Source organism: Brassica rapa, chromosome A06, assembly GCF_000309985.2.
Source record: "Brassica rapa cultivar Chiifu-401-42 chromosome A06, CAAS_Brap_v3.01, whole genome shotgun sequence".
NCBI classification, from domain to species: domain Eukaryota; kingdom Viridiplantae; phylum Streptophyta; class Magnoliopsida; order Brassicales; family Brassicaceae; genus Brassica; species Brassica rapa.
This window is the reverse complement of record NC_024800.2, coordinates 19,349,070-19,580,425: the sequence shown is the minus strand read 5'-3', so window position 1 is coordinate 19,580,425 and position 231,356 is coordinate 19,349,070. Positions and strand designations below refer to the sequence as shown.

General features: G+C 35.2%; 38 protein-coding genes, 3 long non-coding RNA genes and 2 other non-coding genes across 65 annotated transcripts; 21 read left to right on the top strand and 22 right to left on the bottom strand.

The window, feature by feature from the left end:
• Positions 1-879: 879 nt before the first annotated feature.
• On the top strand, positions 880-951 carry TRNAH-GUG. Its single transcript has one exon. It is a non-coding gene; the product is annotated as a tRNA-His (tRNA).
• A 125-nt stretch (positions 952-1,076) lies between these two features.
• LOC103873898 (WD repeat domain-containing protein 83) lies at positions 1,077-3,420 on the bottom strand. The gene is made up of 8 exons (XM_009152304.3): positions 2,672-3,420; positions 2,357-2,459; positions 2,173-2,280; positions 1,981-2,090; positions 1,759-1,866; positions 1,644-1,689; positions 1,398-1,529; positions 1,077-1,303 (listed from the first exon to the last, which is right to left on the bottom strand). Exons 1-8 carry the CDS (start codon positions 2,872-2,874, stop codon positions 1,220-1,222), a joined length of 894 nt encoding a protein of 297 aa, XP_009150552.1. The 5' UTR covers positions 2,875-3,420; the 3' UTR covers positions 1,077-1,219.
• Positions 3,309-3,841, top strand: LOC103874138 (egg cell-secreted protein 1.5-like). Its single transcript, XM_009152556.1, has 2 exons — positions 3,309-3,329; positions 3,485-3,841. Exons 1-2 carry the CDS (start codon positions 3,309-3,311, stop codon positions 3,839-3,841), a joined length of 378 nt encoding a protein of 125 aa, XP_009150804.1.
• A 13,661-nt stretch (positions 3,842-17,502) lies between these two features.
• Positions 17,503-19,999, top strand: LOC103873896 (WAT1-related protein At5g64700). 2 transcript variants are annotated; one of them, XM_033272309.1, is made up of 7 exons: positions 17,503-17,848; positions 17,957-18,013; positions 18,513-18,629; positions 18,702-18,948; positions 19,222-19,380; positions 19,479-19,630; positions 19,722-19,999. In XM_033272309.1, the coding sequence occupies exons 1-7, from the start codon at positions 17,670-17,672 to the stop codon at positions 19,846-19,848; spliced, it is 1,038 nt and encodes a 345-aa protein (XP_033128200.1). In that variant the 5' UTR covers positions 17,503-17,669; the 3' UTR covers positions 19,849-19,999. The 2 variants fall into 2 exon arrangements, with proteins under 2 accessions (XP_033128200.1, XP_009150551.1); XM_009152303.3 differs by having other exon boundaries at positions 17,670-17,848; positions 17,951-18,013.
• A 234-nt stretch (positions 20,000-20,233) lies between these two features.
• On the bottom strand, positions 20,234-24,277 carry LOC103873895. Its single transcript, XM_033272315.1, has 3 exons — positions 24,199-24,277; positions 23,671-24,112; positions 20,234-21,073 (listed from the first exon to the last, which is right to left on the bottom strand). Exons 2-3 carry the CDS (start codon positions 23,911-23,913, stop codon positions 20,603-20,605), a joined length of 714 nt encoding a protein of 237 aa, XP_033128206.1. The 5' UTR covers positions 23,914-24,112; positions 24,199-24,277; the 3' UTR covers positions 20,234-20,602.
• A 195-nt stretch (positions 24,278-24,472) lies between these two features.
• On the top strand, positions 24,473-25,937 carry LOC103873893 (50S ribosomal protein L15). The gene is made up of 4 exons (XM_009152299.3): positions 24,473-24,977; positions 25,139-25,222; positions 25,299-25,388; positions 25,511-25,937. Exons 1-4 carry the CDS (start codon positions 24,573-24,575, stop codon positions 25,775-25,777), a joined length of 846 nt encoding a protein of 281 aa, XP_009150547.1. The 5' UTR covers positions 24,473-24,572; the 3' UTR covers positions 25,778-25,937.
• A 12,897-nt stretch (positions 25,938-38,834) lies between these two features.
• On the top strand, positions 38,835-45,838 carry LOC103873891 (U-box domain-containing protein 27). Its single transcript, XM_033272307.1, has one exon. It carries the CDS (start codon positions 44,359-44,361, stop codon positions 45,616-45,618), a length of 1,260 nt encoding a protein of 419 aa, XP_033128198.1. The 5' UTR covers positions 38,835-44,358; the 3' UTR covers positions 45,619-45,838.
• An 8,714-nt stretch (positions 45,839-54,552) lies between these two features.
• On the bottom strand, positions 54,553-56,806 carry LOC103873889 (probable pectinesterase/pectinesterase inhibitor 64). The gene is made up of 2 exons (XM_009152297.3): positions 55,417-56,806; positions 54,553-55,347 (listed from the first exon to the last, which is right to left on the bottom strand). The coding sequence occupies exons 1-2, from the start codon at positions 56,534-56,536 to the stop codon at positions 54,656-54,658; spliced, it is 1,812 nt and encodes a 603-aa protein (XP_009150545.1). The 5' UTR covers positions 56,537-56,806; the 3' UTR covers positions 54,553-54,655.
• A 130-nt stretch (positions 56,807-56,936) lies between these two features.
• Positions 56,937-60,100, bottom strand: LOC103873888 (chromatin assembly factor 1 subunit FAS2). The gene is made up of 12 exons (XM_009152296.3): positions 59,845-60,100; positions 59,559-59,670; positions 59,398-59,424; positions 59,217-59,289; positions 58,862-58,965; positions 58,575-58,789; positions 58,396-58,492; positions 58,227-58,299; positions 57,952-58,040; positions 57,694-57,838; positions 57,486-57,586; positions 56,937-57,416 (listed from the first exon to the last, which is right to left on the bottom strand). The coding sequence occupies exons 1-12, from the start codon at positions 59,956-59,958 to the stop codon at positions 57,109-57,111; spliced, it is 1,458 nt and encodes a 485-aa protein (XP_009150544.1). The 5' UTR covers positions 59,959-60,100; the 3' UTR covers positions 56,937-57,108.
• Positions 60,101-60,964: 864 nt separating this feature from the next.
• LOC103873887 (cell wall / vacuolar inhibitor of fructosidase 2) lies at positions 60,965-62,087 on the bottom strand. Its single transcript, XM_009152295.3, has one exon. It carries the CDS (start codon positions 61,656-61,658, stop codon positions 61,113-61,115), a length of 546 nt encoding a protein of 181 aa, XP_009150543.1. The 5' UTR covers positions 61,659-62,087; the 3' UTR covers positions 60,965-61,112.
• A 3,976-nt stretch (positions 62,088-66,063) lies between these two features.
• On the top strand, positions 66,064-67,365 carry LOC103873885 (histone acetyltransferase of the MYST family 1). The gene is given in 5 exon segments (XM_033273537.1): positions 66,064-66,115; positions 66,332-66,381; positions 66,536-66,706; positions 66,875-66,913; positions 66,915-67,365. Coding segments are annotated over 5 exon segments (456 nt in total). The 3' UTR covers positions 67,059-67,365.
• A 1,058-nt stretch (positions 67,366-68,423) lies between these two features.
• Positions 68,424-80,975, top strand: LOC103873883 (probable inactive ATP-dependent zinc metalloprotease FTSHI 4, chloroplastic). Of its 2 annotated transcripts, XM_033272291.1 has the most exons (17): positions 68,424-68,437; positions 76,924-77,219; positions 77,366-77,621; positions 77,690-78,065; positions 78,158-78,416; positions 78,503-78,634; positions 78,719-78,793; positions 78,874-78,999; positions 79,081-79,190; positions 79,262-79,340; positions 79,402-79,539; positions 79,621-79,732; positions 79,820-79,983; positions 80,071-80,176; positions 80,251-80,327; positions 80,417-80,560; positions 80,657-80,975. In XM_033272291.1, the coding sequence occupies exons 2-17, from the start codon at positions 76,953-76,955 to the stop codon at positions 80,798-80,800; spliced, it is 2,565 nt and encodes an 854-aa protein (XP_033128182.1). In that variant the 5' UTR covers positions 68,424-68,437; positions 76,924-76,952; the 3' UTR covers positions 80,801-80,975. The 2 variants fall into 2 exon arrangements, with proteins under 2 accessions (XP_033128182.1, XP_009150542.1); XM_009152294.3 differs by lacking the exon at positions 68,424-68,437 and having other exon boundaries at positions 76,839-77,219.
• Positions 80,976-84,538: 3,563 nt separating this feature from the next.
• LOC103844782 (beta-D-xylosidase 4) lies at positions 84,539-92,630 on the top strand. 2 transcript variants are annotated; one of them, XM_033272294.1, is made up of 8 exons: positions 84,539-85,202; positions 87,515-87,802; positions 88,115-88,284; positions 88,372-89,228; positions 89,353-91,216; positions 91,378-91,582; positions 92,009-92,133; positions 92,252-92,630. In XM_033272294.1, exons 1-5 carry the CDS (start codon positions 84,735-84,737, stop codon positions 89,943-89,945), a joined length of 2,376 nt encoding a protein of 791 aa, XP_033128185.1. In that variant the 5' UTR covers positions 84,539-84,734; the 3' UTR covers positions 89,946-91,216; positions 91,378-91,582; positions 92,009-92,133; positions 92,252-92,630. The 2 variants fall into 2 exon arrangements, with proteins under 2 accessions (XP_033128185.1, XP_033128184.1); XM_033272293.1 differs by having other exon boundaries at positions 91,854-92,133.
• Positions 92,631-101,151: 8,521 nt separating this feature from the next.
• On the top strand, positions 101,152-103,792 carry LOC103873880 (magnesium transporter MRS2-2). 2 transcript variants are annotated; one of them, XM_009152290.3, is made up of 10 exons: positions 101,336-101,761; positions 101,835-101,864; positions 102,096-102,249; positions 102,339-102,460; positions 102,539-102,832; positions 102,899-102,943; positions 103,024-103,068; positions 103,152-103,181; positions 103,256-103,375; positions 103,468-103,792. In XM_009152290.3, the coding sequence occupies exons 1-10, from the start codon at positions 101,510-101,512 to the stop codon at positions 103,552-103,554; spliced, it is 1,179 nt and encodes a 392-aa protein (XP_009150538.1). In that variant the 5' UTR covers positions 101,336-101,509; the 3' UTR covers positions 103,555-103,792. The 2 variants fall into 2 exon arrangements, 1 of the variants encoding a protein (XP_009150538.1); XR_004448220.1 differs by lacking the exon at positions 103,468-103,792 and having other exon boundaries at positions 101,152-101,761; positions 102,899-102,944.
• A 1,632-nt stretch (positions 103,793-105,424) lies between these two features.
• On the top strand, positions 105,425-108,677 carry LOC103873879 (filaggrin-2). Its single transcript, XM_009152289.3, has 2 exons — positions 105,425-105,640; positions 106,490-108,677. The coding sequence occupies exon 2, from the start codon at positions 106,652-106,654 to the stop codon at positions 108,446-108,448; it is 1,797 nt and encodes a 598-aa protein (XP_009150537.1). The 5' UTR covers positions 105,425-105,640; positions 106,490-106,651; the 3' UTR covers positions 108,449-108,677.
• A 227-nt stretch (positions 108,678-108,904) lies between these two features.
• LOC103873878 lies at positions 108,905-112,376 on the top strand. Of its 3 annotated transcripts, none has more exons than XM_033272306.1 (6): positions 108,905-109,353; positions 109,710-109,764; positions 109,863-110,289; positions 110,576-110,662; positions 110,736-110,867; positions 110,952-112,376. In XM_033272306.1, exons 3-6 carry the CDS (start codon positions 109,891-109,893, stop codon positions 111,654-111,656), a joined length of 1,323 nt encoding a protein of 440 aa, XP_033128197.1. In that variant the 5' UTR covers positions 108,905-109,353; positions 109,710-109,764; positions 109,863-109,890; the 3' UTR covers positions 111,657-112,376. The 3 variants fall into 3 exon arrangements, with proteins under 3 accessions (XP_033128197.1, XP_009150536.1, XP_033128196.1); XM_009152288.3 differs by having other exon boundaries at positions 109,847-110,289; XM_033272305.1 differs by having other exon boundaries at positions 108,905-110,289.
• Positions 112,377-113,287: 911 nt separating this feature from the next.
• Positions 113,288-120,513, bottom strand: LOC103873877 (NAC domain-containing protein 104). Its single transcript, XM_009152287.3, has 3 exons — positions 114,854-120,513; positions 113,825-114,105; positions 113,288-113,737 (listed from the first exon to the last, which is right to left on the bottom strand). Exons 1-3 carry the CDS (start codon positions 114,999-115,001, stop codon positions 113,600-113,602), a joined length of 567 nt encoding a protein of 188 aa, XP_009150535.1. The 5' UTR covers positions 115,002-120,513; the 3' UTR covers positions 113,288-113,599.
• A 208-nt stretch (positions 120,514-120,721) lies between these two features.
• On the top strand, positions 120,722-128,287 carry LOC103873876. The gene is made up of 2 exons (XR_004448241.1): positions 120,722-127,191; positions 127,276-128,287. It is a non-coding gene; the product is annotated as an uncharacterized LOC103873876 (long non-coding RNA).
• Positions 128,288-138,675: 10,388 nt separating this feature from the next.
• On the bottom strand, positions 138,676-140,831 carry LOC103873874. The gene is made up of 3 exons (XM_009152285.3): positions 140,579-140,831; positions 140,052-140,408; positions 138,676-139,665 (listed from the first exon to the last, which is right to left on the bottom strand). Exons 1-3 carry the CDS (start codon positions 140,702-140,704, stop codon positions 138,847-138,849), a joined length of 1,302 nt encoding a protein of 433 aa, XP_009150533.1. The 5' UTR covers positions 140,705-140,831; the 3' UTR covers positions 138,676-138,846.
• A 167-nt stretch (positions 140,832-140,998) lies between these two features.
• TRNAV-AAC lies at positions 140,999-141,072 on the bottom strand. The gene has a single exon. It is a non-coding gene; the product is annotated as a tRNA-Val (tRNA).
• A 71-nt stretch (positions 141,073-141,143) lies between these two features.
• Positions 141,144-144,526, bottom strand: LOC103873873 (probable sphingolipid transporter spinster homolog 2). Its single transcript, XM_009152284.3, has 14 exons — positions 144,269-144,526; positions 143,672-143,803; positions 143,447-143,548; positions 143,239-143,343; positions 143,065-143,140; positions 142,874-142,948; positions 142,693-142,795; positions 142,471-142,605; positions 142,301-142,377; positions 142,103-142,216; positions 141,912-142,031; positions 141,688-141,816; positions 141,528-141,606; positions 141,144-141,433 (listed from the first exon to the last, which is right to left on the bottom strand). Exons 1-14 carry the CDS (start codon positions 144,373-144,375, stop codon positions 141,336-141,338), a joined length of 1,452 nt encoding a protein of 483 aa, XP_009150532.1. The 5' UTR covers positions 144,376-144,526; the 3' UTR covers positions 141,144-141,335.
• A 490-nt stretch (positions 144,527-145,016) lies between these two features.
• Positions 145,017-145,781, bottom strand: LOC103873872. Its single transcript, XM_009152283.3, has one exon. It carries the CDS (start codon positions 145,717-145,719, stop codon positions 145,156-145,158), a length of 564 nt encoding a protein of 187 aa, XP_009150531.1. The 5' UTR covers positions 145,720-145,781; the 3' UTR covers positions 145,017-145,155.
• A 68-nt stretch (positions 145,782-145,849) lies between these two features.
• Positions 145,850-147,886, bottom strand: LOC103873871 (protein trichome birefringence-like 12). Of its 2 annotated transcripts, none has more exons than XM_009152281.3 (4): positions 147,097-147,886; positions 146,768-146,887; positions 146,423-146,672; positions 145,850-146,333 (listed from the first exon to the last, which is right to left on the bottom strand). In XM_009152281.3, exons 1-4 carry the CDS (start codon positions 147,636-147,638, stop codon positions 146,052-146,054), a joined length of 1,194 nt encoding a protein of 397 aa, XP_009150529.1. In that variant the 5' UTR covers positions 147,639-147,886; the 3' UTR covers positions 145,850-146,051. The 2 variants fall into 2 exon arrangements, with proteins under 2 accessions (XP_009150529.1, XP_009150530.1); XM_009152282.3 differs by having other exon boundaries at positions 146,041-146,310.
• Positions 147,887-147,936: 50 nt separating this feature from the next.
• LOC103873870 (phosphoglycerate mutase-like protein 1) lies at positions 147,937-150,673 on the top strand. Its single transcript, XM_009152280.3, has 10 exons — positions 147,937-148,173; positions 148,604-148,672; positions 148,801-148,908; positions 148,984-149,063; positions 149,297-149,459; positions 149,547-149,621; positions 149,756-149,844; positions 150,072-150,191; positions 150,266-150,310; positions 150,400-150,673. Exons 2-10 carry the CDS (start codon positions 148,613-148,615, stop codon positions 150,506-150,508), a joined length of 849 nt encoding a protein of 282 aa, XP_009150528.1. The 5' UTR covers positions 147,937-148,173; positions 148,604-148,612; the 3' UTR covers positions 150,509-150,673.
• A 127-nt stretch (positions 150,674-150,800) lies between these two features.
• Positions 150,801-156,120, bottom strand: LOC103873866 (fatty acid amide hydrolase). Of its 6 annotated transcripts, none has more exons than XM_009152274.3 (9): positions 153,149-153,390; positions 152,697-152,822; positions 152,414-152,610; positions 152,210-152,302; positions 151,863-151,931; positions 151,679-151,743; positions 151,529-151,590; positions 151,298-151,393; positions 150,801-151,127 (listed from the first exon to the last, which is right to left on the bottom strand). In XM_009152274.3, the coding sequence occupies exons 2-9, from the start codon at positions 152,775-152,777 to the stop codon at positions 151,041-151,043; spliced, it is 750 nt and encodes a 249-aa protein (XP_009150522.2). In that variant the 5' UTR covers positions 152,778-152,822; positions 153,149-153,390; the 3' UTR covers positions 150,801-151,040. The 6 variants fall into 6 exon arrangements, 3 of the variants coding, with proteins under 3 accessions (XP_009150522.2, XP_033128656.1, XP_033128655.1); XM_033272765.1 differs by having other exon boundaries at positions 152,697-152,777; positions 153,149-153,383; XM_033272764.1 differs by having other exon boundaries at positions 152,697-152,973; positions 153,020-153,330.
• On the bottom strand, positions 150,812-173,960 carry LOC103873869 (fatty acid amide hydrolase). Of its 4 annotated transcripts, XM_033272763.1 has the most exons (22): positions 173,701-173,960; positions 173,432-173,512; positions 173,201-173,310; positions 173,055-173,115; positions 172,712-172,902; positions 172,497-172,626; positions 172,261-172,338; positions 172,037-172,184; positions 171,746-171,858; positions 171,603-171,678; positions 171,435-171,506; positions 171,187-171,238; positions 170,907-170,987; positions 170,738-170,821; positions 170,559-170,662; positions 170,343-170,435; positions 169,985-170,053; positions 169,755-169,819; positions 169,599-169,660; positions 169,367-169,462; positions 169,105-169,195; positions 150,812-151,036 (listed from the first exon to the last, which is right to left on the bottom strand). In XM_033272763.1, the coding sequence occupies exons 2-21, from the start codon at positions 173,508-173,510 to the stop codon at positions 169,109-169,111; spliced, it is 1,851 nt and encodes a 616-aa protein (XP_033128654.1). In that variant the 5' UTR covers positions 173,511-173,512; positions 173,701-173,960; the 3' UTR covers positions 150,812-151,036; positions 169,105-169,108. The 4 variants fall into 4 exon arrangements, 3 of the variants coding, with proteins under 3 accessions (XP_033128654.1, XP_009150525.2, XP_033128653.1); XM_009152277.3 differs by lacking the exon at positions 150,812-151,036 and having other exon boundaries at positions 168,862-169,195; XM_033272762.1 differs by lacking the exon at positions 150,812-151,036 and having other exon boundaries at positions 168,862-169,195; positions 173,432-173,510; positions 173,697-173,884.
• Positions 165,975-168,769, top strand: LOC108872284. Its single transcript, XR_004448363.1, has 3 exons — positions 165,975-168,225; positions 168,301-168,346; positions 168,478-168,769. It is a non-coding gene; the product is annotated as an uncharacterized LOC108872284 (long non-coding RNA).
• A 2,470-nt stretch (positions 173,961-176,430) lies between the features above and the next one.
• On the top strand, positions 176,431-177,877 carry LOC103874136 (glutathione S-transferase T3). The gene is made up of 4 exons (XM_009152555.2): positions 176,431-176,646; positions 176,764-177,205; positions 177,381-177,439; positions 177,752-177,877. Exons 1-4 carry the CDS (start codon positions 176,431-176,433, stop codon positions 177,875-177,877), a joined length of 843 nt encoding a protein of 280 aa, XP_009150803.2.
• Positions 177,878-180,573: 2,696 nt separating this feature from the next.
• LOC103874134 (leucine-rich repeat extensin-like protein 3) lies at positions 180,574-182,572 on the top strand. The gene has a single exon (XM_009152554.3). It carries the CDS (start codon positions 180,916-180,918, stop codon positions 182,362-182,364), a length of 1,449 nt encoding a protein of 482 aa, XP_009150802.3. The 5' UTR covers positions 180,574-180,915; the 3' UTR covers positions 182,365-182,572.
• A 1,237-nt stretch (positions 182,573-183,809) lies between these two features.
• LOC103873865 (rDNA transcriptional regulator pol5) lies at positions 183,810-188,771 on the bottom strand. The gene is made up of 8 exons (XM_009152272.3): positions 188,029-188,771; positions 187,824-187,949; positions 187,555-187,752; positions 187,244-187,471; positions 185,990-187,156; positions 185,603-185,881; positions 184,979-185,450; positions 183,810-184,888 (listed from the first exon to the last, which is right to left on the bottom strand). Exons 1-8 carry the CDS (start codon positions 188,620-188,622, stop codon positions 184,032-184,034), a joined length of 3,921 nt encoding a protein of 1,306 aa, XP_009150520.1. The 5' UTR covers positions 188,623-188,771; the 3' UTR covers positions 183,810-184,031.
• Positions 188,772-189,086: 315 nt separating this feature from the next.
• LOC103873864 (coiled-coil-helix-coiled-coil-helix domain-containing protein 10, mitochondrial) lies at positions 189,087-190,537 on the bottom strand. Its single transcript, XM_009152270.3, has 5 exons — positions 190,298-190,537; positions 190,006-190,062; positions 189,813-189,899; positions 189,557-189,732; positions 189,087-189,410 (listed from the first exon to the last, which is right to left on the bottom strand). The coding sequence occupies exons 1-5, from the start codon at positions 190,317-190,319 to the stop codon at positions 189,312-189,314; spliced, it is 441 nt and encodes a 146-aa protein (XP_009150518.1). The 5' UTR covers positions 190,320-190,537; the 3' UTR covers positions 189,087-189,311.
• Positions 190,538-190,962: 425 nt separating this feature from the next.
• Positions 190,963-196,153, bottom strand: LOC103873863 (KH domain-containing protein HEN4). The gene is made up of 7 exons (XM_009152269.3): positions 195,435-196,153; positions 194,113-195,018; positions 193,741-194,010; positions 193,160-193,594; positions 192,873-192,949; positions 192,684-192,795; positions 190,963-192,209 (listed from the first exon to the last, which is right to left on the bottom strand). Exons 1-7 carry the CDS (start codon positions 196,041-196,043, stop codon positions 192,045-192,047), a joined length of 2,574 nt encoding a protein of 857 aa, XP_009150517.1. The 5' UTR covers positions 196,044-196,153; the 3' UTR covers positions 190,963-192,044.
• A 170-nt stretch (positions 196,154-196,323) lies between these two features.
• On the bottom strand, positions 196,324-198,809 carry LOC103873862 (fructose-1,6-bisphosphatase, cytosolic). Its single transcript, XM_009152268.3, has 4 exons — positions 198,510-198,809; positions 198,089-198,282; positions 197,603-197,999; positions 196,324-196,902 (listed from the first exon to the last, which is right to left on the bottom strand). The coding sequence occupies exons 1-4, from the start codon at positions 198,757-198,759 to the stop codon at positions 196,502-196,504; spliced, it is 1,242 nt and encodes a 413-aa protein (XP_009150516.1). The 5' UTR covers positions 198,760-198,809; the 3' UTR covers positions 196,324-196,501.
• Positions 198,810-198,876: 67 nt separating this feature from the next.
• LOC103873861 (beta-ureidopropionase) lies at positions 198,877-200,767 on the bottom strand. The gene is made up of 6 exons (XM_009152267.3): positions 200,543-200,767; positions 200,318-200,425; positions 200,049-200,237; positions 199,747-199,974; positions 199,451-199,675; positions 198,877-199,372 (listed from the first exon to the last, which is right to left on the bottom strand). Exons 1-6 carry the CDS (start codon positions 200,651-200,653, stop codon positions 199,007-199,009), a joined length of 1,227 nt encoding a protein of 408 aa, XP_009150515.1. The 5' UTR covers positions 200,654-200,767; the 3' UTR covers positions 198,877-199,006.
• A 188-nt stretch (positions 200,768-200,955) lies between these two features.
• On the top strand, positions 200,956-204,146 carry LOC103873859. Of its 5 annotated transcripts, XR_004448362.1 has the most exons (4): positions 200,956-202,478; positions 203,432-203,478; positions 203,846-203,929; positions 204,051-204,146. XR_004448362.1 is itself a non-coding variant. In XM_009152265.3 (3 exons), exon 1 carries the CDS (start codon positions 201,011-201,013, stop codon positions 202,472-202,474), a length of 1,464 nt encoding a protein of 487 aa, XP_009150513.2. In that variant the 5' UTR covers positions 200,956-201,010; the 3' UTR covers positions 202,475-202,478; positions 203,436-203,478; positions 203,846-203,929. The 5 variants fall into 5 exon arrangements, 3 of the variants coding, with proteins under 3 accessions (XP_009150513.2, XP_033128657.1, XP_009150512.2); XR_634069.3 differs by lacking the exon at positions 204,051-204,146 and having other exon boundaries at positions 203,418-203,478; positions 203,846-203,927; XM_009152265.3 differs by lacking the exon at positions 204,051-204,146 and having other exon boundaries at positions 203,436-203,478.
• On the top strand, positions 202,473-205,986 carry LOC103873860 (beta carbonic anhydrase 5, chloroplastic). 2 transcript variants are annotated; one of them, XM_018659733.2, is made up of 12 exons: positions 202,473-203,227; positions 203,432-203,478; positions 203,846-203,929; positions 204,051-204,146; positions 204,238-204,296; positions 204,497-204,658; positions 204,745-204,793; positions 204,868-204,981; positions 205,059-205,112; positions 205,210-205,307; positions 205,390-205,495; positions 205,565-205,986. In XM_018659733.2, exons 1-12 carry the CDS (start codon positions 203,224-203,226, stop codon positions 205,760-205,762), a joined length of 1,071 nt encoding a protein of 356 aa, XP_018515249.1. In that variant the 5' UTR covers positions 202,473-203,223; the 3' UTR covers positions 205,763-205,986. The 2 variants fall into 2 exon arrangements, with proteins under 2 accessions (XP_018515249.1, XP_018515250.1); XM_018659734.2 differs by having other exon boundaries at positions 203,030-203,227; positions 204,500-204,658; positions 205,565-205,980.
• A 131-nt stretch (positions 205,987-206,117) lies between these two features.
• On the top strand, positions 206,118-207,543 carry LOC103873858 (peptidyl-prolyl cis-trans isomerase FKBP12). The gene is made up of 5 exons (XM_009152262.3): positions 206,118-206,374; positions 206,689-206,722; positions 206,838-206,899; positions 206,996-207,048; positions 207,207-207,543. The coding sequence occupies exons 1-5, from the start codon at positions 206,287-206,289 to the stop codon at positions 207,306-207,308; spliced, it is 339 nt and encodes a 112-aa protein (XP_009150510.1). The 5' UTR covers positions 206,118-206,286; the 3' UTR covers positions 207,309-207,543.
• On the bottom strand, positions 207,348-210,075 carry LOC117125890. The gene is made up of 2 exons (XR_004448364.1): positions 209,551-210,075; positions 207,348-208,446 (listed from the first exon to the last, which is right to left on the bottom strand). It is a non-coding gene; the product is annotated as an uncharacterized LOC117125890 (long non-coding RNA).
• Positions 210,076-210,408: 333 nt separating this feature from the next.
• LOC103873857 (transcription factor SAC51) lies at positions 210,409-213,427 on the top strand. Of its 2 annotated transcripts, XR_001959030.2 has the most exons (5): positions 210,409-210,621; positions 210,942-211,456; positions 211,550-211,720; positions 211,817-212,902; positions 213,056-213,427. XR_001959030.2 is itself a non-coding variant. In XM_018659735.2 (4 exons), the coding sequence occupies exon 4, from the start codon at positions 211,853-211,855 to the stop codon at positions 212,768-212,770; it is 918 nt and encodes a 305-aa protein (XP_018515251.1). In that variant the 5' UTR covers positions 210,409-210,621; positions 210,942-211,456; positions 211,550-211,720; positions 211,817-211,852; the 3' UTR covers positions 212,771-213,427. The 2 variants fall into 2 exon arrangements, 1 of the variants encoding a protein (XP_018515251.1); XM_018659735.2 differs by having other exon boundaries at positions 211,817-213,427.
• Positions 213,428-213,857: 430 nt separating this feature from the next.
• On the bottom strand, positions 213,858-218,764 carry LOC103873855 (root phototropism protein 3). Of its 2 annotated transcripts, none has more exons than XM_009152260.3 (6): positions 217,604-218,026; positions 217,455-217,524; positions 216,726-217,343; positions 215,345-216,130; positions 214,364-214,645; positions 213,858-214,283 (listed from the first exon to the last, which is right to left on the bottom strand). In XM_009152260.3, exons 1-6 carry the CDS (start codon positions 217,729-217,731, stop codon positions 213,990-213,992), a joined length of 2,178 nt encoding a protein of 725 aa, XP_009150508.1. In that variant the 5' UTR covers positions 217,732-218,026; the 3' UTR covers positions 213,858-213,989. The 2 variants fall into 2 exon arrangements, with proteins under 2 accessions (XP_009150508.1, XP_009150509.1); XM_009152261.3 differs by having other exon boundaries at positions 214,018-214,283; positions 214,360-214,645; positions 217,604-218,764.
• Positions 218,765-220,937: 2,173 nt separating this feature from the next.
• LOC103873854 (classical arabinogalactan protein 1) lies at positions 220,938-221,586 on the bottom strand. Its single transcript, XM_009152259.3, has one exon. It carries the CDS (start codon positions 221,481-221,483, stop codon positions 221,109-221,111), a length of 375 nt encoding a protein of 124 aa, XP_009150507.1. The 5' UTR covers positions 221,484-221,586; the 3' UTR covers positions 220,938-221,108.
• A 930-nt stretch (positions 221,587-222,516) lies between these two features.
• On the bottom strand, positions 222,517-225,868 carry LOC103873853 (bifunctional riboflavin biosynthesis protein RIBA 1, chloroplastic). Its single transcript, XM_009152258.2, has 7 exons — positions 225,542-225,868; positions 225,079-225,403; positions 224,771-224,992; positions 224,367-224,689; positions 223,534-223,663; positions 223,157-223,453; positions 222,517-223,086 (listed from the first exon to the last, which is right to left on the bottom strand). The coding sequence occupies exons 1-7, from the start codon at positions 225,601-225,603 to the stop codon at positions 222,853-222,855; spliced, it is 1,593 nt and encodes a 530-aa protein (XP_009150506.1). The 5' UTR covers positions 225,604-225,868; the 3' UTR covers positions 222,517-222,852.
• Positions 225,869-227,922: 2,054 nt separating this feature from the next.
• LOC117126127 lies at positions 227,923-229,439 on the top strand. Its single transcript, XM_033273536.1, has 3 exons — positions 227,923-228,111; positions 228,235-228,468; positions 228,795-229,439. Exons 1-3 carry the CDS (start codon positions 227,923-227,925, stop codon positions 229,437-229,439), a joined length of 1,068 nt encoding a protein of 355 aa, XP_033129427.1.
• Positions 229,440-231,356: the final 1,917 nt, after the last annotated feature.

Genomic DNA, 231,356 nt, shown 5'->3' with positions numbered 1-231,356 from the left:
ACCGACAAAAAAAATATCTTAACTGGTCCGAACTAAAGGAACTCTAACTCCTCTCTCAGATTTCGGGCAGAGTTTGAGAATTTCACGGGCAGCGGTCACATAAGGTCTTTGCGATTAAAGTCTTTAGACAGCTCATGGCCAGTTTTAAATCTGCGAGTATAGTTATCGAGTCATAGTCGCCAAGCTACTGAATCCGTAAGCGTACGTCGCCTGATCAGATTCGAACCAACTCTTTTCTTTCTTTTTGACTTCCGACACAACCAAAGAATACTAGATATGATTGTTTCGGCCTTTCGGGTGATAAAATTTGACTTATTTTATACTTTAAAGGTAAAAACCGACAAATGACTACAAACGTTAGAAAACAAATTAAGAGTAGAACAACTTATTATAACGTTTTAAAAATATTATAATGCTGGTAGTTCAAGGAAAGTATTATATATGTTAATTTAGCTATGAAGTTGAAACTGTCTCTTTGAATTATAAAATAAATTTACGGGGCGGCGATAAGAGATGAAATAAATAAATAATGTGAAATAACACATGCAAGTGATTGGACGTAGTATGTCATTGCCATGTTCTTCTTCACTAATACCCCATATTTTCCAGCTATGTGATTCTCTGTAGGATAAGTTTTTAAAGCAAAAACCAGTACTTCAAGTTTCGTTTGTCTTTTTCAACGTGAGAAAAACTGGAAGAAGAATAGAATCATGATTTTCTAATTTGGGAGATTAAAACAAAAGTAGGCCTAGGGTAGGATTGCCTTTTAGCAGTAGGCCATTTTACTTGATTCCAAGTTCAACCTAATGGGAAATCAAAATACTTAACAAGTTATTTCTTTGAAGTTATAATTATGTACTTACGAGAGTTAGCAACACAGTGGCTGTAGTTTAGTGGTGAGAATTCCACGTTGTGGCCGTGGAGACCTGGGCCCGAATCCCAGCAGCCACACATTTTTTAAATCCTAGTTTTTACCGCTCCATTTTTTTCAATGGGCTTTCATTGGTTTATCCACCCTTTTCTTAAGGGCCTTTCCTTAAACTTTCGGAATCATTAAAGCCGAAAAGACATTTTTATCGCAAACAACTAAAATCAGCAAATATTTTCACTTCACGAACCGGCTATTGCAATCCGATAAAAAGATAAATTAAAAATAAAAAAATAATGAAACAGAGAAACAACATGAAACAAACAGAATCCGCTTAGCATCGTTTTTTCTTCATTTTTTCCAGACACGAACTGTACCATCGACCGAGGAAGTCAACATACAATCTTCCTTGGGGTGGTAACTCACGCTTGTCACCTGCAAAACAATCGAATAACAATCGAAATTACTATCATCACTATACTCAGAAAGTTAAAAACAAAGGAAAAAAAGAGTGTGTGATATAGTTTACCACTAAATCATGAGCTCGAAATTTGGATACAACTTTTGCATCTACCAAATCCCAAAAGTAAACCATTCCATCCTCCGATCCTCCAATCACATGTGCGTCCGAGTTAGTGAGGCAACAATCGGTTTTAAATGACTGTTACACACGAAAAAATTCAGTCATCATTAGTCATGATACTCTTAATGTTGTAACTAAGATACACACAATCAAGCAGCCATTGATAATATACGGTTACTTTTTCTGACTAACCTTAGATATATGACCTTTATAGACTTGGAGTAGCTCTCCTGTGGTTCTGTATTTTCAAAGATATTCGTAAGACAAACTGCACTTAAACCTACAAATTTATAAAGGAGAACGTTACCTGTCAAGTAGACGCAGAGTAGAGTCCAAGCAACCAGCTAAAACGCAGTTTCCATCATTTGATACCGATATACAATTAACCGGTTGTCCTAAATTATCCGACATCTCCCTGATTCCAAATTAAAAACGAAACTCAGAGTCAGTTACTTGATTGATTCCTGGCCAAAAAGAAAAAAAAAACAATGCCAGATTCTTTTTTCTTGTTGTGGAGTTTTGTACATACCTACCCATACGTATGTCAAAGGTTCGAACAGTTCCATCGACACTACCACCAATAATCTCAGTCTTTGTTAAAACAACTGACATGACTGTATCCAAAAACGTATCAATGATCTGGGAGAAAAACACACTCACACATCAATAAAACAAAAGTTGGTTACGTTTTAGTTAGTAAAGTAATCCAAGGAGCAAAAACCTGAACTGGCTCAACACTGTGAGATCTGCAGTCCCAAACACGTAAGGAACGATCGAAACCAGCTGATACAACTACAGCTGATGAGTCATTGAACTTGACCGCATTGACCTGATAACACCATTCATTGTCCACAAAAAAACATAAGAAGAATATCAAAATTTGAATCCTAGATTCTGAAATGTACCTCGCCGTCGTGACCACGGAACTTACGGATGACGCGTCCCGTTGAAACATCCCAGTAATACACTTGTCTATCACCACCACATGAGCAAAACTTTGCATTGTCTCTGTCATCAAAAAGAGAAAATCATCAAAATCATTCAAACATAAATGAACACACAAACACACTCATCATACATTGAAATCAAACTAATTCACTATAACCTAAAATCAACAAGAGAACGATAAGTTGTATGAACTCAATCTTAGCTGCAAGCAAGCAACAACAAAACACACACACACAACCAGAATCCAATATGCATTTAGTTAAAGTTCATACGAAGTAACATGAACGTCGCGGACTTCGCGGCCGTGGGATTTGTAGGTCTTGATTAGGATTCCACGGTGCGGGTTCCAGAGGCGGATGGTTCGATCTTTACCGCATGTGAGAGCGTAGTTTCCGTCCCCGTTAAACCTCGCCGCTAAAACCGCCCCTTCGTGGCCTTTGAGCAAGTTCGCCTCTTTCGTCGGCAGCTCCGTCATCTCTCTTTTCTCGCCTGAAAGTTACAGTGCCGTTTCCGCGTAATGGGCTTATACTAAAACTAGACTTAATAGTTAGTTTCGAATTAATGGGTTTAATAAAGCCCATTATGGTTTGGGCTCATCAACATCGCAATCGATTCGAGTATTTGGATTTTGCTACCAAATTTTGATAACCCTTTTTGCTAAATGTTACACAAACTAGTAACTAAAGAGTAACGACAAATTACAAAGTATTATTGTATTTTATAAGTTCTTATAGCTTTTATGTTGTGAATTTGAAAAATGTGTAGTTCAAGCAAGTTATCCATTCTGATGACTTAGAAATAATTTCCAACTATCTCCAATTGTAATAGGACTTCAAACAAGTCTCCAACCATGTTATTTACCATTGTCTGAACAATAATACCAAGAGAAAATACAAATCGTTAGAAGTTATGACTTCTCATTTTACTTGTGTATCTTATCACAATTTTTTCATCATTATATATGTTTCTTTCTACTTAAATACATTTTTACCATTTTGAAAAAAAATTACTCAAAGTTAGAGTGATTTTCCAAATACATTATAAAATTTAAATATATTTAAATATAAAATAGTTTTATTGTAAAGCCACCTGTTCTAAGAAATTACCTCACCACAACGGTGGCTGCCGATCATTCCGGCGCCGGGAACCTAATAGAATGTTGGAACGCGGCGTTGGAGCTTAAGTCTTGCGCTGATAAGATAGTCAAGTTCTTCATTAGCCGTAACGGTATGGTTGAACTGGGTGTATCTGCTGGAATTGATAAAGATTGTTGCGGAGCCATTGGGTTGATTGTGAAAGAGTGTTGGTTCGTTATGTTTACTTCTTTAGGACTTACCACTATGGAAGGGAATATGCTCAGTGAGCATTGTGGTTTTCAAGCGGAGAAGCCTGTATTGTCTCAGTCTCCGTCGCCTGAAACTCTGGTTTTATCTCCGGTTTAAGTTAAATATCCGGGACTTGATTAAAATTATAATAATGCATAAGGTTTTCTAATTTGTTTCTTTCAGTTTGGGTTTAAATACACGAATCAAAAGGTTTATTTTCTAAATAACATGTGAAGCACGTTTGCTTTCTCAATGCCACGGCCAGAAAAGGTTGATATAAGCAGATTGGATTTGTGGCCATTTTTCACGGTTTTTAAGTATATCCAGTCACCAAACCGGATTTACACCCGGGGAAAATAACCTAAACCGGAATCTCAACTACCCATTTTATTTGCTTCCTGGGTTAGATCATATCGAAGCTCGTCCTCATGTATTAATCTCTAGACTCACCTGATGGTTTCTCCTGCAATCTAGACAATATTCAATAGACAAAGCTTGTTCTACCAAAATCTTCAATAGCGTCCCAGGAACCAAGAATTTGAAGTAATTCGTTCTTCCTCTTCCTTATATGGGGTGTTTTTCACGACTTTGTGTTTGGTCCATTTATCCATTAAATCTTTTGGGCTAAACTAATTGGCCTCTAAAAGACACGTGATATATCGTTATTGTCGATCACTGATCATTAGTGTTGAAGAAAGGTGTTCCTAATCAGGTTAAGTCCCCGGTTCAATCAGAAGTATTGGTTAAGCTAAACCGTACAAGCACGTGGGATTCACGTGGAACTGTGCTACTATAACGAGTTGTATTTATACTCGTATACGTTTCTTTATGTTGTAAGCTGAAGGTGATATAACAGCATAGAGAGAGAAACTTAGAGATAAGATAGAGAGAGAGAGAAAGGCGGAAGAAGAAGATCGCCATTGTTGTATCTCGAGAGCTCGGTTTGAGCTAGATCTCTTTATAGTGCAGTTGCTGGTACAATCCAGCCCCGGAGAGATATAGCGGCTCTTTCACCTTGAGAGAGTGCGGTGAACTCCGGGTGAACAATTCTCCTGTGTCACTTTCTTTATCTTACTTGTTTCGTTGGTAGCTATAGATCGGAGCCGTTAGGTGAGTAGCAGTAGCTCGAATCCTAACAGAAGTGGTATCAGAGCCAGGTTCGCGAGACTAGCGAATCTGTGGAAATGGTGATTCTTTCAAGATCGATCGGAGATGGCGGGGACGAAATCGGAGATCGAGAAGTTCGACGGCGATGGTGATTTCTCTTTATGGAAAAGACGGATGTACGCTTTCCTTAGCGTCTCCGGGTTAAAGGATGTTCTCATCGAGAAGACGAAGGTCGAAGAGGAGGACTCGGAAGAAGATGAGAAAGATTCTGAGAAGAAGAAAAAGATCGTCGAGGCTGAGATCGCAAGATCTGAAAGATGCGAGAAGGCGATGAACATCATCTTCCTAAATGTGGGAGATCACGTCTTAAGGAAGATCGAGAGATGTACGACAGCAGCAGAAACATGGATCTTGCTAGAGAAATTGTATATGCCCAAGTCTCTACCTAACCGCGTGCACGCACAGTTAAGGCTATACAGCTTCAAGATGCAGGAGACTCGTTCGGTAGATGACAACATAGATGACTTCTTGAAGATCATTGGAGACTTGAGTAACCTGAGTATTGAAGTCCCGGAGGAAGTACAGGCTATACTGCTGCTTAACTCTCTTCCCTCGAAGTATGCCAGTTGAAAGAAACGCTCAAGTATGGGCGGGATGTCATCAAGGTGGATGAGGTAGCAAGCTCAGCCAGGTCCAAGGAAAAGGAGTTGAAAGAAGTCATAGGTTCTCGAAGCAGCTCAGAAGGACACTTTGTGAGGGGGAGGTCAGATAACAGAAGTTCACAGAATGGTTATGGTAGGAAGAAGAGTTTCAGATCGAGGTCAAAGTCAACTGAGAGAAAGAAGATCTGCTGGATCTGCGGAAAGGAAGGGCACTACAAAAAACAGTGCTACAAGTGGCTTGAAAGGAATAAGCATCGAAACCAATCCGAGAGAGGAGAGTCTTCATTGGTGAAAGATGATGCTCACGATTTAGTAGGACTGATAGCTGCAGAGTTGAATATTACACAGAGTGCTGATGACTCGGAGGAATGGATCTTAGACACCGGGTGCTCATTTCATATGACTCCTCGAAAGGAGCTCTTCGTGGAACTACAGGCGGTCACAGCAGCAGGAAAGGTTAGGATGGCTAACAATTCTCTGACTGAGGTTAAAGGAATAGGCTCGATCAGGTTTCAGAATCCAGACGGTACTACGTTTCTGCTTCACGAAGTGAGATACATGCCAGGAATTGGAAGAAATCTAATCTCCCTAGGGACACTGGAGAATAAGGGCTGCGAGTTCAGAGCGTCAAACGGAATTATGAAGATTGTGTTGGGCTGCACACTCACCATGAGGGGTTATAGAAAGGGTTCTGATACTCTGTATTTTCTGAGAGGATCTGCTTTAAGATCAGGAAGCAGTTTAGGAGAGCTATCAGCTGCTGTCTCAGACAAAGATCAAACTCAGCTGTGGCATAGTAGGCTTGGTCACGTGGGAAAGAAAGGACTCGAGATGTTAGTCAAGAAAGGTTGCATACCAAGTGAACATGTCTCGGAGATGAAGTTTTGTGAAGACTGTGTTAAAGGTAAGACGCACAAGGTCAGCTTTGGGCCAGCTCAGCATCTGACTAAGGAAAGACTCGACTACATCCACTCAGACTTATGGGGTTCACCCAACGTTCCCATGAGCCTTGGAAGCTGCCAATATTTCGTCTCGTTCACTGATGATTGGTCAAGGAAGGTTTGGGTCTATTTTCTGAAGACAAAGGATGAAGCATTTCAGCGGTTTGTCGAGTGGAAGAAAATGGTAGAAGTGCAAGTAGAAAGAAAGGTAAAGAAGCTGCGCACAGACAATGGCTTGGAGTTCTGCAACTTGAGGTTTGATCAGTTCTGCAGAGACGAAGGCATTGTCAGGCACCGTACGTGTACCTATACACCCCAGCAGAACGGGGTAGCAGAATGGTTAAACAGGTCAATACTAAATAAAGTACGCAGCATGTTGAGTGAGAGTGGACTGGAGCCTAAGTTTTGGGCAGAAGCAGTCTCAACAGCAGTCTACTTGCTGAATAGAACTCCGTCTTCAGTCATTGATTTTGATATTCCAGAGCAGAGATGGACTACAGAAGTTCCAGATTTGTGAGGACTTAGGAGATTTGGGTGTATAGTCTACATACATTCTGATGAAGGGAAGCTAAATCCAAGGGCAAAGAAAGGGGTGTTCACAGGCTATCCGGAAGGGGTAAAGGGTTTCAGAATCTGGCTTATCGATGAAGAAAGATGTGTCATCAGTCGGAATGTAGTTTTCAGAGAGGATCAGATGTTCAAGGAGTCTAAGTCGTCAAGCGATAATTCAGGTACAACCTCTTTCCCTGTCAATTCTACTAATACACGTGTGAGTTTTGATTTTGTAGGAACAGAAGATAACGTGTCCCAAGGTGGAGCAGTGCAAGAGCGTGGTCGAGTAACACCAGAGGAAGCTGAAGATCAGGAGAATGAAATGGTTTCTGAGGATACTCCGTCTGCGACAGAGACTGATCAAGGTTATCAGCTAGCAAGGGACAGAACAAGGAGGACGTTGAAGCCAGCAGCAAAGCTCCAGGATTATCACGTCTATCCTGAAGATGAAGACATTGCAGGCTTCGCATACTTGATGAGAGATGATACTGACAGAGCAGAGCCAGGAAGCTACAGAGAAGCGATGGAGGGCCCTGACAGTGACAAGTGGGCAGAGGCGTCAGATGATGAGATGACCTCATTAAAGAAGAATCGAACTTGGGTTTTGGTGGATCTTAACAAGAATCAAAAGCCTATAGGCTGTAAGTGGATATTCAAGAAGAAAGAAGGGGCTACAAAGGAAGATGGTCCTAGGTTCAAGGCAAGGTTGGTGGCCAAAGGGTACTCACAGAAGGAGGGCATTGATTATCAGGAGATCTTCTCTCCGGTAGTGAAGTTGGTCTCGATTCGAATTATCCTATCTGCGGTTGTCCATTTTGATATGGAATCACAACAAATGGACGTCAAGACGGCGTTTCTTCATGGATATCTGGAGGAGACCATTTACATGGAGCAACCTGAGGGTTATGAAGACAAGGAGCATCCGAATAAGGTGTGTTTGCTGAAGCGGTCTCTGTATGGATTGAAACAGTCACCGCGACAGTGGAATCAACGTTTTGATCAGTTTATGCTGAAGCACAGTTACGTCAGAAGTGAGTTTGATAGCTGTGTATACTTCAAGGAGTTGAAGGACGGGGTCTGTGTGTATCTCTTATTGTACGTAGATGACATTCTTATTGCATCTAAGAATCGGAGGCACATTGAGGAGCTGAAAGTGTTACTAAGCTCAGAGTTTGAAATGAAGGATCTTGGAGAAGCCAAGAAAATTTTGGGTATGGAAATCTATAGAGATCGAACAAAAGGGATTCTGACGGTGTCTCAGGAAGGTTATATACTGAAGGTACTTGAAAATTTCAAGATGGAGCAAGCTAAGGCAGTTAGTACTCCTATGGGTACCCATTTTGCGCTAAGAGCAGCTATGGAGTTAGAGCTGCGAGATCAAGCTGAAGCTATGAAGAAAGTTCCTTATCAAAGTGCAGTGGGAAGCTTAATGTACTCTATGATATGTACACGTCCAGATTTGGCGTTTGCAGTGGGTCTGGTGTGCAGGTATATGAGCAACCCCATCAAAGATCATTGGCTGGCAGTGAAGTGGTTGCTCAGATACCTGAGAGGTTCGGTGAAGACTCGGTTAGTGTTCAGAAAAGAAGGAGAGTTTGCAGTTCGAGGTTATTGCGATGCAGACTATGCAGGGGATGCAGATAAACGCAGGTCTACAACGGGGATGGTCTTCACAGTTGGAGGTAATCCGGTGAGCTGGAGGTCTAGTTTGCAGAAGGTTGTGGCGTTGTCATCAACAGAGTCAGAGTACATAGCTCTGTCAGAAGCGTCAAGAGAAGCAGTCTGGTTAAAGGGTTTTGTGAATGAGCTTGGGTTCAACCAAGATGCAATAAAGATTTACTGTGATTCTCAAAGTGCAATTGCACTGGCGAAGAATGCAGTATGTCATGAACGAACGAAGCATGTGCAGACAAAGTATCATTTTGTTAGAGAGTTGATTACTGATGGTTGGGTACAAGTAGTGAAGATTGCAACAGAGTACAATCCAGCAGACATTTTCACTAAGGTGCTACCGGTTGGCAAATTCAAGGGCGCTTTGGATTTGCTAAGGGTCACAGAAGTCTGAAAGTAGAGGAAGCGTAAGTTATAAAGGCTGAGAGGGTTTTCTCAGGATGTGAAGCTAAGCGGGTTTGCTTGGAGTTAAGAGAGTTACGGTGTCAGTAACAAGAATGAAGTTGAAGGTGGAGCTGATAAGGAACAAGGTGGAGTGTTGAAGAAAGATGTTCCTAATCAGGTTAAGTCCCTGGTTCAATCAGAAGTATTGGTTAAGCTAAACCGTACAAGCACGTGGGATTCACGTGGAACTGCGCTACTATAACGAGTTGTATTTATACTCGTATACGTTTCTTTATGTTGTAAGCTGAAGGTGATATAACAGCATAGAGAGAGAAACTTAGAGATAAGATAGAGAGAGAGAGAAAGGCGGAAGAAGAAGATCGCCATTGTTGTATCTCGAGAGCTCGGTTTGAGCTAGATCTCTTTATAGTGCAGTTGCTGGTACAATCCAGCCCCGGAGAGATATAGCGGCTCTTTCACCTTGAGAGAGTGCGGTGAACTCCGGGTGAACAATTCTCCTGTGTCACTTTCTTTATCTTGCTTGTTTCGTTGGTAGCTATAGATCGGAGCCGTTAGGTGAGTAGCACTAGCTCGAATCCTAACAATTAGTATTGTTTGTTGTTGTTCTACATTGGATGCTGACGCCGTATTATATAAGAATGCAACGTTTAAATTTTGTGAAGCAAATTTTCTTTATTTCATTGACGACAACGATAGCTCTTCTTGACTAAACCATGATTTGTTTTGCTTTCTCTTCTTTATAGCTGTCTTTTTTTCTTTCGTTTTAGACGGTAGGGTTCACTTTAAAACACGAGGAAGAAAAAGAATGGGGAAGCGTATATTCCTTGAATGCATCCTTCTCATAATTTGCATAATCATCAAAACTGAGGGTTTGAAAGTACGTGGCTACCTATACAACGCTGCAGGTTTCTCCACTACACCTTTTAGAAGAGTATTTTAATTTAGAGTAATTGCACCATACACATAAGACTTACCAAGTAATTTGCAAAATATCCATTTGTGTATTTCTTAGGTATTGTCGAAACTTTCTGGACCGATATACCCCTATCATGCATCCGTATTTATTTTATTTTTAGTGCACATAATAAGCCGCCTCCACTCCGTAAAATCATCTCCGTCTCTTCCATGGCCACTGATTAATGTCCCTAGACATACTTCTTGATTTTTAGTGTCCCTAAACATACTTCTTGATCCACATTCTTTATAGTGTCTGATTAACAGTTTGGGTGGGCCCTACAACTCTCTTTCCTCACTCCTTACGTTCAGCTTCTCAGTATCCCTCACAAATGGTTGTCTCTCATCTGGCTATGTGGTTCAGTCTCCAGCATGATTGTTCAACCCATCGTCGCTAACTAGTAGCTTTTCGTTTTATATAGTCTTGTTGATCATTTTAGTCTTTGAAATTTTGTTTTCTTGAAATCAGAACTAAGCTGACTGTTTGAGGGTTATATCTTTAATTCTATGACAATAAGTCTTGTAAGTTGTTTGTTTTAGTTATGTTAGTGTTCGGAATACTTGTTGTGTTTGTTTTCATTTAGTTCTGTTGATCATTTATATCATACAGATTGTTATGGTATTGTGTTTTATTCTTTAGAAATTAAGCTGAACCTGAGAACACATTGGTTGGATAATATCTTGAATGTTCTTGTATGTTAGTATTAGATCTAGTCTAATTGGTTTGATATGTCCATTTTGATTAGGGAATCGCTTTGTTCTCTGTTCAAGAAGTATATTTTGCTTATGTTTATTTCCTTGATCCTATTTTCAATAATCTGACAAGACTGCAAGTTTGGTAAAAGCCGCTGGCGTCGAGATTGAGTCATACTGGCCAATGGTATTCACCAAGATGGCTGAGAAGCGTAACTTCACTGATTTCATCCTGAATATAACGTTACTGATTTCATCATGAATGCCAATGCTGGTGGCAGTGGAGGTGGTGCGCCTGTTGCAACTGCTGGTGGTGGAGGAGCTGCCGTTGCTGCTCCTGCTAAGGAGGAGAAGAAAGATGAACCAACACGAGAGAATGATGTAGATCTTAGATTGGCTTAATACTAGCTTAACTTGTTACGAATATTTATCGTGATAATCATACCATTAAATAAGATTTCCTGCAAATTTATTTGGTTCAATAAAAATATTAGCCAGCTATGATCTTACCCATATATCTGAATTATGTTAAGATTCGTTTTAAAATGTTAACATTCTTAATAACATTTAACAATGTGTTCATATAGTTATGCGTATGCTTGAACTAACCTCTTAGTTTTATTGTTAGCCTGTTAATTTATTTGTTAACATATAACTACTTGCTAGATTTTGACCCGCGCTTTTTGAAATCAAATAAATTCTTTTGAAATCATTTTTTATAGATAATATATAGTTTGGGCATATTTATATCCGGAACTGCGTATCGAACCATATCAAACTAAAAACAACAAAATCAATTGAACTGAATTTCATAAATAACTTAACAAATCATATATCTCTGGAATAAAAAAATAAACATAACCGAGAACCAAACGGATACCTGAATTTTAAAAATTCAAATAATATACTTAAAAATATTGGATTAATGAAAACCTGTTTATATATTCAAAGTTTGACAAAATCCAAAAACTTTTCATTAACCTGTGAACCGATACCAGTTGACCTGATAAAGACCAGAACAATCTTATAATATTTTTAAATTTTTGATTAAATTCCTATGTACATTATAATAGTATATAAAACTGAATCAACTATTTGATTCGCGATTTTAAAGCGCAGAAATATGTTTTGACAAAATTTTACTTTAACACAAATAATGATATTTGTTCCTTGCGTTTTTATATTTGCAATACTTTATTAAAATACAAATCTGAAAAATAAACTGCATCCAATTTTTATATTCAAGTAATCATTTTATTAAAAATTAGAAATAATAATTTTTTTTACAATATATTTTGAGGTGTATATTCATATTCTAAAGGTTTGAAAAAGTTTGTTAGTATTTTATAAGTTGCATACTTTTATATTCATATTTCTAACGAATTAAATTTGTAATATTTTGTATATGCTAGAAAATAAATGAGGACATGTATTTAAGGAAACCAAATATTTCATATGTTACGCTAGAAAATTAAATGAAACAACATTAGCAAATTATTTCAATAGATATGGTATAGTTAGAGAAAATAAGGGTAAGACCAAAAAAAATATTAATGAGTAGGTGCAACAACCTTTCATAAGTAGATTTTTTAAGACTCCTCCCCTTTTAATAGTATAGATTTATATTTTTATTTCTGTTTCGAATTAATCTTTGAGATCCATTGTTAGACGTCTAACCTTTTCTTATTGATAACTAATATTAATTTTAGCTGATATATAAAATATTTATCCGGATATCAACATTCCTATATATTAATTGAGAAACATTACAACTTCTTTTGTAGTCACGTGTCATCACTAGAATGATTCTTAGAATCCTTAGAGAAATAGGTTGGTCCATCTTATTATATAATAAATTTTTTTATTAAACTAACCATAATTTTATTATTAATGTTCTTTATTATTTTCTTAAATAGAAGTTACGGAATTGTCTAATATGGCTAAAATATATATATATGACAATTAATGATTTTGAATAAAAAATATTTGATAAAAAATTAGTATATCTTATATCATATTTGTTTAATTTTAAATTATAAAAATAAATTAAACTACCATATTGTCTACATTTGTTATTAGCCACTGGTTACTATTATTTATCCCTCCAAAGTTAGGTTTTGTATATTCTAGCCTAAAAACATGTATATCAATACTATTAAAAGGGAAGAAGTCTAAAAAAATCTACCTATAAAAATTGTTTGGACCTTTTCATTTAACTCATTATTTTTTGGTCTTACCTTAAATTTATACTAACAATGTTACCATATATTTCCCTAACAATAATTTAGTCAATTCTTTTATTTATTTAAATCTCACTCCTAAATTATAATCATTACTATTACTATATTTATCATTTTGATTTTTAATCGTAAAAACATTGAAACTAATGTTTTATATTATCACTTTGATCATATAATATATAATTTAAAGCAAGATAAATTACAAGACATATATGTGTACATTCTAACTTCCTCTTTCGTTTATAATAAAGTAATTATATCATATATAAACTTTCCCACTAAAATCTCATATCATATACTAAACTTTCAACCGTCTATAGTTTGATAATATTTTCATATTTAAAAATGAATTTTCTGAATATTCATGTTACCTTCACAAAAATGAAGAAATTCATCGGTTCTATTAAAGCTAACCCGACTTCATGATATCAGTATTGATTATTCAAGATTTTGAAAATTATTTGTTTAGATATTATACTTTTATATACTTTTCACTTAAAACGAATCAATACGATTAAAAGGGAGAGTTTTAAAAAATCTAATATAAAAAAGTTGCTGGAGTTATGTATAACTATTTATTATTTTTCTGATAATATATTAATCATTCTAAACATACAATATTTTAAATATTTTTAACAGATCTTAATATTATTTCTTATGATACCTTTACTCAGAAAAATATTTCATCAACCATGTTTTTGTAAAATAACGTTCAAAATCTATATCAAAAAGTTGTTGGACCTGATATGGACGTAATGGGTCCACATCTGTTACAGTATTTAAAATCCTAAAAGAATTCGAAATATATAAAAAATCTGAAAAATATCCGAAACACGAAAAGTATTTGAAACTCCAAACAAATACAAAAAAAATTAAATACCTAAAAATTTAAAATCTTATTCAAAATCTAACACGATGAACTGGAAAATACCCAAAATTTTATCCAAATACCCAATTTTTTTTTAATTTGAAAAATTTACCTGAAATCAAAACTCAATCGTAAACCAAAAACTTAAAAACAATATCTATAATACCGAAAACATATTCGAAATATCCAAAGATACCTAATAAACACATATTTATGATCGGGTCTAGGGTAGGACCCGGACTCAAACAAAGACTTGCGGGTCAAAAAAAATACAATAGGTTATCTTCTCTGGACCTCAACTAACCTATAATTTTGGGTCGGTTTAGTTTGTTTTTTTTATCCGGATATAATTCTCATGTCGAAAAGAAACTTACGTAAAAGTATACATATAAAATCTCAAATAAACTAATTTGTAGATTATATAGCTGTTAAAAATTATATTTTTCGATATAATAAAATTTTGTAGTATAATATAATCCAACAACCCCGCGCTTTCCAAGCGCGGGTCAAAATCTAGTCTTATATATTAAAAGAGAAGTCATGACTTCTTTCATGTGTGATTTTTTTTTAATTTGGACCATCACTTAGAAATCTTATTAAATGTATTTTATTAAGAATAATAATACATAGAATCTTTAAAATACTTTAATCATAATATCTTTTGATATATTTTTATTTAAAATATAAATATATTTATTTTAAAAATCTAACTAATCTGTTTTAAAAGATTTTTACAAGATCTTCATTTTCGAAATTATATTTAAATATTTTTCATTAATTTCGAAATTAGTTTGAAATATTATTATACATTAATAAATTCAGTAATCATTTATAAAATAAAAAATAAAAAAAATCTGTAATATTTTATATATTATATAATCATAATCAATCATATTAAAAGAAAATTATTATATTGAGCTAAGTATAATAAAATTGTATTAAATTTATAAATTTTATAAATTTTATTTTCATAAGTATAAAATATTTATGTTCAAAAATAAAATCTAATATGTTGGTAAGATGGATTAAGCAAAATATATAATACATGTATAAAAATTAACATGTATTTCTTTAAAGCTTATAATATAAAATCTTTGTAACTACTTTAATCATAATATATTTTCATTTTAAATATAATATATATTAATATATTATATTTAAAAATTCTAATAAATCTGTGTAAAAGTATTTAAACAATAATTTAATATATTTTAAGTTATCGTTTATAAAATGAAAAATAAATAAATCATATCCTATTTTACCCACTTTATAGTCATGATCATGTTAAAATACAATTATTATACTTAAATAAATATGATAAAAGTATATTCAATTGATAAATTTATAAATTTTATTTTCATAAATATAAATTATTTATTTTAAAAATATAATATGATGATAGAACGGCTTAAAATTAACAAACCTTATAATACATGTCTAAAAATTAACATATCTTAGACTTTCGTATATACAATAATATATTATCTAAAATAAATAAGTATAAAAAATATTAGTAAAAAGAAATACATCTTTGAAAAATGGGTCAGAATTTAGAATAAATTAAATACAAAATAATTTTCAAATATGTTTTTTCATGAATATAATAATTTGCTTAATAATTAAATGCAAATACAATAAGATAAATATATAATAAGAAGTGAAAATACATACGGTTTTAACCAAATGATTAATTATAACATGTAAATTATAAAATTATTATATTTGAAATAGTTATATAAACATTTAAGTATATGATTAATGTTAAAAAAATATCACTAATGTTTAAAAATAATAATTTATGTATAAAAAAAGTAAAAACAAACACCCGCGCGGTTGCGCGGGTCAAAATCTAGTTATTATGTTTAAAAAAGTATAGTATCAGTTAAAAAGGTCTAATATTGATAAAATGCCACGTAAGATATATCATAAACGTATATCAGTATGCAGTATGATGGCATGTCTATTTCAACAGCGACGCTCCAAGGGTAGGTCGGTGCGAAGACTACATCAAATTTAATCTCAAAAGAGTACAAAGCATCTAATATCAGCCAGAAAACGTTATGAATTTTACACTATGCAATCAGACTTCATTTTACTCTTTGACAGTGCCGGCACGGTATGAAATTATGCCTAAAGTATAAAAAAAGTTCTGCCTTTTTACTTATTGTAAAAGCAAAAACAAAATAGTAAACTAGAACCTTGCAGTGAGACGACTGTCCCTCAAGGGTCTTAAACTAATATGCCAAATTAAATTCACAACAAAATGGTACTCTTCAAAGTTTTAATATATTTGGCGCCTAAAGCTCTAGCAAGTTTGTTGATTTTTATGTGTGCTTTTTGACAACTGAGAAAACAAGTTCATTCTACGAGAAAATTTAAACAAATTAGTTTTGAGGGCAATTAAAGCTAAGTTTATGTAGATAGCATTGGCGACATGGCCGGTTCTAGGCATATGCCCGTCAAATATTAACCTATGACCCCAAAAATTTTTGGAAAAAATTTAAATAGAAATAAATTTTCAAAATTTTAAGATTTTTCCTTTTTTGAAACCCCTATTAAATTGTCTATATTCCATATCAGTATTAACTAGCGATAATATATTTATTACAGTATATGGATTATGATTTTGCATGGCCGAAACTCATGATTGCGTGGACGTCAGCGGTTTACGATCACCATCTACTTTGCTTGTATACGTTTAAACCACATGCGTAATGGATCACGATTGATCTTTTGTTTTACTTTTATTTTTCTTTTGAATTGGTTTCATATATATCTTTATAAATTTAGTATTATTAATTTATTTCGGGGGCTCTTTTATTGGATAACTGGAGTGGATAACTTAGTTTAAGGCGTTTACGTTATATGGATCACGATCAAGGCTATACAATCGAACATCTAGTACGCACAAAAAGCAATAGGTAAATTCAATACACACAATTTCTAACGGATAAAATATTTCTCAACTAGCTAAATGCATAACAAACTAATCAAGATACCTTTCAATGTTGAACCTTTTTTGACAAGTCAATTTTGAACGTTACACACGCTAGATTCCTTTTTCTTGTCAACCGTTACACACAATAGCTATAACTAATCGAGTTCATCGTATCGGTACGTTAACGTCATAACGTGTTTGGAAAATATTACTATACAGTATATATACTCGATTCATCTCTAAGTTTTTGGTATAACGTGATTCATGGTTACTTATTATACAATTCCGCAAGATTAATAATAAGGATTGGTCTTAGTTGGTAAAGTTGTCGCGAACAAAACTCGTGAGATGGAATAATAACAGGACTAGCTATTAAGCATTTTCTTATATTAATTTGAAAAACAGCATATATACATGATTGCATAATGATCGAATATATAATCTGTGGTTTCAATTTTTCACCTAATGATTCTGTCATTTCACAAACCATATTTTGTTGCTTACGAATCTATGTTTTCACAGTACCATTCAGTATTTTGTAGATCTAGTTAGTGTGACTTGGACCGTTTGGTGATTAATAGTGGACGGAAACGAGAAACTTATATATACGAAAAATTCTCTAGTCAGCATCTAAAACCATTTTGGTTGGTGTGGTGAGGTTGTGACACGAAAGTAACAACTTTTCTCTTCTTCGACTCTTATCTACGTACTATTAATTATTCCATTATCTTAGAATATCACCGACGTAAAATATCAAATTAAACCAGTGCGTGCTTGTGTCTGTACTTATATAAATACCCACTTGGCTTCTTATCATAACTCAAATAACAACATTACAACAACTCATATATACATTACATATAGATCTTTCCAAGAACTCAAAACAAAAACAAAAATAATCAGTATATCGATCGATGGACATGGAGACCAAGAAACCATACATGATGGTGACTATGATACAACTCATATATGCGTTCATGTTTCTGATCTCCAAAGCTGTATTAGATGGCGGAATGAACACTTTCGTCTTCGTTTTCTATCGTCAAGCGTTCGCTACCATGTTCTTGGCTCCTCTCGCTTTCTTCTTCGAGCGGTACATAATTGTATACTTCTCTATGTACATTGGTTGATAGATGAGTATGTTTCCTAAAGTGTATATTTATTTACATAAACTGTGCTCTTATTTTTTTCATAGCAAAAGTGCTCCACCTCTTTCATTTGTGACCTTCATCAAGATCTTCATGCTCTCTCTATTTGGGTAAGTACTTTTTAGGATTTATATGCTTTGATTTTTTTCGTCTTCGTTTATATGTTAAAATTATTTCAATTCTAGTAAAAACTCAGAAAATCTTTTTTTTCTCATCAAGCAGCATTCTAAAATTGTAAATAATACAACGCAGACAAGGAAAAAATTGCACCATATTACAAATTCGATGGTTGCACCATATTGTGTACTTTTCTTGTGTGCATTAGTTAGAATATTATAAAACTCTTTACACTTAATTTTAGGGAAAAAAAAACTCTTTACAGTTAAATATCTTTACCAATATTTTCTTTAAAATTGTACTAACAAACGCGAAATGCGAATAACTTTTTATCTTTTGGTGCTAGTTGCGTTTATAAAACACTCTTTTCTAATTACCGGTTAAACTTTATCTTTTGGTGCTACTTGCGTTAAAAACACTCTCTTATAATTATCAGTTAAACTTATCTTTTTTTTTTTACATCAGTTAAACTTATCTATACTGAAATTTCAGTGTGACATTGAGCTTGAACTTAAACGGAATCGCATTATCATACACGTCGGCGACTTTGGCCGCCGCCACAACAGCTTCCCTTCCGGCCATAACATTCTTCTTGGCTCTCTTTCTTGGGTATATACTTACAATACATTTTACTTGGCTCTCTTAATTATTTTAGTAATCTTTATTTAATAAATGTTTAAGAATGGAGACGCTTACGGTTAAGAGCATACAAGGAACAGCGAAGCTTGTGGGGATAACTGTGTGCATGGGAGGAGTAATTACATTAGCCCTTTACAAAGGTCCACTGTTGAAATTACCTTTATGTCTTCACCTCTATCATCACCAGAATATTCCCGGCCACGTCTCCGGCGGTTCCACCTCGTGGCTCAAAGGATGTGTCCTCATGGTCACCTCCAACATTTTATGGGGTCTCTGGCTCGTTTTGCAGGTACTTAATCAAATTGCTCCACACATTATTATGCTGCTTGGTTAAATAATTAGCACTAAATTTAGTAAGACGTGACGTGATATAAACATATCAGTTGAAAAACAATACCAGAGACGTATTTCAACACAAGACGACATTGTGAAAGAATTTATAAAAATATCACGAGTGGAATGAATATCAAGATTAGCTGGATTTAATCATTTATTTAGTTATTGTGCTAACTGAATCATTATATTTTTCTATTTTTTGTTTGTTGTCGCTATGTGAAAACAGGGCCGTATGTTAAAGGTTTACCCTTCGAAGCTATACTTCACAACTCTTCATTGTCTACTGAGTTCAATTCAATCATTTGTCATCGCGATTGCAGTCGAGAGAGATATCTCAGCATGGAAGCTTGGTTGGAACCTACGACTCGTTGCAGTCATTTACTGTGTAATTAACTAACTCTATTCCATTTCACAATAAATATCAAATTCCAGTATAAAATCTAAACTATTTTACTAAATAATATAAACAACATATATATGTAGGGATTCATTGTAACAGGCGTAGCATATTATTTGCAATCATGGGTTATAGAAAAGAGGGGACCTGTTTTCTTATCAATGTTCACTCCTTTGTCTCTCTTCTTCACTATCCTCTCTTCAGCGGTTCTACTTTGTGAAATCATCAGTCTTGGAAGGTTCTACAATTTTTTTTGAAGTATATTATCATTTTCTTCAAATGTAGGATAAATTATTCAATAAATTAACTTATATGTATGTTTTTCCCAGTATTCTAGGTGGATTATTATTGATTACAGGACTCTACTGTGTGCTGTGGGGGAAAAATAGAGAGGAAAAGAACGCTAATGATGAGAAGACAGAGCAGCATCACGAAGATGATGCCGTTTGCAAATGAAGTGAAGGTTGTCATTAGTTGAATGAACGTCATAATTTGTATTAAAGATGTGCTAAAGATTAATAAGGCTTATTACTATATCTATATGTGGCTATATCATTCACATTTCACATAACATAATAATAGTGTCCATAATGAGTTTTTTTTTCCACTAACTACTTTTATCCGTACACACATGGTGACACGAAAAAAAGACTTCTTAACCCATACTAATAATAAAGAAAGAAAACATAACACGCACTAGAGTCTAGAGATCTAAACTCATAAATTGAAATTGCCTACAAGAATGTTTAATCATTCTTTTTGGAAATTTAAAATATAAATTTTAGCTACTCCTGGTTGGTAATTTACTTGTAACTCACTTGTTATCTAAATTAGATTGTGTATCTTTTTCTCCTTTTTTTGTTTTACGCTTCACAATTTTGTTTTTGTCTTCTGTCACTTTAGTGTCCTCAAGAATCTGAGATTCAGATTTATCAATCTTCTCTTGAGCATCCACGAACTCTGAAACCTTTGTTTCTTCTGTAGTCTTAACTTTGCTTGCGTCTTGGCCAATCTTAATCTCTGATCCAACGCTCAATGTCTCAGGAGTCTTGACTTCAAAAACTTTTGGAACTTCAGTCTCTAAATCCTCTGAAGTTGTAGCCTCTGGAACCTTTAGAAGTTCTGACTCTGCAGCTTTAACTTCATCAGTCATGAGTCTTTAGGTACTTCTGGAGCGTTTTTATCATCCAGGACCTCAGGAACATAAGTCTCATGAAACTTTAATTCCAGACACTTCGGAAGGAGCATGAACCTCTAAAACTTCTGTAACACTCCTATCATCCAAGACCTCAGGAACATCTGGCTCTTTTTTAACCTTCACTTGAGACAATTTAGGAGCAGAAACCTTAGAAACTTGTTGAAGTTTCGACTGATCTGCAACCTTGAAAACTTCAGATGTTTTGGTAGCTTCCAACTCCTCTGGAAACTTAACTTCCCAATTCTCTGAAAAACTAACTTCTTGGTCTTCAGCTTCCTTGGCTTTGGGCGTTTCCGGAGTCTTAACCTTGGAATCTCTTGGTATCTTAACATATTCGAGGTCATTTCGAGTCTGAACATCAAAGATTTCTGGAGTGTTGACATCAGAAGCCACCAGAGAAGAAGTATCAAGCTTTGAAACTTCTGAAGAAGCGCCGCTTTTGTTACGAGATAGATTGGTTATTTCTTTTTCTATTGCCTTGTCCTATAAGTAAGAGAAATTAGTAAACCATCCATAATTAAAAAGAAACAAATATTATTAAGTAATAAAACTAACCTTCTGTATAGAAATACATGCATTAAAATGGGGAGCCCTTAAAATTAAGTAACATTGATATTTTTTATATAGGGCAATTGTCAATAATAGAATCTTTTGAAGTTTATGTCTCAAAATAGCACTAGAAGGAGAAAGTCACAAAAATGACATTCATTAAAGGGTAAAATATCCTTAATACCATTGGTTTAATATTAAATAAACAAACAAAAATAAATAAAAATAAATAAAATAAAAATAAAAATAAAAAAATGAAAAAAAAAAAATTTTTTTTATAGTTTCAGATTATATGTTTTCAGATTCGAAATTTTTATAAATTTTTTTTGAAATTTTTTTTTATTTTTTTTTTCAAATTTTCTTTTTATAATTTAAAAATATTTTTTGAAACTGATTTGGTCCATTATGATGATGAGAATGATCTGGACCATGAGGATGATCAAGCCCATAACAAAGATGATCAGGAGGACTTTGAGACTTCAGACCTCCTTACAAGTGGCTGAATATGAAGATATCTGTCATTTGTAAGGAGGTCTGAAGTCTCAAAGTCCTCCTGATCATCTTTGTCATGGGCTTGATCATCCTCATGGTCCAGATCATTTTCTTCATCATAATGGACCAAATTTGTTGCTAAGTTCTTGCCCTTTATGCTCTCCTGGTAGAGCTTAACAAGGTGTTTGGGAGTTTTGCATTTATTAGCCCAATGATTGGTCATCCCACAACGATGGCAAGCAGATTTGGTCGAGCTCGAGCCATGGGTTTTGAAGTCGGACTTATACCCACGGTTAGCTTGATGACCTCGGCTATAGCCTCGGCCTCGGCTGCGACCAAGATGGTCTCGTGGTTGAAATCCACGGCCACGTGGTTGAAACCCACGGTTACGACCTTGCCATCTACCGCTGCCTCTCATGCGACCACGGTATGACTCTCTTGGAGTCTCATCCTTTGGCTCTACGGCCGCATGTGCCTCAGGCAATGCTTTAGCACCAGGAGGCCTTAGCTCACTGTTCATCATGAGCAACTCATTGTTTTGCTCAGCTAGCAACAAACAAGAGATTAAGGCAGCATAAGTGGAGAAACCCTTCTCTCGGTACTGTTGCTGAAGCACAACATTGCTTGTGTGGAATGTGGAGAATGTCTTCTCCAACATATCAGCATCAGTAATAGTCTCACCACAAAGTTTCAACTTTGAGACTATTTTGAACAAAGCCGAGTTATACTCTTCCACAGACTTATAGTCTTGGATTCTCAGGTTTTTCCAATCATAAAGGGCTTTTGGCAATATCACAGTTTTTCTGATGATTAAATCTGGTTTTCAACTCTGTCCAAAGTTCCAGAGGATTCTCAATTGTGAGATACTAGTCCTTGAGACCTTCAGCAAGGTGATGGCGAATGACAACAATTGCCTTGTAATTATTCTTGTCTGATTGCTCAGTGCCTTCAGTGATAAAGCAAATGTTCTAAATTTCAAATGGAAACCGATTTTGTCTAACTATATACAAACAGTGTGAATCATTTAGAAGCAAACAACATGAACCACTTCAGACGCACTAGTATCATCATTGCTAAAGCTATGCGAACATGTATGTTTGGTTTCAACAATATGATACCTATGTCCAGTTTTAACAATATGATAGTTGGATGCATGCAAAGGTTAGTTCATGGATGATTCAAGTTCGATCTAATGATTTACTAAATGATGCTATCAGGTATGCAAATGATCAGTACATAATTTAATCACAGAATCAGGTTCAAGGATGAAACTAGATCAAGTTTTATTTTAACTAGCAAACTATGTGATCAAAATTCAGTATGAGATAAAATCGGTTCATGGTTGGTTTAACAACAATATGATCAAATGATTTCAAACAGATTTTATTCTACCTTATGACATATCAATTTTAAAACAAGACTATCGCTTATAAAACTTTTAGAAATAATTTTCAGTCAAAGATATGCATTTAATAAAATCAAACAAGCATTTATAAAATCGATTATGCATTTATAAAAAAGGTTTTTAAAACTTTGACAGTTACAAAACAAATATTAACAGTCAAGGATATGCAATGAATGAATTTAATTTCGATTTTATTGATGGGTTGACTGATTTTTAGGGGATCTGGCCGAAAATGGCACAGCAAGGATTTGATGGAGTTTTGTTTTGGCCAGATTATACACTTATGTTTATCACATCTGGTAAAATGGCCAAACAAAAGGATTGAATCAAAAGGTTTAAGCTTTCTCTAATAATTTTATGATTCATAAGTTTTTATAAACAAGATTCATATAGATCTTTAGGTATTTTAATAAGTTTATAAGTTTTTAGAGAAACTTAGAACCTTTAGAGAATTTTAAGTTTTATGGATTCAAAATAATTTTAGAATCAAGTTTCATATGGATCATATGGATCATAGAAACAAGATTAATATTTTAAATCCATAGATTGTTTATAAGTTATGGATTCATATAGATCCTAGATTTCTTTCAGATATAATGGTGTTCTTTAGATTTCAAGATTTTGATTTGTCTACCTTTTTCACCACAAGAATCTGAGAAGACCACCGTGAGAGAGAGGCTAAAAGTTGGCCGGAATTTGAGAGAGAAAGGAGTTTTCCGGCGGAGAGAGAGAGGTGGCCTGGTGGAGAGAAGGCTGAGCGCCGGTGGAGCAAAGGCTGTGCACCGGAAGAGCTGACTGGAAAAAGGAACGCCGGCGGAGAGAGAGCTTTCTCAAGTGGAGAGCACAATCGTGCTGATAACATTCTTTCTCCGAACATACATGACTTGTAGGGCACTGGATAAGCCAAAGCTCCTTCGCACCCGTCGTCACATCAAAGTCAAGGAGCGACTGTAGTTTACTGACTTCGAACTCTTCTGAAGGTTTGTAATCCAATGTCATCTCTACCCACCTCTCAGCTCTCACAGATTCTCAAAGCAGATTGAAGATAACAACTCAATCCTACTAGTTCCTAGCTCCTACACGATCAAAATCGCAGTTACAGATAGACAGTAAATTGAAGGCGGAATCAAAACGAGAAAGCAATTGTAAAAGGCGGGTTAACCTGAGAACGAAGGGTTGCTCTTGCTCCGTCGACGGCGAGACAACGAGAGAGAATAGTTATTGTAGATACTCAATGCGACGATGACCTTAAACCCTTTCCTGTTTTTAATTTTAATGTTACTTCGCTGAAAACGGCGTCGTTTAGCAAATTGGCGGGGAAAATAAATTCGGTTATGCACTTAACCGGACGGTTCAATTAAATCAGCCTTGGGCTGAAAAGACTGGGCCATAAACAGGCCTATAAAATGAACGAAGAAGCCCAATGATGGCAGCAACCTGAACCTCAGAAGACGATGATGATCCAGAACTGAGATCTCTCATAAACCCTAAAAATCCCAAATCGGAATCTGCGTGCGTGTTCCTTAAACGAAGAAGATGATTAGAAGAAGAATCTCTTCGATCATTTCAACATCTCTCTTCAATTCCTCGATTCATCACTCCGCCAACCCCAGATTCATCATCTCTTCGCCGGCTCTTCAATGCCGTCGATCTCCGATCCTTACTCAAGTTCCTAGCTTTCCGGGCGGAGTTTCGTCGTTTCAGGGGATTCGAGCTTACAGTTTGTTGAGCTTGAACGATCTGAGAGACAATGTGCCGAGAAAGCTCAAGACGAGGAAAGGAAGAGGTATTGGGTCTGGCAAAGGTAAAACCGCGGGGAGAGGTCACAAGGGGCAGAAGGCGAGAGGGACGATGAAGTTTGGTTTCGAAGGTGGGCAGACTCCGTTACGACGTCGTTTACCTAAACGTGGCTTCAAGAACAAGTTTAAGCTTCACTTTCAGGTTAAAGCTCTCATCTTTCGGTTCTGAGATTTGTCTCTAACGGGTCCAGAACTCATTAGATTAGGTTGAAATGAGAATATATATCACCGATGCTGTGTCTAAAGGTTTCGAATTTGGATTCTTAACGCTCTGTTGATGTATATGGTTGTTGTGTGGTGCAGCCAGTTGGTTTGGGGAAGATCGCTAAACTTATTAACGCTGGGCAGATAGATTCCCATGAGTTGATCACGATGAAAACGCTCAAGGTTTGGTCACACTCATCACTCTTTTCTATTCACATGTGTCTCTACTTCTTACTGAAACATTAGCGCTGATCTGCAGGATGTGGGAGCCATAGGGAAGCAAATAGAAGACGGAGTAAGACTAATGGGTCGTGGTGCTGATGAGATTAAATGGCCACTTCATTTAGAGGTTTCTATTTGAATTATGATGTTTTGCTCTGTACTGTCATTTGCATTTTCCCTGTGGTGCCAAGTCATTGTCATCATCAGTCCATGAGTTCGCTAGTTTAATGTGGGCATGTTTTACTACAGGTTTCGAGAGTGACAGTTAGGGCTAAGGAGGTGGTGGAGGCAGCAGGAGGATCAGTGAGAAGAGTGTATTACAACAAATTGGGGTTGAGGGCATTGCTTAAACCGGAATGGTTTGAGAAGAAAGGAAGGTTATTGCCAAAAGCAGCGAGACCACCTCCTAAACAACAAGATCGGGTCGATAGCATCGGACGTCTTCCTGCTCCGAAGAAACCCATCCCTTTCTATGCAGCTGAGGAAAGCAAAGTTGAGTCTCCTGTTGAATCATGATTTTCGGTTAGGCTTTTAACGTTTGATTGTTCGGTGTAAGCTGTTTGTTGTTTCTTGGTCTTGTTCTTACAAGAAAAATTGAGAATGGTCGATGGACCACCAAATAATGTCATTCACGTTTAAAGTTTTTATGGACTTAAATCCCAAATTAGATTGATTATTGATAACTGTATATACACTGCAAACGATAATAGCCAATTGTTAAATCAAATCTCAGAGATGATTTCTTCTGCAAAAGCAATAGAAATCTATCTTATAATGGTTTACAGACTGTAACTTACAGTAACTTTCACAAATGGACTGTCAAAGGAATAAAGGATAATTATTACCGAATATCAGGAGTTATTGATAAAAATTATATTATACTACCATAAAGAGTCAATTATCAAAAAGATATAGGGTTGGAGTTGTTCTTTTATAGCATGTTTTGAAAACAATTCGTTCAGAAACAACATATAATTTGCTAGACAGATACAGAGTGATATACAGTAACCTAATGTTAACTTTGCAAAACAGAAAAACATCTTTTACATGGAAAGTAGATTTACAAAAAATAACTGATACTTTTTTTTTACTTTGTAGTTTCCCATAACTATACTGTGTGTAGCAGTATTTTTAATAACATCAGCAGTAACCGCCGTGCGTAATTCAGCTAACTTACAGGAAAGGAGAATGATTGCCTGAATTTAAACAACAGAGCATGAAAAGAAAAAGTTACTTTTTCGAGATTTTAGAACTCATTACTTTAAACAAACATGTAATGATGATGATGACTATATTGTTAATTATAGCACTGATCATTTAAAATAACTACACAAGGAAAAGAAAACCTCTTTCTAAAAAATCGTGGATAAATAAGCAAATGGATATGGAGATAGAAACGATGATTAAGAAGCAAAATGCTACGCAGACAAAATGAAACATCACCTTCCTTTAGTTAATTAACCAGTACACGTGTTCTTAGTACTAAGATCCGTGTCATTGTTCTTTCTCTTAGACAATCATGATAAACATTATTTATTTTTTAACTACGAAACCGAATGATTATGAAAAATACAAATTTAAGGGAAAAAGTCTGTAAGGGTGATGATTGCATTGTTAGATTTGTAGAATGTCTAATAACTAAAATAAGTTAAATGACGATATTAGATGCATGTATGCAAAGCGTTGTTGGTCCATCACATTGACAATTCACGATTGACATTTCAAAGAACATTATTGGTAGTTAAAAAAAAAAAAAAAAAGAACATTATTGGTTACAAGCAAACAAATAAAAAGATCCCAAAGAAGTCGATCATATATCTCAAGACCAATCTGCATCAAACTTTATAGTTACACCATATATTTCAGTTCTCTTTAAAATTGAACAATTGGTAAACTCTTTTACAACATGCATAACTAGTCCTCGAACAAAGTCGGCCCTTACACTTTGATACGTGCAACAATACAAATTCCTGTTACAAAAATAAACTACAACTTCCAGTTACAAGTTAATCATACGATTATATTTTTTTTTTTGCCTCGTTGATAAGAATCAAACCAAAAACACATTTTTTGGGGATCTCAAAAAAAAAAAAAATCAAAACCATTTACACCAGCTTAAAATTCAGAAGCAGGGGGTAAAGTAGGAAAACCAAATAAAAGAAAGAAGAAAAACAATTAATAGAAAAATAAATAAAAAAGTACGTAGGTGACCTTTAAAGCTTTTCACGGAGAAGATCGATCCCAACTAAGTAAACCGATATCATTGTGTTTTCTAGAGGGACCAGAAGCTGGAACAGGGAAGTGACGTGGTAAGAATCCCAAGAACTGTCGAGATGAAGACGCAACGACGTCGTTATCTTTCTTGTGTAGTTTCGCGTTGAAGACGTTCTTGCTTGTTCTTGCTCCGTTACAGAAACCAAGAAGAAGAAGGATAAGAAGAAACCAAAAGTGGGTTCCTGATATGTAGTTTCGAGACGACATTGTTGAAGAGAGGTTCCTTGAGGAAGAGTTTTTGGTGAAATGGTTTTAATATAGTGAAAAGACTTTGTGTTTTAAGTTTGTTGTTGATGGGAAAGAAGGAGATTGGTGAATGAATTTGTTGACAGCAAGAAATATGGGCAGCTAGAGATTGTGGGAGAGAGAGAGAAGACTCTGAATATGAGGTTTTATGTGTGAATTTATTTAGTTTTGATATTTTCTATTTATTTTCAAAAACAAAATGTTTTTGAATAAATCACGAACCACGCAAGGAATTGTAGACTTGTTGTCAATTGTCAAGTATATTTATTTGGTCTACACGCCGAAGTTCTGTTTAGTGTTAGGTTTTATTAGACTTATTGTAGATATTTTAGGTTTTTAATTTTATTTGAATTTCATCGCAGTAAAAAGATAAAATTATACATTTATGAGTCTCTTATAGACTTGTTGTCATTTGTATTTGTCAAGTACGTTTGGTCTACACGCCGAAGTTCTGTTTAGTGTTGGGTTTTCTTTGACTATAATTGTAGATATTTTAGGTTTTTTGTTTATATTTTAGTTTCGTCGCAGTAAAAAGAAACAAAATATACATTTCTTGTAAGTTTGCGACTGTTGTGAGTTTTACTAAAATTCATCCAAAGCTTCATAACCCATTCGGTTGCCGCCTTGCCAAAATTTGAAGTCGAACATCTAATATTTTGCATATTCTTAGCCATAAAAAGTTACCGAGCAAGTGTAGATTTTGTTATTGCATCGTTGTAGCCTTGTTCAGGTGGTTTGGGTTTAGAGCTGGTGCATTTAGGTCAAGTTGAACATATAGTTACCCCAGTTTAGGATCAGCAAAGTTGTAGCTTAAACAATTCTACTCTGAAGCCAGTTTACAAAAAAAAAAAACAATTCTACTCTGTCTATAAAAAAAACAAGAGCAATATGCGAAACTAGTCGGAGAAAAAAAATGTTTCCTAGATGGTGAAAAGTATGGAAGTTTTTTTAGTTGAGTGGTTTCATTAAAAGCTCATTAATACTTTTATAACAAGATGTTTGGATTTTGAGTCCAAGAAAGTTGAATTATGCATATTATTGGAGAACTTTTTTTTAAGAAATCTTCATAGAAGTTCAGGATATTGCAACAAACATAAATCCTCACGAGACTAGTCGTCGACTGTATAATTATATATATATATATATATAACATTTCAATAGTTTGTCAAAAAATAATTAACCAACATTAAAAAGATGAAACATTTATTTTAATAAACATTTTGTATCTTCTATATTTGTCTTTCGCTACTATGTGAAAATTATTTAGATAATAAGAACATCGACATTGGTGAGAGTTTCACTGATTTTTCCTAACGAAAAAATTAATATTTTAAACAAAATTAAATTTTGAGATTTTGACAAATGACGGATGAATCTAAAATAGAGTAAAATTTATAAAACAAGAGATTCTCAAACTCTTTTTTTTCTAATTTTCTATTTTTATTATTTTATTCATAAAAGTTCTTTGAATAAACTATCAATATGGAATCTCTAAAATTAGGACATATATGGATACAGTCAAATAAATCATAGGTCTTAGTTTTCAAATTTTGAGAGATTTTTTACAGAGATATAAATTCCCAAATAATAAAAAACAGTTCTTAATTTAAAAAAATTAAAAATATTTATATACACCAAAATTTAGATTCGTTCATTTCTATAACATCCCATTATTAATTCATCAATACTACTGATTAAAACAATGTACGGTTAGTTTAGTAACTGTTACTATTAATTTATGATAATATATTTCTAAATAATCATCTTCTTGAATTCAGAAAAGACGTTTGTATGGCCCAACAATGTGTTTTCTCTTCTGAATAGTTGCTTGCTGCTTAGGAATTATATATTTCGACAGAAGTAACACCGTAAACATAAATCTATGGTGTTCGGTCTGGGGGAGGGGAGGGGGGGGGGGGCGGATATTGCCCAAGTCTCACAAAATTATTTATTAAATTAAAATAAATTCCAACATTTAACTCAAAATCTTTTAAAAGGCATGTCAGCTCGGTAAGATTTCAGTTTGTACAAAAAAGAAATTTCGGTTTTATAGCTGATCAAGTCTCAGAAAATTATCTATTAGATTAAAAAAATTCCAACATTTAACTCAAATTTTTTTAAAACTCATGTCAGCTCGCTAAGACTCAGTTCTACAGAAAAGAAATTTCAGTTTTATAGCTGATCACATCTTTGTTCAGATCACGCTCTTTGCTATTTATATCTTTAATTGATAAAAAGAAGAAGGATATAAAACCATGATTAATGAGAGTTTTTAGAGATAAGATTTTTAGCGTAATTTAAAAATCGGTTCTTAATTTTAACAACAAAAAAAGACCGGTTCTTAACATTTTTCTTTGTTAAAATTAAAAACTGATTCTTAAATTATGCTAAAAACTTTATCTCTAAGAACCTTCATTAATCATGCTTTAACAAATAAATTGATTCACTCACTTCCCATGTTTTTTCTTACAAGTAACTGAACATATTAAAATAAAATTAAACGTTTCATCACCTATGTTCAGTTCAGTGAAAGTGAAAGAACGTAAACAGTGGGAAAAGAGAAATTAATAATATAAAGTCATACGGTAAGGTGTGGCCTTTTGTATGCTATGTCAAGACTCAAAAAGCTTTATATTATTTACTTATATACAATTACTTATATACAATTATATTGTTTTCTTTCTTTGGTTAGGAGAGAACATGATAGGCCCCAGTATAAACATAGTGACCGATTATAATTATATTACAATACAGACACTATTCGAACTTTATTGCAAAATCTTCCTCAATCTGCTACTTGAAATGCATATATTTTGCTATAATTTGTATAGACACACGTATGTGTACAGTGCCCTTATCAATCACCGTTCTTGCTATTTGAATCTCTTGTTTAGACCATGTCAATAGAATTAAGGGTTTTTCTTATTCAATGCAACGTGATCCCTACATTTCCAAGATTTTATCATTTTTCATTAACCCTTGTAATTAATAGAATTCGAATACATGAGAAGTATTGTGTGATACACACTAGTAGGAAACATGAAAATATTAGAACACAAGTAAAAACCATTTGTGGAACCATCGTAACCTATTGGTTAAGGTTTAAAGGCTTCTACATTCAGGTCTAGAGTTCGAATCCCAGACTATGCAATTTCTTACAGATTATAGGATGCGAAGCTTTCGGAGGTTCCAGAATACTGTAAGCAGAGCCGTTTATTGTGGTCGCATGTTGCAGTGAGAGCATGTCCATCGAAAATGTCGTACATGCAGAACCATCAGTGGTTTCAAGTGTTTCGGGGAGAGTTTCATCGTGGAATCATTATTCGTGGAGCTGTTCATCAATATCGCATATGTTGCAGGTAGTTGATCATCATATATAATAGATTTAGAGATCATATGATGATGTAATGTGTTACCCAGTATTAAAAAAAAAAGTAAAAACCATCTTATCTTAGTGTTTTTTTTAGAAAAAGGCTACCAATACCATCTTATCTTAGTTGCTTAAAAGACTACCAATCAGGCAAATGCAATCACACCCATAATAACTTATACGAATTATTTGTTATGGAAAGAAAGAACTTGAATTCAATGAGTATGGACTAAAATTACCATATCGTCCATGTCTACGAGATAGAGTAGAAGAACAGAAAGTAAACAAAAATAGAAGAGTCATAGTAATGTCAGTACCAACAGTTGAAATCTGAAGTTGGTCTAAGTTCCATACCTATCTTTACTATTTCAAACACTGACTACGTCTTCGCTACTCTTATTACAAATCTAGAAATCGTACATCTCGATCCATTATTATTTCGTTTATGTCGATAAAAACTATTTCAGGCCAACACGAAAACTGACTGACAATTCTACCTAGCCAAGCCCTAGATTGGTTGTACAGGTTTCTAGTGAAGTATAGTTATGGACCATTGATTTATATAATGTAATGTCACATTACACACACATATATAGGTATATAGTATCGGCTAGCTAGGTACCGTATTTTGTGTGTGTTTTGCCACATTATTATCATATTATGTATATATGGACTGATTAGTAATACACTGACCGTTTTTGTGTTGTGATTAACGTACCCAAGACGCATCACCATACGTTTTACTTTATGAATCCAAACGTGGAAATAGATTGCAACACCGTCAATATGATTAACTGTAATGTTTAACTAATCATTGGATAAACAACACAGGCCATTTGACAAAAAAAATAGTTCCAAAAACACACATTTAATAAACCATTTATACCCTTTCCGTGCTTGTGCTGCAAATATTTTGAACCCATGGTATATATAATATATACATAATACATTCGTGGGATCGTGCTTATGTGTTAGAGAAGACATATTGACATATTGTAGTTGTGAAAAATCAACGTTACGTACGCGTATAGTGTACGGAACGGTCGGAGTGTAAAGGTGGTGCGAGGCATGACTCATGAGTCGAATCACGAGTCATGTCTATAAATCTTGAGTAATAAATTTACAATGAAAGGGAGGATTCACATGACCATGTCGCACCAAATATCGTTTCAAGGGTTGACATACACATCTCATCCATATTGCCGATTATAGTTATACGGAGAGTAGAAGTATAGTAGATTTATGCAATATTATCTTTTAATTAAATTAAAACTGCGTACGGGTCAATAGTTGGTCATAAACCAAAACGTTGTAATCTACACACTAAACAATACTGTGACATTGCAAGAAGCATCAAATGGGTAGTTGAATAGATATATACGACCAGAATTATTTGCTACGCTAAATTATTACAAATTGACTAGTAAAACAGTTGTTGCATTTAATTTGTGAAGTTTACAGGTTTTCAACATAGAGATATTCGGAAATGAAATATATAATTCATATATTTACAATATTTTAGCTTTTATTTCATTTTTGATATAGGATCACAAGCATTTCCCCTTTTCAACCAGAAAACAAATATTTTTACAAATGGGTTTTTAATATTTTGAATTTTGTTTGATTCTAAATTCCGAATTCCAAAACTATATTTTACTCTATATGATTTACAAAAGTGTCATTTTGACATTTTTTTTTTGTTATACAGATTTTCATTTAAGAATTTCTATACAACTTATACTTACTTCCAACTAAATATTAATTATAAATGCATTGATATGATAAATAGTTTTATTTATCTCAAATATTATTGGTTGAATAAGTGTAATTAATAAGAATATATATTCATTTCAATCATATGTGCGAAAATTGTCAAAGCGACAATCTTTATGAAACAGATCGAATATTTAGAACACTAACTCGAACAAACTCGGACTACAGTGAAATTACATTCTTATTTAAAATGTAATTAGGAATTAAATGGTTATTCAATACCTTTTAAATAATACATATTTTTTATTTATGATATTGCATTTCCCATGTTGGATTCTTAATATGACCAGCTTGAAATTCAGCGTATGTTGGCATACAACCATTTGCATATTTATATTAGAATATTGTGATTGCTTTCTGGAGAATAAATTAGTTTTCAAAACATCTCAATGCCATAAACCCGAGAAGGTTATGTTTTTGGTCCTTTTGATTTGGAGAAAAACAACTTGGATCATAATATGACAGATGTATTGAAATGACAAGTGGATTAATAAGTCGAATCATATATTTGTGGATGGAAGGAGGAAGAAGACACGGACAATTTGGTGAACTAACAAGTTCGTTCGCTACCTTTTGATTTTCCGATGAATTAATGTGTACGCCTTTTAAATAAATCAATCGCAACGTATACTTTTCAACAAAATAGTTTCGGTGCATCCACATCATTTACATGTCTTTTCTTTTGCGAAACTGGACATTTTTTTGAGAAATTTGCCAAAACGAAACAAAAAAAATAGCATGGTTGTCTATTCGATATAATATCATCATTAAATTGTCCTTTTAGTATATTCTTTTTTATAATACCAAAACTAATCACTGATTAATCAAATTAAATACATTAAACACAATTTAAAAGCTTAACTGAACTTTAAAAAGTTTAATAAAAAGAAAAACAATGTTTTAATTTTAATTTTTATATTTTATTAAAAAGTTTTATAAAACTAAAAAGTTCACAAACGTTTTAATTTTTTTATAAAAACAAAACTAAGTACAACATTTTTATAATGTTTATTTAATGTTTTACTAAAAACTTTTTTATAAAGTTTTATTTTTATTTTATAGTTTATTTTTATTAAATTTTCTTAAAAACGTTTTACAAAGTTTTATTTTTATTTTTCTACAAACGTTTTAAAAACGTTAAAATTAAAAAGTTTATTTTTTTATTAAAAGGTTTAACAAAAAAGGAAATAATTTTTTTCTTAACGTTTAATAAAAAGGAAACAACATTTTTGACAAGGTAAATCGACCTATACGTATTTTAAGGAAGTTAAAATATTTTTAGAATATTTTCTTAACTGAATTTTCCTTAATTTTCACAAAAAAATATGTTTTCTTATCCGTAAAAGACACCTTCTACACTGTGTAGAACAATGACAAAAGTTTAGAATGCAATTTCTACTTCATGTAGACGTACAAATAGTGTTTAGATTTCGCATTCCGAGAATTTTAGAATATTTCGTAAAAGTAGAAATTGTATCATGGAGAAAAGTAGATATCTTTACAATTAGTAAAATTAGCATTCCCCATATTTAGAATTTTAATTAAAAAGAAGATTGTTCGTTATAAAAAATGTAGATGAACTTGTATAATCTAGAATTCGTTTTCTAGTAACTCATTTTCTGTAGAAGACAAAATCTACTTTTAGTAAAATATAAAAAAAAATTATTTATTAAGTTTTCCAACTAAAAAAAATATCATTTTGTGTATATGAGTATTTTATTAATTGTTTATATTTTTAATAATTTTTTTGATTCATAAAACTATTTATTTCACTAAGTTTCAGAAATAGAAAAAGTAAAAAATAGACAAAATGAATAAAACTGGTTTTGTGCCTTTTTTTTTTTTGGCAATTTTTCCTATTTTCTTTGTGAAAACGATTATTCATTAAATATACTACGTAGTGATACTCATCTAAACCATTTTTTCTTCGTCGCGTAACAGTTTTATGTCATAACACAATAAATGTGTTTGGTTCGAATATCTTAGTTTGACTTTGACAACTATAGTAGATAAGTAGAACACTGATCGCACACGTGCTTTGGTTTCTCGTCTTCTCTGCCTTTCGGCAAAACTTAAAATTGTCAAATCTAATCTTAAGGACCACAAAGAATTTTAGACGTCATGTTTGTGTTATCAACAATCCAAAAACGGCAACCTGATTTTTTTCTCTGGCCTCAGGTAATGAAATGCTGCAAATAGCAGCGTATAGTACAACATTTTTTCTACCCGTTAACAATCTTACAATATAATTTATGGCTTAAAGAATCCATTTTATATTAATTGGAAAACATTACAACATTTTTTTTAGCCACGTGTCATCGCTAAAATGATTTTTAAAATTATTAAAGAATTAAGTTGGTCTATCAAAATATAAAATAAATTGTTTATTAAACTAACCATAAATACATTATTAATGTGCTTTATTATTTCCTAAAATGAAATTACAGAATTGTCTAATGTGATTAATGTATATATGACAATTAATGACTTTGAATAATAAAGATTTGATAAAAATAGGTGTATTTTATATTATATCTGTTTAATTTTGAACTATTAAAATAAATTAAACAATCATATTAATCATATAATAAAGTTTAGATTTTTCTGTATATGTTATATTTTAAATTTTAAAAAACGAGTATAAATTAGTAGAACTGTTAAGAATCTCACATTCAAAGTTTGTGATCCATGGTTTAAAATTTTTGTTATGACATGATACAAAATGATTACAAAATCATATAAGTTGAAAGTTTCATTTAATAAGTATTAAGATTAAATGATATATATATATATCATTTTAAATTAAACTATATGCCATATAAAAATACATAAATATTTTAATTTTGAAATTTACTTTGAACAAATACTTTTTGATAAAAAATATATATCGTTTCATTTGTTTGAAAATATTATAAACTACTAAAACTATTAATCTTACAATAAAAATTTTATTATCAGTAATTTAAAGTTTTTGCTATAACATATGCAAAGGATAAAAAAACATATGAGTAAAAACATCATTTAATATGTATTTAATATTAAAGTATATTATATATATATATATATATATATATATATATATATATATGTTACTATAATTTAAATTTAATTATATACCATATCAAATAGAAAAAAATATTTTTTGGACTATAAAATTTATTTATATGTTTGTAACAATTTATTTCTATAAGTAATAGTTACTGAATTTTTAATTATTCAATATATTTATTATCTCATAATATGTTAAAAACAAATAATACATAAAATAATTTTTATATATAATATAATGTTCGAACCTAGTACTATAGTATTGAGTTATTTTCAGCCATTTGTATAGAATTCAATGTGGAATAGTTTATGCAGATATATATATATATATATACTAGGGTCGGCCCGCCCTACGGGTGGGATATTAGTTAATTTGATATTCACTAAATGCTTGAGTTGAAATTTGTTTTAAGATTCAAGAATTTGGTTATCTGTTATGTGTTACTTATTAGTATGCGGTGGTATAGTTGTTTTTCGATTATTCTTGCTTTGGTATTGTATCAAATTAACTAATTGTCCAACTCATAATTATAGATGTACAAATGTGGATTTGTGATAAAGTTTGATGACAATACTATTTTTTTTTTAATTCTTATTCATAGTGGATTGTGCATGTGTCAGAAAGAGGTCTATATCAACTTTTATGTTTTTGCGTATGGATTTTACATATATATTATTTTGTATAATGCATACTTGCTATACAACATTTGCTTGTAGACTAAAAAACTGTTTTCTATATTTAAAAAAAAATATTTAGTGTAGAATATAACATGGACATATGTATTGACTATATATAGAAGTTGGGTGTTATTTTAAAATGACATATGTATAGAGGTTTTTCAACCATTATTTCACTGGCACAAAACATTTATAACTGCAAATACATTCTTTTAAAAGCAAAACTAATAAAAGCGTGTACAACAAATGTATTTTGATATATATTATATGCATCAAGTTATAAATGTTGGAAACATTGCAAAATTGTTTGGAGCAAAGTTTTTAACTTCACGATCTTCATCTTGACGTCAGTTCAGTGCCGGCCCTGGCCACAAACAGAAGAAGCATGGACTTCCAGCCAACACGATAATAAGTATTTTCGCGGCCACATATTTATAAAAAGTGACTTTAGCCTAGTGGTTCTAAGAGAAATTACCAGTGTTTGAGGTGCTGGGTTCAATTACTCTTGACAGTTTTTTGTTTTATTTTGACTCCAAATATAAAAAAGGACATGTGTCACTCCATAACGCACGACTTGATGACGTGGCATCACAGGAGGGAGGCGAACATATTTATATATATATAGATAGATATATGTGTGTGTGTAATTAATCTATGATAAATGTTTGCTGTCAAAAAGAAACAAGGATAGATATGCTTTCCTAATTCCTGACTAAGGGTAGACATCCAGGTTTCGGCTACTATAGGCTAAAGCCCATTGGAAAACAAATATTGAAGCCCATAGATTTCATTGTTTGCTTTTTTATTTTTATTAAACTTGTTTTGAAAGAAAGTATTGTTGTTAACCACAAGTATTTTAGATAGTGTGAATTTTCAGGAACTCGATCCATGATCTAATATCCAACTCTAATATCCAGAGTTGGCATTTAACATTTCTAACTAGATTTTGATCCGTGCAACCGTACGGGTGTTTGTTTTCACTTTTTTATACATAAATTATTATTTTAGAACATAAGTGATATATATTTTTAATGTTAATCATATACTTAAATATTTATATAACTATTTCAAATATAATAATTTTATAATCTACATGTTATAATTAATTAATTGTTTAAACCTTATGTATTTGTCACTTCTTATTATATATTTATCGTATTTTATTTGCATTTAGTTATTAAGCAAATTAATATATTCATGATAAAATATATTTAAAAAAATTTGTATTTAATTTATGCTAAATTCTGACCCGTATTTCAAAACTGGATTTCTTTTTACCAATATTTTTATGCTTATTAATTTTAGATAATTTATTATTGTATATATAAAAGTGTAAGATATGTTAATTTTTAGACATATATTATATAGTTTGTTAATTTTAAGTCGTTCTATCATCATATTATATTTTAAATAATTAGTTTATATTTATGAAAATAAAATTTATAAATTTATCAATTGAATATAATTTTATCATATTTATTTTAGTATAATAATTATATTTTAACATGATCATGACTATAAAAAGAGATAAAATATGATATAATTTATTTATTTTCATTTCTAAACGATAACTTAAAATACATTAAGTTACTGTTTAAATATTACACAAATTTATTAGAATTTTTAAAATATAATATATAAATATATATTATATTTAAAATGAAAATATATTATGATTAAAGTAGTTACAAAGATTTTATATTATTAACTTTAAAGAAATACATGTTAAATTTTTATACATGTATTATATAGTTTGATAATGTTAACCCACTTTACCAACATATTAGATTTTATTTTTAAACATAAATATTTTATAATTACGAAAATAAAATATATAAATATATAAATTTAATACAATTTTATTATATTTAGCTCAATATAATAATTTTAATTTAATATGATTGATTATGATTATATAATAACTAAAATATTATAGATTTTTTTATTTTTCATTTTATATAACTGAATATATTAATGTATAATAATATTTTAAACTAATTTCGAAATTAGTGAAAATATTTAAATATAATTTCAAAAATGAAGATCTTGTAAAAATCTTTTTAAACAGATTTATTAGAATTTTAAAATAAATATATTTATATTTAAAATGAAAAGATATCAAAAGATACTATGATTAAAATATTTTAAAAATTATATTTATTATTAGTCTGAATTAAAATATAGTATGAATTTCTAAGAATAGGTCCATTAGGTCCATTTTTAAAAAAAATCACACATGAATCAAGGTTGTGACTTCTATTTTAATATATAAGACTAGATTCGGACCCGCCCTCAAAGGGCGGGTATATATATTTAGAAATTTAATTTCATATTTATGTTTTTCTTTGAAATCATATTTATGTTTTTCTTTGTAATCATATATGTGTATAAATCTTGATCAAAGTCTATTTTATAAAATAATAGAAATTTAAAAAATTGACCCGACATACACTCGGTTCTTTGTAATAATATGCATGTATGCCCGTTTTTTTGTAATCATATGCCCGTATGCCCGTGCGCTTTTAAAGTGTGGATTTATTTCCAAAACAAATCAAATTTATTTGATATATATTTATATTTTTTATTATTATTTATATTTAAATGCTACAAAAAAGTATTATAATTGTGCAGATTATAATATTTTGACATTTTGACAGGAATAATTTTGATGATGAAATATGTAATTTGGTTTTAATAAAATCATGATATTTTACATTTTTAGCATTTTGAATTATTAATATAATTAATATTCATACTCGGAAACCAATGTGGAGTCTACCCGTAAGTATGGGTCCCGAATCCGATTAAATCCAACCTATATACTCAAAAGTATTAATATATTGTATTTATCTAAATTTTGCTAAATTTAATTTATAATATAATTTTAGATCTTTTCGCGATATTTTCATATTTGATCTGAATCGACGATAAAAATGGTAAATCGAGTGATCTGCATATAATCCAGCTCAGATTTTGGATTAAATTATAAAATTTCTATTTAAAAACTCCATAAATCCGGTTAAAAGCCCAACCCGAAAAAACCTAGATAAATCTAATGATCTTTTATTTTTTAATTTAAATTTATTTTAATTTCATGATAATTATAATTTGTTTATTTAAAGGTGAAATCCTAATTTGGTAGATAAATTAGTCAAATAATTTGCATTTCATGAAAATGAAATAAAATTCTAATTGTATTTGGTAAATAAAAAAATATTTTTATATTAACTATTTCAATGGTAAATAATATTATACTACTATATTATATATTTTATTAAAAGGGCAGGTTAGTAAATATAAAGCATAAACTTAGATTTTAAATATTAGTAGTCATAATCATAAGAATAAAGATGGGTATTAATTCACTGGATTAACTTATGTATAATGTATAAGTAAAGTATTATTTGTTGGTTATAACATATATTGTTTGTAACAAAATGTGTAAATGTTTTCAAAAAAATGATGTAGTTATTATGCAGATTTGAATCAAACGTATATCAATTGTTTATTTGTACATTCTGGTAAACATGGTAGTTATGAATCCTAGAATATAGGAATAAAGGTAAGCAGTTATAAAATATATTGTTTAATTTTTGAATATATTGCATAGGAAAACAATAAACTAGACATAACTTTTTATCAATTGGTCATGTTACTGTTTTAATAGTATTGATTTAAAGAATTTTTATACCAAAAGATTGAAACTAGGATACAATGAGGGCCAGGTCTCAGAATATTAGGTCCTGAAACTCAATTATTTGTTTGGTCTCTAAAACCATAAAAATTAAAAACGTTATGGAAAGAAATTGAAATGTGTGCCTTTGTCTAATTCAAATAAAGGCATTACCAACCGAACTATTAACTTATTTCTGTTTATATCCCTAATAGTTATATAATATTTCAATCCCCAAACTTATGTTTGTTTCTCCTGTACTCAGGTACGACCATGTGTACAATGAAACCAACCATTTTGTATTACCACTACTAGTTATTTCTTTGATTAATTTTCTTTTATCATAAATCCGTTTATTTCATTTTCTTTAGAGTAGATTTAATGACTAAAAGCCCTTTTTTTTTTTTTTTGCCATCTAAAAGTTTTTATTAAAGAACTAAGCCCAAATGCCCAAAAGGCAAGCCCACATACATAATCCAAAAAATCCGAACACAAAGAGACTAAACGAAATAGGCCTTAAGCCCAACTCACTAAACTGCCATGCGTCCCGCAAGAACGTAAGGATGCCCACGTGTCACCCGATCACAACGTCGTGACCCACGCGTCGTTTCACCACCACCACTTCCATCATCTCGAGATTCAACGCCGGAGCCTCGGAACCACCAACCCACAACGGCGTCACACCAGGAACACCATTCTCCATCATTTTCTCCGACTTAACACACCACCAGACGAAACAAAACACTCGCCACCAGAATCCACCGGATCCTCAATTACAACCGCCGAAAATCCACCTCCAACAATTATATTGAAGGTAAAGGAGATTCGGTGGTAAAATCACACCGCCAAGAGGATTCGAAGCCAAAACCACAACGCATACCCCAAGAACTTCACATCACGACATGAAGCTCCAACCATCACGAAAGCCGGCGAAGAAAAACTGTAGAAGCCTCTTCTTCCCAAAAACAAAATCCGATGAACAGGAAACTAAACCGGAAACAGATCCGGCGACCAACAAACAAAACTTTCTCTCTCCTCTGTGTAAGATTTTAGAGAGGGAACAAAGTTGAGAGAGAAAAGCTTTTTTGACTAAAAGCCATCACTTACTTAGCTAGGCGAATAATAAGTAATTAAAAATCAAGAGTAAATATTTTACCTTTTTACTTAATAATTTTTCTTACGTGGAATCATCAGTTAGTTTTAAGAAACTTGCCACAGTTAAAATAGCACGAAATCATATAATATAGTTATAACTAAAAATATGGCGACGAGGACTACAAACACTGCGAACGAAATGTATATATACGAATACGAACATTATGGCCGTGAGCTTTGACTTAAAAGTTAAAAGTATCATGATTAATTATAATTAATCATTACAATTTGAATCCTGAAATCGCAAAATATTTGAGAAGATAGATCAGATCATTAGAATATTAAAAAGATGGTCAGAGGGTAAGCGTGGGGTCAATACCATATGGTTGTCAATAATTAATTAGAATTTCAGTTTTCGAAAAACTTCCATTGTTTCTTGTTTGGTGTGTGACATTCATGCAAACCAGAAAAAGAAACTTAAACGTGCGGGACGTTAGCGTTTGAAACTGCCACAGCACGCAGCCTCTCACGTGCAGACAATTAGGGTTTTTCTTTGTAATGCAAGCAACTACTTTATGAGTTTAATTTTAAGAATCTGCACGGTTCAATGCACGTTAGTTGTTTAGTGTTAATGGTCATGTTGTAAATTTGGTTTTGTATATTGATAATTTTTGGCTTAGAAATATCTTGCATGATACACGAGTTGGGGTTAGATTTGTAATATATGTTACTTTACACAAATATAAGAAACACGAAAAAACAATGAACTGGTGATAGTCTACGGGTAATTTTCTTGCTTGGATTTGATTTCTCATGGTAATTAATTATCACTATTTAACTAGTTTAGTCTAGGAACTAAATTATTATTATTTAGCCAGTATAAATTTCGGTCCAAATAATTTACATGGTGAACCGTAATAAATGACTGGTCCATCCCCTCACATTAGTTAAAAAACATTTTAAATTTGGGTCAGGCAGTATGGTACACTTTTTGGCTAATTCACTTTGTATCATAAAATGTATTCCTCCCGGAACCGAACATATAATCCCAAGATTAAAAATAACAATCTTGCCCCTCATTTTTCTTTATTATATTTCTCTATTACCTTCATTCCGTTTTTCTTATTTATACTAAATTATATTTTTTGTATCCAAAATAAATCTCAAAGTTTAAAATTTGAAAAAATAATATTTCACATATATTTTGAAAATAGTTTTAGTTTACTGATCATTAACAAAAAAATATTTTTACTAAAAATTTGAATAGTAATTGATTTATCAAAACTTCACTACGGCTTAATAGTCCAAAATAATACATTTTGTCGAAAAATTGTTTAAGAGTTTACGGTTAACATTTATAGTCATTTATAAGATGTCAATTACTTTAATTTATCAAAATTACATAGTATTCTCTTGCTTCTAAGAAATGACTTTGTGGAGTTTCACACAAACTGTTTGGCTATAAATATATTATATTATTAAGCTTGAATTAATTAGAGTTGATTACACATTATGATATTGAACCATAAAAGGTAAACCGTTAACTAATAGAATGTGAACTTGTAATGAACATAAGTAGACAAGTCTAAAACTTGGTATCGAAGGGGGTTCTTGCGAATAAAGAGTCCACATCATGTGTTGCTAGTTGCGGACATAAAACAACACAGAAGTGGAGGAGCAACAAAAGATGCAATATAGCCCATAGAATCTGTCCGGTCAATTGAACAAAGTGTTGCCAAATTATTCTTTTTTCTTCTTTTGTGTACTCTCTTTTTTCGTTTCTTATTAGATATTATTGAGTTATGCCTAGATTTTCAAAAGTTTACATAAGTGTACACACATGATATCAATTAATATCTAGCGCGAAATGAAAAATAGTTTGCTCTTTTCTTTTATATGATAAAACATTCGTTTGCTACTACTATATATCAGTTGCTTATATGTCGAGAGTTTCTAAACTACGATATAATCACAAAACTGTTGATTTGTAATTCAAATATTAGTGTTACCACATAATGTGTGTTTGATTTTTTTTATTAAAGAGCTTATAGCCATGATAACTCTAGCAGAACCTTTTTCTTGGCAACAAGGGTGAAATAAATCTAAGAGCATGTTTGAGCACATATTCCTCTAATTTATGTAACCATGTCTAGATCTTATAAAATTTTACATGTGAAATGTGGACGGAAAATTAAGAAATAAGAGATAGAGGAGAACTTATAGAAAGTTATAAAGTGTAGGGTTGTCAAAGCTAATAAAAAAAAAGCTTCCGCGTTTCAATAAATCTCAAACGTGAAATCTCACAACCCCAAACTCGGTGCGCTCGTAAAGTTGACCCAGTGATGAACCGATTGAGGGTGGACCCCACAACTCGGCCTATATCTACATCCACTATCCGCAAATCCTCACCGTCCATTTCCAACACGTTATATTTTTAAACTCAGATTAATAGCTGTAATGTAACCAGTATAACGCGCCGAAAGAATTCTTTTGACCAACGACCAACACTAGACGATAAATAAAACGAATTTTCTACATTTATAATAAATCATGCTTAATTATGACTTTAGTTAATATATTTCCTGAATAAGAATATATATTTTCAACTTTAGAGTGCGCTAAAATTATATTCTAATTTTGTAGTATAGTTTTTTTATAATAGCATAAAGAGAGAAAAATTATTCGATGTACGTTTAAAGGAAAAGCTATACGATTTATTCATTATAATATTGTAAAAAGATATTTAAATATAAACACGCCCGTCAAAAAAGGAAAAGTTGACGTCAGCAAAGTTTGACTCTTTTTCTCTTTCATCTTTTAAACCAAACCCCACGCACTCTCTCTCTCAAACATAAACACAGTTCTTCTCTCTCTCTCTCTCTCTGACGGAATCCCACACGCTTTATCTGGAGCAAAACGGAAAATCAACAAAAAAAAAAAATGAGGAAAGACGATCTATACATCACCGTACCAAGCTTCTTCCGATGTCCTATATCCTTAGACGTCATGAAATCTCCGGTGAGTCTTTGCACCGGCGTGACCTACGACCGCGCTAGCATCCAACGGTGGCTCGACGGCGGGAACAACACGTGTCCGGCGACGATGCAGATTCTTCAGAACAAGGATTTCATACCTAACCGGACTCTTCAGCGTCTCATTGAGATTTGGTCAGACTCTGTTCGCCGGCGCGCTAGTGTCGAACCGTCGGAGTTAGCTGCTCCGACGAGAGACGAGATCGCCGATGCGATCGATAGAGTGAAGGTGGAGAAGGAAGAGAGGTTTGACCGCGAGGTTTTGGCGAAGATTCTCCGGTTCGCTAGAGAGTCCGACGATAACAGAGGGTTCCTCGCCGGGAAAGATGATTTCGTGAGACTTCTCGTGGATCTCATGAGCCAGGTAGATTTCAAAACCACCTCCGCTGCTAAATTGCTCATTGTTCAAGAGGCGGTGAAGATTCTGAGCATGATTCGATCCAAAATCTCTGATCGGCGACGGTTTTCGAATCTGGTTTTAAATAACGGTCGAGATCGGTTATCGACGATCGTCTATTTTTTCAAAACCGGGAATGTTGAATTGAAGATTGATTGCGCCGGTTTACTTGAATTCATCGCGGTCGACTCCGAGTCAAAGGTGTTAATCGCTGAGAGAGACGGTTTAGTAGTCGAGCTAATGAAATCAATTAGCAGAGACTCCGATTCGAGCTTAATCGAAGCAACGTTATCATGCTTGATCGCGATCAGCTCGCCGAGACGCGTGAAGCTGAATCTAATCCGAGAGAAGCTCATCAAGGATCTCACGAAGCTGTTAACGGATCCAACGACGTCGAGCGTTTCGGTGACGGAGAAATCTTTGAAGCTTCTCGAGAGTTTAGCATCCACAAAGGAAGGCAGATCGGAAATCTGCGGCGGAGACGGAGAGTGTTTGAAGACGGTGGTTAAGAAGCTGATGAAAGTATCGACGGCGGCGACGGAGCACGCCGTGACGGTGCTTTGGAGCGTCTCTTATCTTTTCAAAGAAGAGAAGGCGCTTGAAGCGGTTACGAGTACTAACGGCGTTACGAAGATTCTGTTACTGTTACAGAGCAATTGCTCTCCCGCCGTGAGGCGGATGTTAACGGATCTTCTTAAGGTCTTCAAGGTGAATTCAAGATCTTGCCTTTCGGCTTACGACACCAAAACGACACACATCATGCCGTTTTAATTCAATTCGTTTTACTCACTAGGGTTCATAGAATTTGATTTTGTGAGGATACATTATTGAGGGAGAGAGTGGAAAAAAGCATCAAACTGTAAACATTTTGAATTTTTGAATAGTGAATATAAACTCAAAAAAAAAAGATTCAATTCATTGCTCATCGAATGGGTAGTCAATAATTCTCTTATTAATGTAAAGTAAAATCAAATTATTATGTTCTTGCATTTTCCAATCATATTGTTCGTATCATTGATATGAAATTACTTTTTCTAAATACGAATTTTAATATATATTCTGTTGGGAATAGGTCCAAGTTTGCCAAAAAGATGAATACGTCATATAGTTCCCATCGACCCACAATGTGTAACGATGTTACATGTGATTTCAATTTCGTCTTTAGAAGATTCGAATACATCACAGACGACATAGACATAAGCCTATACAAGTCCTAATCATCTTTTACTTTTTCCCTTCGTCTTGTGATATAATTTCATGCGTTATAGTCCATATATAAAAACTCAGAATACCATTACACTCACTAAATTTTCAACCGACCTATCTATCTCCAATGAAAATCATGGTCTTGATCTCCTTGGACTTACTTAACCATCCTATCAAGGGAGACTTCTAGAGAGTATACGAATATATGTATTTGACTATTAATTGTATGATACTATTAATCAAAAATGTAGATAAGTTTAAAGGCCGAGATGGTCTCGAGGGAACCCATGAATGAATGAGCTGGCCTCCGGACCACTTATATTGAATACGAAAAGTAAACTACTTAGATGTACATTGTTTTTTCCATGTTGACTACATGCGGGGAACTAACTTTGGTGTGCGTTTTGGACTTATATTTAAGCGTTGTTATTTTTATACGATTCCGGCAAAAGATACATAATAAAAAATAGTTTGATTAATTGTAAACTCTTTCCACTAGTCCAACTTTGAGACCTGGCCTTTGACTCAGAACTCGAATGAGACCAGAGTCGACGACAAACCGCCCACGAAGTATGAAAATTGGGATCTCTGTTCTGTTATTATCTTTTTGGTCTTAGGAAAAGTCGTGAACAAAGATTTTATAAATGCGTGAAAAGTTAGCTAGTCGACCATTAAACCATTTTGAATTTGATTGATAACCTATTAAGTCTATAAATAATTCAAGAAGATGGTACTATTTTGCTTTCGTGATTTGAAAGAAATAAAGCACGATTACGGTTTGATTGAACCAGTCGACTGTACATGATTATAAATTTTTGGTGATATATTAAAATATTAGGTGACATGATAAATATTTATGATATAAATTATAATATTGTTCAGTATTTACTTTATAACTAAAATTGGTTTATAATACATATGTAAGGAAAATAAGTAAAATTTATGTTATGATCTTAATTAAACATATGACTATGGTATACAAAGTTCGATTGGTTTAGTTATTTTAGGTCAACTGAGTTTTATATTTTAATTCTGAACTAAATCATAATTTTTGTATTCTATATTTGATATTTTTGTTAATTTTACTTAATTTGATTTTTTTACATATATATTTCTATAAATTTGTGTATAATTTAATAGATGTATTTTTGAAAAATAAATAGGAAAAAATGAGAGGTTCTTTGGTTTGAGATTGTACAACTAATATAACCAATAATCTTTTGAAATATACAGAACTAAATATTTATAAAAAAAAAATAATAATAATTACTGTTATGCTTTTGTTTATATATTTTAAAGAATTTTGTAGTTACATGTATAAATTTTAAATACAAAATTATTGTAAAAAATAAAATTTTGTTGACTCAATTAAATTTCTGCTTTTGAGTATTAGAATTTAGATCAGTTTGATCAGTTTGATGATCTATGATCAGTTTTATGATCATTTTATATATCAATTATATTTATGATGTTGATGATCGGTTTGATGATTTATTTAATTTATGCTTTATCAAATGAGATTTTGTATGTCTAGAACAACCGGAAATAATTGAAATGATGATGGTTACGGAGTGACATTAGCTAACATAATTAATATTTTTTAAAAAATTCTCATGCATTAATATGAATATTTATAAAACGACTGAAGCATATTAACAATTATGGTCGGTCCGCCCTACGGGCGGGATATTAGTTAATTTGATATTCACTAAATGCTCAAGTTGAAATTTGTTTTAAGATTCGAGAATTTGGTTATCTGTTATGTGTTACTTATTAGTATGCGGTGATATAGTTATCTTTCGATTATTCTTACTTTGGTATTGTATCAAATTAACTAATTGTCCAACTCATAATTATAGATGTACAAATGTGGATTTGTGATAAAGTTTGATGACAATACTATTTTTTTTTTAATTCTTATTCATAGTAGAGTGTGCATGTGTCAGAAAGAGATCTATATCAACTTTTATGTTTTTGCGTATAGATTTTTAATATATATTATTTTGTATAATGCATACTTACTCTACAACATTTGCTTGTAGACTAAAAAAACTGTTTTCTATATTTTTAAAAGAGAAAATATTTAGTCTAGAATATAACATGGGCATATGTATATTGACTATATATATAGAAGTTGAGTGTTATTTTAAAATGACATATGTATAAAGGTTTTTCAACAATTACTACACTGGCACAAAACATTTATAACTGCAAATACCTTTTTTAAAAAGTAAAACTAATAAAAGCGTGTACAACAAATGTATTTTGATATATATTATATGCATCCAATTATAAAGGTTGGAAACATTGCAAAACTGTTTGGAGCAAAGTTTTTAACTTCACGATCTTCATCTTCACGTCAGTTCAGTGCCGGTCCTGGCCACAAGCAGAAGAAGCATGGGCTTTCCGCCGACACGATAATAAGTATTTTCGCAGCCACATATTTATAAAAAGTGACTTTAGTCTAGTGGTTCTAAGAGAAATTATCAGTGTTGGAGGTGCTTGGTTCAATTACCTCTGACAGCCTTTTGTTTTATTTTAGCCCAAATATAAAATGGGACACGTGTCACTCTCATAACGCATGACTTGATGATATGGCATCACAGGAGGGAAGCGAACATATTTTTATATATATAGATAGATTAGTTAATATTATGATTAGAAGTCGTTTTGCAATATAAGATGATTATGTTATTTGAGATTATTTTTGGGTTAAATTGACTATCTGTTTTGAAATTTGCTTAGTGAAGTCGCCTAATATATATAGTCAATATTTAAAAATTTTAAGGCTATTTCCATTTTTATATTTATATGGTGCATGATATAATATTAAAAACGAGATTCAAATTTGAATATTATTAAGAAAAAAAGGAAATATAAGAAAAACTCTTATGACACATATAAGTAAATTTTAAAATTACAAACAGTGTCTATGTAATTAGCCACTCTTATCATTAACGTGAAAACGACACATGAAAACTGATTTTTCAAATAATATTATAGAAATATTTTGGTCATTACAAAAATACAACAGTTAAGTTTATAGACTTTGTAAGTGGGCACTTTGGTTATTTTATCGGTTTGGTTTGGTTTGGTTAATTTGGTTCTAACATTTTTCTAACTGAAGTGAACCGTAAATAGTTCGGTTCAGTTTATGTTTTGGTTTGGTTTAATTGGGTTTCTATTAGATTAGTTTTTTTTAAGAGAAATCATGTTTTAAAACATAAAGTATGTGAACTAAATCTAATATAAAACTGAAACAAAAGCTTTTGAGAAGCTACAAAAGAGTTTATAAGAACTCAATCAAACTAAAATTAACTAAAAAAAAAATCGTTCATAATTTCTGTCATACTTTTTATATATACGAAAATAAGAAATCAAACTTTTTCTTTTTTTTTTCTTAATCAAATCTTTTTGATGATTACGTATTAGATTAAAAAAATATATGCCATTGAATAAAAAATAACAAATATGTGGATTTAATCTTACGATTTTAGTATCTTGGTATACTACATATGTTTAGTTTAAATAATTACAAAAACACGTTGGTTTCTCAGTTCGGTTCAGACTCTGGTTTGGTTTGAATCGGTTTGGTTGGCTCGATTTGACTCGGTTCGGTTCATTTTGCTTACCAAAACTAGTTAATCATCAGATCATTTTATGCCCCATCGGTTAGCATCGAACCGGTTTAGAATATGGGTCATACAGCCGTTTTATTATTCTATTGGCTAAGACTTAAAAACGCGGCCCATTACTAAGTAAAGGGTCCACATACGAGATGGGTTTATCGTTCATTTCCTTACAAATATGGTTTTAACTTCACGAATTGGTTTTGCTTCTACGTGATAAGTGTTTTTTTTTTTTTTGCTAAATACGTGATAAGTGTTTTAGATGAGTTTTTTTTTGGGTTGAGAAAATGGCTGATGAAATGATTTAATTACAGGGCTCACTGGATGCCGCAAGGCGAGCTGCTGGGTCTGTCAGTAAGGAACATACCCATCTCAATTCAGAAGCAGTGTTTGCTACTGAGCGATATTCAGCTTCTGTGGACGAACGCGCAACTCCTTTTTGCTTCTTTGATGTCCATGAAATCGGCTGAGAACCAAGATAGATTATATAGGCATTGGTGGAGACATAGTCATCTGAATCTCCGGCCCAGTCAGCATCTGAATAGGCATGAAGTGGAGAGGTATGTTGCTTGCGCAGGAAGATACCATGAGAAAGAGTTCCAGAGAGGTAGCGCAAAACCCTCTTGACGGCTTGCCAGTGCTCAGATGTAGGTTTATGCATAAACTGAGATATCCTGTTAACAGCATAAGAAATATCAGGCCGAGTTAGAGCCAAATACTGAAGGCTCCCAACAAGCCGTCGATATTCTCCAGGGTCTGCAAGTGGTTCACCAGAGTTGAGCAGGAGTTTTGGTGAAGTAGGAAGGGGAGTAGCCACTGGTTTCGTATGAAGCATGTTAGCTTTGGTGAGAAGATCTGTAACATACTTTCTTTGCATCAAGTGCATGCCTGCTGGAGTTCTTATCGTGTTAATACCAAGGAAGTAACTCAGATTTCCCATGTCCTTGATAGAGAAACGGTTAGCCAGATCATCAATGACCCGCTGTATGAGAGTGGTATTGCTGCCAGTAACCAGAATATCGTCAACATAAACCAACACATAGAATAGATCTCGTCCTGATTTATAGATGAAGAGCAAAGTATCAGACAAAGAGTTACTGAAGCCAACTGAAATGAGATAGGATCGAAGTTCAGAATACCAAGCCCTGGGAGCTTGTTTGAGACCATAGATCGCCTTTCGAAGTTTGCAGACATGAGTAGGACGATCAGAATCTGTAAAACCCGGTGGCTGTGACATGAAAACCTCTTCTTTGAGATGACCTTGAAGGAAAGCAGTGTTAACATCAATTTGCCTCACTGGCCAGTCCTTGTTAACCGCTAGACCAAGAACAATTCTGATGGTTGTTGATTTAATTACAGGACTGAAAGTATCCGTGTAATCAACGCCTTCCTGTTGATGAAATCCCTTTGCAACAATACGAGCCTTGTACTTGGCAATGCTTCCATCAGGGTTATACTTAATAGTAAACACCCAACGGCAACCGACGACATTCATACGTTTTGAGTAAGAGACAAGATCCCACGTATAATTGTCGTTGGTGGAGGTGAATTCTGAACTCATAGCTTTGCGCCAGTGTGCATTTTGCATCGCCTGTTGCCAAGTCGATGGTATCCAGTGTGGACCAGTTTGCAAGCTCGCTGTGAGATTGTATCGTGTCACAGGTTTACTGATATTATTCCGGGATCTCGTTGTCATCGAATGCTTGGGAGGAGCAGGTGGCAAAGCTTCTGCAGCAACAGTGGAAGATTCTGTAATCGGCTGAGCAGTGGACAGAACCGGTGGAACAGAACTAGGAGCAGATGTTGCTGTCTGAGGCACTGGAGGCGGAGCCTGAGCTTCTGGTACCGGGGCCGGAGCTTGCATAACAGGTGTCGGTTCCAAGACGGTGGTCTGGTCATTCATTGCAGGCGTTGGTGACTGTACGAGTGGTGGAGAGGACACGGGTATAACAGTATAGGGAAAGTTTGATGATGGTGATGATGATGGTTCTTGGGGGGAAGAAGAGTTCATAAGCCTGTGAAAAGGATATTCTTTCTCATTGAACCAAACATGTCGAGACGTATAGGTTCGACCAGAGATGGGTTCTAAGCACAGATAAGCACTTTGAGTCAGAGAATAGCCAACAAAGAGACATGGGACAGACCTATTTTCAAGCTTGTTGGGAGAATAGGGCCTTAACCAAGGAAAACAAAGACACCCGAAAGTTTTAAGTTTATGGCAGTTAGGTGGGGTTTGGAACAGCTTTTGGTATGGCGATGTATGGGAAAGGATTGGGGTAGGCATACGGTTAATAAGAAAGACAGCTGTGGCAAAAGCTAGCGGCCAGTATGGAAGGGGAATGTTGGCCGAGGAAAGAAGTGACAGCCTGGTTTCAACTATATGACGGTGTTTCCTTTCAGCTAAACCATTGTGTTTTAGGGGTATGAGGAGGAGTTGTGAGATGAGAGATCCCTTGAGAAGAAAGAAACTGGCGTAGAGCAAGAAACTCCCCACCGCTATCTGCAAATAGGGTTCTTATTTTGGTCTGGAAATGGTTCTCTACAAGGGATTTAAAGGTTATGAAGATTTGTTTCACTTCGGATTTGGCTGAGAGTGGGAACATCCACGTATAACGTGTGAAGTGATCAACAATCAAGAGATAGTATTTATAATTTTGAGTAGAAAGAATGGGAGATTGCCAAACATCAGTAAACAGATGTTCAAGAGGTTGAGATGAAACAATGGTACTTTGATGAAAAGGAAGCTTTTGTGTTTTATTGAGGAGACAATCATTGCAAGGAAAAGAACTCAAAGAGTTATTAGAACATGGTAATAAAAATTGAGAAACAACAGATTTAAGAATAGATGATGAAGGGTGGCCAAGCCTTTGATGCCACTGAGAAAGAGTAGTTTTAGTGTCTGGGTAAGAGGCATAAGAAACCAATGGGTTGGGTAAGGACATTGGCCACTCGTACAAATCAGCCCTCGCTCTGCCTTGAAGTAACTGGACCCCCATGCTCAGATCCTTCACCTGAAAAGAAGCCAGAAAGAATTCAATAGAAACTTGATTAGCATTACATAGGCGATAAACAGAGATCAAGTTTTTGTTAACACTCGGAACACATAAGATATCTTTCAGTTGCAGTGTCTTAGAGAGTGTCGGAATAGAAGCAGAACCAGTATGTGTGATCTGCAGTCCAGTACCATCAGCGATTGCTACTTCCTCTCCTCCATGATAGGGTTGATGAAGCGCAAGATTATTCAGATCAGACGTGAGATGATGCGTGGCTCCACTATCGAGTAGCCAAGAGTTCGCATTATAGAGTGTCGCTTGAGCAGCATTTGCACGAGGCTGCCAAGGCTGAGCCGACACGCCTTGAGTCTGATGTCCAGAGTAGGCCTGCAACTGAGAGAAGCGACGAGCACTATGTCCGTAGACAGAGCAAATTTGACAACGACCCTGATAGCCACGTCCTGTACCTTGCTGTTGTGGTGAAACAAGTTGTTGTTGCTGCCAGGTTTGGTGATTGCCTTGATGACCACGTCCAGATCCTCTACGGCGAGTGTTGTTCTGGCGATTGTGGTGATTATTTGAAGAACCACGGTAGTTGCTGAAGTTGGCGGTGACTGGAACAGAGGAGACCGGTGTGGAGACAAGTTGCAGCTTTGCCTCATGGTTAAGTAGTTTCTCATGGATCTCAGTAAGAGAAGGAGGAGCTTCACGTCCTTCAATTTGATCAGCGACTGTCTTGTAGTCCTCTGGGAGTCCATCAAGAATGTGTTCGATCTGATCCTCTTGGTCAAGAGGTTTGCCAAGTAAGGCTAACTGATCGAGTCGAGTAGTGAAGTCCTGAAAATACTCATTAATGGACTTACTGCCCTTGGTCCAGTTCTTGAGATGTTGGCGAAGCTGCTTGATGTGAGCTCTGCTCGGTTTGGCATACGTCATATTGAGCGTTGTCCAGATCTCTGCTGCAGTATTGGCAGTTGACGTAAGTGGTTGTAGAGACGTTGTGATTGCTCCTAACAAAGCGCTGTAGATCAGACGATCTTGACGCTTCCACAAGGTATAGGCGGGATTTGGTACAGATCCATTGTCAGTGTCAATAAGAGGAGGTGGAGTTGCAGTCGATCCATCAATGTGTCCGGCCAGATCGTATCCGTCCAGATGAGCATGAACCTGTCGATTCCACATGAGATAGTTGGATGAGGTGAGCTTTGTGACGTTAGTCATGTTAATGTGGAGAAGGTTCGTTGTGGTAGAGACAGCGATGGTCTCATGAGTTGAAGCCTGTGAGTGGGTGCTTGTAGACATGGTGAAGCACAGAAAAATTTGAAAAATAGAGATGGCGGCTTAGATTTTAGGTATAGAAGCGTGCTCTGATACCATATAAGTATTATGGCTGAATGAATACATTTATTAGAGATCACGACAGTATTTATACAGATGTATACAAGTAGGGTAAATGTAGAATACAGTAATTACAAGGAGGTCTTCTCTCTATAATATATTTCCTTAACACCAACAACTCGACCGCCACCTAGAGTGCCACTTGACCCATGGGCAAGATCCCGTCTCATGAGGCAGGACGCACCACCAAAGGAGGAGAAAACTTCTGACTCCGACCCATGAAACATAACTTCTCTTTTGCTCTCTCACACCAGAAAGATCATGTTTTGTTTTCTTCATCCCCGTGTTGTCTCTCCTTCAAACCCATAGCTTTGTGTATCACCTTATTCATCACACCACCATTCAATATATGTTTCACAAGAATAACATAGTAACTTACTTTTTACCCTTTGAAACATTTATGCAAGTTTTCTTGAAAGCATTTTACCCATCCCATGTGCTTATTGCATCTATATTATAAGGTTATCGTCTTCAACCACTCAGAAAAATATGATATGTTATATACGCTTGAAATGTTTAACACTTTACAACGACATCTCTCCTCTTTTCAAAATCCTAAACACTCAACTCTCCTTTACAACATCAAGCAGACTCTGAAGCCCACGCATCAGCTTGAATAAAACTAGCCACCGAGTAAACATCAACATGCTTTTCAGGTATCTCACTACTCCAAGGAACCCTCTTCGACCTAACTGAACCAGGACCCGTATTCTTATACTCACCGTAATACAACGTCTTCAACGCGAAATCCCCATCCCAAGGCATCCATCCATCAGGACTAACCAAAGACTCAAGATTACAGTTTACAAACACAGTCCTCGAAAACTCCTTCCACGGTCTTCCCAAATAGTTCGTATGCCCCTTGGGGTTAGCTAGAAACTCCTTCATGTACTCCTCTGTTCCGTTAATCGAACAGTTCAAGAACACGAACCCTGTGGACTGCGCCGCATCGATCCTCCCGTGTGCTGTGATAGCGTTGTTTGCGCCGCCTCCTTGGTCTAGTTTCGAATTTTTTGAAGCGATTAGGATACTGCAATCTTGGAATACAGCAGCTGAGTTACCGAATATGAAGTCCACGTTGCCTACGATCCGACATTGTTTGTAGAATTGACGAAGAGAGTGAGAGTAAACTGTGTCTTGGTTCCCAAGAAACTCGCAGTTTTCGAGTATTGAGTAGTCGCTGTCTGACCTAAACGCAACCGCTTGGTGCGCGTCTGATCCCGCCGTGTTCTCTATGGTTAAGTCACGTGCCATGAACCCATCACCGAGAATTCCTACACAAACAATAAATGATTCAACAAGACAAAAACACTTGTAACATTGTAACGTTAACATTAACTCACCGACAGTTGCGGAGTTGAACGTTGTCATCCCTGGTTGACCTACATTCAACGAACCCGTAATTACCGTTTTACCCATACCGTCACCGATGAACACGACGTTCTTTTTCTCAAACGGAACCCTAACCGTTTCCTCATACACGCCTTCCTTAATCCGTATCACAAACTTAACGGTCCCGTTAGTTGCCGGCGCTGCGTCAACCGCTTCCTGCACAGTCTTGTAACCGCACCCTTTCCCTCCTCCGTCTTTACACACCGTCACGTCTTCCTTCAAACCGGACGGAAAACCCAAACTAGCATCCTTAACCGTACCGGAACCCGGTTTAGTCTTCTCCCAGAACCCGTCACGTTCCGTAGCTGGGGGGATCCACGAAGCGACGTCGTCTCCGAAACTATCGAAGGACACCATCATGCCCAGCGCTGTGCCAGTGAGCTTCACGAGATCGCCGAGGAAGGTGATGGTGTCGACGACTTGCTTCGTGTCGTTGACGGTTTTGAGCCCCGACCAGCAGTCGTACTGGTACGCGAGAGCTGCGCTCATCCACGCGCGGCCGTCTTTGATCCCTCCGCCGCCGCTCTCGACGGCGACGGATGTTGATTCGGTGCGATGCTGGGAGTAGGAGAGGATCTCGAGGCAGATGGTGGCGATGTTCGTGCGGTTTTTGTTCCCGGCGGATGAGTCCAGGATAGATTTGATCTGCGATTGGCCGGACTTGAGACTCTCGAAGGAGAGGGAGATCGCGGAGTGGATGATCTGAACCGGTTTGGGATCGGGAGGGACCAGGCCCGGTTTAGAGAGGGAGGAGAAGCAGTGGTCCGGGAAACGCGTCGCGTTGCATGCGAGGCGGATCTGAGCGATTGGAGGAGGGGAAGGAGGGGAAGGAGTCTTGGGAGGAGGAGGAGCGGCGGAGGAAGGGGGTTTTTGCGGTGCGTTGTGGGAGGATTTGGAGACGGTGGAGTAGATGATGAGGGTAAGGAGGAGGAGGAGGATGGCGGAAACGGCGATGATGATGAGGATTAAGTTGCGAGAGGGGGTGTTTTTCCGGTGGGGTTTAAAGGCGGAGGAAGCGAATGGAGTGGAGGAAGAGGTGGAGAGAGAGCGCGGGAGTTTCGGAGAATCCATTAGAGAGAGATATTTATTATATATATAGGTATATGTACAGAGATATTGATCAAAAGATCAATTGAATAATTGAAATCTGAGTGAGGGAGAGATACAGAGGATGAGATTTAGGGGGAGGGATGGCAATTAAAGATGTCAGAAATTTCTGGGTTTTGTTTCTTACCTCTTTTAACTTTTCCTTTTTTTACGGCTGTTAGGAAGAATGGGGTTTAGCAACTAGAATTAGGGTAAATTAAGTTTTTTTTTTTACTGGTCAGTTATTTTTTTCGTCGATTCAAAATTTAGCATATTTAGTTTAAACGGGCCGGATTGAAACGAGCTAAAGCCCATTAATATGGCTCTAGACAAAGGATTTATGAGAAAGCTATATAAACTTTGGGCCTCTAAGATTTGATGCCTATTACGTTTCAACAATGCTCTTCCTCTCTTTTGATTTCAAAAACCAAAACCACATGTTTAGCTCTTAGAATGCTTAGAAGAAAACGCGAGCCAACGGACTTATGAAACTGAGCGATATAATAGTAACAGTAAAAAACATATGGAAACAAAGAGTAGTGTAAGTGCATCAATAGTTAGGGGTCAATAGCCATCGGTGTGATGCGTCTCCTCGCCGGTTTACTTGAGACGGGTGTGTTAACTTTGCTCTGCAATGGCTGTTTCTCTCCATTTGGTTTTGTTTCCGTCATCAATTCATCGGATGTCTGCATAATCTGTTTCTTCTCCTCACCGGTAGCTTTGCTTTGCAGTGGCTTTTGTTTCTCTTCGTCTTGATTTGGTTCAGCCTGTTTACTTCTCTCGTCTGGTACTGTTTCGGTCATGAGCTCATCGGTTTTCTCTAGAACATGCTTTTTCTCTTCGCCATCCACCAGTTTCTTCCCGACTGCAATTGAATTAATGGGTTAGTCCAGTTCTGGAACGTAGAAGAGAGTTAAGAGTCCTAAGGGCAAACCTGAGATGGAGACAGGCTCTCCAAGTTCGTTATCTTCAAATTCAACAAGTGTGCAATAACCGTCTTGTGAGGACAGCGCTAAGTACGAAGCAGTTGGTGACCTATTTAGAACAAAAATATTTGATCATTGCTTACATTTGAAAACCATAAATTTCTTGAGAAGGAAGGACTATTCAGAGATCTAGAATAACGAAGATATTCATATTACCATGTTATATCAGTTATAGCAGCGTAGTGGAGACCTGCCAAGACTGCAACTGGAGCGACACACTCCGTGTCATATATGTACACCGAATTTAATGTTGCAATGGCAAATACAATACGGTAAGGAAGCTTGAAGAAACCACCTTCTTCTGCATGATCACCAAAATGAGAATATGTAAGGAAAAGACTTGCATCTCGAAGGCCTTGATTTTCTATCTTAAAAGAAGCTGAAACTAGTATTATAAGAAAACATAGCATGTACCAGAACTTGAACCCCGGAGTTTGAATACAACAGGGCAAAACCGAACCACTACAACCGGTTTATTAGCACCTGGAAGCTGCAGTGCAGGTCTGCTCGCAGGAAAAGGAAAAAAAAAACGAAATGAGCGTGTGTGAGACTTTGTATTGCTTTCTAACTATATCATACATAAGCTCAAGCAATTGAGTTCACTTGGCCCAGCTTTAAGAAAAAAGAAATTTAGACGCTTACAATATGTTCCACAACAAACAAGAGATGGTAAGGTGCGGTAATCTTACCTTGAAAGGTCCTTCCTAGAAAAGACATAAGTAGCATTTACAGCTTCGGATGTAGGTGAAAGCTTGAAAGAGCCTGCAAATGAAATACATTGATGACAGAAACACAGTTAATATCCGGATAAGCTATGCGATGATCTAAGGAGGAATGTTTTTAAGGGATGATAATTACCTGATGGAATGAGTAAAAAGGAGCCATCAGGTGACCATGACAATCTTCGGAAGAAAGAAGGCAACGTCTCGTCATGAAAGAGATGGGTTTTCACCGTCTGCGTATGATAATCATTGTGAAATCAGGCATACTGTATATTCGCAACTAATCATGAAGAAATTCTTCTCTCTCTCTCTTACCTTAGTGTCATCTCCTCGTTGCTGATCTGTTTTCGTGATAACATGCTGACAAACATAATTCATTTTTTCACCACTTTTACTCTTTGCTTGAGGCTTATTGACATATATCCGGCATGTTCTGTCCGAGCTAAGAGAGGCTACGTACTTTGACAAGGGGTCCCAGGCAACACCTTGAACATAATGACAATGGGCGTCCAGTATCTGATGGACAGAACCTTGTAGCAAAATAGGAAAAATCTAAGAAGCAGCATGAAAAATGGTTTATCTATTATTTTACTTGTTCTCACCTTTGTTAACGTCCCATATAATGCAAGAGTTATCCACTGAGCCAGAAATCAGAAAAGCATCATCAGGAGACCACTGAAGATCCAGGACATCCTTTCGATGGAATCTAGCAGGGTAGTACAACAAAAGTCAAAATAGTTCTATTTGCCTACATTCCTCTGCTCAGTCTAACACCTTATGCTTTCCACCATGCGATGTGACTAGTCTACATTCGAATAAGCCCATGGAAATTTTCATAAGTTTTCCACTATGTTACTAGCCTATAGAAGCACTCTCCTTTCTTGATAGCAACAATACTGAAGATGGTTCTTACAAAAGCATGACAGTGTAGCTTATTATTCAGATGAAAAGACTCACGATAAAGACTTGTGAACTTTCCAGGACTGATTGGTTTCACTAGGATGCAACTTCCATATGATAAGCTCGCCTCCTGCATTATAACAAAAAAAAACAGAACTACGCAATTAGTTACACTAAGCATTCAAAATGTGCAAAACAACACTTGTATTTTAGCGACCAACTGTGTAATCAGTCGTACCGTCAGCTCCAGAGGCAAGCAGTTCCCCTGCAAATCATCATAAAACAACTGTCACCACTAAATAGAACATGATTACAGCTCAAGAGCATCTGTGATAACACAAAGCCGCTTGATGCAGTTGTTTGATTATTACCATTATCTAAGAAACAAAAAGTACTAACCAGAGGGAGAGAAACGAATGGTATTGACAGCACATCCATGGTAAGTAAGGCTGCTCTGGTAAGATACACTGGGAAGCTTCTTCTCCGCTTGACCAGAGTTTATTAACCACAGCTGGATTTTTTTTTTTTAATTAAAAAATTTAGGCAACAATCAATAACATTCCTCTGATTCTCTAAAAATCCATCAACCCAATTAGAAGCTCACACGCTCAAAAAGCTTGCGACTTTCGAACAATCAAGCGGAACCCAGATCCCCAATTGGAGAAAATCGAATTGATTGCATTACCTTGATATCGTAATCGGCTCCGGCGGTGGCGAGTAAACCGGAAACCGGGTGAAAATCAAGGGTGAGCACAGGCTTCCCGTCGTGCCAGCTGATCTGTATGGTTCCTCCCTTCATCTTGCTGGTAACGGAGAATGCCCAATTGCCCAGATTCGTGGCGGATTTGTTTTCTCGAGAAAATTAGGGTTTATGGAAGAAGAAAGAGAGTGTACTAAAATGGACTCCCACTCTGGCGCGTCTTTTTGGCGGGAAATATATTCTACGTGTTAAATGACTATTTTGTCCCACCGACTAAAAACCCGGTTAATCCTGACCGGTCGAGTTCAATGATTAGAGTTAGAGGGACTACTGTAGTCAGTCTCTCGCTGACCTACATAATGCATTATGAAAGTGTCGTGTCCGTCCACGTAAAACTCAAAGAAAAGTCAATACGTCTTTTGCTTTTAATTCGCGGATCAATCGACGTCGTCTCAAAAGTAGTAGCAGTTTTGAGGTCCATAATGGTTCTGCTTTTATATATATTTGCATAATAACAACACGACGTTGCCTTTCCCTTTTATAAACCTTATCGCCATTTCAAATGTCTTTAACATATAATGCATCTCGATAAAGCAAAAGCTACATAACCATATATATTAATATTCCATCCAATAAAATATCTCTGGTTCCCAAGTCTTTTAACCCCTTTTCCCCCCAAATCTTTGGCACTAAACACGACTTAAGGATTTTGTATGTTTGAGGAAAAAAATCTGTAACGTAAATATTCAGATAATAATCTCTAATAACATTGTTCTGTTTAACAATTTACTCGTCTGAGTTCGTGTCTACCCGCTTTGGAAGGAGAGGAACACAAGAATCAATCTTATCCGACATACTTTCACGAGAGCAAAGCTGGACACACTTTCACGAGAGCAAAGGAATCTCCCATCAACGGTGACTTTTCTCTCGACTTGGCGGCAGTATTTTCTGTAGTTATCTGCCTTTCTTTTTTTTTTTTTTTTGAGGTATGCAGATATAAATTATCTGATTGATTTAAGGGCTGTAATCCTGCGGGATCATGTAATTTTTCTACTTTCTAAAATGATATAAAAAAGTAGTTAAACAAAAACAATTTGAAAGCAAGTTGCAAAAGGAGAAGAACGATAGAGAAAATGTAATAAAACTTACAAATTCCAAATTTAGTAGAGATTTATAACTAACATAAAATTACAAATAGAGATTTTGCCATTTTAGCAAAGTTTTTTTAAAAACGAAAAATAGTACAACAATAATCATTCAGCAAGCCGATCAAGAATCCCGGAGACAACACCACATATACGTCTCAAACTCACTTCACGCCGGCGAATCTCCGTAGGATAAAACAAACCTTTAGCTCGCCGGAAAATATTCCGACAAACGTTAGGATAATCCTGCGCTGCCAACACATGCATGTAAGCATAGTCATAAGCTTCATCATCAAGATCTTGAACCGTTAGCCGAAGAGAATCAGCTGCGAGAGCATACTTGTCTGAGCAATCTTTTAAGACCTTCCTGAGGACGGTGTCGTTTGCGGCTGCGGCGGTATGGTTTTCCGCTATGTAAGTGGCGGTTGCCGTGGCGCTTTTCATACCAAAGCCGACCATAATGGTGGCTAGACCTTTTGTGTCGGCTGTGGGGCTTCTTGGGTCGGATTTGAGAGCTGAGACGCAGAGGCGATAGTAGTTTGTGGTTTTGCAAGTTGTTTCGATTGTGGTTGTGTTGGGTTTGACTGACAGTAGGGTTGATGATAGGATAACGAGGAGGAGGAGGAGAAAGATGGGAGAAGTAGCCTTAGCCATTTCAAGAATAGGATTTTGAGCAGCTGTTTATGGAGAGATATATAAAGAAATATGATTCTTTTGTCTTATATCCTGGGTAGTTTATTATAATATACGTATTAAAAATAATAAACTAGAATATATATTTGTTTTGAGTGGTAATCGCAATATTATATTCTCGATGTTAATGTGTTAATCCTGTTTTTGTCAGGTTGCGATATAATATAGCGTGTTAACATGTGAAAAAAACTGAATAGGAATGGGTTTTATACTTTTAGTACTATCAGCATGATACATATATCATTACCCGAGGAGAAAACCAAGTAGTTGTGTTACTTGTGTACTTAATGGAAGTTTAGTTACAATATACAAATTGTAAAGTTACAATGTGAATTTCCTTTTATCAACATCATGGTGTGCCAATCTATAGACCATAACTTCAAAGACATGATGATGAGTTGTGTCATGTGTGTTGGTCTTTGCATCTTGGAACTTTGCTAGGTTTTGATCTGTGCATCATGTGATTACTACGAATCAGAAAGCCTTGTTTGGCTGTTTCCCTTTCACGATAAAAAAAACTCCCTCTGTCACTTGTTTTTCCCTTCTTTAAAACTATTTATCCCACATCTGCTCTTATCTATACTATTAAAGCAGGATCCTATTGTCATAATTACCTTAGGGGCATGTTTCTTTCACTAACATTGCATGTTTCATTAAGGGCAATTAAGTAATATTAATAACAAATTTATATTGGGTCATTATTTTTGGATCCAGCCCAAATCAAATCTCTCTTGGGCCATTTGAGCCTATTAAAAAATCAGATTCAATTCTCATTTTTTTTTTCTTTTGGGTCATTGAGTCTAAGTTCAAATAATTTTTTTCAACTATTCTTAATTATTTTTTTTTTTCTTAATATAATTTAAGCATTCATAAAAATAATTGAATTATTTTATTGAAAAGTATAAATCTTTATTAAAAGTATATAATTTTTTAATTAAAATATTAACCCCATAATAAAATTAATTTATCAGAGTTATACCAACTTAATTCATTAAAAAATAAAATTTAATTTTTTTAACATAAATAGTCATTTAAAATGCAATACGATAAATAAAGATAAAATTTTTAAGTCTTTTACAAAATAAAACACAAATATATGAAAATGTGACATTTACTAAATATTTGTCAATTGAAAAAAAAAACAAAAATAAATCCGCGCTTTGAAAGCGCGGGTCAAAATCTAGTATATTTTTAAAAAGCATGAATATAAAAAGTAAAAACACATGAAATTATTTATATGCCACCACATTTCTCAGTAGTTTATGCATTTAGGAGGTGTCCTATGGGGCTTATTTTCATCGTACATTGCTTGAATGTTTTATTTTCTTAATCATTAACACTTTTTATGTTCAGCTTAATGACATTTTTTTCTGACATAATGTTTGACATTATCTTAGTACTTGTTTTATGAGCTGAATTCTCCATCATGGTGCCAACTTGAGAACTTATATATTTCTTATACTGAATATAGAGAATTTCAACATATTGTATTAATTAGAAGTTAAAAATATATATACAATTATACAAACTACATTAATGTAGACTCTTAAAACAGCACACAATACCTAATGTTCTTTTTCCCTCTAATCCTTGAATAACCAGAACATGTAAATTTTGGTTGCTGTTTTTTTTTCTTTCACCAGCATCCAAATCCCTGACCTTAAATATCGTTCTCTTCCCAATGACGATAACAAGCTGTTATTTCTTTACCATCATAAAGCTCTTGGATCATTAGTTTATCTTGGCAACGACTTTTACATTCTTCGCAGATGGGTCGAGTGAGACCATTAATCAGAATTATATTGAATTTATGACTAGCGAATGAGAGATTTTGAGCAGGCTTGACATAAAATGCACATTTCCCTAGCAAACATGCAATATGGAACGCCACCCCACATTCGTTACATGCATAAAACCATTTGTATGAATCTAAAGTTTTCTCACAAACTTCACACCAATTCAGACTTGCATTCTCTTCATAAGAAAGAGTGAGGAAATGTTCATCATGCTCATATTTTACTTTATATGGGAGTGTAGCACAATGGAAGCACAAACAGAAGTCACATTCGATACAGTTTAAGGTTCGAGTACTGTTTTTTCTGCACATTGAACATGGTTTATGTTTTCCAAGTTCATTGCTTAGAAACAAAGGATGTGGGTGAGCTTGATGGTAGAGTGGCTCAGATATTGCAGCACATCGCACGTCTATACTTATAGACTCATCCCCTTTGCAACAAACATATCTGAAACCACATGAAAAACGATCACAATATTCACAAAAGAAACAATTTTTGGTGTCACTCACTTGTAGAATAAATGGATAGGGATGTGCAATATGTTGTTTTATCCGAGGAAGATTTGCACATGCTTCATGAAGTACAAAATCACACTTGGAGTCCATACAATTGTAAACATTACCACCATAAAATGGAAGTACGCATGCTTGACATCGCTTATTTTCATAGTATAATATGCCAGTGATCTTCTTTTCAAACTTCATGTAATGTGAATGGCTGAAATGTTGTATAATTCCATCACCTATCACTTGAAAAAAAATTTAGATTTTCATATTCTTCTTCTGGTTCTTCCTCAAGTTCTTTTCCATCCCACACATCCCTACGAGTTGCACACTTGGAATGCACTACGTAATTGCAATCTTTTGTGCAATAATATTTTCCATAATTTTCTTCAATCTTTTGATGACAAACTCCACAAGACAATAATACTCTAAGATGAGAGTAGGTAAAAGAGAGACGGTGGTCATGACGGACTATTTTTATGACAAACGGTAAGTAAATGCAATTTTTATGGACAACAAAATCACATTGAAGACACACGTAGATGAGAGTTTTGCTATCAACTACTCCACAAACGTCACATATCAAATCGTTTTTTCTAGGGAAGTGGTTAAGAGTATGCTCATGTCTTTTTTGATAGTTCAAGAATGAGGGTCTTCTTGCACAAACAGGATACAAACTAAACTTACAAATAAAACAGTAGTAAAATAACGTTGTACGATCACCTCCGACACATGATCCACAGTAAGAACAAGAAATTATCTTACAGTCGAGATAATGAGTCATAGCTAACCCACGATGCGCGAAAAGTTGGAGATGGTGTTTAGGGTGAAGAGGAGATTTGATTAGAGGGGAAGAGTCGACGCATTCTTTGTGGTAGGATACACTACATTCATTGCAAAGGTAATAGGTTGTACTGGATTCCTTACATTGGCAAGCACCACACCAAGAAGGCTCATCTTCTGATTCTTTGTTGTTGCACCAATACAAGGGGTCAAGGCGGTGACCCTGATGTGAAGAGACGCCGTGTAAAGAACAAGAACTGTCAATCATGTAAGAAACATATCCATTAATTACTTTATAATTGGGAAAACCACTGTCTTTGGATCGTATGACAGGGCAAATGAAGGGAGAAGGTGGAGGATGTTCCATGGCTATACTATATTTTTGAGAGTTAGTTGTTTGTGACTACAAACATGCGTTATATATATATAAGCGTTTGACGATTGGATATTATTAATTTTTCCTTCTACATGCAAAAACATCTCACGTCAAGTATTGCAGTCATTGGACGTTTTAAAGATCCCAAACAAAGAACTAATTCTATGCCTTCACCTTTGTTTTCTCATATTCTTTCTTTCTTTTTTTATTTAACAACTTTTTCTCATATTCTTCTTCTCTTCACCTTTTCTTCCACGGTTTAAATTTTAAAATTTAAGATAACATTCGATCACACAAACAAAAGTAGAATCTTTACAAAAATATATTTTACTTTCAACGCAGAGGTCCAAACTATATACGAAACTTTGAACCTAGATAATTAGCATTAGAGAAAAACCTCTAAACCCTCGAACCAAAGATTACCTACTACGTACTAGAGATTCAAGAGAAACCCAAATTATTTCCAGTAAGCAATCTCTGTGCTTTAAGATATCTAGCTTACCATTTTTTTTTTCAAAAAAAGGCAGTTGAAAGTACTAAACGTTTCACAAGACTTGATGAATGGATTAAGCTAGATCAACTTGACCTTGATTCCGTAGAATGCGCCTCAGATGAAAAAAGTTGAAGACAAAGGTAGCCATTCTTCAAAGTCTTGACTTTTGTTTACTGTATTTAGTAGAACTGTGTATTGGTTATAGGTGAGACTAGCTGGAAGATGACACCAAACGAGAGACGGAATATTGATGAGTCACATGTAGAGGTAAGGGGTTAGCTTTAGTGAGCTGTGTGACACGCTATGCATGTTCTGATATGTGCTTTTACAGGGTCATCAGTCACGAAGAGCTGGATGCTGCGAGTTTGCGTGAACATGAGGAGTTCACAAAAGCGAAGAATATAACAACGGAGATATGGGTATTCCGTTTCCACCAGAATACAAAGACTGTGTGAAACTCTTTTTCTGTTAGTTTTGCCTGTCCTTTTTTCTAATTAAAAAAAACTGACACCTTTATTTAAAAAAAAATGAGTTGTATCAGCTGTTTGTTCGGGTTGTATTTCTGAATTCTGATATTGTATCTTTCTGTTAAATTTGTATCCTTTGAGCTTTCACACGTATATTTCTGTTTCTTACCCAAATTTTTTTTTTGCGGCGGCATGCAGAGGAAATGTGATCTGAAGCATCCCCTGGGGATGAAATCTTTCAAAGCTCGATCTTGTCAGTGTTTGAGGTAAGCTCTTAAATATTCCTGCAAGGTGATGCTAATATGTTGGGTGTTATCACTTAAAATTTTATATCTGGAAGCCGATAATTTACTCACACATTTAGTAATGGTTTTTCATGACCTTGGAGTTTATTTCTAAAATTCTAATGACATCTAACAGATATATGGCAAGAAGGACAGGGTCTATGCGCAGAACCTGTGTTATCTGGCAAAGTTATTTCTTGACCAAGAAACTCTTTACTACGACGTCGATTTGTTCATGTTCTATATTATGTGTGAATCAGTGAATGTGATGATCGGGGGACGCCACATGGTTGGATACTTTTCAAAGGTACCACCATACAAATTTTTGGTTGTGGTTACACTTGGTTAGTGGCATGTAGGTTGATCCTAAAATTACCTCAAGCACAAACTCAACTATTTATGTTTGTGGTTACAGTTGGTTAGAAATACAGATATGCTTGACGTCAATTTTAATCATAATTTTATGTTGGTACAGGAAAAGCATTCAGAAGAAGCGTACAACTTGGCTTGTATCCATCCGTACCCTTCCTCCATATCAAAGGAAAGGCTATGGAAAATTCTTAATAGCTTTATATGAGTATTCTTTCCATCTAACTCTTGTTCTGCTCTCTCACATCTCTCCACAAGCTCACTCTTTCTCTTTTTTTTTCCTAAGTTGATAACAACTTACCCATTTTGTTGTGTTACAGAGGTTACAGGACTCGGATTTTCTTAGACATCCTCATGAAAAAGCACAAGGGAAACATAATCAAAATGCAGGAGATGAGTGATATGGCAGCGGGGTTAATTACTCACTGAAAAAATTTGGGTTTCTCTAGAATCTCTTGTAGTAGGTAACCTTTGGTTCAAGAATTTAGAGGTTTTCCTCTAATGCTAATATAGGCTCAAAGTTTCGTGTATGGTTTGATCCTTTGCATTGTAAGTAATACATTTTGGTAAAGATTCTACCTTTTTTGGGAACGAATATTATCTTAAATTTTAAAACTGAAGCATAGCAATAGAACAAACCTCTTTAACTACTACTCCCTCCGCCTTTTAATATAAGTTATTTTAGAGAATTTTTTATGTTTTAAATTATATAACGTTTTAGGTTTTCAATGTAAAATTTATTAATACTTAATGTTATATGACTAATGATAATATACTTTCTATTTTATTATTGGTTGATTTGTGATTAGGTAAATAATTAATGATATTTTTGTTTAGAAAATATAAAAAATTAATGATTTTCTTAATCATTATACAAAATTTTAAAACGACTTATATTAAAAAACGGATGGAATATAAAACTAAGAGCCAAGAACACATTGTATCATTTTTTGTTTAAATACCTTGAGTCTTGCCAAAACGACCCCTTGTCCAGCTCAGGAATGACTAAAGTTGCATTCATGATGTGCCCAACAGCCACTCTATCCGCTATCTGTAAGAACAATAAACATATTGTTCATATGAAATCAAGAGCTTTAAATGTTGTCTGGTTTTGGTTTAGTGTAACTTACACCAGTGCGCATTTGATTTAGTCCACCATTACTTCTAACTCTTTTATAATAATAATCTGATTTCTGAAACTTCTACAAAATATAATGAAAATTATGTTTCAAGACAAAAACCCAAGAAACAATCCGGTAATGAAATCAAATCACAATTCTCAATTCATAAACAAAACTTAAAAAAAACTGCACCTTTGTATCTAGTAGTTGGTTTAACACCCCAAACCAAAGCTGAAAGGAGGAGTCCAAAGTTGAGTATCTTCTTCACTCGATTTCCTCAGATTCTGTAGCTCAAGAGTTCATCTTTATCAATTGTCATGATCCAGAACCAAATCAAAGACACTTCATTTCTTCATCTTAAATCCAGAACACAGTAAAGTTAGAATCATTACCTTCCTTGGATCCAGATGTTGTTGATGTTGGGTTTGTATGTTTCTGGAGCTGAAGATGGTAAAAGCAAATACGAAGATCAAGTAGATAGATAGACATAGTTTTTATGGAGACAAATCTAGCTGAAGAAGAAGAAGAGCGTGATGAGCTTCTTCTGTGTTTCACCATTTCTTCGAGGAGGACAAAGAAGCAATCAAAATCTACAACGGTCTCTTTCCTCATACGAACATCAAGCTTCTTGATCGGTCTAAACCGGTTTGGTGTCTGTAATTACCCGAAAATTTGAATTTAATAGCGTCCGGTTATGCTTGGTTAGTACTACCGGTACATTGTTTTTTTGACAACGGCTGAAAAAAAAGAACTGTAAAACACATCGTTTCGAACCATCGGTATGCTGTAGCGGTTAAGATTGAAACTAAAGAAATGTTTTAACAACACTTCAAATAGGTGGTATAACTTTAAACTTTAGAAATATCTTTTAAATCCTTTCAAATTCCATTTAATGAATTTTATTTATGGAATCCTCAATTTCCAATAAACTAGAATTTTATTAAAAAAATTACTAACAATTAATCCAATAAGCTTAGATTTCAATTACCAAATCCAATAAAAGATAATTTGAAATAAAAATCCTCTCAAATCCCTAATCCAATAAAATCCCATTTAGTTTCTGGCTAACAACTTAAAATAATGTATAATGTCTTAAAAAGAGCTATAAAAATTCAAATTCACAGCAAAAAGTTATAAAAACTTATAAAATAAAAAAATTTGACTGTAGTTTATCGAAAACATTAAAGTGACAGACGACTAAAAAATATTAAGTATAAAACAAGAGAAATAGAAGAAGATACACATTCTGATTTAGAGAACAAATGAGTTACAAGAAATTATCAACTAGGAGTAGATATAATGATATTTCAAACTAATTAGTTGTTCCAAAAAGAAAGATTAAGCATATTAAAGCAATTTCAGTTTATGAATTTGATATTTAGTGTGTGTTATGTTTTTATATATTATTAGGATATGAAGTCTAATATCTATCTATGTCTACCGCTAGTTATATAAAATAATAATAATAAAAAATTGTTTAGTAGAGGCTTGAACCCTCTTTTAAAATCACACTTTGATTTGATTTTCTAAATAGTAGTGTACACAAATGAAACTAATATTACAAGTATAGTTAAAAAAGCTTAAAAACCAAAAATACTATAATTTGGAATTTGTCACTAGTTTGTGTAAGTTTAGTGCAGTTTGGTGGCAAAGTTGCTAAGTTCATATGCCATGTTGATGATTGAACAACGATGGACTTTATTAAACTCATTTATACTAAATCAATGTCAATTTTTTTGATCCATGGTCACTTCATTAAAACTCAGATCTTTCGACGAAACAAAAACATAAAATACATTTTTGTTTTATGATCCTCCAGCATCTTTCTCCGCTTTCTGTGATGATGTTCTTCTTGAGACTGGATCATCTCCATCCTTTTGATCTCCTTACCGAAGGGTTTACGATAATCCCATGTAAGGAGATGTCTCTTCTCACTACGGTCTTTGGCCCATGTTACATGGGCCAAAGACCGTAGTGAGAAGAGACATCTCCTTACATGAGATTATCGTAAACCCTTCGGTAAGGAGATCAAAAGGATGGAGTGGATTTGGCGTTGGAGAGTGATCGGCTATCAGCTGCTGAACATTTGTTAAACAAGTTTAACGCTTTACGATGTATTTTCTGCTTAGACTCTCTTTTATGCTTCTTAAAGACAGAGTTTACGAGTGGTCAAAGCTTTACGATGAAGATTTAACTGTTGCTTAGAACTCTTTGTTTCTGTTTTTTTTTGGGTTAAGAACTAGATGTTTCAATTGTTTCTGCTTAGCTTGTTTTTGGGATTAAGAACTCTCTGTTTCTGTTTTTTTTGTTTTATGCATTCTCGCTTTATGATTTCTATCAAATTGAGTAAGAATCGCGTAGTCTGTTCAAGAACATTAACTGCTCTTCCTCTCCTTTGATTTCGAAACCCAAAACCACATGGTTAGTTTCTTAGCTGTTTTAAGAGAACTACACAGGTAAAAGGAGCCAGCCACACAAAACTTCTAGATGGATTCATGATGATGATAAAGATAACAATAGTAACAACTAAAAAAAAAACAGCTAGAAACCAAGAGTAAGTGTAAGTACATCAGTAGCTAGGGGTCAATAGCCATCAGTGTGATGCGTTTCCTTTCCGGTTTATTTGAGGCAGGTGTGTTAACTTTGCTCTGCAGTGACTGTTTATTTCCCTCATGTCTTGTTTCCGTCACTACTTCATCGGTTTTATGCATAACCTGTTTTGTCTCCTCACTGGGTAATGGTTTTTCTTTCTCTTCGCCTTGTTTTGATTCAGGCTGTTTACTTGTCTCGTCTGGTATTTTCGGTCATCAGCTCAACGGTTTCCTCTAGGACATGCTTTTTCTCTTCGCCATCACTGGTTTCCTTTCTGACTGCAATTGAATCAATGAGTCAGTCCAGTTCTGGAACTTAGAAGAAAATTAATAAAACGTAGACGCTTACAATATGTTCCAAACAAGAGATGTTATCTTACCTAGAAAGGTCCTTCCTAGAAAAGATATAAGTAGCATTTACAGCTTCAGATGTAGGTGAAAGCTTGAAAGAGCCTCCAAAATAAAATACAGTGATGATATAAACATAATTAATATGTGATGATCTAAAGAGGATTGGTTTTTAGGTATAATTACCTGATGGAATGAGTAAAAAGGATCCATTAGGCGACCATGACAATCTCCGGAAGATAGAAGGCAATGTCTCATCATGAAAGATATGGGTTTTCACCGTCTGTGTATCATAATCATTGTGAAATCAGGCATAATGTATATTCACAACTAATCATGAAGAAATTCTTCTCTCATATGTACAGAACCTTGTAGCAAAATAGGAATATATAAGAAACAGAAAATCTGGAAGCAACATTATCTCCTCTTTTACTTGTTATCACCTTTGTTCATATCCCATATAATGCAAGAGTTGTCCACTGAGCCAGAAATCAGAAAAGTAACTGAAGATCCAGGACATCCTTTCGATGGAATCTAGCATGGTAGTACAACAAAAGTTAATATGATTATCTTTGCCTATATTCCTGCTCAATACCAAAGCTTCCATTGTTTATTGTGATAACATCAACTCTGTCTACCTTGCACGCAATCCTGTTCGTCATCAGCGCACAAAGCACATTGAAATTGACATACATTTTGTCAAGGAAAGGGTGGATGTCGGTGAAGTTAAAGTTATGTTTGTGTCATCCTTATTGCAGATGTTTTTACAAAAGGGTTACAGACCAGTTTGTTCAATGAATTCAGAACCAGCCTAACCGTGTGTCAACCCCATGATTCGACTGCGGGAAAGGTGATAGAATATGGAATAATTCTATTTAGATAATATCTTTGTATATCTTGTAAATTCTGATATTGTATAACAACTTTGGGTATTTAAACCAAATGTATTTCTCAAGGGAGTTAACCCAAATGAGATGGGATTTGGGCTTTATTTCAGTTGCAATGGGCTATAATTCTAGTTTCTACTTGTACACTTTGCCTATTTGGGCTATGAAATGAACATAAGTTGATAAAAAATGCACCGGTTCGCTATCAAATTACCGTACTTTCAGAAATTGGGTAGTGTACCGGTGATAATCGTACCGATAATCTCTTAAAACGCAGCGTCTCGATCTTCTCTTCCAATCTTCGTGAACCCAGCTTCAAATTTCACCTCTAGAATCTTTTTCTATTGCTATCATCTTCAAAGCTTGGAGCATTTTTTTCCTCCTCTGATGATTGAACAATGGTGTTCTATCTATCAAGTTCGTTAACGGCATTTGATTTTGTCCACCCATTACAAACTAAATTCCACATTGGAAAATTAGACAAAGAGTGTCTAATATATAAATAGATATGTATTTGTCTTAATTGATGATTACTCAAGATATATGTGGACGATGCTGCAGAGAGAGAAGAGTGAAGCGCTCTGATACCAATTATTGGGATTGTGAAACCCCGTGTCCAACTCTATATCGTACTAATAAGATAATATAGAGTTGGACATGGATTTAATAAAAAACCCTCAACAATTGGTATCAGAGCGGTTGACAAGAAATCTGCAAGAAGACCAAAATACCTTTCGAGTAGAAATGGGATCCATCGAGTTAGGATTGGGAGGTGTGTGTGGCAGAGATCAAGTCAAAAGATCCTGGAAGTCAGTTGTGGGACACGAGATGAATATGGTCCTTAGTTTGAGAGGGAGAATGTGAGATAACAAACTAAGTCCCACATTGGAGAATTAGACAAAAAGTGTCTAATATTTAAATAGATGTCCAACTCTAATAGTACGAGATATTTTGGGAAGGAAACCAAAAGTAAAACCTTGTCGGCTTGTCAATTATGTCAAAAGTGGACAATATCGTACTAATAAGATAACATAGAGTTGGACATGAGATTTTACAACCTCAACAATAGTGATTCTATTAATTAATGGAGTGAAACGTGGGTGACAGATCTATTAAGTGTCGCAGCAGCATATCTATTACAAACAAGAGACGTCACTGAAAAAATTGGCGTCCATAAAAGACGTCACGAAGTTATCCGGTGATCATTTCCAGCGACTATTTATGTTCCACCATAGCTACTTCGCTCTTCATTAGTGTTAATTTTCTGGTCGCTGCCGCTGCCGCAGCGATTCCGTAGCGAACAGGGCCATAGAATGATATTTCAAACTAATTAGTTGTTCCAAAAAGAAAGATTAAGCATATTAAAGCAATTTCAGTTTGAGTTTGATATTTAGTGTGTGTTATGTTTTTATATATTATTAGGATATGAAGTCTAATATATATGTCTACCACTAGTTGTATAAAAATAAAATAGAGAAAAGTGGTCTAGTAGAGGCTTGAGCCCTCTTTTAAAATTATATTTTGATTTGACTTTCCAACATAATTTTATAATATTTTGATTTGTAAATTTTGGGGGAAAAATTGAAAATTGTATAAATATTTACCTAAGAAAGAAACATATGTAATGTTGAAGAATTTGTGATAAAATAGTAGTACACAAATGAAACTAATACTACAAGCATAGTTAAAAAAAAAACTTAAAAATCAAAAATACTATAATTTGCAATTTGTCACTAGTTTGTGTAAGTTTAGTGCAGCTTGGTGGCAAAGTTGCTAAGTTCATATGCCATGTTGATGAGTTGAACAACAATGGACTTTATTAAACTCATTTATACTAATCAATGTCATTTTTTTAAAATAAACCACTTATCCATGGTCACTTCATTAAAACTCAGATCTTTCAAACGAAACAAAAACATGAAATGCTCTTCATCAAATATATCTGAGAAAGCATTGAAGCATACTGAAAATTAGCAATAAAACAAAAACTTAAAACAACTACTAAACTAACAGCCAAAAAGTGTTTGATCTCGTTAGGTTGAATGGTTCTTTGTTTTCGTATCTTGTCTGGAGAAACTGATGTTTTGAAGTAAAGACGTAAGTGGATGGTTATACCCGCCGTTTTACTTATTGATAATAGTCTATGTTCTGTAATTGAATTTACTGTCTCTATTTGTATGTGCTCACTGCTTTATTTTGTGTGGTGGATATTTAGAAATTGCTCATTTAATTGATGTTATTTCATTATGTTACGAACATAGGTGGAAACTATTATTTCTCTCTTGTATTTTTATGTTTGATCTCGGTGATTCGTTAGGTTGAACGTTCTTTGTTTTCATATATTGTCTGGAGAAACAGATGTTTTGAAGTAAATTAGATGTGAGTGGATGTTTTGAAGTAAACTGATGTTCTTATGTTTGATCTCGTTGGTTCATTAGGTTGAACAGTTCTTTTTATGTCTGTGTTATTGTTTTATGACTAACTTGATTTGTATTTTGTCTTGCAGATACATTTACTGTTCAGGAAATGGTGAGGAACATGGTATGAGATATGCTTGAAGTCATATCCCCTACCATTGGAGAAGGTTGGAGACAAATCCCCTTCCAGTATTACTTCTGAATCATCCATAAAGACAAGAAGTGTGTTTTGATCCATAGTGGGTGGCTCGAGAGAGAGGCATAGGCTATTTGTCAGTCTTTCCAGGAGCATAGATACGCATGGGATCCTTCTAATGATCGGTAGCCACCATCTTGGTCAGAAGATTTCTAGTGATCGGTGATGATGTGAACGGTAGATGTGAGATATGAAATTGTTAGAAATGTGAGGAGAAAAAACTCGGAAGTATGGCCATTGCTTCTTTTTTCTCTAAAAATAAGCGATGATAAATTGATAATCTGTGATTCGGCCAGATTATATAGTATAAATGTAATGAGGGAGATGAGAGGTTTTCGTTTGTTTAACTTTCGACAATTACCTATAAGTTATGAACAATTATGCAATAAATTAATGATTTAGATAATTTGTATATTAAAAAGGATCAACTGTACCTTGTTGGATTAGAGGTTTTATAAGATTGGATAGATTTTGGATTTGGTGGAATTTAAATGGATTTTGATGGCGATCTTGTTAGAATTTTAAGGATTTTGGTAACAAAATTTAGGATATTTTTTAAATAAGTGTTTCTAAAGAAAATCTAAAACGATATATAATTTTTGTTAGTTTTTTCTACACTCTATTTTCTGATTAAATGAGAATATGATATTGAAAATTTTATCTTTTGATGTTTACTTTTATCTAAGAAAAAGTTTTGAAAACTCTTCAAATAGGTGGTATTTCTATTCATCAACTTTAAACAATAATTGTTTGTTAAATCCCTTCAAATTACATTTAATAGATCTTATTGATAAAATCTCCAATTTCTAATAAGCTGTAACTAGATTTTGACCCGCACGCCCGTGCGGGTGTATTTTTTTTAAAGAATATGATGCTATTTGCTTTTTATGTCACTATTTAGGGTTGGACAAAAAACTCGAATTCAAAGAATCGAACCGATCCCAATCCGAATAAGTAGTACTAAATCCGAACCGCAATTGATTAAATATCCGAATTATTCAAAATTTGGTATTTGAAGAACTGAAACTTAATCCGATCTGAACCGAAGTATTTTGTGTATCCCAAATAGATTTATATACTTATATATATTAATTATTTTTAGATTTAATATATATAAAAACATCCATAATATATATGATACTTTTAAGTTCGCATAAATGCTTGAAAATATATACAAATAATTAAACGTAAATATCTTAAATAGTTAAAAATACTCAAAACTCCAAAAATACTTAAATAATTATTAATTCTCTATCCAAATATTTAAACCAAACCTATTTAAATTGGTTATCCAAATCCGAACCAAATCCTGAAAGATCTGAACTGAACACGAAATCCAAAAAAAGACCTGAAAACAAATCCGAATACCCACCCCTAATCACTATTATATATATATATATATATATATATATATATATATATATATATATCATATATGTGTCACCATAGGTTACAAAATATGTGTTATCATATAATTAATCGTATTTTATACGTACCATCAAATAAGTTTTCTTATAATTAATAATATTTTATACGTACAATCATATAAATAATCAAATATATTATATTTTAAAATTTAATGTGAAATATAAAAACCATAATTTAAGTTGGTGTTTGAAATTGGGCTTTGTATTGTATTTTTATTATATATATTGAAAATATGTTTATAATAGTTATTGAAAAATATGTTAGTAAAAATTAAATTTTGAATATATGTATATTTTTGAATGAATTTTTGATATAAATAAATTTTAAAATATTATTTTGATTTGAATATATATATCAAATAACATAGACCCATTACTTTTTAATATAATGTAATAGACTTCTAATTTTTTTAATAGCATAAACCTATTATTTTGTTTTTCTAACTTATTGCTATCCATGTTTCCAAACAATACTATTTTTTAACTACTATTCATATTGCCAAACAATCTCAATATGTACTTCAACTTTAATAATATAGATTTTATAGAATTGGTACAAATAATTAATTCAACATGCTGAGATTTTAATGAATTTGTTCAAATACCAAAAACAATAAAAGAGGATTAAAAAAAATCCTCTTAACTTTCTAATCTAATAGGCCTCGAATCTTGTTTTTGGCTAACAACTTAAAAATAATGTATAATGTTTTAAATATACTATAAAAATCAAATTTACGACAATTAAACCGTATAATATATACTGAGAAAAAGATGCATAATCTGATCTAGACAACAAGTGAGTTACAAGAAATTATCAACTATGATTAGTTAGAATGTAGTGGTTTAAAAAAAATAAGCATTTTTTGAGCAATTTCAATTTATGAGTTTGATATAAAACGCATCGTTTCGAGCAGCCGGTTCGCTTTCAAATTGAATGTATTTCCAGAATAGTGTACAAGTTATGATCGTACCGGAGAATCTCATTAAAACGAACCGGTTGGTTATCAAATTACTGTACTTTCAGAAATTTGGTAGTGTACCGGTGATAATCGTACCGGTAATCTGTTAAAACGCAGCGTCTCGATCTTCTCTTCCAATCTTCGTGAACCCAGCTTCAAATTTCACCTCTAGAATCTTTTTCTATTGCTATCATCTTCAAAGCTCGGAGCCTTTTTTTCCTCCTCTGATGATTGAGCAATGGCGTTCTATCTATCGAGTTCGTTAACGCCAACCCACTTCTCGAAGCCCTTAAACCCTTCTAAGACCCTCCTCCTCCTCCCTATTCAATCTCCGAGCTCTCTGTCTAGCTTCCTCCGCCGGAGAAAACCAACGGAAGCTAAGCCAACTTCCAAATTCAATCTCTTTCCTTCACGAAGAAATGGGTTGATTACTTGCTGTAAATCATCGAGCTTTGAGTCTACTGAGTCACAGGAAGAAGATGCCGAGTCGAATCGTCTATTTGAGGTTTATCTCTCTCTCTTTGAGTCAAGGTTTAGGTTTTTATTTTCTCGAATTGAGTTTTGAAGAACATGAAAGCAATTAGGAACTTGAATCGTTAAGAGGGTTTGCTGCAATGTCAAAGCTTTGATTTTGTGTTTTGGATTTGGCAGAGATTAAGGGAAGCTGAGAGAGAACGAATCAGCAACAAGGAAGAGCTAGAGAGAAAGGCTAATTTACAGTTAGAAAGGCAGCTTGTCATGGCTTCAGATTGGAGTAGGACACTGTTAACGATGCGTGGGAAGTTAAAGGGAACAGAATGGGATCCTGAGACCTCTCACCGGATCAACTTTAGTGATTTCATGAAGCTCTTAGATTCCAACAGTGTTCAGTACATGGAGTATTCAAATTACGGACAGACAATATCAGGTTTCAAAGTCACTGAGAATTGTCCTCATTTTCTTGAAATCTTTTACTTATTGTTGATGTTGTTGCAGTGATATTGCCTTATTATAAAGATGGGGAGCCTCTAGGAGAAGAAGAGGACACAAAAAAGGAGATAATCTTCCGTCGTCACATTGTGGACCGGATGCCAATTGATGGTTGGAATGATGTTTGGACCAAGCTGCATCAGCAGATAGTCAATGTAGAGGTCTTCAACGTAGATGTGGTTCCAGCTGAAGTCTACACTACAGTTGCCACTTTTGTGGTTTGGTCTATGAGACTTGCTCTGTTTGTTTCGCTTTACGTTTGGATCGACAATATAACGAGGCCAATCTATGCCAAGCTGATCCCTTGTGATCTTGGAACCCCTACCAAGAAGATCAGAACTCCCCTCAAGCGCCAAGCACTTGGATCCTTAGGCAAGAGTCGGTATGTCAAATCAAACACCAGATATTAGATTGTGACTCAAATGGAAGAAAACATATCCTCCTTGTCTAAGTTTTTCTTTTGCTCTCTCTCAGGGCAAAGTTCATATCAGCAGAGGAGAGAACTGGTGTAACGTTTGATGATTTTGCTGGTCAGGAGTATATAAAGAGGGAGTTACAAGAGATTGTGCGGATTCTAAAGAATGATGAGGAGTTTCAGAATAAAGGCATTTATTGTCCGAAAGGTGTTCTTCTTCATGGACCTCCCGGGACAGGGAAAACTCTGTTGGCTAAAGCTATTGCTGGAGAAGCTGGTTTACCTTTCTTTGCGGCTAATGGAACCGACTTTGTTGAAGTAAGAGATTTTGATTGTGTTGTAGACATAAAACAAAGTTTAAAGGTTTTGAGAGTTAATGGAGTTTCTTTCTTGAAATGTGTCAGATGTTTGTAGGAGTGGCTGCATCTCGTGTAAAAGATCTTTTTGGTAGCTCTAGATCCTTTGCACCATCTATAATCTTTATTGATGAGATTGATGCAATTGGGAGTAAGCGAGGTGGACCAGATATTGGCGGGGTAAGAGTTCTCCTCTTTGCTCCGGAAGTTAAATATTAGTTTAAGAGAAGAAACTTTTTTTTAATCGTTTTCCTAATTGAACAGGGAGGAGCAGAGAGAGAACAAGGTTTGCTTCAGATATTAACTGAGATGGATGGATTTAAAGTTTCTACATCACAAGTAATGTTTTCTATTTGCTATTTAAGTTTCTTTTTTCAGCAAAACATTTTCTAGCTATTAATCATTTTGACTTTTTGCAGGTATTAGTCATAGGTGCAACAAATAGATTAGATATTCTTGATCCTGCTCTCTTGAGAAAAGGGCGTTTCGACAAAATCATAAGAGTTGGTTTACCTTCAAAAGACGGTAGATTGGCTATATTAAAGGTACTTGGTTTTACTTTCTTGAGTCAAAAGAGTTTTGGTTTGGCTTTGTGCTTCAGCTAAAGGTTCTGTTTGTATGAAAAGGTTCATGCTAGAAATAAATTCTTCCGATCCGAAGATGAGAAGGAGGAGTTGCTGCAAGAAGTAGCTGAGAACACAGAAGATTTTACTGGAGCTGAACTGCAAAACGTTTTGTAATAAATAAACCTTCAGCTTCAACTACGTGTTTAGAGAATTATACTGATGTTTGGTTAATTGTTTACAGAAATGAAGCTGGAATCTTGACTGCAAGAAAAGACTTAGATTACATTGGAAGAGAAGAACTCCTTGAGGCACTTAAGAGGGTAAACCACTGCTTAATTTCCAGTTTATCCACCTTTAGATTCTGATTCCACCTCATTTCAGCAAAAAGGTACATTTGAGACGGGACAAGAAGATAGTACGGAAGTTCCAGAAGAGTTGAAGTTGAGATTGGCATACAGAGAAGCGTCTGTTGCTGTTCTTGCTTGTTATCTTCCAGATCAGTACCGTCCAATCAGTGAGGTAAATTGAAATCCTTCATGTGCTCCTTTGGATTATAACATGATTTTAAGACCAAATTGTACCATGTTCTTCTCTCCGCAGACTGACATAAACTCGATCAGAAGCCAACCAAACATGTCTTACACAGAAACTTCAGGGAGAGTTTTTGCGAGAAAGTCAGATTATGTGAACTCAATAATCCGTGCATGTGCTCGTAAGTTACAAAGCCAGAAAAGCCTGTTACTGATTTGATCAGATACATCTCTGTTGCTTGACTTCATTCCCTTGACTGTATATATAGCCAGAGTAGTTGAAGAAGAGATGTTTGGAATAGAAAACTTGTCCTGGATCTCTGCTAAGTCTACTTTGGAAGCATCACAGCGTGCGGAGTTTCTGATTCTTCAGACGGGAATGACTGCTTTTGGAAAAGCTTATTACCGAAACCAAAGAGACCTTGTTCCAAATGTAAGTTTTTCTTTTTTTTTCATTTACTTTCCTTGCTTATTTTTGTTTGTTTGTTAAGAGCTCTTGTGATTCTCCTACTGCGTGTAGCTTATTCCTAAACTTGAAGCATTACGCGATGAATATATGCGGTTTGCTGTTGAGAAATGCTCATCAATCTTGCAAGAATATCAATCAGCTCTTGAAGAAATCACAGGTTTAGTTTAGAATATCAAGTCCTCTCTGTTTCATCATACACTCAACAGTCTTAAAGAGTGATGCTATTTTCAGATGTGCTGCTGGAGAATGGAGAAATCAAAGCCGATGAAATTTGGAACATTTACAACACAGCTCCAAGGATTCCTCAAGTTAGTTATCTCTCTCTAACTCTCTATCTTCTCTGTGTGTTTATTGGTTGTTTCAGTTTTCCAAGTCTCTTTCTGATTCATGAAAACAGAAACCTGTGAGACCTGTGGATGAATATGGAGCTTTGATCTATGCGGGAAGATGGGGAATTCACGGTGTATCACTTCCAGGGAGAGTAACATTCTCTCCAGGGAACGTAGGTTTTGCAACATTTGGTGCTCCTCGTCCCATGGAGGTACATATCAACACATAGATCAAAAATAACATTAGCAACTACTATGTTCTTTCCCTTATATATATATATCTCCTCTTTACGTTGTGTTGTATGCAGACGCAAATCATCAGTGATGACACATGGAAACTAGTAGATGATATTTGGGATAAAAAAGTTAAAGAGATCAAAACAGAAGCTGTCATTCAAGTTGAAGAAGAAAAGAAGAAACCTCAGATCTTGATGGCAACCCATTTCTTTTAAAAAATTAAAATCATTTGGTGGGTTTTTCTTCATCTTATTATGTATTCTACAAGACAGTAAGATTTCTTTAAAAAAAATGTTAGTAAAGACCACAACATAACATGTTATATCTTTCTAGACTATTAGATGTGAATCATCAGTTTTTATATAAAAAAACTTTGAAATTCTTAATTTATTTACTAGTTTTGTATTCATTTAATTGATGCAAAATGAAAAGGGCATGGATAAAATGAAAAGGGCGATGCAATCTTATGTCACTTTGAAAAAATATCAAGTTGCTTTTATTCTTTCTTTTCAAATATACTTTCGATTTGTTTTCATGGCCGAGATGGATTTCATTATCTATATTAAAGATCATGAGGATGTTGAAAGACATTGTCAATTTGAATACCTAACCAATGGCGACAATAAAGTCGCAAGTCGATATCAAAACCATCATAATCTTCTTGGTTAGTAAGTTACATGTAAATGGTAGAGGTACAGTTTTGTTACTTGATTGAAGTTGGGTCCACAAATGAACAAGTTGCTTAGATTTCAAGTTATCCATTCTGAAAGGTATAACTCACTCATAAAATTAAATAAAAACATAAAAAATAATATATCTAATATGTTCACCATTTTCAAACTTTACGTTTGCATATCATATATAATTTGGTATGAAAGGGGTCCTTTTTGTATTTGGAATATATTGATTCGGGATTTACAGCATTTAATAAAAGGAAAAATGTAAGATAAGGTTTTAGAAGGCATTTGTTCGCAATTGATATCTACCAAGTAGTTCATCCTATTAGGTTTTCAAAGTTCAACAGAAATCTAACTAATTTTAACATCTAAATCAGGCTTATTTTGAGAAATAGTAATCAATGTCAAGGTATAGTTAGTGACTTCATCATCTAACTAACAAATGCTCAGTGTATTTTCAACCTGACAACATATTTTAAGAAATAGTAATCAATGTCAAGGAAAAAACAGATTTGTTTATTTATTTTTTTGCTAACTAAAAACAGACTTGTTTAAATATAAATTTAAAAACATATGGCAAAAAAAGAAGCCTGGAGACATTTCTATACATAGACTGAGCAACTACCGACTGAAGAACATGATTATCGTCTAGTGACACCACTGCGAGTGTTATTGAAGTTGTTAGTACTTATTATCATTCATTATATAATTATGGCTATTATTGTTATTATTATCATCATTGCATTATTTGAAACTAAAATATAAATTGATTGAGTAGGTATGATTCTTTTCTATTCATGGCAGGTTCGTATATATATGTGTATATATGTATATAATAAACTAAAGTCTAAAATAATATTAGCTTTACATATTGCTGTGTAAGAAAATCCATACTACTCAAGAAAGTTATCGGAGTGATTAGTTATTAGTTATTAGCCATAATAATACAGGAAACTACAAAACCATATATTCTCCTCCACGATCTAATTTTAGTATATATGTTATGGTTAATGTTTAGTATTACATGCTTTTGAAAGTCTATCCATTAATCAAGTTAATAATATTTGTTGGATTTTGAAATGTAACCAATTACAATAATTGACCGCAGTTATGTCTTCGTCGATCATTACCTCACCTGCTCTAACTAAATAGTAAGTAATGTCTACCTTATGCCACATGCCGTGTAGAACAACATAATCTACCTTATGTATATTATTCAAAGCGTTAGGTCAAAAAGTTTTATGTAATTAATAGTGAAAGATCATATTGAGGACCTTATATCCAATCGTTTCTTTATGAAGAATACAAATACAAAACGAAAGTAATATCCGACAAGTTATGATTCTAGTGGTTAACGTATATATGGAAGAATCATAAAGAAGTTGTATCATGCAAAACTGACAATATACAATGATAAAATGATACATATATAAAAATAAAAGTATAATCATATGGTGACTGCATATCATCATAAAATGAGTATGTGTTATGTGGTAAATAAAGAAGTAAACTCGCGTAGTCCTTGATTTTACATATAACGCATACAAATAGACACACACACATATATATATATATATATATATATATGTATATATATCATAGTTTTGAAATAAGAATGTGCATTTCATAAACATTATATGGAAAAAAATCAGAACCATTTGGATTATACTTTAGAAAAAACATTTGGATTAATGATTAACGTAGTCGAGACGTAAATAACCTAAATTGATGTATTTTCCCCCACAATTTGCTTACACGTAGCCATGCAACTTTAATTTGTTTTTGATTCAGCCAATCTGTAGTTTATGTTGAATATATATGTCCCCAAATGCCAAAAACCTAACTATCAATTATTAAATACACTGATCGTGGCAAATTAGCAACTAATATGTTAAAGTAGTAGCACACATATATATAACATAATAAAAGATATTTTATGCTAATTATTATTAACATAAATTTTTATCTAAAATGAGAAGCATAAACCAATAATTTATACCTTCACAATCATTATCTTTGGGAATTCAATTCATTAAGCAAATAGAGTGTAGACACTTTCTTACTTGTGAGTGATGCATGTGTCCTATGCAAATTAAAGTACACGTTAATCAAGTGATTTATTCTTCGTCTATACTTTCTATTTCAAAATAATTAACTTGTAAATTTCAGCGTGACATAGGTGAGGAAGTATGTAATATTTTTCGAAGGATTCTATAAACGTAATATTTTTAGAGGATTCTACAACGATTTTGCAATGCAACAACACAAACTTTATAGTTTACAATTTTATTTAGTTTGAATCTTTTTTATTTTATTTTGGGTAATATATGGTCCAGACACATGCATTGGATGTTGATGTGGAACTCGACGGCTTAAGTTTATGAGTATATATCTCTTATAAAAATAATACATATATTTTTTAAAGTTTTCGTCGACAATATTTACATTTTTGTTGGAAACTATAACGAAAATACTTTCAACCCCGAGTTTACAATCTATCTATTTATGAACTGGCAACGACACAAAGCAAAACGCGTTTAATATAAAACTCGATCTATATCATATATACATTTGATGATATACTTGATTTTAACAGTAATTATATATTCTTTTTGAGTATACAATGTCTGTCACACAAATAAAACAACTGTAAACCATCAAGATTCACGGACTCGAAACAGAGAAGGCAAGCAACTTGCACTTTGAAGCTCGACAAAATTTACCATTTGATTGATAATACGCCACCGTCACGGGTCACTACCAAACACTCTCGCTTATTGTATCTATGATTCTTTTATTGCTTTTCCTTTTCTCCTTTAATAAAAAATAATAATTTTCCCACCATAAATACCATTAGTTAAGTTTTTTTTTGTAAGAATCTGCATAGTTGATTAATGGTAGATGTTTGGGCATTTCAATCTAATTTTTCTAAGTGTCTGTGCACAATTTCCTATTAACAGAGTCAGAACTGACTATCAGTATAACTTAAGTATTGTCACAAAATCATATTTGGGCTAGAGAAGTAATACAAAGTACTTGGAAATAAGTATGTATTAATATAAACCAGCCAATTCACGGGCTTAAACAAATTTATACATTGAGACAAAAGAGAGAAAAATACAACCTTGTACGTTGATTATTCTATGTGCTTATGTTTGTATAAAGCTAAAGGTTAAAAGTATAAATCCACTCGCATGCTAGATTCGTTATTTTGAAAGAAAAAAAAAACTATTTTAAGTAAAAAGATGAAAGAACAGAGGTATACATCGTAACACTTATCCAGTATAGACCGTATGGTCCGTATCATTATTTCTCCCTTGAAGACCGTATCATGTTTTCTGATAGTCTTAATTATACAATAGAAAAATAGGAACTCATAATACAATCCTATATTATTTATAAAAACCACCGATTCTTCAGTGAGCGGTACTATCTTGCTAGTATATAAATAGTATCACTAAACCAATCAAAAATGATATCCCAAGAATCAAAACTCTTTAACACAATGGGCTCTTCTTCTCCACTAAAAAGGAGAAACAGAGCACCCTCCTCTGTATTCTCTCTGTTTCTCATCTTCCTCTGTTTACTAGATTCATCAAACGCTCAGTCCACGCCAGTTTTCGCCTGCGACGTCGCCGGAAACCCATCTCTCGCTGCTTATGGGTTCTGCAACACCGCTATAAAGATCGAATACCGAGTCGCTGATCTGGTCGCGAGGCTCACGTTGCAAGAAAAGATCGGGGTTTTAACGAGTAAACTTCACGGCGTGACACGGCTTGGGATTCCGACGTATGAATGGTGGTCCGAAGCACTTCACGGCGTTTCTTACGTAGGACCCGGCACGCATTTCTCCGGACAAGTTCCCGGCGCTACGAGTTTTCCTCAGGTTATACTCACCGCTGCTTCTTTCAACGTATCTCTGTTTCAAGCCATTGGCAAGGTATCCCTATTATCTTTATTTTATTTTATTTTTATTGTTTTTATTTCTCTTTTTGGATAATGTAAATATCTAAGTTATTAAGAGCACCATTATCCTTGATACCCACTTAGGGGTGCTAATTATTTTTTAAATATTATTAAGTTGGAAAAGTGACATTAAGAAACTTAAATAAGAGACCTTCAAATATGTGTGTCCATTGCAAGGTTCTAATTTTAGGGTTTTGAAAAAAAATTAAACACTATTTTATTTAACTTAAAATTTATTGATAAAATTATTAAACATAACATTTTAAACATATAATTAAAATAAAATATAAAAAAAAAGATTAGTGAAATAAAGGAGAATTATTGGAACGAAGCTTCATATGTTGCCGTCTTTATCAAATCCGAATTTATGCCATATATGTTCAACCAAATCAGCGTTCGGTTGATGATGCGTTGGTTCATCACGAATTCTATGTCGAGAATGCATCATATTGGCGATATTTGTAGGCATTTTCTGTGAAAAACCGAGATCGACTTGTGAAGTTTCGTTGTCTTCTACTTGTCGGAACTCTGCAACATTAAATAGAGTGTATCCATTTCGTTCGTTTTCTACTATCATATTATGTAATATGATACATGCTCTCATAATATTCCCAATTTTGACTTTGTCCCAAAACATCGCTGGATTTTTGACAATGGCAAAGCGAGCTTGCAAGACTCCAAAAGCACGCTCGACATCTTTTCGGACAGTTTCTTGAGTTTGAGCAAATAAAACAGCTTTCGGTCCTTGTGGTTGTGGAATAGATTGGATAAAAGTCGCCCAATTTGGATAGATCCCATCGGTGAGATAGTAAGCCATATGAGACTCTCTTCCATTGACAGAGAAAGTGACTGGAGGAGCTTGACATTTTATTATGTCATCAAAAACAGGTGAGCGATCAAGAACATTGATATCATTTAAGGTATCTGAAGGTCCAAAAAACGCATGCCATATCCAAAGATCATATGAAGCAACCGCCTCTAAAACGATTGTTGGTTTACTCGAACCACGAGCATATTGCCCTTTCCAAGCTGTGGGACAATTCTTCCACTCCCAATGCATACAGTCGATGCTTCCTATCATCCCGGGAAGATCAGACGTTGATCACTGATCTTCACCGGCTGATCAACGTCTGATCTTCCCGGGATGATAGGAAGCATCGACTGTATGCATTGGGAGTAGAAGAATTGTCCCACAGCTTGGAAAGGGCAATATGCTCGTGGTTCGGGTAAACCAACAATCGTTTTAGAGGCGGTTGCTTCGTATGATTTCTAGATATGGCATGCATTTTTTGAACCTCCAGGTACCTTAAATGATATCAATGTTCTTGATCGCTCACCTGTTTTTGATGACATGATAAAAGGTCAAGCTCCTCCAGTCACTTTCTCTGGCGATGGAAGAGAGTATCATATGGCATACTATCTCACCAATGGGATCTATCCAAATTGGGCGACTTTTATCCAATCTATTCCACAACCACAAGGCCGAAAGCTGTTTTATTTGTTCAAACTCAACAAGCTGTCCGAAAAGATGTCGAGCGTGCTTTTGGAGTCTTGCAAGCTCGCTTCGCCATTGTCAAAAATCCAGCGTTGTTTTGGGACAAAGTCAAAATTGGGAAGATTATGAGAGCATGTATCATACTACAAAATATGATAGTAGAAAACGAACAAGATGGATACACTCTATTTAATGTTGCAGAGTTCCAACAAGTAGAAGACAACGAAACTTCACAAGTCAACCTCAGTTTTTCACAGGAAATGCCTACAAATATCGCCAATATGATGCATTCTCGACATAGAATTCGTGATGAACCAACGCATCACCAACTGAAAGCCGATTTGGTTAAACATATATAGCATAAATTCGGATCTGATGAAGACGACCACTGATGAAGCTTCGTTCCAATAATTCTTCTTTATTTCACTAATCTTTTTTATATATTTTATTTTAATTCTATGTTTAAAATGTTATGTTTAATAATTTTATCAATAAATTTTAAGTTAAATAAAATAGTGTTTAATTTTTTTTTAAAACCTTAAAATTAGAATCTTGCAATGGACACACATATTTGAAAGTATCTTATTTAAGTTTTTTAATGTCACTTTTCCAACTTAATAATATTTAAAAAATAATTAGCACCCATAAGTGGGTATCAAGGATAATAGTGCTCTTAATACCGCGATAATGATGGTCTAATGCAACTAGGCCTCTCGTTCTTCTCTTTCTTTTAATACAGGTTAACACGTTCGTCAAAACCGTATTACAATGTTTATTATTCGTTTGTTAAGGTTGTCTCGACGGAAGCGAGGGCAATGTACAACGTTGGATTAGCCGGACTAACGTACTGGTCACCGAATGTAAACATATTCCGAGATCCGAGATGGGGAAGAGGACAAGAGACTCCTGGAGAAGATCCATTGCTTTCTAGCAAGTATGCTACAAGATACGTTAAGGGTCTTCAAGAAACTGACAGCAGCGATGCTAACCGCCTCAAAGTAGCCGCATGCTGCAAACACTACACCGCTTACGACGTTGATAACTGGAAAGGCGTAGAACGTTACAGCTTTAACGCCGTGGTAAAAACTCAAAACCGTTATCTGATGACAAAAAAATATATATATTTCATTTTCAGTGTTTTGTACTAAATGGTTGGTCACATACTAACATATAGTGTGTTTGTCCAATGGTACTAAATTCGGTTTTGTGTTCATTTTAGCTCATTTTTGTTTGTTGTGACTGGTTAGGTACTAGATTTTGGGTCAGTTTTTTTAGTTCAGACTCTGTTTTATTAAAATGCCAAGCCATGGGTTTAATATTGGTTGGACCAAAGATATTTTTAGTGGTTGTACTAACCTTTTGTGTGTGTGTTTGTTTGTTTGTTGGAATAGGTGAATCAACAGGATCTGGATGATACATATCAACCACCGTTCAAGAGTTGCGTAGTTGATGGGAATGTGGCGAGTGTTATGTGTTCTTACAATAAAGTTAACGGTAAACCTACATGTGCTGATCCAGATCTCCTCTCTGGTGTTATCCGTGGTGAATGGAAGTTAAACGGGTAATAATCAGTGGATTTATAAACTTTTTTTCATGCCAAAATTGAAAATGTGATGCGTTCTGATTTTTAGTTTTTCTTTTTAAATAGGTACATTGTTTCGGACTGTGACTCGGTAGATGTGTTATATAAGAACCAGCACTATACCAAGACTCCAGAGGAAGCTGCAGCTATATCTATTAATGCAGGTTTGGACTTGAACTGTGGTTACTTCTTGGGTGACCATACAGAGGCAGCGGTTAAAGCCGGTTTGGTAAACGAAGCAGCTATCGACAAAGCCATTTCAAACAACTTCTTGACCCTTATGCGATTAGGATTCTTTGACGGAGATCCAAAGAAACAGATCTACGGAGGGTTAGGTCCTAAAGACGTTTGCACGCCGGCAAACCAAGAGCTAGCCGCAGAAGCAGCAAGACAAGGCATTGTACTACTGAAAAACACTGGTTCCTTACCGCTTTCTCCTAACGCGATCAAAACGCTAGCCGTGATTGGACCAAATGCGAACGTCACTAAAACAATGATAGGAAACTACGAAGGCACGCCGTGTAAGTACACAACACCGCTTCAGGGATTAGCCGGGACGGTACACACAACATATCTACCAGGCTGCTCCAATGTAGCATGCTCGGTGGTGGATGTAGCTGGCGCTACAAAGCTAGCAGCAGAAGCTGACGCGGCAGTGCTTGTGATTGGTGCAGATCAGTCTATCGAGGCAGAGAGCCGCGACAGAGTCGATCTGAATCTTCCCGGACAACAACAAGAGCTCGTGACACAAGTGGCTAAAGCAGCCAAAGGACCGGTCTTTCTCGTTATCATGTCCGGTGGAGGTTTTGATATTACGTTCGCTAAGAACGACGCGAAGATCGCCGGGATCTTGTGGGTTGGTTATCCCGGAGAAGCCGGTGGCATCGCCATCGCTGATGTCATTTTTGGCCGTTATAATCCAAGTAAGAAAGAATTTGTTTTTAAAGTTAAACCAGTGATAACCGGTGAATTAAGTTTTAAAACCAGCGATAACCGGTGAGTTCTGTTATTTAAACCAGAGATAACCGGTGAACTCTGTTTTGATAGGTGGAAGATTGCCGATGACGTGGTATCCACAATCCTACGTGGAGAAAGTTCCGATGACGAATATGAACATGAGACCCGATAAATCAAACGGGTATCCGGGTCGGACTTACCGGTTCTACACCGGAGAGACGGTGTACGCCTTCGGTGATGGACTCAGCTACACTAAATTCCGCCACAGCTTAGTCAAAGCTCCGCGGCTAGTTTCTCTCAGTCTTGAAGAGAATCACGTTTGCCGATCATCTGAATGTCAATCGCTGGACGCGATCGGACCGCATTGTGATAACGTTGTTTCCGGTAAGGGTGGAACAGCGTTTGAAGTTCAGATTAAGGTACAGAACGGCGGAGATAGAGAAGGTATTCACACGGTGTTTTTATTCACGACGCCGCCAGCGGTTCACGGATCGCCGAGGAAGCATCTTTTGGGGTTCGAGAAGATTCGTTTGGGGAAGATGGAAGAAGCGGTGGTTAAGTTTAAGGTTGATGTCTGTAAAGATCTGAGCGTTGTTGATGAAGTTGGGAAGAGGAAGATTGGTTTGGGTCGGCATCTGCTTCATGTGGGCGACGTTAAACATTCTTTGAGCATTAGAATCTGAGTCCAAAACGATTCCAATTTTTTTAAGTAAAATGTAAACTTATAAGAAATCAACTTATAAATATGCTTATTGAAGTTTGGTAAGCATATTAGAAAAGAAAATGAATAAAAAGGTAATTGTGAAACTCTTATGTTTCAATTATTTAATAAAAATAACCGGAAATATTTTTCTTTGTCGAAATAAGTAATTTTGATTTTGAAATATATTGGTTCTTTTTTAACAATTTGGAATTATTAATTAGATTGTAAGCAAAAAGAAATACAAATAATAAAATAACAGCATAATGTAAATTGTAAAGATGTATTTTTCCAAGGTCGGTCTATTCATTGCTAGAATATCAACTCTACTAACTTCTTTGTGAACTTTAAATCTTCATCGCATCAAAAACATTGGTTTCTTTGTTGTATTACAATCAACGACTGTAAATATTTTTGGCCTGAAATCCAATGTACTGATTCAACTATGAAAATTAAAAATTGGAATAACCAACTTTCAACGATTGTAAACATATCATCATATCTTTATATATAAAATAGGCTTTGTATCCCTCCTGGTGATGCTACATAGGATGCCAGCTAAGAAATTCGTGTTCTGAAAGCACGACACGTGTCACAGAACGAAACTCACCGTATCATTAAGACGCGAATCGTGATGTTTCGCCCTTTAACCCTAGCTCTGTCCGATCGAAGAATTTGAGATCGTCTCCTCTCTTCGTGCGGCGGCGATGCGAGACGTCCGAGCTTCCTCAGGCTATCTGAAACGGCGAGCTATGAATTCATGTTTAATCCCAATAAACCCATCCCCATGATGTCATCTTCAATGCGTCGTTTAGATCTGAGAGTCGGTTTGTGTTGGGTATAAATATACGTGAGTATTCCTCTTCTCTACGACCAAGGTCCATCAGATGATCACCACTACAGTTCAAGCCATGCCGCCATAGCCGCAGAATCCTCTCAGCACAATCTTAACCTCTTGGTCTCTGACTCTTCAGTCACCACTACAACCGTCGTGACCGCGAGAAATATTAACGTGCACATTGTTGCTTTTTTGGAGATGGCGAATAGACTAGAAGCATCAACGAACATCTGGAGGAGAAGAGCTCATTCAAGGCATTTGATTTCACTCTATAGATCCACTGGTGCAAGACCCTCTTGGGGCGATGATAATGAAAGAGATGATGAATCAAACAGTAACACTTTTGATTGGTCAGAGAAGAGAAGCAGTTTGCAGCTGAAGAGAGCTCAAGATAGAGAGATCATAATCCCTAAACGGTAACACTTTTGAAATCCCAGTCTACCTTTTTGATTTTTGGTTTTCTTGAACATTGGGAGCTACTAAAGGAGATTTTTTAACAAGTAGGGAAAAAGAAAGCCCCTTTGATTATGGTATATACTCTCTGGGTGAAATTTTTTTCGGATTGTGGATATTCTAGGCTCTGTTGTTGTGGCACAAAGCTCAGCCGGTGTTTCATCTGTTAGATATGTTCCCTGAACAAGCGTTAAAAAGAAACCAGATGTTGTTCCAACAAGGCAAACCACCAGAATTTCATCACCAGATGATTCTGATGACGACGATCTTGATGGAGACACAGAAAGAGCTGATAATGGAGATCCTACAGACGTTAAGCGCGCTAGGAGGTACAATTCTTGAGAACTTTTGTATCTTGGATCTTCTTTTTTTTTTTTTTTTCTGATAACCACTCCATATATAGAGATACGTCCAACTTGTGGCAGGGAGTTTCTACTTTCTTTAAAGAGAAAGTAACAACTGAAATCTAGAAGAAGAATATTTCAGTTAGTTTTATGTTACTCTTAGAAAAATCTTTTTGAAAGTGGAAAGATGGTCGTTAAGTCTAAAGCCGAGTCCAATTTATAAATTCTTTGTAATATTTCGAAATTGGTTGGTTAGGATGCTCTCAAACCGAGAATCAGCTAGGCGCTCCAGGAGAAGAAAGCAAGAACAAATGAATGAATGAGAATCATATGCATCTACATTTCTCGATATCTTTCTTGCTATTCAGCAGCGTTCCATTGGTTTATAGGAAATGTTTTCATGTTTGGTAGGTAAACCAATTAAGAGCTGAGCATTCTACTTTACTTGGTCGTCTTGGTGACATGAATCAGAAGTATGATGCAGCTGCTATCGACAACAGAGTTCTAAGAGCTGACATCGAAACTCGAGAACAAAAGTACATATTGCTGCGACTCATAAGTGTTTCAAAGATTTTACAACACCCAACAATATGATTCTATATCTAATGTTTTAACTAAGTTTTATTGCATTGATACAATTTTGTGCATGTTAAGATGGCAGAAGAACAGTGAAAAGAGTGACAGGAGTGAACCCTTTGCAGTGGGCAAGACCAAACATGGGCATACCAGTGAACAACACACCAAGAATCCCAAGTACTACTGGTACCGGTTTATCACCAAATCAGAGTAAAGGTGAACCGTGAAGGATTGCAGAATCAGTTTGCTACTAATCCGAAGAACATGTACGAAACCATTGGAATCACAAGCATTAACCACAAGATTGAGTCATCGACTTTGTGGTTTTTGATACTCTTATCTTGCTCTTCTTTTATTATTTACTGTGCGAATCCACAATGGTGTTAGCTGTAAGGGTGATGATGATGATATACCCATTTATATATGTTTGGAAATAATTCGATGAATGTTAACTTTACCTATCTGCCTGGTAGTCAAAAGCGGTAAGGTTTCTAACGCAACCAACATTTAAAATGTCAACACAAAAACAGAGTTGTACACATTTACACCAGCCTAAAAAAAAAAATACAAAACAAAAATGGCAGTGGCAGAGTTCAACATATTACCTAACCAGGACAAATGTGGCATCGTAATAGAGAGCGAGAAAGTGAATGGATGCACCAAATGAGAAAATATGTGAAACAAAGTCCATATGTAGACCAAATATTGTATCCACTATTTTATTAGTTCTTTATGGCGGTTAATTTCCATGGTTTCAAATATAATTCAGACTTATCTATATTTAGATACCAAATATATTGAGTTGAACCAGAAAAAAAAAGAAAAAAAAAAGATACCAAATATCTACTCTATTAAAATAGAGTTCTATTTTTATCTACCATACACAAGTCTATGTTAGACCATTCATTATAAATTTAACTAAACATCCTAAAATTACTCATATATGATATTCTCCTAACAAAAACAATATACATCTAAACAATAACATTTCTAAAAAAAGATAAATATATTGTCATTAGGTAATTATCATTTGATTGTTTATCATATTTAATATAGACCATATTTTATATATTCCAATAACTAATTTTGAAATTAAATAGTATAGCCCCATTTTTTTTAAATTGTCAAATTAAATTGTTATATAAAACAAAATAAATAAATTTTATTGGTTGTGACATTTTATGTTGATAATTTTAGTAAAAATAAAAAAAAATTAAACTGAAATATAATATATTAAATAAAATAATATTTTAAAATATAACAAAAATAATTTAATTTATTCACATAAAAACATTTCGAGAATAAAAGTTTTTAAAGAAAGAACCTATTAATTTTTTTTAATTCATATAAAACTAATGTTTAAAATTAAACTATTAATATTAATGTTGCATTTTAAATAAATAAACAAAAATACTTCATTAATATATGATTTGTACAATATCATCAATTTTTTTTAACAAATATAAATTTTCAAAATAAAAATTATATTAGATATATATCTTTATAACATATTTTATATTTTAAATATTAATTTAAAAATATAAATATATCCGCACGGATGTGCGGGCCGGGTTAATATCTATTGTATTGAAATATATAATTTAGAAGATTCTTCCTCCATTACTGAAGTTGATCATCTTCTGATCTCATTATGTAATTGCTTCGGCAAATCTCAAACTTTCTCTAAATCCCAAATTCTTTAGCCAAAATATGAATAAACAACGTTGCAATAAAAAAATTGACGATATCTTGTCAAACTAACATCGCAATGGACCTTTTCTACCACAAAGATGGAGAATGCCAAAATATAACTGCAATAAATTTGTACCACACCTACATCATAAATGGATTCCAAAAATGTTTTATCTGTGATGTTGAATTAGATTTGTTGTTGATGATGTATGAGTTGATCTTGAATTTTGAAAACTCAGATTCTGATAGGTAATCATCATCTCGACAAGGCTGTTCCCAACTGATGCGGCCATCAAATCAGTACCTGAACCAGAGGCCAAGCAGTTGCACCAATCAGCTAACCAAAGGGCTAACCAGGATATGTGTTCAGTAAAACAGGAGTATCTTACCAACCATGAAGAATTTTGCCAAGAAACCAATTGTAATGCATTCTACACTCAACAAGGAGTCACGAACAGTTGGAATCATCTTCAAAGCTACTCGGACCAAAAAGATATGAATTTTACAAACCGGAGGTTCTCCAGCCCGTCCATCTGCGAGCATCCGAGTTTAGAAGTTGTTTCAAGCCCAACCAAGAAGCGTTCCGACCCAAACCAAAGCATGGAATTCAATATGGATCAATTATATTTCCAACAAGCCAAAAATGAGGAGAAAAGTCCACGGAAATTTGGAGTTATGGCCCAGTTCTCTAAACCGGTCAATCCAGTTCTGCAATTGCCTAATTTGGAGTCTCACCGGTTCAATCTTAGTCAAGCCGAACAATGGCGACCAGGAGATGTTTATAAGCATCTGAGAAGTATATCCAATGATCCAGAAGGAGTAGAAGAGTTCTTACTATGCACCAGAACCCACATGATCAGGAGGATCTTATATTCTTATTGTTTAGGAACTTTCCTAAATTGGATGCATCCCCACTTTGGAGAATAAGTGACCAACGACCAAACCATCAAAGCTGCAGCGTTTTGGAAGCATTCCTTACTTGCCTAAGAGTCTTAAGATGCACCGGCACTCACCAGAGCACACGGATTCAAGCAAGATCAGACTTGCCATCTTTGGAGCAATTTTTGGAATTATTGCCCATCAATTCCCAACAGCTCTTTTCAAGCCAAGACTACAAAGATTTCGGCCAAGTCTTCAGCATTCAAGATGTTCCCAAGAAGCTTACCTACACCCTCAAACCGTCCAGATACACACCAGAATCAAATCCCTTGAAGAAAGCTTTTGGATCCAAGATATCTTCCAACGGCTAGTTTTTATCGATTTTCCTTATTTGTTTGCTTCTTTCTTTGTTTTAGTTTTCTAGCTAAGTTAAGGCACGAGCCTATATAAGCTCTGTCTAGTATTCATTGTAAATCACCTTTCAATCCTTAAGAAATAATATTCAGTTTATCTTTTATCAAAGAGTTTTCTTTGCTTAAAAATCTGTTCTTTAGTTTCTAAGTGTGAGATACATTAGAAGGCTATTGAACTCGTGGTTCATAGGTTCTTTGTGTGATACAGGAGCCTTGAGACACAGATTGAGAGAGTCAATCAGCACCCACGGATTGAGAGAGTCAATCATCATCTATCCAACATCATCTATCCATCTTCCATCATCAAACATCTATCCATAAACCATTCCAACCCTTTTTATCTTTTAGTTTCTGTGATTATTTTTATTACTCATAAACTCATTGTTTCTCTTTGTTTTCAGGTTAGTTTGGATAGAAAGGGCTAGCAAGTCGGCCATCTTCACCATCTTCCCATCTGGTCTCATCCTTACCGATAAGATCAACCCATCACCCATCCATCTCATCGACCCAGCTTCCCAGCCTGCAACACCAACCTCATCCACGAGAAAGAAAACTGACAAAAGGATACATTGGAGAAGAGCAGATCATCATGTGGATGTCTGCATTGTAGAAGCATAACATCCTCTCTTTTTTTGAGCAACCAAGCATAACATCCCCTATATATTAATCTTGGAGCATTACAACATGTTTTCGTAGCCACATGTCATCAATAGAATGATTCTTATAATCTTTAGAAAAATAAGTTGGTCCTTATAAATATATATTATATTTTTTATTAACCTAACTATCAAATTGATTAGTAGTGTACAAAAAACATTTTCTCTTTTTTTACATAAAATTTACGAAATTACCTAATATGATTAACATATATATGACAATTAATAATTAAGAATAATTATTTAAAAAATAAAATCACATTAAGCATATAATAAAAAAATTAGATTTTTTATATGTTATATTTTGAATTATGTTATATTTTGAATTTTCTTAAAACAAGTATAAATTACAAAAAAAAAGGTAAAAGTCTCACACTGAAAATTTTGTGATCAATGATTTAACTTTTTTTTATTCAAACAAGATAAAAATGATCATAAATCGTATGAATATTAAGTCTCATTATTCATAATGTACATATATATATATTAATATCATTTAAACTAAATTATATACTATATAAAAATGTTAATTTCAAAATGTTAATTGAAAATTATTGAGATCTTAATATTTTAATTTTGAAATTTGTATTGGAAAATCTCACATTAAAATTTCTATGAAACGGTTTAAATTTTTGTTACATCAAATATACAAATGTTAATAAAATCATATGAATAGGAAGTGTCAATAATAAATATTTATATTAAAATATATTATATACATCACAAACTCTAAAAATTAATACTCAGTAAATTAATAAATACTATAAATTAATTAACTTTCTCGAGCCTCGAATTGGACCGGTTCAAAATATGACACAAATCGATAAAATAATAAGATAATAATTTTTAGAAAGTCCAATGTAAATATATGGTCCCTTTAAAATCATAAATTAATAATTATCTATATATATACGTTTTATATAAGTACAAACTAAACATTATATGGCTGGTTTTATATTCACAATGAAATTATCTCTAACTTTCTTAAAATTTCAATATATTTTGATGATATTTAGTAAAATTATATCAAAAATCACATTTGAATTATATGAAACATAAAAATATAAACTAAATAATACAGTAAAACAATATATCAGTCTAGTTTCTAAAATTTAGTCAATGTATATATAGTAAAATCAACTATTTCGTATTTTAGAAATAAAAATAAATAAAAAATCTAAAAAGGAAACTTTTTGTAAATTAATACTTATATAAATTAATAAAATATCATAATCCCAACATTATTAATTAATTGAGTTTTTACTGTATATCTATGTCAATATCACCAAAGGTTAATTATATACCATATAAAATAAATAAAATGATTGTTTTGATTTATTTACCAAACACATGATTGTAAATAAACAAAATATATTGTTTTGATTTATGTGCTTACTATAATATATAACATTGTATGTATACAAATTATTTTTAGATATGTGGTTTCTAATATGTTATTTGATCCTGACAATTCTAGAAATATATTCTTCAAATCAAAGTGATTTTTAATATTGGAAGCACTATATATATTATTTTATTCAGGTTAAATAATTTAGTCTTGATTTTTATTCCTAAAACTTTTAATGAAATATCATGACAAGATTCCAGTCATTTCCTTTTGAGTTTGTTCGAAGAATGGGAGGTTTAATCATTCGTCTAATATTTGTTTATCCCTAATACCCTATCTAGCTATTATAATTGTAAGAATGAGAGATTTGAATTATTTATTATAAGTTTTTTTTGGTTTATCATTTAATAAATCAAACAGTTCTTAGTTTATACATAGTTTACATATACTAGAATGGTAAAATATTATATATATTTTTTTTATCGTTATACTCTTAAATAACTAAACCTCAAAAGTGTAGGTTAATAAAATCAGTAATTTGTTTTGTTGTTATAGAATTATATGATTTTTAGACAGAACTCGTGAATATATACTAGACATACATATATATTTCGAGTCTACTCCTATATTCTATAATAGTTTGATATATTGATTTTGAACACTAATAAAGTTTGTCGGTGATTTTATTCAAAAAATTGATTATTAAATATGTATTTGTAGTGGAACTAATTTTTACAGGTGTCCATCTTTTTAAATTGACACTTATGTAATTCACCGAATTCGTAGAAAAGTTAAAAAGGAAACAAAACTCATCATATCGGTAAAACATAAACGAGAATGAAAGCAAAATTTTGTAGATGTACAAAATGAAATCACTTATGGAGAATCAATAATAAAGAAATTGAGAGCAGAAAACTTAATCATTTTTCGTTATTCTGCAATCAATGTTGCCTATCTAGTTTTGGTAATTTATGCCAGCCGTAAGACTTAATTTTTCTTTGTGCATATGAAGTCTCAAAAATTATTAGAATGAGCTGTAATACGTTAAGTCTTCAACAACAATGATATATTTAAGAGTCTAACATTTATATTCGTCATTTTATGATCGATATAGATTGTAGTGTTGCAAAATGGTAAAACATTTAATAAACAAACATTAGTATAAAAACTCACGCTGCAAGCGGATTATCATCTAATAATCTAGTGAAGTACTATTAGTATTTACTGTCTTGATCAGAGCCATGCTTTGAGAAGTTAAGAGGAGGAGACAATCACACTAATTTTCTTCTCTCTATCCAAATTTATAGGATGATTGTTTAAAGTTTTTGGAACATTTTTTGTTTTTATTTTTCCAAAGATCTTATTACATTTAGTCAACTTTTATTTAGAAATGACTTTCCTAAAACCTAAGGAAATTAATTTTTAAATTACTGCTTATTTCTAAACAAAAACAAAAATCCAACTTTTTCTAATTTTACCACTTAAAAGAATTATTATTTCCTATTACCAATACTAAAATGTGATCAACCATATTATCAAAAGATTGGTGAGATCAATTAATCCTTGAGAAACAATAATTTAGTTCAAATCAAATATGCCATCCGATATATAAAGCTATAATTGAGAGCAGTGATTGTGCTTCAAAGTAATGAGACACATGCATGTGCCTATCTTATACTACAATGCTATAATTAAATATTTCGAGAGGATGACAAGAATCGACCAAAAAACTGAATAAAAACTAAAAACTTTATTCTGCTTAAATATTTTTTGTCTTAATTTAGTTCTTGTTTAAAGTTGAATATTCATTACTGTTTTCTTTGTGTTATTTATTTAGTAAAATAATTTATTTTTTCTTTTAATGATTTTTTTTTTTGAGATTTTTTTAGAAAGAAACAATTTACAGAGTGTTTGAAGATGATGAAGCAGAAGATGGAAGTGTTAGCTTTGGATAGTCATTTATGGATCCTTGCATCATGAGTATGGAAAGACAACAAATTAACGTGGATCCAGAACGTGGTCGAATATATGTACATGAGCTAATTCATGGTCACGGAGAACAATGCTATAACATAATTATGATTTATCCACGAGTATAATTTAATTATGTAAAAAGCTTAATTGAAGAGGATTATCAGTTGAATGAGACTGATAACTTAAGCATCCATGATAGCGTTGCAATCTTCCTCAACATATTTGCTCAAAATGCAATTCAGAGATATGTTAGAAAAATATTTGGTCATTCACATGAAACAATAAGCAGACAATTCCATGAAATGTTGAGTGCTCTTGAAAAATGGCAGTGCATTTGCTTATACATGATCCACACAAGCTCACACAACCTCATCCAAGGTTACAATTGAAACAAACGGTTGGCTTTATTTTAAAAGATTTATTGGTGCAATTGATGGAACACATGTTCATGTCACTATTGCTGGAAAAGATTCATGAAATTAATAGAACATGAAAAATGACACGAGTATGAATATTTTAGCTATATGCAATATATACATGTTGTTTACATATGTATATCGAAGATCAAAATATTTTATTTTATTGGTTCTTACTTAGGTAAACACATCAACTCAAATTGTTTCTTCTTGCTATTTTCTATTAATTAAGTAGTTGTATGAATTATCGAATGACTAATTATTTAGATAAATAATTTTCATTTATTTTCTTTGATATCTACATGTCCGTACTATCCATTCTTTTCAGTAGGAAATGATATAACTACTATTGGTATTATAATATCAACTCATATGACAAAAGTTCTAGCACTGGCAATAAATGAGCCTCATCGATTTCGATTGCATTTTTTCAGAAAGTATTAGTTGGGGGACTCTGGTTATCTTCTTCAACCTGGATTTCTAACTCCATATGGAAGAGAAAGATATCATCCTAATCAATGTGATGGAGCAAATCCACCAAGTAGTTATAAAAAATGTTTAACAAATGATATTATTTGCTATGATATGTTATTGAACATATTTTTGGTGTGTAGAATGGAAAATGGGATGGATGATTTAAAAGAGAATCCAACTTACAACATAAATATTCAAAGAAGAGTTATTGCAGCAACAATTACACTACATAGTTTTATTAGGTTATATCAAATTTAGGAGATGTTAATTTTGATTCTGACCGTCCAATTAGTAATGTACCAACTGAAAACTATGATTTAGATGAAGATGAAGAACGCAATAACACTCTCATGTAATATGGAATGAATTGAGGATGAAATTTCAGCATCGATATGGAATTCACGATACTGTGTTTGTTGTTTCCAATTTAATTTTTTTTTTAATGTTTGGAAATTATGTAAACATGATCTTAATAGTGTTTGAAATATATTTGTTATTTTAAGGAAATATAATTCTTAATTTTTGTTGTTAGTCGGTGATATTATCTTTTCATATTTTTAATAATTCAGATAATTGTTAATATGTGTTGTTAGTCCGTGATAATAATCTTTTGAGAAAAAGACTAGAATAGCACTAAACCAAGTTTTTGTTCCCAAAGTAGCACTCAAGGCCCAAAGTCACAAAAATAGGTTTCATTAAAGAGGTAAATATACACTTATACCCCTTGGGTTAATTAATCCAAACCTTAAGGTTTAGAGTTAAGGGGTGGGGTTTTGGAATTAGAGTTTAAAATTTTATAAAAAATAAATACTAAATTAAAAAATAAAAATTTTTAAAACAGTTTCAAAAAGTATTTTTAAATTATAAAAAAAAATTTGAAAAAAAAAATTCAAAAAAAAATTTATAAAAATTTCGAATCTGAAAACATATAATCTGAAACTTCTTTTTTTTTCATTTTTTTATTTATTTTTATTTATTTTTGTTTGTTTATTTAATTTTAAACCAAAAATATTAGAGATATTTTACCCTTTAATCAATGTCATTTTTGTGACTTTCTCTTTCTAGTGCTATTTTTGAGACATAAACTTCAAAAGGTGCTATTATTGACAATTGCCCTAATCTTTTTACATTATGGTATTATCTTAACCCAAAAGATCCGGATATATATTAGGTTTAGAACTTTAGATACTGCTAAATCACCCGAGCTGCATAGACCAACCGAAAATCATGAACATCATTACCGGTTTATTCGGTTATCTCCGGTTACATTTGAAAATATCATTTAACCTCTCTAACAGAACATAGTTCACGTTTCCTTTTTTGTCTGGAACAGTTAAAAACTCACCGGGGCAGAACAAAACTAAAAAAGATCGGTAAGGAAAAGATTTGCGAATATCTTCTTTAATGAAAAAGGAAGAGGAGAGAGGACGGTTCTTCGCTTCTCCGAATCTTCAGACGGCGACGGTGAGGGATTGTTTTCAGACATGTCGTATAATAATAACGGGAACGTTGTTCCGGCGGCGGATCCTTTGCCTGGGAAGAAGACGAAGCTTATGTCGTCTCGGAGTTGGGTCAGCATAGTCGCGACGGGAGAGAGCGAGACGCTCGATGTTGATAAGTATGCTATCATGCACCGTGTTCAGATCCACGCGCGTGATCTCCGGATCCTCGACCCGAATCTGTCGTACCCGTCTACTATTCTTGGCCGAGAGAGAGCCGTTGTGTTGAATTTAGAGGTGAGGATTTGTTCAGTCTCATCTAATTTGGTTTTTGTTTTGTCTCAGAGTTTTGATTTGTGTGTGTGTGCAGCATATCAAGGCGATTATCACTGCCGATGAGGTTAGTTTTCTCTTTACAGTCACTTAGATTTCAAGGGTTTTTGGAGTAGTTTTGATTTGTTTGCGTAGGTTCGTGTTGTACCTTGAGCAATCACTGAGCTTTGATAGAATCTTGAATAGGTTACTAGTGTTTTAAAGATTCACACTTTCATCTAAGTTGATTTTGCTAATAGAATTAGGGTTTAGCATTCCCTAAATTAGGTTTTCTTATCTCATCTTGTGTTAATAACAGGTTTTGCTTAGGGATCCATCGGATGAGAATGTTATTCCGGTTCTGAAGGAGCTAGAAAGACGCTTACCTGTTGGAAACGAAGCACAGAATGGTCAAGGAGATGGGAAAGAGAGCTCTTCTGCAAATAATGACGCTGATGCTGCTGAAGAAGATGGTACTTATCTCCACAGACTCTTTAGCTTTTTTTCAAAGCACTTGTATTCTTTTTTTTTATTGGTTTACTGAAATGTCATTGCAATGTAGATTCCCCGTTTGAGTTCCGGGCGCTGGAGGTTTTCTTGGAAGCAATATGTAGCTTCTTAGCTGCAAGGACAACAGAGTTAGAAACAGCTGCTTATCCTGCTTTGGATGAGCTTACCTCCAAGGTAGGTACACTCAACGTTTATTATCACCACCAGTGATGATCCAATTTTGAACTGTGTTTTGTTACATTGATCTTGTAGATTAGTAGCCGTAACTTGGATAGAGTTCGGAAGTTGAAGAGTGCCATGACTCGGTTGACAGCTCGAGTTCAAAAGGTAAGAGATGAGCTCGAACAGTTGCTGGATGATGACGATGACATGGCGGATCTTTACCTCTCAAGGAAACTCTCTAGTGCTTCCTCCGCGTCTAGTAGTCCAAACTGCTATCTTACTTCCCCAACAATAGGTTCCAAGATTTCAAGAGCTAGCAGAGCGAGTCTAGCCACAGCTCGTGGTGATGAAAATGATGTTGAAGAACTTGAAATGTTGCTCGAGGTTGGTTTTTATCTTATATACCTATCTTGGATTCACATGTGAAGTCTAATGTTTATCTTTTTACAGGCATACTTCATGCAAATCGACAGCACTTTGAACAGATTAACAACAGTTATGTTCTTGCTTCTTCTTTGTTTTTTAGTTCTTGAAAACTGCTCTTCTCACTCTCCGGTTTTTTTTTTTTGATGCAGCTACGTGAGTACATCGATGACACAGAGGATTACATTAACATTCAGGTAAACCAAAAACGAATCCTCTAATCCGAATTTTCGTAACATCTTGATCTAGAAGTTGTAATCATCGATTCTTGTTTTCACAGCTTGACAATCATCGTAATCAGCTGATTCAGGTAAGTGAATGGTGAAAGCCGAAGCGTTTTTTTTTTTTTATCATCTTCTTGATTATCTTCAAAACATCCTGCAGTTGGAGCTTGTGTTAAGCTCTGGAACCGTTTGCTCAGCATTTTACTCTCTTGTCGCTGGAATCTTCGGGATGAACATTCCATACACATGGAATGATAACCATGGATACATGTTCAAATATGTATGCAAACCAGATCTCCATTTGCTTGATAAAGACTTAATAACTAATAAAATCTCAGGCTTAAACTATATCGGTTGTTGTTGATGCGGCAGGTCGTGATCCTGACGGGAGCAATTTGTGTAATCTTGTTCACGTTCATAATGTCGCACGCTCGGTACAAAGGGCTTGTTGGATCTTGACGTGTGAATTTGGGGCAGAGTGAGTGGCCTTATGGTTAGAGAGAGTTTAAAGAGACTTATAATTGTAAAGATGTGCTTTATCACTCTACTACACATCGATTCCTTACAATTGAAGCATATCAAACAATGCCTTTTCTATATAAGCCAACAAGTTGTTGCCCCATGTTAGCATCTTACCAAAGTATACAACTCTTGAGAATCTTGAAGTTACAGAAATTAAAAATATACATCTAACTTTCAGGAATTTATGTTGTTTATATCTTGGTCTCTTCATGGTTTAGGTTTCTGTTTCTCATGAAACAGAAAAACACCCTAACACAAATTTTGTGTGTGAGTTAAGGGTTCGCTTCTCTCTGTTTTTTTCTTTTTTTTTTCTTTTTTTTTTTTATCTTGAGTTATTGTGTGAACAAATCCAAAGCATTTATGTATTGGATAATAGTTTCCTATACTGAGCTTTTTTACTTACTGAGAAGCAAGTAAGAGGGTTTGGGCTGGACTTAGGCCGGAATTGGGCCTTTGTTTCTTAATAAAATCAAATTATGCACAGTTCATCTAGGATCTTAGTGATTTCAAAGCAGTGAGTATACTTACTGATTAAAAAATGGGGAATGTATCTTGTATGCCATGCGACCAACTCCCTAAACTCTATACATGAAGTCAGAGCCTAAACCTTGTCTAAAAATAATGCAACAATGCTTTCGTGTTTCCACACACACATTTTCGCCAAGATATTATAATATAAAGTAAAAGAAGGTATAAAATATTGTGGACGTCAGCAAGTTCGCGTGGAGAGATGAGGACAAGGCTGACGGAATCGTCGACTCAATAATATAATAGTAAGATTCCCTTTTATTTTATTTCATTTTTGTACTTTTCCTCTAACATTTAATTCAATATAATTAAAATAAATGACAGATTCTTCCACTCTGCAAGGAACCCATTGGCTGACGTAATAGGAATTGCCTCTTGGAACAACATAAAAATCAAATTTCATTTTTAAATAGTCTTCTTCAATATGGTGTGGTCCGTTGCTGCAATTCTCAAATCACACCAAGATTTTTTTTTAAAATGTACCGTAAAATATATAATAATTTGTCCATACTTTTCCTCACAGCGCACATCTAACATTTCCCTCCGACTAATCATCTACATGCTCCTTTATGTTTGTATTTGTGCTTGTTTTCTAATATGTATTGTACACAGATTACCATCAATGTTTTGATTAAAACATGTCTTCTGCTTGAGTAGAGACCTGACCATTTGAACATATAGATCTAGATGTAAGTACAAGTATAAATTTAAAGATAGATTCGTAAATCTTTTTTTTTAGAAGCTTTATGCCACAAGTGCTTAGCATTTGGATAGTGGGATCTAATTCAATAATACTAGGTTACATGATGCCAGCTAATTCTATATTTTACTCCATATTTCTGGCATGAGTATAATAATATTTTTGTTCTTTGTCTCATTTATTAAACTATATCGACACATAAGATAACAACAAATAAAAAAACATCATCAAGTTTGCAAAACTCGATCAGCTGATATATCATCATCAATTATTTTTATATTAACTTTTGATGACATCACACAAAATTGGTAAGGAATCAGTTCTGACCGGTTAAGACGGTGTTCGGTTCTTTATTATCAGAAGTGACTTGTCGCAACATCACCACTACCATTCGAATAAACAGAAAACAAGGGGCATATATGACTTTTTCTGTAAAAGACGGCGTCGTTTTCGTCGAAAAGCAAATTTAATGGATTTCCCAAAATAGAGCACTTTCGCATCCAATCAGAGCCGTTACTACAGACGGAGACGGAGGGTGTTTCGGGTAATTCAAAAGGATACTCTCTTCCTCGCCGTTTATAAACGAGAAGAACCTGAATCGTCCACGCTCTTATAAATAATATCTCTCCTCTCTCTCTTTTTGTTGCCCGATAATATTTCGACACCTGTGTTCACTCTCTTTGTGTCTTCTTCTTCTTCTTCAGAGTTTGAGACGAGGAGATTCTCAGTTTCCAAGGGGTTTCTTTGCTTACGTAACCTCACTCTCTCCGTCCGTCTGTCTCTCAGATCCATCAGGTTTTTCATTTCTTCTTATAGTAAAATTTTGTTTCTTTTTTATTATAGATCAGTTGAGTGATAAATGAATGCATGGCTTGTTTTGTTCTTTTATTACCTGTTCTGGGTTTTGAACATCTGCAGCTAGTTTCTGTAATTGTCTCATACTCTTTTGAGGGTTTGTTCTGAACTTGGGTTTGTTCTTTCACCTTCAAGTTGTTAAATTTAGAGTATGATTGAACTGTGTTATCTTCTGTTGCAAAAAGTTCTATACTTTATTGTAAATTTAGATATTTTCAGCCAAATTAAGAACTAGTAAAACATAATAAATCTATAATCTTTTGGTTATTTCATGGTGGCCTTAGATCTTGTTATTGTCTTTGGATCTTCATATATATATATATATATATATATATATATAATAAAAAGTCCTGAGACATTGTTGTTATCACTTATCAAAAAAAAAGGTTTGACTTTGGAGGTTATCAAAGTCTAAATGATCTCTCAAATGATACGCAATTTTTCTTTCTAGTTGTTTGTGTGGAATTAGTTAGCAAAAAAATAAACATTGAAGAATTTTACTTTGTACTACTATTCTCTAAACCAATCTTATCTTATCCTCTCCTCCTTCATTTATGCTTATAAGGGATTTATATGTACCATCAAACTTTCACTTTTTACCCAAGGCCACAAAATGTTGTAACCATAAGTCACCTTGGTTGGTGCTTAGTCCTTTTCAAGCACAGTTAATATCCAATTATTGGTCTGTACTTTGTAACTCCATTAACTGCAATTTGTATTTCACTGTAGTTTTTACTGTTCTTCTTTATTAGCTTTTTACTGACAGAGATTCTTTTGTAACTACTGCAGGAAGGTTCTTGCTCATTCTTGAATATGGACAGGGCAGACACATGGGGGTTTGTCAGTGGTGGGAGATGTTTATATCTCAAATTGCTTTTATGATTGTAGCTTACAAAGTCTTCTTAAGTATTATTGTTCTAAGCATATTCTGTTTCCTCCCGTCTTCTTCATATGGATTTGAACGAGAGTGGCCTTCACTTTTCTCGTACCAACGGTATTACAAAGCTTGACAATTACGGTGACACTGCTCTCAGCTTGAAATGCCTTGGAAGCACTCGCTACAACCATAAGCTTTGTTCTGACGTTTCTAATTGTCCTGATGGTGGTTGCGGCTTGGTTCTCGGTTTAGGTCCAACACCGCCCTCTTACTATTACAATGTCAACAAAGTGTCAGCTTCTTCTGGGACTTTTCAAGAACTCTCATCAGGAGGCAACTCAATTCTGCAACTCGGTCCTCCCGCAGTCACCACCATGGATGCTTTCAGCAGCCTTGATTGCTCGTTGCTGACATATACAGAGACTAATATGTCACAAGCTGATGAGGGTTCCACCTCTGCAAAGCGATCAGGTGGCTATATGTCATCGCTTCTCTTCGCTCCAAGGACTGAAACCGTTAGAAAACCTTCAAGAATGCAAGAGTGTAGTAATAATTCACAGCTGAGCCATCATGAGTCAGAGTTCTCTGAAAGAACGGTATCCGCCACATCTTCTCAGCACAGGACGACCAACCCCAAAAAGTGCAAGTTCATGGGATGCACCAAAGGAGCCAGAGGCGCATCAGGGCTCTGCATTGGCCACGGAGGTGGGCAGAGATGTCAAAAAGCAGGCTGCAACAAAGGCGCCGAGAGCAAAACTACATTCTGCAAAGCCCACGGTGGAGGAAAGAGATGCCAGCACTTGGGATGTACAAAAAGCGCTGAAGGAAAAACTGATTATTGTATATCTCACGGCGGTGGAAGACGCTGTGGGTTCCCTGAGGGATGCGGTAAAGCTGCGCGAGGCAAATCAGGGCTATGCATCAAACACGGTGGTGGTAAAAGGTGTAGGATCGAAGGATGCACAAGAAGCGCTGAGGGACAAGCCGGGCTTTGTATCTCCCACGGTGGTGGGAGGCGTTGTCAGTCTCCAGGGTGTACAAAAGGTGCTCAAGGGAGTACAAACTACTGCAAAGCTCACGGTGGTGGGAAGCGCTGCATATTCGCTGGGTGTACTAAAGGAGCAGAAGGTAGTACTCCGCTGTGCAAAGCTCACGGTGGAGGGAAACGTTGTATGTTTGATGGAGGTGGGATTTGTCCTAAGAGTGTCCACGGTGGGACGAGTTTCTGCGTAGCTCACGGTGGTGGGAAGAGGTGTGTGGTTGCAGGGTGTACGAAGAGCGCTCGTGGGAGGACTGATTGTTGTGTGAAGCATGGTGGTGGGAAACGGTGTAAGTCTATTGGGTGTGAGAAGAGTGCGCAAGGGAGTACTGACTTCTGCAAGGCGCATGGTGGAGGTAAGCGGTGCTCGTGGGGAGGAGATTGGAAGTGCGAGAAGTTCGCTAGAGGGAAGAGCGGTTTATGCGCTGCGCATAATAGTATGGCTCAGGAGAAAGGTGGAAGCAAGATTGGTTTGATTGGGCCTGGACTTTTCCGTGGACTTGTCTCTACCTCTTCTCAAACTACTGCTACTACTACTACAACTGATCATTCTCAGTCTGGAGTCAGTGCGGTCTCTGATTGCACAGACTCCATTGATCGCTCGCTACATCATCAGCCTGAGAAAAGGCAGAAGGTGATGATACCAATGCAGGTGCTTGTGCCTCCATCGATGAAATCTTTAAGCTTTACGGAGGCTGAGAGACCAGAAACAGAAACAAACAACAACAGCAGTGGAAGGAACATCTTTGACTTTATGATTCCGGAGGAGAGAGTTCATGGCGGTGGGCTAATGTCTCTGCTTAATGGCAGCATGAACCAGACACTCCGTTGATGGAACTTGAAAGCTTTCTCTGGCTCATCAGCAAAAAAGCTAAAGAATCTGTGTAAAGCTTATGTAATATGTATAGTTTACCTTGTCTCTTTGAACCTTTGTATATTCATGGGTCTGTGTTTTTGTATGGTCTTGACTCTACCATCTAGTCGATGGCTCGAACCCGAGTCTTATGTTTATTTGATTATTAATTTGGAATTGCAATGTAGTATAATCAGTGTTCAAAAAATCGTTAGACCTATTAGTGAGCGTTTTGTAGAAAACTAGCACAGCTTGTAGTATTGTTTGGGTTTAGATGGGAGTTAAGCATTAATGAATTATTGGATTTTTTTATCTCACATTTATATTTTAGATAGGACTTAAGCATTAATGAATCATTGTTTTTTTTTTTATAGTTATATTAAATATTTAATTTTTGGGTTTAATTATAAAATACATTTTGATGAATTACAAAATTACATATACAAGATAAGAATTAACCTTTTTGGATTTACAATTATATTATTGGTAGATAAAACATATTTAGATCAATTTTAATCGATTTATAACTGTCGAAACCGATTTAAATCACATAAATCAGATTTTAAGAAAATCATTTCGGTTATTACCGGCTTATACATTGAGTAAAAGTGTTGTTATTGTTTTCTTGGTACTTAAACCGGAGCTTCTTGGAGTGAATGTAAATTCATTTTCGGTTTATTTCAATTTGACCGGTTTACTCGAAAGGTTTAGAGAGTCCGTCAAATGGACCACGACCGCCGTTATCTTGTCCGTTAGGTGTATATATACACAGACGTTAACCACAATCGTTCGTCCTTTCGAATCTGAAACTTTCCCTCTTCTCTGGAGCTAGAGAGCTTCGCTCTGCTATAGAGACAGAGGAGCACGACTTAGCTACTCGTAAGGTATGCGATTCTCGTTTCCCGTTCTAGTTACGAGCTTTAGATCTTTCTCATTCTGTGATTCAATCGATTGTTTTCTCCGTCGACGATTCTTCTTCTTCTACCTTGATTTTGATTCTACGATCCGATGGTTGTTATTCTTCTTCCTCGTATCGTTCTCGCGTTCAATTTCTTAAAGCTATGATGAATTTCGGTAAAACTTTCCCGGAAAGTTTGCGAAATCTCGTGAATCTTCATCGCAAAATCTGGCGGGAAAATGTCGTTTCTTAATTGAATCGATGCTTATTCACAGAAAGTTTTGATCTTCTGCTTCTTGACTTGTTTGCTGAGTTGAATGGATTGTGTTTTACATTCTTCAGATTGTTAAATTTTTCTCGGAAAAGCTTTTAGCGGCAGAGGAGAAACATCGAACAAGTAAGGATTTTTCTTTCTGGTGATTTTGTTGCTAAATTGCAAATCTTTTGGTGATTTTGATTGAAACAATCTCATTTTGTAGTCTCTTGTGCTCCAAGCAATCTTGTTTTCTCCAAAACTAGAGACATGATGGAGAAAGATGAGTCATTTGTGTACAACGAGCAGAGTCCCCAAAGCAACCAGACGTGGCCGATGGATATGATCCGGCAGAGACGTTTTCAACACAAAATGTCATCTCTTTTGAGTCCCGTGACTCCTAAGAGGGGGAACTATAGCGTTAGCAGTGCCAAGTCTCTCCTCAAGAAGTACTCAAAGTCTGATCCAGTCCCTGGTAAGCAGCGCTTTCCGGTTTCATGCTCGGATGAGGGAGTCTTGATGGACGGTGTTCTGGTCACATCAGCCTCCGAAAAGAAAGTTTCAGATTCGCCTTCTAGATTGAGCTCTCTTGGACGGTCTCCACGTTCTTCACTCGTCCGGAGTCAACATAAGAATAGCAGCCCTAGGAGCCTATCAGGAGGAAACGAGGTAACATCCTTTGTTCTTTACTGTCTCCATTACTTCGTCTCTGATACTAGAGTTGCTAGACGTTAGTGATTTGATGTCTTTTGAGGAGTGTTAGAAACTTCAAGAAAGCCAAAGCTAAAGCCGCATCAAGTTGAAAATGTCTTTTGTTGTTGAACATTGGTTACAAGTACATAATAGTTCAGTGTTTTACTTGCTACAGAGAAGTAACGTTTATGTATCATACCAAATTAGGTTCATGTTTACGCGTTGAAGTGTTTGCCCTACGAGTTTTATGGTTATTTTGCAGGAGGATACCACTCGGTCTCAGACTTCTTCAGGTGGGAAAGTGAAGATCTTGGCAAATAGTCCTTGTACTAAACTAGAGACACCAAAGGTTTGGCTTCATTACACAGGTCTCTCAAGAATCTTAAAACGGTCTTCATTTGGTTTAACTTTTGTTCTCACAGGCTACTAGTTCTTCAAATCTGAATCCCACTGCCGAACCATTCACCTTCACACCGAGACCTTCACAAGGACTAGCTTCTCCCTTCCCAGTCCGGCAACTTCCATTTGACCATGGTCCACTCATTCAATGGGTTGTAAGTTAATCTCAACCCAATTTTCTGTTTCAGAAACGTAAACTGAGACAACAATTTGACGCTTTACGTGATATCACTATGCAGAATCCGCCTCCGCACCAGCAGCTGCGTCCGAGCAATAGTCATTTATACCAGCCTCCGAGCTACGCTTATCCGAGATCACTACAAGTTCATGACCTCTATCCCACACATCACCCATTCAGGTCTCCTAGACCCATTGGCTACCAAATGGGTTATGACCCCAGAATCATCTCACTACTTCCCACAAAACCTCTCGCTACAAACACCAGCAAGCCACCTGTTCACACTCCCATATCTACTACCTCTTCAGCCAATCTCAGCACCGGTAATACCACCCATGACTCAAGACTAGACTCTTCACTTTCTGTTGATGGAGGACTCGAAACAGTGACACAAAAACAAGACTTGTCGTCACCTTCTGGTGAGCTTGAAACAATGACACAGAAACAAGGCTTGTTGTCACCTTCGGATGAGCTTGTCGCGATGGCTGCTGCTGAGCTCAAAACATCAACGCACAAACCAGACTATTCACCTTCTGCTGGACTTGGACTTGGACTTGGACTTGAAACTGTGACGACAGAGAAAGACTGGTCACCTTCTGATGATGGACTCCCAAGATTCACACAAGCTCAAACTGATTTTATGAGATCACAGGACAGAGTTCTCCCGGATGACGCTTTCCAGCATTACATATATAGAAAGAGACTGCCAGTATTCACTCAGCTTTGCTCGGATGACGCAGAAGGGTGTGATGACACCACCCATTAGGTCCATACTGAACTCGACCACTTCTTTGCCTGTGAACATGGTTTTCACTTCCTCAACCTAAACTGCAGGTAACATTCTGTTCATATGAACTCTTTTCCCATCCATTAAACATTTTCAAAATTTCATCAAAGAACTAAAGATCATTTTGATACAAATTCAAAGAAAGATAGAGAAAAAAAGTCAACGGAATAAAATACAGATATATACACTCTTTCTAATCAAATGCCATCTTCTACTGTTTTATCCCATAGATGAATTCAAAGCAGAACCAATTAAACCCTGGTTTTGATTTTAGTTCTAGGTGACTCGAGCACAACTATTTATGTAGAACTCGTACGTTGATATATTAGATTCTCTGTAAGTAGTTGTGCTCGAGTCACATAGAACCACCATCATATGTTCATTCATTTATTGGTTAGAACTTAGAAACCCATATGTTGATATATTAGATTAACATTTTTTTCACTGAAGTTATTCAGTTTTATAGTTATGAAATTGTTATTCCAGAAACAACAAAACCATGAACCTCACCACAGCCAAACTATACAATGATTTAAATCCCATCACCCTCTTTCAACGTAAAATCTTTCCTTTTCTAGTTTTTATTGCATTTATCATTTATTTTATGTGCGCAAGGTGCTTGCATCATGCATGAGTCAGTGCTTGTTAAGCAAGCACCCATTAAAATAAAATAGGAAAATATATAAATAGACGTAGAAAGACAACGTTGCTTGGCTCGGCAACACAAAACAACTACTAAACCCCATCAAAGATCTATAGAGAGAGAGAGGCTATAACTTGGAGATAAAGGCTCTCGATTGCCAAACTCATAAATAATCAACAAAACACCAATCCTACTACCCGACCGGATCAGGTTTAGGCCACACGTACATACCATGTAGATGTCACACTTGAGAAATTATGTATTTCAACAGAATTTGCTTTTAATATATAAATTCTGTATATTTTAAATTGTAAGCCTTTTTGTTGTCTTTAAAAACTTAGCACTGACTCATCAGAAAAAAGTATTTTAATACTATGTGCTCAAAAGAAAAGTCAGTTTGGTCTCTATAACTTTTTAAACACACTATTAGCCTTTCCCCATGATTATTCGCCAACATGAGGGTCTTATTTTTGTAAGCCTAATTTGCATGCATCCAGTGGTAACATAATCATTACATTTCCTATACAAAAACGTTAGTGTTTTGGACCTTGTTAGTCAAAACTCTAATCCGTTTCTACCAAGAAAAATATATTTAAGTTAATATTGTTCAACGGATGCTAAGTAGGCTGCAAATTCATCCCAGGCTGGTATATGTGATTTTCCTCCTAACCTTAGGTATATTTAGGCAAAAAGACGAGGTATATATATATATATATATATATAGTTTTATTGGGAAACCTACACTAATCAATAATTTTATGGTTATGATTGAATTGAGAATAAATCTATTATTTACCATATTGTTTCGTTGGTTTATGATCTTGATAGGAAAAAAATCATGAATTAATTTTGTTGTTTTGGTATGGAGAATTATCAATTCAATTCAGTGCATATATACACATATTTTTAGGTTTAAAATTGTATAGCTTTAAAACTGACTGATGAAGGTAATTTAACATATATTAAAAATTCTTTTCTTTGCAATATATTTTTTGCACATATACTATTTGCACATTTCTACCACATATAAGACAGCATAGCCAATTTAGTATTAAAAAGATATATTGAATTAGAAAAATATAATAAAATACAACAAGACTATAACTTCTTCCTTTGTTTTTTGCTTCTTGCTTGCAAATTGGGGATTGCTAATCGTACAACATATAACTTGTAAGAATGATGTCATTCTCATTCTCCTTTTCCATTTTCTTCTTGGTACAGAAATGTTTTATAAATAATTACCCACTAAACCTTTTCTTTTTGGGTGCTTTTGTCTTTATCACGGTAAGCTTACTTCGTCAAGATCATCTAAAGACAAAAACACTTCATCCAAACATGAGAGTTCTGTCCCATCATCATCCTCTTCCTCACTGCAATTTTGTTCATACACTCTGCATATCACCCACTTGCTATAATCCTGCACACAAAGAACCATGCCACGCTGGAGGTCAATTATTAATTTAGGTTTGATAACTTTAGGTTTATGAAACAAAAGGGCACTTACGGTTTTGTGACTAGAACTAGTAGAACCACGGCCTGATCTCTTAGAAGATCTCTTAGAGGAAGAAGAAGAATCTGGGAGGGAATATTCTTGCATGATCCAGTTAGTTTTAGAATTTCCAAGATAGAAAGTAAAATACTTTTTGATGCCAACTTTCTTGTGTGTGGAGCTTGTGAAGATTGGCTCGTCTATTTCCATTGATCCCCAATACCCATTGCTTGTCACTCTTTGTTGCGTCTTTCTACTATAGAAGTACCATTGCCTCCCTTCTCCCAAAGCTTTACCTATAATTATACGTGAACAAATTAGCGTTGATGACTTCAACACCATATAATTTTGAACTCAGAAACACTTTAGACCAAATATCTGAATCTTTTTGTACTATCTAAAGTCTTAATTATATTGTGGTATGGTAAGAAACTATGCATGGTTATCTATTCTACCGTATATCTGCGTAAATAACTATTATGGTTCGTTGCGATTTTAACACTAACTCAGATTAGTCTGAATTTTGATCCACAAGTTTTGTTGGATATAATAGTATAATTTAGTGTAAGATAAAATGTCATGGGTATTTGTTTTTATATATATCTACGTACATGACTTGGTGTGTGTGTAATATTTGTAAATGATGTGTATCATGAGATCGAATGATTGATATCGGCGCACATGTATGTGACTATGAAGAAAGCAATATCAATGATGGCTCACCAGATAATAGATTCCTTCCAAGAGAATAAAAAGGAAATTTATTAGGTAGAAATTGGTACTATTAGTATTTGTGTGTATGGTAAGATTTGGTAACAACAACAATCCTCAAAAAGAGCAACCCAACAAAAGTATACTGCTAAAAAAAGACAGATTGGTTTCTTAAGTTGGTGACAACAATCAATCTATGTCCTGTAATTTGGATCACCACACTTATTTATGTCAAACTATACGTATACTTACATGCATGTTACATAGAGTCAATTATGAACGTATGCACGATACATATATGATATATGGAGAGAGATGTGTGAGTGTATATACCGGGAAGGTCCCAAGGATCGTAAAGGTAAAGATCGAGGTCGGGGATGACGTCAGGATGACAAGGCAAGAGTGAGGCTTTGCGCTGGAGAAAGTGGACGACGAGTTCTTCGTCCGTTGGGAAAAACCTGAATCCAGGTGGTAAATTCATTGATAACGATGTTGATCTCAGTACTACTTCACATGTACATAAACATATATGTGGTTGCGTGTGTGTACATATATGAAGAGAATATGAAGAGAATAGGTATGTAGAGAAGATGATGTGGAACCAGAGGAAGTGTGTGAAAGAAATTGAGGTATATATAGGAGATACAAAAAGGTGGAATTAGGAAGTCGTATTTTATATATATATATATATATATATATGTCGTCTTTAATCCACTTGCACACACAACACCTTCAGTTTTTTTTTTCTTAAAGATACGTAATAAAAAAAGAAATGATAAAAGAACAACAAAGAAAATGATGGTACGTGGTAAAGATGGAAGCAAGTGCAGTGGAACTAAAGAAGAGAGGAGTAATCGATGTCAAAGGGGCATTTGAAAGCTTTATTTTCCGAGAAATCGTCGCCTTAAGTGGATCTTACAATGTTGGCTGCTGTTTTTTTCTTCTTAAAAGTTTTTTTTCTACTTTTGATTTTAAAAAAAAATGTTATTCCTAAAACAAAACTTCGTGTTTAATTTCCATAGTTAATAAGGGTACTATAGATGAGTAGGCTGAGGAATTTTTGAATTAATTTGAGCATTTACAACACTCTATTTTTACTTTAAAATAGAATTTGGAGTAAAAATACTTCAGTTTTACTTTATTTTTTACTTTGTAATAGAGTAAAAACAAATTTACTAAATTAATAGTATAATTTATTTATTTTTTGTTTAACGCCTTTATATAATTGATTTATTTTGAAAAAAAAAAAGAATGATTCACTAGAAATTGTCTTACAACAATATAACTCTCTCTTTGTTGATATGCAAGTATGCAACCAAGTAACAACACATAGATACTGGATACATAAGTTAGAAACAGAAAATAACAATTCCATAACGCAGCAGAGCCTTGTAAGTTGTAACGGGTTTAGATATCTGAATATTTTCAATATGGAAAATGCGATTGAGCAAAAGATTTACACTTGTGAAATTCTTTCATTAATAACATTTCAATGACTAAAAAAAGGAAAAGAAAGAGGCGGGCGGAAACGAGAGGTGTGCAGGATAAGGATTCTTCCAAGCAAAAGAGTTATCCGCTTTCTTCTTCTCCGCCACTAAGACGAAGATTCTTATCCACTTCTCATTTCTGTCTGTATATTCTTATCTAAGGGTTTTACGTTGAATTACATTTCTTTTGAGAAAAAACCTATACAATCAAATTAAATTAAGTAAAACAAAAATTATACTGTGTATACTTCCCCTCCAAATTTTGGTTGAGTATATCGTTTTCGTGTTTTACTTTGGCATGTAACACATAACTATACAAAAAAAGTCGACGTCATTGAAAACAGTATACTAACGATTGCGCTAATACTTGTGTGCATAATTTGATGTCACAGTTCATCTAATATGCTAAGTCCATACTAAATAACAAATGATGCACTTAAACACCAACCAACAAAAATGAATCATACTGTTCACAGTTTATGGACTTATCTCTATGTTTAAAGTTTTGACGGTCAGTTTTCTAATTTATTAATGTAGCTCACAGTTTACGCCAAATAGAAAGTTAGCTACAAACCAAAACAGTTGCTAATATTTCACTAATGTCTTTGTAATAGTACTGAAAAGAAAAACATTGGGAGGATTTTTCGAGGTCGAGGAGGAGTTATCATGACACTTCATGCTGAGATCATGCATTCGCAATCATCCACGTGGCGGACATGTAAATGGGTTTGGTCGTCAACCATAGGATATGGGACCCACGTTTCTCTCTTCCTTTGCCTCAATTTGAGTTTCTTGTACCTTTGTATGTACCCAATGCCCTCGCATTATTACCCCTCTACTAGTATTTCTTTTTATTTTGTATTTATGAATTTTAATAAATTCTCCGTTATTATATAATAGAAGTATTTAATTCCGATACAAAAATAATCTGTTGACAAACAACCTTTTTTGCAAACTTACATTTCTATTAACTTTGGATATTTATAGCTCTGAAATCATGATTTTAATTTAAATGTAAGATAAGGGATTTAAGTATGTATGAAGAAAACTTTAACATTGATCAATCTTTCTCATACAGCCCCCCTCAAGTAGCAGTCAGTGGCTTTCCTTTTAAAATTGAGATCCACACAAACTCAAAGACTGCCCAAAAGATTGAGAGTTCAATTCATTTCTTGGCTTTGGACCCACTCTTCTCTCTTAAAATAATCGATACTTCGCTCTTGTTTGCTTTAAAATTTGATTTATTATAGTTATTATTGTTTTAACTGTCATTGATTTAAAAGCTTACTAAGGAATTCATCAGATGAGTTAAAAAAGAAGAGAGCATAGCAGTAGGCATGCAGCCCCCAATGAATAAGAAGAGTGTGTGGGTGCTCTCCTCAACTTTGCTTCAGATTTCTCCAAGGTTTTAAAAATCAAATAATTGTTTCTATATTAATTTAAAAATATAGACTGAATATTATTATTTGAAGGGTAGAATAGTCACTGAGGAGTTTGGAATGATCTATTATTGCTTACGCTTACGCACGCACATGCCCACACGCGTGATCAAGAGATCTTTGTTCTTTCTTAGTTTTTCCAATTTCCTCATTAACAATCAATCAGTATATCTTTTCATAATTTCATTAAAGTTTAAGAGCATCTCCAACCCTACTCCATTTTCAACTCCAAACATCATTATGGAATAAAATCTTCTCTAACCCCACTCCATTTTCAACTCCAAAATGGAGTAATGGCTAGGATTACTCTATTTATGGAGTAATCTTACCCATTACTTCATTTTAGAGTTGAACTTTTTTTATTTATAAAATAGTCCTTTGAATCTTTAATGTTTTTATTTCTTACTTAAGTAATATTTAAAATGATACAATAACATGAAAATAGTATATTCTACAAAGGGTTATTTAATAATTTTAAATAAATACATAAAATAACAGAAAACATAAATAATTAAAATAAAAATAAAAATAATATAAAATAAGTAATTTAATAATCTGAAAAATCTATTCCGGATCCACTAAGGTCGGTGAAATATTGCCCAAACGGAGAAGTCTGAAAAAGAGCTTGTTGATCTTGTGATTCAACATTTCGCTTTGATATTATTTGTATTTGTTGAGCTTGAATATATGTACGAACATTTGGATCTTGTATGGATGAGCGTGAACTCGATGCACCAATTGAACTTGGAAGAGAAACTCCACCTCCGGGTATCGAAATTGCAGAAGATGAAAATGTCCGATTTCACAAATTTCTTGCTCGATTTAGGAATATCAAAGATAAAGAAACTCATTTTTCTTTACGAAATGCATTAGTTGATCATTTGTGGAAAAAATATTTTAATGCTCATTCTTGAATCCACATATATGTTATCTTTTTTAATGATTTCTTGTACTTTTTAATAATAAATATTTAATTCAAATAATTTATATTTTAATTATTTATCGTAAACATAAAATAGTTGGGGTTAATTGGTAAATTTTTATAAGATAAGATTTTATTTGCAATTATTAATAAAATAAAAATGAAATCATTTAAGAAATATTATTTTTGGAGTAGAAAATGGAGTAATACATTGGAGTAAAACCTTACTCCATTTTGGTGTTGCACCATTTTGGAGTAAAAAATGGGAGAATACATTGGAGATGCTCTAAGATATAATCATTTATGTTATAGTATCGAGTTACTGTTTACATTTATTATATTAATGCACTAAAACAAATCGAAATTTGGAAAGTTAATGTGAGTGTTTACTGTTTAGTGATCCGAAAGTATATTAAACATACACTGAATTGAATTTAAATTCATTTAGATCATCGTGGACGGATTGACTAATTTTATAAAGTAGTTTACTGTTCTATTGGCAAAAAAAACTTGATTTTTACTAGATTGAGATATAAAACAATACAGTAATTATACAATTGGATTGCTTAAGAAAAAAAAACAAAATTACGAAAAGTGATCGTATTCCAATAGTAATACTAGATGATAACATTTTTTGAAATATATTTGTATTTAAAATATATAAACAATATACATTTTATTATCAATAACATTTTTTACATTTGATTAGAAGTGGGCATTCAAATATCATTGGGTTCGGGTCTTTGCGGTTTAGTTCTGTTTGGATTTTTGCAGATTTGGTTCAGGTTTTGGTTCAGATAATCTATTTATTTATTTTTTCAAAAATTAAAGTTCATATATACTTTTAATTTTTCAAAATATAAAAATAATATATAACATATAAATTTGAATAATGTATGCCAAAATACTTAAACTTAAAATAAAAATTAGTTTAGTTAAATATTTGGATAGAAAATCAATAGATATTTAAGTAGTTTAGGTATTTTAAATACCATTAAGGTATTTTAAACATGTACTTATAATTATTTGTATATATTTTCGAGTATTTTGGACAACTTAAAAATATCTTATATATTTTATATATTCTTTTACATATTAAATTCAAAAATAATTAATGTATTTAAGTATATAAATCTGGTTCGGACATATTTGGATACCCAAAATATTTCGATTCGGTTCCGGTTCTCTAGATACCAAAATTTTGAACCCATTCAGATATCTAACCAGTTTTGGTTAAAGTTCAATACTATTCTTTGGATCGGGTTTGCTTCAGTTTTTTGGATTTGGATTTTTAGCCTAATCCTATATTTTTATTGTAACAAAATTTTAAACGAAAATGATGATGGTTCATATTGATTTTGGATATGCAACCATTTTTAAACCAAAACACATTTTACTATGTACGTGGCTCATTTAGTTCATCATTAAAACATGTTCTAGTCCCATTTAAGGAAAACAACAGACTGAACTTAAAAGACGTTATCATTTCAGATTATTAATCGATATTTCCATATACGCTATGCCGGTGTTGTATGAATAGAAAGGGGGTTGGGGTTAGGAAAGAAATTTTGTTGTGCAATCCATATTCTCGCTAGGTGATTTCAATAGCTTCTAAATAAACCTTCGTTGTATCGATCTCTTATAAAATTTTCTAACAATATTAATTAATAAAATCTCACACTTGCTAGAGCAATCATTTCTTTCTCAATTAATATATAGGAGACTAGAGTAATAACATAAATCAAAATATACCTCTTGTTTATTTACAATATTTTTATGGTTAATATATCAAAATAATCATTTTATTTTATTTATATGGTATATAATTAAATTTTAATGATATTGACATAAATATATAGTATATTTTAATATAAATATTTATTATTGAAACTTCCTACTCATATGGTTCTATTAACATTTGTATATCTGATGTAACAAAATATTTAAACCATTAATCCTAAAATTTTCGATGTGATATTTTAGATGCAAATTTCAAAATTAAAATAAAAAAATCTCAATAATTATTCAGTGAAAATTCAAAATTAGCATATTTATGTATTTTTAATATGAAAATGATACATATATATAATTTGCACTAAATAAAATATGAATATCTATAAAAATAGTTTAATTAAATGATATAAAAATAGATATACATATATATATATATATTATTTAATATGAATATCTACTAAATAAAAATTCATATTAATACGATTTTGTGATAATTTGTATCTTATTATAACAAAAACAATTAAGCCATTGATAAAAAAAAAATCAAAATGGGATTTTTTTACATTTTTGTAATTTATAGTTAAAAAGAAATTTAAATATAACATATAAGAAAAAATAATGTTTTTATTAAATAGTTAATGTGATTGCTTAATTTCTTTTAATAATATAAAATTAAACAAAAAATGAGGAAGTATACAAAAAAATTGTTATCAAATCTTTATTATTCATAATCATTAATTATCATATATATGTTAACCATATTAGATAATACCGTAGTTTTTATTTAAGAAAATAATACATGATTCTCATATTTTGGGTTAATATAATGTTTCATACCAATTGAATTTTGGACCTACAAATTATTCAATTGATTCTTATGATGCCACGTAAGCCAAATTGACATCATAATTAAGTGGCACATCATTAAGTCTCTTTTGTAATTAGTACAAAATATATGTTATAATTTTTTAAATAATTTTCAATTAATATACATGAGATACTAATATCTCCTAAACAAATGGGATCATATAAATTTAATGGTAATCGTTCGACTAAGATCACATCCCCTGTACAAATTAATCAGATTTAATTAAACACATAAAAATAACATTTTTGGATTAAAAACCACCACTAATTGATGAATGTATGAAGAGTCATATTATCATTCTAACAAGTTTCCTTTTGCTATAAATGAATATGTTTCATATATTTTTTAAAGCTGTTGAGCTCAAAACAATAGAAAAGTAATTAGATTTGTAAAGTTACGATTGCAAATATAAGACTCAACAACACAAAGCAAAAGAAAAAGAAAAACTAACTAGGATCTAAACAAATATGACAAATAAAAAGGTGTACTAATTGTCTTCGATTAACAGGGACTACGTGGTGTTAATGATGGACAAGTGTGAAATCTGTACTAACCAACAAAAGAAACAAACAGAAGCAATGAATCAAATCAAACTTTGTGATATTAATAATAAAGAAAGCCTTTATCTAATTAAGCTTTTAATAATGGATGCGAGGAGAAGAGATTGGATATGGATATATAGTTGCCGCTAATTCTTTCTGTGCAGTAGACGTAAACATCAGACACATGAAAGTTAGGCTAAAGTCAAAGTCAAACTCGTCAAGGCCTTTCATACCCACATGCCCACATCTTGTGTTAAACTAATTCTTTGTTTGTAAAATTCTTTCGTTCTTGCAGTAAATACATTATTCCCTCCGTTTCTAAATACTATGTTTTGGAAAATGTTTGATGTTTCAAAATAGATGATATTTTTATATATTAATGTATTTTTTAATTTTATCGAAAACTGTGTAACCAATTATATTTTGTAGTATGTTTTGTAATTTGTTGAATAATTTTAATTTATATTTTAATAATATTTTTAAAATAAAAAATAAAATTTTTAATAGCTATGCACAATCCTAAAACTTCATGTATTTTGAAACAGAAGGAATACTAATTAACAAATAATCACTAACTATTTGAATAAAGGATAAAGAAAAATACGGAGACAATGTGGAAATTAATCCACACAATCTAAAGAAGAAACATTAATTTTAGTTTCACATCACATATCATATCCAACATATAAAAATGTTATCTAGTGGAAGAAGTCCTATGAATATGCTTCAGATTTTTAAATAAACAAGTTTAAAATAGTATTACTGTTGTTTTTATCTCATCAAGTTTCCCAAGGATTTGACTACTCCCACACCTGGTAAGACCTAATTATTACATCAAACAGTAATCATTTCTAAATCCAAGTTTATCGTACTATTCTTCCATGAGATGGAGATTAAGAAACAAGAAGGATATAAAATGAGACAGGACTATTATCTGCTAAACTCCAAGATATAGTTTTTACTCCAGAAAGAAAAAGATAAATGTGGTGAAAACGAGACATAATAATATATGTGAAAAGAAAAGTAACCACCATAAACTGGTGACTGTATAATAAGACAGACTCCACAGGCAAAGCGGCTATCATATGATAATTGAAACTGATGTCTAAAAAAGTCCAACACGACTCCTAGTGCTAAGTCCTGAGAAGTTGATGTCCCATTAAGTTAACAACAGTTAAAAGAGATGCTTTTCTAGGAATGAGGTAATACAGTAACACGTGCAGTTGAAATTTCAAGTCTTTGATGTCAAATCATGAGAAATAAATTTTGACAGTTTTAGAAAGATACTACATTCCAATTCTAATCCAAAACGTGTGTAAGTGTGTTTTTCGTTCTTTTGATATCTAAGATAAGGTTACCCAAATACTGTAACAATAACCTAACCTAATCAAACAACAACTAGTGAAACATACATTTACCTTTATAGGTTTAACCACTACAAGAAAAAATGGTCATAACAACTACGCGTTACGACTACAATTGTGACATCGTAATTTTACATCGTCTTTAAAACAAACTGACGACGAAAATTGAAATCGTCTAATTTTGGTACGACAAAATTCCATAGTAAATTAGTCGTAAAATAGCGACTCTTTTACGACGATCAAATCGTAATTTTGCTAGAAAAGCGTTTTGTCGTAAATTAGTCGTAGAGTCACAACTAGTTTACGATGACGTATTAAATTCGTCGTTACAAAGTCTTTAATTTATGACCATTTTACGTCGAACAATTTTCATCTAGTTAACGATCCTATTACGAGGCATGTAGTTGTAAATTAATAGTAAATTTTATGGTGAATGTAAACTGGTAGTGACATTCCCACCTATCAATTTTTTTTTTTTTTATAAATATGCTATCTCTTCTCTCATTCTTAAGATGCAGAAGAAAAAAACAAAAAATGTCTCGAGATATCTATGAGCTTCTGAGTTGGATGTATGCACACAAAGATTATGCGGGAAGAGTGACAAACGATTTTCTCAACAGGACCGAGATATTAATGTACCAGGCCGGAAATACGCTCTCACGCAAATAAAAACCGGAAAAAATGTTGTCCTTGTCGGAAATGCAAGAATACCAAGTTTGCTCTTAGTGAAACGGTTTGGAAACATATAGTAAATAGAGGATTTACTCCACATTACTACATCTAGTTTCACCATGGAGAGAGTGATAGTAGGAATGAAGCTAGTAGTAGTAACCAGTTTGAAAATGTTCGTAATAGAAATGAACCAAGCCATTTGCCTTCTAAAAGTTACCCTCAAGAGGATCAGATGGTAAATCATGATAGAATGCATGATATTGTCACATATGCATTTCGTGAAACAATCTCAGTAATAGAGAAAGTAAAAAATGTAAAAGGGCCTAACTTGGATGCAAAAATATTTTAAGAAATGGTAGCCGCAACTAATCAACCGATATATGAAGGTTGTATAGAAGGTCTTTCTAAATTATCATTGACAACTAAGAGTCTAGGATGATGAATATCAAAACATATAACTTACCTGAAATTTGGAGTGGAAGATGCAGAATTGTTGGAGTGTAAATTTTGCATGAAGCCACAATATAAACCGCAAGGACGTGGGCATAATGAAGCGGATGTGGTCCTTACCTATTACGGATAGACTGAAGAGATTATATCAATTTGAAAAGATTGCAGCAGCGATGATATGGAATGCATAACATACTCAGAAGGAAGGTTAGATCAATCATCCGTCAATGCAAAAACGTGGAAACATTTGAATTCGGTACACAAAGATTTTGCAAGCAACATTCGCAATGTTTATCTTGGATTGTGCACAGATAGATTTAGTCCTTTTGGAATGTCTGGAAGACAATACTCACTGTTGCCAGTCAGGACGCCACACAACCTTCCACCAGAGATTTGTATGGAAAGGGAATTCCTTTTCATGAGATGAGTTTGAAGAAAGTGATGATCCGGATGATGGTTCTGATGAAGAGTGATTTTAGTTATGTCAGTTTGCAATTCAATTTGTGTTTCATTTTTTTTGTTAGACTCATTGATATTGCATTATCATTTTCATTATCTTGCTAAAGTATGAACTTAATGTTAACAAAAAAATTAACGTTCAAACAAGTTATGAAACTTTGTAGTTTGGTGTTTAAAAGTGTATAACTTATGATGTTTGGGGTTTCGGTTTGAGGGTATAAACAAAAATCATCCCTACTTCGTCGTAATCTAAGCAATCGTCGTAAAATCGAAGTAAATTTACGATGAAGTAGAGATGAATCCTATAAATTTGTCCTGATGTCGTAGGCATGAGTATACATGATCTCTCTCTACTTCTTCATAAATTTACATCGCTTTTACGACGATTGCTTAGATTTGAGCCTATAAATATGGACCACTCTCATTCTTAAAATGCACAAGTTTAAAACTCTTAAAATAGATTTTAAAATAGAGAGATTTAACAGACGCTTGAGGATTCTTCACAAGAGACTTGAGAAAATTTAGTTTCTTCAGATGAATCCTCATGGTTTGATAAATCTCTCAGAGCATTTTGTGTATAACAATTAGGGATGTTATAATGGGTTTTGTTAGCGGGTTTTTAATGGGTTAAAAAAAAATAAACGCCCATTTAGACTCATTTAGTTAAATGGGTTTTAAATGGGTAATTTTGTTGAGATCCATGTTCGAGATTGCGCTAGGCGTGAGTTGGACGGCTGGTCTGGGCCTAGCGAATTGAAAAGAAATCGGAGTTTAATCGACGATTAATCGGGGATTAATTTTGAGCATTTTTTTCAATTTTCTGATAAATATATATATTTTTGTATGATTTATAAAGAAGACATCAACAATTAATGTGGCTTGGTGGTAATTAAATTTGTGGACATCCGCTAGTATCCGTGTTCAAAGCCCAAGGACCGTTTTTTCTTCTCTTTTTTTTTGTTTTTGTCACTAATGGAACAACCGTAAATAAGTCATCATCATCCTCAGCCTTTCGTAGGGTTTACACAGAACTTTTTTTCAGAGCCGCCATGCTTATTTTCTCAGATTTCATCTCTTTTTTTTTTGCGTTTTTCATGTTAGTTGTGATTCAAACTTGTAGATTTAACATGTGACATCTGATTTCAAGCTTTCAAACCTCAAAAACGTGAATAACATTGATGACTCCGATTTAATAGCCGCATATGACGAAATCGCCACGCTTCATCACTGCTGAGCGCTTCTCCGGCCGAGTAATCGCGGGTGCGGCCGCGTTTTAGAACCTGGGTTGAGACCCATTTATTTAAATGGGTTCTACTTAAAATTAGTGGAGACCCTGTTAACCCATTAAACTTAATATAATTAATTATTTTTTGCAGGAAAATGTGATTGTATAGTTTTGGCGAAAAATTTGATTTTACGATTTATGCGGAAAAACTTCGATTTTCCGATTTATGCGGGAAAACATAAATTTTACGGTTTTGGCGGGAAAACTCAAATTTTACGGTTTTGGCAGGAAAACTCGATTTTACGGTTTTGGCGGGAAAACTTGATTTTACAGGAAAACTCATTTTTTTATGGTTTTGACGGGAAAACTCAATTTTTACAGTATTTTACGGTTTTGGCAGGAAAACTCGATTTTAACGGTTTTGGCGGAAAACTCGATTTTGCGTTTTGGCGGGAAAACTGGATTTTACGGTTTTGGTGGGAAAACTCGATTTTATGGTTTTTGCGGGAAAACTCGGTTTTACGGTTATTGCGGGAAAACTCGGTTTTACGGTTTTTTGCGGAAAAACTTGATTTTGCGGTTTTAGCGAAAAAAAATCAATTTTGCGGTTTTAGAAGAAAACTTGATTTTATGGTTTTACCAGAACAATTTGATTTGCGTTTATATAATAAAAATCAGTTAAAATTTTTATTTGTTTCATTTAATTTTTGTTAAAAACCATAAAGTTAAAACAATTAAAAATTAAATTATCAATAGTTTAAATGGGTCTAAATGGGTTAGTACAAAATTTGTGGATCTAACGGGGTGGGTTTAAATGGGGTGGGTTTTACTATTTTAACATCCCTAATAACAATGGTTTTAGTTGTTAATATCTCGTCGTCCCTAATTCGTCATAAACAAAAACACGGATCGTCTTTAATTCGTCGTAATGGGAAAACACATGTCGTCGTTATTTCGTCGTAATATCAAAGCATGTGTCGTCTTTTAATTCGTAGCAATTCCAGTTACGACCCTATTTTGTCGTAACTTTACGATGTCGTTATATAAACCCAAACAGCCGAAACCATTTCGTTGCTCCTTCCTCTCTCTCTCTAACATTGAATTCCCCTCCTCCCCCTACATGTAATTTTTTTCTTTTAGTTTTAGGTGGTTAGATTATGATGGAATTAGATTTGGCTTGAAATTAGTTTAGTATGGAATTAGATTAGGTTTGATCTATTGCTGTCAACAAGAAGGTGAAGGCAGCGTTCAACGCTAAGGCGATGGCTCGCCTGAAGAACAATGTCGGGGATTGGAAGGAGAAGTGGATGGTTGTAGGGGATGAGGCAAAACCTGTCTACATCAGCGATGACATTTGGACTGGCTTGAAGACTTATTGGAATTGGCCTAAGTCAGTTCGAAAGTCCCTATGTTGCTCCGCGTCTCGGTTGACGCATGATGCACAGGAAAATTTTCCCATACCCCCACACTTCCGGACAGACCCCACACGCTGGGAAGGTCCTACAAATTGTAATTCTTCGATATTTCTTAAATTTTAAAATTATTAATTAATTGTTTATTGAATGCATGAGTTTAATTAATTTTTTTTTGTAGGCTGCTCAAGAAGGAGCACCACCATCTCTTTCCCGGATTTACAAGATGAAACACCAGCATTCTGATGGGACGTTTGTGCATCCTCAAGCATAAAAGATCTACAACAATGTGGAGGCTCAGATCCAGGAGGCCCAGACAAAAATATCGCAACAAAATCCGGAGGACGAATCGGTCTAGTTGTCCACCGTCGAACAAGACAAATTTTTTGAGTAGGTAAAGTATTCAATCTTTTAAATATATGTTTATATACTTTTTATTTTTAAATTTTATATATGTACTAATATTCATTTCATTAATTGAATGAAGGTTGTCCCAAAGAAAAGGGGACGGATGGTCGGGATCGGTACAGTGAACGGTTTCCCGAGGGTGAGATCTGAATATGCTGCAAGAATGCAGGACAATTCTCAACTCCGGACAGATTTGACGTCTGCCAACCAAGTCATATCGGAGCTCCGGACGGACAACCGAGCCAAAAGAACCCACATTAGGGACATGGCGGTGATGTTCGATGTTATTGTCGACACAAACCCGGCTCTTGCGTAGATGTGGCAAACTGTACGCCCCCAACCTCACTCCGGAAGAGCATGCAGATATAGAGCAACAGACCGAGCACCATAGTTCCCAGCTCTTCGATGACATCAACTATAATAATTAGGTTTTATTTCGGTTTTATATTTTGCATTTTGAATATTATTATATTTTGGATATTATGTTTTATGATATATTAGTTTTTTCTTTAAAATTTTCCAAATTCAAGATTTTTAAAAATTTTCAATAAACTTTTAATTTTATACATTTTTAATTTAATTTTTTTTTTTAAAAAATTCCCAAAATTATATTCATATACGTAATATGGTCATACATATTACGACGAATTAACATCGATTTTCGACTTACGACCCTTTTACGACGAAGATCGATGTTAATTCATCATAATATATACAACGACTATTTAACGTTGAATGTAACGACTAATATACGACTAAGGAAAATGATGTAACATTACGTCTTATTTACGATGAATACTTTCACATCAAAATAATGACAAATATTATTAGTCATAAATATTAGGACCACGATGATTTTTCCATCAGGACGAGCTGTTAACATTTATTTCGTCGTTACTTGGTCATAATTGACATATTACGACGAACTAACAACTAAATCTGTAATCGTTATGCTCATGTTTTCTTGTAGTGAACTTTCTATTGCTACCATACAAAAGATATGAAATGTAGGAAATCATAAACATAAGTGTCAGTATATGTATGCTCTAATAGAGAAATCACTATACCAGATTGCATGAGATGACGAAACGGGAAACAAGATATGAGTGTGCTTTAGGTTAAAAAAGTCTTACTAGACTTGATAGGATTGTGACAAGTTACATCGTCTCTATGAATCGGACTCCGCTACTAAGTTTCGGTTGTAAGTTGTAACTGTTGGAAGTAAACTTGAATGTTAATTTGGAGAACAAGTTACCTAATTCTATTCGAGTTATGCTTAGGATAAAATAGGTTTCCTTTTGTGTTTAGGATAAATATATACCTATATAAGGAGATGCTAATGTGTAGCATAACTTATGAGTTTGAGATAGATTATTGTGAGAGCTTAAATTTTTGAAAAAGTTTTCTGGAGTTAATAAGAGTTGAGTTATTCTTATTGATCTTTGAGTTCATACATTGAGATTATAACAATAGTAATCATTCAAGTGAATATGCCGACAGACTTCGTTGTCCCCCAATCCTCCATGCTGTTCCATGTTTCTGGAAAATTGCAACTGCTAGCAACCTATATATTGTCTTTGGCGGGGCTCAGAAAAAGAATACTATGTGCCTTACATGAGTCTAGAAATGATATATGCGTGGGCCTTAGTCTATCAATGTCAAAATGGGCTCAAAGTTTATTTTCTTACATTTTAAAGTCATCTTCTAAGCAATTTATTTATCTACCTTTCTCATATTTATGAATCAGCTTACTGATACATATCTAACTAGAGGTGTCAAAATGAGTTATAACTAATGAGCTAACTCAGCCTAGCTCGTTTTTTTCATAAACATGAGCTCTATTTTTAGGTTCATTTAATAAATTAACTTAATAATCTAACTAGATTTTTCACCTGCACATCCGTGCGGATAGATTTTCATTTTATAAATATATAACGGATACCATCACAAAACTGTAAAATATATGATTTACATTTTAGTGTTATATATTGTGTAGATCTATAATGTTATTGGTTATGTTTCTTATTCGATATTATTAATGTATAATGATTTGTTTTATATTTTTTACTTTATTATTAATTGTTATTATATATTAATATATTTTCGCGTTTGGTAAAATAAATTCATAGTATGAAATAAAAAAATTGAGAATCTTCTTCATTTTTTCTAATTTTTGCACACTGAATACAATACATTTTAAATTTTTATTTAGTTATACTATAAAGCTGATATTTTCTTAGCATAATTTATATTTCTATGTTATTTATTTTAGTATATTGTGGGATTTTATAAGTATATACATTATAATAATACTATATTATTAATTATGAAATCAATCGCTGCATTAATTTAAAATATTTTAAAATTTATTAAGATTTTGTTAGGTTTTTTCAACATATTTTGTTATAAGTAAAAATAAAATTTAAATTTACAGTAAAATTTTATTTATTAATATCTATATAATTTATAAGATTTTTTTTAAATGTTATATATTAAATAGATGAACTTAAATAGTCAAATAGATGTAATTGATGAAACAGACCTAGTATGATTTTTTATAATATTTCTTTTAATAAAGAAGAGATAGAATATAATTATAAATTTGAAAAATAACATACACTTTTATTTTATTTTGTTTTATAATAAAATTTTATTTAAATTAATGTAAAATAGTATATATTATTAATTATGCAATTAATCAATGATATTAATTTAAATAAAATATTTTAATTTTTTAGAAAGATTTTGTTAGATTTTTTCTCAAGATTTTGTTATAACTAAAAATTAAATTTAAATTTACAGTTAAAATTGATTTATTATTAGTATCTTTATATACTGAATAGATTTTTTTTTTTTTTAACTTATTGAATAGATTAATATAAATAATTAAATAAATGTAATTAATGAAATGAACCTAGTATGACTTTTTTATAGTAGATAAAAATGGAGTGATTTACACTGCAGGGCAGTTTACAAGTTTCAATTTCACAATAAGGCAGTTATTGCTACTTGGACAGTTTCTGAGTGAAATGTCTTAACTTGTCCCTGAAAAAGGTGTAACTGGTGGAGTAAAATTGGAAAAGGGTTTTTAGTTTTCTGGTTACGTCTTTAAATTTTAAAATGAGTGAGTGGACCTAATGAAAAAGAATTTAGGAGTTACCAGACGTATGAAAAAATATTGTATTTTAAATTCCTAACTTTTGTTGGAGGAATTTGAGTCTTCAAAAAATAGTTGCTTACAATCTTTTTTAGGTTGGAGGATGAAACAACAGAGATAATTACACTCAAAGACAGTTTTGAGTTTTTTATAACACAAAAAGACACTTTGTTCTACTAAGGCAGTTTATTCTAACAGCTTCTTTCTTACTTAAATAAACTAGTTACTTTGTAACTAACCTAACCATTGTTTTAGCGGAAATTAACCTCCACCACATATCTCTCTGCAATCTCAACGGTCCTGATTAGTGTCCACCACCTCCACTACACATCTCTCTGTCTCATATCCTAACCATTAGATCTTCTTTTATACTTTTTAAATCAACGGCTCATAGTCTTTATTTTGGATAAAGTCACACTCATCATCTTCTTTTGTATTTTTACGGTTCTTCTGTAAATTCAAGCGTAAATTCATGAAAATTCTACACCAATCATCAATAACATAGCTTTCTGTTTCGGATCCAACCCTCAGATGATACTCCTGCCTATGTCTCGTCTTTGTCTCGTCCTTGTCTCGTTCTCGTCGCCGCCTAACACCGCATCTGTCTCACCGCCTTCGTCTCGTTTCCTTCTCGTTGTCGCCTTTATCGCTTCAGTCTCTCCGCCTTCATTGCCTCAGTCTCACCGCCTTCGTCTCCTCCATCTCACCGCTTATTCTAGGCCTCTGTTTTAATTTATGTAAATATACGTTCAAAATTTATTTGGTGTACAAGTAAAACGATGTACATATAAGCTTTTGTGAATTATTGTACATGTGTCAATTAAATTAATTGATACGGTGTACATATGTATAGTGTAATAAATGTGTACACGATGCACATGTAACTGATCAAAAAATTTTGTAATAAGTGTACATATGGTTAATACAGTGTATATGTGGATTTTATGTCTTTGTGTACATATGTATAGTGCAACAAATGTGTACACGATATACATGCAACTGATCAAATTTTTTTGTAAGTGTACATATTTATATATTTAGTAACCAGTGTACACATGGGTATTTATGATAACGTGTACATGTATATACAATGCAATAAATGTGTTCATATATATAATTAGTGTACACGTGAATATTTACAATTAGTGTACATGTATATATATATTTTGTAATTAGTGTACATGTATATATAATGCAACAAATGTGTACACGATGCACATGCAACTGATCAAGAAATTTATTAATCAGTGTACATGTACATATATTTAGTAACCAGTGTACACGTGGATATTTACAATACCATGTACATGTAGATGCACACGTAACTGATCAAGAAATTTTGTAATTAGTGTACATGTATATATATTTAGTAACCAGTGTACATATGCATATTTACGATAACATGTACACGTGTTCAATGTTAACCCAATTTTTTTGCGTGTACATTAAATTCATATACGTGTACAAGTGTGAATGTGTTCAATTAAGTTATGTTTTACGGTACATTTAAGTGAATGTGTACAATTAATATGAGTGGCAATTTTGTAATAATTTCATCTTCTTCATATTAGGGTTTCCAGTGTTTCCTGCAAATAGATCTCAGAGCCGTCAATGATTTTATCATGGAATCTTTTTTTTTTTTTTTGCGTTTTATCCCCATTAGAACCAAAAACCAAGCAAAAAACAAGTTTTGATTTAGAGTTTTGGAAGATTATAGTTCTTCTCTGCCAAACATTTACCCTCCGGGCGGTCCTTCGTCGGCTTAGTTGTAAGATGCCGGTTGCATCTCCTCGAAATCCTTCTCCAAACAACTTTCTGAGATTCTCTTTTGCCAGAAGTTGCCATCGTTTCACTTCTTCTTCCTCGCTTTCTAAATTTCTCTATTTTGTCTCGGTGCCAATTACGAAACCAAAAAAAAAAAAACTTTTGAAATTCACCTTTAGTTAATGAAAAAGGGGTTAAGTCTCACCTCGGGTCCACCATTAATTTTTGAATTTCAAAACCAAAACCAATTAAAATCCATCTAACTAAAATCCAAATCACTAGTTATGCTTTTAAGAGGGCAAGTTGAGTCTTTTCAACCAAAAACTGCCTCAGTAGCAGGAACTGCCTCACAGTGTAAAAAGAAACTGTAAACTGCCTCTGAGAGTAAATGACTCAAACAACAAAGATAGAGGACGTGATAGGAGAGCTATCGGAGAAACTAATTTTTACATATTTTTTTCTTGGTTTTGGGTTCTAATCTATTAATCAATATAATATGTATAAGTTCTAGAGGTAAAACACAAAAACAATGAAAATTGCATGATAAAAATCAATGGCGGCTGTGAGTTATATTTGCAGGAAACACAGAAAACCCTAATAGAAGGAAGATGAAGTTAGTACAAAATTGCCACTCATTAAAAAAAAATAATTGATGACCACGCAGATGTGTACATAATGCTAGTGTACACATGTTCTTGTACAAGGGTGCATTGGATGACTACGTAGATGTGTACATAATGTTAGTGTACGCATGTATATGTGCACATAATGTTAGTGTACGTGTGTACATAATGTTTGTCTTTGTAAATATAAAGACAAGGAAGTGTGGTTTACGTGAATTAAACAACATAATTATATATGTACATGTGTACATATTTACATGTGCACAAACACAACACGTATATATCTTTTACATGTGTATATTGTATATTACTAAGGCAATGTTCATAAAATTGTGTATTCTCACTAAAATCTTAAAATCATGTTTTAATTCTTTAATGCCCTGAAAAATAAATTAACTGAACTAAAATTAAAACAAAAAATCATAAGATATGAATAAAACACAAAATTGTGAAATACTAAAAATCAAAAATATACATACGAAATTAGTTTTGTGTTATTCAACATACGTTTGAAGACACGTCCAGATTTACAAATGCATCAGTGTCGACTTTAGAAAGCGTACAAATGAACCAAAGTCATGTGGATACCTATAGATGTACACTTGGACATTATCAGACAAAATGAACACATGTACACTATAATATATATGTACACATAGACATCCTACTAAACATTGGATGGTTAAGAAACAGTTAATTATTGCCGGTAGAAGAATTCATTAATGAGTCTTGTTTAGATGGTTAAGAAAACCGTTAACTATGGCCGGTAGAAGAATTCACTAAGGTTATAATCCATGTGAATGTAACAATTATTTTGAAACGATGCATCTCAAGCTTTGAAATTTCCATGCAATATTCTTATTGATAATCATGGTGGACCAGAGTTTTTATCAAACATTTGTGCCTAACATTTAGTTTGCGTTTTCCAATAGTCCCAATGATGTAGTATATGAATATTATCAATTTCGGTGGTGGATCACTTTGGAATGAGCTGGTGATGACGAGGGGTTTCAGACGCTCATGGAAGAAGGAAAGAGGTTTACGAGTCACTTGTTTTCTTATCAATTTCTTTCTTATATACATGGTACATTATTTTAATAATAAAGAGTGTATGCCTATGAAGACATACACATGCACACATATAATTGTACACATGTAAATTTTGTTTTTTGCTTTAATAATAAATAGTGTAAGAGTGTACATTATTTTAATACATTGTTTCAATAATACAGAGTGTACACTTGTGAAGATGTACACATGAACACATATAATTGTACACATTTTGCTATTTTTTAAATTAGTGGCAATTTTGTAATTTTATCATCTTTTTCCTATTAGGGTATCCTGCGTTTCTGCAACTAAATCTCAAAGCCGCCATTGATTTTCTTCGTGCAATCTTTTTTTTTTGTGTTTTTACATCTAGAACTTAAAAATAGTGTAGTAATTAACCAATTAGATCCAAAACCAAGCAAAAACAATTTTTTCATAATTTTCGAGTTTGACAATTTATAACCAAAATGCCATAGCTCTTATTCGCCAAGCTTCAACCTTTCAAGATAATAGCAGTTTAATCTCTTGACTTGAGAAGATCTGTGAAAAAAAACAGAAGTCTGAAAAGTGAGATAAAGAAGATGAATACTTGAGCAAATCTGAGTAGTCCATATAAAAGGTATGAAGTTCTAACGATTGAGATATGAAACATATATAAGTCTTGTCATAAATCTGAGAAATAAGTTGAACCGTTGAGATGAGTGTTATGAGTGGTGTAGGTTGGTTCCGGTTAAAACATTAGTTTCGTTGGTCAGAATATTAGTTGGAAGAGAACTAGTTTGTTTAGAGTAAAGGAAAGATGTTAGGAAAAACTACTTTGGTATAACAAAGTGTCTTATTCTGTTATAAAAAACTCAAAACTGCCTTTCACTGTAATATTCTCATAAAAATGGTACTTTTTTTTTTTAATAGAAAAAATTTAAATTAAGTTATGAACGATTTTTAACGAATATGAGTTACCTCATGAGTTTGGTCGTTTTATACTATTTATAAATTTATGTGGATGAATTCTATTTTTGTATATAAGAAATTTAGTTTTCATATTAATCATATTATATTAATCATATTTATCTTCTAAAATTAAAATGTAATCCAAAAAGGTTTTTATATATATAAAATGTAAAAAATATGAATATCAATCCTTATATCATATATCTTTAAAATAAAATGTAAAACAAAATAGGCCAATTTGGCTAGAAAACCATAAAAAAAAAGATTATTAGGAATCCATGCAGAAAATAAGTTAATTAGCTAGTCAGATAGAGGAAGATAAGCATAATTACTCTCTTGTCCCAAATCGATTTGCAAGTAGTATAGATAGGCACACTGTTGTTTGTAGGTAGGCCTGCAAAATCGTAATGATGTATTACAAGGAAAAATATTTTTCAATAAAATGTATGTGGAGTGCCAGATATTTTCATCATCAACCCTAAATTTACAGAATATTAAACCATTTATTTTGGCTACTAAACGATAATGGTTTGGTCTTGTAATTCAGAAGCCACATGTATTTTTAGGATTAATCTTATGTTATCATAATAAAATACTTATTAAAACCGGTAATAAATAAACAATATTAATACTAAATCTTAAATCCTAAATTTTTAAATTTTCATCATCTCTCTCTCTCCCTCTCTCACTCTCTCCCTCTCTCCCTCCTCCCTCCCTCCCTCCCTCCCTCTCCCTCTCCCTCTCCCTCTCTCCCTCCCTCCCTCCCTCCCTCCTCCCTCCCTCTCTCCCTCTCTCCCTCTCTCCCTCTCGCTCCCTCTCCCTCTCCCTCTCCTCCTCTCCCTCTCCCTCTCCCTCTCCCTCTCCCTCTCCCTCTCCCTCTCCCTCTCCCTCTCTCTCTCTCTCTCTCTCTCTCTCTCTCTCTCTCTCTCTCTCTCTCTCTCTCTCCTCTCTCTCTCTCTCTCTCTCTCTCTCTCTCTCTCTCTCTCTCTCTCTCTCTCTCTCTCTCTCTCTCTCTCTCTTTCTCTCTCTCTCTCTCTCTCTCTCTCTCTCTCTCTCTCTCAATTCCAAAAAGGATTCCCGGCGAGTTTGATTGCCTCTCCGGCGGTTGGCTTCGGCCGTCACCGCTGTGAGAGGGCCTCCTTTCTGCGTCTCATCTCTGCCACCACGCGTTGAGTTTTTTTTCTAGGTCTCGAGATCTGTGGCGGTGTTGTGAGAGTGGAGCTTCCAAGGCGGTGGTGTTTTGCGCGGTGGTAGGTGAGTTTGGCCGGGGCTCTAGCTTCATGCGGTAGATATGAGGGGTCGGATTAGGCGCATGGACCCCAAGCTCTCTCCGGTTCTGTCCTCCTTACCCACGGCGGTGGAGTGTTTTCTGGTGAAGAGGCGCGACGGCTCGGGTTTTCGTTTAGGGGTGGCTTGACGTGGAAGGGCTGGTCTCTTTGGATCTGGACCTCCGGCGGATTTTCAATCAGTTTTGCTGTCTGCTTTGAGGACGGCGGACGCGGCTGAGACGGAGGAAGGATGGAGGCGGTGGAGGCGAGTGGATTGCAGGGTGCGGTCTAGACCAATCCAAGCGTCTGCTCCGAACCGGCGATACCGACCAGATCCGGTGGTTTCCTCTCCCTCTTGCGCTTTCTTTTTCTTTTCAGGTGCTCTCCAAAAGCGGATCTCACTGTTTGCGTCTGGTGGGATCTCTCACCATTTGCTTCTTCGGTTTCCTTGCCGCCGGAAGCTCTTTCATCTTTCGGTTTGTTTCGCTCCGATGCTCCGCCTCAGGCGATGAATCGCGGTCGACGTGGCACCTCCTCGGAGGAAGGTTCCGGCGGATTCAATTCGGTGGCGGCCGTCATCTCTTTTGCTCTCCTTGCGGCTAATTAGGGTTTCTAGGCCTACTCCCGGTTTGGTAAACCGGTTTGTGCGCTGGTTTGGTTCTTTTCATTTTTAAGTTTTTTTTAGTTTTATTTAATTTCCAGCCGTTGTATGTTTGAAAAAAAAAACCAAAAATATTTAATATGAAAGTCTTTAAAAAAAAAAATTTAAATTTTAAACCCAAAATCATATTCATGAACCCTAACACTAAACCATAAACCATATATCCTTAAACATTAAACCCTAAATACAAAATTCTAATCCTAAACCCTAAACACTAATTCTAAATCCTAATCCTGAAACATAACCCTAAATCTAAATCTTTAAATTCTAAACCCTAATCCTAAACCTAAACCCTAACCTTAAACATTAAAGGTGTAACCCTAAATCATAAACACTAAATAAAACCCTAAAAACGTAATTTTAAACACTAAGCCATTTTCACTAATTGCTACAACACACCTTGAGTTGGCACAAATAACAACCACATTAAAAACAAAACTTCTACAATTTTTAGAATTTGATTTCAATCTTTACGGCTTATACATATTCTCTTTCTAGTTTATGTAACATACGGATATGGCAAACAAAAGTAAAAATAAATAGAAAACATTTCGGGCAGGTGTAGGGTGATTGGTGATGCTGAAGGTGGAATGAACAGCAGAGGCAGAGTGGTGGGAGGAGTTGCGGCGGCGGAGGTGCAAGGAGTTACGCTGGAGGTGCAAGAAGTTGCAGCGGTCGCTGAACAAGGAGACGTGGCGGTGGCAGAGCAAGAGATGCAACGTAGCGGAGATGCGGCGAGGCGGTGAGGAGATGCGGCGAGGCGGTGAGGAGATGCGGCGTGACGGAAAAATCCTGATGGTGTTGATATGTTTTCAACCAGATCCTAAAGAAACAAAAAAAAAACAGATCTTGAAAACAGAGCTTGAAATTAAACCTAAAGAAAAATCCAGAGATAAAAAAATAGAGTCAAAAAAATAAATGTGCAGAGAAAGAAGGTACGAGAAGATCAAAGTAAAATAAATTAGAGAAGATTCATATTTCTTTTTATGGATGTTAGGATATCAGCCTAACAAATATCAAGATCTCAATTCTTTCCATCGCATGTTTTATTAACCTTTTCTAGGATTTTTGTTTCTGATTTTTTTCTCTTTAGATCCATAGAAAAGAGAGAAAGGGAGGAAATTTAAATAATTTTAAAAGAAATTACAACTTGCAAAAAAACCTGTCAGAAATAGTGTAGTGTTAGACATAGGGGTAAAAGTCGGGATTATGATTTTGTCAATAGTGAATTATCCATTTACCTAAATAATGTTTCAATCGTAGCTATCTAGTGCAATTGCCCAACAAAATATTTCTAAGACTCTCGTACGAAATATATATCTTTATGATTTAAATAGATGAAGACTTTGAATGAATCATCTTTTAGACTCTTTAAGTTGAACAGATTTTTGGATACTGATTTTGCTTTTTATTTAATTTATTATTAGACTTTGGTTTTATTCAGTATTAATATTTAATTTTTGGATTTATAATATTTTAATTTTAAATTATGAAAATTATTTTATTCTATATTTTATTTATAATTGTTTTTATAATTTATATTTGATCGTAAATTAGTTTATTTAGTTCATGATCTAAATAATGTGAATTAGAATATACATGTGAAAGATCATATAATAATTGAATTAAATTGGAATAGCTCATGAAAGATCTGAATAAACTAAGCGAGCACATTTTGACACCCACTCTAACGAAGCCATTATCATAATATCATGTATATTTAAACCAAAAAGTGTTGTAATTACAAGTAGCAGTGGAAGTATATAACATACACTTCTTCTGCAGATACGGTTAGTAAATTAAGGAAAACAAAGACGTGTATGCCAAGTCATTAAATTTTCTCATAAAACATCAACTATCCCCACATGATTTACAAGGTGAAAGGGCTTGGAGGAGGCTGAACGATTGGAAGTTTCGACATGGTTACATTTCCAGTAATCACATTCTGCGCAACCGTATCCTCCAACGGTATAGGATCAACCCTCATTACATTCTCTGGCACAACCTTGTCACCATCAACCTTAGCAAGAACCTCAAAATGCATTCGCATTGTTTTTGGTTTTGTTCTCCATTCTGGAAAGTTTAATCCTTCAAGATCACCTTCCCTCAGCTTCCTCTCTACACCAAAACCAATCTTCATAAACGTTTGAGCTGCAACATTTGCTTTCAGCACCTTAAAAGAACCTTCTTCCTGAGCTTTGGGACCTAAAACAGAGGTCAACAGCTTCTCAAAGCCGAGTAAGTTAGCGTTTGAGCCGTTGATTGAAGTGATCGGCCACATGGTTGTGAACTCCCTTGGCGTGAGGACAGTTGTAGTAACACCGTCAATTGTTGTGACACTACTACTACTACTACCTTTGTCTTTAGACATGGAAGATAGTTCCACAAGTCCAGGGGCAAGGCGCTTAAGCTTGAGTTTGCTCTCAGGAGACTGCGAGGTCGATGCAAGTGAAGTAGGACCAACAATGCGGAGAGAGAGAAGTGGGGTTTCTTGATCAGTTGATGAAGCACCACGTCGAAGCTGCTCAGCTAATGAGAGAAGACCAGAGGCAAACTCGCTGGAGCTTTGGTTTAATGGAAGTGGCAAATCAATAGGGTGACGCAGGCTAACTGATCTAGCTCCTTTGACAGTAACAACAGCACCATCTCCTAATATCACTTTCTTCAAAACACCAGCATCCACATCATACTGCACATTTCCGACAAGAACAATCAATACACAACTCGTATGTTCAAGAAATCAACTAGAATGAATTATTATTGATTTATTTTATATATATTTTCTACTTATATTTTAATTTTTGGATTTAATTATAAAACTATTTTGACTAATTATCAAAATTAGATATACAAAACAAAAAAAGAATTAGACAAATTTGTAGATTTATACTAACATTATTTTTGCATAATTTAACAAACTAATTAAGACTGATTTAAACCGATTTAGTATAAACCTATTTATTGAGTTGTATAAATATAGCTAAAATTGTAGCCTAGGACCAAGTTGTAGCCTAGGCACCCTCTAGACCGATTTTTAGAACAATATAAACATATATGAATATTTTTTTTACTTACAGGCAATGAAAGACGCATGTCGTTAGCATCTTGGATCCAAAGTTCCATGGGGCCAGCGAGTTGAAACGGAGCTAAAACAGGCGAAACATCACCAGACTTCTTCTTGTTCCTCATAGGAACCAAACCATTCTCATCCACAGGTCCATTAGGTTGTTCCACTTGGAAAATTGGGAGGTCAACGTACTCCCATCGGTTCACATCTTCAAGAAGCTTGATGGGAAGAACTTTCTTATCAATCTCAAGATCAAACTCATAAGAAACAGCATGCCCTACCAATGCATCCCTCACATCAAACCCAGAGATCTTGACTTCTTCTGATTGGAACCCAAGTCCCTTCACAATTGCTTCCTTCAAATCCTAACAAAACGTGTATACCAAGAAAAAGGAATCAACTTTCCTGTTCTGAGAGACTAAAAAGACAAAACCTTTTGATGAATATGTCAGGGTTTTGAACGCTATTGATCATCAGAACCACAAAAAGGTTATGACTTTCAGAGAATTAATCACAAACTCAGAAAGCTTCTTACCGAGATGGCTTTAGGGTAATGATGGTTAGCTTCAGGAGACGAAACCAAAGCTCTTGACGATGGAAACGTTGTTAAGAGAATCAGAAACAGAGCTCCGACACCAACCAATGATCTGCGACCCATCATGGATTGTAATAAAAAAAAAGATATCAGAACCTCGAGATTATATAATTACAAGACCAGTGCAAAATTAGAAGGGACTTGGATTTTTTTTTTTCTGGTTATTTTCGAATGAGAAGGATGTGGATTGTTCTAGAGACCTTTAAAACGGCGTGTTCTCGAGGGAGGGGATGATGACGTGTAGGTAAGTAACCAATAAGAATGAAGGAAGTGATGTGGCGCGAGATTATAAGTTGTGTGACGTGGAAACGGTTACACGTAACGACGTCGTTTAAAGAAGCTCGGCTAGAAAAAAGAGAATGGCTTCGCCCGGGTTCGAACCGGAGACCTTCAGTGTGTTAGACTGACGTGATAACCAACTACACCACGAAACCTTTGTTTATTATGGTCACAGACTCGCATATAAAATATTACAACTACTAGGAAACAACTAGTTACCAAATTAAATAATGGAAGTTTCAATATTGCTGCAAGTGTGAAACATAACAAAAGAACAAGTAATATACAACTTGAAGGTAACTGTTTATGTTTAAATACTTATCTTTGTACAAGAAAATAGAGAAAGAGATGAATAAACCATTACATAGATTGATTCTTGGTACACTGTGACATTGTTAGTTTGTATTTCGTTGTTGTCTCATGCTTCCTCCAGAAGGGGGGCAACGGCTGATTCTCTGGTCACTGCATCAGGCTCCGAATCTTCGTTATAACGATCCACACTGTTTAGGAAGATCCCTGTAAAGTCCCAAACACAGTAAAAATCATTTACTTTCCCATTTAAAACTAAAAAGAAACTTGTGAATTCCCAGTGTCTGGCTAAGAACCGAACCTATGAACCAAATTGCAGCAGCTGGAAAGAGAACAAATGTAAGAACAAGAGCGGTCACTCTCCAGTTGTGCACGTAGTCCTGCATTAGATGAGAACAAATGAGAATTTAATACAGTTGATGGCTCAAACCAAGGCTTGTGGATACATCTGAGAAACTAACCTGAAGAACTCCAACGAGTGGTGAGGAAGGAACATCTCCAAAGATGTGGATGGAGACAGTAGACATGGCCATTGCAAGTGGTCTCAAACTTGGTTTCACACAATGGAGAACTATGAAATTCACAGGACCCTTAAAAACATGATGCAAATAAATTTTAGAAGAGGCGGCTTTTGTAAGACATAGCAGAATCAAGGATTTGAATATTAGCAGAAACCGAGATTTACCTGAGTGGCAAAGACGAGAAGTTCACCAACAGCAAAAAGAGCTAGAAAGGCATACATGCTCTTGAAACAGAAAGCAGCAAAGCAGAACAACCCTCCTATAAATGTTGAAACTGATAGTAGCTGCACAATACAGAAACACATTACTGGTTTTAGTAAGATCAACCACAAGTTGTGCAAGTGAGGATTTATACCTTGAAAGCATTTGAGATTGTAGCATCCATGAAATCTAAGACCACTCCTCCAGACAATGTTCCAACGATTCCACAGATAACTGTAATCCCTCCAAATATCATATCAGCGTTTTCCTGCAAAGCAAAACGGATCAAGACATCAAGCGATCAATATACTTTTTAACACATGGAAATGAAAACCTGCTTGTGATTTATTACCATTTTGTATATGTTATAACCAGCCTTTGGACCCCAATAAGAATATGCGCCTAAGACAAAGTTGTAAGCAATATACCCTGAATAAAAGAAAAGAAAAGTTACAGGTAAACAACAATCATAGAAACGACACAAATGCTCTTGAACACACACTAGAAGGAAGAAATGGTTACCGAGAATGTTTGTAACATAAACCTTATCTACCAAAAGCAGTTTCAAGTCTTTCAAGACAGCTGAGAACCCATAACCAGTTGGTAAAACGTTTAAGTTATCTGTCCTGTTTTTTCCTTTATCATCTGGAGCGAAACCTGAAGGTAACCAAACAAGACGACTCAGAAGATATAGTTAAAGTCTATGAGGAACATAGTGTGTGTTTTGTAACTTGGAAGACGCACCTTTCAGATGCAAGGGTTTGATAACAAAACCTAGAACAGCAAAAGGAAGCATAAGTATTGCTTCTCCCCAAAATGCAGCACGCCACGGAAGAACACTCCCCACCTACACGAAAAAAACGGATAGAGTGTAACAGAGGTCACTGGCGAAACCGTTTAGTAAGAATATCGTTTAATAACTCACCAGTCCACCATATACATAGCCAAGAGCATATCCTGTCGGAATACACATGTAGAACATAGCAAGCCACGCCGATTTCTGGTTATAACAAAAAAACAAATGCGACTTGTGAATGATCAGACAATACAAGATCTTAGTTAAAATTATTAACATCCTTTTACTGCAGTGAACATATACATTCCAGAAGTAGCTACCTGAGCATGAGGGGCATTATCGTCGATAAATGGGGCAGCGAGGCTTACAAATGATGCCTCACCAACACCAACAAACCTGAATAAGGTGACAAATTTAAGTATATGATTTTTGAAAATAATAATAGGATAGGAAAGATACATAATTGAGAAGTAAATGGAATCTAATACACTCACATTCGACAGAATGTGATGGACCAGAAATCAAAGGATAAACCACAGCCAATCACAGCCAGAGTCCATATGGATAATCCAATTCCAATAAGTCTAAACGGATTAACACTGCAACACAGAGCTTAAAAGTTAATGAGATTGTACATTCAAAGTCGATAGAAAAATGATGCGTTTGTACTCAGAACTTTGGGCTGAAACCAGTATTACACACCTCTTGGCTACAGAAGCAAAGATAGGAGAGGCGACAAGAAGGCCAACCATGAAAGCAGAAGACAAAACTCCATCTTGAAAATTGCTCAAGTTGAAATCCCCCCTGTGTAGCACAACCATGGACATTAATAATAACTAAACTGCTTTCACATAATAGTCTAATATTCTTGATAGATGGTCAGGTCGAGCTTAAACTAGAATCCGATCAAAGTCAGAATATTCTTACTGTATTCCGCTGCCAGATGAACATGTACCAGTCGAGGTGCAAGTACCAAGACTCCCATTCACACCGTTACTTGCTATAGCTCCACGATCTATATAATTTATCAAGTTGACTACACAAAACACAAAGAGAAGCCTGCATATAAACACAAAAACGAGACAAAATCAATGCTAAGTAAATAAAAACACTCATCAATCAAACAGCCACTGAGATTTCTTGTTTTTTAGCAATATACATTAAAAGAGTTTTATCTTATCCAGCAACAACAACAACAAGTGGAATCTTCATGCCCATTTAACAGCAAATTCTTGTTCTGATCTGTACTATGAGCTGGTCCTCTGCTAATTCCAGAAAACTAAAATGTGACCCAGAGTTTGATTATACAAAATATAAGAATAAAGTAGACTGCTTTCAATCAAAAACATGACCGATCCTTAAATGTACAGAACACTTCCCTTAAATAGAACTAATCAGCAGATTGTAATGTTTCATACTTCATTGAGACCATGAAGTCAAAGCTTCTACCTTTCGCCCCAAATTGTATGTTGTTGACCTAAGAAACATATACAATGAAGAATAAAGAAAGGAGAGAAAGATTACTTTTTAGGAGAGAACCAAGAAGGGTCTGCGATCTTATCATCTGAATCCCTCTCCATAGTTGCTCTACGGTTTTGCCCCCGATCAACTCCTCCGTCTACAACATCCATGGGGATGGGAGGAAGCTCCAAAAAGATGCGAATTTTGGATATTCCCAGGAGGCTATTCTTGTAATTAATTGAATTCAAAGGCAAGATATTATTATACAAGTCGGTCTTCTCAAGTTTTGATTTTTCTTTCGTCTTATAATTTTTTTATTCATTTAATTAGGAACAAAACAATGACAATTTGAATCATGGTGGTGGCTAAGGTTTAGTTGAAAACTGAGCTCTTATCTGGCTCAATGTGCCTTTGGAACTAAAACATGAGAAGTTATACTAGTTTTCAATAGACGACAGAATAGATCCATTGATAACTATCTTCACGAATTGACTCATAGCTCGAGCCCATTTCACCATTAGAACTATGTCACTTCTCTCCTTTGTTCAAACGTTATCTCATTTGAAGACGTTCTTCTCCATCTTACCCAAAACCTCTCCCACTGACTCCAAAGCCTATCAGAATGGAAAGAAGTGTTAACTACGTTTTGGACTAGTACTAGTTTACCCATTTAGATGCACATAACACCCCCCATGGCCCCATGTATGTTATAATGATAATGATTAACAACAAAAAAACATCTCAGAAGGATTTCTTGCAGAATTAAACAATTTATATACAATTTTAATTATGCTCAATGCCAGAGTTCTTCTTAATGTATAAACTAGTTGTTGCTTTAGATTTCAGCTCAACAGAGAACATGATCATATTTGCAACAAAAGCTGTCATCTTTGCTGAAAATATGCAGAACAAAAACATGATTTATAAAAAAAAAAGATTGAAGAAGCTTTTTACTCAAAGCCTATGATTCTCTTTAGACCAGGAAACAACCCAGAAAACGAAGACATCGCAGAAGAAGAAGAAGAAGAAGGCTCGGTTGTTTTGTCAGAAACCAAACACTCTTCCTCCACCATTTCCTTAACAGATCTAACAGACAAAGGCTGAAAATCAACACCCCACTCATCCACAAACTCTCTAACCAGAACCACTTTCTCTTCTTCTCCAATCTTCCTCCATTTAACCCTCATCTCCTCTTCTTTCAAACCCACATGCTTACAGAACTCTCCCCACAGAATCTCACCGCTCTTCTTCATCGCTTCTCGTCTCTGTTCCGACACCGTGTTCGCCTTCCCGATCTCTCTCGCCAAATCCTTCGCCAGCTCCGAATCGCTCATTGTTTTCTTCTTCTTATTCTTGGCCTTCCTCGTCCTCCTGTTGCTGATGATGCCATCGTCTTCATCCTCTCTCCTGATGCACTGAATCCTGGTTACGGGTCGGGTCAACACACGGCTAAACTCGAGATTCCGATTGAAGGAAGTGTTTTGGGGTAGAAGATGAAGTAACCTCAGCGACATCTTTCTCTGCTCTCCTCTCTCTTTTGACCTTTATCCTATAAAAATGAATCCTTTTATGCCTTTTATGACAAAGAGTAAGTATTAATGTCTTTGTCCTAAGCCAAAGGTGGAACCAATTCAGATACTTTTCTTTCTTAAGCCAAAGGTGGAAACTTTCAGATAGTTAGAATCACAATACAAGTTAAATGTTTGTGTGTTTGTGAAGGTGGTGTGTGTATCTTGGAAAAGGAACAAAGAAACCCTACAAAAAATGAACCATTTTTACAGTAAAAAGGTGAATCCTTTCAGACATATTTTGACTTTCCAAACCCAAGCAAGCCTCTCGGTTGTATTCACTCTGTTTTTGAGTTACTGAGAATGAGTTCAGCTAAGATATCCACCCATGTGTCTGGAACACCAGGTAGGCACCAATGCATACAGTCTTGTCCCCATATGGCCACCGCATCCTGTTTCCCTAACCAGATAGCAGGATGAGCATCTGCTCTGTATTCGCTCAGATGGGTCAGATCAAGTAGCTTGATCTCTGTGTTTTGCAACTCGCTCTTGATAATTTGATTAATCCTTCTTGCTTCTTTGTTCACTCCATTGTTCCTGGGATCAAACCACAAGTCAAGCTGTCTAGGTCTTAGCATCAAGGAGAATCCAGATAATAAGCAAGATTGAAGAAACAGAACTTCTTCAATAAAACTAGTTAGCATAGTACCTGGTCTTTGGCGAGTGGTTTATCGAGCAAACAACTACCGTTCTGGTTCCAATCACCGCCATAGAAATGCCTCGGTGATTGCAAGCGCCAGAACTTAAGGGTCTTTGCCGGGACTTGTCGCTGGATATAAGAAACCATATGTTGAAGGACTACTTCAAATCCTTGGATTATATCAAGAGGAGGATGTATCGGCTTTCCCTTTCGGTAGAAGACAAGAGGTGTCTCTTTAGGAAACTTATCGTAACCCCACCTAACAACCAAATACACTTTGAATGCTTAATGCTTATTCTTCACAAAGTTGTAAGAAACAAAATCCAATAGGTTATAAGGATAGAAGTAATTTACCAATGGCCAGAGTTAAAAATGAGAACATGGTAGAAGCTAGTGACATTGATCCACTCATCAGCAGGAACATCAACATCTACTCGATAAGCTCCTTTAACTCCGTCTTCATTAGCTTCTCGGCTGCCACCTTTATCATATCAGTTTAGAGCAACATTTCAACACATACAAATACACATTCTCATTCTACTTTAAACTTCAATGGCATTCAAAGACACCTAACAAGCTTATAACTTGGGACAAGACTAGAACTTGATCCTTTGAAGAGCTTTTGGTTACTCTGTTTCAAAGCATAAAGGCATAAACTTTAGTGAAGAGTAAGAGACTTTTACTTGTATTTAGCGAGAAGAACGGATCTGTGATAAGCCACAGTGACATTAAACTTAGGGAAGTAAGAACCACGCCAAGCTTTCTTCTTTTTCCACTTGACAGCACTCGGATCTGCCACTCTAAGTATACACAGCAACGAAACCACGAAATTCTCGTTCAGAGAATCCCCTACGAAGCCTATGTTCTTGTTCCTCATCCTCTCTAGAAACCGGGTCGGGTCAATCCGACTCAGCCCGCACCCGTCGGGCACCCATCTCCACGAATTGATCACCTCCATGTTCTCTCGCTTGTTCTTTAAGCAGTTCCAAGCGTTTCTGTGGAACGGGCACGTCTCGTCGTACAGGGGCTTCGGGGTTTCTGGAGTGTAGACCCATCGGCCGGAGAAGAGATCGCACGGCGGAGGAGAGAGGAGGTTTGGAGGGGTGGGACGGCGGAGAAGGGTGGTGGAGTAGAAGAGGAGAAGGAGGAGAGAAATGAGTAAGAGACGTGAAGATCGGAGCTTGGACGGCATCGTCGTGTAGGTTCGTCTGGATCCGAACTCCATCGATTTAGTAATCCACAAGGAGAAGGCGAAGAAGAAGAGTGTTCACTGCGATCTCGCGATTAAACCGGTTTCGGTTTAAAATTCTATTTCGGTTTGGTTTTGCGGTTTAAATTGATTTTAATCAGAAGCTTATTGTTTTTCGTTATCTACAGAATTAATTGGTAAATTTGAAAAAGAGAAGATATTTTGAAAAGGGAAACTGAAATTAAAATGGATAGAGAAGTGGATAATTGTAATGGATGGTTCAAATCGAAATGTGAAATACAAGTTTGGTTGCTTGCTATAGAGTGTTTTTGATTTTGGCTTGGCTTGGTTCGTTGTACGTAATGCGGACCCAGCTGGTTTGAATCCGTGGTTTACGATTTTTCTTCTCCTGCCATTATTTTTATTATTATTTGTAAATAGTGGACAATTAAAGGATAATTCAGATCAAATAAAGTGATTAGTGATCCACTAATCAATTCTCCTTCTCCTACTTCATAATCCCATCTTCTCTCCTCAGCTTCCTTTGGTTTATCTCCTCCACCAATCTCATGTAAGTCAACATCTATGTATCTATTGAATGAATAGTTGTGCGAAAGTCGCTTACTTTTTCTGGAAATCTGTAATCATAACCGTCTGCATTGTCTCGCTTATTCTTCTTCAATTCTGTGTGGGTTTTTGGCGTTAGATTTAAGCTCGTTTCTTGGTTTCGCCACAAGATCTCATCGGCTTGTGGTCATCTCTGTATCGAGTTAAAAAAAATCTCGTCTTTGAAATGTTGTTTATCTTTTCCCTTTGTGTTGATTCAGTTCTTGATTTGTTTTTTTTCTGCTACCCTTTAGGTCTTGGTTTTGATTTTGTCTTAAAAAGGACGAAACTTGAGACAGTATGCTTGCTTGTCATTTTCTATGGCTGATACAGAATCATATGTCTCTTTTTTTGTTGGTGCTACGCCTCGTATCTGAGATCAATGTTTGGATCAGTTTGCAGAGATGGAGACTGGGGCTGGGATTGGTTTGTACCCGCTTCACCGCTGCAAAAACATCTACCTAGTGAGTTTTTTTTATTTATCTTTTTGATTATGCAAAAAAAAAAAAAGAATTCAAGATGATATAATGTTAGCCTGTATCTAAGTTTCCGGATCAGAAGTATTGACTTTGTTTTTATTCTTCTTCATCAGGTGAGACATGCTCAAGGGATTCACAATGTTGATGGGGACAAGAACTATAAGGCTTACATGTCTCATGACTACTTTGATGCTGAGTTGACCCAACTTGGCTGGCAACAGGTTCCATGATTGACCTCTTTTCTTTAGCACATGTCAAAAACAGATTCCCTGAATGATAGTTTCTTTTGGTTGCAGGTAGATAATTTGCGTAAGCATGTTCGTTCCAGTGGACTTCACAAGAAGATTGAGTTGGTCATCTCGTCTCCACTCATGAGGTACCCCCTTTAGACATGTGTGATTTCCAAAGATATTTAGTTAGTAATGGCCTGTATGTCTAATAGAGTTACTAGTACCAGAGTGCTATGAACTTCCTGTAGGTATTACTTTGTGTGATTCATTTGTGCAATTTATATAGGAGCATGCACACGTTTTATATTTTTGAACAGTTTTAGATAAAACTTTGAGGAATAATGTTAACATTATAACAAATGTTTTGTTTGATATGTAGAACAATGCAAACTGCTGTTGGTGTTTTCGGTGGAGATGGCTACACGGATATGAGCGATGTACTACCTCTAATGGTAGCAAATGCAGGAAACAGCAACCGTGCAGCTATATCGAGTTCAAACTGCCCACCAATCATTACAGAGGAGTCCTGCAGAGAACATTTGGTATGCCATTTCAGTTTACTACATACTTAGTAACTTGTAGCTGCATCCGGTTTTAACATTTGAATTCCATTTTAATTGTGGACACAGGGGGTGCATCCATGCGATCAGAGAAGAAGCATCAGCGACTATCAGTTTCTTTTCCCGGCAATTGACTTTTCACTGGCAAGTAAAAAAATATTGAGTCTTATTAGATGTGTCTGACATTGATTACTACTAGTAATCTTCTGGTTCTGCTCAACCAGACTATTAGCTCATATGTGTATCAAATGACTCCTCACATTTAAATTTGTCTTCAGATAGAAAGCGACGAAGACATTTTGTGGAAGGCTGATGTTAGAGAAACAATCGAAGAACTTGCAGCTAGAGGCAAAAAATTCCTCAACTGGTACATTTTCTCCTGTGCCTTTAACCTAACTAACCATGACTGAAGATGTAGGAAAGTTAGAACTTGAAACTTGGGAAAGCATCCAATAGTGTATCTATCTCTTATAAGAGAAGATTGTGTAGCTCTCAGGAGTTTTGTAACTTTTCGTTCTTATATCGTTATGTGTTGGATGTGAGCATCTAAATTAGTCTTAATGATTCAAAACTGTGTATGATGGATTTTTGTAGGCTATGGACAAGGAAAGAAAAAGAGATAGCGATTGTGACACACAGTGGTTTCTTGTTTCACACACTGAATGCTCTACAGAATGAGTGCCATCCAGATGTTAAGAAGGAAATTTGCAGCCAGTAAGCTCCCCTAACCTTTTGTTAGTGAAAAACTTCAAATCTATTGCGTTGATAATATGCATTTTGATGTGCAGCTTTGCGAATTGCGAGCTACGTTCAATGGTCATCGTTGATAGAAGGTTTGGAATTTCAAAAATGTTGTTTTTTTTCTTAATAGAACATTTCATATACAAGTCTAATGTTTTTTTTTTTCATTTTAAATTGACAGTATGTTGGGCTCGGACAGTTCGGTGACTGATTATCCAGGGAAGATTCCAAAGGGGATTGATCTTCCAAGTGATGCTGTTGTAGAGAATGATAATAACATCAAAGCTTAATGATTCTTGTTTAATCATTGTCTTCCAACTTTCTCTCTCTATCCCCATGCCAAAAACAAGCTTCTTTGTTGTATGCAACTCTCTTCCTATTAGTCTTTCGCATTGAGTTAAAAAGATTTTTAAGATATTTTGTGACAAACTTTGATTTATACAGTATTTGCTTAATTAAGAATTGAATGATAAAATTGTAACTTTTCTAAATGCTGTAGATGAAGAATTTTAGAAACGTTCTGCCCTTTGTTTTGAAAGGGTCTAATCTGGTAGAACCGCAAATATTATCAACAACCACCAATACACATTGTATACATATCTTTTAAATTTTTTATCAATCGTAAATATACAACACGTTTTACAGCAGAACACTCGTCAATTGGTTTTATCTGCAACTACAAGACCCACTTATTGATTCTAATGTCACCTGAAAATACACTCAATGAAAATGTAATGTCAGGTTAACCTGAAAAATACACACACAATCGATGAAAATGTTACACAGATATTTGACCCCAACTCAGAGATGATCGAAACCTTTTCACTTCTCTGGCAAATCAGTATGGACTCTGTTTGTATTGAGCACATCATGAAATACAGCAGGTTTCTTGGTTACTGGAGCAAGTTCCTTAAACACCACAAATAGAATACAAAGATACGGGTAAGAAATCTGACCCGAGAACCAACCAGCTACACTGCTACCATATTTTCCCGGGTCAGGAGACAACAAAATTTTCAAAGATAAAATGCTTGATGGACCATTACGGATGAGATGATACAAGGAAACAGAGAGAGTACCTCAACAGCAGGAGCTAAAGCAAGGACGGTAGCTTCAGCCCAAGGTCTTCCCATGATTTGTAATCCTATTGGAAGCCCTTCCTTATCATACCCAACCTGCGTTTTTGTTTGTTTCCATGTGTTAAATCAAAAAGACAGAAATGATTATTGCAAGAACAGGTTCAAGTTCTGTTGATATGTAGACGGCCGGCTTAGAGAGTAACCAAAAACAAAAACAAAAACATCACTTACGGGTACAGATATGGCTAGGAATCCCAGGAGGTTTGCAGCTACAACAAATCGCATCAAATAAGCTGAAAAGAAATAAACAATCTCTATTATCAGAAGCTGAAGAGAAAGTAACTCCAAAAGTGAAGAGGTTGAGAGTTTTGTTTCACAAACCTGTTACTTGAAAATTGGTTTCTCCGTTTTTCAGAGCGTCAGGGGGTATCACAGGGGCTGTCATACTGTTTGTACAAGACAAACATTTCACCAACCAGGTAAGAGAAGTTCAAGCAGTCATTCATATACAAAATACAAAACGTATTTGAAATGAAATATCTATTTATGGAATGTTTTTACGTACCCAGTTGTAGGGGTCACAATAACATCAACGTTTTTGAAGATATCCAGGTGATACTCCATCAATCTTCGCCTGCAACAAGTAGTTTATACAAGCAAGCAGCCGAAATAGTGTCATTCATATGTACTAGCACTTTGCTACAAATCAGACTTTTGTATACAGTAACAGACTCTTGGCCGATTTTCTGGTTACACCATGTCGTTTTGTGGGTAGATCATAAGTGATATCTGCTAATACTTAAGAGACCTTGCTTAGTCAAACTTATTAACTCCTTAGGTATGCAAAAACTTTAGACATTCATGTGATTGAAGGCAAATCTGGAAGGTTTACACTTGTTGGTCATCATTTACCTAATACATTGAGAAGAAATATAGTCTGAAGCAGAGAAAGACCGGAAGATCGCAAAACTGGTGCGAGTATCATAAGATAATTTTGAATTTTTCCTGAAACGTACGACAGCAAAGAGAATGGGTAGACCAACGTTCTAATTTGTTCTGTAAGTTATGGTAATCGACAGTGTAGCTAGTGAAATCAGAAGATGCGTAAAGACATACCCAGCCTCACAGTAAGGAGTAAGAGAACGCAGTGCCGCAGATCCGATCGACACAACATGAGCTGCACGCATCTCTTCTAGTTCAGGAACCACTATTTCCACTACCTGCTTTACTTCGCAACCATGATTGTTTGATAAGAGCTTAAGGATGTTTTCGCATTTGTCAGAGATTTCACTTGAATTAACATCATTGAACCACTGCATGAATAAAAACAATACACTTAGATATACCACTCAAATTACAGAATCCAACTCATGTAAACTAGGAGGGATACAAAATTTACCCTAGTATATTTCCCTAGTCGTAGAGATCCTATAGCATTGCCTCCGTTGTGAGACGATAACTTCGGAAAACAGAGTGGCATTTACAGGAAAAAAAATCAAAGTGCAGGAGCATTTGCCATGGTCAACTGCATACATGGCACACAATGACCATCACATGTTAATGAGACGCTTCTAGAAACATTTGGATTCATACGTCACTTTGTTGTTTGTGTTAAATAAACATTGAGAAACATTTGCAAATTACAAATTCAAAATTGATCAAAGTTTCTTCAACTAACTCATTCATAGGATGAAATGTTTCTCAATCAGATACTGATGAAATTTCCGAGGAACCAAGAAACCTAGTTCGAACTAATTAAGAGCAACGGAGAATCCAAGCAATCAGGTTGAACAGCAAAAACCTCTTTCAGGCAGCTGATTCACAAACGTAGAATTACGACTGCGACGTTACCTGTGACGGTGATGTGAATCGGCAGAGGATTAGGTGATGAAGCTTATCAACAACTTGCTTCGACGCGGATTTGAAGAAGCCGTGCGGATGAGCGGTGAAGTGGTTGGGAACTTGAATGCTTGCTCACGTATACCCGATTTGTATTATTTTGACTAGGCTGCAAGATCAATAGCTGAATGTTTCTAGGCGACTTCTATAGCAGACAGTCCCATGGGTTTCGTATATCCTTTCATACCCATTTTCGATCTCACACTATTCACCATCTCCCACATCCCAGCATCAGCATATATGTTGGAAAGCAACACGTAGACGCTTGATTCATTGGATCCCATGGATAAAAGCTTCTCTGCTATTTCTTCTGCTAAGTCGATTTTTTTATGGATTCTACATGCATTCAGAAGAGCTCCCCAAGCACTGGCCATTGGTTTCACAGGCATGTTATTGATAAAAGACTTAGCTTCACCAACTTCACCAGCTCGACCTAGCAAGTCTACCATACACGCGTAATGCTCTTCCTCTGGTGCAATCCTGTAGTCACTTGTCATCGACGCAAACTGCTTCCGTCCTTCTTTGATGTTTCCCGAATGGCTACAGGCCGACAAAAGCGAGACATATGTCACGGAATTTGGAGTTAGGTTCCGCGACTTCATTTTACCAAAACAATCCAGAGCTTCCTCTAACATACCATTTATCCCAAAAGCATTGATCATAGAGCTCCAAGATATCACATTTCTCTCTGGCATCATATCGAAAACCTTCCTAGCCATTCGAATGTTCCCGCATCTAGCGTACATGTCGATGAAAGATGTAAAATTTACAGCGTCCATTTCAATCTCGTTTCTTATCATGTAACCATGAACACTTCTCCCGTGCCTCTGAGACCCCAAGCTCGAGCAAGAAACAAGAAGAGCCGCTAAAGTACATTGATTCGGAAGAACAGATTCTCTCAGCATCTGCCTGAACAGATCAAAGGCTTCAACAGCTCTCTCACACTTTGCAAATCCAGAAACCAGCGTTGTCCACATCACCACATTCTTATCAACACTTGTTTCAAACATCTCTCTAGCATTATCCAACAACCTGCATTTCACATACATATCTACAACAGAGGCTTGTAAATAGCCACTCTGATCTATAAACCCCCTTCTGATGGATAAACCGTGCACTGACTTCCCTTCTTTACCAGCAAAGACATTCCCACAAGCCTTCACCAAACATATCAACGTAAGCGCATTATCGACCCCCAAACCCGCCTCTCTCATGAGATAAAACAAACGAAACACTTCAGAGTCTCTCGAGTATCTCAAATACCCTTTCATCAAAACCCCCCAAAGAACCGAGCTTCTCAGAGTAATTTCGTCGAACACCTTCTGCGCATCTTCCATACGACCAAGCTCTCCATACATCTCGACCAAAGAAGGAGACACATAAGCGTCCTTATCCAACCCATTCTTCATCGACAATCCGTGAATCAGAACCCCATTCTCTAAAACCCCTAACCCCACACAAGCTTTGATCGCGAACACTAAATTGAAACTGTCGACGACGCCATCGCAATCCCTCCTCATACGATTGTAAAGACGCAAGCTTTCGCAGTGATTCTTGGATTTGGAGTAACCGGAGAGGATCGTGTTCCACGAGTAACGGTTCCTCTTCCGGGGAGGGATTCGATCGAAGGAAGCGGTGGCGAGATCGAGACGATTCGATTGGATGTAGGAGTTTGTGAGACTGGATCCGAGAACGACTTCTTCTTCGAGTCCATGGACTATAGCATTCGCGTGGAGCTGTTGAGTATGGCGCAGTGCTTTGATTTGGGTAAGGATGGTTAGAAGAGCATTGGTTCTGTTCATCTAAGCAACGAAACAAAAGAAGCTACGACCAATCAGGTAGAACAAAAAAAAAACCTCCATAAGCTGATTCACAAACGGAGAACTCAGATTGCGAAGTTACCTGTGATCGGAGGATTAGGTAATGAAGCTTACCACCAACTTGATTCGACGCAGAGTCGTGCGGATGAGCGCCGAAGTTGTTGGAGACTTGTAACCCAATTTTTGCATTATACTGTACTTACTTGATTTGAATGAACTTGTCTCGATTGTTGAAACGAGATTTCAAATTAACTAAACCATCCCCTTTTCTATAAAAATATAATTTTGGCCCCAGTAATTATTTTTTGCACACTCTCCCCCCAGTCCAACTGGACTTTATAATCTAAAGCATCGATAATCGGTTTGTTTACTTCCTAATTTCGGGGTTTCTTAGGATACATAAACTAGTTTAGTCGGTTTGATTTGGTGCGGATTTTTAAAATTGCATTCAAGTTGGATTTTTGGTTTCCATGAAGTATTGGTTTACTTAAGCTGAACTAAATCAGAATTTGGTATAGCCCCTAGTAGAATTTATAGGATCTATTTGTTACTAAATATTTTGATTCTTCGAACGATTTCACGTCAATGGCAAGAAAATTATATTTACTTGAATTATAAAGAGGCTTTTACTTATTGAGAAACTCATCAGCATGCTCGAGATCTAGTAGAAATCAAAGTATGTGTATTATCTAGTCTACAATATCAATAGTGAATGTGAAAAGTTTTGGCTGAAATGGATTGATAAAATCGCATAAGAAAACCATGAAGTTGACAAAAGTTTGTACTTTAAACCTTGAAGCTCAACTGATAACACATTAAACAATGAACTTGTTTAAATAACATATAAACATCGAGACTAACTTAATTATTGCACACGTCAAAATTGTGATTGGTTACTGTTCATTACTAGGTAAAAATCGGTGATATGGAAGTTTACTTTTTATTAAAAAATATTTTTAATTATTTTAAATAATAAAAACAAATTAAATTAGATAAAAATTCAATATAATTTCTAAAAGTTGATCCAAATGCAGGAAAAGTTAAGAAAAATAAAATAAAATTAATAAATTCAATTATAATAATAAAAATAAAACAAATTATATAATTCAAAAAAATTATTAAAAAAATAAATAAATTGTAGAAACCGATTAAAAATTAAGAAAAATAAGCAAGAAAAAACAGAAAGTAATATACAAATAAAAATATAAAAAAATAATAAGAAATTGTAAAAAAATGATTAAAAAAATAGAAAACAGGAAATTTATAAAAAAATATGGAAAATAAATAAAAAATCAAAAAATCAAAATTGAGATTTGAAAATGAAAAGTATACTTGAACCCATTTGACATAGCGGAGATGGTGACAAACTTAATCATATCACTCTAAGAAGTTAATACGAGATATAATAGGATTTTAAAACATTTTGCTGAATATTAAATTTTTGAAATTTTTAAAAAATTAAAAAATTATATTTTTTTTTATTTCAAATTTTTATAAACAATTTCATTTTCATTTTAATATTTAGAAATTTTGAATTTTTTATTTTTTCCAGATTTTATTAAAATGTTCCTAATTTTTCCTATTTTTATCGATCTTTATAATTTTTTTACTATAATTTTTGAATTTATTTTGTTTTCTTTATTTTTTCCTGAATTTGTACTAATTTTTAGAATTTATATTGAGTTTTTATCTAATTTAATATGTTTTAAAAAAAAAAATTAAGTAAACAGCCACGTCACCGGTTTTTACCTGCTAATGAACAGTAAACGGTCATGATTTTGACGTTTGCAGCAAGTAAGTTAGTTTCAATACTTAATATGTTATTTAAACAAGTTTCATTGTTTAAAGTGTTATCAATTGAGCTCCAAGTTTAAAGTTCAAACTTTTGCCAACTTCATTGTTTTTATGCGATTTTCCCTATTTTAAATGTTCAACTTTGAAAGTATTTCATGTTTAATAATATTTGGAGATCGATCGAAAGCGCAATAGATAGTAACTACTAACCAAAGAAAAGTTTAAACTATACATAGAAAAAAATTATGTTATAACGATAAATATAAAATCCAGTTTCTACGTAATTTCACTAAATAAAAAGCCTTTCTATTGCAGAACAATAGAAAAATACTAAAATATTGTTTTTTTAAATCCATTTCATAGAGAGAGTTGTGTATCCACACGACGTCTCTTTGCACAATGGTCTTCGTCTTCTTCAAGGGACCCCTTGCCCAAGCAAAGGATTCAGAGATGCTCTCATTCGGGTATGAGCTTGGAAGTTACAAGTAGAACTCGGCTGATAATATGAACCACAATCTAAAGAAAGGTCCAAGTTATTATCCACACTCAGGTTTAGGTTTGGATCAAGGTTCATATCCCAAATTAAGGTCTAGTTTAGGGTTCACATTCAGATCTATGGAAGGATCTAGATTGAGATCTATGTTAGGATTCAGGTTTAGGTTAGGCTCTATGTTCAAGTCCAGACCTACAGTTACAGAAGACTTTTGAGTGCTTAAATCATTTTGTTTTCGAAATCTACTTTCTCCCATCTACAAGAGGAAACAAATCAAAAGTGATCTTTGTTTATTTTATTTTTACTTACCAATATGGTTTATTTTTTCTGTAACTTTGTTTTATATTATGGATTAACTGAACACAGTCATTGCAAGACCATCTTTCGGGAACATCTTCAAGTTTTACAGCCATACAACAATAACTGCAGTAGCACAAAATATGATTAAAATGCGCAAAAATAACCTTTTTACTATATAATTACATAGGTAAATCATACTTATGTTCTGCACCAACTCCGCAGTTATCACAAATGGCAAGCTTATTTGTAAATCCTTGAACACCACAGGTATCACATACGTTCACCTGCCCAAAAAAAATCATTCGATGTAACATGGTACCAATAGCTTAAGTTATAGACCTGGTTAACTGACTATAAGCAAAAATCTTTATGTACTTTGTCCTCATAAGTATCATTCAGTTCATCGCTGTTCGTGTCATATGTGTTTTTAGGTGAAGATATTGGCGTGATCTCTTTGGATTCCACAATCTGATCATCCTTATGAGTGATTGAAACCATAGATGTAATTTCTTGTTTCAAAGATCTTTTTTTGCAGTCCAGATCCAAAAAAAATTAGAGAAAAAAAACTATTGATGAATATCCAACACCATTAACAATGAAAGGTAAAAGGTTAGTTCTTTAACTTTAAAACGGGAAAATCGCATAAAAAACCATAAAGTTGGCAAAAGTTTGCACTTTAAACCTTGAAACTCAACTGGTAACACTTTAAACAATGAAACTTATTAGGCTTGGGCATCCGGGTCCTCGGGTCGGGTTCGGGTCGGGTCTTTCCGGGTCCGGGTCCTTCGGGTCCTGGAGTTTTGGATCCACATAGGTACTTTAAAAAATTCGGGTCGGTTCCGGGTCGGGTCTTGTCGGGTCCGGGTCGGTTCGGGTCCATTTTTCTCATACCCATTAATACCCAAATTTTTTCGGTTCTTTAATGTTTCGGGTCGGGTCCAAGTATTTCGGGTCCATGTTCGGGTAGATGGCACATTTTCGGATCGGTTCCTGATTTTTTCGGGTCAGTTCTATATATTTTTGGTCTAAAATATGTGTTTCGGGTCTACTTGTACCCATGAATCTTTAATTTTACCCGACCGCCAAACTTGAAATTTTGAAAACGAGCAATAACCATAAGAAAATACAATCTGAAAACCTGCAGTAGACCCGAAACACATATAAAGACTAATAAAGTCTACTAACTTTTGGTTCTTAAAATACCAGATCGGGTCCCGGGTCGGTTCTGGACCCGAACCAGCTACTCGCGGGTCCTCCATCTTTAGACCCAATAGGGTAAAATTCTCGGTTCCGGTTCTAGACCCGAACCTGTATTTTCGGGTCGGTTCCGGGTCGGATCCTCGGGTCCGGGTAAAATGCCCAGGCCTAGAAACTTATTTAAATAACATATTAAACATCGAAACTAACTTACTTGTTGCACACGTCAAAATTGTGACCGGTTACTGTTCATTAGCAGGTAAAAATCGGTGACGTGGAAGTTTACTTTTTAAAAAAATATTTTTAATTATTTTTAATTAACAAAAACAAATTAAACTAGATAAAAAGTCAATATAAATCTAAAAAGTTTGATACAAATTCAGGAAAAAATTAAGAACTATAAAATAAATTGATAAATTCAAATAATAATAATCATAGTAATTTATAAATTCGAAACTTTATTTTAAAAATAAATTTTAAAAACCGATTAAAAATTAAGAAAAAATAAGTAAAAATAAGAACAAAAAACAGAAATAAAATAAAAATTTAAAAAATTCAAGAATAAGAATTCAAAAATAAAAATAAAATTAAGAAATTGTAGAAATAGATAAAAAAAATAGAAAATAGGAAATTTATAAAAAAAAAAGGAAAACAAATAAAAATTCAAAAAAAATCAAAAATTTAAACTAAAAATTTTAAAATGAAAAGTACTTGAACCTTTTGACATAGCCGTGATGGTGACAAACTTAATGATATCACTAGAAAAAGTTATTATGAGATATAAATAGGATATTAAAACGTTTTGTTGAATATTAAATTTTTGATTTTTTTAAATTATAATTTTTTATTTTGAAATTTATAAACTATTTTTATTATAACGATAACAATAAAATCCAGTTTTTATAGATATATAAAACTATAATTTACAGTATCAACAAATAAAAAGTATTTTTTTGCAGAACAATAGAAAAATACTAAAATATTATTTTTTCTAAGCCATTTCATAGAGAGAGTCGTGTATCCACACGACGTCTCTTTGCACAATGGTCTTCTTAAGGGACCCTCGCCCAAGCAAAGGATTCGGAAATGCTCTCATTTGGGTATGAGCTTGGAAGTTATTAGTAGAACTTGACTGATAATATGAACCACAATCTAAAGAAAGGTCCAAGTTATTATCCACACTCAGGTTTAGGTTTGGATCAAGGTTCATATCCAAATTCAGGTCTAGCTTAGGGTTCACATTCAGATCTATGGAAGGATCTAGATTAAGATCTTTGTTAGGATTAAGGTTTAGGTTAGGCTCTATGTTCAAGTCCAGACCTACAGTTACAGAAGACTTTTGAGTGCTTAAATAATTTTGTTTTTGAAATCTACTTTCTCTCATCTGCAAGAGGAAACAAATCAAAAGTGATCCTTGTTTATTTTATTTTTAGTTACCAATACGGTTTATTTTTTCCGTAACTTTCTTTTATATTATGGATTATCTCAACACAGTCATTGCAAGACCATCTTTCAGGAACATCCTCAAGTTCTACAGCCATGCAACAATAACTGCAGTAACCCAAAATATGATTAAAAATACGCAAATATAACCTTTTTACTATATAATTACATAGGTAAATCATTATGTATGGTCTGTCCCAACTCTGCAGTTATCACAAATGTCAAGCTTATTTGTAAATCCTTGAACACCACAGGTATCACATACGTTCACCTGCCCAAAAAATCATTCGATGTAACATGGTACCAATAGCTTAAGTTATAGACCTGGTTAACTGACTATAAGCAAAAATCTTTATGTACTTCGTCCTCATCAGTATCATTCAGTTCATCGCTGTTCGGGTCATATGTGTTTTTAGGTGAAGATATTGGCGTGATCTCTTTGGATTCCACAATCTGATCATCCTTATGAGTGACTGAAACCATAGATGTAATTTCTTGTTTCAAAGATCTTTTTTGCAGTCCAGATCCCAATAACTAGAGAAAAAAACTATTGATGATTATCCAACACCATTAACAACGAAAGGTAAAAGGTTAGCTCTTTAACTTTAAACGGGAAAATCGCATAAAAAACCATATAGTTGGCAAAAGTTTGCACTTAAAACTTTGAAACTCAACTGGTAACACTTTAAACAATGAAATTTGTTTAAATAACATATAAAACATCGAAACTAACGTACTTGTTGCACACGTCAAAATTGTGACCGGTTACTGTTCATTAGCAGGTAAAAATCGGTGACGTGGAAGTTTATTTTTTTAAAAAATATTTTTAATTATATTAATTAACAAAAACAAATTAAATTAGATTAAAATTCAATATAAATCTCAAACAATTGATACAAATTAAGGAAAAAAATTAAGAAATATAAAATAAATTCATAAGTTCAAATAATAATAATAATAATAGTAATTTATCAATTCGAAAAATTATTATTAAAATAAATTGTAAAAACCGATTAAAAATTAAGTAAAAATAAGAATAAAAAACAGAACGTAAAATAAAAATTTAAAATTTAAAAATTCAAAAAAGATAAAATTAAGAAATTTTAGAAATATATTAAAAATAGAAAATAGGAAATTTATAAAAAAAAATATGGAAAAAAATCAAAAAATCAAAATTTTAAAATAAAAATTTGTAAATGAAAAGTACTTGAATTTTTTTGACATAGCGGTGATGGTGACAAACTTAATGATATTACTATAAAAAGTTATTATGAGATATAATATGATTTTAAAACATTTTGTTGAATATAAAATTTTTGAATTTTTTTTTAAATTATAATTTTTTTTATTTTGAAAATTTATAAACTATTTTAATTATAACGATAAATATAAAATCCAGTTTTTATAGATATATAAAACTATAATTTAAAGTATCATTAAATAAAAAGCATTTCTTTTACAAAACAATAGAAAAATACTAAAATATTGTTTTTTCAAATCTATTTCGTAGAGAGAGTCGTGTATCCACACGACGTCTCTTTGCACAATGGTCTTCTTAAGGGACCCTTGCCCGAGCAAAGGATTCGGAGATGCTTTCATTTGGGTATGAGCTTGGAAGTTACTAGTAGAACTCGACTAATAATATGAACCACAATCTAAAGAAAAATCCAAGTTATTATCCACACTCGGGTTTAGGTTTGGATCAAGGTTTATATCCAAATTCAGGTCTAGGTTAGGGTTCACATTCAGATCTATGGAAGGATCTAGATTGAGATCTATGCTAGGATTCAGGTTTAGGTTAGTCTCTATGTTCAAGTGCAGACCTAAAGTTACAGAAGAGTTTTGAGTGCTTAAATCATTTTGTTTTCGAAATTTACTTTCTCCCATATGCAAGAGGAAACAAATCAAAAGTGATCTTTGTTTATTTTATTTTTAGTTACCAATATGGTTTATTTTTCCGTAACTTTGTTTTATATGATGGATTAACTCAACACAGTCATTGCAAGACCATCTTTCGGGAACATCCTCAAGTTCTACAGCCATGCAATAATAACCGCAGTACCCAAAAAATGATTAAAAATGCGTAAATATAACCTTTTTACTATATAATTACGTAGGTAAATCATTACGTATGTTCTGCACCAACTCCGCAGTTATCACAAATGGCAAGCTTATTTGTAAATCCTTGAACACCACAGGTACCACATACGTTCACCTGCCCAAAAAAATCATTCGATGTAACATGGTACCAATAGCTTAAGTTATAGACCTGGTTAACTGACTATACACAAAAATCTTTATGTACTTCTTCCTCATCAGTATCATTCAGTTCATCGATGTTCATGTCATCTGTGTTTTTAGGTGAAGATATTGGTGTGATCTCTTTAGATTCCACAATCTGATCATCCTTATGAGTGATTGAAACCATAGATGTAATTTCTTGTTTCAAAGATCTTTTTTTGCAGTCCAGATCCCAAAAATTAGAGAGAAAAAAACTATTGATGAATATCCAACACCATTAACAACTAAAGGTAAAGGTTAGTTCTTTAAATCATTTTGTTTTTGAATTCCACTTTCTCCCATCTGCAAGAGGAAACAAATCAAAAGTGATATTTGTTTATTTTATTTTTAGTTACTAATATGGTTTATTTTTACCGTAACTTTGTTTTATATTATAGATTACCTCAACACAGTCATTGCAAGACCATCTTTCGGGAGCATCTTCAAGTTCTACAGCCATGCAACAATAACTGCAGTAACACAAAATATGATTAAAAATGCGCAAATATAACCTTTTTACTATATAATTACATAGGTAAATCATTATGTATGTTCTGCACCAACTCCGCAGTTATCACAAATGGCAAGCTTATTTGTACGTAAACCCTTGAACACCACAGGTATCACATACGTTCACCTGCCCCAAAAAAAAAGCATTTGATGTAACATGATACCAATAGCTTAAGTTATAGACCTGGTTAACTGACTATAAGCAAAAATCTTTATGTACTTCTTCCTCATCAGTATCATTCAGTTCATCACTGTTCGTGTCATATGTGTTTTTAGGTGAAGATATTGGCGTGAACTCTTTGGATTCCACAATTTCGTCATCCTTATGAGTGATTGAAACCATAGATGTAATTTCTTGTTTCAAAGATCTTTTTGGCAGTCCAGATCCCAAAAATTAGAGGAAAAAACTATTGATTGATATCCAACACCATTAACAACGAAAGGTAAAAGGTTAGTTCTTTAAAACAATAGTTCTTTAACTTTAAAAGGGGAAAGTCGCATACAAAACCATGAAGTTGGCAAAAGTTTCCACTTTAAACTTTGAAGCTCAAATGATAACACTTTAAACAATGAAACTTATTTAAATAACATATTAAACAATGAAACTAACTTACTTGTTGCACACATAAAAATTGTGACCGGTTACTGTTCATTAGCAAGTAAAAGCCAGTGACGTGGAAGTTTACTTTTTCAAAATATATTTTAAATTATTTTAATTAACAAAAACAAATTAAATTAGATAAAAATTTAATATAAATCTCAAAAAATTGATACAAATTCAGGAAAAAAATTAAGAAATATAAAATAAATTCATAAATTCAAATAATAATAATATTATTAATTTATAAATTAGAAAACTTATTATAAAATAAATTGTAAAAATTGATTAAAAAGTACGAAAAATAAGTAAAAATAAGAAAAAAAAAACAGAAAGTAAAATAAAAATTAAAATTAAAAAAATAAAAGTAAAATTAAGAAATTGTCAAAATTGATAAAAAAAAGCAGAAAATAGGAAATTTATAAAAAAAAATATGGAAAACAAATAAAAATTCAATAATATCAAAATTTTAAAATTATAATTTGAAAATGAAAAGTATTTGAAACCTTTTTGATATAGCAGTGATGGTGACAAACATAATTATATCACTGTAAAAAATTATTATGAGATATAATAGGATTTTAAAACATTGTTGAATATTAAATTTTTGATTTTTTTTAAAATTATAATTTTTTACTCTGAAATTTTATAAACTATTTTTGTTATAATGATAAATATAAAATCCAATTTTCATAGATATATAAAACTATAATTTAAAGTATCAACACATAAAAAACATTTCTTTTGCAGAACAATAGAAAAATACTAAAATATTGTTTTTTCAAATCCATTTCATAGAGAGAGTTAGAAGCACATATTCCTTCGGGAGGACGATTGGGGCATGGGCATAAGTGTATTTCTGACAAAATCAATATTTCGATTCATTTTTGTATCCACACGACGTCTCTTTGCACAATGGTCTTCTTAAGGGACTCTTGCCCAAGCAAAGGATTCGGCGATGCTCTCATTCGGGTATGAGCTTAGAAGTTTCTGGTAGAACTCGATTGATAATATGAACCACAATCTAAAGAAAGGTCCAAGTTATTATCCACACTCAGGTCTAGGTTTGGATCAAGGTTCATATCCAAATTAAGGTCTAGGTTAGGGTTCACATTCAGAACTATGGAAGGATCTAGATTGCGATCTATGTTAGGATTCAGGTTTAGGTTAGGCTCTATGTTCAAGTCCAGACCTGCAGTTTAAGAAGACTTTTGAGTGCTTAAATTATTTTGTTTTCAAAATTCACTTTATCCCATCTGCAAGAGGAAACAAATCAAAAGTGATCTTTGTTTATTTTATTTTTAGTTACCAATATAGTTTATTTTTCCGTAACTTTGTTTTATATTATGGATTACCTCAACACAATCATTGCAAGATAATCTTTCGGGAGCATCCTCAAGTTCTACAGACATGCAACAATAACTGCAGTAACACAAAATATGATTAAAAATGCGCAAATATAACCTTTTTACTATATAATTACATAGGTAAATCATTACTTATGTTCTGCACCAACTCCGCAGTTATCACAAATGGCAAGCTTATTTGTACGTAAACCCTTGAACACCACCACAGGTATCACATACTTCACCTGCCCAAAAAAAATCATTTGATGTAACATGGTACCAATAGCTTAAGTTATAGACCTGGTTAACTGCTATAAGCAAACATCTATATGTACTTCTTCCTCATCAGTATCATTCAGTTCATCACTGTTCGTGTCATATGTGTTTTTAGGTGAAGATATTGGTGTGATCTCTTTGGATTCCACAATCTGATCATCCTAATGAGTGATTGAAACCATAGATGTAATTTCTTGTTTCGAAGTTCTTTTTTGCAGTCCAGATCCCTAAATTAGAGAAAAAACTATTGATGAATATCCAACACTATTAACAACGAAAGGTAAAAGGTTAGTTCTTTAACTTTAAAACGGGAAAATCGCATAAAAAACATGAAGTTGGCAAAAGTTTGCACTTTAAACCTTGAAGCTCAACTAATAACACTTTAAACAGTGAAACTTGTTTAAATAACATACTAAACATCGAAACTAACTTACTTGTTGCACACGTCAAAATTGTGACATGTTGCTCTTCATTAGCAGGTAAAAATCGGTGACATGGAAGTTTCCTTTTTTTTAATATTTTTAATTATTTTAATTAACAAAAACAAATTAAATTAGATAAAAGTCAATATAAATCTCAAAAAATTGATACAAATTCAGGAAAAAATTAAGAAATATAAAATAAATTCATAAATTCAAATAATAAGAATAATAGTAATTTATAAATTAGAAAACTTATTATAAATATAAATTATAAGACCGATTAAAAATAAGAAAAAATAAGTAAAAAATAAATATTAAAAACAGAAAGTAAAATAAAAATAAAAAATTCAGAAAAAAAAAACATAAATTAAGAAATTGTAGAAATTGAATAAAAATAGAAAATAGGAAATTTATAAAAAAAATGAAAATCAAATAAAAATTAAAAATCAAAAATTTTAAAATAAAATTTGAAAATGAAAAGTACTTGAACCCTTTTGACATAGCGGTGAGCCGGTGATGGTGGCAAACTTAATCATATCACTGTAAAAAGTTATTATGAAATATAATAGGATTTAAAACATTTTGTTGAATATTAAATTTTTGAAAGTTTTTTAAAATTATAATTTCTTTTTGAAATTTTATAAACTATTTTCATTATAATGATAAATATAAAATCCAGTTTTTATAGATATATAAAACTATAATTTAAAGTATCAACAAATAAAAATCATTTCTTTTGCAGAACAATAGAAAAATACTAGAATATTGTTTTTTCAAATCCATTCCATAGAGAGAGTCGTGTATCCACATGTCGTATCTTTGCACAATGGTCTTCTTAAGGGACCCTTGCCCAAGCAAAAGATTCGGAGAAGCTCTTATTCGGGTATGAGCTTAGAAGTTACTAGTAGAACTCGACAGATAATATGAACCACAATCTAAAGAAAGGTCCAAGTTATTATCCACACTCAGGTCTAGGTTTGGATCAAGGTTCATATCCAAATTCAGGTCTAGGTTAGGGTTCACATTCAGATCTATGTACTTTTTTCAGTCTGTCACCAGTAAACATTGGTTGTGTTCCGGGAGTATTTTTCATGTAAAAATAAATACTTCGAATTTGAATCTGATTTTTTGCATGCTTCATAAGGATGGTTAAAACTATTTTCTGGTAAAAAAAATTTCTGGTAGATGTGTCTGACATTGATTATTACTAGTAATCTTCTGGCCAATTAGCTCTTTGTTTTACAGAAATAATTAATGGAGTTTGTTCTCTTCTTCATCAAAATCTCTCTCTAAATCTCTAAATCTCTCTAATCTTTCAATCTATTCTCTTACTTGTTAAAATCTCATACAGTCTGACATTGATTATTACTAGCTCAACCAGACCATTAGCTCATATGTGTACAACAAATTCGCCAGGTGGCTCATATGTGTATCAAATGACTCCTCACATTTAAATTTGTCTTCAGATATGATCTCATACCTTGAAGATGTGAGATGACTTGCTTAGCTTCTCCAAGCACCCAAAACTTCACTACAAAAGCTACCAAGTTGTTAATAACCATGAATCATAGGCTTCAATGTCTCTATGAACCTTATAAAGCTTAGAATCAAAATCTTTTTTTTTTTGATGAATTTGAAGAGAAAGTGAAAGATATGTGATTTGTGTGCATAAATAATGAGATATGAAGAGTAAAAATCGAAACTTTGGTGCATTTTTTTTTTTGGGCAAACAAACTTTGGTGCATTAAGTGCTTCAAATTGGTTGTTCATGGTGGTTAGTGTATTGATGGCAATTGCAATATTGTAAATACTTGGTGAAGATGAAGATGATAAGGTAAAAGACTCATTTTCAAAAAAAAAAAAGTAATGACATTTTTGTGAATAACTTAAACTTCTTGGGTCAATAAAGAAAAAGAAAGTTTCAAAAAAAAATAGTTATTTTTGTATTTGACTTGAAATTTTATTTCATATTTGAAAAAAAAACAATAAGTGTTTGGTTTTGAACATTAATTTCCCGGTTTATGCTATCCACGAATTTCTGGCAGGAGGTGTTTTACATATTAATGTTCATAGTGTTGATGTGCAATACGTAATTTAAAGATTTTATACAGATTTTATTGTATATTAGATTTAGGAAATGGTTTAATAAATTAAAAAAAAAAAGACAAAAAAATGAAATATAAGGTTAGAGTCAATTAGTTACTTACATATGGCATAGAGTTGTAAATAAGTTGTAAGTCTAAGGGGTATTTTATATTTGTACTCCGATTTTAATAAATTAGATATCTTGCGATGAAAATAAAACTTTATGCATATCAAATATTTCTTTTTTTTAATTTTATTTATTATATTTATAATTTTTTAATATAAAAATAGATTTATAAAAAAAATTAGACTCTTTAACTATTAATATACCGGGGGAGAGCACACGGGCTTGGACCCGAGACGGTTGCACCGCTTGTCCACGGCCGGTCCTGAATGCTCTACAGACGGCCCTGAATGCTCTACATAATGAGTGCCATCCAGATGTCAAAAGGAAATTTGCAGCCAGTAAGCTCCCCTAATCTTTTGTGAGTGAAACTTTGTTTCAATCTACTGCGTTTATGATTTGCATTTGGTCTGCAGCTTTGCGAATTGCCAGCTACGTTCAATGATAATCGTTGATTAGAAGGTTTGGAATTTTCGCAATGTTGTTTTAAAAATATAAAATTACAATCAAAGGTGACCATATATATATCTTTTTTTTTTTAACACAGACCATATATATATATCATAATGCGTTTTTCATGTTGAAATTGACAGTATGCTGGGATCGGACATATCAGTGACTGATTATCCAGGGAAGATTCCAAAGGGGGTTGCTGTTGTAGAGGATAATAACATCAAAGGTTAATCAATGATTCTTGTTTAAGCATTGTCTTCCAACTTTCTATCTCTACTATCCCATGCCAAAAACAAGCTTCGTTGTTGTATGCAACTCTCTTTTTATTAGTCTTTCGCATTGAGTTAAAAAGATCTTTAAGATATTTGGTGGGAAACTTGATTTCTCTTTGCTAAATTGAGACTTGTGTGATAAGATTGTTCGCAACTTTTCTAAATGATATAGATGAGCATGTTTGAAACGTTGTCCTCTTCTGTTTATTATGAATGCGTATAATCTGGACTCTGGAGGATACCACCGCAATATCATCAACTCAAACAAAAACCAATACGCACAGTATACATCTCTTTTTCAAATTTATCAATCATAAATATACAACACGTTTTATAGCAAAACAATCATCCATTGGTCTTATCTGCTGCACCTACAAGACAATTTATTGCTTCTAATCTTTATAAATAATGTCAGGTTACTTAACCTGAAAATACACACCAATCAATCAAATGTAACGGAGATAAATGATATCCCATTCAGAGAGAACTCTTTGCCTTTTCACTTCTCTGACAAATCAGTATGGACTCTGTTTGTATTGAGAAGATCGTGAAACACAGCAGGCTTCTTGGTAACTGGAGCAAGTTCCTGAAATGCCACATTAAAATTCAAAATCCGGTTAAGAAGCCTGACTCGATAACCGGCTATAGCATCAAAAGGGACATCATACTTTCATATAGATAAAACTCTAAACGAAGAACATCATCGAAACTGATGGACCATTACGGATGAGATGATACAAGGAAACAGAGAGAGTACCTCAACAGCAGCAGCTAAAGCAAGGACGGTAGCTTCAGCCCAAGGTCTTCCCATGATTTGTAATCCTATTGGAAGCCCTTCCTTATCATACCCAACCTGCGTTTTTGTTTGTTTCCATATGTTAAATCAAAAAGACAGAAATGATTATTGCAAGAACAGGTTCAAGTTCTGTTGATATGTACACGGCCGGCTTAGAGAGTAATAACAGAAAAAAAAAAATAGCATTGCTTACGGGTATAGATATGGCTGGGAAGCCAAGGAGATTTGCAGCCAAAACAAATCGCATTAAATAAGCTGAAAAGAAAGAAACAATCTATATTATTACAAGTTGAAGACTCCCAAGTAACATACCAAGAGTTAAGAAGTTGAAGAGTTTCGTTTGACAAACCTGTCACTTGAAAATTGGTTTCTCCATTTTTCAGAGCGTCAGGGGGTATCACAGGGGCTGTCATGCTGTTTGTACAAGTAAACATTTCACCAACCAGGTAAGAGAAGTTCAAGCAGTCATTCATATACAAGTAATGTATCTGAAGACATTGGAAGCAAATGTTTGTTAACAAATCTTGTCGCTAGGAGCCTAGGAGATGAACTGTCTATTCATGGAATGGTTTTACGTACCCAGTTGTAGGGGTCACAATAACATCAACGTCTTTGAAGATATCCATGTGATACTCCATCAATCTTCGCCTGCAACAACAAGTTTTACACAAGCAAGCAGCCTCTATAGTGTCAATCATATGTACTAACATTTTACTTTGCCACAAATCAGACTTTTGTATACAGTTACAGATTCTTGATCCGTTTTCTGGTTAGACCATGTGATTTTGTCGGTAGATATCTGCTAATAAATCAATTCAGGTCATGGCTACTCTAGCAAAGACTTATGAGACCTTGCTTAGTTAAACTTATTAACTCCTTAAGCATGCAGAAACTTTAGACACTCATGTGATTGAACAGCTTGTTGGTCGTCATTTACCTAATACATTGAGAACAAATATAGTCTGAAGCAGAGAAAGACCGGAAGATCGCAAAGCTGGTGCGAGTATCATAAGATAGTTTTGAATTTTTCCTGAAACGTACGACAGCGAAGAGAATGGTTAGACCAACGTTCTAATTTGTTTTGTAAGTTGTGGTAATCGACAAGGCTTTTAGAGGTGTAGCTAGTGAAATCAGAAGATGCGTAAAGACATACCCAGCCTCACAGTAAGGAGTAAGAGAACGCAGTGCCGCAGATCCGATGGACACAACATGAGCTGCACGCATCTCTTCTAGTTCAGGAACCACTATTTCCACTACCTGCGATAGTACAATATAGAGATATTAGATGAAACTATACATTGATGGAGGGACCTATTCAAATGACCAGCTTACTTCGCAACCATGAGTGTTTGATAGGAGCTTAAGGATGTCTTCGCATTTGTCAGAGATTTCACTTGAATTAACATCATTGAACCACTGCATGAATAAAAACAATACACTAGATATACCACTCAAATAACAGAATCCAACTCATGTAAACTAGGAGGGATACAAAACTTACCCTAGTATATTTCCCTAGTCGTAGAGATCCTATAGCATTGCCTCCGTTGTGAGAAGATAACTTCGGAAAACAGGGTGGCGTCTACACAAAAACAAAATCAAAGACTAAGTCATACGGATACATAGTGCAGGAGTATTTGTCATGAGCAAATGAATACATGGCACACAATGACCATCACATGATAATTAGACACTTCTACAAACGACTATCTGTCATGCTTTTTTCATTAAGTTTTTTTAAGAGTGATGTGTCTAGAATATATTATGGCTGAAAAAGTTACCGGGTTTAAGTTAAGTCTATCAGCAGATGAAGAACCCAAGATTGCTGCATACCTGAGAAACACACAGAGACAGATTAGCCAAAATCCCGGTTTATCAGAAAATGAAACATCTGACAGAGTAAATGTGTGCTATGCTTTGAGTGGTTTTAGTTGCACCTCCACTCCTTATTTGTTGAATGCTTTACAAAGATGTCAATGATGGAAACAGCTTAGTCATTCACTAGGCTAAAAAAATAGAGAAAACTTACACCAAGAGAGCATCTTCCACCGATGATGCAAGTGGACCAATAATTTCCACTGTTCCACCTTCACATAATGACCTGTAGAGATGACAGTGGTCAAACAGAAATCATATGCCATACACATAGTTCGGTGCCGATAGTTTTCTGTTAAGAATAGTGAATCTAAACTCTTACCCTGTCATATCAGTCCGACCATATGTTGTTTTCAGTCCCGTTATACCACAAAGCGATGCAGGGATGCGAACAGAACCTGCACACCCAGACACGCGTTAAACATACAACGCATATCAGAGGTCAGATCAAAATAACTTTGATACCTCCGCCATCTGTTCCTAGAGCAGCTGAACATATTCCGGAGGCAACAATAGCTGCTGAACCTGAGGAAGATCCGCCTGTGTACCTTTCGGGTGCGTGTGGGTTTCTTGTAGTTCTGCAATGAAACATGCCAGAAAGAAAGAAGAAAAAACGAGAGCAAACACATGAAAAAGTGGAAAGAACTAAGATACAACAAATAAATCGAAGTAACAAAGCAGTTTTTTTTATCTACCCGTAAAACACATTGAACTCTTCATACAAGTAAGATTTGTGTTCTCTGCTGCTTTGCTTACCCGTAATTCGAATTGTTCCCTGTTGTCCCCATGCCTATCTCATGCATATTGGACTTTCCAATTAAGATTGCACCACAACTGCGAAGTCTTGAAACAACTACTGAATCCTTCTCCACGGAACGATCTTCGTGCAGCCATGTTGTTCCACCTATCATGGAAAACCTTATGACAGGTCTGTTGTATCAAGAAGTGTTTTAAATAAAATGTAAGAATGGCATACTCACCCTTTGTAGTATGGGGAAAACAATCAATATCGTCCTTGATTGTCACAAAAATTCCATCTAAAATGGATATTGGTTTTCCTACACAGCTCACACCCAACATGATCAATAAACGTCTCTAAGATCACATCTAAAAACTCACTGAAGCTGACAGTTTAAGCAGATATGAAACAACTTAGCCGCCGCAGTGATGGTCTGAATCAAATACTAGGAATAGATCACAAAGTCTGCAAAATTACCTTCTTCAAACCTCTGCGTAGAAGCTTCAGCTTGCTTTCTGACTTCACTGGCGTCAAAGGTAATCAAATATGGTGTTGGAGACTTGTCATACTTAAACTCCTCTATGATTGAGATTATTTGCTCTGCTACCTAGCAATCCGCAACAAGATTCTTTGTTTGTGCCAAGATAAAGAGAGTCAGAAGAACTGAAAATAAAGAGAGTAAAATGACTAACCACAGATGGAGCTGTGAGCTTAGATCTATAAGCAAATGCGTAATCACGTATCTTCCAGTAACGGAAGGATGAACTTGGATCAGTGTGGAAGCTACGAGAAGGATCATATTGAGGAAGACACTTCAAGGCTATTTCCAATCTGTCTACAGGGCTTTCATCTTCGCCAACAATGACAACATCATGCTCCGCTTCTAGTTTCAGAAGATGATACACACAGATATTCATTTTGGTTGATGTAATGATTACCAATTGAAGTAAAAGCTTACACAAACTTTCCATGTAAATTCACACCATATGATTGATAAAACGAATTGTAAGATAGTAAAGGAAAAGGAATATATACTTTGAGGTGGGAACTCGGGTCTAAACATAGGCTCTTCAGGAATGACTGTGTTGCGAAACATCTGCCAGTCACAACAACACGGAGAAGCACATTAAAATGTAAGAAGGACCAAAATGATATAAAGTCAGTGTGATGTAAAAACGGACCTCGGTCATGCCATTATTCTTCTTCAACGAGTCAACAATCGATGAGCCGATAAGTGGTGTCTCAAGCATGTTAACGAACAACTTGAACAAAAAGCCAGTCAAATGAGGAGCTGCAAAAATTACATATAAACCCCCATGTAAAAAAAGGCACAAAACTAATTCTACAATCCAGATCCTGTCCTGCGTATGTATTCATGTGTATTGAGAGCTTAGCTAACGCATAGAATCAACCTTTGATGTCTTCTTCTTTATATTTGACAGCAGAAACATCAACCTCCTTCGCTGGTTTCATGACCTTATACTTGCCCATCTCTACAAGCAAATAAATAAAGTCATCAACTTTGTTGTATGTGTTAAATAAACAATTTGCAGATTAAAAAATACAAAATTGATCAAAGTTTCTTCTCAACTATCTCATTCATAGGAATCCCAGATTCCACAATCAGAAACCTCTTGCAGGCAGCTGATTCACAAACGGAGAATTCAGATTGCGAAGTTACCTGTGACGGTGATGTGAATCGGCAGAGGGAGGATTAGGTGATGAAGCTTATCAACAACTTGCTTCGACTTCGACACGGATTTGAAGAAGCCGTGCGAATGAGCGGTGAAGTAGTTGGAGACTTGAATGCTTATACCCGATTCGAACTTGTCTCGATTGTTGAACAATATTCTGAAATTTACACAACCATCTCCTTATCGTATACAAATATAATTTGTACCCCTATAATTGTTTTTATACACTCTTCCCCCCCAGTTCCCTACATACATTTCTACCAACTGGACTTTATAATCTAAAGCATCGATAATTGGTTTGTTTACTTCCTGCTTTCAGGGGTTTTAGGTTTATTATGACTACTAAATAAACTAGTTTAGTCGGTTTATAGGATATATAATTAGAATTCATATCATACTAATTAATGAAAAATATATACAAATTAAGGATCTAAAATGTATTTGAAGTATTGGTTTAAGTTAGAATTTGGTATAACCCACCCCTAGTAGAGTTTAAGATGTATTTGTTACTAATATTTATATTTGATTCGTTGAACGATTTCACTATATAATGGCAAGAAAACTGTTCTTACTGGAATTATAATTCTATAAAGCGGAGTCTTTTACTTTTTGAAAACTAAAATGCATGCTCAAGATCTAGTAGAATCAGATAATGTTTTGTTTATCTATTCTAGGCTACTATATATCAATAGTGAAAATAAAAGGTTTTGGCTGAAATGAATTGGTTTCTTGACTAAAAGCATATTTTGCCATAATTTGGTTGGCTGACTTGATCAACCAAAGATCACGAGGCACGACTTGATCTACTATATATGACCAGGCAGCATCGTATCCATGTAATGCGCATATAATTATATCTATGGACTATTGAATATGGACTTCTGGATATATTAATTTAAACGAGACATTAGGATGAAAAATATAACTTAAAATATCAACGTCAAGTTCACATGAACAGTGCGTAACATTGGAATTATATATTAATTATGACGGCTTGAAGACATGTTTTGTATGTTATGAACATATTATAAGAAAATAGTTACGCTAATTCATATATTAACATTTTTGTTTATTTCTACAATCATGATTACACCTTGTCATCTTAGGCATGCTCATGCAATACGTCTGATATAAGTTAGAATAATTACAAACAAAAAAGGTGAACAATCTAAGACCACGCGCATTAGAGGATCATGAGGGGTCGTGGACTCGAGTTCTTAGGTCCGAATGATGGATTTAAATCGACGAACCAAGCCTTACGCTTGAACCCGTAAGAGGCGAGTTCAAGCCACGCATCGGTCGCTCAGTGGCTTCTCCTTTCCGCGTCGACGAGGAAGAAAGCAGGGTATACGCGTTACACCATTCATTTCTCTCATCTGTGAAAAAAGTTAGGGTTTTTTCTCCCCGAAGCGATAATCCAAGCCGTGGCGATTCCGTCGCTTTTCTCCATCAAATCGATTCCTTTTTCTCTTCTCCACACTCTTAGGTCAGTATTGAGTAAATTGACGGTGTGGTAGCTTCGATTTTGTGTGCGATAGGGATTTACGATGGGGTGATTTTAAATCGATTTGGAGATTTTTTTTTTAGGGTTTTTAATCGTTATGGGAGTTCGATTGAGGGTTCTGTTACTCATATTCTTCCTTAATTATGTGCTAATAATTTGATTTCTGTCACAGATGGATCCGACAGAAGAGAGAAGACATTCAAAGAGGCAACATGATCACATAAACATGCTAGGGTTCGTGAGCGATTCAGAGTACGTGATTCCCAAAAGGTGTCCATGTGGTGGGAGAATCATCGATGAGGTTCGCCGGAAGGACGACTACGACACTCTTCCGGGGAAGCGGTTCTTCACATACAAGAACTACGAGGTAAGTTTGATTTTAAAGGCTTTGATTATCGTTTATGGGTTTGCAAATTGAAGAGTGTCTGATATTTGTTTATGGTGTAACCAAGGCTGATGGATTCCACTATCGTCAGCCTTGGGTGATAAGTGTGCAGGAGGAGATCGAAAGGTTGACTAAGCGGGTGGAGGAGGCTGAAGAAGTGATGTTGGGGTCGTCGAATCTCTGTAAACTGATCGACAGATTGGAGGTTAGTGACAACACTTTTTCAATACTTTTGTGGTATGTTTTGCATGACTAACACTTTTTGTTTGATGTTTCCATGTCCAGGATCAGGTTAAAATCCTCTCTGAGCAGGTAGATGACCTCACCGTGCAGGTTGCTACGTTGGAGAAGGTCTGCTTCGAATGAAACCGAAGGTAAACTCAACCAAACTTTAGATGTAGTTCGAAAATAGCTGTTACAAATTGTTGATTGGTATAACCAGTTTAGCTATTTAAGTAGTTTAATACAAAGCTAACCGGTTTTGAAAGTTAACTAGAAGTTATGAAAGCTTAAAAGATAACTACAACAATAACTACAACGACACCTAGAACTCTAACTACAACTTTTAAAAATCTATAATTAATTTTTTTGTTGGTTGTTGGTTGCTGTGAACTCTCTATATATTGTACTTAGGTGTAGTTAATATTTTCCAGTGAGTTGATGTGTATTCACTGCCGTTTGTGAACTACTTGTGGTAGGTAGAGTTTGTTTAATTCTTCTGCTGTAGTTAATTATCTCACATGAAAGCAAAAACTAGTTTATAAAACATAGCAAATCCACAACTAAAAACACACAAACATTTAAACAACAAACCAAACCCAAACGAAAATGGAACCTTTTTCCTACAACTCTCCCGGGTTTGTTAACCTTTTAGCTTCGCAGAGCAGTCCACCAAAAGACGTTGACTCTGCTGAGGCAGTTGGTAACTCACCCGGGTTAGTTAAACCTTTGGAAAGGAGAAAGTGGGTAATCAAAGAAGACCTTGTGCTCATTAGCGCTTGGTTGAACACGAGAAAAGATCCCATAGTCGCTAATGAGCAGAAGGCATGGGCGTTTTGGAAGAGAATAGAGTAGTATTTTAACTCAAGCCCTCAGCTCATTGGCGCCATTCCTAGAGAATGGAGTCAATGTAAGCAGAGGCGGGGAAGGGTGAATGAGCAGGTGTGCAAGTTCGTGGGTTTTCATGAAGCCGCTTTGAAGGAGCAGACAAGCGGACAAAATGAGAATGATGTCATGAAAGCTGCACATGACATCTTCTTAAATGACTATAACGTCAAGTTCACACTTGAACATTGCTGGAGGGAGCTGAGGTTTGATCAGAAATGGAGGTCACACGCGTTGTCGAAAGATGGTGGAAAGGAGAAGAGGAAGGAAGCATGTCCGGAGGTGGTGGCTGACGATGAAGAGGTGAGGCCTCCTGGTGTAAAGGCGAGCAAAGCAGCCAAGCGCAAGAAACACGGGAATGAAGCAGCTTATGATCAAATACAAACCATGCTAGCTCTGAAAAATAACATTTCCAAACAAAAGATCCTTGATCGTCTCATTGGCAAAAATGAGGAGACTCTTTCTGATCAAGAAAAATCCTTTAAGTATAAACTAATTGGTGAAATGCTTTGAGTTGGTTAGTGCCTTGTACTGTTGCTTTTTTAGGTTGCTTTGCTTAGCGTGATTGGATGGAATGTTTAGGTTGCTTTGCTTAACTTGATTCGATGTACTTGTTTGTTGAACTTGTTGTTTAAATTCATGAATTATTGATTGGGTTTTATTTTCTTTTGCAGGTCAGAGAGTGCAGGTCACGGGTTGGAGTAAAGGTGTTGGAGGTGATCAGTTGTTGCAGGTGAAGCCTAGTTGTTTTTTTCTTATGTTGTGGGTAGTTGAACTTTAGACCATCTTTGGTCACGGGAAAGTGTAGTGTTTTGTTTCTTGCTACACTTATTTCATTCACGGATTGTGTAGTATGTATTGTGTCAGTCACAACTTGATTCACAGATGATGTAATATGGTTTCAAACTCTCTATATATGTTTGCATTGTATCATTTTATGAAATAGCACTTCTCTCACTTATTACTCTCTATCAAGTTCATTCTCTTATAGCACTTCTCTTTGTATTGAGTGAGATAAGAATGTTTTGTTGTAAATGCTAAAAAGTCGAGATCATTCAAGTTCGTGATGATTCCAACTTCTCTCCATGGTGATTATCTATTACCAGTTCTGAAGGAAACCGACACATTCAAGTTCGTGATGATTCCCACTTCCCATTTCGCTGCAAGGTGATTCCCATTTCGCTGCAAGGTGATTCTCTACGATCTCCAACAGTCATTTTCATCTTCACAAACGGAGACAATAGCAAGGATACACAACAAGGTATAATGTACAACTTTTATGGAAAAATTGTAATGAAGATACCATTATGACAACTTTTAAGAATATGAAATAATTAAAAGATTATGAAAATAATAGATGATAGAGTAATGTATAAAATAATGAAAAAATAGAATATGAAAAAAAAGAAAAGATTATGAAAATAATTTATAGCATTATGACAACTTTTATAGAATAATGTAATAAAAAAATATGAAAAAATTAAAATATTTTGAAAATAAAAGATGATAGGGTAATGTAAAAAAAAAAGAAAAAATAGAATATGAAAAAAAAGAAAAGATTATGAAAATAATTTATAGCATTATGACAACTTTTATAGAATAATGTAATAAAATATTGTGAGAAAATTAAAAGATTATGAAAATAAAAGATGATAGAGTAATGATGACAAAATTAAAAGATTATGTAATAAAAAAAGAAAAAACAAAGAATGCTATATAATTATGACAACTTTTATATAATTATGATGATAGAGTATTGTAAAAATATAGATTATGAAAATAATTTATATAATTATGACAACCTTTATATAATTATGACAACTTTTGTCATGTTAGGAAAAAAAAACACCAATATCTTCCTCATCAAGTGATGAAGTTGATGAAGCTTTTGAAGAAATGGTCGACCAAGTAGTTGATAATTTCATCGACTCAGTGATTCATGCTCCCCCCAACAAGCCGACGAGACGAGCTTATATCGAAAGAGATCGGGAACAAGGACACAATCAACTATGGAACGATTATTTCAAGGAAAATCCTACATACCCACCGGAAATGTTTAGGAGGCGTTTTCGAATGAACAAGCCATTGTTCCTTCGCATTGTCGAACGTATAACTAATAAAGTTCCATACTTTCAGCAAAGACGAAATGCTTGCGGAAGGAACGGGCTATCTGCACTTCAAAAGTGTACGGCAGCTATACGTATGCTGGCATATGGTCAATCGGGAGATACATATGATGAATATCTCCGACTTGGTGACAATACATCACGTTTATGTTTAGAAAATTTCACTAATGCAATAATACAATTGTTTGGAGATGAGTATCTATGAAGTCCTACACCTGAGGATCTTCAACGATTACTCGACGTCGGAGAGGTACGCAGATTTCCAGGGATGATAGGCAGCATCAATTGTATGCATTGGGAGTGGAAAAACTGCCCAACGGCTTGGAAAGGTCAGTACACATGTGGTTCAGGAAAGCCGACAATTGTCTTAGAAGCCGTGGCATCACATGATCTTTGGATATGGCACGCATTTTTCGGATTACCAGGTACCCTCAACGATATCAATGTTCTTGATCGGTCACCAGTTTTTGATGACATCTTACAAGGTCGAGCACCTAAAGTTAAGTTTAAGGTCAACAACCACACTTATCGTATGGCCTACTACCTTACGGACGGAATTTATCCGAATTGGGCAACATTTATCCAATCCATCCCACTTCCTCAAGGTCATAAAGCTGAGCTATTTGCTGAACGTCAAGAATCCACCAGAAAATATGTCGAACGGGCTTTTGGAGTATTGCAATCGAGGTTTGCAATTGTTAAAAACCCAGCTCTACTATGGGACAAGGAAAAGATAGGAAAGATTATGAGAACTTGTGTCATATTGCACAATATGATAGTAGAGAACGAACGACACGGATACGCTCAAATTGATACATCTGAGTTCGAGTCAGGAGAGTCAAGCAGAAGTTCGAGGGTGAAACGGAGAGAAAGTATTCATGTCGGTGATATGTTAGGCATTCGCAGAGAAGTTCGAGATAAAGAGAAGCATGATCGTTTGAAAGCTGATTTAATGGAAAATATATGGCAAAAGTTTGGTAATGAAGATTAATAATGTTTGTATGTTCTTCTATTTCTCAATTTATGTAATCTACTCTTATGTATTGAATAAAAAGTTTTAAAATATTTATAATATATTTTAATATTTTATTTATGTAATCTCAATAATTTGAAATTTGAAAAAAAAATATTATTATTTTATTCCTATAAATTCTTTCTTCGGATTCACTAATGCAGAAAACAGTAGATATAGGTTCATAACTATTTTTGGACCCACAAAAAAATATTAAAAATTTTTATGAACCCCAAGGGGGGTTTACTAATGCTCTTGCTCTAACTACTTATAATAAGGTGCAAGTTGGCATAAACCATAGTAGAATAAGAACAAAAGTGAGAAGGTGGGTATAGAGTCACAATGTTAAATTAACTTCTTTGGTTGAGTACATCTTTATATTTTCGTTTTCTTTTTCACGGGTTGAAGTTAAATTGTTTGATTATCCAGGAAAATATATACCATACAGAAAACTCATAGTTATCCGAAAACACCCAAGAATTGATCATTTACAAATTAGCATCTAGATGTTGAAAAGAAAAAAAAAGGCTTTTTAGAGATTTTTAGATAACAAAATAAATCACAACAAATATAATTCGACTAAGTTATACTCCCATGGAAAACCACAACAAAACACACTTTCTAATTCAACTAATCGAGCTCGCCTAAACTCTAGTTTATCACTTACATAATTAAACCTTAAAAATAGTGCTTAAGTAGTTGGAAAAAGAGAGTTACTAGTGCTTTAACCTAAGAAAAAAAGGCAAAATGTAAAAGGCAAATAAAAAAGCTGGCCTTCTTCAACGTCGAAGTATCAAAACACTAGTAAGCTGACCCTGACCCCACCATAGTGTTCAGAAAAGTCATATTAATCCGTGAAAAGATTCAGGTAACGTCACAGACCCGTCACCCAATCTCATCACCGCCTGAAACTGAAAATTTCAGACAGACCACGTGTAATAGAGCAATAAGTTCACATACAGAGGTTCTGTCAACTTAAAACATTTTCCAACACCACCACCACCACCGTTTCGCCATCACTCTTCTCCATGAATTAAGATAGAGAACAGAACAGACACATAATCTCGCGAGATGGAGAAGTTCTCCTACAACTCGTATCCCGATTCAACCGACTCGTCTCCGAGATCTCGCGAGATCGACTTCGACAACCCGCCGCCATGGGACGATCACAACCACAACCACCACCAGCAGACACAGAGCTACAAGGTGAAGTTCATGTGCAGCTACAACGGCAAGATTCAGCCTCGTCCTCACGATAACCAACTCACTTACGTAAACGGCGAAACCAAGATCCTCTCCGTAGATCGCGGCATCAGGTTCCCCGTCTTAGCTTCGAAACTCTCCGCCGTCTGCGACGACGGCGGAGGAGGAGGAGGAGACGTGTTGTTCAAGTATCAGCTTCCGGGAGAAGACCTAGACGCGTTGATCTCCGTCACCAACGATGATGATCTCGAGCACATGATGCACGAGTACGACCGCTTGCTTCGCGTGTCGTCTAAGCCAGCGAGGATGCGTCTCTTCCTCTTCCCCTCGGCTTCTTCCTCCGGAGGTTTTGGATCGGAGGGTTCGACTCAGTCGGATCGTGATCGCTTCGTTGAGGCGTTGAATACTGTTCGGAGCAGGCCTGAATCGGAGAAATCTGTAACCGCTCCTCCGAGTAACGCGGATTTTTTATTTGGATCGGAGAAAGTTGTGTCGTCTCCTCCGCCGCCGTCGCAGCCACCGCATGAGGTGAAGTTGCCGGTTCCGGTGGCGCTTGAACCTCCTCTGTTCAATGATCCGCGCGTGATTCAACAGGAAGCTGTGTATAGAAGGAAGAGCGAAGACTCCGGAGGAGGTTACTTCTCTCCGACGTACGCCGCTCAAAATCCAGCGCCGCCGCAGCCGACGATTCCTATAACTAATCAGCAAGCTCCTCCGGTGACGTTCTGGCAAGGGAGCCATAATAATAATCCAGGAGGCGTGTTTCCAACAACCGCGCCGGGGTTGGGATTACCGGAGCAGCCGGTGTACATGATTCCATCTCCATCTCCAACTCCACATCCAGCAAGTGTATACCACGCGCCTCCACAGCAACCGCAAGGGGTCATGAGACCGGTTGTTACAGGACAAGTAAACCAAGGCGGTTACTATCCTTACAGGGAACAGCACCAACCGGCGTACAGCATGACTCAGCCGCCTGTAGGAGTAGCAAAGGGACAGCAACAACAACAACAACAACCTCCTCCGCCTTTTACTTCCGGTCCTCCTCCTCAACCGCAATACTCAGCTGTTCCACCGCCACAGCAAGTCGTGGGATTAGCAGATACAAGGGCGTATACTCAGGTGACTTACGCGGGAGGAATGGGGAAACAAGTGTACTACACAGAAGCACCACCCCCAGGTCCTCCACAGTACCATGGGATTGGTTTACCTGTGACCGGTGGTATGAGCGGATTGAGAACCGGACCGGACGGGAAGCTTGTTGCTATGAACATGGCACCCAAGGTTTCATCACAGAACTCAGATTCTGCTGTGTGACGATATATGAGGTATATATTTGTGAAAAGCACTACAAATTTCAATCATCATCATATATTAATGTAATTGAGATTACTTTGGTATATTTGAATGTCTCATAAATCATGTTTTTTTTTTACCCTTGCATCTACTTCCTTTATGATGTTATGAACTTATGATGTTCTTGATTCTGCAATTTCTATAACTTTTTGTCTTGTTTCATGAACCATATGGCTCTTGTGCATTTTGCCTGTATCTCTTTCAAGCTTTTGCGCGCCTTTTCACCTTTTTGTTTTTGTTTTTGCTTATGTCAACAAGATTAGGTTGGACTTGTTGACTAATATATATATTATATATATAAATGGGTTGTTTGCTGACACGAGAACTGATATCATCTATTGAGGAAGCTCAACGTCTGAAACTCGATAATTGGATTATTTATGACGATTTCAAAAAGGTTTACGTATATGATTGGTTTTTTAGTTAAATGGTTTATATTAGTAGAGGGATTGCCGTGGCATATTGTATAATTATATAGTATACGTATTGTAAATTGACTTTATATATATATATATCGATGATGGTCCACTCGAAAAGACAAAGTATCAACCTTATTAAGGGACAGGTGTTGTGTGAAAGGATGCTGTTATTAAGTTGGGAGTGTGATAAACTTTTGAGAATCTTATTAGGAGGAAAATAAACGGCTTTATTCACTCACTTATCGCCATGTCGTGAACCCATTTGCTGCTGTTTCTTTCAAAATTTCTTCACTAGACGCCGATCATTTATGAAAATCAATCATATCATCGAATGCATGTATCAATCAGGAAAAGGATAATCCAAAACAGGTGTCATACGCATGTCTTTAGTTTCATGTCATAATTAGAGACCATCACCGGTACAACCATCTTCGCCGCATGATCCCAATAATCATTTGCAAAACAAAAAAAAAAAAAACTTCGTGATCCTCTACAACAAAGGTCGAGTCGCGCTCTAGGAGGATAGTATTAAGAGACGTAAGTTCGCTAATGGATCACACAAAATCTCTCGATAATGTGAAATCAAGATTCCATAACTGAGCTAATTGGCAAATTCGAGCTTCTTTTTTGTTCTTAAGAATATTCCTTGGTCCTCACTCTTCAAAGAGTTTCAGTACAAAGAGCATTAAGTCCACTACGTCCAATCACGAGAGTCAAGGGATCATGTCTTGTTAGTTACGCATCTCTGTGAGAGCTTCCAAGCACACCTCTACGTCGAACTTCATCTCTACATCACTCTCAACTCATACATAATAAGAGATACAAATGTCTCTGTTTCTCTGGACTTTCTTTATTCAAACAATGTTTTCCATCAACCTCCCATCATTCGAGTATTTTATAACAATCAATAATTTATCTGATAAAAGATAAACATATGGAATCGATAGCTTTAATCTGTAACAATGAATATTACCAACAGCAAACGAATGAAAACAAAACCGCTGAACTATCAATAAACATCTATTGAGGACAAACAAAGTGACCAATGTAAGTAACGTAGAAATTCAGGAATCAAATAAATAAGGGAAATCCAATTCAAACTTAGATTCAGATCCTTCTAGTTTCATTCAGCAAAAAACAAAAAGATGAGAGAAAAAAAACATGAAAAAGGAAGATTGTTTTCACCAGGTGATTCTGGTTGTATGCCTATTAATCCTCAGTGTTCTTGAGATTCATAAACAGATGACCAAGTGCAGTTTCACAAGCTGTTTGGCCATCTTCTCCCAAACCCTTGAGGAGAGACTTGGTGAGTTTCAACGAAGAGACCATTCTAAAGACCCTGCCACAGAACTTCCGCACCTTAGCCCGCCTTGCTTGCTTCTCCGGCATATTTGTAACAAGCACTTTAATAAAATGACTCAGTTTCACCAGATGGCTCTTTATTTTCTTCTTCGACTCTTCTTGCGTCTCTTTGCCTATAGGAGCCAACGACCTTAAAGCTTCAGAGATCAATTCAAGAGCTTCCACTCTACGATACTCAACCTTCGGATTCACAATTTTCTCCAGAATAAATCCAAACAGCTGGTGTGCAATCCACGGTCTCCTTCTAAACACTTCCTCAAGAAAGTCTACCTTTATCTGAGACTTCTTGCTGCTATCAAAGTACCCGACAAGGACACTCCTAAACACATCCACGATCTTCTCCAGTTCGGTCTCTGAGAACTTTCTCAAGTCGATTATCTTCAGAACCCAGTAGGTTGAGTTCTGGGCAAGGTTAGCGATCATCTTGTGTCGGTTCCACGCAGCAGACTGCATCTTCTTGGAAGGATCAACACCTGACTTCTTACTCTTGAATGGCTTTGCCGCCAGTTTAAGATTCTTCTCCAATAAAGAAGCAAGTGCAGGTAGTTCAATAGATTCATCCTTGAATAACTCTTTAGCCTTGAAGATCTTCTTCTGGATGATACCCCATATACGCTGTAAAAGCTGCTGACTACTTTCTGCAGTGCTTGGGTTCACTAGTGCCTGAGCTAGGTTTAAGTACACTGTCATAACTTGAGGATTACCTGTTAAAACATATCCCCAAACACACACAAAGCACTTATCTCAGTAGATACACTTCATCAAGCCAAATCATTATCTTATAAAGCAATTACCTGGATTTTCATGAAGGTAGATTTCGAGAAGGGATAGGACACGGAGTTTAAACAGCACAAGCTGGGACTGAGCAGTTTCGCCGCCAGCTTGATTCCTCTTCTCCTTGAATATCTGTGCCAAATAAGTGTCCATACGGAACATTGCATCGTCATCCATCCCATCATCTTCTTCTTCTTCAGAGTCATCAGAGTCATCCGAATTTTCAGGAGCTTCTCTGTCAACTGCCATACGGGCAACGCCAGTAACTGTTTCAGAATCGTCAGTTGGATCATCGCTCTCACCAGTCTCACCCATTTCCTCGTTTTCTTCTTCTTCTTCTTCATCTTCAATAGCCAGAAGATCTTCATCATCGTCAAGATCCTCAGAGTCTTGGTCGTCCTGATGTCTAGCCGGTTTTAGATCTTTCTTGATCACACGTAGCATTCTCAACAGTCCATCATTGGTAACATCTTGACAGAAGTACTTGAAAACCTACAGCAGACATAGAATTGTAAATTTCTATTAAATCATGAGACTGAAACAGTTGAAAACAATGAAGCAAATGATCAAATAGAGATTTTAGGATCAGAAAACTTCAAGTAGAGTAAAGAATATAATCTTTTTACTTGTGGCTAGCTTATTACCTGCTCAATGGAAGATCGCATTGGAGCTGAAGAATGTGGCAAGAGAGAAAGTAATGTGTCCACGAGGACATCCATGACTGCTGGTTCTTCTTCACCATCAGCCTCACCTTCGCCATCAGTAGAGGAGGAACTGAAAGCTTTGTCACAGCATACTGAAAGTTCACTTGCAGCTTCCGAGAAGTCTCCCGGATGGAGGAGTATTTGAAGCAACAGCTGAACGACTAAGTGCCTCAATGCATGATACTTACTTGCATCAGCAGATAATCCACAATTCCTTTCCTGCCAAATAGTTAAGATTCCAATTTAACACACAGAAGCATGTCAACATCTATTTGAGTAAGATTTCAATTTAAGTAGCATTAGAGCAAAAGCCAGTAAGACATTTACCTCCTTTGAGAGTTTACTTTCTGTTTCTTGTAATTCTTTGACAGCCTTTTCATCTGCTTCATTCAAGGAACGAAAGAGAGAAACCGAGGGAATACTCTGCAGCGTGCTAAGAAATTTCATGAAGTAGGAAACAGGATCCTCGGGCTGCTCCAAGCCACTCTCCTTAGGTATCGGATTCTCAATCTTTTGAGAATTCGACAGCAGTAGCTGAAGCTGTTCGATGCACATTTTGCAAAGAGCAGTGGGAGTAGCTGTCTTCGGCCACTTAAATTTCTCCTGCAACTCAAATGACGTGACTTCAGTGCCTAGAGAAGCCACAAATAGACCTTGAACAGCTAGAAATTTCAGGATCTGCTTCTGCACTCGTAGTTTGGCCTCTGGGGACAATTTGGCATGTTTTAAAATGCCAGGGAGAGACTCAATGACCCAGCTTTTCAGAACATCTGAGTTTACAGTTGTTCCAATCGAATCCTTCTCCTCGTTTGAACCTATCTCAGAATTATCGTCTGTTGTTTGACTCTGATCTGAGTTGAGAGAGGAAGGTTCTAGCGCCCATTTCATACTTGAAGGTTCCTCAGGAACATGCTGTTCATCCACAAACAAGTTCATCAAGTTCTGGAGGAAAAGCGTGCAACCCTCTTCAGTTTCAAAATCAGCAGCTAGATCTTTCACAGTTTTTGTACGCGTAATATTGTCAAACTTTCCTTCACTGTGTTTCTGAAGAGCCATGGTAACAGCCACCCTCTTGGTATCATCGTCTTTCACCCAATCTATCAACTCCGCGAGGAAATGAGTTGCAACTTTATGCAGCCAAGAGTCCTTTGTGGAGAGTATATCCATGAGGCACTGAACAAACTTCAACGATAAGAAGTGTTGGACGAAACTGGCAGGGAGCTTTGGGAGAAGAAGAAGCAGGATATCGAATGCCAAATGCTTGCGATCATGAGATGAAGAAAGCAGGGTTCCTTCCATAAAAATTTCGCAGAAACTCCGACTGTTATTTGTGGCCTCTTCTTCTATGGGGTTGGACTTGCGGTTTCTCTTTTGCTTTTTGGAGGAACTCGGAGCCGATGAGACATCTTCGCCTTGAACAACAGCTTCCGGCAACAGCATGTCGCGAATGACAGACCATAAGCTATGAACACGAGGCTGACAGAAAGTAGATTCCTGGAATTTATTTCACAATAGAACAATCTCAGCAAATAATCTTAACATGTTAACCATTTCTCCATCGCAAAAAGATTGGCAATGTACCTTCAAGCAATCACCAATGACTGAGAGATGATCAGCAGAAAAAAACTTCCCGGAACTGAAAGGAACTGGTAGAAGCTTGCCAAAGACAGGATGATCAACTGAAATCTTCTCACGGAGCTTGAGCGCTAGGAGCAAAGCATCAGGGTTTCCATCCTCGGTGGCTTGTTCAAACCACTTATGAAGCTCTGGAGCTTCCATAACATGAGTCACAACAGCTTCAGCAGGCAGCTGTACAATAATATAACAAATGGTATCATAAGAAGACTTCACAGCACGCAACAAATGGTATCACAAGAATGAACCAAACATACCTTCTCAACAAAATCTAGAAGAACATGAACAGCTGGCTCCTGCAAGTAACGTTTCTTCGCAGCAAGACCGATGAGAGCATTGGTAAACTCTTTGATGATCTGAGAGTCTTTATCAGACTTCCAGTCTTCAACTAGTCTTCCCGATCGTGCTAGGGCCCCATAAGCAAACAACCTACCCAATAAGCATTCTTTCACATCCTGTGTCACATTGCAAAACCAAATCATAAACAAAACTTCATCATAAAACAAAAGATATAACAGCTACTTACTTGTCCCTTCATGGATGAAGACACGGACAAAGAATCAGAAATGAGCTTCAGTAGCGACTCCACATTAATGCTAGAGATTAAGCTAACAGGTAACGTCAGCCCCAAAGCAAATCCTTGTCTTGCACACTGTTTATTAAAGTGTTCTTCAGTTACAAAAAAGTGAAGATCTTTGGATATTAAAACCGAACCAGAGAAGGAGATATACCTCTCTTGAAGAAGACACTCCACGAATAAGCCTCCGTAGAGCGTATCTGAGATGCGGCGCACAGTTATCCAAACCGTCGTTCTTCTCAGCTTCGAGCATCAATCCTCCGTCGACGGATTCCTTATCAGGCAACATCTCGTACTGCTTCTGAATCTCTTGCAGCCTCGTCACCAATGAGGTAGCAGCCGCTTCTCTAACGGAACCCTCAGGAGAAGCCAAGTCTCTGAAATAGCTAAGAGGCAACTCCGGCAAAGAGGAAGATGCGGCGGCGGCGGAAGACGTTTCAGGGCCGTCGGAGTTCGATTCGGAAACCACCGCCGCAGGGGGCTTTGCCGGCCGGGGAAGGTCGCCGTCGTTATCGAGAGCGGCGCGTTTTCTCTCCTTGTCAGAAGCTTTCCTCTTCTTCCTCTTCTCCATGTCTTTACCGGTACACGCAACGCCGGGATGAGGCGCGGCCGCCGCCTCGGCATCGGAATCGTCAGCGTTCATCTTATCACGCTTGGATTTCTTCTTCTTCTTCATGAAGGAATCGGTGTGGTTCTTCTTCTCGACATCTTCCGATGAATCGGCGCTGCTTCTCTTCTTACTACCCATTGATGGTGAAACTCAGAAGCCGCGATTTTGCTTTGAAGAAAGAGGGCAAAGCTTTAAAAAGGATGTGAAAATTTTTGAGGAACGGAAATAAATACAAAACCCTAAGCGGCGGATTTGGAGGACCCGACCCGACTCAAGGGTTTAGGGTTTTACAAGCCCACTCTCTTACCACCAACGGACCGTAACTTTGAATATGCATACATGTGTATTATTTAATCCTTTTTTATTTTCTTTTAGTAACACCTCTTTTACACAATATGTATGCATAAGTCCATTCTCTTCAACAACGAATTATACACAATTTTAAAGATATTTTACATTGTTGTGGTAATAAATTCTTGATTACATTTCAAAGTTGCATATAGATCTCAGACATAAAGGCCATTAACAGATGTGTTAACCGAAAGTGGCTATTGGGATTACGAGATGTTTTTTAATCCAGCTTTACTAAAAAAACGGGAAACTAATCGAGAAAGCTTTATTATTACGAATCCATAATGCATTATTCGATTAAGAAAAGGGAAATAACCCAAAGTTCTTATAAACGAAAAACACAAAAGACTTCTGGTTCTGGAAATGAAATAGGATTTTTGAGGATATTCAAATTCTCAGCATAAATCACCAGCTGATGAATAGTTTCGTAAATAAAAATGTAAATAAAAGCAAATAAAAACATGAGCCTTGAATCATCAGGCACCAATAGTGGAAGCGGAGTTCTTCCTGCACTCGGACAACATGTCCATGTAGAACTGACACTTGCTGATATCGCTTCCATAGCTGCTGACGCACTGCACCAACAACCATAGCAAAAACAAAATCAGTAACCTTGCATAAGCAAATATCTAGCGCACTTAAGAATATAGACAAGCAAGCAAAAAGAGTATTATATAATGGGATGAGACAGAAATGAGAACGAGGGTGGAACACTACTAACATCTTGGAAAGCCTTAGCATGAAGATCACAGGAGCTGGAAAACATGCCGCCTGCAGCAGGAGCAGCAGACGCAGAAGCAGAGGCAGTCTCAACACCTTCATGCTGAATGGTTCGTGGGCCCATCACAGCATCAACAGCCCTATGCGCAACAGCACTTCCGGTTCCAAAAGCCATACCTAAAAATAAAAAGGTTAAGAGAGGCGTAATAAAAACATAAAAGCTTTTAAGACAAACGGAGACAAATGATTATACTTACCCTGAGCAATGGTTGAACCAATGCCTGAGAGCATGCCACCACCACCGCTAGCCTGAGCTGCTGGTGCTGGAGGAGGTGCACGGTTTACTGCAAATACACATTCATAAATACGAATAATTGTCAGCTGATTGAATTGAATATTCAAAACTCATAGAGATCAGCAAGAAATAATTGGGGGAAAATTAGAGTTTACCAGTTTGAGGAGGAGGGCTACGTGCAGCAGCAGGACGGGGACGAGGTGCAGATCTTCCTGCAAACGAACAACCACAAATCAAATCGAGAAATGAAGATCTGTATCTCCAACCAAATAGGCCTTTATAGTTTATAAGATTTCACTATCCGATCAACACAAATAACAGAGAAGGTCAACAACTATCGGATAAACCCTAGCTACGCACTAAACAACTCCAGATTAACAATAGAGATTCCAAAATCATAGAATCGAGTAAGATCTAAAGAATCGAGAAAGAGAAGAAGCGGCTTACCTCCTGAGCTACGGCGACCCATTTTTGGTTTTGTGATTAGAGAGAGATGGCCACGAAATGATTGAGTTGATGAGAGTTTTACAACAATTCTGGAGGCGGTTGTTCTTTATATACAGGTGGTGAGCAAACCAGAACAGGTCAAGACCACGCAGATATGTACACGTGTTTGTTTTTCATTGGTTGCAAGTCGTTAATTTCTAGAACAAACCGAAGTTGGCCCCTCACTTATCTTCTTCTTTGACTAAGCGTATTCACGCATTGGTATATAAATTTGGGCTTCGTTACAGAACAGGTCCACTTGAGTTTATTCCTTCTTTTTTGTTGGTGTCTCGAGGAAAATACAACTTTTTTTTGCTAAAAAATGTACATTTCAAAAATAAACTAAAATAGTACTACATTTCACACTACAAACTCAAATACACATTAGACATACAAACGTTGTAGACTATAGAAAATTAATGGCTACATCTTGAAAGGCTATTGCTTGTTTATGATGCATCAAACTCCACCTCTGATTCTGACTTGGTTTACTTGCATTGAAGATGTTCTTCATCTTTGTATGATTACGATCAAAACCAAACGTAGAGTAGTACACAACATACGAATGTTCAACTGACCAAATTTTTCAGTCTTCGTTTTCATGAAAGCTCATTTTGTACATGAAAAACTCAATTACGTTTCTATTCATTAGATTAGTAACCGTGAGTAGCGCAGAATTAGAAAAGTGCTTAGAAACTTATATTTCATCTTTTACTCCAGTTTTGCTGAACAAAACATTTGTGAGAACGTGAAGCTATAATAGAGTGAAGGGTTCTACCGTTTTCACAGCTAAAGAGGATGAAATAGCTGGGAATATAACGGCAAAGTACACCGCGGCTCTGTGTGCGAGAAAGTTTCACCATTGCAGTCTTTGTATTGTTTTTTTCTCAAGCTTGCAAGGATTTTCTACTACATAGTTCATGAGATCTCCGTTTCTACATCATTGACTCTTTCTCTAGCTCCTCCGTTCAATCAAATCTCAATTCAACACGATAATTAGGCATGAGCATTCGGTTTTCGATTCGATTTTGGTTCCGGTTCATTCTTTTTGTTCTAATAGCAACAATTTAGTTATTTCAATTTTTAAGTACCGGCTAATATCCAATAAAATTTTGGTTCCAATTCAGTTCCAGTTTAGGATAATTTGTGCAAAAATAAAATTTTATTTTATTTTTCCGGATTAAATATCGGGTTGTTTTTTTTTTGTAATGTTTAATATCAAGTAGTTCAAATAAATTCAAAATAGCAAACTATTTAGGTAAATCATTACTTTCTGCTAATTTTAAATATTTTAGATAAAAAAATATTTGGTTAGTTCGGTTTATAATTAGTATTTTTAACACACTTGGTAATTCTAAAAGTAAATATAATTAATATTTTTAGATATTCGGTTCTCGGTCAGGTTTTTTAGTATACAAGACACCGGTTATTTGGGAACTTAGTTTGGTTCTGGATTCAGTTTTTTTTTTCGTTTATTTTTGGTTCTCGGTTTTTATGCCATGTCTATGGGTAACTAATAATGTGTGATAAAAATGAAAAGAATAATCACCGGACTTTACTCTGTAAAGTACTTAAACTGAAAAGATGGTGTACAAGAGTTCAAAAGATCCAAACCACAGAAAATAAAAGCTTAAACAAAAGTACTTAACAAGAAACAAGTGTGAGCTCATTTATTGTTTTGTTTTCTGTATGGCAGAACAGTATTGTCCTAGTTTAGGTTGTATCTTTTGGACAATAAGGTTTCACCTTTAAGGATGAATGCATGAAGGAGGTTTTGAGCAGACTGGGTTTGATCAGGTGTCCCTGATATGACAATGATCCTGTCACTTGTTCCTAGTTGAGGTTCATGGACTATGACCCTCGCACCCGATATCTGATTAATAAACATCAAATGGTATTAAGCTACGCTTAAGCTGTTAGCTCAACTAACGGAGTGCTATTTCACGTTTATGAAATTATCACACTAACGATTTAGTTTGTAGCTTATCATCTAAAGCTATATATAGGCTAAATGGGGATTCCGTTTCCAAACTTCGACCGATTCTGTAATTTTGAATCGAGAACTAAAGAAAAGTATGGAGTTTTCGTGACTCTTGACCTAGATTAATGGCGGACGAAGGATTTGCACCCTACTTGTATAGATTTTGTTTTTGCATGTTTTCATTTCTGTTTATTATTGAGCAGTTATTTTAGTTTTTGGGATATGATTTCAGGGACTATAATCAGCCAGTGGAAACTAAAACCTGTGGCTGCTCATATGGAGCTAATAAATCAGTGCCTAACCTCCTTAGAATGACACTATATTGGGCAACCAAGAAAAGATTTGTAAGCAAAATGTTTGTCTTACCTGTCTCAGTTGCTCCAGATTGTTGCCATGCTCTCCGTACACAAAGCTTATAGCATTTTCTGGAACTCTAATTTCCACAGTTGTGTTTGTAACGATGGCAGATTTGTGTCCACTGGAAGAGACCAATCAAGCATGTAAATCACACGAGTAATAACATCACATAATTGTCTACAACAGTTGGGATTTTACCTGCCAAGAACATGGCCAGGCCGTGCAGAAGATAATCCACCATTAGCATCAGATAAACCTCTCAGAGCTGCCGGTGGCTGCATAAAGACTATATATCAGCTACAGAAATTAAAATAGACGCACCAATTCTGTCTCTGTTAATTTAAGCGGCACTAGTGTTCATTAAGAGTATGTGTAAGCGCCTTAGGGTCAGAAGATTTAATCCTCTAAATCACTCAATGAGCAACAACAAGTACTTATGTTCACCAGAAAGTAGAGAATGAAAAAACACAGAAACGGAGACATACCGGAGAGGCCCACATACGAGATGCAGTCTCAGTTAAGTGATGGGAGATATCATTGTGGTCCATAGTGGACCGCCGACCAAAATTAGGAGAATAGCCACCTGATGGATTAAACCTATCAGGAACCGGGTCTTCTGGTCGTGTGTAAGGATCTGTGCCAGCAGGTCTCAAATAATTAGCTGATAACTGAGACCCACTTAAAAAGGAGTCATCAGATCTTCTGTTAAGACTTGTAGAGATGGTAGGTGGATGACCAAAGGACTGATGAGACCCAACAGACAGAGGATTATCTGATTGTCCGCGGTGGATTCTCTCTGTAGTTAAGGTGGGGTTGCTCTTGGTTACGGAACTTTTCCTTGATTTAGAGAAAAGACTGTCTCGCAGCCTGCTCGTAACATGGAAAATGGCTTCTCTTACATTGGGGAACTCTCCTGTAATCTATTAGACAGTAAAGAATGAGTTTATGACAGACAACTAAAAAACAATTATGTTTTAGAAAAGAACGATATGAAAACTGTATTCCACAATGTCATTGCAATTGAAATATGTATCATAATCAAAAGGTGAACAAGTAGTCTAAGTACCTGCACAACTTGATCATTCTCTGAAATACATTTTGGATTCTGCTCAGCCTTCAAAATTTGAATGGCAGCCCCCGTGGCTTTCCGCATTTCCGAAACTACAGCACCTCCTTTTCCAAGCAAACAACCAATCTGACTTGTTGGGACCACAAGTCGTGCGGTTATAGACATCCTTGAGCCATTGTCTACGATTTTTTTAGTGGCAAGCTCAAATAATCTAGTAAAAACAAGGAGAATAGCTTTCTGGGCTGGCGAGCTTTGACGGTCAGGACTCTACATGATGAAAAAGCAATTATCAAACAACAATAGTAGATAGATAGGATAATAACACAAAAGCATCAATGAAAATGGGAAGGGATAAAAAAAAAGACCAACCTCTGGTGCAGTAACTGTGATTAAACGTTCTTCACAGTCAGCAATTGTATTTCCCACACTTATGAAGGCACCTGACTCGCTATGAAGCGTCCTTATAACTTTACCCCCTGTCCCAATAACTCCACCAGCATTTTCAATGGAACAAAGTATCTTAAAAACTACGTCTTGGTTCTCTGCTTCCACTTCTGGTTGATGTGGTTTCAAGGTGACAGCGTTAGTCATTAGAGCGGAGGTCGTAATGCTGTGAGGATGAGTATCTAGAGTGGAACTACGATGAGCAAGAAAATCTCCACTTGGCCGACGAAGAGTTTCTTGTGGGATTGTTTCAATAGTCCTCCCAAAAGCATCACGCTCAAACTGCATGCCCCTAATAGCATCACGTTGAACCATCTCGTAAGGTCTACCCAAGGAATCATGAGAAGAAGTATCCACCTCTCTGTGCTGTCGGAAAACATCTCCCCTGACACCATCAGAAGGCCTGTATAACACTTCTCGTGGACCCAGATCAATATGCCGGCGTAAAGCATCATGCCGTTCCGCTTCAATCTGCCTGAGTAAAGCATCTTGACGGTCCTCCTCAATATGCCTGCGCAAAGTACCCTGAGAAACCCCATCAATATGCCTATGATGCAAAGCATCATGAGGAATCACATCACTGGGGCGAGCTAAAGTACCCCGAGGAAACATATCAGCTCCTCTCGTTCTATAATCATAATCTTCAACCGACCTACGAAGAAGAGACTCCTGAATAATTGTTTCTAAGGGCCTATGCGAAGATTCTTGGATGGTCTCTTTCTCAAAAGGTCTGTTTCCCACCGTCCTTATCTTCTTAACATCTTGGCAATCTTGCAAGCAGCGGGAGACAGAAACAAGCGCTTTCTTCACAGCATTAACATTACCTTCAATCTGCAACATAGTTATTGACACAATGTGAGAAAAACACACAATACAATCTGCAAAAACAAGCACATTGCTACATACCACGCTTTCAAACTCACACCTCTACCATAAGCTAAACCATGGTTCTAAAAACTGGTCTAGGCTGCTGGAGAACCTGCCTAAGCGCTAACTAGGAGCTAGCGGAAACAATTATCTTAAAATCCAATTTATGCAACTCAAATCGGTTTATATTGTTCTAAATCAGTTTAAATCAATTAAACTTAGTCTAAATATACTAAACTAAGAATTAATGTTACTACAAAACCAACAATTTTGTATAATTTCATTTGTTAAATCTAGGCCTTAGTCTCCGAATAATCCGCCTAGTCGTTAGTCCTACAGTTTCTTCAACATTGAGCTAAGCTAAAAACAAGAGTTTGTACCTCCACCATCTCATCATCACGGTCAGCGCAAATAGGCAAATTCTCAGTCCGTATAGCAATCTTGCAACCAGTTTCTTTCCTAATACGCCCCACCATTTGACCACCCTTGCCTATCACAGCCCCCGCATGGCTAGACTCCGTCAACAAACGGCACACCACCGTACTGCTATCCGCTTCAGCCGCTAGAATCTCGAAAACACGAATCAACGCTGCTTGTGCTTTAGATACCTCAACTTCATCCTCCTCCTTCCTCTCAGCCTCTGTGCTCCCATTGCTATCAACACCTAACTTAACCCTAGAGGTTGAATCCACTTGTGCTATGATCGTGATGACCCGATCCGGAGACCCAACCGGAGGCTCCTCGACCCGTATCTTGGCTCCGGTTGACTGTTGGAGCTGTTTGATCACGCTTCCGGATTTTCCAATCACCGCACCGACCTGCGATATTGGGCTGAGCAATCGGAACGACGCGTGTCCCACGGGAACAACCAGAGGAGAGAGCAGCTGCGCGTGGTGCGTCTTCGCTCTTTTGGAAGATCCGAATCCTGAACCCGGATCTACGGCTCTGGATCTCTTCTCTGTAGAATAGTGATAGTTGTTTCGCTCCATGACCTCTCTCTCTCTTTACAATCTTGTGACGGCGGTTCCCGGCGAATCGATTGTCACGAAAGGTCTTGTAACAGTCTCTAACGCTTAAGTTGCTAACTTGTACCGAATAAGTGGACTTAAACGACACCGTTTTATACGCCGGATAAGTGGCTTAAACGACACAGTTTTAATATGTGCGCTGGATAAGTGAAACGACGTCGTTATAATATGTTTTGTTGTTTTTACTTGTTTCATCTTACAATGAACATATATCTATATTGATTGGTTTATTATGTTACAATGAACAAGATCTAGAATGGTTTATGTTTCAACAGTGTTATGTTACAATGAACAAGATCTAGACTGGTTCATGTTTGAACACATGTAATGAAACAGAGGATGCACTCTTGCTATATCTTCTTTACAAGCATTTTATGGATTTGATGTTTTTAACACATGAAAGGAAACTGAGGAACCGTTCAAACTTCATAGCCAGGATTCACAGTCTGCTGTACATCTCCATAGCTCTCAAGCTCAGTCACATCCTCTACACTCCCAAGAAACAGAGGCAACCTCTGGTGAAGCTTCACTGGCTGTATCGAAAGTATCTCTCTCTTTCCGTCAGAGGCTTGGCCACCAGCTTGTTCCACTAGATAAGCCAAAGGGTTTCCTTCGTAGACTAAACGGAGATGATCTCTTGGATTCATAGCCACTCCTCCGTATAACAGTGTCCTGTGAAGATCAGCCACTAGAGAACAAATATAACGGGCTGAGTATTTCTTCGGGTTTTGGCCTTTCCCTTGTCGTACCGTATCAATGTACTTCCTCAAACCTTCTGGCCAGTCAAAGTACCTCGCATCATTCACTGAGTAGATTTGTCCTGAGAGCAATGGTCAAGGCAGGTTCTTTTAGATACATGATTAAGGTAAGGATGTTGCAATTAGGCATGTGCACATTATATCCAAAACCGAAGAACTAAACCATACCGAAATAACATAAATAACTGCACGGATCTTATATCTTTGGAACCAAAACCGAATTAAAAAAAAAACCCAAGGGTACTCAAATTTTTATAATACAGAATATATACCTAAAATATCAATTATATTTAAATTCTAAGTAATCAAATATGCTAAAATATTATTTATAAACCGAAACAGTTGAAAACCCGAATTACCCAAATATTTTTTTACCCGAAATATTTAAAATTATCTGAATTATGTGACATTTTTATCCAGACACCTCGAATTACCCGATATTTAACATGAAAACTCTGAATTATCCAACATTTTTACTCATATTATCCGAAATTATCCACAAAACCGAAACTGAACAGAACCGAATTGGATCCGAAGTTCTCAGGAAATTAGATGCTTCCCAATTTTGCTACCCTAAACTAACCCAAAACCGAAATAACCAGCCCGAAACCAAAATAACCAGCCCGAAACCAAATCAACTTTTGTAAATAACCGAACAGTAGTTCTGAAAAAAACGAAAACTAAAATACCCAAAACAAAACCGAACAGAAAACAGAACTCCCATGCCTAGTTGCAATGGATCAGTCTCAAAACCGTTTTTACCTCGAGTAGGGATTTTAATGTTCGGATGTGTAAGAACGAACTCCCCCGTGGAATGATCAAGCGTGAAGGCATGTGTACCAGAGCCAAGAGTAACGCAGAGTATCGTGGCTGAAGAGTACAGCACGTAACCGGAAGCTACAAGCCTGTTTCCTCTCTGAAGTGAATTGAGCTCAGCTTTCTCTTCAACAGGTAAATGATCAAGCTCAACGAGTCGACTGTAAATCCCAAATATAGTTCCAGTGGGTATCGAAGCATCGATGTTACGTGAACCATCTAAAGGATCTACAACCACAACGTAAGGACCATCATCTTTTATCCAAGTGGGAGTATCGTCTTCTTCTGAAGCCATTACTGCTACTTTCCCTGAGTTTCTGAGAGATGACAAGATGATATCGTTCTGACAAAAACAGAACATCAACTGTAAGACTGAATCTTTTATATGAATCATCACAACAACAACAAAGAGGGTAAATAAAAAATACATACAGAGACAATATCAAGCGGCTTAGGAGCATCTCGGTCAGAGCCACTAGAGGAGTTGACAGAGAGCTTTCCAAGTGAGGAGTTGAAAGGAGAAGCGACAAGAGAAGCTATTCTTTTGCAGGCATGTTGCAAGTGGTAAAGTAACACCACAAGATCATCTCCTACAGTCGTACCTTGTCTCCCTCCTCCTCCATTACCTATCATCCAAAAATTCACTAGCAACTTGAGAAACCTCAATCAAAGCTGTATATACAGAGGAATCCTCAAAAATCAATCTTCAGTTTTTGTCTCACTGAGAGAGTTTTCCAAGACATATCTTACTCAACTAAGCACGTTTTAAATGGATTGACATTGAACGCAAACATTAAATTCAAGCTATCGAGACAAGTGCTAAGTTCGTTCAGACAGAGCAATTTAACATTACCTGCAAAGTCTACGAGAGTACAGTAACCATCGTCATCACTACTGATCGAAGTCTGACGAGCCGCTAGGGACTTAAACGAAGCAGAATCGCCGCGGGACGCCATGCCGCGGCGGTTGTATCCGGCGGTTGGAGGATAGAGAACAGAAGCGGTGATTTGTCTAAGCGGAAAGAGATCGAGACTTGGCGGGGAAATTGAAGTTGGGTACAGAGTTATAGTAAGAGATTGCATTATTGTCTCAACTTGGAGCATTCGCGAAACTCTCGAGTCTCATCCGGATGATGACGGATTCCAGAACCACAGCATCGCATACCGGTTAGTTTTGGAATTTGGTTCCGGTTTTGTTCTTAACCGGTCCGGTTACAAGAGTACAGGAAAGGCCTTTTGGCATCATCAACTTTATTCATAAAAACAGAGAAACCAAACAGAATCTGTTATTGTTACAAAGTTAACTTCATTTGAAGATTCACAGATTTTAAGTAACTTTTTAATTTTTTGCTTATGAAGAATTCTTGTGGAGCATTGGGTCAGAAACAACTCGAGGCTTGAAGTCTGGCTTTATGTACTCACCCAAAAGATCCGCATAGACTTCGTATCTTGCAGTCATTCTAAATCCCCACTTATCTTTGTACTGCCGGCAGAGATTGAGATCCATATCCGAGATCATTAACCCATCTCTGCAACGCGACAGAGACGGCGTGCAAGAAGCATCCGGTGCAGAGAAATAGCTTGATCCATAGAAATGACCAAAGTCATTGTGCTGCGGTTTCCCATCCCCTGAGGTGAAAGCATTTGGGAACACTTCGGTTCCAACTCTGTTAATGGACCCCACAAAGTAACTGTTTGCTATCGCAGCGTTTCTTGCCTGGACAGATTGAAATAATCAGACCATGTTTTGTCATAATAGATAGAAAGCTTTCTAAAAGTATTAGAAAGTAAAAACCTCAACAGGCCACATTGGTTCACTGAGTTCACCAACAGTTGCTGAAGGGTTGAAGACAATCTCAGCACCGTTAAGACCAAAAGCTAACCAGTTTAGAGGATGGTGTCTTCCGTAACATATATTAACAGCAATTTTCCCAAACACCGTCTCAAACACAGGATGGCCAGTGTCTCCTTCCATGTAATACGTGCTCTCGTTGAAATCTCCTACCCTCGGTATGTGGTTCTGTAATACAAGTTAGCTCAGAAACGAAAAAGACAAAGCAAGAAAGAGACATTGTAGTGCAAAAGTTTTACCTTCCGATGCTTGCCAATGATATTACCGTTATTCCCTATGATCACAGCGGTGTTCCAAAGCACTTCACCGTGGTCCATATCTCTTTCGAGAATAGGACTCACAATCACCATGTTATACTTTTTGGCTAGCTCTTGAAGAAACTTTGTTGACTCCCCATTAACAGGCTCTGCAAACTCACACCATTTCTTCTCCCTTGTACAGAACGCAAACGGCATAGTCCAAGCTTCCTATTCATATAACCACTTCAAAGTTAACAAAAATGGTTAGCTAATAACTTGTTAAACTATAAGAGAAAGCAAACCTGTAAGCAGAGTATGTTCACACCAGCAGCACCTGCAGCGTCAATCATCGGCTTCAACTTCTCGAAGATTCCTCTTTTCTGGTCGGAGAAGGGAGCAGTGGTTGGAAGAGCAATGGAGTTTTGAATGAGACCAACTCTGACCACTCGTGGCTTTCTCATTTGCTCTTTATCAGCTGAAAAGCTAACCGCCTAGAGAAGTAATTTGGCCAAAGATCAAATCAGACTAGTTTCACTCAGAACATGATTAGATCCAATAGTGAGTATCAAACCTGGAGATCAAAATCATGTTTTGAAGAGAGGGCTTTTGCAGAATCTGGCAGAACAATCTGTTCAAGCGATCTTCCACAGTTACTTCCAAGTAGCAATCGGCTTACCTCCTGCAAAATAAAAAACTTAAAGATCCATTTTTTTTTCAAAACTAAACCCTACGAATCCAATAAACATTCCAGTTGCTAGCTAATCAAGAACCGATTAGTTTCGAGGAGTGCTTTCACCTGATAGAGCTCAGGCTTCAGATTTGCGGATAAGAGTTGATGCAGCGAATCATATCCACGGATGGATCCGTCGGCAGTCGTTTCTCCGTTTTCAGAGATGCTCTTATCCATTTTTTTTTAAACAAGAGTTCTCTGAGATGGTCTTTCTATTGATCACGAAACTAATATGGTAGAGATGACTCTGATGTCAATAATGATCGGTTTAGTCTATTTTTTATTTATTTTGGGAAGAGAACAATTTTAGCCTAATCATTCAATGGCAAGATATGTAATTACAAGAAGGAATCTGCTCAACTAAAACATCTTCGATTCAAAAGAAAAAAACAATTCGTTCTTATGAACACCAATTTTCAATATTTAAATGAGATTAATTAGTTATGCGATACGTTAACATGTCCAAACCGGTCTCGCTTCCGGTTTGAATCGTATCTCGTAGAATAACCAGCCAAACCGGAGAATCACGGTTTGATGCTGTCCCAAATTTCAGATCAACGACCCACAAAAATCTTACGCATCAAACTCGGGAGAAACAATTTACGGGTGAGAGGAGATATGGTAGGCGGCGGAGATGGCGAACGCGGCGGAGTTGGTGGTCGTGGCGGTAACAAAGCGGAGGCAAATCAGTTGCTCGTAACATCGGAGAAGCTTCTATCGTCTAGTGACTTCCAAGGAGCCAAGGCGTCAGCGATCCGCGCATGCAAATCCGACCCGAGCCTAGCGGAAGCGGCGGACTCCATCCTCACAATCTGCGACGTTCTCATAGCCAGCGAGATTCGTCTAGGCGACTCAAAATTACCTGACTGGTACGCCGCGCTGCGACTCGGTCGGTTAGCTCAGAACCCCGAACACGTCGCGACTCAGTACCGCAGGCTCGCTCTCCTCCTCAATCCGTCGGTTAATCGCTTTCCGTTAGCCGATCAGGCGTTTAAGGTCGTCTCCGAAGCTTGGCACGTGCTCTCCGATCCCTCGAGGAAGTCGCTGTACGACCAAGAGGTTCAACTGAGTCAACTCGTCCAACCTCAGAAGCAACGTTTCGTATGGAAACCTAGCCAAAGCACCACCAACGTAGTAGTAGCACAACAGCCGCCTTCTGTTGCTCAGCCGCCGCGGAGGAGCGATCCTATGGCGACGAGCTTCTGGACTGCTTGTCCGTACTGTTTTGTGCTCTTTGAGTACCCTAAGGCTTACGAGGAATGCGTTTTGAGGTGTCAAGATTGTAGAAGAGCTTTTCAAGCTGTGACGATACAGAAACCTCCGGTGGAGGGGGAAGGAGAAGACGTTTACTTCTGCTCGTGGAGTGTATTCCCGCTAGGGTTTTCCGGCGAGTTTAGAGCTCCGAGCTGGTCACCTATTTCACCTCTTATTGCATGCCCTCTGCAAATGGTGGACGATGAACGGACCAGGAAGAAGAGAAAGGAACCTGCTCCTCCAAGATTTTTCTATGACGATGATGACATATATGTTGCTATTTCCGATGATGATCATGAGGAAAATGACCCTAATGAGTTACAAGCGAAGAATGTCGGGAAAGGGAAAGAAAAACTTGTGAGGGGTAACAAGAAACATGGATCAGAGAAGGCTGGGAGGGGAATCCAACATGTAGAAACTATCGGTGGTGCTAGCAATCATGCGGCTTCAATTGCTTCATATGTTACTCCTGTTGGTTCCTCGTCTATGTCAAAACCGATGAGTATTAGAAAAAGAACGGGAACTGGAGCTAAGAACCTAGGAAGGTTGGATTTGAATGTGGAGTTCAGTAATGAAGTGGAAGAGCCTGCTGTGGCAGGCGGGAGAAATGAAGGCAATGGGCTCGGAAGTAACAGGGAGGTGGATAATATGGAAGGGATTGGGTTCTTTGAGGACCTTGATGAATTCTTGAGTAGTTTGCCGATATTTTCTGTCGATGGGGATGATAAGATCAAGGCTACTTAGTGAAGTAAGACTCTTTTTTCCTCTCTTGTTTTAGGTTGGCGGTGTTCTGTTCGTGTGGTTGTTGAAGGCCTTAGTTTTTCCTATTGATGTTTAAGTGTAGCGGAGATAGTAGCCCTTTGATTCCTTGGAATCCATGTAGTTGGAATCTGTTGTTGTATATGGCGCAAAATTCTGACTTTTTCTTACCTTCATGGTACACAATCTTCTGCATCGTTACAAGAAAGATGTTTTATTTGATTGTGATGCGCTTCTGAGTTCTGATCAGGGCATTCAGATTTCTTTTTAGGATTAGAGGATATAACATGATTAGCTAAGCGCTTTTTATGTTAAAACATACCCTGCTCCTGTTTGTTTTTGCTGCACTTCATCAACAAAACAAAAAAACTACAATGCATAATATAGGTGTGTTCTTGAGGTGGTAAAAAATTAAGTAGCAATTGAAATCTGTTTTCGTGGCTACCGCTTGTCTTTGTTTCTGTACATTCACTGGATAAGTTTTTGTGTTATTTGCTTTCTGCGCCAACAAAGTAAAAGGTAGTGGCAGGAACAGGTTTGCAGCTTCGATCATACCGAAGTTTTCGTAACCCTTTGACAAGAATTTCTAGCCAAGGTCTATGGTAAAGACGTAAATGGCTTTGTAGAGACTCTTCTTTTGTAGTCGCTGTAGGCATTCTTACAAATGTTGGAGTTTTCACTTACCTGTAAGCTGTAACGAGAGTCTGCAAGAAGATGCCATAGCTATTCAACCAATGCGTATGTACACATTATCTATCTTTTAGAAGCTCCTGTTTAGCTACAGGGTAGGGTAAAGGTTTCATTGTTGATTCATAAACTTGTTCAAGATGATAGTAGAATGTAGAACTGCAATTCTAACTCCTTGATTTTCTTCAGTGACTAAACTGTTTAGGCTCTAAACGTTCCTGTGCTATCTATTGTTTCTTAATTATTATGATGAAGACAGGTTGATAGTCGTCGGAAAATCAAAGCCATGCCAACAATACCAGGTTCCTCTATTGTGCTCTCTCTTCTTGAACATGTATTTTTCAGAGAATCAGAGTGCGAAAGAAAATTTCATAGTTTCCTACTTATTGACACAGTGTTATTCTAGAATATAGCTACCGGTCTAGCTTGAATTTGATTCCAAAGTCAGCTACCAAGCAACTATAACTTTGTGCTTAATTCTGATTTGTGAAGTTTAGCATTCACGGCTGATTTGATAAAATTTATAAAATGTAATTCAATTTATTGTACGCAACATGGGAATCTCCGTCTACATAATTTAATTTCCGCAAGAAAAAAAAATATGTTTCGTGCGAGAAAGCAGCCTTAAAAAGGAAACTGATAGAGAAACGTTTTTATGTTTTATGACAGAGTGTTGGTCAACGGTCAACGTGTACATGGAGATCTCCGTCTTTGTTGGAGAAGATGAGATCTATATGTTGTTGGATCCGACAGGTGAACTACCAGACAACTCAAAAGTCCATCTGTTTTGTTTTTTCTTGTCCTTTTTTTATTTTGTCTTTACTTTCCCTAAACATCTATATCTCCCTTATACACCTCAACCGGTTTTACTCAGCTGCATTTCTCAACAATGGCAATCGTTTCTTCAATCATGCCCACTTCAGTGGATCCTTCTTCCTCAGGAGTCTGTGTTTTTCACAATACGTCGAAGGTAAACTTTATTTCTGTATGTGTAATGTATTACTAAGAGAAGTTTCTAGCATGCATATCTCTTTACTCTTGTATCTATACTTTATCTACAGATCTTTGGTAACAATGCAAATCAGTTGCCGACCTATCTTAGACTTTCTACCTCGTCAAGGTATTTTCTTCCTACTAGTGCAGAGATAAGTGAACTTTTTTTCGTTCAAAAAAAGTGCAGAGATAAGTGAACTTATGTATACAAAAATGGAGGAGATAATAAATTAATATCAATTATAGGCCAATGAGGCATTGCAGTAGTAGACCATTACTATATTTGCTGGCTACTTTTGAAATTTAAACCTGGCTTGAATCTTACAGAAGACATGCCAAGTTGAGGCTAGCGGCTTCGATTTCAAAGGGGCCACTTAAGCTTACGCGCGAAGAAAAACACCAGGATCATGTGGCTTCACCAGAGAAAGGACACGACGTCTTTGAAGAAATCAAGCATCGGTTCCTGACCTTTAAGAAAGACAAATACATGTAAGTTGCTGAAGTAAAAACATCGGTTTCAATTGCTTTGGTTTATATGCTTGTTTATCTAATGGTTTGATTGTTTATGTGAAAAGGGGTAATTTGGAGAGGTTTCAGAGTCTAGCCAAGAGCCAATCCCCAAAGGTGGGAACTTAGCACCTCTGTTACACTACACATTTATATAATGTCAGCCATATTTCTAACATCTCGGGGATCAGTTTATGGTGATAGCTTGTGCAGATTCAAGGGTTTGCCCTTCAGAAATATTGGGGTTCCAACCAGGAGAAGCATTTACCGTTCGTAACATTGCAAATATTGTACCCACTTACGAGGTTTGTGTTGTTAGCTTTTTACTTATCTGTGTATGTTTCCTTGATGCTGAAACAAGAAAACTTGTGCCTTTGTGTAGAGTGGTCCATCCGAAACGAAGGCCGCACTGGAATTTGCTGTAAATTCTCTCCAAGTAAGCATTATGAAGAAACTAATTGCATACATGTTTATGCAGTAGCGATTTGGCATATGAGCCGTAAGTGATTGTAAAATACGTTTGCAAATTGCAGGTGGAGAACATTCTTGTGGTCGGGCATAGTCGATGTGGAGGCATCCGTGCATTAATGACCATGGATGATGATGAAACAGAAGAAGACATAGACTCGAGGTTTTTACTCAAATTTTCATTACTTTTTTTTACCTTCCTAACAATGCACATTCATCATCACCTGCATTAATTACTTTCCCAGGAGCTTCATCAAAAACTGGGTGGTTATTGGGAAACCCGCAAGATCAATCTCGAAATCAGCTGCTTCAGAACTCAGCTTTGACCAACAATGTCAGCATTGTGAAAAGGTGAGATAGCTTTTCGTTGTTCCATTCACACATTTTCACGGGTGCTAATGGATTTCGTTACACTTGTAGGAATCTGTGAGCTGCTCGCTGCAGAATCTATTGTCGTATCCATGGATAGAAGAGAGAGTGAATAAGGGGACTTTAACAATCCATGGTGGTTACTACGATTTCACTGAGTGCACGTTCGAGAAATGGACGGTGGATTATAAGGAAAGAAGCTGCGTCGAGAGGACACTCGCGGTTAAGGATCGGTCCATCTGGAGTTGAACGAATTTGGTTTGTTGGAGACAGGACTGATCAGAGTAAAGATTGAGTTTGGTTCGGTTTGAGTTTTAAAATTTCTGTTGGTTTGGTTCGATTCCATTGTTATATGCTCATACTTGTTTTTGTTTTCTACGGTTTGTACCTCACTTTGCTAAGCTCGCTGCGCTGAACCAAAAAATTAATTGAATAACTTTTGTTAGATCATATGAACCTTTTTCAAATATATAGTTCTATTTTGATTTTGTTGAGAAGATGAAAATTTGACCCAAGAAATTATCAAAATTAATAAATTGTAGATATCGTTGTCGATCGGGTAAGATCTTGCTTTTAAATTTGGGCAAATGGTTCGGTTATGTAATTAACCACCATTGTGAGATTGAAGAATGGGCCAAACTTTATTATATTGGGCTTTAGGGTATTATAAGGCCCAGATAACGAAACAAAATCGTACAAATAACGCAAGGCATAAGCATCTGGAGATTCGAAGCTGCGAGAGAGTGACCAGAGAGAGAAGATTAAGCTAAGCGATGGGTGTGGAGAAGCAAGTCATCAGACCCGGCACTGGTGCCAAACCCGCTCCGGGTCAAACCGTAACCGTCCATTGCACCGGATTCGGTAACCTCTCTACTTTCTCTTCATGTCGTTGCAATTGCGAAATCGATCTATCGAAGATCTGTTTAGCTTAGGAACTTTTTGATCTGGTAATCGCTTGATGTTATGCTATTTGTGCTTGATTCCTTGTTGGAATTGATTTAGTTAGGGCTTATGTTTTTAGGTATCGATCTCTTGTTTAGGTGTATGTAGTTGTATGTGGAGAAGCTGTGATTATCTAATAATAATAAAAGTTTCTTGTATGAGATTGAAACTCTCTATATACACTTTGTTTCAGAATCGTAATAAACAATGTTTTTTTTTTGTTTTGTTTGCAGGGAAAGGTGGTGATCTATCCCAGCAGTTTTGGAGGTAAAAGGATCTTCTCGCCATTGACTTGTTCTCTCTCTCACACACACCCTTGCCTCAATGGTTATAGTTTGTTTTATAAAGTCTTGTTAATTTTGGCCTAAATGTGTTTTTATAGTACAAAGGACGCTGGGCAAAAACCTTTCTCCTTCCAGATCGGTCAAGGTGCTGTGATCAAAGGTAACATCATCTCCTCCCTCTGTTTCTTTCATGGTTTCATCATATGTATGGGTTCTGTTCTCCTTTGACATGAATTTTAATTGTTTTTGCGTATAGGATGGGATGAAGGCGTTATGGGAATGCAAATTGGAGAGATTGCTCGCTTGCGGGTATGAAAACATATTTGATTCTTCCCAAGCTTTGTGTCTCTTGAAACCATTCTTATCTACTAGTGATAGTTGCTTAGAGCATGTTGTATTGGTAACGATTCTTGTGATCATTGTTGGCTTTTAACATCTTCAGCTTGTTGCTTATCTGTTTTATGCAGTGCTCACCGGATTACGCATATGGTCCTGCTGGATTTCCGGCGTGGGGAATCCAGCGAAACTCGGTTCTCGAATTTGAAATCGAAGTACTCAGCGTGGAGTAATGCTCTCGCTATGACAAATTCATCTCAAAACTTTATGTTAAATTATTAAGTGGTTGTAACCCTTTATCGTTTCTGGAATCTTTGTTGAAACAAAACTTTGTGATGTCATTTGTCGGTACTTCTCTAAACTCGGTGGATGACGTTTTATCTAAATAAAAGACCCCGTTGCTCTTGTTTCTGTCCGAATGTTGTATGTTTTGTTGCAGTTATTGTGATATAATAATTTTGTGCCGTTTTATTTCTCTTTTTGCGTAGAAAAACGTAAGAGGTTTTCACAAAATGAAAGTCACGCAGCTCTACGACTGAGCTAAGACGGCATGTTTACATTTTGAACCAGTAGATATTATACATCTTCAGGATATGTTAGTCAGGCCAACCGAATATATTTAAAACGCAATAATATCCAGTTCTAATTGTGTAAGGATCATAATGATTAATCTGGATGTATTGATCTAATAAAGAAAAAATACATGGAAGTTTCATGCGGGTTCAAATCAATGTTTCTCGCTCAAGTTGTTTTTATTTTGAATAAAAATGACACTAGTAATAATTGTATTCAGAAAATAAATAAAATTTCAAACCAAATAAGATTTTGATTTGGGTAACAATAATATGAAACCATGATTAAATGTTGAATTCAACACTTGCTAAACACAGTAATTACTGTTCTTAATATCAAATCAAAGGAGAGACGAAAAAGACCAAAGCTACAAACTTTTTCAGACAAAGATATGTGAACTAACAAAAGAAAAGGAGGAATGCGAGAGAAGTCGTGCGGGTAATTAAGCACTTGAAATTCCTTCCTTCCCGTGCATTTCTTTAATCATCACTTATGACTCCTTTTCTTTCTCTTTTTCCATTTTCTCTTTTTCTTTTCACCCACATTCCCCAATCACATTAGACTTTAACAATAAAAATAAATGAAAGTCTACAGAATATTAATAAAAAAATACAAAACGAAAGGTATCGAGCTATATTTGGCGTTGCATATAAGCTAGATGCTAAAAATGCGAATTAAAATAAAAAAAAAGTGGTTCGCTTTTATTCTTTTTCCCATCACAATGGGTGTTTGAAAACACAACACGCACCTGAGCAATTGTAATTAAAGAAAATAAAAGCTTGAGCACACTTTCACTAACTTAGGGTTCGAATGGTAAAAGCAGTTCAAGCGGTGTATATCAAGCAGATCATGCAGATCAAGCAGATCAAGAGCAGATCAAGCAGATCATGTGGGAGAAAGGCAGATCAAGTAGATCAACGGTCCAGAACCAGATTTTAAATTTAAATTTTATATTAAATTAAGTATTTATATATATAAGTATAGCTACAAAATTATTCTAATGCAATTTTATCATTGTTAGAATCTAAAATGATATCAAAATAAAATAAAATGATATAAAATATGACAAAATCAATTTATTTAAATGGTTATTAGAAAACATATGAAATTTTTATGATTTTTATAAAATTACAATTTTTAACTTAATTAGAAACCAATTTTTAATATCGAACTAGATCATGATTTTAGCATGTTTGACCAGTTTTTGATTAGATTTACCGGTATAACTCAAATCCGGTTTTTTTAACACAACGAGAAACAAGTCAAAAAAATGAGTCACGATCTGACCAGTTTGATCTACCGTTCCACCGCTCCGGTCTGATTTTCAAAACATTAATTACAGTTTATAATGATAAAAGCAATTTAAAAATATATTATATATTTAAATAATAAAAATAACAATAATATACATAATATACAAATACAATACGTAAATAACAATAAATATTTCACTAAAGTTATGTTACTAATTTTTAAAAATTAAAAAATGAAAATATTAGTAATTAATCAAATATTTATATTTTCCATTAACAAAAAATCTCATTGTCTACTTATCTCTCTTTCTATATGATATGTGAATTTTTAATTATGTAAATGTATAATATTGTAGTTTAAATATGGTTAGTATTAAATATAGAAGATTATTAAATATATTAAAAATTAGTAATAAAATTATTTATTGGTCAAAAATAAAAAAAAAGTGGGAGAACATCACCAAATAGTAGTGGACAGAACTGCATGTGGGAGATCTGCTTTTTTTCAGAAAAGGACAAAAAATTCTGAACTGCTTGCAGTTCTCCTGCCAAATAAATTTTAAAAACAGAAAATGGTGAATGGGTGATTCAAGTGCAGTTCTCCTGCAACAGCAGATGATCTGCCTTTCTCCTGCCTCCCATTCATAACCTTAGCTTTCACTAAAAAAAAAACTAAAAGAGAAGAACTTTTACTTTAACGAATAATCAACAAAGTAATTTATAAAGGATGATAAACCTGAAATTATGGACCGTGAGAGTTTGTCATGATATAATACCATAATTACGTATATACACGTTCGTTCCCCCTTGTCCCCATTTCTTTCAAGCAAAGCACCAATAAAACCATTGGGTCCGTTCTAATTACAACAAGATTAGTTTCCAAGTAACATTTCTTTTTATTTCTTTATATAATCGAAATATCATAATGTTACACCTCAAACTCAAACTATGTAACCTTTCTATAATTCACATAAATTCATATTCGTAACTTTATACAAAATATATATTCAATAATACCAAAAATATATGCTATTAACATGATATAAGGTGTTTCGCCTGCACATGCAGACATAAACATTTTATAATTCCTATTAATACATGTATTACTAATTAAAAACTATAATAATAAATTATTATTTGTTTTTATTTGAATCTTTTTATGTATTATAACTTTTCTTTTAAAAAAATTATACATTATATTCATTATTAATATATTTTTTAGAAATTATTTAATATTCTCTTTTCAATTATATAAAAATAAGAATTAAGAATTTATCTAATCAATTAATTTTAATTTTTTATGTTTTAGCTAATTTATATATTTAATTCATTAAGTGAATAAACAATATTAATCATTATAACTTTTATGAGAATTCGAATGCAAGAAATCATAGATTTATTTCCAAACCGAATTCAAACCAACGATTTCGAACCGAACTGAACCATGGTTTTGGTATAAAGGAAGAAAAGGGTAGAAGCGTCATAAAACATTTTATAAAGCCTTGTTACCATTACCATGTTTGTTGCCACTTAACAGTTTTGTAAAAAAAAAAAAAAAAAAGTTTATACGGTGCTATTCATCACATTATAGCTGCTCGTTGGTCACTTTCATATCTCTCTCTCTCTCTCTCTCATCCCTTTGCTTTCCCATTGATTCATCTCTCATCGTTTTCTCTCTGGATCTGAGCGAAACTTCGTTCCTCGGTTGCATCACTCTAAGGTATCAAATGGTTTCTGTGTTTGTATATCTGGAATTTATGGTTGAAACGGTTTAAATCCTTCATGGTTTGTGTAGTTTATGTAGTCTTAAGTTCGAATCTGGCTTAGAACATTGTGTCTTGTGTATATTATGAACTGCAATTGTAAACTTGCTGGAATTTTTAAGCCGCGAATCTTATTACTATGTACACTTGCTAGATGTTTAGAATGTTCACTAGATGGTTATGATTCTCTGTCCTTTTACAAGTGTTTTGATTTTCTGGATTTAAGACTATTAGTGACGATGTTGATGAGAGATGTTTCCTTTGTGTTTTTGCACAGATAACTAAACTATCAAAAAAATAGATTTGAATAATACAAAGCAGTGGATGATAAGAGGAGAAACTAGTGTATAAGAGAAACAGCATGTGTTGGTTCACTACTTGTGTTGACGTATACCGCAAAGTTGTGCGCTTGAATCTCTATTGCCGTGTCATTCTGTAAAGAACTCTTCTTCTTCCTTCTTTAACCAACCCTCCCCACTACTCTGAAAAACCTTCTTCTTTTCTTCACCATCTTACTCTTCTTTTAAAAATGGGATCCCAACATTTCTACGTGTACCATTGTGAACAAAGAATCAGCTAGACACAGAACAAAAGCTCGCTTCTTTCTTTCCTTTCTTCTTTTCGGTTGGTCTCTCTCTCTGGTTTTCAATCAAGGTTTTCCTCAGAGTTATGGTGTGTCAGTCACCTGGTAAGACAAGATTTCGAGCATTGAAATACGAGACAGGAGACGCTAACAGACCAGCCATTGTAGTACGAGTCATTGCATGCTTCCAACCCATGGATAATTGCCAGGTCTACTGCTCTCTCTCTCAATTTACCACACTTTTAAAGCTATAATTGTTTTTTTACTCTTACTAACACTTATGATTGTTGTGGTTCTTTCAGGCTGAATACTTCAGACTTCTTCTCAAACCAGTCACGTAGTTGGTTTTGTCATTTTCCGCTGTGTTTTTTTTCCTTCGCTTGCCTCTTCTTCCTTTCTTTCTTTCTCTCACTACTTATTCAAAAGGGTAACCAGAAGTATTGCATTCACCTGATTGAGCAACTTAACAATCGGTATGTCAACTAAACTTTTTCTCATTAGTACTCTTATGTAATTGTTCAGTTTTATCTTTCTTGAACTGATTGTTGCCTTTGTTTTTGGTCCTGCAGTGTTTGTTCTCTTTAAAGTTACCTAACTGCAAGAGCATGCCTCTTGATACCAGGCAACGGGATTTGCCTCCTCAACCTTGCTTTGAGGATAACGCAGCTCGAACTGTCCCTCTCCCTGAGCGTGGGAGACCATATGCAGCTGAGCTTCTGGCTCGCTGTTTGCAGCCACCGCCACTCCAGTCTCTTCTGTGGAGTCATCATGATAAGGAGTCTTGTGGAAAACGGTTCTCGATGTCTGACATGAGGTCTTGGTGCGCTGCCGCTGCTGCTACTCCACATGGAGCATTAGAGTCTTCTCAGAAAGGACTTATGATATTCGATCAGTCAGGAAACCAGACTCGTCTACTACGATGTCCATTTCCCTTACGGTTTCCATCTCTTGCGGCTGCAGAACCAGTGAAACTCAAACTCTCTGAGTTACAGCACGGTCTGGAGAAAGGTTTCAGGGAAGATCATGTTACTTTGAAGGAGTTTGATGAGAAGAACTGTGTAAATGGAAAAGAATCGGAAATGCATGAAGACACTGAGGAGATCAATGCATTGCTCTATTCAGATGATGATTATGATGATTGCGAGAGTGATGATGATGATGATGAAGTAATGAGCACTGGTCACTCTCCTTATCAAGTTTGCAACAAAAGGGCATTGGAAGAGATAGATAGTCCTTGTAAAAGGCAGAAACTACTGGATAAGGTAGAAAATATCAGTGTCTCATCATCACTTGTGGGCAGTAAAAGCTCAACAAAGCTCCCTGAATCAAACATCTCGACCAAAGAAGACACTGGTTCTGGTCTAAGCAACGAGCAGTCGAGAAAAGACAAGATCCGCACAGCTCTGAAAATACTCGAGAGCATTGTTCCTGGTGCAAAAGGAAACGAAGCTCTCTTACTTCTAGACGAAGCCATTGATTACCTGAAGCTGCTGAAACGGGACTTAAATCTCCACAGAGATTAAGAACCATTGCTAGACCCTAAAACCTCCACTACTCACCACATTTTTATTTGTAAAAAAAGAAGACAAGATGGGGAACAAGAAATCTACAGACAAATCAGGCTTGAAGATTCTCACGTGTGGAGTGGGTTTAGGGTACGTATCCTCTGCGCCAGCTTTTTTAGCTGTATCTAGTGGACTACTTTAGGTATATATGCCTCTGCAATTTTCAAAAAAGTTGAAAGAAGAAAAAGAAGGGCCAAAGTCATCATGGACACTGATCGACAATGATTATCTTTTGTGGCTTAGTGTGGATGGTGAAATCAAAAGTTGCAATATTCAAAGTCTCGTCTCAAACTCGCGTGGTCTATAAATCTCCCCTAAGGTAATAATGATAAAAAAATCTCTGACCCACACTCTCTTTTGTCTATATGATGACTTCAAGTGGGTCCATTGGTTTTGTTGAATTGATGTCATGTTCATGTAATAAATTTTAGTGTCTGTAATAATGCAAACCCTTCCTTTGTCTTTTGCTTCCCCACTTGCTACTCGGTTTGTCTTTGAGTCTCTGTTCATTGTTCATGTTCTCTCAGTGTCTATGTATTGTATCAAAGATGATTGTATTTTGTCGTTTGGGTTTTGTAATATACCGATGATATAATATTTGGTCTTTTGTTTCAAGGGACATAAATATGCCTGGGATTTTGAACCGAACCGAATCCGCTAAACTGCAATTTCAGTTAGAAGTTCTGTTCGATTCGGTAGATTTTCTATAAAAAAATTTGATTTTCGATTTCATTCGGCAATTGGTTACTTTGATTTTCTTTTTTTTAAAAAATTGTACCAAAATCATATAAACAACTTGAACCAAACTATTTAAACTAACCAAATTTCAAACTAAAATGAATTAACATTTATATGAAATTTTTAACAAAATTAAACATAAAACTAAGCGAAATTAAAAACTTCGATAGTATTTTCAAAAACCAAACTAACTTAATATTGAACCAAACCAAACTGAAAGTTAATTCGGTAAGATTTATGTTGAATCGACCTAACCAAAAACGAATTACCCGAACCGAATAACCCAAACTAACCGAATCCGCATGCCTAGACATAAACATCAAATCTTCATGTCACTTATTCCATATTAGAAAATCCCAAAATCGATAGCATTACAAACTAAGATCAAAGAATCAAATCAAGAACACACAAAGTTGCTCACTTATGTTTAAAAACTTTCTCAAGAAATTGAGTTCCTCCATCGTCTCGGTTTCCTCGTGGGTTGATGATCAACACCAACTTGTTCACCTCCGACCATATCTTGAGTCTCATGTCCACTCATCTTAGTCAACTTACTTAGCTTCTTCCAACCACTGGTCCAAGCAGAAGACGAAGTGTTCTTGACTTTCCCTGTTTTCTCAAACTGTCTTTGCATCACTTCCATCTCATTCTGAAGCTCAACATACTTTGTCTTCACCGTCTCTAACTCGAATTTCAACGTATTAATATCCTTCTTAGCCGCAGCCCACCCTTCCTGTTTATTTTTCAAAATGACAAAACTTTCATAACCAAATAGTTTGTGTATAAACTTCAGTGAGTCTTTCTCTTACTTGCCTGGAAAGATTGTGGTGTAGCTTCGATTAATGTCTTACGGTTTGGGATCATTGGTTGATAAGTAGTACCCATGGCTTCTCCTAACGTTGTTGACTCCTTGAGTGATGTGTTGGCTAAGGCGTTACTGATCTTCACTTGCTCCGAGAAGAGGACTTGAACCACCACTCGTAATGGTAACCTCTCGTTCTGAGCCGCGTGCATGCATGCGTCCATTGATAGCTTTTGACAGTCCATCACTCTGCATAGCCGCTTCCTCTCGTGTTCCGACAACGTCGGATGAGCCTGTCGTTGGGACCAAACACGACAAACTATTAATGACCAATGTAATAAAAACAAGCATTTTAGCAAAAAAAAAATAAATAAATAAAAACAAGCACTGTAGCTTATTGGTTAAGCTTTAAAGGTTTCTACACCCAGGTCTGGGGTTCGAATCCTAGATTATGCAATTTATTGCAGATTACAGGAAATCCAAGTTTCAAGTCCCGGAGAGAGCGGTTTATTAAACAATTATGCAGACTACAGAGGAAATGCTTGAAAGGAATCTTTAACATGGTGCAAGTAAATCTGATCAGGCGTGGATCTTCATAGGACGGCTCAGTTGATGCAGTTAGGCGTAGGTCTTCATAAGACAGGTAGTATTGTCGGTTGTCGAATCGTCTATGTAATCTTTCTCATATTATAATTGTAAAATCATAATAAATCAGCGTTAAAGAAAAAACAAGTTTTATTCAGGTTATTCGGTTCAGATAGTTTGGTTTTTGGTTAGTTCAAATTTGACATAAATCTTGCCGAATCAACTCGAAATAAAGTTAGGTTCGGTTTGCTATTTGGTTAGTTTAATTTTTGAAATTCCTACCAATTTATTTTTTGCTTTCATTTAGATTTTGGTTTAATTTTGTTAAAATGTTGAACCAAACGTTTCGTTTTGGTTCGGTTCGGCCGGTTCGGACAAAAAATCTCAGGCCTAATAAGGACCGTTACCTTGAGATATGAATCAATTGCTCGGTATAGTCCATCATCACAACTCCTTGCAGATTCAGGCAAAGCCTCAGCCAAAACCTGAAACTTGGTCAACGGCAAGTTCCTGTCTCTAGCAACTTCAGTAAGATAACTATCCACAAGCCTCGCCACTCTCATCTTCGCGTTCTGATTACTGCCACCGTTACCACCACCACCACTAATGCTATTCGCTCTCGGGATTCCGGCGTCGGCGTACGGCGACATTCTACTCGGGCTCGACCCTTCCGTCTGCTCCTGAACGAGAAAATGCTCCAACAGCCTCTGAACAAGATCAACGTCGTACACCGTCTCTCCCTTGTTGCTGTAACTCGGAATCAGAAGATCCTGAAGAGTCGCCTGCTCGAACTGCATCCCGACGCGTTTCTCCAGCTCAGTGATCAGCGCGGGGGCTACTTTGAGCATGTTGGCTGCTCTGAGGAGGCGGAGGAGGAAGGTGCAGGTGACGGAGTCTTTCTGTGGAGGGATGATGCTGATTAGGGACTCGACGATCATGCGTTGGTCTTTGGGGCTGATTCCGTGTCCGGCGAGGTAAGGGGCTGAGTCTTGTTGATGTTGTCCGTTTGGTTTTCCGGAGAGGACCATGTGGAGACCGCCTCTCCAGTCGGGGCCGGAGCTTCCTCCGCTGCTGTTGCTTCCGTGGCTCACACTCATTTCGTCTGGAGTTCCTTCTTTGATCAGACCAGGTAGCCATTTTCCTGCGTAATGCGTTATTGATGCTCCGAGAAGTTCGAATCTCATACCTTTCACCTGTTTCAAGTGTTATGATTAGTTCTGCCCATATTATCCAAAACTCGAAAACGAACCCAAAAAAAACCGAAATTAAAACCGGTCCAAAAATTACAAAATCCCAAACTGTTCCTATTTTTCAAAATCCAAAAATTGAACAGATATCCAAATATTCTAAATATAATAAAATATTAATTATTTTTAATTTAATGTATATAAAAATATAATTTATAAATTAAAAAGTATCTAAAAATTCCTGGAACTGAGTTTTTTTTGGTCGTATACCCATCTAAGCTAGATAAAACTATCTGAGTTATCCAAATATTTTTCGGTATTTTTGGGTTTAGTTCGGGTTTTTAAAAAAAAATTATGTTTTTAAGGTTTTTAAATCGAAACCAAATAGTTTTACTTTGGGTTTTATAAAAAACAGAAACCCAACCCAACATTTCCCTAAACTCCGATGCGAAAATGTCATATTCGTAAACAGGTTTTGGGCACCCCAACCCGAATAATTCAAAAACCGAATAACCCGAACCGACCGAAAACTCGAATGGCCAGCACTACTTTATGATTAGGATGTTTGTGAAAATGCTTGAAAGAGAAGTATACTATGTACCTTGATCGCAGTGATGACACGAACGAAGTGATCGATTCTCAAGATGGATACATCTTCGAACCACCAATCTGGAGGAACAGGCTGGTTGTTGTTATTATTGTTCCTACTCGGGCTAGAATAGAAACCTGAGTCCTTTGGGTCTTTCCATTTAGGACTAGAACTCGCGAAGTTATTAGCAGTTGATGGAGATGGTGACTTCCCTGTGTAAGCCCATTTAATCCCTTTTGGATTACTACAAGCCTTCCAAGCAATAGATTCACTACATCTCCTCACAATCTGAAGATTCTCAGCCCACGGTGAGAGCTTCTCACAGCTCTTTAGCACCAAGATCGAGTCTCTCCACGAAGACAGAACCACGTAGCTGAGAAAGGCTTCTGTCTTGAAGATTAGGTTCCCTTCCTCAAGATCCTCTGTCATCTCGAGATACTCGGCTGCGCAACGCAGACCTGATATGTTAGTTGCCGTGAGATCCACGGGAACTCCGTAGCAGAACTTGGATGCGAGCTCAAACGCTTCTGGTCCTCCAGGTAGATCATCAAGAAGAAGTATGGTCGGGTCAGGGTCTCGTGACTCGTAGATCAACCTGTTCATCTTCCCGCTGCGTGACAGCAACGGATACTAAAGCAAAGAAACAGATACATATTAAAACCATAAAGCTAAAAAAAAAAAAAACATGAAGCTTCTGAAACTCCAGCGTTAATGATATTGACTCGGGAGTTTTTTTTTTACCTTGTGTAAGTGAAAGTTCATGTCGCCTATTTTAACCAGAAGATCACTGGGGATGTCCGTAGCAACAAACCTAATCAAAATAAAGGTTTTATAACTTCCTTAACAAGGAAAGATGTTGTTAAGTTGTTTTGAAGTTTTGAGGACATTACCAAGATTGGCCTCTAAGCTCAAACCCATCAGTCTTGACGCCGGCATGTTTGTTAGAACTCAAAACTCCATTACCATACTCTCTTCCTCCTCCTCCTACAACCCCGGAGTCACTCTCAGATTCCCACATCTTTCACAAACTCTTTGTGATGGAAGCAAGAGAAGATACTAGAGAGAGAGAGAGAGGAGAAGATTGGAAGTGGAAAGAGTGTGAAATAAACAGTTCCAAGAAAGGAGAGACTGATTAGTTTTTGATTATAAAGATGAAAGAGAAAGAAGAGCTTATCCCCACATGGGATTGCTATAAGATTTGGAGCTTTCTCTGAATTGTCTATTTTCTCAGAGAGAATTTAAAACTAAGTCTCTGATATTTGTATCTACAGGCTGTGAAGTAATGGGCTTGTAGCACTTTGCTTCTCAATTATCATATATAATCAACACTCTGCCCACTCTTATCTTATAAAACTAGAGTGTATATGTCTGTTTTAGATTTTACAAAGAATAATTGAGTTACTGACAGATGTTACATGATTTTCAGTGAAGAGATCAGAGGTGAAAACAAACTATATGATTCAGTTTTTTTTTTAAACTATAAATATAGGGACAAGTTGGAGAGTGAGTGTCATTAAACTATTGATATGACAAAGCCTAGTTCCTTCTTCTTTGCCTACCTGTTTTTGATGTTGTTGAATCATCTCTATCTACAATGGCATTTTAACTTTTTATTTGTTTCTTTGCTCATTTTTCTTATTTGGAGTTTTCATACAAGTCCATGCATTTCCCTAACGTTTTCTTCTCAATTTCTGCATATATCTCCTCTTACTTTCCTTCAAATTATTCCTCCTTCATTCAATACTTTGAATTTATAGTTTGAAAGTGATAAGTTCTACCAGTTAGAGAAAGTGTTGTATCATTGTTGCTGAATCCATATGTAAACTAGCTTAAGACCCGCGCAATTGCGCGGAATGAATGTTATTTATAAAACTAATTTTTATCTATTATTATTTATTTGTATTCATTTACTTATTATGTATATAATTAAATTAGAGTAAAAACATAAATCAAAACAATACATCTTGTTTATTTACGATATTATTTTGGTAAATAAATCAAAACAATCATTTTATTTATTTTATATGGTATATAACTAAATTTCAATGACATGGACATAGATATATAGTATATTTTAATATAAATATTTATTATTGAGAATTCATACTCATATGATAAACACACAAAAACTAATGTGTGATTTTTTGAATGCAAATTTTAAAATTAAAATATTAAGGTTTCAATATTTTTTCAATATAAATTTATAAATTATCATATTTAAGTATTTTTCTATGTTATATAGTTTAATTTTAAACTATATCAATATATAATATGAGTGTCTAGTAAATGAGACTTCATATTCATATAATTTATGATCATTTGTATCTTTTTATTACCAAAAAAATTAAACCACTGATCACAAAATATTAATATGAGACATTTAACGTTTTTAATAATTTATAGTCGTTTTAAAAATTTAAAATATAACATATAAGAAAAAATTTAATTTTTATTATATGATTAATGTGGTTGTTTAATATCTTTTAATAATATAAAGTTAAACAAAAAAGAGCTAAGATACAAAAATTATTATCAAATATTTATTATTCATAATCATTGATTATCATATGTACGTTAATCATATTAGACAATTTAGTAGCTTTTATTTAAAGAAACTGCAAGAATATTCTTTTGTACACGATTTATCAACTTAATAGTTAGTTTAATAAAAAATATAGTATAAGTTAAGATGGACCAACCTATTTCTCTGAGAATTCTGAATTTTTTATCATGGTGACACGTGGCTACAAAACAATGTTGTAATGTTTTTTTCAGTTAATATATAAAGGATATATTGTTACATACAAATGAAATTTGTGTTACATAAAGACTGAATCCGGATTTAGACATATAAAGTTTGTTAAAAATAAAAATATTTGCCGCTGCAACTCCTTGAGAGCTTGCTACTTTGTATATTATTGAAGTGGTAGTTGGTTAATGAAAAATAAAATGGACGAAAAAGTTGGAAGCATTAAAAACAAAGGTTGTTCATTCTTACATAAATGGAGATAGAGAAAGAAGAAATGGTCCAGAAGAATATTATATATGTCAACATTCATACACACTGGTGGTTATTGATCAGTTCCAATCTTCACTTAATATACATATATCGATGAGTTTCAATCAAATTGTTTTGGTCGAAGGCTCGAGACTATATGTTTTTAATACTTATAGATTAGATTGATTAAAACTCGTTTGTTATACAACTAATTTCGTTAATTATATTTTGGTTTTAAAGTGTATCAATCACATTGTAGTACTAAAGAAACAGGTCGTTTTCAAGAACCAATCTTTTAACTCTTACCTCCACGTATGGAGTGGCCATAAATATATAATAGCCACATATTTGATTGGATTGTAACGAGGGTTTGTAACATATGGGTCAATATGTTTTTTTTCTATGACTAATATCTTATATACACAACCGTAATAATTTGATCTTATTAGGCACAAATCAATATATCATTATCAACCACATACACATAATATTGGCTTACATATAAAAAATCGCATTATTGAAGATGGTGGTGGTGGTGATAGGTGCCACATCGCCTTCATATGTTAAAAGCCTCGTGTAAAATTGTCGGGACCGGATCTACTCATCTGACGGCTCTCTTTTTGCAAAAGGGAAGACAGTATCTAACGGTCAGGATCCACCTCAAGTCACTTCCCTTTCAGTTTTGTTTGGGCTCAGAAAGTCAGTAAGTACTTTCTCAATTTGACATGCCCCAACAAGAGGTCTAAAGCAGAGGAAAGATGTATGCTCTAAACTTCTTAGTGATTCAGAAGGTTATATTGGGCTACTATTAAGGCCCTGAGGTTCATTCATTACAATTATAACATCCACTGTGCTACTATTAGGCCTTAAGGCTCATGTTACGATGGATATATTGCAATCACATTGTTGTTACTCTCTCTAGTCTCAATCTTCTTTTGGGCTTATTTGCTTACCAGTAGGGATATCTATATTTTTTCATTGGGCTAATATGCTAAGCAGTAGTTAAATTATAAAAAGGGAATGTAAATATACGCAAAATCATTTTGACAATCAATTAAAGCATGTTCCCATATTAATCTTGAATTTCACTTAACATTTTGATTGTATGGATACAACTTTTGTATTGTCGTTTTGCAGCTCATGATTTTGTATCTTTTTTGCATTATATTGTAGTTAAACATTTTACAAAATTATTAAACCAAAACTGTAAATAAATATGGCAATAATAATATCTGGTAAACTCATATATTAATATGTGTGGACTCATGTGAGATCAACAAAAATGAGAAACAAATAGTAATCCGAAATAATAAAAAGGAAAAATAAATAATCGCCACTCTCTGCAAATATTTTAAATAAATAAATACCTAGTTATTCTAAAAATTCATGCAAAGAACCTACATAGCCAAAACGGCAGCGGTTAACATAAAAGCGACGGATCCAAAGACCGCGTAGCTGTTAGAAACGGTGCCGCTTACGGGAGCGGGAGCTTGAGCAGGCGAGTTGGAGATGGAAGAGGGAGAAAAAGCCGGCAAATCTGAAGGAGAATCTGCGGAGGGTGGCGATGGAGGAGAGGAGGAAGATTCTGGAGTCAATGCGGTTTGAGGAGTAGGAGAAACAGCTGGTGCAGGAGACATCGCCTTCTTAGGTGAGTGCGCCGGAGAGATCCGCCTTCCTCCGCTAGATGGAGCTGGTGCAGGAGATTGAGCAACCGTGAACGAAACGAAAAAAGCGGCGAGGAGAATGAACCCTAGAAATTTTGAGAGAGCCATTATAAGAGATAGAGAGGGAGAGAGATTCGAACTTTGCTGTTTTCGTATGCTTTTTTTTTTTTTACGAGTGTTTGCTTAATTGCTTTTGATGTTTACGAAGCTAGGAAAAGAGTCATTATATAGAGACGAAGTTGGGTCCACTGTTTTGAGTTGTATGGTGAATCTGCACCGTTGATATGTAACATTGAAGACCGACTTTAATCCAACGGCTTAGATTTCATTCAACAGCATAAAAGTTAAACAGGTGGGGACAAGCCTAATGGGAAAGTAAAAAAAAAAGAAAACGCGTATGGCTTCATCCCCCTCGACTACGGCGCGCGCTAACGGCTCTATGACATTGACAGATGTGATTATTGAATCACGAGCGTACATGTGTTGGTTTTATTAACGCGTGATGGAAAAGGAAAACATGACCGTTGTTATAATTTTCTTCCATAATTAAAACGTCTATGACACTCTGTTTCTTTCCCTTTTCTTCTGGTCCTTCTTAAATATCTTAATGTCATAATTTGATATGTGTAAGATTTACAATAAATTTTGTATCTATTGAATAAGAGTACAATATTTCTTTTGAATTTTCTTGGGGATTGACATTTGTTGCATTATTAAATTAAATTTTGCAAGAACTAACCTTTGTTAGACAAACATTCATTTAACTGCAAACCCAGTAATATAAGCCCAGCGAAAAATATCTAATGAAGGAACCCAATGAAATAGTAAAGATCTACAAGTTCTCCGAATTTGAATGTAACTCTTTTGCACACAAGTGTAACCGAGCTAGATTTTAACAAATGTCACAAAACTGATTCAGTGTGACAATTAGATGTTCAATTTGTCTTCTTTGTACAAAAAATATAACTCTTTTATCTTTAATTATGTTTAACAGTTTTAGTTTTTTTTTGTCAATGTATAAATGATGAGAACTAGAAAAACAAGATTATAAAAGAAATACACCAATAGAAATACAACGTATACAACATACATATTTTTGAAATGGATAACTAAAGAATTTTAATGTAAAAGAAAATTCAAAAACATTTAAGAGACTCATGATTTTATTAGGAATAAATTGTACACTACAAAGCTTCCTCATTTCACAGTTTCACAAATCAAATTCAACTACTCAAAAAGTAACAATGTTGACAAATTCGTAACAGAAGAAATGTAAATAATCAAATAAAGATCATACTAGAAGAATATAAAACCAATCCAATCAACTTCCTCAGGTATATATCAAAAGTATTTTCTTGCCTTGGTTTTTTGTGTCAAATTTTTTTCCTGTTTTTTTCTTTCTGAAGTATCATTCATATGTCTTCACGGTTTGGTTTGATTCGCTTCAAACTGGTTCACGAGCTTTTGGACTCAAGATTCAGGTGGTTTCAGCATCATCAGTCTTCTCCACAACATCACCATTGAACTTCAAGCCATACATGTGACCCATCTTAGTCCTCTTTGTCTCCAAATATCTCTTATTTTCCTTTGTGATAAGACTCAAGAGAGGGACTCTTCCCACAATGGCTAATCCATATCCCTTCAGACCAACATACTTAGCCGGATTATTTGTCATCAGCTTCATCGTCCTCACTCCCAAGTCCCTTAGTATCTACACATTAAAGACGGATTAGTAATAAACCGAGGAAAAAATGTTGATGATGAGATCTTATTTGATATACCTGTGCACCAATTCCATACTCTCTAGAATCAACAGAAAGTCCTAACTCCTCATTAGCTTCAACCGTGTCACGACCAGCATCTTGCAGATTGTAAGCTCGGAGCTTATGTCCTAAACCAATCCCTCTTCCTTCATGTCCACGCAGGTAAACCAACACACCACGACCAGCAGACTCGATCTGCTGCATCGAAAGAGATAGCTGGTTCCCGCAATCACACCTCGCTGATCCAAATATGTCTCCCGTGAGACATTCTGAATGAACCCTCACTAGAATGTCTTGACCGTCACCTATCTCTCCCTGTCCAAAGTTTCAGACAAATCTATTTCAGCTAAAATCCTCGAATGTTCTGAAGTGAAAACTCAAAGATAAACTCTAACCTTAACCATTGCAATGTGCTCTATGCCGTCTAATATAGATTTGTAGCAATAAGCTGTGAAAGGTCCCCACATTGTTGGGATCCGAGCTGCAGAGGAACGTTCCACTAACTTATCTCTCTTCCTTCGATATCTATCTCACCAGAACGAAAATTTAGCTTTTTTAGTTTCAAGAGAGTAAATAATAGGCCTGAGCATTTTACCGAACACCCGAACCCCTACCCGAAAAACCTGAACCAAAATCCGAACCGTAATGGCAAAATAATCGAATGGATATTGAGTTAGGAAATATTGGATATTTAACCCAAATGGATATCTAAAGATAAATGAATATATGTATAATTAACCCTATATTCCTAGTTTATTTCTCTCACTTTATTCAAATTACTTATTTTCATGTTGTACATGGTTCAAACCCATAATATACAAGTGTTCCGAGGGAAACTGAATCCGCCTGTAATGGTTCAAACCCATAATATATGCGAATAAAATGATTTACTACTCACTTAAAATGTTTGTCTAGTTTTTTGTTTCATGCATTAACACAAGTTGCATTCAAAATCTCAAAACAACAACCAAATTAGTTTCTTTCTATTTTCAAAATTTTATCTTCAAATCTATTAATCGTCCCATTTATTAAAAATTAGAAAATCAGCTACGTTAATGGTAAAAAATTTCGTACAAAAAACTTAAGCAATGAAGAATTTGACTTTTTTTCAAAATTTAAATATCCAAACCCGACCCAAGATATCAAATTCGAATTAAAAATATCCGAACCGGATCCAATACGCAAAATACCCAGGCTTAGTAAATAACATGAAGAGAGAGGGCCTAACCTGATCAAATCAGCAATGGAGACAATCTTCAGGCTATTCTCAGCTGCAAACTGACGGAGCTTTGGTAATCTAGCCATGGAGCCATCATCATCAACGATCTCACAAAGTACTCCAACAGGATCTAGTCCAGCTAAAACAGTGAGATCAACAGATGCTTCAGTGTGTCCAGCTCTTTTCAAAACTCCTCCTTCTCGGTACTTGAGCGGGAAGATATGCCCTGGGCGGTTGAAATCTTCGGGCTTTGAGTCTCTTGAAGCAAGGGAGAGTATCGTTGTCGCCCTGTCACGTGCTGATACTCCTGTCGTTGTACCATGTTTTGCATCCTACAAATAAAAAGCAAAAAAACTGCTTTCAAAATCAAAGCACCAAGATCAAAGAGAGAGAGAGAGAAGAAAGAGACATACGACAGTGACTGTGAATGCAGTGCAGAGCTTCTCTTCATTCTCCTTCTGATTTACCATAAGAGGAAGGTTCAACCTCTCGAGATCATCTTCCTTCATACTCACACAGACTATCCCAGTTCCATGTTTGACAATAAAAGCCATAGCTTCAGGTGTAGCTAACTGAGCAGCCATTACCAAGTCTCCTTCGTTTTCTCTATCTTCATCATCCACAACCACCACAAGCTAACACAACATAACCGCCAAATCAAATCAAGGAAACAAAAAAAAGGTTGAAACTTTATTTTAACTAAGCACAAGAAGAAACAAACCTTTCCTTGGCGAATGTCTTGAATGGCCTCAGGGATGGAAGAGAAGCCAGGCGTAGGCAAATCCAGCTCGTAGTCGTCATCTTCAGCGACGAAGCCATTGGGTGGTGCGTCAGCTGAATCTGAAGGAGCAAGTGTTCCGAGGGAAACTGAATCTGCCTGTAAGGGATCTTCGATGGGAGCGTTTCCATTGGTGTAAGAGAGGAGATCGTCTTCTCTGGAGATCACTGAAGCTTTGACTTTTCCAGTGGTTTTAATTGAGAACGAAGGTTGATGGTTAGATGGCAAAGTAACACGGTGGATCGGTGTACTAGAACTTTGGCTCAATCTGCAAAGAAACATCAAATCATTGATCCAAGTCTAATGATCACAAATTGTTCTTTCATTAGCTGATTGACTCCTAGATTCATTGGCTGATCCGAAACAGAACGAAGAAACAGAGCTAGATTGAGGAGAAAAAACGCACCTGGAGCGGGAAAGAGAGATGGTGGAAGGAGACGAAGACGATAGATTGATGGAAGAAGACATGTCTCTCTGAAGATAACCCTTATCGCAAAATCTAGACTTTGTGTAGATTTTTAGTCACGATCTTCGAAAAAAATCACGAGGCTTTATGAAGAAGAAGAAGATGCGGAGAAAAGAGGGGTTAGTTGCGGGATGATGACGATAGCGATGAGCGAAGCTTATTCTAGTGGCGGCCCAATTTGGGAAGTGGAAGACAATTATGGATCCGATCTCTTTCTCTTTGGGTGTGTGCGTGCGATGATATGATTCGGTGAGATAGATAAGACCAGACCACACTTGCTTTGCTTGCCTCTCTTTTGTCTTCTCAACGCCTTCTTTTATAGACTTTTCTTTTTCTGTTTTTCTTCTCTGTTTGTTGCAATCACAAGAAATTTCTGGTCGCCCTTTTCTACTCGATTTGCCTCGTTTAAGTAATGTTTTTACAGGATTAGACATTTAACTCTTTTTTAGTTAGGATCCAAATTATACGTCAAAACAAAAACAATTAGCTAATAAATATATATTTATAAATAGATAGACCCATTGTTTTACGCAGCAAAATTGAAAACTGTTGAATTATAAATTCTACCAGAAATATGTATATATTACTGATTTGAAACACTCGCAGTATTAATTAAAATGACTTATAATCTAGCTTATGGAGTTTACTTGATTTCAAACTGATTTATCGTTTATTCAGAATCTACGAAAAATATAACTATGTAATAGTTTTATGGAAAGTTTACTAGAATGTTACATATTTTAGGTGTATTGACTAGAATGATACAGATCTTTTTTTTATTACTAGAATATTTTTGATACCAAGCGTACCTTTTTTTTACGTTATGAGAAAAAACGTATTTACGAGAATGCCATTACTTTTCGCTGCCACGTAGGCAAAAAAACCGGCGCCACGGAGGAATTCGCGTCCGTATTTTCATTAAGTCAGCTGTTAAGCGATAGATACGTAGTTACGACCGATTTATCTTTACGTTACGGCTGACTTAATACATACGACTGACTTAAGAGAAAGTGGCTGACTTAAAACTATAAGTCAGCTTGCCGATACAACTGATTTACAGAAATCCGGCTGAGTTATGTGACCACGGCTGACTTAATGATACAAATGACGGCTGACTTATACATCGGCGGTTTGATTTCTGGAAAATTTGGCTGAGTCGTGGTTAAGAAACGGCTGAGAAACTTTTTTTCAGCTGAGTAAAGGAACATGGATGGGCTGGGTTATTGAAGCCACGGCTGAGTTATGGGATGCTGTTACGACTGGGTTTGTATTAGTCAGCCGTTAAAGCATGGATAAACAGTAAACTCAGCTGCTTTGCGGCTGACATATGAGCGAAAGATTAATTACTAGAATGTTCTCGTTTGATGGCTGATTTACGTAACGATACGGCTGACATATGGTTGTTCATCCTTATTGCGGCTGACTTACTGTCAAAAGATTAATTACTAGAATGTTTCCATGTATCGGCTGACAAAGTGTAAACATGATGGCTGACTTATTTTGGCTGAGTTACTGATTTGTTTGTCGGCTGATTAACCGATGTTCCATGTCATCTGCCATGTCATCAACTCGGATTTGACATGTCATCACTAACGGTCGCCCAATTTACAACTGAGTTACGAGACCTTTCAGTTGTCTTCTTCATCTTATTTTTGAATGATTACACAGCCTTTCTTTTCTTCTTCATCATCTCAGTTATCTATCCTCTTCATCTTTCTCATATGGTAATGGATCCCGTTATTATTGTTTCCGGTAAATGGATTATGAAAAAACGATATGTATTCAACGTCGACAGTAGAGGGTGTAGAGTTCTTCATTTAGATGAGAAAACTAAACTTGAAGATTTCACAAAATCTGTCATCGACGATTACGGTTTGAATGATTTGAAGGTTCATATTCTGCTTAGCTACATGTTTTCGAATAAAACATTGAAAACAATGGCGCACAACACTCCACCAGTTTACGTGTCCAACACTCGACAATTGCAATGTTTTCTAAGCTTAAAGAAAAGCGAACAACTACGTCTCTGTGTGGAGATTACAGAGAAAAAGGATGACAGCTCAGACGTAGAAGCTTCAGAAGAAGAAGCTTCAGAAGAAGAAGCTTCAGAAGAAGACGCTTCAGAAGAAGAAGCTTTAGAAGAAGAACCTTTAGAAGTTGAGTCTATAGAGAATGGGAGTTACGATGGTTGCAGTTTGGAGGATGAACAAGATGAAATTGAGAATGACTGCTTTAGTAACGTTGAAATACACGACGTAGCCGGAGAAGATGAAATAGGCAAAGAAAACGAAGAAGATGATGAATTTGAAAGTCGATTTGATATGTTCGATGACTCGGACGGTGCGTCATCTGAAGATGATAACTTCAGCACATACGGTGAGTCTCCTATCGAAGAAGACGAAGATTCACCAACGCTACCTTCCAAGAAGAGATATCATAACTTCTTGATGAGCGAATCTAAAGGGAATCTGGAGGTTTTGAAGTTGGAGATGTCGTCGTTAGACCTTGCGGTAGGACAACGATACTTGACTAAAAAGCATTTGAAGAGACGACTGAAACTTTTTACAGTGAGGCATCAATTTGATTTTGATGTAGAAATATCAAACCTGACAACATACGTTGTTAAGTGTTAGGTTGATGGATGTACATGGAGAGTTCGTGCATCTACCGAAGGATTGTCTCCGCAGTTTTATATTCGTATTTACGACTCGGATCATGCATGTTCTGTAACTGAGCGTTCTAATCGATCTCGAAATGCAACACCGGATATTTTAGGAGAGTTGTACAAGAACTTTCTCGGTGACGTTGGTCCGGCCGTTCGCCCTGAGAGTGTCGGAATAGCTATCACTAAGCAGTTTGGTGTAAAGGTAATTATGTTACAACGGCTGAGTTATGGTAGAGTATAGGCTGGGTTATTTTATGTTAGAAATGGCTGAGTTACAAAACTATGGTTGAGTTATGTTTACGTTGTGACCGTCTTAATGATATGATGTGGCTGAGTTATGTAAATTGTTTTTTCATAAGAGCAGGATTATTTGATATGATGTGGCTGAGTTATGGTAGAGTATAGGCTGGGTTATTTTATGTTAGAAATGGCTGAGTTACAAAACTATGGTTGAGTTATGTTTACGTTGTGACCGTCTTAATGATATGATGTGGCTGAGTTATGTAAATTGTTTTTTCATGTGAGCAGATGGATTATTGGAAATCACACCGGACGCTTATATGTGCAAGGGAAATCGATGAGGGCACACCTGAGTGTGGTTTTGAACTCTTGCCTTCTTACTTATACATGATAAGAAGGGCAAATCCGAATACAGTTACGCGTCTTCAAATCGATGAGCTTGGAAGATTCATGTATGTGTTTCTTGCGTTTGGTGCGAGCGTTAATGGGTTTCCTTTCATGCGCAAAGTTGTTGTCGTCGACGGTACGTTTCTTAATGGTAAATATAAAGGGACGCTACTCACAGCACTACCTCATGATGGTAACTTTCAGAGTTTTCCAATAGCCTTCGCAGTGGTTGACACTGAAAATGATGATTCGTGGAATTGGTTTTTTACGCAACTAAAAGTGTTGATTCCTGACCAGGAGGGTCTTGCGATAATATCAGATAGGCATAACTCGATAGGGAAAGCAATTACAAATGTGTATCCGTTAGCTGCTCGTGGAATATGCACCTATCATTTGTATAAAAACATATTGGGACGGTACAAAGGAAAAGATGTATTTCGGCTGGTGAAGAAAGCGGCGAGATGTTTTAGAATGTCTGACTTTGATATGATTTTCGAGGAGATTGAAGCACTTAATCCTGATCTCCACGGCTGGGTTATTGTTTGATAGTGACTTAATTAACGTAACGGCTGAATTGCAGTGAACGTTATAACTGAGTTTTTAAAACGTTATGACTGACGAATACTCGTATTATGGCTGGGTTATTGTTTGATTATGAATTAATTAACGTACTGGCTGAGTTGCATTGAACGTAATAGCTGAGTTACTAAAAGCATTGCGTCTAAATTATGATTACAACACATGACTACGCAAAGAAATAGTGCCAAAATATGGCCATACCAAACCCACAAACCACCACTGGAAACATCAAACACTTCATCTTTTCTGCTTTACCGAGTTCTTTCTCCAACCGACCAACGTCTACTCTCAGATCTGATATGCCTTTGGTCATGTCACTCATCACCGATTTCATATCTTCTACCTCTTCCACCAAGCACTCGTCCGCCCATTTGAATAAATGTCTCTGATTTCACCAACATGCCCAGCTCTTAGTATCACATTGACAGTATAATGAATAAAATTAAAAATCAAACCTTAATATATCCTTTGCGACAGCAATAGTACAGTCTTCCTGGATTAGCCCGTGATGCAGATGTACATAATTCAGCGGGTTCACCACACCAACACTGTTTCGGCGTTCCTCTTTCTACATGCCGGCGGTGAAAGTAAGTGTTACCAGACACAGATGATGAAGAAGACATTTTCTTTGAATGAAAGAGAAATTGGTGTGAAAGACAAAGTTAAAACAATAGTGGTAGTAATATAAAATTATTATTTTTTTAAAATTCAAATAAAGAAGAATAATTTAAATTAATAAACTATTAAATACCTCGATATTAGGTTTGAGCCGTATTTTTCCACACACTTGATGCACTTTAATTATTACAGAACTCAATCAAATCAAGAAATACGAAAGGTTCATTATTATTTTATCAAACACTTAAGTTGAATTCGTATTACGGCTGTGTTAGCGTCTATATTTTGGCTGAGTTAACGTAGACGTATTGACTGAGTTACATTAAAAATAACAATACCTCGATTATGTAAATAATCCGATACATGCGTGCCAGCCGTATAATAATGAGTCTCGATATTTCTCAATGCAAACGAAATTTCTTATGCACATAATAATAAGAGAATAAAGGTCTCTAATAATAGTAGTCTCGATAATGTAATGACGGCCATAATAATACAGTACTATAATATTTTTTTTAACTATGGCCGTGTATTTTTACAATAAAGACTGAGTTATTATTACAATTTACTACCATGTCTTTTATCTTAATTCGTATTACGGCTGGGTTGAAGAAACCAGCGTTCCTTAAAATGATCGGGAATGGCGCGCCATGTCGGCCAATCATGAACCCATCCTTCTGCTAAAATCGACGGGATGGCCAGGGAGAGATCGCTTAGAAATTTAAACCAGATTACGCTGGTTTGGTCAAGCAAGACACCCGGGCCAGGGTATAGAACGGGAAGGTTTTCACGATTTTCAGAGTTTAGTATCTCATTGACTCTGTTCTCTAACCTTTCTGAATAACCAGGAACAATCATAACTTTGTAAAGCGATATAAAGATATTGTTTAGGTTTTCTAGTGATATAAGGCGAGAAGGTGCAAGAGAAGGGGGCTATATATAGGGAAAGTATAGAACATCAAAGGTCGCGAGATAAAATATCTAAAATTTTCGCGCCATATGTAAATATTAACTTACACTAACAGGCTGAGTTATTAAAACCTTGACGGCTGATTTGTTGTTTGCCGTTTAGGGTATAGGGTTTAGTTATTTAGGGTTTGGGTTCCGAATAATATTGTTTAGGGTTATGATTTATGATGTACGAACCACAAGATATGATAAATATCACAAATTCATAATAAATAACACAATAACAGTTTACGTGTTTTGAATCATGTTCACACCTCATATCACTGCCTAGAGTTTTAGGTACTCGTAAGAGACAAC

Coding starts and splice junctions, on each gene's coding strand:
- LOC103873898 (XM_009152304.3), bottom strand. CDS start 2,874: ATGACGGAGCTGCCGACGAAAGAGGCGAACTTGCTCAAAGGCCACGAA. Junction 2,281..2,356: donor TCCGTGGTCACGACGGCGAG/GTACATTTCAGA, acceptor TGGTGTTATCAG/GTCAATGCGGTCAAGTTCAA. Junction 1,867..1,980: donor TTTGACATACGTATGGGTAG/GTATGTACAAAA, acceptor ATTTGGAATCAG/GGAGATGTCGGATAATTTAG.
- LOC103874138 (XM_009152556.1), top strand. CDS start 3,309: ATGACTTCTCATTTTACTTGT. Junction 3,330..3,484: donor TGACTTCTCATTTTACTTGT/GTATCTTATCAC, acceptor TTTATTGTAAAG/CCACCTGTTCTAAGAAATTA.
- LOC103873896 (XM_009152303.3), top strand. CDS start 17,670: ATGGACATGGAGACCAAGAAACCATACATGATGGTGACTATGATACAA. Junction 17,849..17,950: donor CTCGCTTTCTTCTTCGAGCG/GTACATAATTGT, acceptor TTTTTTTCATAG/CAAAAGTGCTCCACCTCTTT. Junction 19,381..19,478: donor TCGTTGCAGTCATTTACTGT/GTAATTAACTAA, acceptor ATATATATGTAG/GGATTCATTGTAACAGGCGT.
- LOC103873895 (XM_033272315.1), bottom strand. CDS start 23,913: ATGTTCGGAGAAAGAATGTTATCAGCACGATTGTGCTCTCCACTTGAG. Junction 21,074..23,670: donor AGATTCTTGTGGTGAAAAAG/GTAGACAAATCA, acceptor TCTTACTTATAG/GACAAGGCAATAGAAAAAGA.
- LOC103873893 (XM_009152299.3), top strand. CDS start 24,573: ATGATTAGAAGAAGAATCTCTTCGATCATTTCAACATCTCTCTTCAAT. Junction 25,223..25,298: donor TCACGATGAAAACGCTCAAG/GTTTGGTCACAC, acceptor GCTGATCTGCAG/GATGTGGGAGCCATAGGGAA. Junction 25,389..25,510: donor AATGGCCACTTCATTTAGAG/GTTTCTATTTGA, acceptor GTTTTACTACAG/GTTTCGAGAGTGACAGTTAG.
- LOC103873891 (XM_033272307.1), top strand. CDS start 44,359: ATGAGGAAAGACGATCTATACATCACCGTACCAAGCTTCTTCCGATGT.
- LOC103873889 (XM_009152297.3), bottom strand. CDS start 56,536: ATGGATTCTCCGAAACTCCCGCGCTCTCTCTCCACCTCTTCCTCCACT. Junction 55,348..55,416: donor GTTCAACTCCGCAACTGTCG/GTGAGTTAATGT, acceptor TTGTTTGTGTAG/GAATTCTCGGTGATGGGTTC.
- LOC103873888 (XM_009152296.3), bottom strand. CDS start 59,958: ATGAAGGGAGGAACCATACAGATCAGCTGGCACGACGGGAAGCCTGTG. Junction 59,671..59,844: donor GAGCCGATTACGATATCAAG/GTAATGCAATCA, acceptor AAAAAAATCCAG/CTGTGGTTAATAAACTCTGG. Junction 59,425..59,558: donor CATTCGTTTCTCTCCCTCTG/GTTAGTACTTTT, acceptor GATGATTTGCAG/GGGAACTGCTTGCCTCTGGA.
- LOC103873887 (XM_009152295.3), bottom strand. CDS start 61,658: ATGGCTAAGGCTACTTCTCCCATCTTTCTCCTCCTCCTCCTCGTTATC.
- LOC103873883 (XM_033272291.1), top strand. CDS start 76,953: ATGGCGTTCTATCTATCGAGTTCGTTAACGCCAACCCACTTCTCGAAG. Junction 78,417..78,502: donor ATGGAACCGACTTTGTTGAA/GTAAGAGATTTT, acceptor GAAATGTGTCAG/ATGTTTGTAGGAGTGGCTGC. Junction 79,000..79,080: donor GTAGATTGGCTATATTAAAG/GTACTTGGTTTT, acceptor TTGTATGAAAAG/GTTCATGCTAGAAATAAATT.
- LOC103844782 (XM_033272294.1), top strand. CDS start 84,735: ATGATATCCCAAGAATCAAAACTCTTTAACACAATGGGCTCTTCTTCT. Junction 85,203..87,514: donor TGTTTCAAGCCATTGGCAAG/GTATCCCTATTA, acceptor TCGTTTGTTAAG/GTTGTCTCGACGGAAGCGAG. Junction 88,285..88,371: donor GGTGAATGGAAGTTAAACGG/GTAATAATCAGT, acceptor CTTTTTAAATAG/GTACATTGTTTCGGACTGTG.
- LOC103873880 (XM_009152290.3), top strand. CDS start 101,510: ATGTCGTATAATAATAACGGGAACGTTGTTCCGGCGGCGGATCCTTTG. Junction 103,069..103,151: donor AGGATTACATTAACATTCAG/GTAAACCAAAAA, acceptor TTGTTTTCACAG/CTTGACAATCATCGTAATCA. Junction 103,376..103,467: donor ATGGATACATGTTCAAATAT/GTATGCAAACCA, acceptor TTGATGCGGCAG/GTCGTGATCCTGACGGGAGC.
- LOC103873879 (XM_009152289.3), top strand. CDS start 106,652: ATGGATTTGAACGAGAGTGGCCTTCACTTTTCTCGTACCAACGGTATT.
- LOC103873878 (XM_033272306.1), top strand. CDS start 109,891: ATGATGGAGAAAGATGAGTCATTTGTGTACAACGAGCAGAGTCCCCAA. Junction 110,290..110,575: donor GCCTATCAGGAGGAAACGAG/GTAACATCCTTT, acceptor GTTATTTTGCAG/GAGGATACCACTCGGTCTCA. Junction 110,868..110,951: donor GTCCACTCATTCAATGGGTT/GTAAGTTAATCT, acceptor ATCACTATGCAG/AATCCGCCTCCGCACCAGCA.
- LOC103873877 (XM_009152287.3), bottom strand. CDS start 115,001: ATGAATTTACCACCTGGATTCAGGTTTTTCCCAACGGACGAAGAACTC. Junction 114,106..114,853: donor CGATCCTTGGGACCTTCCCG/GTATATACACTC, acceptor GTATAATTATAG/GTAAAGCTTTGGGAGAAGGG. Junction 113,738..113,824: donor CTAGTTCTAGTCACAAAACC/GTAAGTGCCCTT, acceptor CTTTGTGTGCAG/GATTATAGCAAGTGGGTGAT.
- LOC103873874 (XM_009152285.3), bottom strand. CDS start 140,704: ATGATGGGTCGCAGATCATTGGTTGGTGTCGGAGCTCTGTTTCTGATT. Junction 140,409..140,578: donor ATTACCCTAAAGCCATCTCG/GTAAGAAGCTTT, acceptor ACGTTTTGTTAG/GATTTGAAGGAAGCAATTGT. Junction 139,666..140,051: donor ACATGCGTCTTTCATTGCCT/GTAAGTAAAAAA, acceptor GGAAATGTGCAG/TATGATGTGGATGCTGGTGT.
- LOC103873873 (XM_009152284.3), bottom strand. CDS start 144,375: ATGGATGTTGTAGACGGAGGAGTTGATCGGGGGCAAAACCGTAGAGCA. Junction 143,549..143,671: donor TCATCTGGCAGCGGAATACA/GTAAGAATATTC, acceptor TGTGCTACACAG/GGGGGATTTCAACTTGAGCA. Junction 141,817..141,911: donor TTCTCGTCTTTGCCACTCAG/GTAAATCTCGGT, acceptor CATGTTTTTAAG/GGTCCTGTGAATTTCATAGT.
- LOC103873872 (XM_009152283.3), bottom strand. CDS start 145,719: ATGTCGCTGAGGTTACTTCATCTTCTACCCCAAAACACTTCCTTCAAT.
- LOC103873871 (XM_009152281.3), bottom strand. CDS start 147,638: ATGGAGTTCGGATCCAGACGAACCTACACGACGATGCCGTCCAAGCTC. Junction 146,888..147,096: donor GTTCTTCTCGCTAAATACAA/GTAAAAGTCTCT, acceptor TAAAGGTGGCAG/CCGAGAAGCTAATGAAGACG. Junction 146,673..146,767: donor ATTTTTAACTCTGGCCATTG/GTAAATTACTTC, acceptor TTTGGTTGTTAG/GTGGGGTTACGATAAGTTTC.
- LOC103873870 (XM_009152280.3), top strand. CDS start 148,613: ATGGAGACTGGGGCTGGGATTGGTTTGTACCCGCTTCACCGCTGCAAA. Junction 148,673..148,800: donor GCTGCAAAAACATCTACCTA/GTGAGTTTTTTT, acceptor CTTCTTCATCAG/GTGAGACATGCTCAAGGGAT. Junction 149,460..149,546: donor AGTCCTGCAGAGAACATTTG/GTATGCCATTTC, acceptor TTGTGGACACAG/GGGGTGCATCCATGCGATCA.
- LOC103873866 (XM_009152274.3), bottom strand. CDS start 152,777: ATGCCACTCTGTTTTCCGAAGTTATCGTCTCACAACGGAGGCAATGCT. Junction 151,744..151,862: donor ATTGTGACCCCTACAACTGG/GTACGTAAAAAC, acceptor TTGTACAAACAG/TATGACAGCCCCTGTGATAC. Junction 151,591..151,678: donor AACCAATTTTCAAGTAACAG/GTTTGTGAAACA, acceptor ATTTCTTTTCAG/CTTATTTGATGCGATTTGTT.
- LOC103873869 (XM_033272763.1), bottom strand. CDS start 173,510: ATGGGCAAGTATAAGGTCATGAAACCAGCGAAGGAGGTTGATGTTTCT. Junction 173,311..173,431: donor TAAAGAAGAAGACATCAAAG/GTTGATTCTATG, acceptor TAATTTTTGCAG/CTCCTCATTTGACTGGCTTT. Junction 169,463..169,598: donor TCCCAGCCATATCTATACCC/GTAAGCAATGCT, acceptor ACAAAAACGCAG/GTTGGGTATGATAAGGAAGG.
- LOC103874136 (XM_009152555.2), top strand. CDS start 176,431: ATGGAACCTTTTTCCTACAACTCTCCCGGGTTTGTTAACCTTTTAGCT. Junction 176,647..176,763: donor TAGTCGCTAATGAGCAGAAG/GCATGGGCGTTT, acceptor GTGAATGAGCAG/GTGTGCAAGTTCGTGGGTTT. Junction 177,206..177,380: donor CTTTAAGTATAAACTAATTG/GTGAAATGCTTT, acceptor TTTCTTTTGCAG/GTCAGAGAGTGCAGGTCACG.
- LOC103874134 (XM_009152554.3), top strand. CDS start 180,916: ATGGAGAAGTTCTCCTACAACTCGTATCCCGATTCAACCGACTCGTCT.
- LOC103873865 (XM_009152272.3), bottom strand. CDS start 188,622: ATGGGTAGTAAGAAGAGAAGCAGCGCCGATTCATCGGAAGATGTCGAG. Junction 187,753..187,823: donor CTTCATCCATGAAGGGACAA/GTAAGTAGCTGT, acceptor AATGTGACACAG/GATGTGAAAGAATGCTTATT. Junction 187,472..187,554: donor TTCTAGATTTTGTTGAGAAG/GTATGTTTGGTT, acceptor ATTATTGTACAG/CTGCCTGCTGAAGCTGTTGT.
- LOC103873864 (XM_009152270.3), bottom strand. CDS start 190,319: ATGGGTCGCCGTAGCTCAGGAG. Junction 189,900..190,005: donor TAGCCCTCCTCCTCAAACTG/GTAAACTCTAAT, acceptor GTGTATTTGCAG/TAAACCGTGCACCTCCTCCA. Junction 189,411..189,556: donor ATGCTAAGGCTTTCCAAGAT/GTTAGTAGTGTT, acceptor TTGTTGGTGCAG/TGCGTCAGCAGCTATGGAAG.
- LOC103873863 (XM_009152269.3), bottom strand. CDS start 196,043: ATGGAGCGAAACAACTATCACTATTCTACAGAGAAGAGATCCAGAGCC. Junction 195,019..195,434: donor GTGATGATGAGATGGTGGAG/GTACAAACTCTT, acceptor ACTATGTTGCAG/ATTGAAGGTAATGTTAATGC. Junction 193,595..193,740: donor AGAATGATCAAGTTGTGCAG/GTACTTAGACTA, acceptor ACTGTCTAATAG/ATTACAGGAGAGTTCCCCAA.
- LOC103873862 (XM_009152268.3), bottom strand. CDS start 198,759: ATGCTCCAAGTTGAGACAATAATGCAATCTCTTACTATAACTCTGTAC. Junction 198,283..198,509: donor TACTCTCGTAGACTTTGCAG/GTAATGTTAAAT, acceptor TTTGGATGATAG/GTAATGGAGGAGGAGGGAGA. Junction 196,903..197,602: donor CATTAAAATCCCTACTCGAG/GTAAAAACGGTT, acceptor CATTGCTCTCAG/GACAAATCTACTCAGTGAAT.
- LOC103873861 (XM_009152267.3), bottom strand. CDS start 200,653: ATGGATAAGAGCATCTCTGAAAACGGAGAAACGACTGCCGACGGATCC. Junction 200,238..200,317: donor AACATGATTTTGATCTCCAG/GTTTGATACTCA, acceptor TTACTTCTCTAG/GCGGTTAGCTTTTCAGCTGA. Junction 199,676..199,746: donor TCATTGGCAAGCATCGGAAG/GTAAAACTTTTG, acceptor CTTGTATTACAG/AACCACATACCGAGGGTAGG.
- LOC103873859 (XM_009152265.3), top strand. CDS start 201,011: ATGCTGTCCCAAATTTCAGATCAACGACCCACAAAAATCTTACGCATC.
- LOC103873860 (XM_018659733.2), top strand. Junction 204,982..205,058: donor ATATTGTACCCACTTACGAG/GTTTGTGTTGTT, acceptor GCCTTTGTGTAG/AGTGGTCCATCCGAAACGAA. Junction 205,496..205,564: donor AATGTCAGCATTGTGAAAAG/GTGAGATAGCTT, acceptor TTACACTTGTAG/GAATCTGTGAGCTGCTCGCT.
- LOC103873858 (XM_009152262.3), top strand. CDS start 206,287: ATGGGTGTGGAGAAGCAAGTCATCAGACCCGGCACTGGTGCCAAACCC. Junction 206,723..206,837: donor CTATCCCAGCAGTTTTGGAG/GTAAAAGGATCT, acceptor GTGTTTTTATAG/TACAAAGGACGCTGGGCAAA. Junction 207,049..207,206: donor GAGAGATTGCTCGCTTGCGG/GTATGAAAACAT, acceptor TGTTTTATGCAG/TGCTCACCGGATTACGCATA.
- LOC103873857 (XM_018659735.2), top strand. CDS start 211,853: ATGCCTCTTGATACCAGGCAACGGGATTTGCCTCCTCAACCTTGCTTT.
- LOC103873855 (XM_009152260.3), bottom strand. CDS start 217,731: ATGTGGGAATCTGAGAGTGACTCCGGGGTTGTAGGAGGAGGAGGAAGA. Junction 216,131..216,725: donor GTGTCATCACTGCGATCAAG/GTACATAGTATA, acceptor CACTTGAAACAG/GTGAAAGGTATGAGATTCGA. Junction 214,646..215,344: donor CAATTGATTCATATCTCAAG/GTAACGGTCCTT, acceptor TCCCAACGACAG/GCTCATCCGACGTTGTCGGA.
- LOC103873854 (XM_009152259.3), bottom strand. CDS start 221,483: ATGGCTCTCTCAAAATTTCTAGGGTTCATTCTCCTCGCCGCTTTTTTC.
- LOC103873853 (XM_009152258.2), bottom strand. CDS start 225,603: ATGTCTTCTTCCATCAATCTATCGTCTTCGTCTCCTTCCACCATCTCT. Junction 225,404..225,541: donor ATCTCTCTTTCCCGCTCCAG/GTGCGTTTTTTC, acceptor GTTTCTTTGCAG/ATTGAGCCAAAGTTCTAGTA. Junction 224,993..225,078: donor AAGACATTCGCCAAGGAAAG/GTTTGTTTCTTC, acceptor ATGTTGTGTTAG/CTTGTGGTGGTTGTGGATGA.
- LOC117126127 (XM_033273536.1), top strand. CDS start 227,923: ATGTTCGATGACTCGGACGGTGCGTCATCTGAAGATGATAACTTCAGC. Junction 228,112..228,234: donor TGTCGTCGTTAGACCTTGCG/GTAGGACAACGA, acceptor GTTAAGTGTTAG/GTTGATGGATGTACATGGAG. Junction 228,469..228,794: donor CTAAGCAGTTTGGTGTAAAG/GTAATTATGTTA, acceptor TCATGTGAGCAG/ATGGATTATTGGAAATCACA.